This window comes from Carassius carassius, chromosome 15 (genome assembly GCF_963082965.1).
Source record: "Carassius carassius chromosome 15, fCarCar2.1, whole genome shotgun sequence".
Classification (NCBI taxonomy): domain Eukaryota; kingdom Metazoa; phylum Chordata; class Actinopteri; order Cypriniformes; family Cyprinidae; genus Carassius; species Carassius carassius.
In genome coordinates, this window is record NC_081769.1 from 27,774,150 (window position 1) to 28,052,249 (window position 278,100).

A 278,100-nucleotide genomic window follows, 5' to 3' on the forward strand; every position below is an offset into this window, starting at 1 on the left:
TAACAGGGTTGATATATGCAATGAATTGCAATATTTATACAAATTTGGAAGATGGTGATCATTTAAGCATCTTCCTGTAACGCTGCAGAGAAGGCTCAAAATTGTGTTACATTTTTTTAATCTAAAATTATGTTTTTGGTGATTTAAATTAAACAGTAATTACATAAATTCAAAATTATGACATTGTGCTTAATTGCCGGATACGGTTGAGGCTCTCCCAAATGATTGCAAGGACTTTTCCTTGCGACTCCAGCATTTTTTGCCTGTGTGATTGCGTACAGCATTTACATGATCATTACAACATTCCTTCACACAGTGATTAATAATTTTAAAATAAACTCTAGCGTGCAATAAATCGTGGCAGTTGACTCTGGGGTGGTAGATTGCTCTATCAGTTCTGTGCAATCTTGCAGTGGTCTTTTCTCTGTTCAGTTTGACTATAGGAGTTACTACCTCAAACACAGTTCTCGTGCATTTTCTTCAACATCTTGATCAACTGCTTGATTTTGCAGCCCTCTTTTAAATAAGCTAGCTTTTTTTTTTGATTGTCGTGAGATTGCTGCTAACGGCACCCACTGATAACTGATAAGATGCAGATGTAGACAAGACACTTTCAAAGGAAGGCATGAGTAGCAGTAATCATTCAACTCACTCTGTTTGTCTATATGATCAGCATGCTTTTTCACACTCTTGGAAGGTCGCTGATCTGTAAGATTGAGCCCTGAAGATTAAAAAAAAAAAAACATCATGAACTGTCATTTCAGTCTAAAGCGTAAAAGTAGAACAAAGTGCTTAAACAGTCTTCCAATTTGCTATTTATCAAAGACAGTAGCAATGAGATTGTTGAACAAGAACATTTAAACCATGAAATAGGTTTGAATGGCTTGTAGTGTAAAGAGAACGTAGATAAATCATATAGCAAATTTGTAGTTATTTATAACTATAGGACTATTTCTTGAAAACCTGCTGTGTTAACGCAAACTACTGTAGATAAAAGAGTTGCTGATCTTGTATTTCAACACAGCATGGTCCTCTAAATTAGTTTTTCTCCATCTGCCTCACTCCGAGCCAACACTCGGCGTGGCCAATAAAGAGTACTCTAAAAAAGGCACAGTATAAAATTCATTCAGGAAAATGATAATTGCATTTTTTAATAACCATTACATTCTCACTCTCTTTAGACATCCTCAGAGAATCTAAAAATATTCATTTTTCTTACAAAAATCGTATGATGTCTATGTGTACTTTAGTACATAATAAAAATGTATATATTTATATATATATATATATATATATATATATATATATATATATATATATATATATATAATTACAGAATGAAATACATGTATAAGAAATAATATCGCTTTGCATTATAGGTAATACATTATTTATTGTATGAGCCAAATACATTTAACTTTTAAAAAAAATGTTTAATTGCTTACATAAAATTCAGCGTAACCTTACATCGTTCTAATAATTCATGCAATTTCTGAGAATTGTTTTATAATTAACATTCTCTATAACAATACATTTGTTGTTTTACAAAATGAGATCATTAAGATCAAACCAAAGCAAAAGATTTGCAAGAATTGTCTTTTAAGATTATTTGCATTATGTAATCTTCCTCAGATTAACAGTTATTTTATTCAGACCAGGCATATGTATGGTATTATTCATCAAAATACGATTTGTAGCACACACTCTATGTCTGTCAAGTTCCGTGCATTCTTTATAGCAGCACATTTCACTATTATGGAAACACTTTTCTATAAATGCAGAGTCTTGTAAATGCCACATTATCATGTTAATAAGATCCGTAGCTTGTTTTTTTTTTAAATCTAAATGAACTCCATGTAGTCTAAAAATGGAACCTTCAGCGATAAGATGTTGTTCTTTATTTTTAGCCATCATATGCATTTGTCTTACAAATGAAGTCATCTTTCTTCATTCAATCTCCTGTGAAGTTCATCTTATTATTTACCGAGTGTTTCATAGTGCACTGAAGTGCATAAACGAATCTCTGGTTGCACTTTGTTCAAACAGCACTTTACACAGGCGACGTAATGAGCCCAGGCAAAACTTTCTTTTGTCACTTTTTTAAAAAGCCTTCAGATAGCATTGTGCTGCATTAGTTAAACTGAGCTTTGTTCAACCACAAAGCGTGTTTTACACCAAGTCTTTTGTTGAAAGTGCACATTTGATTTTCCATCTATGATAGTGATTGTCTCTCAAGAGCTAGCAAGATTGTGCAATACCCTTTGAGAATTCTGCAGCCTCAAGTATCATCAAATTAATAGAGAAACCACTAGGTCCTTTATTAAATATTAAAATGTTTTGTTAGTTTTTTGTTTTTGTTTTTTTTTGCCAGAATATTGAATATTAATAGCAGTTGAACTCAAGCTCTCTAGATGAAAGACCCAGTCTGCCTACACAAACCATACACCAAAACTATTTTACCTTGAGACAAGGACAAAGCCTGGAGAACAACACACAGCAGCAGAAGAAGCATCTCTCAGTCAGTCAGCCTAACAGCCAAAGCTTTCTGTTCGTCCCTGACAGAGAAAAACCTGACCCTGCACGTTCAGGTTTTGGTGTTTGTGCAGTTGCTGCATGTGGTTTCCACTACGGGGCGAATCTGAGCATATATGCACTCCCTACCACAAACGTGCACCCTATTTTACTACCGCTACAGGTCAACTTTCACTTCATATTTCACTTTATTTTGGACTGTTAGTGGCTAATGGAGTTGTTTCGATTCTGGCAATAGTTTTGAAGCCATTTTCATTTCTCTCCAGTTCATTACAGACTTTTATTGAGATTCTTTGAGTAGTTACACAAAACGCTCAAGCTAGGCAGAATCGATTAAGAATTCATCATGAAGCCCAATTCATCGTTGGCCTGGCATGCAATTAATAAATTCAAGGGACAATGAAAACAGCTTTCTGTAGATAAATTGTCTGTTATTATCTTCTAGCCTTAATTACAAGTTTAAGATGTCAAAGAAGATTTCCACACTCGCTGCAGTGCCCAGAACTTCAGTTAGATTAACTTATCCTATTGAATTTCTACAACATTATAAAGAAACTGGTGGGTATGACCCCAACTTTTTTTTTTCCTGATATGGGAGCAGGGGGAAGCCAAATGCAAATAATAAAATCCATCTAGCAAAATAAACAAGCTTTTACAGTGGAAGAGAAAAGGCTTCCCATATCTTTTGTTGTCAACATCAAAGGCCATGTGTCCAATCAAATGGACACATTTCACAGAAGTCTGGGACACGCCAGCCAATTTATGCAGAGATGCAACATGAAGAAGTTGCATAACATACCTTCATCTTTAAATCCAAGAATAAAACAGTGCAAGGTGAAAGGAAAATATGACCAAGGCTACATTAAGGATGGGTTCATTTGCATTGAAAATAACCATGTTTGAGCCAACATGGGAGCAGGGGGAAAAAAGCCAAATGCAAATAATAAAATCCATCTAGCAATATGTTCTATGGTAAATTATTGACCACAAGAAGCATTTTGTTGAATTTTTCAATTAATTCCCCAATTATTTAGCATATTGTTGGTCCTATGCTTGACAACAGTATTGTGTTGAGTCTTCACTTTTCCAACTTTTCCAATGTAAAACCAGTTTAGAACCACTGTTATGAATATAATATCTTAGCTCTGAAAAACTGTAGCAAATGCTTTATATCGACTGTCGAAATGTCAATGTAGAATAACTTGAGCTTTCTTTCATGTGGACTTTAAGTGTGGTGATCTAACCATATTTTTGGGGATTACTCAAACTGAGACTCGGTCAGTTGTTGCAGATATAATGCAGTTTCTACACACAGAATGAACTAGTGGTTAAAGACCGGAGCCGGTTACCCACGTTTGACCGCACGAAGGGTGAAGATTATACCTTAACTTAACAAGGGTGACTTCATATGAAGTCATGAAAATAAATTTAATTGAAAGAGGAACCAGAGCCAGCCAGTGAGCATGTGTAGGAGAAAATGTAAAAACCTCGTTCACCTGTTCTTTAGTTCTCTTAAGCTAGCAGCATTTCTGTGCACAGCCACAAGGGGAAGCTCTAGTTTTATCTGATATCTTGAAATACAGCTGAGATATGAAAATAGGAGTAGTATTCACCAACCATTATTTATCTTCTTTAAATCTGTGTGTATATTTCAACATCTGTTTCATGTTGGCATGTGATTTCAGGTAGACTGCTGTGGCTGTATTGTCAGCCAGAGGAAATATGATTTGATGGCCAAAACACTGCTAAGTATAAAAAGATTCACATCTCCACAGCACACGTGCACTGAGGTCTCATCTCTGCTAATAGAAGACACCACAGGTTATGGCTTTCCCACCAGTATGGCCCTCTCAGGTAATCTTCATGCTAACAGTGCACAAGCCTAACAGCAAAGCTGTTTAGGGACAACACTAAAGTCACCGTCCTCTCGGTCTTTGTGCAAATAATCAGTTTTTCTCCTGTCAGTTTCTGGATGTGATTTTGGATGAAAATGTAATTTTTCAGAATACTATTGGTGACTTCAAGGTTCAAAAGAACTGCATTTAATTGTAATTTAAATGTTGTATAGCATTATAAACGGCTTTACTGTCACTTGTGATCAATTGCATTCTTGCTGGAAAAAAAAGGATTAATTTCTTTCATTTCATTTTGGTGGATAAGATTATTTTACAAAGTGGCATGCTATCCACTTTGTAAAATACAACCAATAACAGATTTGTTGCTTTAATAATTAATACTAACGCCCTCCAATGCTATTTTTACTTCAGTTGGTTGCTAACAATTTTCATCCACAAGGTGGCATCATTGAGTTTTTCTAAATTACATTGGCATGAAGTGTTACCGGAGACGGGGATGTTGCCACGGACAACGGTCAAATATCGAGTTTACGGACCAATCAGAATGAATTATTCGGTGTATAATTAAAGTGTTTCCTTAATAAAATCACATCTTTAATAATTCAGTAAAAACGTCTTGCTATGAAGATGAAATTATTAGTCCTACAGACATGGTTTAGCTTACCAGATTTGATGGGTCCCTTATGGAACTCATTGTCCTGGTGACATCTCCAGTAAATCCACTCATTGGAGGTCATGCCACATTATTTTCCATTGTTTATTTTAGCAGAGACATAAGGGGACAAGGAGGCCTGGCCATTCACAGTACAGCTACCAAACAACAAATTATTTTCAGGGCGTGAAACAATTATTGTCACACTGACTGAGCTGAAATTGCAGGTTATTTTCATCAACAAATTAAGGATCACAGGTTAACGGCTGGCTGGAAAATGATTTGACTGACTCATATATATACTCTTGTATAAATGGTCTCTAAAGCATACGACAAACCTCAAATACTTTATCTGGAAATGTCCCTCTGTAATTGATTCTGATGTAACAACCATGTTCATATGCTCCACATCACACCAAGAAAAGGGTCTGTTATTATCAAAAGTGAATCTGGTTTAAATAAAAGAGCCCCAGAAACAGAATATTTTGTTGGAAATGCAGAAATCACTTCACTTGCTTGTGGAAAAAATGTCTTCCACTTAAACTATGTGAAAACCAGTGGCAGTAGCTTTTTTTTTTCAATACACTTAAAGCTCAGGTCATTCAGGTAACATTTTGTTAACAGACTATTATTTTTACTCAGACCCCCTCACAGACCAAGCAAATTCACAATAATCTATAGAGACAGTATGTGCTATTTTACACCTTTCAGTTCTCTGACCTCATTTGGGACAAAATGCTGAGTTCAATCATGTCTCTCTTCACAGGTAACCGCTATAGTCTTGCTACTTTCTGAGATCCGAGTCGGGAAACACACCTTGACCCAGTACTAGAATCAATGTTTCTACAAAATATCCGAAGAGTTTTGTGTTTACATGTGGGAGCGTGAGACATATATTTGGCATTTGAAATGTCAATGTCAATGAAATTTATGTCATACAACATCTATATGTTATGTTGGCTATTATATCACTTTGCAACCTGCTTATTAATCCTTACAACTCTAAATTTAAATAAACCACAAATCAAATCAGCCACTGTCCGGTGGGATATATTTTTTGTGTCATTTAAACCATCCATGTGAATTGGGCTCTAGACTTTACTGTCATAGAGCTGGTGATGCCTCTCCATGGACAGTCCATGTATAATATGAAAATGGTAATGCTTCATTCTTAGTCATCATAATTAGCATGTTAGTGACAGTAATTAAAACAGAACACCGTATAAACGTAAAAGGCTCTTGAGATTCCTCAAGAGTTCCTCCAACACTCACATGCCAAAGAGCTGCCTACCACAAAGCATTCATTAAAAATGATTTAATCATTTAATAAATTATTCATACACAAGAGTATAGAGAGAAAGTCTATGACCAATATTGGAGGGATTAGACATCAAAGCTATCTTTTTTACCTTCATTTCATTGAACGGTGTTTGCATGGCAAATGTGTAATTACATCTTTGTACAATTAGGAATAGCACATAACCAAACTTCTTTTATTATTTCTGTACAAATATTTAATACACAAATAGCATGGATGCTAGACTAGAATGACATCATTCCAAATTAAGTTGGAACTAACAATTATTAAGCTTAACTAAAGGCTGAGAAGGGAAAAGGGTTCAGGAACTGTCTTTTTCTGAATGCTGTCCGATCTGAACAGCTCCTTTTGACATCCTACGCATGCAGTCTGCTTTGCACAACCTACCTTCCCATCATGCACTTATGCTCCAATTCATTGCACAATCATCTATTTCACCATCAGCTGCCACAACACTGCAATGTCCATTTTCCTATTCCTCTTTATTGATCTATTATTTGTAGTTCAGCATTTTAATTCTAGATGCACTGTACTTTCAATTGCCATGTTTTTTCAGTTGGTACTCACTGCATCATGGTTGCAAAAAATTGTCCATTTAACCAACTTGACCCTTAAGTAGAAGGCATGTGAATTTAAGCATTAGAAAGGGGTCTCAGAAAGGTCATATCACAACTGGAACTGACATATAAAGCACAGCAATTAAAACAAAACTGCCTGAATAACCTTGTTATAAGGAAGATCTATTGGCATCAGTGTCAGAAAAAATTCTGGATATGGAGAATCTTGTTAATGCTTTGAAAGTACAGTTTTGACGATGTCTTGAATGTATTCAAAGGTTTTGCTTCTTTCTATTTTCTTCTATTACATACTGACTCAAGCCTTTTCTCAACTGCAGCAAAAGAAAAATAATAATTAATACACAGCGTGAAAGAAGCACAGCAGACTCCTTACAATAATTTAATTAATTTGCTTTTCTTACCTTGTTGCATTGTGTTCAATTTAGACTGTAATTACGGTTTTATTCCCCTGGTGTCTCAGAAGATGAACGCTACAACACCGCAATTGTGAGTCTGTTTTTGTTCAAGGGCACTTGATGTCAACATGGCATTTCTGTGCCCCACTTCTTTATAGCTTTCAAACTATAATGCTATTTACTTGTTCAGTAAATCTTGTATGTACGACACAGTTCCCCTGGCAACCCCGTATGACGCTCAAAGAAAATTCTTCTTGCTTCCAGAACGGTCACATACGTGAGACCGTGAGACTGAACTCCCTCTGTCTTTAAATGAATAATTTCTCCAAAAAGGAACATTTGCTGAAAATGTACTCACCATCAGGCCATCCGAGTTGTAGATGATTTAGTTTTTTCATCACAAGAGACATGAAGGAATAAAGCATTACATCAGTTGCTCACCAATGGGTCCTCTACAGTAAATGGGTGCCATTAGAATGAGAGTCCAAACAGTTGATAAATACATCACAATAAACCACAAGAGCCTCTCTTGCTTCACAATTATTGTGTTGTTTTTTCAGCTGTTTGGACTCTCATTTTGATGGCACCCATTCACTGCTGAGGATCCAACTTCACCCACTCAGCATGTCAGCTGCACCATTATCTTTTTGGACAGGCTCACATCACAATGGCTATTTTCCTCACAAAACCTCCCTGCAATGGCAGGGGAATTTAGAAAACAGATAATTTCATTTGGTTCATCATAATAGCAGCTTTGCCTTTATGTTTTCTGAACAATGAAACAGAATAAGAGGAGAAAAGAATTCACTAGCAAATGCAGCAGTCAGGTGGCTTTTAATAGACAACCTTGAGACTAGAGTTTTAAAGAGACCAGAAGTGGAAACGGGATGAAAATTCTTTTTATCATCCAAGGCTTCAAAGTGCATTAGACCACAGATGGGAATATAGATTATGAAGGACAAATGACAAATATTTATTCTCAGATGACGAGACTGTTAGCTGTATTTCGGCATCTCCTGAAAGCTTTTGCACGTTCTGTGAGAGATGAGCACTTATTGTTGAGTTGCTGTGTGAGTATGTGTAAAGGTAATTGTGCAGTTGTAATGACAGAGTGGGCATTTTTACACAGATTTCAGATATCCATACAAAAGAGGAGTGTGAATAACTTCTGGGTTTTACTGATTTTGAAAACATTTCTATGGGCTTTTTCAATGAAGGAGAGGAGAAAAATCTTATTTCAATTTGAAAAGACATAGGATCCAAGAGCCTGGCTTAAGGAATTGGCCACTTAGATATGGCTTTTTTCTTAAAATACCACAATTAAGTATTTTAAGAGATATTTAGCAGAGTGTCTAACCAGTTTTCCACTATTCCACCTATTCCACTGATTTTGGTACCAAGGAATATTGGTCAGTTTTTTAAACTTAAAAAAATGTGTTTGTTTTTATCCAAAATACATACAGGTCTATGGTCACACCATAAATAAAACAAATCAATCTTCAATTTTATTGCGGTCTCCGAAAAAAACTATTTTTCTAAAAATGAAATTCTACAGAAAATAAATCCCCAAAACTCCTTTAAATATGTGTGTGTGTGTGTGTGTGTGTGTGTGTGTGTGTGTGTGTGTGTGTGTGTGTGTGTGTACACACATATATACATTATTGTTATTATTATTTTTTTAAATGAGAATATACTGATAATCCCCATAATAATACAGGTGGCAACACATGATGAAGAATGAGAATATACTGATAATCCCCATAATAGTACAGGTGGCAACACATGATGAATTTAAGATCATCAAGACTGGGCTTCCAATAAACCAAAGTTTCTTTCTAATGAAACTTGAAAACATAATTTAAATTCATTCATATTCATCCCTATACCAATACAAAAAGCTGTAATGAGAACAGGATTTTTTTTTTCTTGAAGATACCAACTGAGCTGTTTGTTTAAGTGAATGTAAACATCCCGAGCTGCTCTGTGTAGTCTATAGAGGGTGTGTGTTAATGTTGTAAGCACTAATTAGGTGTTATCTCACAGCTTTTAGACAGAGAGCGAGATCGTTCCACCCACCACCTGATATCGCTTCAGCTGATATGAAGTACATCTTTTGCACTCTTCCAGAAACACACACAATTACACCAGTCACGCACTCCTCTTCTGCCTGTCACATACAGCACATTCCTGACCTACTAATTACCGTACAAGTCTAATCTCCCAGCTATTAGGCCTTAATGTTAACATGGATTTGGTGAACTGACAAGTGCTGCGAAAACCTTTTGTCAACATCTCACACTGTCAGTTTGAGTTACTCTTGGGAGGGATTCTCCATTTAACCCTGTCTAAAGCAGACTTTGTCTTTAAAAAATAAATGATGCATTGTGCCAATTTGAACAATGCAACCTGACAAAAAGACAGGATGAGTAACATCACAGATGTCTCCTTCAAATTCAAGTCCCACATTTATAGAGCAATACTTTTTTATTATTTCGTTGGTTCAAAGCGCAGAGAGTTTAGATTAGAAAGGTAACAGGTGCACAATCGTAAAGCCAGAGTAAGGATGCATGAGAAAGACAGCAATGCAACACTTCTCACACTTTCAATCCCTTAGATTTCTGTAAATACTATTTCTCTTACAAATGTGTTGCTTTTAATAAGATGTCATTCATAAAGCCACAGCTGTGGAGCTTTTTTTTTCTCATCTCTTAAAAAAAAAAAAAGCCACACAGCGGGGCCACGTTGTGACGCAGTCAATCACATTTTCTTGAGGAAAAGCAATTTCCACATCATTATCTACAGGTTTCAGTGGTTTCCGCTTTACATGAAAGTTAATTGCTTTAAAATTGTGTTTGTTCTTTAAAAATATGACAGTTTGGTTTTGGGAAATGGAATAACTTGAGTGATTACTGTGGTGGATGGTGAATGAGAGGACATAGTAATAAGATTATTGTTTTTGCATATTACATTGAATATGTACATTGAATTGCATAATATATAAGTGGCTCAAGTATAATTCCATTAATATTTATTTACTCATACAAATAACTTATGAAGTGTTTAGGATATTATTATTATTATTATTTTTGGTGAGCTTTGCAAACAAGCACTTATTTTTCTTCAGAAAACACATGAATCTATTTTAAAATGGCTTAATATTTTCTACAGCACAGAAATCATTGACATTCTCTACATCCAATTAACATTATCTGTTAGAAGATAAAAAAAAAAAAACTACATTCAGTCAAGAATATTTCTCTTGCTAAGCGTTGTCCTTCACTAAAGAGTGTACGGTAAAGAAATTGTTCAGCTAAAATTTAAAATAGTGCTTCCAAGGCTATATGCTGTTATTTTCTGTGGAACACAAAAGTCGACATTTCTGAACAATCGTTACACAGCTTTTGCCATATAATGACGATTCACAGCGCTGTCATGCTCAAAAAAGGGCCAAAAACCCCATAAAGGCACAAATCAAAATTAAAAAATGATGCCTCCTGTGCAGTGCTGTAGGGGGTCGTGTGATACACAAAGCAAAGTAATATCTGAAAGCCCAGCCAGTTCGAAATTGTGCGGTCACAAAGCAGACTATTGCATAGTAATGATGGGTGTTAAGGAATGGAAAAAAGATCTTCCTCCTACTCATGCATTATGCTATCAGACACAAAGGGCAAAAGCACATCCAGCATTTTAAAACAAGAACACACCGATGAAAGCCTCATATCCTGCAGTGTGTGGGTGCTTTCCTTCTGATCATTATAGCTTAAAGCACAGGGCTCCACTCCTCCTATAAGAACCGATGTTGTGTTAAAATGCATCTAACATCCTATTTGGGCAGTTGCTACTAACAAGTAACACATTCAATGAGAAATAAAAACAGAAGTAGGTAAAGTAAAATAAATGAGCAGTTTTCTGTTGTAACAGTGGAAAAGCAATATCTCCATCACAACAACACACTCCTAAAAATAAAGGTTCTTATTGGCATCTGTGATTCCATAAAGAATCTTTAACATCCTTTTAAATGTTTTATTGCACAAAGGTTTTATATGTATATAAGAGAGAGAGAGAGAGAGAGGAAAAAGTTTTCCACTAGAAGCATACAGTGCACATGAGCACTGAAGAAAGCACGGGCTGAAACATCTCTACTCCTTGGTCTGTTTTTAAGACATATTGATATTATAGATATTTTTGATAGACCTTTTTTCGGTCTGACTGTTTTTTTTGTTCAGTGTGCAGACAAATTCAGCCACTTGGTTAAGAACTTTTCACTTAAAGGTTCTTTGGGAAACCCAACATGTTTCTTCTATGGCAGAAACCCTTATCTGAAAACTTTCTTTTTTAAAGTTTAGATATCCATGACCAATAGTTCTCTGGCATAGTCTGTTTCTATAACTCTCGGACAAGCAGAAAATATGGTATATGATACCAGGGTCTATACACATTTTATCGTATTTTTATGTGATATTTTCTGTACGATTGTTGAATGCCACACCGTTATTGAAGAAGAAAATGCAGGCCGCTGTCCGGTGCCAGCAGGGGGCGCACTTTAGCTGTCATTATCCGCGCACTGTAGAACTCTCATGATGAATCTCAGCCGTTCTGACATTCTGTACGAGTTTCTTTCCTCCCACGGTCCCACCCACCACAACTACACACGACTGAACTCAAACTCATTGAAATTCATCGGATACCGGAAGCACATTCTGTCAATCTTAATAACTGATGCTCGATAAACGTATGCAGGCGTATCAAAAAAAAAATTCAATTTGGATTTTTCAGCTCAAGGACTAAATTCAATTTAGTTTCGAACTTTGACTTAAAATATCATTTTTTTGCATGTTTGCAATAACTAACAATTTGTAAGCTGCTTGAATTGCATATAGGCCTATTTTTCCTCCAGGGATTCAGTCCTTAAAGAGACAGTTCACCAATTTTGTCATCGTTTTAGGCCTACTCATCCTACAAGCTAATTTAATTTTGTATCACTTTCATCTATGGAACAAAAACTTCACATTTTAAAGAATGTTCATGCTTCTTTAACGAAGTATATTAAAAAACCAGTCCATAGGATTACAAATCTTCTGTCGCCATGACGTCAAAACACAGGACAATTCTGAATACACAAAAACACAATTGGGACGTATTACATTTCAGTCTATTCAAAATTAGGAACATAGCCTACCATATCAATGTAGTCACATGAACTCTTGCAGAAGAAACTGCTTTTCTAATGCTTTTGTCCTCTTGAAACATGATTAAAAATGGTACCGTTGACCTCAAAACATCTTTTGTGTTTAATGTAAGAAAGTCATAGAAGAAAGTTATATATATGAAAGAAAATTCATTTGATATGGAAGAAAGTCATACAAATGGGCGAGTAAACAATAACAGAATTTTAAATTCACATGAACCATTTAAAGAAACAGTTCACCCCAAAATTACAATTTTGTCATCGTTTACACACCATCATCATGTCATCTCAAACCTATCTGACCTACTTTCTTCTGCGGAACACAAATGATGATAATTTGTTGCATGTTGGAAACCAAAATGTTTTAGTTACCTTTGAGTTCTGTTCTATAATGAGAGAATTTTCATTATATGGCAAACTATTTCTTTAAGATACTCTCAAAACAGAATATTAGAGTGAACTTTACTTTGAACACATTGACATCATCTGTTCACAAAAACGAAGCACTTGTCGTTCCTTTTGTTTGCCTTCTCTCTTCACAATGGCACTTTCTCTGAGCATAAGGCTGAAAACTTTAATCACCATGATTGAAAAGCAAAAGGCAAATGATTTATTAGAGAAGTCCATGTGACTGCAGAATACAGATACAACATTCCCCACAGTAGCCAATGATAACCTAGAGTGCTTAATATTCTTAATGATCCTTCAGTATATGTTCAACACCTGCAGAGTGTGCATATCTTGTTTAGTCTTAAATGGGATTATAATTACATTTTACTTGTGTATTAGCACAGAAGACAAATATTGTGCAGGACTAAGCCATTGATTTTGTTTTCCAAGTGTTTAAAGGTCTTATTAGCATATAAAATGTCCTGGTTGAACTTGTTTTAACCCTAGATATACTATATATAGATATATATTATGGAGATTTTTCTTGCATCGTGACATGCACGTGATATTTAATCGCTTATATCAGCAGTATAATCCACATGTGCAGAGCAGAAGGGTTCAACATCTGCAGCCGTGGGCCCTCTGAGAAACGAACAGTCCCAACAGGTTATTAACCAGCAAAACGATCTGCAGTGAAACCTTTTAGAAATATAGACACACCCAAAGATCCTACGGTCTGGTGGTCAGAGTAATTAAAAATTTCCCATAAATCTGACAAGGTTTCAGGGATTAAGCGCACCACACCTCTAACGCCTATTAAAAATCCAGACTGTCAGTTCGATGAAGTAATTGAGTGGCAAATGTCTGAATATTACTGACAGTCATGTCACACCACAGCACAAATGAATGGATTAAACAAACCCATTTATTTCCATGCTTGTCCATCAGCGTCATAGAAATGTGTGATTTTTGTATTTCAAGCTTCAGTGGTTTGTTCCAAGAGCATGCCATTAACGCCATAAAAGTCTACAATCGTGGCCAAAAGTTTTGAGAATTACATAAATATTGGAAATTGGAAAAGTTGCTGCTTAAGTTTTTATAATAGCAATTTGCATATACTCCAGAATGTTATGAAGAGTGATCAGATGAATTGCATAGCCATGAAAATTAACTTAATCCCAAAAAAACCTTTCCACTGCATTTCATTGCTGTCATTAAAGGACCTGCTGAGATCATTTCAGTAATCGTCTTGTTAACTCAGGTGAGAATGTTGGCGAGCACAAGGCTGGAGATCATTATGTCAGGCTGATTGGGTTAGAATGGCAGACTTGACATGTTAAAAGGAGGGTGATGCTTGAAATCATTGTTCTTCCATTGTTAACCATGGTGACCTGCAAAGAAACGCGTGCAGCCATCATTGCGTTGCATAAAAATGGCTTCACAGGCAAGGATATTGTGGCTACTAAGATTACACCTAAATCAACAATTTATAGGATCATCAAGAACTTCAAGGAAAGAGGTTCAATTCTTGTAAAGAAGGCTTCAGGGCATCCAAGAAAGTCCAGCAAACGCCAGGATCGTCTCCTAAAGAGGATTCAGCTGCGGGATCGGAGTGCCACCAGTGCAGAGCTTGCTCAGGAATGGCAGCAGGCAGGTGTGAGCGCATCTGCACCCACAGTGAGGCCAAGACTTTTGGAAGATGGCCTGGTGTCAAGAAGGGCAGCAAAGAAGCCACTTCTCTCCAAAAAAAACATCAGGGACAGATTGATCTTCTGCAGAAAGTATGGACTGCTGAGGACTGGGGCAAAGTCATATTCTCCGATGAAGCCCCTTTCCGATTGTTTGGGGCATCTGGAAAAAGGCTTGTCCGGAGAAGAAAAGGTGAGCGCTACCATCAGTCCTGTGTCATGCCAACAGTAAAGCATCCTGACACCATTCATGTGTGGGGTTGCTTCTCATCCAAGGGAGTGGGCTCACTCATAATTCTGCCCAAAAACACACCCATGAATAAAGAATGGTACCAAAACACCCTCCAACAGCAACTTCTTCCAACAATCCAACAACAGTTTGGTGAAGAACAATGCATTTTCCAGCACGATGGAGCACCGTGCCACAAGGCAAAAGTGATAACTAAGTGGCTCGGGGACCAGAATGTTGAAATTTTGGGTCCATGGCCTGGAAACTCCCCAGATCTTAATCCCATTGAGAACTTGGTCAATCCTCAAGAGGTGGGTGGACAAACAAAAACCCACTAATTCTGACAAACTCCAAGATGTGATTATGAAAGAATGGGTTGCTATCAGTCAGGATTGGGCCCAGAAGTTGATTGAGAGCATGCCCAGTCGAATTGCAGAGGTCCTGAAAAAGAAGGGCCAACACTGCAAATACTGACTCTTCGCATAAATGTCATGTAATTGTCGATAAAAAACCTATGAAACGTATGAAGTGCTTGTAATTATATTTCAGTACATCACAGAAACAGCTGAAACAAAGATCTAAAAGCAGTTTAGCAGCAAACTTTTTGAAAACTAATATTTATGTAATTCTCAAAACTTTTGGCCACGACTGTAAATATAGGACCTCTGTGACCATTATAGGCCAAAAGTTTCAGAACAAATGCTAATCAAACAAACTAAGAAATCATGTCATATAAAGAATTTAAATGGCACATTAACCCAAGGCACATTAACTACAGCACGTGGCATGGATTACCATATAAAGGCTGACACAAATAGACTAAACTGCAGCAGACAGATTATCCATCACAATGACAGGCTAGCCCGGCAGGGTGCAAGCGTTCAGTTTGGTTGAGTCCTTCTAAGTCCTTCTAGTGACATTAATACTCTCTGTTGCATATGCTGAGCCGCGGGTACTTGTATTTGGCAATTATTACAGAAGACAAGACACAAGAGTTTTAGCAATGCATATATTTTCCTCAGAATTAGTATCTAATAATGATGATATGATGGATTACATTCAGTTTTCAGCCCTTTCAGAATTTTAAATGAAAATTAAAAATGGCAAAAAATGTACAAGAAACAGAAAATACCCCAAAATCCAACAAAAAGAACAAGAGAATCAGAAATTACATGTTCAAGAAATCACAAAAGAAAACAAAATGCCAGTCCTGTTTATCCTCTACTCCAATCTATTCTCTTGTATTTGCAGGCCAGATTTGTAAAGACATGTAGCCCCGCCCACATCCTACCTAAGCCACTCCCCCAACCAGGCCCCACCCCTCTCTTGTGGTTTGCAGAGAGAGTAAAGTGCTGGTAGCTGATCCAGAAGTGTTCAGGAAACGCACACATGAACCACACGGAAACGCTATGAAGAAGAAAAAAAAAAGCAGCAAGCCCAACTAAGAGTATATATACAAAAAAACAACTGTACAAAAGTTTACAACATGCAAAATCAAAACAATCATCTCAGAATATTACAACATACAAGTCAAATGAATACAAATCATCTCAGGTTAGATTTGGAACGATTAAACAATTAATTAAATCAAACATTATGCCAAATATAACTATCCTGGAATCTAACGTTATATTCCGAAAGCAAGATTAGATAATTACCTTGAGTCAACCACTGTAAACCTATTTCTAAGTCTCAAATAAGTCTCACATAAATGTGTAAAAGTAAAATACTTTTGACTTAAATGTATCTGTCACTGCATATGAACTAGACGTATGAGAAGGCTCTTTAGCCAGAGTTAGGTTAATTAAATATCCCTTTTCACTGTCAGTTTTCTTATTCTGACACAAACAAAATATGCCATCTTCACAGGTGATCAAGTATTCAGTACTGAGACAGTACAGTTCTCAAGCAGTATGCTGATTCTCCCACCAGCTTGACTTGAAGCTTTTCGAATTACCCGCTTAGCAGCTTTTTGGAAACAAGGTGGCTGTGTGACAGTCTCTTCCTCATAATGTTTTCGATTCCTGTTCAAAACGTGTAGGATTGACTGTCAAGGCCCGACATGTGACTTCTCTAACACAAAGACCCCAATGAGAGAGGGCAGGCCAAAAGGAAAGCACGTCCTTCACCTTAGTGACATGCGATTCCTGTGGACTGCATGCTAATGTGTGAAATCAGGGCTGGAGAGATATGTCATCATAGTGAAGGGCATGTGGACTATAGACACAAGATGCTAGAACATACTTCAGCTGGATTCATGGGAATGTCAAAAAGCTATTCGGACTGAGAGAATATAATCGACTGTCCTCAACTGAAACTGTCGGTCTAGTTTTGATCATAACTACAGTCATATGAATAAAAATGTTCACTGAATGTGCACCTCTAAACAGAATACATCATGTGATGTGCCATCAAATGAAGGCAGGTGTCTCAAAGTGAAGAAATCAGAAAAGTCATAAATAGTTTCTCATTTCAAGGATCCTGAGGATAAATAAGAAGGCACTAAGGCAGCAAAGACCTTGTCAGATGAAATTTCCAACAGACTTCCTACACCACAGCATTATATACACGCATTTACAAGCTTAGTAGCGTCTATCTGATATGTCATTTACTAGAAACTGAGCAAAGTGAGAAACAGAAGCCCTTCACCTGAACGCACACTTACACGGTTTGTTAGTGGTTGGTTGTTCAAAGCACTAAATGCAGTTCCTGGTTTAAAACCTAGTTACAATGCACTACACGGTTTCACCTGAGGGAGTGTTTGCCTAGGAACAGCCCGCAATCACATTACCCAACATTCTCTTCCTCCAGCGGATAGCAGCATTGCTCAGTAAGAATATGGTAGCTAAAAAGGAAAAGGGGGGGGGGGGGAGATGAAAGAGCACCATTGTCAAGAAATGCATTAATAAAATAAAATGGATTATGAGAGTGACTTTAATTTGAAAGTAGAGCAAACCGACAAGTAGTGTTCATTAATACACAGGAAAGATTCCCATCAAATCTTTTGTTCATATGCACAGGGGCCTTTAATTGTTTTGGGAAGGTGTTATTGCCACAGGAACCTTTGCAAACCTGAATGAAAATTAGACTAAAATTATGGGATATGATCTGTAGGTGGTCAATATGACCCTCAGTCACTGCTGTCATCATCGTCGTCGTCATCTGAGATATTGTTGCTGGAAAATAAGGAGTCTGAGCGGGACGGGAGGGTGCCGCCTGTGGAGAGCTGCTTGTAACAGAACTCGCACACCCGCACCGGTTTGGTTGACTGACTGGGTAGCAGAAACTTCTTCTCCGAACACGGGCCGCATACGACAAAGCCGCATTTTCGGCAGTGGTGGCGGCGGTTGACGGGGTTGAATTTGATCTTCTGGCAGCGCATGCACACAGTCGCCTCAGAGTCGGGCACCCAGACGGCCGCGTGCTCGCCGGTGGGAGATTTCCCACTTTTTTCCAGTAGGTCCGAGACGCACTTGCTTATGTGGCTCATCCACTCAGACTTCTCTGTAGCTGTGGCAGCATAGACGGCGAAGGATTTGGTGGGTGTTTTAATGAGCCAGCCGTTGCGCAGCTCGCCCTCGTCCTCTACCGTGTCTATGGTGACGCTCTCCAGAGGGATGATGTGCTGCTTATTGTACTTCTTCTTCTGGATGACGATGTTGCCGTACACCAGGATGTCATTGAAGAGGAAGAACTGTCGCGCTTTGGGTCTTTTGCGGCACAGTTTTGTGAGAACGCCCTCTCCGATCAGCACTCGACCTGGGATGGCCAGCGGTTGACCTGCTGTGCCGAAGCATGCTTCCACGACTCCGATGCGCTTAGAGTTGGCCTCACTGTTCGCCAAGCGGTCCACCATCTTTCGCACGCCTGAGAAAGAGAAGGAAAAAAAATAAGAGGTTACGATTGGAGCAGGAACAGAAACCAAATATCATGGCTCAGACAATATCAGCACACATAAAGAGATGATACCATACAGACTTAAAGAAGGAACACTTGTGGTTTATCAAATCTGTACCAATTCTTTGTGGCCTTTAAATAGTTCCCAGTATCTAGTTCATTTTGAAGCAACAGCTACTTAGGCTTATATAAAAGAAAATGCTTTTGTTTTATACACACAAAGAGGTCCGGAAGTCATACACTGCTAGCAAAAAAGCTTCTGTTTTGCATTTTATAATTTGAAATTTTCTATATTCAATGCCTCCAAGAAAATCATCAACAAATTTTCAGTCAGGTTGCCAAATGCTTTGTAAGACTTTCTCTTAAGAACAACATTTCATTATAATGTAAGTATTATCAATGCATGTAACTGATATCATTATTAAACCTAAAGCAAAAATAATGTGTCCAACCATTTTGTTCCATGTTACTGACCATATCGGTTTCATATTACTTAGTTAACAAACACTTAAAGCAAACATAATGCTGATTTAAAATACCATTCAAGTTTGGGATAAGCAATATATTTTAATCTTATTTATTTGACAAAATAGCACTTTGATTCAGCAAGGAAGGACACATTTAATTGATCAAAAAATGACAAAAGGCATTAATAATATTACAAAATATTTCTATTTCTGATTCTGCATAACAGTTCCAACAAAAGTATTCAACAGCCCAACGGTTTTAAAAATGTAAAATAATAATAAAATAATTTGCATATTAAAACGATTCCTTAAGGATCATATGACACCGAAGACTGGAGTACTGATGCTGAAATTTATATTTTGCCATCAAATAATAAATACATTTTTATATATATTTATAATATTTAATATACAATATAATATATAAAATATACATACAAACACACAGCCAGGACAATATATAATTTTTTTTACCGTGGCAACAAGAATTGTGAAATATTTCTGGTGAAAATAAAGTATTGTGAGAACTGAGAAGAATATTTTTGTGACTAAAAGTGACTTCTATAGGATTACTAGAAATAAAGAGTGGTCTCATACATCACCAGAAAGACAAGTCTGTTTAAAGGAAAAAATTAGTGTTCCTGCAGAACAATATACATCATTGTGAGCTACTTTTTTCTTGTTTGGAATAGCCTTCAATCTGCAGATTGTTTGACAGAGATCATGAGTCAAGATGTATAATGACATGCTTTCACAATAAAATTGTTGTTTTCCAGTTTATCACAGGAAACTGTAGATAAGAACAGATTATCAAAATTAGCTGCATCTCTAATAGTAATCTTCCAATCAAACTGCTTTTTTGATCACCACATTATTACAGAGTATCTTCTTTTCACGGGGCTGGAGAGAAACAGAGCTACATGACCTTTTCAAGACAGGACAACAGGATCTGATCATTCTCACATTGCATCCTGTCTGCCAGAGTCGAATCTGTGCAGGTCTAAGAAATGAACTGCACTAAATATAAATAAACAACATGTTGCAGCAAATAACAAACAAATCTCATAATGCTACGGTTCATTTAATAAGCAGGTGCTAAATCTTGCAAGTGTGTAATACAGTAGCGTCACCCTTGTTTATTCAACTTGCCTTTCGACGTAAACAAGTGACATAGTCCAGAGCTTACCAGGCTGCTTCAGATGGCAGAGCAGATCATAACAAACACAAACTGGTTTAGTCTCATGCAAAAGCTACTTTTCACATCTCTGGTATCAGCTCGTTTCCTCTTTGTGAATTAGAAATGATCAAACACAATCTCAGTGTCACACCAGCTGGGTTTCTAAGATAAAGAGTGTTTGGAAAAGGGTAAAAAATGTATAATGTGAATTGTGAAGCTTGGTGAACTCATAAGTCACTTGAAGAAGAAGAGGATTAAGAGACCAGAAACAATTCAAATTCTAAGGTAGACCCCAGTTCGGCCTCTGTTATGACTATCATATTGTAATCCGATGACAAGGCACACCAAACGAGCCCCTTCACCAAGAGAGGAACGCCATGACATTTAATACATCCTACACGTTGACCTCAATGTTGAAAAAGCAGGCTTGCCCATGTACAACTTCAAACTTCTCACACAAACCACATATTTATCAAATGCTGTCTCCTCCAATCGCACCACCCCCTAAGCAGGAAACTTCACCACACAACTAATCTTCCCCAGCTAGAGTTAATACTACTGATAGACTATGGACAATTTGCTAATAAATGAAAGGTGTCTCTTGTTCCAAACCTGTAGGACTTCTTTCTTCAAGATGCTACACAAAAGTGTTTCTGTCCATGCAAACTTAATGGCGTCCAAAACAATATTGGATTTCAACTGTAAGGTCAAGACTTAATAAAAGTATTCTACAAAATACCACAGAAGTATTTTGTGCTTTACAGTATCAAGGAAGTCATTGGAACATGAAATGAGTAAATGACAGAATTATATTCCTTTAATGTCAACAAATATGTACATTTAAAATGCTACAGTGACACCACATCAGACAGTATCTCGCCAAGTGGCAAAAAAAAAAAAGTCACTTGAACACAATGCATGGGTCTCGAGACACATTTTCAAAGGTTAAGATTATTTTTAACACAAGTGTCTTAAAACACATCGCTTGTAGCAGGATGCCCAAATAACAGAACAAAACACAATGATGCAGCAGCCAAAGACATTTGTCTGAATAAGTGCTTTAAAGATGAATTTTCTGAAAGGGTTTTAACACAACTCACTAATCGACTAGCCATCAGGGAAACAACATCACAATGTTTGGTTAATGACATCAAACCAAAAATGAAAAGACAAAAATGTGAACAATTTCACACGGTCTTTCACATGGACACTCAGAGGACCTCAGCAATCATTTTGAAGTAACACGACGGGCAGTAGAGAAGCTCTGTGTATCTGAAACTCAGTGAAAGGACACTATGGCCTCCTACACAGATGCACTTTCCTGACTCACTTCCTCCTTCTTATAAAAAATGAAAACTGGTGCAAGCGTGTTCTATTCCACACATGCTGTGGGTAATACTACATGTTCAGAATAGCTAAAAGTTTCCATTTTAGTTAGCATTTTAAGTTAGTGAAAACCAGTTGTGCTTTGAGTATTATAAGCACTATGACCTACATGTTTCTGCAGTATTAGCAACATCAACCCTATCTAGAGTCAGTACTGTACAACAATGCAACAGACAAATACAAAGTCTAGACTAGGGCTGCATGATTAATCGAATCCGATTTATATGCACATCTTGTCAGTAAAGCTGGTTCTGAGATAAGTAGTAAATCTCCATCACCTGCTTGCATTTACTACACAGAGCCATAGTGCTCTGACAAGCTGCACCAAAAAAAAAAAAAAAACCCAGCCGATATAATCGTACGATTATGATATTGAAGAAATCATTCACGTTAATGGCAGCTGTTTGCGTAGCTTCTCAGTGAACTATGGTAGTAAATGCTTTTTTTTTTTTTTATCTAAAGTGCAATTGAATCATAGCAAAGTGTAAATATTGTAGACAAAACACTAAAAACTTTCACTTTCTCTGTGGAGAAAATATGACTTTCTTCTGCACAAAAGCAGATATTTTAATCCATGCAGTTCAAACAACACTGGACCCCACTGACTTTCATGGTATGAACATGAAAAAAACTCCTTTCAGAGGTTTCCCTAATACAGCCTCTGGTTTAAAACTGAAGCACAACGTGCCTAAATAGCTGCCTTGTAAAAGATTCGCTCTCATGTTGCTGAGTGACAAAAAGGTCAGCGATGAGCACTTAGCAACTCTTAGCAATGACACATTGAGCAACTCAAGCTCATTTCTTTCAGGCATTTATGAGAGATATAGCAGATAAATTCTTCATCTTGATACAAAGAAGTAATGACAAATCAGGAATGGGAGGATCAGAAAAACAGCAAAAGATAATGCATACAACAGCACACAAAGAAACAAACATGAGGCCATCCTTAAAAATATTTTGGTTTGCAGTAACAGTAATTTTTTTTTTAAAAAGGGTCGGTAGGTCGGTCTATAGTTTTTTTTTCAAGTTTCAATGTAAAAAAAAAAAGTAAATTTTTGTGATGGTGATGACGTCGGTATGTATTTAAACAAATTAGCATATTGTGACGTCACTGACTGGGTCTTCAACCCGTGCCTTCGGGCACATCATTGCAAATCTCATTTTGATGCAGGCTATATAGACCACAAACAAATTTAAATCTTTGTCAAAAACATGTTTATTGCATGAATTTCAGGTGAGAAAAAAAATGAGGTACTGTTTTACTTGCATCCACCGCTACGTATCAATGCAACCTACAAATGAGAGAACGTTTACTTTGCTTTCTTGGGTTGTCACTTTTGTGAAAAAAATCCTGTTTGATTTGAGTGACGAGTGTTCATTGGATCGATTGTAAAATCGATTATGCATGTCTAAAGTTTTATACGGCAAATAACACCAAATATAGGTAAATCCACGGACAACAGGCAGGAGGAATGTAAAGATTCAATATATTGGTAAAGACCAATATTTCTGATGATTTATTGGCATGAAGTTACGTGCAAAATGACAAACAGGAGTGCAACATTTTCGAAAAACAATAAGCAGAGTGGACTGCCATAATGCAAAACATTTACTGCAGGCTTCAACATGGCTGTGTTTACGATTAAATTTCAACAACAACAAAAAAAATCGCATAGGCGATTTTCTTAGGCTATCAAAAAAATATTTTTTCAAATATTCGTCGAATTTAAAATAAAAATCCACATTCGAATGCGCATATGAATTTTAGGTGTGCATTAAGGAAGCTGCCTTATGAGCCCCGGTACATGTTCCATTCCATCTCGGCGCGCGCACAGCTGTGTCTACACAACACTCAAAGGCGGACGAGCTCGACACGCAGTATCTGCTTCCTCATCTTTCACCTCGTGTACGCGCACGAGATGCGATGACAATATATGTGTCATTGCATTATAAGGTTATGTTAGCCTATCCAGTTGAAGTCACTTAAAAAAAAAAAAAATCAATGCGGAGAAGATCTTGTTTACATCAAAACTGAAACCAAGCCGTTCACACAGAACGCATATTTTGCGCATCTCATGTTTTTAAATGAAAAAATGTATCCTGTGTGACTGGTTTTCCGCCCTTTTTATTTAACAATGCATGCATACATGATGCTGTTTTCTTTATAGTTCTTTAAGCAACTTAATAATAATTGGTTCATAAAGATTATTTTAAATATTATGTTTTTTTTTCCACAGTCATGTATTCTAATGCTTTGAATAAACATGCAGTAATATTTTGCTCGATGTGCTATCTTGAGCCTCAGAAGAGAAGCAAAAAGCTTTTCTTCACCCTAACTGAAATTATGCATTTTAAATTCGAATACAATTCATAAAAATTCAAATTTAGTTTTTTCAGCTATTTTGACAGCCCTAGGCGATTCAAGCCCGAAACTGTATGAGACTGAATACCGGCTGAATTCACATTTCTGTTGTAAAAAGAGAAACATTGTGCAGAAGTATTATTTGCTGTTATGCGTGTTTGTCCGAAGCTGCAGTTGCTGCAGTGTGACACCTGTTCCAAAAAAAAAAAAAAACCTGGACGCGCTCCGAGAGAAGGTCGTTAAAATCATTTTCTTATTTTCGTTTTCGAAACTTTTGTTGGTTGATTCGTGCTTGATTCGTGCAATAGATTTTCGAGTATAAAGTGACAGTCGACACGGTCACGGTTTTAGACTAGAGAGGAGAAGGGATGGGAAAAGATCTGGGCACAGTTTTTCCAGAACTTTGTGCCAAGTTAAAGCGGTGTCGAGCTGTTTTAATGAATTTTTTTAGATGTATTATGGTGCCCGAACCCGTATGATTATGAACAGTGACCGCGAACATTTAGTTTACTGCAGCCGCAGCCATCATTACCAAGTGCGAACCGTTGACTCTGACAGTGAATGAGAGTCTGAGACGAAGCGAACGCACAGGACACAGTGTGACATCCGTGTAAACACAGATGATGTCAAGGGGTTTTTTTTAATTAAAGAAGATAGCCTTCATTTGTATGTAGGCCAAGGCAATTTATATATTTACAATACTTAAATATAATTAATAATATTTTATTGCGTTTGTATTAGTTGTTTGAAGAGTAAAAAAATAATTGGTCGGTCTTAATGCAAATTTACAATCGGCAAGTCGGTCGGACTAAAAGCAAAAAAAAAAAAAAAAATTGACAGGGTCGGTCGGGTTATGGCAAACAAGAATATTTTTAAGGATGGCCTGAGCAAACATACTGTGGTAGAAAAATATATAAATATTCTATATAATATATGCAACATCTCACGACCAGGAGTGATGTTTTCCCAACTTTCAGCTCGATTGAAATGTGAAATTGATTTTATACGGCTTTAGTTAAATAAACAAGTAATATTAACTGACTTACATTTTAGACACATTATGGGTTAAGCAAAACCACAGCAGTCACGCATCTCCAAGCAACATACAACTCTTTTGTTACTAAATGATGAATTTTTGAACGAGTCAATGATTCAGTGAGCCATTTATAAAAACAGTTACTTGCTTCATTTATTGAATGAATCAGCCGTTTGAACGAATCAGTTGAATCAATGATTCACTCATTAAGAAAGTGACTTGCCACTACCTACTGGTGGTTTAATTTCATATTTTAAAGTATTATTGCATTTTTCCAACATTTCATATTTGTAGGGCTGAAATGATTCCTCGAGTAACTCGATTACAAAAAATGATTGAGGCAAATTCCTCTGCCTCAAAGCCTCTTAATTTATTTTAAAGCTCACATCAGGTTCTTTCTCAATTATTTTTTTTAATGTGACAATGCAAAGAGACGCAAAGAGAAAAACGCAAAGAGACGCAAGGAGTCAGCAGTGTTTTGATTTGAGGGTGCGGGCTGCAAAATGGAAGGGAGCGATAACAATGGCGATGAGCAAAGAGAAGAAACAAAATCGGAAAAAACGACTCAAAATGTCCAAGGTTTGGGATCGTTTCATATTGAAACGTAAAGACAACGTCATGGCATGTGTCCATTGCAAGACAGAGCTGGCATACCACAACTAGGACCCTATGATTTTCGCAATGCAGAAAACACGGACGGAATCGCGGAATCCAGTCATAAAAACAAAATTTACAGTTTACGCGAAATGGCACGGAATTTGCCAAATTTTGAATAAATTAATCAAAAATAGGTCATTGCACTTACATCAAATCACGATATGGACTAATATCTGTATCAGAACTGTTTTGAGAGTCACTTCATGAGCATTTGACCGTTTGATTTGAGTAAAACTAGCGTCACATCCATAGACATCACATACACAGAACTGTAAAGGTATGTCAATCCGTCAAAATAAAAGTCCGGTTTAATTTAAAGACAAGAGTTTGCCAGAAATGTTCAGCAGAATGTACATAGCCTACTACTACTAAAAAAAAAAAAAAATCTTAAAATTATTTTTTTAAGGTTTAATTACACAACATTTCTTCCATTTTTTATTTTAAATAGTAAATCCCCTTTGTTTACCAAAAAATTAAGTTGGCTTAATTTTCAATAATTAAAAGATAAATTAATGTTTTATGCATTCACTTGATAACCAGAAAAATGCAAATACACACCTGAATTTCTGAGGGGGAAAATCATTTCATAAGGCTATTTTCAGAAAAAAAAATCGAATAAATTAAGTTGTTTTTATGCATTTAAATAATTATATATGCTAAAACACAGAATAAGGTAACAATAAAAACATACGGTGAATAAAAAATAAAACATTTCATAGGTCCCTAAACATGTAATTTTTGTAAAACTTTCAATCAATTGATGTGAAAATTTATAAGTTTTATGATTTTAATTAATTAGACATGCTTTTAATAAAAAAAAAAAATGGAATCCAGAAAAATGTACATGGAAAAAACGGAATTTGGAAAAAAATAAAACGGATTTCATAGGGCCCTACACAACAGCACATCGTCCATGCTGCAGCATCTCAGCAGAAAACATCCACTCTACTTAGAGACCGGAGGACCGTCACCCGGGACAAGGTAAATTCAATGTAGCATTAACTCAATGTGATTGCTAGTCGAGATGAAGGCTGTTAAATTAAGTATGTTAACTATTTAAGGGACAACCCACGACAGGCAGTACAATTGTGTGAAAATATACCACACATAGTTTACACCACGGCTACCAAAGGAGTTAATTTACTGCCCCAAAAAGTTGTGAATGGCTTTTTATGATTAAATATACTAGATACTGTATATTTGTATATTTATAATGTGAAAGAATGTGAAAACGTATGTTGGTTATATAATTTTTTAGATAACATTATACATTTAAATTTATTTTACACACTCAAAGAATTAGCCCACGATTGTATATCGAACATTGCATCTTGCAAGTTATCGCATATCACATTTTTCTTCAATATCGTGCAGCCATAATACAAATTATTCTATTATTCACAACTTTTTTTGATACTTTCTTTATGCCAAGCCTCTGAATACTCAGTTGATACTGTCGTTTGAATACATGTTATATTTTTTATTTTTTCACCTCTTTCTCAGTAAATCATCACAGCTTCATTGTTCACAGTACAAGTACAGACAGAGAAACAATGGGTAATAATTAAATGTTTATTTTTGATGTATGCATTGCATTCTATGCATTTAAAAAACAAAAATATTTTTTTTTCTAAAAAAGGAAACTTAGTTGTTCATTTTAAGAGACCCAAGAGTCTTATTTTTTCTTGCATATTAAATACTGGACTTTAATTAAGCAAAAAGACATTATCCGATTACTTGATTAATCGATAGCTACAGCCCTACATATTTGTATGTCAAAAAGTAAAACATTGATCTAATAACATTATTTATGCATTTGGACACATGGAGTTTGTTGATACTGATTTCATTTGAATAGTAACAACTATATAGTGTCTTCTTATTCTCACTTAATGTATTGATCACATGTAAGAATTCGATGTAAATTGAGACAGAGACATGTACATTTTATCAGTTTAGGAAAATATTGCCCTTCATAAAGTTCAAAAGTGTAACGGCAATCAATTTAAAGCAAATATAAAAAATATGCTGATTAAAGTAATACCTGATAGAGCACTGATGAGACTGCTTCAGAATAAATTACATTTGTGCCACAAAACAAAACACTTTTTTTCCCCCAGACAAGTAACTATTTTACTCGGACAAATGAATGTTTGATTCACTCACATCAAAGCTTAATGTCGAGCCCTGATCAAGTTTAAAGGAAAAAAAACACAATGGTTGTAAAGACATCAGTCAAATGGTGCAGATGCAGATAATTACAAACATGCTTGGAATTGGATATTAATCACTGTAGTCCCTCAGAGCACTACAGATAGAGTCACATTTCTTGCCTGCTTCACTAGATTGCTCAAATGCTAATTTCCTTTGCTGAAGCGCATGGGTCTGGCTATTAAGTCCCTGACCAAATTTGCTTAGATGGGCTGCTGGCAATGACTAAGTGAATCTGATCTGGAAAAGATGCCTAGGAGGCCTGCACTGGACACACTGGCCATGCAGAGAGATGTCATCCTAATTCTGCCAGCCTTAATGACAAAGGCTGATGGATGGGTGCCTGTCTCCATAATTAGACTCTCTGGCATGACTCACTACAGCATCTATATTAGCCACAGCATCTATTTCACAGGTTCTCAAATCCTCCAAAAGCTCTTTCATCATGCAACAGACAGGAACCAAAGATAATATTTTTTTACTCGATGTTGCAATTAAAAATTACATTAAAATTAGGCAATGTAGGGAATGTCACAATGATGGTAATGTGCTTCTATCTGGCCATCAAGTTTACATATTCACTAAAATACACTTTTATTCCCAGAAATTATGTGTAAACGGTAAATAGACTTTGATTTCTTTTATAAAAATAATTTTTTTATACTTGTGCAGCTAAAATGGCCAAGAACAGATTGCCTTACATGCACATATGTACTTTAGTTACATATTACATTACGTGTGTTTGTTTCAGGATGGTAATATTTTATTATTGCAAGATTTTTAAAAGAAATACTGTATGCAAATGCAATTCTGCATTTCTTTGATTAAAAATACAGTAACAGTGATACTGTGAAACATTACTACAAGTTATAATAACTGTTTCCTATTTTAAAACGTATTCCTGTGACAGCAAAGCTGAATTTTCAGATCCATTACTCCAGTCATCCTGGTGCTTTTGGACACTTGTATAGGAGATCAGAGACAGCTGCAGGTGGGAGAAGAGCAGCAGGAGCAGACCAGACCTCTCTTTCTCTGCAGAACACTAACACATTGCAGGTCTAACAGCCAGCACCTGGCCCTCCAGAAGCTAAGCAACTTGATAGTCCATCTGCTGGAGGAAAGCAGGAGCTGTCGGACACGTCAATCAACAGCAAACACAATGCACAAATGATCATAACAGGAATTAACTGCTTTCTCTGATGCAGAATTATGTGATTGTGAGAGGCATGAGTCAATACTGAGTCAGCTTACTGGCAAATCACAATTATATGAAATATGAGTTCAATGTATCATGAGAGTGAAGGAGCTTGATATGACCTCAGTCCCCAGCCTCCTCAATTGTGTCAGGAAGGTGACATGAGGTGGTAGAGAAATGGGAGAGGCTGTGAAAGATAACATCTCAGAGAAGAGAAGAAAACTGAAGGCTAAAACAACAATACCGTGATTAGAGGTCGACCGATATATCGCTCGGCCGATATATCGGGCCGATATGTGTCATTATTTAATGTATCGGCATCGCCCGATATCCGCGTTTAGTAGCGCTGATTTAAAGTCAGGCACGTCAGCGGGCAGCCCCGTGTTATTGTTGCAGTGGAAAGTGCTGCTGCGCATGTGAAGGACCCCAAGTCAAAACTTTTGGAAGATTCAACAACAGTCCTTGCGAGATAAAGGTAGTCAGAGAATCTCACTCTGTAAATGGGGTGGAGTTGTTGTCAGCTCTTACAAACACTGCAGCATGATTGAGGGCTCCGTTACTCCGCCCCGCTCACAGACAGCACCGTGCTCGGAGAGACAGCTGTCCTGGAGCTGCCCAGAACCGTGAATCACATTTGTTCGGAAGCATGGTTTAATGTAGACAATAGCCAGGTTTCCATCCAACTTATTTGCATTTAGGGATGTCAATATTCGATAATTTCCATGATCGATCGTCATTTAAATTAACTATCAATTAATAACCTTAATACTGCAAAATGCGTCTGCAATGGTATTATTATTATTATGTGCAAAGCCACTTGAAAAAAAACCTTCTCACCTGAATTAAAGGGGTTTTAGTCTGAATAAAATGCTAGTAGCAGGACTGTAAAATGAATAGATGTGATTATGATCATTTGATAAAATGAAGAGAGTGCGCCATACGTTTTAGATCATGTTACTTTGTTGACTGTTTCCCGTCAAGGAGACCGCTAAATGCGCCTCTTTAAATGGTTTCGTGGTGCTCGTTGTTGTATTTTAAAACGCAATTGCAATGTTTTCAAATGACACTATAGTATTAAAAATGAAATGATCCCAAACGTAACTGTGGCGCTTGTGGCTGTGCTGCGCAGTCAGTGAAAACGCTTTTTCACATCAAACATTTTATGCAAGTATTATGACCAGTACTTTTTGTTTGATCCTGTTCTGCAAAATATTCAATTTAGAATTTTTGCGTTCCGCTAGGCCTATTTGTTTAAAAAAATCCTGCATTTACAGTGCATTAGATCGAGACACATGAGTGCATGAGTGCTTGCATGTGTGCGTGCATACGAGGACGAGCGAGCGCGGGTTTGATTAGATGTATTTGGAGGTTATTGCTCACGTCTCGTTCTGCGCATATCCAAATGTTTCCACATTCGCAATGTATCTGAATGTTAAACTATAATATATATATATTTTTTTTAATGTAAACTAAACGGAAAAAAGATCATCCTCATCCACTTATTATTAGTGTGACATTTTAGCATGCAAATGAAGGGGAAAACTTCAAGATATCGGCCCTAAAAAATCGGCAGCACATATCGGCCATCGGCTGACCCTGAACTCTAAACATCGGCATCGGCTATAGAAAAACCCATATCGGTCCATCTCTAACCGTAATACAGTGCAATTTTTGCTTACGGTGATCATACCGTCAAAATCTCATACCGGCCCATGCCTAGTTTCCATGTTTGTTCAAGCATTTCTAGAGCATACTAACAATAGGGCTGTCACTTTTAGTTCGAAAATCGATTGCACAATCAATCGGACCAACCATCACACCTGGTATAAAGAGGCACAATATAAATAATTAATCTAAGGCAAGGCAAGTTTATTTATATAGCACATTTCGTACACAATGGTAATTCAAAGTGCTTAACATAAAAGAAAGTAAAATAGTCATGAAGAAAAATAATACAAAATAAGAACAAGCAATTTTAAAACTTTGGAAATTATTTAAAAATTGACTTATTTAAAATGAATTTAAAACAGTTAAAAATAAAAAAATATTTTACATAAAATACAGTGCAATCAGTTCTGACATTGCACAGTGCTCATTCAATAAATGCACAGCTAAACAGATGGGTTTTGAGTCTAGATTTAAATGTGACTAGTGTTTTAGCACATCTGATCTCTTCTGGAAGCTGATTCCAACTGCGGGCGGCATAGTAACTAAAGTCGGACTCCCCTTGTTTTGTGTGAACCCTTGGTATTTCTAACTGACTCGATCCTAATGATCTGAATGCTCTGTTTGGTTTATATTCAGTGAACAAATCTGCAATATATTTCGGTCCTAGGTCATTGAGTGATTTATAGACGAGTAAAAGTACTTTAAAATCAATTCTAAATGTTTTTAATAAATCTAAGAATGAAAGAGCCCAAAAAAGTCACCAAGTCTCAACAAAAACTGCATATTATGTGCTTCATAAATCTGGAATTTATGGCAGGGCTGCTATTAGGAAACCATATGTCTAAAGTCCAATGCACATAAAAAAAAGAAGCACAAAACTACAAGAAGCACAAAACCTGACACCTTGAGAAATGAAAAACAGTAAAATGATCCTTAAAAGTATTATTTCCAAAACAACCTTACTGCCAAAATAAGGATGTGTTTACATTTAGAAAAACCAAAGAATCCCCTTTAAACCATGTCTGCTATTAGCTTCTAAAAAAGTATTTGTTATTGTACAGACAACCATCTCATGGGTGTCGTCAAATCAAATGATTTAATGATCATATAAAGGGCAGTTCACAAAACCAGACACATTGTATGCTGCGCGATTCTTTCTTGAATCGATTCTGAGATTAGTTTTGAACAGCAGATGGCACTGCATGCTTTAGAAAACACCCGTACTCTGCTCATTTCCAAATTATTAGCGACACTTGAACCTAAAATAATAATTCATAAAATTCGAAAAGGTTGAAGTGAATTACAAAGGTGTTCACAGTGGGCTGTGTTTACATTACTCTTGCATCATAAAAGCATTCTAAGATGAAGTGAAATTACATGACTCAGCCGAACGCACAAGCACTCTTTAGCACTCTTCTTCATGAGCATTTGAGTGTGCAGATAAAAAGTAGATTAGAGCACTATCTGCTGTTAAAATCTAAGCTCAGAATCGATTCCAGAGGAATCGCGATGAATACTGAAAATCTAAGAATTGTTCCACGAATCGATTCTGCATTGCTTTATCATCCCAGCTGTAAGGTAAACAGGTCCATTTAGCTCAAAGGGAATCATTTAAGATTTTAAAGGGAATTTGAACAGAATCACTGTTTCACGGCTGATCACTGAGGCGCCCTGCGATTCAGAGAACGAGCCATTTAACATCAAATCTGCACTGGTTATTAATATCCAAAGTATAGTGAAAACTATTAATTAGCACAGTAACAAGATCGGCAGTTTAAGACATTAACTTGTAAGCACAAAACACAAGATACTTCTTTAAGACATATAAACTAATCTAACACATAAGCACACGCACTCATACATAATTGTCAATAATTGTTCTAATGGTGTTAATGTTGAAAGCTGTTCTGTGAAAGAGTTAGTTGGTTATCTTGCTTCTGACTTGTGGCACTAGGAATTGATTTACAACATCCTGTTGCCTTTCTGAGGAATTAGGCTCATGTTTCAACTATGGTCCTGATCGACTCTTTAATTTGTCTGGTTTGGGTTTGATACGCTACACAGCCCTAATTCATACATCTCTATACTTCAACCTGTGTAAGTTCTGGGATACTGATGGTAAACACTGTCTTTCCTCAAAGAAAGAAAGAAAGAAAGAAAGAAAGAAACACTCAGGACTTGTACGAATACATTCCAAAGAGGACTGAAGCTAGCGCTGACACTTTAAGGAAAAAAATCTAACTGATTTCTCTGATAAAAATAGCAATTTAAAATACTACAGGTAGTGTTGTCACGGTACCAAAATTTCTGTATTCGGTACCGATACCAGTGAAAATCCACGGTTCTCGGTACCAATTTCGGTACCAAAGCAAAACAAAAATATGCTAATTAAAAAAAAAAAACTTTTTAGCACTTAAAATAAAACCAATGCCATTCTTTATACTTATTTACAATGTTTAAAGTTTTTTCTACAAGTTATATAATTATGAAAAAACAGTAAACAAGCTTCACCCAAATTTAATTTGTCTTTTAATTTATGAAATTTAAACATTTTATTTTTGGTAAATAAAGGGGATTTGCTATTAAAATTAAAACATGGAAGAAATATTGTGATTTATTTCTTTAAAAAATAAAGTTTTATAAATGTTTTCAACAGTAGTAGCAGTATCACATACATTTTACTAAATAATAGTAATATTTCTAGCACAATGCCTTTATGTAAAAATTAACTTTTAGGCCTAATGAATGCATATTTGTCATTTTAACTGAACTTAAGACTGGTGGTGATGCTTAAGATATTTTTGGTCATTGAGGGTTTCTGTAAAAAAATAGTAATAGATCATATTAATTATTATTAAAAGATAATACTACTACTAATTCTACTATCATACTAATGTATATACAATGCACTATGAATTGATGAGCTGCTGGGTTCATGAATATTAATCACGTTGTCTGCGTTCGGTCAAAATGATTTGCTGAAATCAAAACAGGGACGGTAAGAGATCAGCGACCGCCAATGAAATTGGCATTTGCGCATTAGCTCCGCCCACTACTGGAGAAACCGGTATGTCTTCTGCTTGTTCGAAAATGAATATGAATAATTCTAAATGAACTCCATTATTTTGACAGGAGAAGACAACAAAGAATAGTTTACATATAGCATGTCGATTCAGTGTGGTAAGACTCTCGCTCTCTCTCTCTTTGCATGTGTGAGAAACAGCGCTATCAGTAAAGCGACGGTGAGTCGTGCGCCTTCACAAAGAGTTTACAGAGCATCAGATACAGGTGCGCGTCCACTGAGATGAACTGAAAAGTTCAGATCGCTTGATGGAGAGAGAACCCTGAAGCTCAGATGCTGAAATTAATGCAAGCGTCATGCGCTTCGGTCTATGTAGTAAACAAACCCGCACGTCTCTGTCATTCATTAATTCACACAGAGACTCGCAGATCACGGATTCATATTTCAAACAACTTTTGCGGCTTAACATTTACAGATACTGGTCCATATGGAGATTTGATTTGATTAATTTATGCTAACTTTGACAAATTCCATGACTGTCCATATTAAAATGTAAGTTTCATTTTCATGACTGGATTTTGAGATTCCGTCCTCGTTTTCTGCTTCGCGGAAATCATAGCGCTGAACCGGGTTTGAATGGGACCTCGGTACTACCGGTACTTAAAGAAACCTGGTACCGTCACATTTAAATATTTTTAGTACCGACTTGGTACCGAAGTACCGGGTCTTTTGACAACACTAACTACAGGTTTGCTTTGCTTGTAGGTCTGCACAATTCAGCCTACCATTTTGTTAAATCTACGATTATTTTTATTATGTTTATCATCATTACTAAATAAAAATATAAGAAATTGAGAAATACTAGTCTACTATTGTAACATTTCACAAGTGTTTTTTTAGAAAAAAAATCTTATTTTATATTAGCACATTTGTAAAATTACAATTCTAACATTTATTATTGTTTGCTGCATAACAAAGTTTTACTCTACTGTTTAAATTAAATCATAGATGAAAAATTGTGTGATATCCCTGTACAACAATAATATATATCTGTCAATTTCTTCAAGTTAAACTTTTTATTTTGGCGGGTTGATGTGAAGACCTTTTAAGAATTTCAGTCCTCTATTTAATCATCCAAAACTTTCTAAAATTTCATGACATTACACATTAAACAGTAAATTCTCAATGGCCAGAATCTGTGATTGTCAAATGCACTCGGCTGCAAAGATGGAGTTTGTGAGAAGCATTTATTGTGAATCGAGGCACTCGGAGTAAAAGCAGCTCACGTTTAAAAACACAGTGCCACACTTCTCTCTAAAAAAACAAGCAGAAAATGTTTCATTAAAATGCAGTCTTTTCGGTTTACCAATCTCACTGAGCCATATCACAGCCCCATTTTTCTTTTAATTAATCGTGCCGTCCTATGAAGCTATTCAATATCCTTTAAGTGAAAGGGTAAGATATGCTGACCCCTACTGAAGTTTACATTTTTGTGATCAAATAGTTACAGCACTGTAAAAGAGAAGTAGGTGATGACTTGTAAACTTGCATGACTGCACTTCTGGATTTGTCCCAGAGCAAGTTAACTCAACAAACCTGTCAAAAGTAACTGTTATCAGCAGCTTTGTACAGTAAATATCTGACCTTAATGAAGCCAATAAACCATTCTGGGCAAATTAAACACAGTCAACTGATGACAGCACAGTTCCTTCCGGTAAGTCAAGATTAAGGAAGTACAGCTAAAGTATTCTCAGCAACACCAAAGGATATTTTTAACCGTTAAACCTTAACTACATTCAGATCTTTTGGTTTCTCCATCAACTCAAGACATAAACAAGATCTTCAAAGTAAACCCTTTTTAAACTTCTCAAGCATTTCAGCCCACAAAATTAGATTTTGTGACATTCACACACAAAATCTAACCATACATCCTGTCATATCAGTATGCATAAATAACCCGCAGGTAACAGATCAGTTAAGATCAAAATTTAAGGTCTTGCGGTTTACAGCTATTAGTAAATGTGCATTTAAAAGAATTTTGCCTTCTGCAGTATAGGTTAAAAACTAATTCTCATTCTGTCAGAACATCATCCAGCATGGCCTATACATGAAATCAGTGACTTTGCCTTAAATTCACAAAAACATCTGTGTGCCTGTCTGTTAATCTGAATGAAATATTTTGTTTTAAACCTACAGAACATACAGTATGTGCTGCTTAGTGTTATAACTCAAACAACTTGCATCGTAATAAGCCACAGATTATCGTTGGCCAAACAACATGTTAAGACTACTGAAGGGTAAAGTTCACAACCTTTGTGCGGCTTACACAAGGTTTACTGGAGTGCGTTCAAAATACATCTCAATATGCTGTGTTCAGAAATTGAATTTCCAGGTACTTGGTTAGGTTGCAGACATAAGCCAATTCCCTAATAATCACAGCTGGATCTGTTCTATGGATTAAACAGAAACTTTCTGTCTAAGGTTGTTTTGATAGCATGGCAAGGGGTGGGAATATTTAGGCACCTCACGATTCAATTTAATTGTGACCTGAAAGTCACCATTTGATTCCAAATTCTTCACTGGCTGATAAATAGTTGATGCTCACAATAAAGTGGGGGGCAAAAGCCAATTATTAATTATCAGTCACTGAACCAATATATTAAATGTGCAGTTCAGGTACAAAAATTTTTAAATTTGTGCAACCAAAAATTCTTATATATGAAAATAACATGAAAAACAAAGACGACTGCATTACTTTAGCCTTTTAGATATTAAAAGGTACTGTGCTGGCAATTCACAGACATAAAAGAAAATGTGAAAAATGTGATGCAGAATTGATTCGGCTTCCAATGGTGTATTGGACTTTGTGATGAGTAGAGCTTTGAATATAGGCAATGCTCAATTTGACAATGCTCTCTATAAAAATTGTCCTTAAAGGGTTAGTTCACCCCAAAATAAAAATGATGTCATTAATTACTAGGGTGACCACCTGCTAATAAGCCCAAGGGGGGACAAGGGGTATGTTTCTAAGGGACAATGTGGGACACTGCCTTGCACGTGCGTGCGCTGTCATGACAACAACGAAAAAGTTGACAACAACCTAGTCAGCAGTTCAACTGAGGGGTGGGTGTGGCAACAGTAGCGTGCTGAACTGTCAAGTAATGTTCGTTTGGCTGCCTGGGACTCGAAGATATAGAGCGACCAACTTTTTTTGAGCAAGCATTGATTATGTCTGACGCAATCTCAATTTGTGGGACGCATGAATTGGGCTTCAAACGCTGTGCGTACAAAACTCCTGATAAGATATTAATAATAATATGATTCCTACTAATAAAAACTATAAAACACTAAGGATTACTAAGGATTAATTTATGAGTATTATTATTAGTATTTATGAATATTAATCAGGTTTTGTGTGTTCGCTTGAACTGATTTGCTGAATTCAAAACAGGGACGATAATAGGCGAGCGCCAGCCAATGAGATTGCCGTTCGCACATTAACACCACACACTACCGGAAAACCTGGCTGTTCTTAAAAGCTGAAGACTTCCATAGGAACACCGTTATTTTGACAGGAAAATACAACAAATAATATTGTTTATATGTAGCACGTCATTCCCCTCTCTCTCTCTCTCTCTTTCTCTATGTGAGTGTAAGAGAAAGCGACGGCGATTTGTGCTCCTTAACACTATTTACGGTACATTATACAAGTGCGTTGTCTAAATTGTTGTAGAATGCTGGAGGAAAATGAACTTACCAGGGTTTGACAGGGATGTGACAGTATGCAGAAACTTGTGCGCGATATATCATGAGCGCGTGCTATAAAACGTACTGTAAATAACCAACAAATATATCACTCTGCCAGCGGCACTAACTTCAGCTGCGAACACTGTACTGGGAACGACGCCGCAGTTTCGAGCCCAGTTTACACCGCCTTTCTCCACGGAGCTGCTTCGGATGATATTGTGCTATTTTCATTTACCCGCCACGGTGGCCGGTAGGTGAAGTGAGTTTACCCGCCACACAACACAAAATCACCCGCATTTGGCTGGTGGCGGGTGCTAATTTCCATCCCTGTGACTTGTCCAATAATAATATATCTTTTCTGAAAAAAGACAATTTTTACTTTATTAGGGAAATGAGACCAATTGTATTCAATGTGAGTATCAGGTAAAGAAGTGGAAGTATTAAGCAAAGTTGGTAAAGATGCTTTTTTTTGGATCACTAATTTACTTTTCACGTCTGAAAATCCTGGTTGGACAGTAGCACTAAAAGTAAGACATACAGCTAAATGAAGGAATGCACCATGACAACATCTGTTTCCTTCATTCTGAAAACATACACATGTTCAGCAAATGCTCTGAGACAGGTTGAGTTTTTGTTTGTTTGTTTTTTAATACTGATATTCACACATTTCTACACATTTGTTTTTGGTTCTTCAGTGTCAGGTGGACTACCAATAAATGTCTCTCTAGAGAACAACATCCAACAACACCCCTTTATTCAATAGGAAATAACAAGTGTTAACACGTGAAAAAGTTAATATTCATATTAAACTATTAATTTTAAGCATATGAATAACAATCATAATTAACAATAACACATTTAAAATAATTAAAGGTAACATATTATATTACATAATGTAAAAAGGGGCATAAGTCTCTGGTGTCCCCAGAATGCGTCTGTGAAGTTTCAGCTCACAGTTCTCCACAGATCATTTAATACATCATTTTGAAAATGGCTATTTTTAGTGGAAGCAGAAACACGCTGTTTTTCGTGCCTGTCTCTTTAAATGCAAAAAAGCTGCTGCTCCCTGCCACTTTTGCAGATTAGAGCTGCATCATTACAGCTTGGACCTGCTAAAAACATCTGATTATCATGTTTATCGAAACCATGCTTCTGATACAGGATTTTCTGAGGGCACACATCTGAAGCACATGGACAGAAAGCACCGTCACAGCAGTTCTTATTCACACAAGTTTACGTTAAAAACTCAGGAGTTACAAAAACAGTCGGTTATGTCTGTGAAGATTTTAGATCTGTGTGGAAGCAGCAATATACAGTAAATAAATCAATAAATCCACTGCTATGTTGTCTCCTCTGAGGCTGGGAATGTAGTGTTCTGTTCTCGTCTGTGCAGCCAAAGACAGAACACTTAGTATGTTTGGCTCAACCTTTCACCATGGCATTAGAACTGGTACACCACTGTCACTTGCGAAATCAAAATGATGGTACCATGGGTGAAAGCTTACAGATTAATATTATAATGAAATCATTTGCCACGTCACCAAGGGAGCGAAATCAGACGTACTCGTTTTCTCAGACACTTGCAGAAAAAGGCTTACCAAAACAAAGTTACTGGGCTAAAGGGGTCATATGATGTTGCTAAAAAAAAGATGATTTGGTGTATTTGGTGTAAAGAAATGTGTTGATGCAGTTTAAGGTTAAAAAAAACATTATTTTCCACATACTGTACATTATTGTTTCTCCTCTAAGCCCTGCCATTCTGAAACGCCTCAATTTTTTACTTAAACGAGACATTTTAGGAGGGCTTAAGGAGTCTTAACTTTTGTAAAGAATATCTCTCTTTGGATTTGAGACTTTAGTTTTTGCAACTTTACAGATCTTCTTTATGCACTAAGAAAGAGCCCGTTAAGAAATCACATCATATGACCCCTTTAATCTTTTTCACATTTCCTTGGTTGGTAGATTGACCCGGGACCTGATTATAGCACTTAAAACCTGGAAAAGTCAGATTTTCATGATGTCACCTTTAAAACATTCATAACACAATTTTTTTTTTTATTTATGCAGTCCAATTATTATTTATGCACTGAAATGCAGGAATTTACATTTTAGAATAGGTTCTCCTTCTGCATATCAAGTGTCAAACACTCAAAGTTGAATTTTTTTTTTTTTTACTAGTGCTGACCATACATAAACGCATGCATGAATGTATACATAGAGAGATACTGAAGAGAGCGAGCGAGAGAGAGATATCAGTCTCTACTTTCAAGAACTTTGCACAAAGTCACACAGTCACAAAAGGAAGGAACAGACAAAGCCAAAGTTACAAGAAAAGTACATTAAAATACATCCATGAATATATGACAGCATCTATCTTCACAAATAAAAACACCCAACTGCAGAGCCCTTTTTAAAAGTGCAGGTGTGAATCAAACAGCCATATGAATGCAGAAGTGAAACTGTGACGATAGAATATATGAAACATTTCTGAGGACCTCATCTTAAATCATTCTAAAATTAATGCTCAGTGTGAGATCATAAAAAAACATATATATATATATATATATCTTTATAAATTTTGTAGGAGAAGCAAAAGTATCAGACTAAGACTGCTTCCTTAATTCATGGTTTAACAGCAACTAAATAAAAGTTTCATAATGCCTCTACTGCTAAAATATGTTTGGATTCATGTGTTAATTTCATTTCATCCTGATCGTGCACAGTTGCATGCTGTGTAAAATATTAATATTACCCATGGCATGTCGATCAAGTTTTTCCGCCAAGTTAACCACCGCAACTTGTAACTAGTGAACTGATGTAACCTTAAATCTAAAGCAATTGCAAATATTCTCGTTGACAAGCGATTTGAGAGAAGAGAATCTGCTACTCCTCGATTTTCCCATCACTATATGACAAACCACGCTGTGTAGCAAGGAGCAGAGTTTGGTGGTTTGCACTATGTAACGTTAGTTTCGATGAGTCACCTAGGACTGGCTGTCACACAGGCAGATAGTAATAATAAAAGTTCTGATGTTTTGTCGTCAAACACGCAAATATTTCAACCAGACTGATTTAAGGTAACGTTACTTTGTCATATAACTTCGCTCCAACTTAAACGTTTTTGGGTTTCTTGTTTTGACACTGACAACTAAAACAACTAAAAGAGAAGCTACTTTCACAGAGTTTGCACAAGAACTTAGTACTGGCTGGCTAACATGAGTTATGAATTAGATGAACATATCTAAATAGCAAACTACATATGATGTTATTGTTGTGAAGTTAGTTTTACATTTCATCGTTGACTAAACTTTTTCCTCACGTTAGCATGCTACAAGCTAACAAGGCGCTCGGACTGTCCCATAGCGCACGAATAGTTCCTTGACTTCTTCCTACAGCTTTCAAACTTACCTGACTGAAACACATTTCACTTACACTAATGTAGCAAAATAATAAAGCGAACCACGGTACACACGCAGTAGTTAAACAATTACAACGCAGACTTGCTCTGACAGGCGCGAATGGAAACCAGCGCTTGGTAAATTTAGACAGACACGCGCGCACTTACCGATCGACGGCTGTAGACGCGAAGCCACAATCTCTGGTAAGTTTTCCAACGGGCAAAATACTTAAATTCCAAAATTCAAAAAGCGTCAGATGGAAGTTCTTTTGCCACTTTCCCGGGCAGCCAAACTCGGAAACTGCACTTTCAATATGGCTGAGGGCAGGAGCAGGGAATGTAAGCGTCACTAGCGTGACTCTGGGTCGGGGTGGTGTGGGAGAAGGGGCAGGGACTAATCTGGATAAACACTGATCCTTGTATTTACCGTAGACTAGCGTTCATGTAGTGCCTTTCGCTTTTCCTTCTCGTTGGGAACATGCACTTGCATGTTCCTTGGAAAGAACTCACGTTTATAATCGCCTTTATAATTGCCTTAAAAATGAGTCATGATAGTTAGTGTGTGAGGTAATCAGCAGGTTTAATAACTCGATTGAGTAGTTAAAGGGTTAGTGTAGTTTTAAGACATAATCTTTCGTTTTACTGGTCAATGATTAAGGTTTGCAGCCAACACAAATGACATTTGTCTATCTCGGTTAAGTTGACACATAGCTATGATGACTATGCATGACACAACAAGTGGGTAATTCTGTATTCAAATATTCTATTGTCTTTGACTACCTTTGTAGAGGATACGTTATGAATATCACATTACCAAATTTGAGGAAGAAGTAACCTTTCACCTTCGGCCTATCAGCATAATTTTACTGAAACCCACTGACATATAAAGACCCCATCCGTAAATATGAGCCTCTTATCTAGCTGTTGCCATATTGCTTTTTTTTTTCCAAAAAGATGAAAAACATAAATGTTGTATCAAATATTGTATCGTCTGGCACTTCAGGTAGGTACTCCAGTAAATACTAAAAGTACCAGCATGCATTTCACTGTTTTCGTTTACCAAAGAATCCTAAAACTGTTTTCCTGTTGTGTGAAGGAAGTGGCCATTGATGATTCAGCACATGTATATTTGGGTCACAAATTGTATTTCTTGTTTCTGCAGAGAATAGCCTTGTCATCTGAACATGATATCCATGCACCACACTAAAACTAAAACTGTAAATGTTTTTTTCTAATTACAACGTTGACCGCAGATTGGATGTAATGGAGTAGCCTAGCTTTTGAGGACCACACAGCTCTTTGTTTTGATTAATTCTTTTTTTTTTTTTTTTTCATTGTTGCTAATCAGCATGCAGGTTATTTCTGGTTCGATCCGAATAGATAGCTATACGTTTAACTTTATATTATTAATTCATATAATCATATCAATTAATATCAGTATATTAACATTAATTATTAACATTAATAATATATTAATTATGTTTTAACACATATAAATATAATACATATAAATATGCTTAATGCATTATGCTAGTTTATATTTTATTCTACTTTCTAGTTAGCAATTGTGAGACAAATGTGTAAACAGTATAACTCTCTGCTGCCCCCAGGTGCCTGTGTGTGCACACACACAAAGGATTCAGGCAACTGCAAAATTTTTCTTTTATCAGGTATTTTAGCTCTGACTTTGTTCGTTGAATGTTGCATATCAATGATACACACAATTGCTTTTTAAGCATGATGCGGTGCTCTTATAACGGAGCCACTGGTTGATTACTACTCGTGATTGATAATCTCTAATGATTATGCCTGTGTAGTAATTGAGGGAAAAGTAAACAAAAGCCACTGGGGAATCCAGTGACTGCAGCAGCGCACGTAAGACTGGCATCACTCCTCGCGCTCAAGGCTGTTCGTGCACACGCGTAATAAAGAGCAGTCAGACACGGACATTTCCCCATTCCTCCAAATGCATAACTGGTGCAAAGTTTGTCAAGGGGTTTGCTTATAAACTGTATACATATACTATATATATAAAGAATCTTGGCAGACTATCCCGGACTCGTAGATAATATTTTTTCAGATGTGCTGGAAGGAACCGAGAAGTTGGAGATATGGATTTTCATTTTAAGGTACGTCCACATCAGTTGTACCGCATTACAATTAGATGCTATGAGCTATCCACACGTAGTAGCCTAATTGGTAACTCAAATGGTTTTCCTTTAGCCTTTTTGTTCTAATATTGAGGTGTTTTCTGACATTTCCCAGTGTTATTTTGTGAGTGTCATTTCGTTGAATGAGTCTTTTCCGTTTTGAAAACGTGGTTTTAAAGTTATTCAAGATTTTAAACATTCTCACGGGTACATTTTTAATAAAATGCATAAACATATGTGTGATAGCTTTATCCATGAAAAGTTAACATGCTTAAAATATTTATTTTATGGAATTGTGTTGTTTTAATAATGGCTAGTTACAATAGGGTTGATGTACCTAATCCATAACTTAGGCTACTAAAGTTCGTTCTAATAAAATGTACACTAAAATGAGAAAAGATTTAAAAAAAAATTAAAAACAACATCTAGACTGAAAAAATACAATATAGCTTGTACAATTTCAATCACAATGTATATTAATCCTAATACAGTTTTTTTTTTCTCTCGATGTGCCCAAAATGCCAATTAATACCAATTATTGTGTTTGGTGTCAGTATTGCGTGGCTGATATCTTTGGGTACAAATATTATGGCACCATTTTCGTGAAATATCCCTTTCCTGAAAAAGTGTGACCAATACTCACATATTCATTTTCATCATTATATCATTCTTGGCAGGAGTGAATTTCTCAATTTGGAAAGACCACCATGAGCAGGTTGCTGTGCCTTGCCTCCGAGCCAGAAGGAGAAATACCACTGTGCTACTGACAGGAATTTTACGCGCAGCTGAACAAGGATGCCAGAGGAGATCGCAAACTGCAGTGTGTGTTGCTGTACCACGACAAGTAAGATACTCATGGTGGTCTTCATGATATCACTGATACTTGCTATACTCTTCGGGAACCTCCTGACATTAGCAGTGGTCGTTGGAACGAAACACTTCCACACTCCACAGGGTTATTTAAAAGCCTCACTGGCCGTGGCAGACCTAGCTGTGGGAATTTTTGTGGTGCCCGTCTCCGTTTACGCAGAAGTATCTCTCATGATCTACAATTCAATGCCAGAGTGGACAGCGCGTAATTCCCAAGCCACACCTCTCCACCCGTGCAATTTCATCGGACCTGTGTTTGCGGGTTGCACTTTAGTTTCCATTACAACAATTTTCCTCTTGACTATTGAAAGGAGCATTGCCGTTTTGAGGCCACTACACAAGGAATCAGTCATAACTAAAAAAAGAACAAGCATACTAATAGTCTTTTCCTGGATGGGCAGTTTTTTCCTGGCAATATCTCCATTGGTTTTCAGCGATGAAATCGCGCTGGAGTACAATCCTTGCAGTCGCATGTGCAATTACGCGCTTGGAAGCGCAGACTTCCCTTCCCAAGCTTGGAACATTCTCTTACTCTTCCCTGCCTTTGACTTTACTCTGCTCGGAGGTACTATTGTCATCAATATCATATCCCTCACCACGATCCGCCAGCATTCAAAAAGAAGAAAACATCTCGCAGAGAACGAGAGTCAAAGCTCAACGAAACCAACCTTCTCCGACATCAAGGCTGCCAAAACAATAGGCACTCTGACGTTGGCTTTCACCGCTTCTTTCACTCCCATCGCCGTGTTTGTAGTTGGAAATGTGCTGGGAAATGAATGGTGCAATTTTGCGTTTTTTGCCTTTTGGATTTTGACCTCAAACAGCTGCTGTAATGTTATTATATACGGCGCGAGAGACCAGAAGTTTAGAAGTCGCGCGTATCAACTGCTCATATCCGCTCTATTGAACACTGCGCCTAAAAAGACTGAGCACGAAAACACTGTAAATGGCGGGAAAGACAATGAGGAAATAGTCAAGCAAACCTAATTAATGATATAACTGAGCAGGAGCCCGATTCAGGTGGCGCTTATTATATTTATTACAGACCCCTTAAGATAGTATCTGGTTTCTAGCTGGGCATTAGATGGACCAAGCTGGTTAAAATGACTTATAGCTGGTTTGTTGCTGCTCCCGGGTCTACCAGACCAGCTAGAAACACAGCTGCCAGCTTAACCTGCCAGCTTTTCTAGTCCCCCTGGATCAACTTGAGGCTTACTGGCTTTCTTCTAGACACATTGAGGACATGGGCCATTCCTTGTAATCAAATGTTCTGATTATCATCCTAGCCTAGATTTCCAACCGTTAGGCCACAAGATGCCTATGCCAGTGGAATTTAAGGCCTTCATAACCACCTGGCATATGTCACTATTCTCAGGTCCCCTCTTTTGATTCATTCTAAACTTTGCATGACTGATTGCATTATGTCACACGATTTCATCTTGTATTTGAATATATCCATAAACATGGATGACAGTCCCACGAAAAAAAAGTGGTGGGGTCATCATACATATTACATGGATGCTCCTCTAGAATTTTAATTTGCCATCTTTTTTTCATTGTGGAGAACTGATATTTTGAGACATTGTGGCTTAAATAAAATGTGTGTATATACACTGGTCAATAACTGACACTTATAAGGATTAATGTAAAGACATAAAAGGGTTAAAGTATACATCATTATAGGGTTCATTGTTTATTGGCTTATGTAATTTTTATAATAAAAACCTAGCCCTGTTAGAATGCTGTGTCATAAAAGACAAATGCATTTTCTCATCAGTGTATTCATATCAAATGCGTAATTTGTAACTCTTGTCAAGGGCCAAGACATTATACCAAAAACACCATGGTTGATGCTTATTATTTATTTAGACCATTATTCTTTTGCACAGTTTTGTACTATATACAATAAAGTATTCTTCATTAAAAGTCTGTTCTGTATTGAATTATTACTATAAATATACTATAAATTCCTGTCATGTAAAATTTCTTTTATTTTATTATTATTATTGTTTTTTTAAAGTACATCTGACAATGACAGTGCATTTAAAATGTTTATCTTTTAAATTTGATAAGCAACTTATCCTCTAATAATTAAATAGACTATACTGATTACAGGAATAGTCCACCCCAAAAATGTAAAATCTGTCATCAACAGCTCAATCTCTGTGCTTTACACATGCCTTAACAGCTCAAATGGACAACTTACCCGTCAAAACCTCTTATCCCTCTTCTTGCAAATACTCTCACACAGATGTGATGCAACTACATGATGCATCTGAAGATCCAGCAGAGTAGGCAAATGTTAGCCATGTTAATCTTAAATCAGAATTTTGCTAAACTGTCTTTAATCTTGTTTTGGAGATTACTGTCTGGTGAATCTCCAATCATTCGTCCCCTCATAGATGTGACAAGCCTGGAGGGTCCAGTTCTGAACCCAGGGGCTGTCCAATTCCCATAAGACCTTGGGAGGAGGGCAGATGGCTTGGCTTTAGATTTTTTTATTTATTTAAATGTCATTTCAGTGGAGCAATAGCAAGATTGTTATTTATCACAACAAAATATGGCAGCTGCTTACTCATAGGACCTCTGGTAAACAATGTGTTTCATTTTCTTTTTCTTTTTTTCTCTACACGTTGTAACCTTCTGGAGAGTGCACCAGTCACGTGTATGTGCAGGAGGACAGGACATATGTGTATGTATGTTCACCTCACTGAGATCATAGAATATCTAAAATACACTATTCTGTGCCATAAATGTAATTGAATTTTGTGCTGGTATTTTAGCACTATATTTCATCTTAGTCATCCCATATTTTATCCTAATAGAGTTGATGAAATGCTACATTTCTAGAAGTGTTTGGGGAAAGTGGTTTTCATTAATCCAGAGTTCTTGTTTGTCCGTTTATGCCCTGCAAAACAAGACAATTTAATCTGACATTTATGAGGTCATAATGAAGGATGTGTGTCTGGCATCCATAACAAATATGACCCGGAATTGCCTCCATAAAACTGCAACATACTAGGAGGAAGGTCGCATTACTCTAATTTGCCTTTGCTGGTGGCTGTTTGCTTGCATGGAACATGTGAAAGTCACATTTGATGTATTGGTTTCATTTGTGGTGGTTACATTCATTAAAGTTTTTAAATTAAGACCTTAGAAAACATTGAGAGAAAAAGTTATACATGTATTGTGTACTATAAAATGAGCAATGAATAAATCCAGCAGCATTTTAGGCAGTTTTTTTACTCCACTTCAGATTCCATAACTGTTCTATTTGGCAATCATTATGCCGTTTTTACAGTTCTGTCTGTGCTTAAAGAAAATGACCCTAAATATATCACTTTGGTGGAATCCATGCGAAAATGAGAAATTGCAGAACAGTTGATCAGAGACACAATACCCCTCATTATACATGGCAGAGATGCAAAGGATGAAATGCATTCAATGACTTCATATGCCAGTGATCTAACATGATAATTGTGTCTGAAAGAATAAAAGACCTAAAGTGATGATATTCAGCACTGATTCAGACTGATAATAATGTAGATAGTATCAAAGAGTTCATGTGCTGCATAATTACTTAAAGCATTAAAAATGACCAAAAATGTAGTTACAAGTATGGGAAGGAGATATTTTGAGTGCATTTAAACTTCTTACAGGCTTAGAATTAATTTCTTAAAGAAATAGTTAATCCAAAATTCAAAATGTATTTACATTATTCTTCTGTTGTCCTTAATTTCCTCACACATATGACTTCAGAAGACTTCGATCCATTTGAACAACCTTTTATGGTGCTTTTTTTTCTCCTTTTGTAATTTCTTATTCACCTTCATTATGTGGAAAAGAGTGGCAAGACTTTTAAAAGATTCACCTTTTGCTGATTACATTTTTTTTCCATTTCTTTAATTTCTTAATAAACTGCTCCTTTACTCTTTTAAAGAGACCATTCAGCCATATATAAAATACAATTCTGAAATGGTTTACTCATCCTCACACTGACTTCCAATACATTGGGATTTTTTTCAAAATGTGCAGAAGAAAACCTGTGGGAAAACACTTTAGGCCTTTCAGATAACTCTCACTATCTGTCCTAAGATTCGCTGTCTTAAGTGTCCCTAGAAATGATAGATGAGAGGTTTTATCTATAAGATCTGGTGCTATTCCTACTCAAATCTTTGTCCACTGCTATATAATTCTATAGTATTTAAATGGCCAACGAGAGCTTAGATGCTAATTATAATTTGTTCTTTTCATGTTTGTGTGGTTTTTCAGAGCAGAAAGACTCTAACTCCATGCACTCTTGTTCTGAAAGACCAACAATGAAGTAAATCAGAGGACAAAGAAATGTGTTTCCATTCATTCAAAGAGTGTGGTGTTCACTTGTAGCCAGTATTTCAAAGGGATAAATGGAATTTCATCCAATTATATTGGTCTCAATGAAACACTGAGATCACAAACAGTTGAACAGAGATCAAACTGGCAATCAGCTGTAAACAGGTATGGATGGGTATTTAATAATTTGGACATGTTTTGTAATGACAGGTGTTTAGTTTGTTGCAAGTTATCTTCTTAATTTGATGGATTGTAGTTGTCACTTAAAAAAAAATTAGACATGGTATTTGCTTCGGGTCAAGAAATGAAAAGCATTTCACCTTGGCAACCGAGGCAGTTGATCTCAAGATTCGAATGTGAATACGAGGATCGTGATGGGCCAACAGAAGCTGTCAGTTCCATTTTAGAGGTGCAGTGCAGCAATTAGAAACTGTTTTCAAAATGCATCACATCTCCACCGGCCAGAAAGAACAACTTAAACAAATGAAAGATAAACCTGTTCTAACTTTCTGAAAACAACCTCTCCATCCTCTCCTAATTCACTCTTAGAAGGAAATATGGAAGACCATTTATGCCACAGAATCAAAAAAACAAAAATAATAAAAATTGTGAATTTTTTTCTCTCCTAATGCTGAACTTATATATCAGAGTTCATAGTATCAGAATTGCAAAATATAACATAAGAATTCAGACTTTTTTTTCACCTCACCTCACAATTCTGACTTTTTTCCCCTCAGAATTCTGGGTTTACATTTTTTTTGTTTTTTAAATTGTTTCTGGCGCAGAATCAAAAAATAAAAGCAGTATATGACATTTTTTTCCTACAATTGTAAGTTTACATATCTATTTATATAGTTTATATCTCGAAAAATTTCTCAGAATTGCAAATTTATATTTTTTTATTGTGTAGTGAAAACAGGCTTCCATACAAATATGATGCTAAACATCTAAACGTGGAAACAGTACACAATGCTATAAAGCATTGGATGAGATAACATAAAGAAGTGTAGAACTCCAGCCCTTCATCAAATATTGTATCGTCTGGCACTTCAGGTAGGTACTCCAGTAAATACTAAAAGTACCAGCATGCATTTCACTGTTTTCGTTTACCAAAGAATCCTAAAACTGTTTTCCTGTTGTGTGAAGGAAGTGGCCATTGATGATTCAGCACATGTATATTTGGGTCACAAATTGTATTTCTTGTTTCTGCAGAGAATAGCCTTGTCATCTGAACATGATATCCATGCACCACACTAAAACTAAAACTGTAAATGTTTTTTTCTAATTACAACGTTGACCGCAGATTGGATGTAATGGAGTAGCCTAGCTTTTGAGGACCACACAGCTCTTTGTTTTGATTAATTCTTTTTTTTTTTTTTTTTCATTGTTGCTAATCAGCATGCAGGTTATTTCTGGTTCGATCCGAATAGATAGCTATACGTTTAACTTTATATTATTAATTCATATAATCATATCAATTAATATCAGTATATTAACATTAATTATTAACATTAATAATATATTAATTATGTTTTAACACATATAAATATAATACATATAAATATGCTTAATGCATTATGCTAGTTTATATTTTATTCTACTTTCTAGTTAGCAATTGTGAGACAAATGTGTAAACAGTATAACTCTCTGCTGCCCCCAGGTGCCTGTGTGTGCACACACACAAAGGATTCAGGCAACTGCAAAATTTTTCTTTTATCAGGTATTTTAGCTCTGACTTTGTTCGTTGAATGTTGCATATCAATGATACACACAATTGCTTTTTAAGCATGATGCGGTGCTCTTATAACGGAGCCACTGGTTGATTACTACTCGTGATTGATAATCTCTAATGATTATGCCTGTGTAGTAATTGAGGGAAAAGTAAACAAAAGCCACTGGGGAATCCAGTGACTGCAGCAGCGCACGTAAGACTGGCATCACTCCTCGCGCTCAAGGCTGTTCGTGCACACGCGTAATAAAGAGCAGTCAGACACGGACATTTCCCCATTCCTCCAAATGCATAACTGGTGCAAAGTTTGTCAAGGGGTTTGCTTATAAACTGTATACATATACTATATATATAAAGAATCTTGGCAGACTATCCCGGACTCGTAGATAATATTTTTTCAGATGTGCTGGAAGGAACCGAGAAGTTGGAGATATGGATTTTCATTTTAAGGTACGTCCACATCAGTTGTACCGCATTACAATTAGATGCTATGAGCTATCCACACGTAGTAGCCTAATTGGTAACTCAAATGGTTTTCCTTTAGCCTTTTTGTTCTAATATTGAGGTGTTTTCTGACATTTCCCAGTGTTATTTTGTGAGTGTCATTTCGTTGAATGAGTCTTTTCCGTTTTGAAAACGTGGTTTTAAAGTTATTCAAGATTTTAAACATTCTCACGGGTACATTTTTAATAAAATGCATAAACATATGTGTGATAGCTTTATCCATGAAAAGTTAACATGCTTAAAATATTTATTTTATGGAATTGTGTTGTTTTAATAATGGCTAGTTACAATAGGGTTGATGTACCTAATCCATAACTTAGGCTACTAAAGTTCGTTCTAATAAAATGTACACTAAAATGAGAAAAGATTTAAAAAAAAATTAAAAACAACATCTAGACTGAAAAAATACAATATAGCTTGTACAATTTCAATCACAATGTATATTAATCCTAATACAGTTTTTTTTTTCTCTCGATGTGCCCAAAATGCCAATTAATACCAATTATTGTGTTTGGTGTCAGTATTGCGTGGCTGATATCTTTGGGTACAAATATTATGGCACCATTTTCGTGAAATATCCCTTTCCTGAAAAAGTGTGACCAATACTCACATATTCATTTTCATCATTATATCATTCTTGGCAGGAGTGAATTTCTCAATTTGGAAAGACCACCATGAGCAGGTTGCTGTGCCTTGCCTCCGAGCCAGAAGGAGAAATACCACTGTGCTACTGACAGGAATTTTACGCGCAGCTGAACAAGGATGCCAGAGGAGATCGCAAACTGCAGTGTGTGTTGCTGTACCACGACAAGTAAGATACTCATGGTGGTCTTCATGATATCACTGATACTTGCTATACTCTTCGGGAACCTCCTGACATTAGCAGTGGTCGTTGGAACGAAACACTTCCACACTCCACAGGGTTATTTAAAAGCCTCACTGGCCGTGGCAGACCTAGCTGTGGGAATTTTTGTGGTGCCCGTCTCCGTTTACGCAGAAGTATCTCTCATGATCTACAATTCAATGCCAGAGTGGACAGCGCGTAATTCCCAAGCCACACCTCTCCACCCGTGCAATTTCATCGGACCTGTGTTTGCGGGTTGCACTTTAGTTTCCATTACAACAATTTTCCTCTTGACTATTGAAAGGAGCATTGCCGTTTTGAGGCCACTACACAAGGAATCAGTCATAACTAAAAAAAGAACAAGCATACTAATAGTCTTTTCCTGGATGGGCAGTTTTTTCCTGGCAATATCTCCATTGGTTTTCAGCGATGAAATCGCGCTGGAGTACAATCCTTGCAGTCGCATGTGCAATTACGCGCTTGGAAGCGCAGACTTCCCTTCCCAAGCTTGGAACATTCTCTTACTCTTCCCTGCCTTTGACTTTACTCTGCTCGGAGGTACTATTGTCATCAATATCATATCCCTCACCACGATCCGCCAGCATTCAAAAAGAAGAAAACATCTCGCAGAGAACGAGAGTCAAAGCTCAACGAAACCAACCTTCTCCGACATCAAGGCTGCCAAAACAATAGGCACTCTGACGTTGGCTTTCACCGCTTCTTTCACTCCCATCGCCGTGTTTGTAGTTGGAAATGTGCTGGGAAATGAATGGTGCAATTTTGCGTTTTTTGCCTTTTGGATTTTGACCTCAAACAGCTGCTGTAATGTTATTATATACGGCGCGAGAGACCAGAAGTTTAGAAGTCGCGCGTATCAACTGCTCATATCCGCTCTATTGAACACTGCGCCTAAAAAGACTGAGCACGAAAACACTGTAAATGGCGGGAAAGACAATGAGGAAATAGTCAAGCAAACCTAATTAATGATATAACTGAGCAGGAGCCCGATTCAGGTGGCGCTTATTATATTTATTACAGACCCCTTAAGATAGTATCTGGTTTCTAGCTGGGCATTAGATGGACCAAGCTGGTTAAAATGACTTATAGCTGGTTTGTTGCTGCTCCCGGGTCTACCAGACCAGCTAGAAACACAGCTGCCAGCTTAACCTGCCAGCTTTTCTAGTCCCCCTGGATCAACTTGAGGCTTACTGGCTTTCTTCTAGACACATTGAGGACATGGGCCATTCCTTGTAATCAAATGTTCTGATTATCATCCTAGCCTAGATTTCCAACCGTTAGGCCACAAGATGCCTATGCCAGTGGAATTTAAGGCCTTCATAACCACCTGGCATATGTCACTATTCTCAGGTCCCCTCTTTTGATTCATTCTAAACTTTGCATGACTGATTGCATTATGTCACACGATTTCATCTTGTATTTGAATATATCCATAAACATGGATGACAGTCCCACGAAAAAAAAGTGGTGGGGTCATCATACATATTACATGGATGCTCCTCTAGAATTTTAATTTGCCATCTTTTTTTCATTGTGGAGAACTGATATTTTGAGACATTGTGGCTTAAATAAAATGTGTGTATATACACTGGTCAATAACTGACACTTATAAGGATTAATGTAAAGACATAAAAGGGTTAAAGTATACATCATTATAGGGTTCATTGTTTATTGGCTTATGTAATTTTTATAATAAAAACCTAGCCCTGTTAGAATGCTGTGTCATAAAAGACAAATGCATTTTCTCATCAGTGTATTCATATCAAATGCGTAATTTGTAACTCTTGTCAAGGGCCAAGACATTATACCAAAAACACCATGGTTGATGCTTATTATTTATTTAGACCATTATTCTTTTGCACAGTTTTGTACTATATACAATAAAGTATTCTTCATTAAAAGTCTGTTCTGTATTGAATTATTACTATAAATATACTATAAATTCCTGTCATGTAAAATTTCTTTTATTTTATTATTATTATTGTTTTTTTAAAGTACATCTGACAATGACAGTGCATTTAAAATGTTTATCTTTTAAATTTGATAAGCAACTTATCCTCTAATAATTAAATAGACTATACTGATTACAGGAATAGTCCACCCCAAAAATGTAAAATCTGTCATCAACAGCTCAATCTCTGTGCTTTACACATGCCTTAACAGCTCAAATGGACAACTTACCCGTCAAAACCTCTTATCCCTCTTCTTGCAAATACTCTCACACAGATGTGATGCAACTACATGATGCATCTGAAGATCCAGCAGAGTAGGCAAATGTTAGCCATGTTAATCTTAAATCAGAATTTTGCTAAACTGTCTTTAATCTTGTTTTGGAGATTACTGTCTGGTGAATCTCCAATCATTCGTCCCCTCATAGATGTGACAAGCCTGGAGGGTCCAGTTCTGAACCCAGGGGCTGTCCAATTCCCATAAGACCTTGGGAGGAGGGCAGATGGCTTGGCTTTAGATTTTTTTATTTATTTAAATGTCATTTCAGTGGAGCAATAGCAAGATTGTTATTTATCACAACAAAATATGGCAGCTGCTTACTCATAGGACCTCTGGTAAACAATGTGTTTCATTTTCTTTTTCTTTTTTTCTCTACACGTTGTAACCTTCTGGAGAGTGCACCAGTCACGTGTATGTGCAGGAGGACAGGACATATGTGTATGTATGTTCACCTCACTGAGATCATAGAATATCTAAAATACACTATTCTGTGCCATAAATGTAATTGAATTTTGTGCTGGTATTTTAGCACTATATTTCATCTTAGTCATCCCATATTTTATCCTAATAGAGTTGATGAAATGCTACATTTCTAGAAGTGTTTGGGGAAAGTGGTTTTCATTAATCCAGAGTTCTTGTTTGTCCGTTTATGCCCTGCAAAACAAGACAATTTAATCTGACATTTATGAGGTCATAATGAAGGATGTGTGTCTGGCATCCATAACAAATATGACCCGGAATTGCCTCCATAAAACTGCAACATACTAGGAGGAAGGTCGCATTACTCTAATTTGCCTTTGCTGGTGGCTGTTTGCTTGCATGGAACATGTGAAAGTCACATTTGATGTATTGGTTTCATTTGTGGTGGTTACATTCATTAAAGTTTTTAAATTAAGACCTTAGAAAACATTGAGAGAAAAAGTTATACATGTATTGTGTACTATAAAATGAGCAATGAATAAATCCAGCAGCATTTTAGGCAGTTTTTTTACTCCACTTCAGATTCCATAACTGTTCTATTTGGCAATCATTATGCCGTTTTTACAGTTCTGTCTGTGCTTAAAGAAAATGACCCTAAATATATCACTTTGGTGGAATCCATGCGAAAATGAGAAATTGCAGAACAGTTGATCAGAGACACAATACCCCTCATTATACATGGCAGAGATGCAAAGGATGAAATGCATTCAATGACTTCATATGCCAGTGATCTAACATGATAATTGTGTCTGAAAGAATAAAAGACCTAAAGTGATGATATTCAGCACTGATTCAGACTGATAATAATGTAGATAGTATCAAAGAGTTCATGTGCTGCATAATTACTTAAAGCATTAAAAATGACCAAAAATGTAGTTACAAGTATGGGAAGGAGATATTTTGAGTGCATTTAAACTTCTTACAGGCTTAGAATTAATTTCTTAAAGAAATAGTTAATCCAAAATTCAAAATGTATTTACATTATTCTTCTGTTGTCCTTAATTTCCTCACACATATGACTTCAGAAGACTTCGATCCATTTGAACAACCTTTTATGGTGCTTTTTTTTCTCCTTTTGTAATTTCTTATTCACCTTCATTATGTGGAAAAGAGTGGCAAGACTTTTAAAAGATTCACCTTTTGCTGATTACATTTTTTTTCCATTTCTTTAATTTCTTAATAAACTGCTCCTTTACTCTTTTAAAGAGACCATTCAGCCATATATAAAATACAATTCTGAAATGGTTTACTCATCCTCACACTGACTTCCAATACATTGGGATTTTTTTCAAAATGTGCAGAAGAAAACCTGTGGGAAAACACTTTAGGCCTTTCAGATAACTCTCACTATCTGTCCTAAGATTCGCTGTCTTAAGTGTCCCTAGAAATGATAGATGAGAGGTTTTATCTATAAGATCTGGTGCTATTCCTACTCAAATCTTTGTCCACTGCTATATAATTCTATAGTATTTAAATGGCCAACGAGAGCTTAGATGCTAATTATAATTTGTTCTTTTCATGTTTGTGTGGTTTTTCAGAGCAGAAAGACTCTAACTCCATGCACTCTTGTTCTGAAAGACCAACAATGAAGTAAATCAGAGGACAAAGAAATGTGTTTCCATTCATTCAAAGAGTGTGGTGTTCACTTGTAGCCAGTATTTCAAAGGGATAAATGGAATTTCATCCAATTATATTGGTCTCAATGAAACACTGAGATCACAAACAGTTGAACAGAGATCAAACTGGCAATCAGCTGTAAACAGGTATGGATGGGTATTTAATAATTTGGACATGTTTTGTAATGACAGGTGTTTAGTTTGTTGCAAGTTATCTTCTTAATTTGATGGATTGTAGTTGTCACTTAAAAAAAAATTAGACATGGTATTTGCTTCGGGTCAAGAAATGAAAAGCATTTCACCTTGGCAACCGAGGCAGTTGATCTCAAGATTCGAATGTGAATACGAGGATCGTGATGGGCCAACAGAAGCTGTCAGTTCCATTTTAGAGGTGCAGTGCAGCAATTAGAAACTGTTTTCAAAATGCATCACATCTCCACCGGCCAGAAAGAACAACTTAAACAAATGAAAGATAAACCTGTTCTAACTTTCTGAAAACAACCTCTCCATCCTCTCCTAATTCACTCTTAGAAGGAAATATGGAAGACCATTTATGCCACAGAATCAAAAAAACAAAAATAATAAAAATTGTGAATTTTTTTCTCTCCTAATGCTGAACTTATATATCAGAGTTCATAGTATCAGAATTGCAAAATATAACATAAGAATTCAGACTTTTTTTTCACCTCACCTCACAATTCTGACTTTTTTCCCCTCAGAATTCTGGGTTTACATTTTTTTTGTTTTTTAAATTGTTTCTGGCGCAGAATCAAAAAATAAAAGCAGTATATGACATTTTTTTCCTACAATTGTAAGTTTACATATCTATTTATATAGTTTATATCTCGAAAAATTTCTCAGAATTGCAAATTTATATTTTTTTATTGTGTAGTGAAAACAGGCTTCCATACAAATATGATGCTAAACATCTAAACGTGGAAACAGTACACAATGCTATAAAGCATTGGATGAGATAACATAAAGAAGTGTAGAACTCCAGCCCTTAAAAGTACATGTCAGGATCAGAAAGTCTCGGCTCACTTTTAATAATAATAAAAAATAAAATAAAAAAAAGATTTGGTATGACCTTGACATATCTCAGTGAAGGAGGCAATTATTTGCCAGTTTTTCTGTGATAATTACTTGTAATTTGTATCCTTTCATTTCAGCACCTCCATTCAAAGGGCCAGAACTTAATCACTGACCCCCAACTGACTAGATAAGATTTGGGAATAGAAATGAGCTTTAAATGTGCTTATTCTCTATGAGAAGTAGACTAATGAGCTCCAGATACATTTTGTGTGTGTGTTTTACAATATGTGAAGATTCATTGTCTTAAAAGTATGTGCTTTAAAACCAAATCATTTGAACCTTATAGGAGCTCACTAACCATTTATACATTTTACCAGATGAACGCTATAATGCATATTATCTATGCATATCGTCTAATTATGTTTATAAAAGTGCAACTGAAAAGCGTTTCTGTTCATTTTGTTTAATTAATGAGAGAATTTTAATAGTCGTCACGTGTTATTTCTGAAACTAAACTCAACTGGAAATGCAAACTTGTTTAAAACCATAGACAGTAAAAGAAATGGACACAGCGACCCCATTGGAACTCAATTGAGACAAGTGAAGCCCATTTTTAGCGATTTTTAGCACTTCCGTTTCTGACGCGCAGACTCAAACTAAGCTTGATGACGTCAGCAACCTGTCTGACAGATGTAAATCTTCTAGTAGCTGTGCGTGCAAACTGCCATCGTTAATCTTGCAGAGACGGCGAGCTTGAGCGGGGAGTTCTTTGGCGTGAGTGAGCAGGAGTAAGTATTCTGATTAATTATTTTGTATAGTATTTTAAAATGTAACGCCAGGGCTTGTATCTATGGGCTTCTCTCTTGACGTCTCCCTGATTGCCTGCGAGCTTCTCCTCCTGTCTGTACGGTAATTTCTCTACTGTGCGACAGAGAGTCGAGTGGTTATGACGCAATCGTTAGCCTATTTTTACAAAGACTGTTTCTACGGGGCCATAATGTAACATAGAAGGTAATGGAGCCCTTTATACATTGTCGTGTATCTTTAGAAATAAATAATGGACAAATGGAGTCTTTAAACGCCTCAGATGTAAAGTTATTCGCTGTCAAAGTGACGCCAAAATGAATGGGAGTCAATGGAATGCTAACGCAAGTGAAGTTCTGCTACAAGATGGCGGCACGCGGCCGACTTCAACTTCCGGTCGACTTCCTTCCCGCCTGTTTAAAACAACTTAAATGATCCTTTTTTTAAAAAAAAAAAGCATCCTAAACCAGTCCAAGCTGGTCTTTCAGCCTGGACAAGCTACTTCAGCTAGTCAGCAAGTACATATTTAGCTATAAATACACATATTACTGAAAAAAAAAAATAATAATAATAAACGCTTACAAATACATATATACAGTGGCATGAAAAAGTTTGATAACCCCTTGCAGAATCTGTCATTAATTTTAACTAAATAAGAGAGATCATACAAAATGCATGTTATTTTTTTATTTAGTACCGTCCTAAGTAAGATATTTTACATAAACAATGTTTACATATAGTCGACAAGACAAAAAAAAAAAAACTTGCTGAAATTTTTTAAATAAAGACTTTGGAAACCCTTGGTTCTTAATACTGTCTGTGGATACCTGGAATGATTCACGACTGTTATGTAAAATACCCTACTAAGGACAGTACTAAATAAAAAATAGCATGCATTTTGTATGATCTCTCTTATTTTGTTAAAATTATTAAAATTTTCACAGATTCTGCAAGGGGTTCCCAAACTTTCGCATGCCACTGTATTGCCTTCAGTCCTCTATCAAAGCGCCTGAATGAGTTAAGCAAAGCAACACAGAGGATCTTGCTCCCAGCAAAATATTCTCTGCAGTTCAAGAGCAGTCACAAACAGCCTGGAGTTGTTTTCTTGTCGATCAGATAAGAGTTTTTGTGGCAGTGGGAGGGCTGTATTTTTTATTACTATATAAACTCATGATTGTGCCACTAAAATATGCCACCTTGCATCACATTTGCAGCATGAAAAAGAATTGGTTGACCTTACCTATCAGAAAGGGCATGTGACACATTCCTCACCTATAAATATGTAAAATTGTTGCCAATTTGTTTACAAATGTCTTAAATAATTGAATTTATTACAAACGTGTTCCACAGACCAAGTTGGGAAAATATTTGCTTTGATTCATGCCACCAACACTAACAAATCCAGAACAGTTTGACATAGTTTGTACTATCTCTCAAAATATGTTTAGAGATATTAATTGAGTTCAGACACATTTTAATTGAATTTAATGTACTGTTTTAATTGTGGTTATTTTCTGTGAAGCTTGAAAATTGAGTAATCAAACACTTTACTTTCAGACATGAAAAAGACAGGAATACTATAACATTCTGAACATATAGAAGCTAGATAATTTATTACAACTGCTTGGTTTGTTTTACTCATCTGTCAACAATCAGATGACGATTTAATCAAACAAATTAATAGATCTTCCTCCATGATCGTATATAGAGCTGAAGGGGCAGCATTGGATTCCTCTTTTGTAGGCTGGGGTGAAACACATCAAAGTCTGCTTTCCTCACTCTCTGCAGGTAGTCCTCCAAAACAACCTGAGGGACCGAACACAAAGAAGATCAGAAACTATTCATTTCATTTCTTTTGTACAAGCCTGGACCATAATACATTTTTGAAAGAACGTAAAAGTATAAAGAAAAAGAACCAAAGGCAAAAATTATACAGCTGATCATTTTGGAAGTAACACACGGTGACACAACACAGCAATGCGTTTTTAAAATCTAACAACAAAAAATTATTTAAATCATCTTGATATTGTGGAGTTGAGATTCAGCTGCAGGAAAAAGTCATAATATATACACAATTTGTTTTATTTTCTTGTCTTCATTGAACATAACTGTTAAACAATTTGGGGTCAGTAAGACTTTTAAATGTTTTTGAGTCTCTTATGCGAACTAAAACTGTAATACAGTAAAACAGTAGTGAAATATTAGTCAAATGTTATTCATTTCTGTGATGACAAGCTGAATATTCAGCAGCCATTACTCCAGTCTTCAATTTCACATGATCCTTCAAAAATCATACTAATATGATTATTTGGTTATCAAGAAATATGTCTTGTTATTATTAATGTTGCAAAAAGTTTAGTATTTTTGTTGAAATAATATTTTTCCAGGAAAGGTCATAAGGAAACCTTTTTTTCTTCTTTTTTTTTATCATTTTATCATTCCTTGCTAAAATGCTGAATAAAAGCATTCAATTTCTTTAAAAAACCACATGTGAATCCCTAGGCTACTGACTTAACCTACCAGCTCAATAAAAATATTTTTAAGTTCACAATTCAAAAGAAGAATACCTAAGTGTTCACATACTTTTTCCTGCGACTGTAAATGAACCTAAATACAAAAATACTACCCTCAAATGCCAAACCTTACAGTAAAGTCCTTTCATGAGAACACAGTTATGAATAACACCAGCCAAAGCAAGTGGAGCGCAATGTGTCACTAAATGGCCTGCAGGGAAACGATGGCTTTAAAGAATGCGACTGACAGTTAAACACAGGGATGTGGAAATGGAAAGTAAGAGCAGAACATTACAGTAATATAAAGTGATATAAAAATGCTTTACAGGCCATTTAGTTCACAGAAAGCATTTCATTGGCCGAAGCAATTGAAACACTGAAGAGTCTGCAAACAGGCTGAAATTGGCCTGAAAATTACAGCCTGCCTCCCAATGCTTTGCCTCGTCGTAATACACTAAGAGTTATTCCCTCTGCTCCTCAGAGGCGGGCTCCCTTGAAGAGAAATGACTGTAAAAGAGTAAAAAAGGCTTAAGATGTGTAATCAGACCTTGAGCTGGAAGTGGTGCCTCTAGGGGGCAGGAGTCATGAGGCTCAATGGGGCTCCGCCACTTTTGGAGGCAGAATGAGGATAAGCCATGAGCTTCTCTGTGTCACATCACATTAGTGAGGCGTAGGGAGGGGAGAGGAGCTGAAAGAGATGAAATTACTCACCGTTTGCAGGAAGGCGGGCATGGCCGCATGTGGAACGTTCTCGCTGAATGATCTAGCCTGGAAGACAGTGCAGTAATGCGTCAAGATATCAAAAACAAGATTCTCACAGCTGAGCTGTATAGTACCGTACATTACACAAGCCTTACTAAGTGAATAGAATTAGGTCAAACAAACCTGGACATGTCCAGATCATATTTCACCACTTCATATTTCACCACCAACATATAAAAAAGTTTTAAGTCAAATTTTTAATTGAAAATGCAGCACTTATTTCATGACAGTTCCATTACCACTCCCAATGGTAGTATGTGCTGTACATTTTCTGGTCTGAATCTGGATAAATGTTCTATTATTTTGTAAGAATTACTGAATTGTATAAAATATAGTATTTTACATTACTTTCTAACTGTTTTCATTTTATTAATACTGATTTTTTTTACTGTAGTATAGTAACGAGAATCATCACAGAGAATTATAGGAATCGCAAAAAAACACTTTGCAAAACATCTGAATGCATTTCAGTATTATTGGCCAACATGCTTAACTATCACAAAAATCTAAAATATGGTATTCTGAGGAGGTGAAATGTGACTCTGACATGTTTTTATGACTCACACCAAATTTTAACCCACACAGTTTCATCAAAAGTTAGATTAAAAGTATAAAATTTCAGTTTGGCCCTTGTTGGTGAATTAAAAGTGGTCCTCACCAAGGTCATGTGGCGCTAACCTTGATTCATACCATCTGACCAGATATGCAAAGCAGGGTGAGCAATATCTGACGAATTCTCTGATTAGCATTTCCTCGAGATATTCCCTGTGGTTACACTGGACTTTTAATACATTCATTAATGAGGAGAGGGCAACAATCAAGGGTCATCAGAGCTGCTGGTGGAGGAGGGGTGATTTCGCTTGAGAAATCTAATGAAGTTAGTATGCAAATTGAAAATTACTAGGGAACAAACACACAGTCAACATCTCCCATCGACCAACAGATATTAAAGTAAAGAGCTTTGCATACGTGCTGGAGATGGACATGGGCTTGGCTGGCGATGTCATAAATGACATCCCTGACGTTTTGGTCCCTGCTGCCACGGATGAAGTCCTCTTGAGATGCTCCATGCTGGGTGAGAAACAGCGAAAATGCATTATCGGTAACCATCTCTTGACAGATAGAAAAATGAGCTTGATGATACCACAATCTTTTCTTCATCCCTCCATATTTCAGGCACCATCACAACAATACACCTGTATTTTACTCCGAAAATGTAAAAAAAAAAAAAATGACACCACTCTGTGTATATATATATATATATATGTATGTATGTATGTATGTATGTATGTATATTTATATATACATACATACATACATACATATACATATACATATACATAATGTTCTTTGGGGTTTCGGGGTGAAATACGACCCAGCCATTTCTTGAGTTTTCATGAGATTCATCTTTATAGATTTTCCAGCATTCAACAAAAATACTTCAACAGCAGAAGAAATTAGTATGCTGGATGAAAACATGACAATCTGTATGCAGAACATTAGGTGAACCGTTTACGACTCTGCATCCCAAGACTTCTTCAGAATAAATGTTTACTGAAATTGTACTTAGTTATATGTGTGAAACTACAGATTCAAACGAAGACATAAACAAACAAGTGTGACATACTTTCATCACTCAAGTGTCCCCTGTGATTGTACTGCCTCAACTGTGATCACATGAACAAACACGAATAAATCCATGATAGCAAGTGATCAATAAACACATACTGCAGAAGCTTTGATTTAAAAGCCAATTGTTCCTCAAACAAAAGCTGTATGGCAGAATAAAGCATTGGCAAGACAATCAACATCATGAATAACCAGGCAGTTTAACTGGCGGGAGGCTATCATTGATCTGTTCTGATTCTTGAACAGGGGTTTCACGTCAAACAGGGCCCTTAAACTGACAAAAATGGCTTGCATACACCCAGAGGCTTGTATTTACAGTCTACCTAACAAAGAAGCACCCACAAATACACCTTGCATTTTTTTTACAAACATTTTTGGTTAATCTTGACAGGTTGCACATTAATATTGTTTACAATTCCCAGAGCAAATATTGTCTAAACAACTGCAATTTAGATAAACCTTCAAAGTTTTGCTGTCTCTTTTAATTCAACATAATCCAATGCAATATTAAAGACATCAATTACAGGTTTAAAAGCTTATAAGTACATTATTGCCTCAAGAAAGGAAGTTTCAAAACAATAAGTAAAGACAATTATTAAGGAACTTCCATAACATGCTACAATCATATAATTACCTATGAAGAAGCAAAAACTTTAAAAACCTACAAATAAAGAAGTATTTATTCAAAACGCATTATGTTTTAGTGAGCATTTATTAACCTCAGAAACCAAACATACCTACGTTGTTTATGGTGAAACAACAGTGCCACCTTTTGGTGAATGTGCAATCACAGGGCAAGCAATCTACATAACATAATTTGATTTTAATACTGTACACTGGCTCTAGCTGAGATTAGTTGGGGATAAACGACGATGATATTCTTTTCTTTAGTTACATTAAGGGCAAGATCTTCTAAATCCCAGTTCTAATGGCTTGTTCATGCTGAAATGGCGACAGATGGCTGAAACAAAGCCAATGGGTTTGGGCTTAGCAGATGAGAGGGCACTGGAGTGGACAGCTTTACCCACATATATACTGACTGGCACATGGATTGTCTCTAGTCCTTAACTAGTGCCTCTGATGTTAGAAAAGCATGGAGTTACAGACAGGAACAGAGATGACAGGGTGATAGCAGATTTACCCACCAGCATGCAGATGTCCATGGGCAGGTAGACCTTGCGTCTGCTGCTGTTGTAGGGAGTTGCCCGAAGGCAGGTCAGGATGCCCTGGGCTTTTCCAATGTGGCTTGCGGCATGGTCTGCATGGACATTTTTCACTCCTACGTTAAAAAAAGATCCACAATGCATACAACTTTGAGACCAATTTAAAACAGATTTGCGTAAAATAGTCTTGCTAATCAAAAAACGCATTCTCAAATTATATTTCGAGTCATATCATGAAAAATCTAATATCCCACCTTTAAAACAATAACATCTCAGAAGTCAAAAATTCCTTAGTCTGAGGGATTCCTTAGTTTAGTTTCTGCAGCATATTACCAGTGGACTAATTTCTGATTATGACTTTTTGAAGGATGGGGTAATGTAAACTACACAACAGTTTAAAAGTTTGGGGTCAAAAAAAGAAAAGAAAAAAATAATAAATTGATGAAAAGTTAAGTCAAGTAAAGACATAATATTAATATAATTTTTCAAAAGATTTCTTAATCAAATTCATGCTGTTCTTCTGAACTGTCCATTCGTTAAAGAATCCTAAAATAATTTACCACATTTCCAAAAAAAAAATATATATATATTTTTAAACATTGATAATAATAATGTTTCTTGAGCTGTTAATCAGCATATTAGAATAATCTCATGTGACACTGAAGACTGTCTGCTTCAGTTTTGCCATTACGATGGAAAAAAATCAATCAATAAATAAATAGCATTTTAAAATATATTAAAATAGAAAATTCAAAAACATCAAAATTCTTACCTTTAAACTTCGAATGGTAGTGTACATTGGAAATATACTAGAAAACCCACAGTGCAAATCAACAAATGATAAAACTAATCTATAATAACATTTTAATAGTTCCTTAAAATTTAAAATTTAAGCAATGAATTCAATTATCAGGGTGATAACAGTGTTTCACCGAGGAAAGTAAATCCATAATGTGAAGATGTGTAAATGATAGAATTTTTATTTTTGAAAGAACTATTTCTTTAAATTGGAGATTTGCGTCTGCTCACCAAGTGTCTCCAGAAGCAGGTAAAGAAGAGAGGATTGTGTGTTTTCGCCATAGTCCTCCAGCTCCTGAAGGTTCCTGTATGCTTTGTCCTCTAGATCTTTCTCCTTTTCAAAACATAATGTTTTTAATACAATTGCCAGAGGACAGTAGAATGTGCATAATATGCCGATTCACTGAAAGACAGATTAATGTCTTAGCAACGCATGTCTCTCGGACAGCTGTCAAAGTTATTTAAAGAGAACTTTCCAGTATGTTCTTGACTCATATATTAGGACACATCTAAGTACTTACTCTTTCAGATATAATTCTTAACATCCACCTCCTTGTTAATGTGTGTTTCCTCACTGCCTGAGAACACAGAACAGTTATAGTATATCAGTGCCCAATGTTTTGAAGAAGACTTTGATCCAAACAGCATTGGACATTGTATAGATACATTTTTCAATTAGACAGAAAAAAAGAAAGTCATACAAGTTCAAAGGGCATTACTATTGTTGCCAAGATTGGGGATTGCCAAGTTTAGTTTTTATCCCAATGTTTTTGAAAGAAGTCTCTTGTGTTCACCAATACTCCATTTACTTGACATAAGATACAGTAATACAAATATAGCTTTTTTCCTCAAATCTTTGATAAAAAGAGAGTTTAAAAAACTGCATTAATTTGAAGCGTTATTAAAAATCTTTTGTTACAATAGAAATGTCTTAACTGTCTATTTTGAGCCATTTAATGCATAAAAGGGTTAGTTCACCCAAAAATCTAAATTGTGTCATTAATAACTTACCCTCATGTCGTTCCAAACCCGTGAGACCTCCGTTTATCTTCGGAACACAGTTTAAGATATTTAGATTTACCATATTTTCCACACTATAATGCGCACCGGATAATAAGGCGCACCTTCAATGAATGGCCTATTTTAGAACTGTTTTTATATACAACCCGAATTCCGGAAAAGTTGGGACGTTTTTTAAATTTTAATAAAATGAAAACTAAAAAGACTTTCAAATCACATGAGACAATATTTTATTCACAATAGAACATAGATAACATAGCAAATGTTTAAACTGAGAAAGTTTACAATTTTATGCACAAAATGAGCTCATTTCAATTTTGATTTCTGCTACAGGTCTCAAAATAGTTGGGACGGGGCATGTTTACCATGGTGTAGCATCTCCTTCTCTTTTCAAAACAGTTTGAAGACATCTGGGCATTGAGGCTATGAGTTGCTGGAGTTTTGCTGTTGGAATTTGGTCCCATTCTTGCCTTATATAGATTTCCAGCTGCTGAAGAGTTCGTGGTCGTCTTTGACGTATTTTTCGTTTAATGATGCGCCAAATGTTCTCTATAGGTGAAAGATCTGGACTGCAGGCAGGCCAGGTTAGCACCCGGACTCTTCTACGACGAAGCCATGCTGTTGTTATAGCTGCAGTATGTGGTTTTGCATTGTCCTGCTGAAATAAACAAGGCCTTCCCTGAAATAGACGTTGTTTGGAGGGAAGCATATGTTGCTCTAAAACCTTTATATACCTTTCAGCATTCACAGAGCCTTCCAAAACATGCAAGCTGCCCATACCATATGCACTTATGCACCCCCATACCATCAGAGATGCTGGCTTTTGAACTGAACGCTGATAACATGCTGGAAGGTCTCCCTCCTCTTTAGCCCGGAGGACACGGCGTCCGTGATTTCCAACAAGAATGTCAAATTTGGACTCGTCTGACCATAAAACACTATTCCACTTTGAAATAGTCCATTTTAAATGAGCCTTGGCCCACAGGACACGACGGTGCTTCTGGACCATGTTCACATATGGCTTCCTTTTTGCATGATAGAGCTTTAGTTGGCATCTGCTGATGGCACGGCCGATTGTGTTTACCGACAGTGGTTTCTGAAAGTATTCCTGGGCCCATTTAGTAATGTCATTGACACAATCATGCCGATGAGTGATGCAGTGTCGTCTGAGAGCCAAAGACCATGGGCATCCAATAAAGGTCTCCGGGCTTGTCCCTTACGCACAGAGATTTCTCCAGTTTCTCTGAATCTTTTGATGATGTTATGCACTGTAGATGATGAGATTTGCAAAGCCTTTGCAATTTGACGTTGAGGAACATTGTTTTTAAAGTTTTCCACAATTGTTTTACGCAGTCTTTCACAGATTGGAGAGCCTCTGCCCATCTTTACTTCTGAGAGACTCTGCTTCTCTAAGACAAAGCTTTTATAGCTAATCATGTTACAGACCTGATATCAATTAACTTAATTAATCACTAGATGTTCTCCCAGCTGAATCTTTTCAAAACTGCTTGCTTTTTTAGCCATTTGTTGCCCCCGTGCCAACTTTTTTGAGATCTGTAGCAGGCATTAAATTTTAAATGAGCTAATTAAGTGGATAAAATTGTAAACTTTCTCAGTTTAAACATTTGCTATGTTATCTATGTTCTATTGTGAATAAAATATTGGCTCATGTGATTTGAAATTCCTTTAGTTTTCATTTTATTAAAATTTAAAAAACGTCCCAACTTTTCCGGAATTCGGGTTGTATTCGGTTGTTAAGTGATGACGTAAGAAGCGCTGTTTCCGGGTCCAAGCCTCAACTCGCTTCACTTGAGAATACGACCTCAGCAGCCGTTTATGAGCACTGTTTATTCATATTAATAATTTAAGATAAACGCTTTCAAACTTACGGTATACACTACAGTCTCCGTGCTCACAGCATCCCAAACACAAATAATTTTTATATATATTTTTTATATTTATTTTTCATTGTCTGGCTATCTGGGACTTCGGTATGGAGTTAAAGGTTAAGATTATAACTTTTCGCTAGTATTCGCCTTGCCCTTGATCCATATATAAGGCGCTCCGGATTATAAGGCGCACTGCTGTTTTTTGAAAAAATTAAAGGCTTTTAAGTGCGCCTTATAGTGCGGAAAATATGGTAGTCCAAGAGCTCTCAGTCCCTCCATTGAAACTTTGTTTACGGTATACTGTCCATGTCCAGAAAGGTAAGAAAAACATCATCAAAGTAGTCCATGTGACATCAGAGGGTCAGTTAGAATTTTTTGAAGCATCAAAAATACATTTTGGTCCAAAAATAGCAAAAACTACGATTTTATTCAGCATTGTCTTCTCTTCCGTGCCTGTTGTGAGATTTCAAAACACTGCAGTTTAGTGATATCCGGTTTGCGATCGATTCATTCGATGTAACCGGATCTTCTTGAAGCAGTTCACCAAATCGAACAGAATCATTTAAACCAATTCGCGTCTCCAATACGCATTAATCCACAAATGACTTAAGCTGTTAACTTTTTTAATGTGGCTGACACTCCCTCTGAGTTAAAACAAACCAATATCCCGGAGTAATTCATGTACTCAAACAGTACACTGACTGAACTGCTGTGAAGAGAGAACTGAAGATGAACACAGAGCCGAGCCAGATAACAAACAATAGACTGACTCGTTCACGAGTCAAGAACCGTTTCTGTCAGACGCGTCCGATTCGAGAACCGAGGAGCTGATGATACTGCGCATGTGTGATTCAGCGTGGAGCAGACTGACACACAGAGCGTCTGAACTGAACTGATTCTTTTGGTGAATGATTCTGAACTGATTCTGTGCTAATGTTATGAGCCCAGGTAAACCGAAGGCTTGAATCAAGGGCAATCATCACCAATGACGCCATTACGTTGAGCGCAAAAGAACCGGTGAACCGTTTTCTTCAACCGGTTTATTGAATCGAACTGTCATAAAGAACTACTGGTGATCCGAAAACCGATGCCACCACATTAAAAAAGTTAACAGCTTAAGTAATTTGTGGATTAATGCGTATTGGAGACGCGAACCGTTTCAAACGATTCAGTCCGATTTGGTGAACTGGTTCAAGAAGATCCGGTTACATCGAATGATTCATTTGTGAACCGGATATCACTAAACTGCAGTGTTTTGAACTCTCTCACAACAGACACGGAAGAGAAGACAATGCTGAATAAAGTCGTAGTTTTTGCTATTTTTGGATCAAAATGTATTTTCGATGCTTCAAAAAATTCTAACTGACCCTCTGATGTCACATGGACTACTTTGATGATGTTTTTCTTACCTTTCTGGACATGGACAGTAGACCGTACACACAGCTTCAATGGAGGGACTGAGAGCTCTCGGACTAAATCTAAAATATCTTAAAGATAAACGGAGGTCTCACTGGTTTGGAACGACATGAGGGTGAGTTATTAATGACATAATTTAGATTTTCGGGTGAACTAACCCTTTAAAGTCTTGGGGGAAAAAAACTTAATGACTCCAAACTTTTGAATGATAGTTTTAATGTAAATTATGACAAATTTTCTTTTATAGAAAGAAGACCCACCCTCCACAGTTCTGCACTGATGGGCTGGGCTGAATGGTCATCTCTGTAAATATCCTCTACAGCGCTCTTCCAGAACTGCATTCGCATTAAACCAATGGTTTTCTGAGAAACAGAGTCCTTGATCTAAAAAAAGAAGAAGCAAATATATATGAGTTTTTCAGGCACTTTTATGTCTCACGAGTTGGTTTTCAAACTATGATTCTTATATCTGTACAAAAAGTAAATTAGCTTAAACCAAACTGCCTAAATGAGTTTGTGCATTGCTGCACTCATTATCTGGAATACCTGCCTGTGCCAGTTCTACATTGAACGCCCTCAGTGCCAGTGCAGATCGACGAACAGCCTCAGGAAATAGCAATGAACACAAAAATCCCTCATAGTCCCTCTTCCTGTTGATGACAGTCCAGTGTTATTTACTCTAGTGTCAATAACCTACATTTACAAAACTAACTAGGCCTAAATAGAGACTGACATTTTTGTAGGCATGACAATTATTACATATAAACCACTTTATAAGGGTCAGTGACAAGTAAAGACTTCTCAAATGATAAAAAAAGAGATTATCTAGCCTAAAGCATATTTGCCAAGTCCCAGAACATGTATACATACATTTTTTATACATAATGCATTTCAGATTTTTTATGAAAAGTTTTCTCTTTTTCAATCTCTGGACAGAGACATTAACTAGACACGTCTAGCATTGGTTTTAAAAACTGACATCCATTTTAACCATGAACTTTAATCACAAAAAAAATGTAATGCATTTTACATTATTATTTAAAAAGCGTCACGCCATATTCTTATTCAATTTGACATAAAGACAGAAAAAAATAAAGGTATTCTGGGATACATGATGAAACTACAAAAAGTAAATCTACTTTAACAACTTACTTAACTTTAATAACTTACCTTACAACATCAATACAGTACTGTTCATTGTGCTGTCCTGTTGTTAATGCTCTTGAGCAATTGATCTCTGTTGGCCTCTGTATAAATGTGGGATAGGGAATCTTTATGTTGAGAGAATTTTTGGTGGTTAAAAGTCCATTTTTTATGTTTATACTGGATGCCATTGCAAACTTCATGTATCTGGGTATCCTTGAGCAGTACGTTATCTCCTCTTGCGTGTGCGTCATATCACAACTCCCCCGTAAGCAAGCACTTCTGATAGTACGTTCCGCTCAAAAGCAAATCGAATCTTCGTTTCGGAGTGAACCATACTACATTCGTGGCATTTAAAATTTAATAATTCTTCATTTAGATGCAGTTTACATTCATTCAATATTTTTGGACAGTTGTTTGCGCTTACAGCGAGCGAAAAAATGAATGACAGATAAAATCTGTTGATCACGTGAATCGCATCACATGACCAGCACATGTGAAAGTCCTCTCATCGAAGAAGACGGATATAAACGGGACAGTAACTTTATTCTATTGCATTTTGTTTGATTGTATAATACGCATGTCTTATGGCAACATCGTATGTGAATTTCGTTCTTATATATCTAGGAGTATGTTTGTCTCAATGCAAAGACCTCCGGTAAGGACGTGTATGTTGATGATCAAAACTCTTGAAGTTGAATGTCTGCAAACCCCTGGCTGGGATGGAGATTTTTAGAATGACAATTTTGTGGCCTGTTTTCCTCGAGTTCAGCAGTTTTGACTTATTTTGAAAATCTCTTGCAATTGGCTTTTTATTCTAAAAGACTTTATAATTAGGTTTCAGTTTAATTCCTCGTTAGTTGCCTAATTATTGCACGTGGAAGAAAAATATATGGTTGCTGCTTCTCTTAAAGATGGTGTCAATTTTAGAGTGCCATTCATAAACTGTATTATTGAACATTATATATTACCTGTCTCTTTGACAGACCTAGGGTTTATAAACAGATATAAATAAATAAAAAAAATCTTGATGACACTAGTGGTTCAGGAGTCGCTTTAATTTTATTTGTGCACAAGTTGTATATATATATATATATATATAATGTATATGTATATATGTGTGTGTGTGTGTGTGTGTGTGTGTGTGTATATATATATGTATATGTGTGTATGTTACTACTATTTTGTCAGTTAACATTATTTTAAAGTTACCAAAATAAGACTTCAACAACAGCGTCCCCTGCTGTCTATTTTTTTTTTCTAAATTCTTCTAATATAGAAACTTTGAGATAAATTTGCATTATTGTCTTAACTGGAGTTTTCATTAGCTCTTGTGTACACACACTTGCAGTACAGTACCGCACTCCCAACTGAATCTACAGTTAATTTGCATATTGAATTTACATTAGTGTAAGAGGATCCCACCAATCACATGCTGAACCTACACTTGCATAAGGATTGCGCAATCAAACATCTGCTGCTCCTCAACTTCCTTTTTTCTCAGATAATGTTGTCTTGGGTTTTGCAAAACAACAGGTGTCTATGAAAGAAACATGAACACATAAAAATGTGCTTACTCAACAGAACAATGAGCCACATCCACATGCTGAGATCTAGAAGAGGGATTCATTTTCTCAGAATCAGTTACACATGCTCCAAATTAACCTAACTAGCTTAACAAACACAATTTGCTCTTTATTTCTCTGATGTAAGCATGTTCATTTTCCACAGACATTCTTCGGATGACGATCTCTTGTTACCCTACTCCAAATCCCACGGCCCATCTCATTCCCACCGCCATGTGAGGGACTGTCAGCCCGTCGCTCATGGAAATGTAACCCACGAAACCTGGGCAGCAAGCAAACACTCTAACTCTCCAGTGTTCAAGTCAAATATATTCATCTCCGACATCACCGATGACTCTGGTGTTCACAGATGGGCGAGCGGCCACATCACAGAGGTTCATGACCCATTGAGATCCGTGTCCGTTCTGGAACCAAAAGGCCCTGGAGGGTGCAGGTGGAGTCACAGAGAACTGGTGGAGCTCACTGCCAAATCTAGAAAGTGCCTCGTCGCCCAGAATGGAGGCTTCTTTGACACTGCAAACGGACAGTGTTTGGGGAATGTCATAAGTGATGGGAAACTGGTGAGGAACAGTGGAGGAATTCAAAATGCTCAGTTTGGCATCCGAAAGGATGGGACGCTAGTGTTTGGGTAAGGACACAGCCAAAGGTCTCATCCTCTACAGTCTTTCTTCTGGCATGAGTGATGTTTTGCAATACCACATGGTTTGTTTTTGTGTGGAGACTGAAGAAACAATAGGCTTTTCCTGGTTGGGTGCTGGTGTACTTTTGACCTGTCTACAATTAAGCTGTGCTTTTATATCTGTATCACAGCCTTAAAGAGATCGGTCATCCTAAAATTTAAATTCTCTGAATATCTTTTTTGAAGCCATATGATACTTATTGGAACGCAAAAGAAGATATTTAGTAGAGTGTACTTGAGTGCACTGCTACATTATAAGTTAGCATACATCTTTAAGCACAAAGTGGTTTCCTGCACTGCAGGGTGCTGTAACAAACCTCAGCCTAAATACGGGTGCAGAATTTGGAGGAAGTGTTCGTGGGAACACAGGGCCCCTAGAACATCTGTTTCCTAAAATAGAAACTTTACAAAAACATGGCAATATTGCACAATGCACCAGTGTGCTTAATAATAGGCAGTACTTTGGAACACTATGTACCCAGAGTGTATGTTCAGTCATTCATTATGACGTTAAGGGCCTTTAACCGGAATATTCTGACGTTAGAAAAGGTGTTCATATTGCATATGTTGACATTCACCTTGATGAGCTTTAAGGAATTCAAAGCAGCCTATAGTCAATAGAGAATAAAATAGTGCACATGGTAAGCCAGTTTAGTAAGAGATTATTAATGTGTTGCTTTGCTGACACAGTAATCGTTATCAAATCAAATGTTTGCTTTTTGATAATTAATTAAGTTTTTCATTTAGTTCACACTTTTATACAGTGTGATATACAATATGGGTATTATAGGGAAAACCTTTTGGACCAGCCTGGTGTTAAAGAAAATTTTGTGGCTTTTAGTTGGCAGTAGCAAAGTAAATGCTCTTTGTCTAACACTAAAATAGTGTCTGGCTAGCAGTAGTAAGTAGCAAATCATAGTTAGTGTGCCTTTGGTTGTGATAATATTTATACTTTGTTACCTTTCCAAACAGTCAGCTTCTTCTGTAAAGGAAGTTGCTAGAATGTATTTGTTTTGAAAGTGCCTTTCATTGCTTTAGTCCATAGTGCAGTCTGTCTAGTGTAGTGGACACAACCGATCAAAAGCTTGGGTCAGTAAGGTGTGTGTGTGTGTTTTATTTTTTATTTTTTTTTATTTTTTATAAATCAAAATATATTTTTACATTTAACAATACATTAATGAAACCCTTATGCACAACTGTTTTCAGCAATCAGGAAATGATTTCTGATGATTTCTAAAGGACCATGTGACCGGTTAATACTGAGTAATTGCTGCAAAAAATTTGCCACCACAAGAATAAATTATGCTTTCAAAATATTTAAATAGAAAACACTTATTTTAAGTAAACAATACTTTTTTTTTTGATTAAATAAATGCAGCTTAGGTGAGTATGAACAAGAGACTTTTAAATGGCTTCTGGTTATTTACAAAAAAATATCCCACCCCACCTTATTTCAAAAGGAGATGCATCAACACAGAAAAGAAAATTGTGCCCAAAACATATTTAAAAGCAACCCCGTTATGTGCTTTGACTCTGAACTTACAGCCTTTCAGTTACCAGCCTAGATTTGTAACTATTATTTAGGCTATATCTGTCTCACTTGCTCTTTCTTGTGCATTTTCTTAGCTACCTGTCTGAGGATGACATCCTGGATCAGGTAAACCCTTTCGTGCAGTTGATCAGTGGGGTGGTGTGGCTGCTGAGAAATGGTGAGATCTACATCACTGAGAGCATCCATGCAGAATGTGACAAAACACAGGAGACCGGTAAGATTAGACAAGATTCTGGCTCCCTAAAGCTTGTTTATCTGGCTCCCTAACGTTTTATACACCTCATATCATAAAAAACTGTATTTTCAACAGCAGTTCAGGGACTTGTCCTGTTGTTTTTGAATACATCTATGCTCCAAGATTATAATATAACATTCAATAGGTCCTTAATCTTTCATATTGCAGGGAACTTCCAGTACTTTGTGAACGTGATATCTGCCCGTACGGCAGTGGGTCACGATGCAGAGGGCAAACTCATCCTCTTCCACGTCGATGGTCAAACGGGTGTAAGAGGGTGAGAATAGACTTTGAACCGGAGCCGATCTCAGCTGTTTAACACTGTAAACTTTGATTCCTCCCCTTCTGTCTGTCTGTGCATGCTACAACACTAAGTAATCCAAAATGAACCTTGCTCAAGAAGACAATGCAAAAGCAGAATGTTTTGTTTTTTTTTCATTCAGGGAGGGTATAATCATAATCAAGTTTTTTGGTTTCTTTGATTCCACTTGTAATAAAACATCATAATATACAATAAAATTCTAAGGATTGGGGTCCGAACATTTACTTTATTTTAAGTGAAGATATGTTAAATTGATTGACAGTAAAGAATTGTATAAGGTTACAAATGAATGCTGTTCTTATGAACATTTTATTCATTAATGAATCCTGAAAAAAAAATTTTTATAATGGATTCCACAAAAATATTAATAAGCACTGCTGTTTTCAGCATTTCTTATTGCAATAATAAGAATACTTGGGTTTCAGCTTAGTTTTAAAACCTTTATTTAAACCACACTGGGCCATCTAAAATCCAAATGCATGCTAGTGCATACCAGAAGTTCAGGTACAGTTTAGTTCAGTTTATTTTTACACATGTTTACTAAACCGCTATCTTTGCAGTATGAACCTCTGGCAAGTGGCAAAGTTTTTGAAGGAACAGAATGTCATTAACGCCATCAATCTGGATGGAGGCGGCTCGGCCACTTATATCCTCAACGGATCCCTGGCCAATTACCCTTCAGACAACTGGTGTGTAAATGCAAAACGACACATTTGCAAACAACTGCATGCTGAGATCTTATTACAACATTTTCACGTAATTGCAGCAAAACTTCGGAGTGGCACTGCCCACGGGAGGTTTCCACTGTGTTGTGTGTTCATGAGGGGCTGTGCCAGCCGGAGGACTGCAGCGGACATGGGCACTGCGTGGAGGGCCGGTGCGTCTGCCAGCAGGGCTGGAGCAGCCCAGGATGTGCCAATCTCACATGCCAGACTGAATGTGGAGAGCATGGAATCTGCAATGAGAGTGGGTTGCTCTCTCTCATACACTCCTTTATATCACAAAAGGACATTATGGTCACACTTTACTTGAAGCTTTTTTTAATACATTGATTGAGCCTTGTAATGCACCCTGTTATGCATTATATGATCTCATTAATAATTCTAACCACAGTTCAACACCTCTATTCATTGTTACAACTTGAGAAAATATAACGCATTAAGAATTATTCATCATAACATATTCATTGTCTGCTTATCTAAATGCATGACTAAGTAGCCACATAAATTGATCTATATTAGATGTAACAAGGAATCTGCAAATATTATAATGCATTTTAACTTTGGTTACAGTTAAGTAAATATATAATGAATAACTTTCTAATGATTGATACATAAAGGCTAGTGTCAAATAAAGTGTTACCGACATTTGACATTGATTTGTATAAGGCATGTAGCTTAAACTACATCCTTTAAACTAGATTAAATTTAATGCTGAAAACATACATATTGTTTGTAGTTAATTAATGTTTTTAACAGAGAAAATGATCTTGTATTTAAGGTAGTATTTCAGTTTTTTTTTTTTTTTTTTATAACCCGTTAACTACATAATTCTCTCTAATTCTCTCTCTGTTTTGCCTTTCTTATCCCTCTCTCTGAACAGATGGATGTGTGTGCGATGCTGGATGGATGGGTTCAAACTGTAGCCAAGGTAACGGCAAAATCAGCTTGGCTGTCATGCAGATTCTAAAGGTCAAACTATCAAATAAAGATCTGAGTGACTCTTTACTTGGGAGTTCATTACATTTACATTTAGTAATTTACTCTTATATATGAATTTATTAAAGTCAGCAGTGATTGGATATTTTAAACCAAAATGCTTATACTTCTACAATGAATAACATCTGTCTGTATCCTCACAGTATGTGCAGCAGGTTTCTATGGCGATGACTGCAATCAAACATGTGCATGCGCACACGGAGGCTCATGTGATTCTGTTCACGGACAGTGCACCTGTCCTGCTGGTTTCCATGGGGATTTCTGTGAGAAAGGTATGCAGTCTAATCTCAAATGTTTTCGGTATATTAACAGATACACATTTGATATTTTAACATGGGCGATTATGTTTCCAGATATATGTTTAAGAGTTGCCTAAACTTATGTCATAAAACATACGTCAGAAAGAGCTTTATTGCCAAGTATATTTGCACATAAAAGGAATTTGTTTTAGAGTGTCACAAGCTTCCAATACATGGAGACAAATAAAACACAGATAATATATAAATTATATATTTTGGATGAAAGTGTCAGTGAAATGTAAATTTTATTGCTTTTGCTGCAATGTTTTGAAACACTGTTTATTGGCAGGAACTTAATCTCAGCAAATACTTACCTAATGCTCTTCATTTAGTCCAACAGTTTGACTTTAGCACAAAACTTAAAACATACTCAAATAAGCTCAAAAAATACTTCACACACACACACACAAATATTAAGTGATGTTTCCGGAACTTAAAACATATTTTTGACCAACCTTTCTTTCTTGCAATGCCTTCTAGAATTATGCACGCTTTATGCTGTTTTAGAATGGATTATCTTAACTGTGTCTCTGCTCTCTTTGTCGTCCCAGAATGCCCTCTTGGATTCTACGGGCTGAACTGCAAGCAGACGTGCCAATGCCATGACACGTGCCCATGTGACGCGGTCACAGGAAGCTGCAACACCACATACCAAGGAGAGAGAAACATCAGCCTGCACAGAGGTGCCGTACAGCCCCTATTAGCACTCACACGACATGTAAACAACACATACCCCGTGTGACGTCTCTATAGATCCGTTTAATGTTCACACTTTCTCTGCACATAACTCTGTCTGCTTATAGCTTCGGCCATCAGCATTCCTCATTGTTCTTCTATAAGTGTGCGTATGCTAGTGTCTGTCCACAATTATCTACTGTAGAACATGGCATGCAAATTACCTGAAATACTAGCCTTAAAGGTCCCATATTGTCAAAGTTGAACTTTCCTGGCTTTTTTCACGATAACTGAGGTCTAGGGGCTATTTAACTACCATATAAATTTCTAAACATTCAGTCCACAGTAAAATGCACACAGCCTGCTTAAAGTAGCTGTGATTTTACGTGAACCATTGTGACTTTTGTAAAAAGTTGACATCAGAACTACACATTCGCCTCCTTCAGTCACCACCCCAAGCACCGCCCACCGTCCCACCCTCCTTTTGTCAAACCCCCAGACAACATTGTGTCCGTGCCATTGCTGAGCACTGAGCAACAACAGCACTGAAACATGTCGAAAAAGTTCACTTTAACAGCAAAACCTGATTGGCCGACCGTAACGTTACACTCTCACTCAAGGGATGGACGATCTGACAGGATTGTTACTATGAGGTGGATCACATCACAACGTGTATAGTTAAGACAGACTCATCGTGTCTATCTAGCACGTCATGTTGAAAATGTATATACATTTAAATTTCAACAGGCAACTATTTTTTACAGCTAATCGTCAGTTTGTTGTTTTATACACATGCACAGACATTTTGTCATATACGACATCGTGAGATGCAAAAAAACATATGGCAAGAAATTTGTTGTCCATAACAACAAGACAATACTTTATTGAACCTTTTGAGTAACTGTGCACTGCAAACATGAGCATTTTTGATGAACGTTTCTGTCCTGTCCGCTCGTTTTATCGCTTTTAACCATAGCATGTCATGTTTGTTTGTCTGGCAGTGGCAGCAGATATCCGATCAAATTTCTAATTTGAGGCTGTATTACATCAATTCTGGCTCCCAACATCACAACAAGATAATATGTTAAGCTCCTTAGCTGAATCTGTGCTGGTTCGAGTGGGCTGCCTCCAGCTAGCGCTGTGTCACTCAGGAAACAACATGCCAATCAGAAGACAGGCTCATGAATATTAATTAGACAGTCTAAAATCGACCTGTTCTTAGCAGACCTCCTGAGAAAGGAGCTGTAAAAATATGAGATGATTTTTGGTAATTATACCGCAAATATATATTCTTAAGGACATCAAAATCTAAAATAAAACTCCAGAAAAGTGTACAATATAGGACCGTTAATGGATCTCAATTTCTCACCATCCTTTTTCCACTTAACTTTGGGCTGATTTCGTTGGAATTTTTGTATTTTTTTATTTAGTATTTTTTATTTAACCGATCCATTTAGGACAATTATTTATTTTAAAACATTATATTTATTTTATATATATATAAAATAAGCTTAATTATGGTATGCAAATTCCATAAAACCAATTGTTCCTACAATCTGAAAAATTTTAACCTGAAAGAAATATATTGCCAATTTTGATATGTCATTTTTATAACATAATATAATTCACAATAGGCTTGAGTTTTTCAGGTTATATTTGTATGTTGGAACATGTATATAGAAACATATACACACACAGTCACATTTTGTTAAGTTTATTTTAGATTCTAATCATTCAGGGTTTTTCTTTATTTAATAAGCAGTTATTTCCAATTAATTTATCCAAAAGTTTATCTAGCCAAAGTATCTGATGATTACTCTCTCTCTCTTTGCTCATTCACTCTCAAATGATTGCAACCTCTCCACTTAAACTTGCTCACACACATCCTCAAACAATCTGTGATAACAAAGCTGCCGGTTGTTTGCTGTGGGAGTGTTGAGAAAAGAGACCTTGCAGTCTACCCAGCAGCCCCTTGTGTTACTGATGACCAGTGCCATAGAGAAGCTATTTGTGTCAAGACCAGAAAAACCTTGTCAGCTCATTCTAGCCCAACTCTCTGACCTCTGTCATTTTTAACGTGAGAAGAAGCTGCATTCTCAGACTTCCCTGCAGAGAAATAATAAACCCCAAACCCCTGTTCACTGGAGTTCAGGAACAGGCCATTCGTTGACACCACGGGCTCATTACGATCCCATCTGCTGTGCACGTGAACAGCTTTCTGCTTATCTTTCTCTGTCTTTTAGGTGACCGCCTTCTCCATTGTTTGCTCTATGTGAAAGATTTGATATCCAGTCGAATCTTTCCTTGATGTTTCATATAAAAAATGTTGTGTTCTATACTGTACTGAACTCCAAATGTAAATCCAAATTTCGGAATTTGGAACTGCAAAAAGTAGTCTTTATTTTCAACAAGGTCTCTGATCTTTGCAGTCTTGCACAATCTAACATAGGCTTTCCAAAATCTGTAAGTGAATAATAGGGCAGTGCATGGCTGTATTAGACCTGTATTAGACAGTAATTGGTGCAGAAAACCTGTTTAATTTTAAGGTTCAGCGAATATGTTGCAAATGGTCATAAAAGCTACATTTAGATCGTTGTTGTGCAAAAAGCTTGACTGATATTATAATTGAACTTTAAAAGAAAAAGGATATTTGATAAATCTTAATATTTTCTTTATGCATCTTAAATAATATTATATATTAAAAATCAGTGCCCATTATGAATTAAGTTGCGGTCACATTTGCCTCTTTCTGCAAATTTTAATAGGCAAAATCCAGTCATTCCAGTAGGAATCCATGTGTTTTAATAATAGACCGTATAAAAACAGGTTTTAATGTGTGTGCGAAAGATTTCCCTTCACAGATTTTGAAACCTATTCAAGTTGGTCACTTAAATTTGGGGGTTGACCAACATAAAGCTGCTTGTTTTGAAACTGACTTCCGTGTGAGCTGTGCTACATCACCAAACATCACTACACTCTTGGCCATAGACGATGGACATTTTTCTTTTCTGCTAATTTTTTTCTCTGAATTATCACCAGTGTGACTGCAGCTTTACTTTACAGCCACATTTGGATGTTTATCAAAATAAAAAATAATTTCATTGACCGTAATAGACACTGATTTACCAACACACACAGAAAAAATTAGTTGCACTTGCGCTTCTGTTTCCCACAATTACATCTGAAGTTAGGAAAGGGGGGAGAGGAGAAATATGCCTGTAATGGAGGGTTATTGTCCTAACAAGGGATTTGATTCAAAAACGTTGTTGTTTTTTTTCCCCACAATCTTTCAGCTGGTTACTGCCTGGCTACCCAGATGTGGAGGGAGTGGAGACAAGAGAAGGCTCATGCTCAAAAACCATATTTATCTGAGTAAGAGCTCCAAATCCCCCCAAACACACACACACACACACACACACCATAACAGCAGCCAACGTGTCCTCTCACCACTTCATGAGCAATAAGACAAAACATAACATTTTGTCAACCTTAATTACTTACTTTGAGTCAATACTGTCAGATACAAAAACCATGTGTACTTTCATGAGCAAAATATTTTTATGAATATTTATAGGTGTAGCATGCAATTATAATAAAAAAAAATAGAATTAATATATAACTAATTTTACATAGCAATTGTATATTAAATCCAGAAGCTGTTTTGTTTCTTGTTGATAATCAGTCCTAGTCTAAATGAGAAGATGTCTAAAAATCCAAAATAATTTCTGAAAGAGCTGATATGATATGATATGAAATGGAAAATATAATTTAAGACTATAGCTCAGTATTTGATAAGACTTAAATATTTATCAAAATAATATATTTAGTAATATATAATGTTGTTACTATATATAATACTAAATAATATATATTTTATATTACAAAAAATATATACCATTACCTTAATATAGATATGTTAATCTATGTGAAATTTATTGAATTGTGGACTGAGGACAGGTGGTTTTGATAAAATCACAGTGGTGCATTTGTGTTCTAGTGAACATCTCTGGTTAATTTACATAGGGAAATGTTGCTGTTTTAAAAACTAAATGTTGGATACAATTATAGGACATGTTTTTCCTATGCCTTAAAGCCACAGTTTCCACAACATGAGACTCAAACAACTTGTCATTTATACCATTCTCTATCTGCGTGTTTGAGTAACTTGATTATTGCCATGGAAATTCACTCTGACAAATTCCAGGCCCTTGTTTAACAGAACGGGCTTTCTGACAAATCTGAACCAAGTTCCCCCCGACTGTACTGTTAAACAACTCTGTAGCAGCGGAGTGGCACAGATGAATTTAAGTCAGCTTGGCCTTTCACATGCAAATAAGGGATTGTACAGTGTGGCCTTGGTTGCAGTCAAGTGCTTTGTGGAGGCTGTGGGCAGCAGCAGTGGAGTCAGAGGTCAAAGTGCAACTCCTTGCCCTGAGAGTGTTTTGTTTATGTGTGCAGACAAAACTGGTTGGTTGTCTGCGCTATCCTGGCAACGTTGCTGCTGGCCAGCCTCGCCGGGAATCTTATCCAGACGTGCAGAAAATGCAAAGCGCACAGGCAGAAGGCAGACTACTCCTACTTGCCGCTTGGAGAGATCAACGGGTCCATGGAGCGAAGCAGAGGACAGGGGTTGAAGTCTGGGAAAGTTCTTTTTCAGCAAGAAGACTCTGACTCGCAAGACTCCTCATAACCAGGTTTCTAAATGTATGCATTTGTGCAGGGTTATGCAAGTGTGCCATCCAGCAGAGAGCAAGCGAGCTAGCTACCCAGAACAAGCCCTCATTAGTCTGAGGACGAGGACAGGGTTTGTTGTTTTTTTCCTGCTGTGAATCGATGAGCTTTTGGAAGCGCCTCTTCGTCTTTGGATTAGGGCGCCCAAATTGGCGATGATGGACAATGGGATGGGTGTTAGCATCCAAACAGCTGTCTGCACGGCTCAGTGCGTTCACATGTAGATGCCAGTTCAACACATGCCAAATGCCCTGATTGTGCAGTTTGACTGCATTTTGCTAATTTTTTGGTTTGATTGGGTTTTTTGTACACTTTCATATTCGCTGCTAGTAATGTAAGAACCAGTTCCTCAAGTGACATCCTTCATAATTTAAAATACTATTTCACTGACCTCAGTGAAGACTTTTATTTTGGTCTTGATGAGAAGAGAAGCAATATCACCACAAAGCCTTTTTATTGACAGAATGGCCCATTTGTCCCACCTGTTGCCATAGCAACAGACGTGTTTTGAACTATGGACTCCTTTTGAGAAATCCTTCCTGCAGGAACTTGCCAAACTGCTATTTTGAAACCGTTTTATTGAATGATTTTTCTTCGTCCTGTGGCTCTAGAGGTCATTCAGTTTATTTTGATTTCTAGCCCTCAGCCCTTTTGTTTCTTTAAATGCCTTGCCAACTCCTGCCAGTTTTGTGTGTTGTCTTAGGCACTTAGAACCAGGCATCGAAACATGATATGAAAAAAAAAAATATCAAGGCCTGGATTGTTTTCTCACACTCACTAGAAAAGCAAGAGAAGGACATTTATTTTATGCTTGGCTCAAAGATGCACTTTTTTCTTTTTCTTTTTTTTTTCTTCCTTCTCCGTTCTAAAGCAGTGAATCCAGGCTTTGGGAAGAGGTTTGAGTAAAGTATTTTGTTCAGGTTCTGTATTCGCTCTGACGCATGACATGAATATTATGGAAAAGGAACATTTACTCGAGTGTGTAGTTCCTCTGTTTCCTGTTTAGCATTCAAATAGATCTAGGCTTGTCTTGTTTTAAGAGTTTCAAAGTTTCATTGGCAAACAAAGAGACATGTGAACGGATGAATTTCATTAAACCTGTCAAAACGTTCCAGATCATATTAAATTCCCAAATCAGCCGAATAAAGAATCATATTTTTCCCCTTAAAAATGTAATTATTTATACATTTTGGTAGTGCTTGTACTTTCTTTAATATATGCTAATTTAAATACAGTGAAAGCAAAACACCAAGATACATTACGATAATGAGAATTTTGGGGGAAATTTGCTTACTTGTAATTAAAAAATAATGTTATTCTGCAAAATATATATTTTTTTCTAGTTGGTATTTTGAGGTGAAATATAGCTTGTACATCGCCCACAAAGTGATGTCTTTAGTTACAGAATTACAGAAATATAATTTCATATATAATAGTGAAAGGTGTTTGTCAGCGGTGTGGAACATTTGACCGTTTATTAACTTCCACCTAGCTCACTGCATGCTTTGCATATCTTCTTCACTGTCAGCGACCTCCATGCTGATCACCTTGACAGTTAAAAAGACTTTAATCCAGGTTTTTGATGCATTTTTTTATTTTATTTCAATCTAATCAAGGCAGATGCCGCACATGTTAAAAAAGGTACTTGTTTGTCCACTGTTTGGTGATTATGCTGATCAGAGTGTCTGAGGTTGCTTACTTCTGAGTGATTTTATGTTGCATGTCCTTTTGTTAAACACTAGTAATTGATATCAAAAGAACATGCATAATAAATAATGGTACATCTAGTTTGTTTGCACAATTCCTTGTGCGAGTAAGTATTTGATTTAAAGTTATGTTAGATCGCTCTAATTCCGATCGTCTGGTTGCTCTCAAGTTGGCTTGACATTGAGGTTAGTTACAGCCTAACCTATGTGCTTGACCTGTTAATTACTTTTACCCCTTGTTTATGGTCTTGGGTTCATGCAGGATCATTGGTGGATAGCCTTTCGAATTTCAATGAATGTATGAAATAAAATGATTACAAAATATGAACTATGAGATTTTTCTATACGAAATGGCAATTATTTTTTATATTGCATATGTTCGTGCAGAAAATGGCTGGTTTTCCACTGAGCACCTTCCAAAAATACATTCACATTCCTAATGTATATTTTCTATACACTGAATTAGTTACTAAAATTTGACTTTATAGGTTATATGAGGTTATATAAAGAGTGACTGCTTCATACATGTCAGGTTGCTAAACAAATACACTGCTGATTTATCTGTTTTGAGATAGAATGTGTCAGGTCACTAAAGGACACAATTGGTTGTCATTGCACAGACTGCAAATGAAAGGTGTGTTCTTCCAGAGAAGTTAAAAGCCTGTTTCTCCTGGGTGTGTTCAAAAGAAAATTGTGTTAAGGAACATATTTGTGCTTCTTCATGTTTCATTTAATTTTATGCTGCTTTGTCAGTAGTATTTAAATGCCATGTCAGTAGCATTGTTTGTCACTTGCTATTCTATTAAACTCCTTGCATTATCTTTGGAACATTATTCTTAACATAATGCAAATGTGAGACTGTCTTTTCAAAAGTTGTTAAATAGCATCGAGTCCATGGGTCCCAAATCAGGTCACTTTAACAACCAACAAAACAACTAATAAAAGCCATTTGTGCATGTGCTTTGTCATTGTTTTTCATGATTGTGTGGAATTTTCCCTTTTTTTCCCCACTACATTACACCAAACTCATCTGTTTGACATATTTAGCATCTGACATGGTTAAGGATGGGATCATCTCTCGTCTAAAAAGCTTTATATTGTATTCCTCTCCAGCTCTAAAAAATGACACGATCTTAACAACAGTAAAAGTGGAATACTGTACACCTTAAGGCATGTTAGTGTGATATAATACATTATATTCAATGACAAAGTATATCTTTCTCCATTTGACATATAAAAAATTGTTCAGGGCTTTTCAGTCATTGTTTCAGGCCTTAACTTGATGCTGACACTTTTTTTATATACATGCTTTAGGGTGTTTGGTATGCAGAGGAATATTTCTAGAGGCACAAGATTCCTATGACATTTTAACTGCAGTTTCTTTACAAGCCTCATTATTAATGAAATCTCAAACAACCACAAGACATACAGGTTCTGACTGACAGCTCACTGACACACACGCTCGTGCCTCCACCTGCATGTCTATCCTCTTTACATGATGCAATCCTCTATCCAGATGTCACACTAAGCTTCTTTGCATCATCATCCCTACTCCCAATCTCCCTCCACCCTAAAGGCCCGTTCACACCAAGCACGATAACTATAAAGATATAGTTCTAAAAATCGTTCTCTATATTAAAGAATAGCATAGTCCACACCACAACTATAACGATAAAGGCACAGAGAAACGATATAGTTGGAATCACTTTCAGAACGTTTTTTTCCCCTGATGAACGATAAAACATTGCCAACCAATCAGAATCAATCCTGCTGTATTGAGCTCGACAATTAAAAGCAGCAGACGTGACATCAAGCTGTGTCAGAAAAAGAGGCTCTGGAAATGCCACAAAGATTCAATGACATATAAGTTTCATCATCCATGGACACTTGTATTAATTACATCAAAGAATGACTCACAAAAGTTACCACTGATAATATATGTGTGGAACTGTATAAAGACCACCACAGAAACTATTATATTGCGTTACTATCCCTCACAGCCTTGTTTTCATTTGCTCATTTAACGTCAAATTAAATAACTTGACTATGGTTTATTGCACAACAGATTTGGTACATGCCCTAAACATTAACAGAATTACATCAGAGTGTGGACCTCTGAACGGTGGATGGTGGATAATATGTTGTTTATATCAGGAATGCTGTGAAATCAAAAAGGACAATATGTTCTGTTATGGCAGGGTTTGATAAAAATCAGTTCAGACAACAGATTACAAATCTTAAACCTAGTTAGGGTGGAATTAGGCATCTGTTTTGTTCAGATTTTTTTTAGCTTTTTTAAATAATTTATAATACAATAATGTATTTTATTTAAAAAATGCTCAAATAATAAATAGCATGCAATAAACTCTTACTTCATCCAAAAAGTTACTTTTCTAAATAGTCAAACTCTTGACTGACATTTTAATCAGTTAGTTAAATGACTGGATGTTCTGACAGCACTTCAGACAAGGCCTATCGAGGTCAGGGTGGGTTGTGGCTTATCTTTGGTTTAACCCAGAGTGAGCAGGTGCGGCCTTGTTTTGGAGAGTAAATAAAGGAAATATCCAGAAACAGAAGAAATGCTGATTCACTCTCATGTCATCCAACAGGGGGAAAATGAAGGGTTATAACATATTTATCCAACAGGAAAATTTCCCTCATGTACATAAACAGGACAAGTGTTGTGGTCTGAAAAGGTTGTGAAAAAGAAGCGGCCTGATTAGATAGTAAACTAGAAAACGTGTCAGAGACATAATTCCGAACCAGGAAAGAAAGTTACTTTTTTTTTCATACTGATGAAAATGCCATCTGTTTCATTTCGAGGGAAGAGGGAACAAAGGGTACAAATGCTATTCTGAGCAGTACTGAAATTTCTATCCTCAATTATGCAGTATATACAGTACTTAAAAAACCTCATAATTTGTTTAAAATACATTCATACTAAGTATACTTCAAATCCTTTAGCATTGACATACTCTCATTTGTTGTTTCTTTATTGTAAAATGCATATTTCTAAACATTATGCCTAAAATTTATTTTAATATCACTAGCTATTAATAATGATCATATTTTATATATTATCTATATAGACTAATATCTAAATATATGGATGATGCAATAACATGTTTGGCTTGCTTTATTTGATCTCACCAAGGCAAGTCCTTTTGTTCAAACTATAGTGTCTTAGCGGGGGCAGAAAATGGGCCATAGCTGAATCTTAACAGGCCTCTCAGCAAAACAGCCTTCTTGAATACATCCATCTGAGCTGGGTTGAGGGGGGTGGAGTGCTTTGTTCCCAAAAAACTGGTGACCTACATCTACAATAGGGAGGATTTAAATGTTTTGTTCTAGACATTTCACTCAATAAAGAGCTAAAAAGAAGATACTATTTACAATTTACCCCAAAATGACAGTTTTGCTCAAGTATTTTAATCATTATTAGATGCACTTGATTCTGATTGGTCAGTAATGCGTTCTGTGGTCAGATAGGCCAATTTTAAAGCTGTGTAATCATGTTCTTTTCCAATAATCAATTCTATATTTTATGTTTATTTTTTTATTTAAGGAAAATAAATGCATTTTTAGGATGATATGTCATGGTTCATGGTGACCAGCTGACAGTACATAATCTTATGCTGTTTTCTTTTAAGTTTGTTTAGTTGGATGAAAACTAAGGTACACATTAACATAGTTAAAAGTTTTTAGAGCCATCAGGATGTTTTTAGCACTGTCTGGTTGAAGATAAACTTCATGAAAAAATTCCAGTCATTTCAGTTATGTAATGTGAGTGTATTGTCCCAATTGATTAGTTTATCACTGACCTGATCCTGCTCTGTCAATAATGGTTAAAAAGTTAAGATGCAATATGTAAGGCTTATTAAACCATTATATTTTTGAATAATATTTTCAGAAACTTAGTACAACTCATTAAACGAGTGACACTCCTTAACATGGAGTGCTCTGCCCGGTCTTGCCTTTCCCGGGATGAGGTCACGTGCGTTGGTGACAGTCAGTCATAGTCAGGAGCGACATTTCATTGGCTGAGGGGGTTCTGATAAGCCCCGCCCATAGGCTGTCCTCAGCTACGTAACGACCGATCAGCTGTTAATTTTCCACAACAATAACAAAGGGAGCAGTTGAGACCTCGGAGAAGAAACGAAAAAAAGAACCGACTGCAAAACTCCGAACTGAAGGGTCTAGAAACTTTAAATTTCTTCCGGGAAGAATTGTATTTATATATTTTTATATATCGCACGGCAAACAATCTACCTCAAGCACTTGAAGCGATCTGTTTTTGTTTTGGAAGTCAACCCTCTTCCTGTTTACATCACTTTTTGCCGCAGGTGAGTTAAAACCTCTGTTGTGGATTGACGGATATTCTGCATTAATACGTTATAGAAACGTATGGACTTAAGGAATACTATGAATGTATTATCAAAATTTACTCAATATAGGTTATAGGACAAAAAGCGAAATTTTCATCGAACATGTAGGCTCAGTGTTAAAAATGGAAGAAAAACTCTATTTGCTTATATTAGACATTCTGCATATCAGAACCTGTCAAAGCCTGCAGGCGATTTGATATGTTCATTGTTTGTTTCTGCAATGTGAGCATGTACGGATTTTACGGTCCGCCCAGTCGCTCGGTGTAGGGTTACGCTCATCCTTCCCCGGCCAGGCTCTGTCTGCGGGTCAACAAACCATCATATATGACAAGCAAATACAGCTTTCATGTATGTTTGCACCTGTACAGTTATTCAGATTGTAGTAAGCGAGACAGTGCATGCTTTCTTAATGCATGGGTGCGTTATTAATTTTATTTTAACAGTCTAAGATAGTTAACTGTATTACCTTGAGTGTAAGGTACCTTGTTTTGTTCTGTGCTTCCACAATAAATGTTGTTCCCATTTTTATCTATTTTGGACCAGCAATTTGAACAATATCAGTGAATAGACATTGAAATGTGTGCAGTCAGTGGTCAGTTTTGGGCCTGCAAAAAATAAATAAATAAATAATAATAATAAACATAGCATCTTAAAATATCTGCTTAAACCAGTAGTCTAAGATGGTTTGCTGGTTTTCATTGGTGGCCAGTTTTCAGCCAGCTAAATCAGTGGAATACAATTTTGGTCAGGGTAGGATCCCAACCTGGTTTGGTTTAAGATGATTATTCAAAAGGAAATGCAGTTCCAATATATTCTGCTTTAGTTGTATTTATTTATTGTTTTTAATTGTCATGTGCATGAGCATCAAGTACAGCTTAATTTGCACTTTGCATTTTTTTTTTATTATTACTACATGAAATACATAGACGTTTTTTGTTCAATTTAAATTTTGTTAACATCTTTAATGATTTATTTTTAGAGCTTTTTTGTTTTGTACCGCAACAGATAGATTAAATGGTACTCTTCAATGATTTCCTTTGAGAAATGTGTATTTAGTGAAGATCTCATATCTAATGAAAAACCAAGTAGACACATAATGGAGTTCTTGGTGTGTTTAATTTATATCTTCTTCGCTATAAAAGATTGACCTCTCAGCAATACAGTTTTCCTCTGGGCTGCTGATACAAAAGCCATCCCTGCCCTGCTTATCTCTGCTTGTCAGTCTATAATCCTCATTTTGGGCTTCAGAAGGGTGCTTATTATATGTATGTGACCCTATAATAGCCCCCCTCCCCCTAAACACACAAACAAAGAGTGCTGCCATGACTATATGAGCAGGTGGAAGGGAGTATGAATTGGTTGTCTTGTTTTAATGATGTAGTGGGGTGAAGAACAGCTTGTAGTCCCTCACTTCACAGCTGACTCTCTTTTTTGCTGGAAGCAAAACAACGGATAAGGGTACCCTCATGAGTCATAGTCCTGAATGAGGCTGGGTGTATCTGTAGTCTGTACAAAGATCAGATTTCATAGGCATCAGCTTCGTGTGAAGAGTATCTGTGACAGCAGAGACACTTTAGATTGCTTTGTTTTGGCTGGTCTGTTCTCAGGAATATCTGTCTGTATTTTATGACCTGTAATTTATGGCTAATCGCAACAGAACATGACAGAACCAGGAAATGTTCTGTACTTGAAGGGTGGTCAGTTTTTGTGTACATTTTCGTTAACAACACGGTTATCTTCTTGCTTGTCCTCCAGGGCCTGTTTTTGCACAATCAACAAGAGCTATGGCTGATCTTCATCAGGTGTTCCTCGGCTGAGAAGGAGTAACAAATGCACTTCAGCGTCTTTACTAAGATCTCAGTGAGCAGCTCCCGCAGCTGATGACCATAGAGCCCGGTCCTCACCCACTCCCAACAGGACTATCCAGCCTCGCACAATATCATGTTCCAGAGGTTCACCAGCATCTTGTTTGGAGACTCCCTGGAAGAGGACAGTGAATGTCCTGTGGATCCAGACTTCAACGAGAAGGAGGAAGATGATGAGTGGATTCTGGTAGATTATCTAGGTGAGAGATCTTTCTTGCATTTCCTGTTTCTGATTTGTGAACTGAAATATGGATCTTGTGTAAGAGTTTCTCCCTAAATGCAGAAATGAACAGGATGTTTGCATCAAAAGAACTAGAGTGTTTGTGAACATTGGTGCATGCTGTTCTAATTGTCCTTTACAAGTGTCTTCAGAATCTAATTAAAATGTGCTTGCTCTTTCTCTGAATCAACTTTCTTTTTCTGCTGATGTTACTTAGGCAATGACATCATAATGTTGAAGTCTGCATGAAATGGATCAGATCAATTTCCAGTTATAAAGCCAACTTTTACCATACATAGAATATCCAATTTTAGTCTCAAATTTATCTAATGATGTACATAAAAGGGGTTGCAAACTGCATCAATTTACATGCATTAAAAAACAGAATTCCACTTAATTTCTCCCAGTAGACAACCCTAGATCACCTCGGTTGATACTGATGACTTGGTCTGCAGGAGCCATATTACAGATTCTGTAACCCCTGGCACAGACGCAATGCCCTCATTAACATGATGCCTCTCATAAGCTGCCTGCCCAAATACAGGCCTTCTCATATTGTGTATGTGTGTGAATATTTCAGGTGCAAGGCAATCTAGATGGTCCAGTTCCCTGTTTTAGGACAGACATGTTTATGGGCAACAACGCTTTTAGCCTGTCAGACAAAAGTGTCTATGATGGGGTCTACGATAAAAATAGAACAGATTAAGTTACCTTTTATGAACATAAAGTGTGTCGTCCTTGAACACGGAACGATTACAAGCATCAGTCGTTGCCTGAAGGCTGAGGTAGACGAAGGGAATGGAGATTAAAAACATTTCTCTTGTTTCATAACCATATAGCTTGACGGAAGTCATGGTCAGAGGACTAAAGGATAACTGGCTACTCAGGGACATTGAATAGTGCCGTAAGAGGGTTAAAAGCTTTCTTAAGCAGCGGAGTTGAGAATATGTTTGATGTCATCTGGCAGGACGCTGCAAGGCTACAGATAAACAAGGTGTGGCTCTGTGAAAGGGAAGTTCTGTGTGTTCTATAACACCATGTTATGGGTGTGGGACCCTCCAATCACTAGTTCGTCGTGTTACATTAAGTGTAAATATAAGGTGTTATCACTGTAATTTCAAATTTGTCACATAAACTCCATGTGAAGGCTGTCAAGTATCTGCAGTGTTATTCAGATCAAGTTCGATTACACTGCCCTCTAGAGGCCACTAAATGTGTAGCGCCTCACAAAAGCCAGCTGTTTACACCATTTCTGGTTACCTGCCAGGAGCCACGAAGAGTACAAACAGAAGTGGAGTGTGTGCAAAATATTTACTCTCTCGGTTTCTGTCTAAACATAGGAGTTGTTTTCGATAGAACTGGTGATACTTAAATTATATATGCAGATATCTCAAAAGTGCTCAGATGTTTTCAGTGTTAAACAGTGATGAATTATGGTTTCTCAGCATTCCAAGTTACTTCGTGTGATATTCTACACTCTACATATGATTTGGAATTAAATATAGGCCTAGTACTATTTCAGTGTCAATGGGTCTTTTCCCCCTCATTGCATTGTCTTCCAGAGTGAGTAATACATTATAGTAAAACATTTATCTGGGTACATCATTCTTCCTTTTTTTTTCTTTTTTTCATGTACCCTCGTCATCATTTTTTCTCGCTCAAGAAGCTTTTTCACCCCAATAAACATCACAATATGGGGAAAAAATTATCACAATTTTCATTTCATGCTGAATTTGGGGTGTTATAAAAAGTGTGAATTATGCAAAATAAGTTGAACACTGATGTTTAAATGTTACAGACAGTATTTTGTTCAAATCTAATGAACTGATTACTATAGAAGCCGTTTTTTTTTTTACTGTAATAACATTCTCTCTGCTCCTGTAGCAAAAGCCTGCTCCGGTGCATGTGGAGATGATCTGGTGGAGGTGTGCTCTGACGATGTCGCTCCCCTGGACTCTCCCGTGCGCTGCTCCTCCTGCTCCTCTCTGGATTCGGTGGCAGACACTGATGCAGAGGACGGCAACTTCTTGAGTCTAGAGGCGACATGTGGGCTGGAAGAGAGCTGGTTCATCACCCCTCCGCCGTGTTTCATGGCTGGAGGCAGAGCTCCGGTCCTGCTGGAGACCAGTCCTCTGGAGAACCTTCTGATCGAGCATCCCAGCATGTCTGTGTACGCTGTTCACAGCCCTCGTCAACGACCTGCCAAGGACAGCACCCGTGAGCCATCGATTTTAAGGTAAAGGCCAGATTGAGAACTTTGCTTGTGAGTGTTAATGTACATCCAACTGGTTGTTGTCACAGAATAAAACCTGTCAGGAGATTATTCCACTGTACAGTCAGAAAAAGGTACAAAACTGTAATAACGTGTCTCATTTAGGGAAAATTAAGGTACAAAGGTGTACCTTTTAGCTTTGTACCTTAGGGTACCACCCCAGTGACAGCGTTGTGCCCCTTTTTTTGAAAGTGTGTCACTCTGAAGGGGTTTACGCTCTGGCTGTACATTATTTTGCTTATTAATGGCTACTTGCCATATAAGTAAATAAATGGTCACAAATAACTGAAGACTTTATTGAAACAAGACAAAAAAATTAGGGGTCATGTACAATCAGACAACTTATTCACCAAATAAATGATTATGTGGACATGAAGTATTGATGTAAATTGAAACCGTTTGTGTTATAATGCATTACAATCTACAAAAAAAAAAATCTTCCTAGAAACCACCAGAACTCGAAATGTTGCGTCTGACCCATCAGAATAAAAAATGTCAGAAGGACGTGTTAAATTGTTTATATAACAATCTGAAATAGTTGAATCTGACAGATCCTGTTTGGCTTTGCAGATCTGAGGTTCAGCGCCGGCCCAGTCACCCTTCTGGGTGCTACACAGCTGCTCTGGTTGCTGCTCACGCTGGGTTTCTGGAGCAGACCAAGAACGGCTGCTTGGCCCAGCGCATCCGTGAAAACATGGAGCGCCAGCAGCTATCCCGCAACGCCCTCCGCCGCCTCAACCTGCTGCGTGATGGTGGAGCCAGACAGGCCAAAGCCACTGGAGGCTACGTTCACCAGCCGGGCCAGAGGCAGTACAACTACTGAGACCGTCCCCACTGCACTCCCCCGTCCTCCCCTGCATGACACCCCTTCCACACTGGGAGAATTAGTTTTCGCCAGAAGGAACGGAGTCCTTTAGAATCAATGCCATAGGTCACTTTACTTCACGGCAGGTTCCGCTTGACCTGAATGTGTCTGCATCTTGTTTCCTTTATAAGCTCCATCTGGTTCTGTCTTATGTTATATGTGATGAAGGTTGAATAACCAAGTGTCTTGTTATAGTGAGCACGATGTTGTAGTGCTCTGTTGGAGCATGTGTAGGCAGCTTGGCACTTTCAGTGCCTTTAACTTGTCTTTGCATTTTATTTAATTTTTTTTAAGCCATACTAAGTTCAGTCACATCAGTGATGAAATCATCAGCAGCACTTTTCTGGTTAGGAAGGAACCTGCCTGTGATTCTGTAGATCAGTGCTTTCTTCCTCTTTATTTTTATTTTTTTCCTCTTTTAAAAAAATTGTAAATATACTGGGTTTATTATCACTAAAAGCCTTGTTTCCACAGTAGATTTAAAAACATGTAAAATATATTTAAAAAAAACTTCCAAAATATTTTCAAAAGAAAAAAATATCGAATATATTACATATCAGTATGAAGTTGATAAGAGTGTATGTTATCTGCATAGATGTGTATGTAAGCAGTTTTTCCTATTTGTAGTGACTGATTTGATGTATGAATGTGTAGTGGTAATTTTCCAACAGGTTAAAAACAAACAAAAAAGACATCAAGTGTTGTAATGCTAATTTTCATGTTTGCTCTATATCTGCAGTACATGTCTCAGGGTCATCACTGTTCACCTTTGCTCTTTGCTAAAAATGCAGATTACTTGCAGACAATTAATTGTCTGTGTACATATTGGAGAACCTCTAACTTGTGTATGTTACCTTGTGGAAATATTTGTGATTGATGTAAATCTTTAACATAATGCGTGTCTCACACTTTGAATGAAAGCTTGCTCCTCCAAGGACTGTGAAAACAAACTCTTTCTCTTAACTGACTGTTAAAGCCTTTGACAATGGTGTGAAACTGTTAGCATTTTTTTTGTTCAATGTAGTGACTTCTTGTGTTATATGCCTTTTTCATGTTTTATTTGATTAGTTACACATTGTATTTGCTAAACAAAATATTTAAAGTAGCAACGAACTTAAAATTCTACGTAGGTTATGTTTGTTACTCTTTATTCCTTCATCTCGTGTGACCTGGTGTTGTAAATTTCCGGTGACACTGCCAAGGTAAATGTCTCCCCTTAATGAATGAAACTGAATTCAGTTACTCTTGACATTCAGTTGAATGCATATTACATGCATATTACATGCATGAGCAACTCAAGGAAAACACCTACAGCTTTTCTTCTTTCGCTTGCTGCAGTCTGTGTTGAGCAGTATATTGTATTTTCTGACATTTTTCTCTGTGGACGAAGGGAATGGAAGGGACGTAAGGTTCTCTTCATATTCCTTGAGTAATAGTGGAGAGGCCCTCTTTCACTGTTTTAGTAGATGCCTGGTATTGGGTATTCATAACAGGGATTTCATTTAGCCTTGAATTGCATTTGGGGATCATGTGCCTTCCAGGTGAACAGTATGACAATGCATCCGTAAAGAACTTGAAATTTGTCCAAAGGGACACAAACAAATGTAATTTTACTATGCACAGAGGATTACCTTGTCTCTGTGAGCCACTTGCTCTGTCAACTTTTACACAAAATGTAGCAAATGTTTTCTATGTTTAATGTGTGAAGAAAATTCTTTATGGCATTGCTAAGTTTTAGACTATGCTTTGGTTGAATTTTTTTTTTTTTTTTTAGTTTACTGGAATAATACAGCACTTTGCCAAAAGTGTAGGGTTTTAGCATTATTTAGCATTGTTTATTTATCTTTTTCTTGAACTGATGTGTTTTGAATAAATGTCATACACAGACTGTTTTATATGAGTAGCATAATTTGCAAATAGATTAATTTCAAATGTTTTGAAACCAACTGTTTGTCATTATGTATACTCCCTTCTCAATAAACATTTTAATACAAAATGAAGGTTTCTGCCTTTTATTTTAGTAAACAGAAATGTTAAAATATAATGACATACGTCTTAAAGACTAGGTAGGTGTTTGCATGTTCAGGCATCATGTGTAAGTTATACTGTAACTTAATCACCACACCAAATTATAATGAAAAGTTGAGCGTTTCAAGAACCCATCCCAACCTGTAACTCAACCCAGCCAATCTCTAAAGAATCCCGAGCCATGATTACTGCAAGCCTGTTATTCATTATACCAGTGTGTCATGGTTGGTAAACCATGATCTCTGGGTTTTGCACTTTGTGGGTGAAGTCTGTGTGTTACGCGTCAGCACTGATTTTGTGGGCGTCTCCGTTAATTGTCATCAGCAACAGCTGTCACTCATTACTCATCCCTATATATTGGCTTGTCTAGCGTCTTGTGTTTGTGAGAGCGTTGTTTCATGTTTGTAACCTATGTCTTGCTTTCTTGTGTGTTTCTGCGTTGGGTGTCTCCCCGGAACCCCGTCCACTCTACGCAACCCACCACCAAGCAACACCACTTACCTACGGCTCGCTTCCCCGCAGTTCCTGTGTCACCCTCTCCTGCTGCCAACTCACCTCCGCCTTCCGGATTTGTCATTCCTCACCACCATCTTGTACTGTCCATTCCTCCCAGCGTTATTTGTGTCTCAGTTTTGTATTGTCTTCATTACATCTCATTAATCTCGAACTTGCTTCCTGCCACTCCTTCACCCAGACATTACAGAACGGTCTCACCAAACATGGAAGCAGCGAGCACCACTTCACTGTCTGAATTCATTCACCACAGTGTCAACCGCATGGATCAGCAGCAGGAGAGCATCGTGAACACCGGACGCGCTATCCAAGCGCTGGTGACACAGGTGTCCGAGCTCACCCAGCGGATTCATCAACTCACCTCTCCCACTGCACTCATCGCGCCGCCCGTCCCCCGGGAGACCTCCCAGGACCACTTCCGGCCAGAGCCGCGACTTCCGGTGCCAGAGAGTTACTCTGGTGAGCCAAACTTTTGCAAGACTTTCCTTAACAAATGTTCCATGCATTTTGCATTGCAGCCCCGCACATTCGCGACAGAGCACTCCAAGGTTAAGTTTGCTCATACCCTACTCTCTGGCAGGGCCGCCTTATGGGGGACGGCGGTGTGGGAGACATCCGTGTTGCGCCTCGTTCCACGCCCTCTCCGAAGAGATGAAACGGGTGTTCGATCGAGCCGCGGCCGGAAGGGAGGCCGCTCACCAGCTCTCGGACCTCAAACAAGGAGAATCATCGGTGGCGGACTATTCCATTCAGTTCCGCACCCTGGCGGCCGCGTGCCAGTGGAACGAGGCGGCGCAGTGGGATCGATTCCTGCATGGGCTGGCCGACCGTGTCGACCTCCTCGAGCTGCCCCCAATGCTCAACGGCCTAATCGACCTGGCACTCCGGGTGGACGCTCAGATTAACCGCCTGGGTAGACAAGCCAGTCCTACACGCCATTACGTCTCTCCAGAAAGGGGCCGCTCGAGTCGAGAGAACATGCTCGGTCCCATCGACGATCACAAACCCATGTAGGTGGGTAGAGCTCGGCTTTCCCAGAGGGAGAGAGAGCGGCGGAGCTCCCAAGGACTATGCTTGTATTGCGGTGGCTCGGAGCATTCCATCCATTCCTGCTCGGTAAAAAGAGCCAGCCCAGTAGTAAGTTTGAGGCTACTATCGGGTGGGATCTCCGCCGGGAAGTCCTCTACCACATCATCGACTCTCCTTCCGGTGAAACTGCGGTGGGAGAACCACACTCACGACTGTCACGCCCTTCTGGACTCTGGGGCCGAAGGTAATTTCATTGACTCTCTCCTTGCACGTCACTTGAACCTTCCAGTCCTTCCTGTGTCTCATCCCATCCATGTCACCGCACTCAATGGCCAGGAACTGCCACACGTCACCCACTACACTGAACCCATAACTCTGCTCACCTCAGGCAACCACAGTGAAACCATATTCTTTTACCTCATGGACTCCCCTGTAGCTCCCATTGTTTTAGGTCAGCCCTGGTTAATCAAACTACGACTGTGTCCCTACGACTGTGCTATAGATTTAGTGCAAGGTAAGTCTCCGCCTAAAGGCAAGCTTTAATCTCTTTCTATTCCGGAGAGGGAGATGGAGAAATACATTTCTGATTCCTTGGCATCGAGGTTCATCCGCCCTTCCTCTTCTCCAGCGGGGGCGGGATTCTCTGTGGGGGTAAGAAGGATGGTTCTCTGTGACCTTGTATTGACTACAGAGAGCTGAACAACATCACAATAAAGAACACCTATCCGTTACCGTTGATGTCTTCAGCTTTCGAGAGGTTACAGGGAGCATCCGTATTCACAAAGTTGGATTTACGTAACGCTTATCATGTGGTCCGCATCAGGAAGGGGGATGAATGGAAAACCGGCTTTAACACCCCTACAGGGCACTTTGAATATTTGGTGATGCCGTTCGGGCTCTCCAACTCGCCAGGGGTTTACCAAGCACTCGTTAATGACATGTTGAGAGACATGGTAGATCAGTTTATATATGTTTACCTGGATGACATACTGATTTTTTTCTTCATCTCTCCAGGAACATGTTCAACACGTCAGACGAGTGCTCCAGAGGTTACTCGAGAATGGGCTTTTTGTCAAGGCGGAGAAATGCGTATTTCATGCACAGTCTGTCCCCTTCCTAGGGTATATCGTCTCGTCTGAGGGAATACGTATGGATCCTGACAAGGTTAAGGCTGTGATGGATTGGCCATCTCCCGTAAGGCCCTACAGCGGTTTCTGGGGTTCGCCAATTTTTATCAACATTTCATTCGTAATTTCAGCCAACTAGTCTCACCTCTGACGGCCTTGACCTCCCCCAGTACTCCGTTCAGGTGGTCGGATGCAGCCGAAACTGCATTTACCAACCTCAAGAGCCGCTTCGTTTCGGCTCCCATCCTTGTAGCCCCTGATCCCACATGGCAGTTCGTGGTGGAGGTCGACGCATCAGAGGTGGGGGTAGGAGCAGTTCTTTCCCAACGGGCTGCCTCGGACGATAAGATGCATCCCTGCGCGTTTTTCTCTCATTGTTTATCTCCTGCTGAACGCAATTATGACATTGGTAACAGAGAATTGTTGGCTGTCAATTTAGCTTTATAGGAGTGGCGTCTCTGGTTGGAAGGGTCAGGGGTACCTTTAATTGTTTGGACCGATCACAAGATTTTAGAGTACATTAGAACTGCCAATAGACTATATTCCAGGCAGGCTCGGTGGGCACTTTTTTTACGGTCGTTTTGATTTTACCACCTGGGTTCCACCTGGGTTCCAAAAATGTCAAACCCGATTCTTTGTCACGTCTTTTTGATCCCTCCGCCCGCCCGGTGACTCCCGAGTGTATTTTACCTGAGAAAATAGTCGTCTCAGCAGTCGAATCGAAGGTCAAGACGGCCTTAGAAGGGGTAACGCCTCCGCCCGGTTGCCCACCGAATCATTTATTTGTGCCGGAGGAGTTACGGTCCGAAGTTATTCAGTGGGGTCACTGCTCTAACGTTGCTTGTCATCCGGGGATAAGCCGAACCAAGGGGTTAGTTAAACAACGATTCTGGTGGCCACTTATGGCTCGTGACGTCCACGGTTTTGTTTTGGCTTGGTCAGTTTGCGCCAGTGGTAAGTCGTCTTAGCGGCCTCCTGATGGGCTTCTTCAGCTGTCGCACTAGATTTTGTTACCGCCCTCCCGCCCTCTAATGGCATGACGGTCGTTTTGACCGTTGTGGACTGGATCTCGAAGGCGGCACATTTCATTCCCTTGCCCAAATCACCTACAGCCAAGGAGACAGCGGTCACTGTCCTAGATCACGTCTTTCGGTTACATGGCCTCCCGGTAGACGTGGTTTCTGACAGGGGATCCCAATTCATATCCAAATTTTGGAAGGAATTTTGCAAATTGCTAGGAGCGACGGTTAGTCTGTCTTCGGGTTATCATCCCCAGAGTTACGGGCAGTCTGAGCGAGCCAACCAAGATTTAGAGAGAACGTTGCGATGTTTGGTCTCCAAGAATCCTTCTTCCTGGAGCCAACAACTCTCTATGGTGGAGTACGCTCACAATTAGTTACCAGTGTCAGCCACGGGCCTCTCTCCGTTTCAGTGCAGCATAGGTTACCAGCCACCAGCTTTTCCTAGTCTGGAATCTGAAGTCGCGGTCCCCTCCGCTCACACATTTGTCCAGAGGTGCCACCACACCTGGACCAGAGCCCGCAAGACTCTGCTCCGGATGAGGGAGCCTACTAAGGCCAAGGCCGATCATCACTGGTCAAAGCCTCCCGTTTACGTCATGGGTCAAAAAGTGTGGCTTTCTACTAACAATATTCCTCTCTGTTCCGTTTCTAACAAATTAGCTCCCAAATTCATTGGCCCGTTTACTGTCACCAAGATCATTAGTCCGGTGACAGTCCGCCTCAAACTACCTCCAGAGTACAGGAGGATACATCCCGCCTTCCATGTGTCCAAAATTAAACCCGTGTTTTATTCACGTATTAATCCACCTACCCCGGTTCCCCCGCCGCCACGTCTCGTAGATGGGGAACCGACCTATTTGGTTAATCGTATTCTGGAGAATCGTATTCTATTTGGTTAATCGAGACGGAGGAGACGAGGATTCCAGTACTTGGTGGAGTGCGAAGGTTACGGTCTGGAGGAGAGGAGTTGGGTACCTGCTAGGGACATACTGGATCACTCCCTTATTGATGTTTACAATCAGCAGGCAGGCCCTTCTGGGAACTCCAGGAGGCGTTCTTAGAGGGGGGGGGGGTGGGTGGTACTGTCACGGTTGGTAAACCGTGATCTCTGGGTTTTGCACTTCATGGGTGAAGTCTGTGTGTTACGCGTCAGCACTGATTAGTTTGTGGGCATCTCCGTTAATTGTCATCAGCAACAGCTTGTGTTCGTGAGAGTGTTGTTTCATGTTTGTAACCTATGCCTTGCTTTCTTGTGTGTTTCTCTATTGGATGTCCGTGTCTCCCCGGAACCCCGTCCACTCTACGCAACCCACCACCAAGCAACACCACTTACCTTCGGCTCACTTCCCCGCAGTTCCTGTGTCACCCTCTCCTGCTGCCAACCCACCTCCGCCTTCCGGATTCGTCATTCCTCACCACCATCTTGGACCGTGCATTCCTCCCAGCGTTGTTTGTGTCTCAGTTTTGTATTGTCTCATTGTCTTCATTAAATCTCATTAATCTCGCACTTGCTTCCTGCCACTCCTTCACCCTGACGTTACACAGTGTGGGTATTAACCTTAATAAAGAAGATTTCTAACTGTACCATTTTAATCATGCCCTCCTCATTCTTCTCCTTAATGCATTGGTGCTTTTAAAGGTTACTGATAGGGTCAAAAATGCCCAATATATTTAAAATGCTAGAGTAAAAATGTCAGCATATGGAACATTTGATATATAAATATTTTTTTATATTGATTCCTAATCCTCTTGTGCCTAGTGACCTGTAGCATGTATAGTCTTATAGTCTCTCAACAATGCTGAATGTGCAGCCAATATGATGGCTTTGATTACTGGCTAAAATCAGATCTAATATATATATAAATCAGAATAAACCATATTTGCTTTTGACTTGATTTTGATATAATTTAATTAGTACTTGATACTGTTTTATATGACCAGGGAAACGTAATGTTATTTCCTCACAAGTTAAAATGCATTTTAATACATTCTTAATAAGAAAGTTAATTTCTGAATGTGGCATTTGTTGCTTTTGTACTGGAGTTCCTCAGAATTTTCATAACTTTGGTTTGAAAAAGTTAATGGAAAATATAATGTTGAGGTTGTCTGCATTTGGAAGACGTAGTACGTTAAGAAGTTATTTATTTCTATATTCCTCGTAGCAATATTTCCACTCATCCCGGATGTGACGTATTTTAACATGCACAAAACAAAAGAGTGAGCGGGATTACGGTTTGAAGAATTCGCGCTGCTTTTCCAAAAAGTTTTGTAGTTTTTCAAAGGTAAAAACAAAATTTAGTTTGTTTACGTGTTTAAGTAGAGCTGTCACACTGATCTTGTATCGATAGAACTGTATTTCCCTTGTGTGTTATTTAACGTTAGTGTTTATCTTGCCGGGTGCAAAAGCGGTAAAATGTAGGTTAGCCTATTCATGTCATTTTTGTTTTTATGCTCAGATCAATATAACAATGTAACCAGTGGCTAGAAGACATACAAACGCCTCGGCACAAAAAATTGTACGTGATAATTACAGAATCAAGATAATTTATTTAAGAACAACAACAACAACAACAAACACGTGTTTTGGTTGATAAATGGACATCTATGCTTGTGAAATGCAAATAATATTATGATAAGATTAATGTTAAGTATCTTTTTTTTAATACGCCTGTCAGAATAAGAATCCTCTCATGGGTTTGTTTACAAGAGCACGTTGTTTCTCGCAGAATAACCGGATTGGTCAGACCGATTCGAATCCCCGCCCACTAGAAGCTGTCAAACTAGGAAGCGTCTCCTCAAAGTCAAAAACTCCTTAATTATTTAATATAAAGGCGACTTTTAACACACAGAACTATTCGCATATGATGCATTAGGTCCTCGAGCCCCGGATTCGTTTAACCGGGAAAGCAGGAAAGCGCGTTTTTTACATATTTAAACCAAAGGTCGACGCGGCTAAAAGCAAGTCTACAAACCACAGACATTTCTGTAGGTTTGTCGCAAACAGTCAATATAATCGTTTCTTAATCCATACAGATGTTTTTCAAACCATCACATATGAGACTTTCCGGTCATTTTTAGCCCCCAAACACAATGCTATATATATTTTTCGGGTTGTTTTTAAAGGCTGAAAGGGACGCATGCGCAGTAGCCGCGAACCGCTGGTATATAACGCTTGGCGCCATCCATTCATTCATTTGCACTGAGCACTGCGGTAAGGACACTTACTTTAGTCTTCTTTCACCTATAATCTTTTTTTATTTAAATTTCACTTCGTTGAAATCGTGTCGTAAACATGTTTTAGCAGACACAGTGCTGTTGTTTTAAGTTGCCTTTGCTTTAAAACGGAAGTTTGTTCCTTTTAACTTGGTCATGTAAATTACGACTAAAGTTGAAGACCCCTTAAAGCAGCTGTTTTAGGTAGATTATTCAGGCAGAAAGCGCAATGAATGTGTTTAGAAGTATCTCATAGGCAAAAGTTGAATGTAATGTCGACCTCGGAGGGGGATGTTGCTCAAAATTAGCCAGCTCTGCTAACGTTAGGCGCCAGATTAGATCCTCATATGTACGTGGATGTGCGTTTGTAACTCTTTCTGAAATTGTAAAATTACTGCTATTGTGAAAAATGGTAACGTTATGGGTAACCAAAGAGTTACTTTAACTGTATTTTCTGTTAAACTAGTGATTAATGCGCTTTAAATACATCTTCGATGGGTTTTTTGGGGGGCAGCTGTAGTCTCCCGCTTCATGTAAATTGGCGCGGACTGTCCTTTCATAAACCTACAAAACTGGATCATGTATTTCTGGTTTTAGTAAAAACATCAGATGATCATATTGCTGCTTGTGTAGACTTAGCATTCAACTTACTCGCAGTTCCTGTCGACTTGCAATTATTTTTAATTCGTATGAATTATACAAATTCGCTCGGTATTTCTGGTTCTGTGTGTGACTTCTCTCTGGTCAAATGGCTGAAGCTTGAGTGTTTATTGTTAAGACTTTTTTGCTAGCAAGTTATTTCTCTAAGCGATTTATTCTTTATAAATACGTTGTAGATATGTAGTAACCATACTATTCTTAGTTTAGACTGAAAATGTGCTGACTAATAACTGTGTAACTTAACGTTGTAACGTTATGTTTCTGTTTCACAGGAGAAAAGCACACCATTTGTTTAGAAAATGTCAAGACGCAGGTAAGAGTTATTAGTTAATTTTGTTGAATTTGTTCGTCGAATGTTTGATTTGGCCAACCTTTAAAAACCCAGCAACGTTAAGTTAATTATTTATAACGTTTGTGTTTTAATAGTAATCGCATCACATTACAAGAAAGAAATGAAAACGCACCAGAACAAAATAAACCGCTGAGGAAAAGAAAAGGCGAGGTGAGATATTACGATTTATTTGGAATATTACGTTATTGAAACTGCAGTGTATATTTTTCTTCAGAATATACGCAAATATTTCAATATCATAACTGCTTTTTTTGTTTTGTTTTCTTCAGCAGTGCAATAGAAGAGTCCCGTCAGCAGCTAAGAAACAACACTATGAGATTCAGGTAAGCTGATGATATGTATAATTATCAGTATTACATCTATTTGTTCTTTATTTGTATTATTTTTAAACGGCTAGAAGAGCCAGACTGGTTATATTAAGTTCAAGTTTGTGTGGCAATAAATATTCGTTTATCACTGGCAGTCTGTTTATTATGAAGTAATTCAGTTACGCGTAGTAATGATGTCACCGAGATAATCAGCGCGCCCTGACGTCACGTCAAGAACCTCCCGCGTTTATTTCCTTTATTCAGCAGCCCGCGAAAAAACATTTTATTTAATTAGATTACTGAAAAAAAAGTTTAGTATTCTGTCTGTCTAGTATTCTGTTTAGTGTTCGTAATGTTTTGTTTTGCTGCTGCTTTATTGATAAAGGTTAATAAGCATAAAATGTTATTTGATGCCTGAAAGGATATTCCTTTACGTCAATGCTGAATGTAAACCATATATTATGTACACTAAACTTATAAAATTTATAAAAAGAAACATATGCGGAGTAATCTAAATCTTTTCTTATTCATGCCTAATGTATATTTAGTTGGCTAGGTCCTATTCCTAAAATCTAAAGGCATACACTTTTCTTTTTCTAGAACCGGTGTTTTGAAGGAGATATTAGTCCCAGTGTGTTAATCGAGACTCCTCAGAAAGAGGTTCATCAGGAGACCAGTAATCTTTCTGGTTTCAAGCGCTTCAGATTCAAGAACCTCTTTGTGAAACCCTCTCCGCTGCCACGCCTCAGGTAACACATGATCACAGCGTCTCATCCTTTGAAAAGAAGAAATGCTGATAAATCAAAGTCCCTTACAAATAATGCTCAATGAAGCAATCCACATTATTACCTTTTTTTTTTATTTTTTTTATTTTTTTCGTTTCTTTGAGGAAATTACAGCCCTATTCGGATGGGACTAGTTTTACAGGGGGTCGTTAGAGAAATGTTTCACAGATGTAATTAGTGATTTTAATCTGAATCTGCCCTGTTTGTTTTTTTTTCTCACACAACCTCTGTAATTCCAGAGCAAATCACCTACTGTTGTTTTTTTTTTTGTTTTTTTAATCAAACTCCGTGATCCTCTGAGAAAACTGATCCTGTTCAAATGCAAATGTCTGTGAGTGCCTCAATATATATTGTGTGTTTTGGCCAACGTGAATTACTGTAGATGCTCTTAGCGCGCGCATGTTTGATACATTTGCCTCCTGGCAAAGAAATAAAAATGATTAAAAAAAATAATAAAATCGAGCCAGATCACGTAAACCGTTAAGACTGAGTGCAGAAACGAGAGAGTAATCTTACCAATTACATAATGTTTTAATTACATATGTACCTTTATGAAAATTAAACGTAGGTTTATTCCAAATAGTTAAACTTATGTAACCACACATTAACATGGTTTTGCTTTAATAGCCATTAAGCTTCACCATGGTATTTGTGTGATTTTATACTAATGGTAATCAATCTGAATGACTATACACAATGTCTGTGATGCCCAGATGTACAAAAAAGACCCTCCCACCTCTATAATAACTACGGAGATGTTAATCCTGTTCGAATTAATACATGAATATTGCAAACGTCAGATGAAAAGAATCGAAACTCAAGCGTAGTTTAGAAAACTAGTCCCGTCCGAATAGGGCTCAATCCAGACTCATAGTGAAAACAACTTGGCTTAATTTATTGCAACCACTTCAAACACTTCCTGTGTTATGTAATGCTAGTTTTGAAAGATTTTTATCACCAGCATGTTGCAATATGCAAGCATAATTCATCTATGAACATGTTTCGTTGAGTTTAATATCATTCAGTACTAATTTGCTGTTGTCCTGTCAGCTGGGCCAGTTCAGATGATGTGTGGATAAAGATGCTAAACAAGGAGCTGAAGTATGTACATGACAAGGGCTTCATCCAGCAGCATCCAACCCTGCAGCCCAAAATGAGGTCCATTCTGCTGGACTGGCTCATGGAGGTATGTTTGTCGGGGTTTTTTTTTTTTTTTTTTTCATTTATAAATGTTTTTTTATTATTCACATTTATAAAGTGTTTTTGGTCTTGTCATCTGATTGTTTGTGTGTTTAATCTGATATTAATTGTTTTCTACGCAGGTCAGTGAAGTTTATACTCTCCACCGGGAAACATTTTACTTGTCTCAGGACATCTTTGATCGCTTCATGCTCACTCAAAAAGACATCGGCAAAGATCAGCTGCAGCTCATCGGCATAACGTCACTCTTCATCGCCTCAAAGATCGAGGTACTTAAACTTTGACATCAGCTGCAATCTGTTTTGCAGAACTGGGGGGTATTCTGAAAGATTTGTTAATGATAATACAAGTCATCAGAAGTCCATGGTGCCACTTTTTTCATAAAATGTATCTCTGTTTGACAGGAGATTTACCCGCCAAAGCTCCAGGAGTTTGCTTACGTGACGGACGGGGCCTGCAACGAGGAGGAGATTCTCGCTAAAGAGCTTGTGATATTGAAGGCGTTGAAGTGGGAGCTCTGTCCTGAGACCGTCATCTCATGGTTGAAGCTCTACTCCCAAGTGGACTCTTCGAAGGACGATGCTAATTTCCTCATTCCTCAGTTCTCGCAGGAAACCTACATCCAGGTCACTCAGGTGAGGCTTCAGCTCCTTTGACGTAAAGATGGATATAGCTGTTTTTTTTATCTTGATGCCCCTCCTGACTCTTGAATCTTCTCTGCAGTTGTTGGATCTTTGCATTCTGGACATGAATTGTTTGGATTACCAGTATGGAGTCCTCGCTGCTGCTGCGTTTTGTCACTTTACTTCTTTTGAAACGGTCCATAAAGTATCAGGTGAGCTTTCTGATCATGGATATCCTTTGAGGATTTTCAGGGTTTCTGCAGCTCTTAAAAAGGTCTTTTATAAGTCTCAGTAGAGGTCTGCGCGGGACTGTTTTTTAAGTCCCGCTCCCGCCAGCTCCCGCTGGGGTTATATCCGCACCCACCCGTTCCCTATATATATATATATATATATATATTATACACTCGTTGTTCACCCGCTGTCTGCTTAGTATAATTTTCTTCCCGACCATCCCGCTAAATTTAGATTTCGTTTCCAGAATTTGACATTTACATTTCCACAGAGATAAAAAAAAATATGTAGTCTGCACAAAAATTGTATATATTATTTTATTCGCCTTGTCAAGATACAAAATTTTACATTTTGCTGCCAACACAGTAGGGAAAAAAATGTTGCAGAGAAAAAATAAATAAAAATTTACAAAAATGGAAGCCTTTTTATTCGTATTGTCAAAATACGTAACATTTTGCTGTCAACACAGTTGAACGTCCTTCAAGGACAGCGCATCCACACTTTGCCATTCTTTTTGAGGGCCATATATTTACCACCGGTACAGTCTGCCCTAAGGACCGTTATGCACATGCTGTGCGCACAGACCCCTCAAATATAATGCATGACGCAGAAAAAACTGGTCAATGCGTGCAGCGCGTGCATAACGGTCCTGAGTGCAGAGAAGGCTGTAACCTATCGATAAGATTAAGTAAAGCGAAGATATGCTGTTCTGAAAGGACGTCGGGAACGTGATATTGAATGACCGACCGCTCGCGTTCAAATTGCACCAGAGTTACCAGCCGCTACCGTGTTTTAGTCGGAAATTTAAACCCGCGGCGCAAAATATGTGGTCGGGTCCCGCGGGAATGCAGACCTCTAAGTCTCGGTACGCTCTTCTACATATTAAGGCCTTAAAAGGTCTTAAATTCATGAAGTCATGGCATTAAATGTTATGTGCACTTGATTTCCTGTTTAAATATCTAATCATCCTTAAATCAAGAGAAATTCAAAATGAAGATAGCATTTTTTTTTTTTCAACATGAAGCGAGTTTATGCCTAGAACAATAACGGATACCTCCCTGTGGGCTATGAGGACTTGTTTTCTCTTTGAATCTAGTATATTTTACTGAATTTGTTCTTGTTTTAACTGTAAAACTCATTCAACTCATTCATCACTCATACTCCTTGTCAGTTTGCTTTTCTTTGAATGTTTAGACAAGACAAAAATACTGAGGAAGAACATGGTTTTCGTTGTGTGATCAGATCTTTTTTTTTTTTTTTTTTGATTTAATGAAGTATGTGCTCCTTAGATATTTACATTTAGAGACCATATTGATGTATTGTGTTCCAATAATTTAATACGGAGATTTCCCTTAATTGGTCTTGATATGATCTTAAAATCAGCTTTTTTGTGCTAAAGTTTTTGAATCAGTTGATTTGATTTGTGCTAAATATTTTCTTTTTCTTCCTTACCAGGGCTCACATGGGACAGCATATCAAGCTGTGTGCGGTGGATGAACCCATATGCACGAGCGGTACGTGAATGGCCCAGACCACAGCTGAAGGACTTCAAAAAGGTGGCGGCAGAAGGCCGACACAACATACAGACCCACGTGGACTATCTGGCCATGCTGGTGAGTTCTCTTTTTCATAGTCTCCTCAGTTTTATTTAAGATTGAACAAGTTTTTACATTATTTTTTGTGTGTGTTTTCAGAGTGAAGCACAGGATCGGCAGCAGGACAGCTTGGACCGGATGTCTCCATTGGCTGTAGCTGGAATACTGACCCCTCCTAAAAGCACTGAGAAACCTGCTAATTGAAATTGATGGAGAACCCGAGTTTGGTTTCCCAGAGCAGTATATGAAGCACTCAGAAGTGCCTTCCATCGAAGAATGGATTAATATACATTTTCTGAAGCTAGAAATGAAACTTTAATGATCATAAAGCTGAACCTGCTTAAGAGCTTCTGGCTATGTTGCCAGTTCAGAAGTCTGCAAAGATGCTGCTGCTGCTTCATGGATCATATGTTACCATTTTATGTTATGTAAATACAATTTAATTTTATTGTGAGTGTGCATGTGATGTGAAACGTATGTTCTGAATTTTGGAGTTAAGATGTTAACCCAGTGGTGCTAACTGCTTGTTAAACAGGATGAGCCTGTACAGCCAGCAGAATCGCTTATTGGCCTATTTTCTTAAACCTTCAGGTCCTTGTGAAGATCATTCCCTTGTTTTAATTCTCAAGATACTCCTGTAAGACTTGACTGTTTTCACCCCTCAGAAGTGAATTTACCAAACTGAATTTAAGCAAAGTGCATATTTATTTCAAATCGATAGATTTTCAGTTTTAATATTTGAATTGCAATTTTGTTCCTCAATGCCAAAGGCATATTTAATAATTTGAGGTGCTTGCTATTTATGAATTTAATGCCTTTTGTTTGTAGCATAGCTTGAATATAATTTGACCTGGACTTGAGCCAGTCATGTTAGCTTCATTGTTGATTTGAGAACAGTGTAAAAATGTACTATGAATTGTACAGAAGATGTATATGTGTACAAATAATAATTTCAAGACTGTAATGTGTAATTTCCAATGTGAAGGTATTAAAAGTAAATTGAGTCATCTGTGTATTTTTGTCATGGTTAAAGCCCAAATCCAGTCTTAACTGTCACGCGATCCTGCAGAAGTCATTTTAAAGTCTTGTAATATGCTTTCAATTTCTCCTTTTTCTTTGGAGTGATACAAGCACTTGGAGCAAGAAGATCTGCAAAGTTGCAAAGACTAAAGTCAAATCCAAAGAGAAATTCTTTAACAAAGTTAAGACTGCCCCCATCCCAAAACATCTCGTTCAAATACCCCCCCCCCCCCCCCCCCCCCCATGTCTACATCACTATGTGGAAATATTTGCTTCACACAAAGAGAAGGCGTGGTTTCGGTTATTGCTGCTAGTGTTGAAGCAGCCATGTCAGGAATATGCTATGTGTTTCTAGGCAAAAGCACTTTATTTGGCCTTCCGAAAGTAGATGCATTTAGGAATCTTTAAGATTACTTCCAACAGAACAGCAACGCATTTTATAGATGTCCGTTTCGTGAACCTAGGAGAGGAAGTAATTTGGACTTTTCTAGGACAATCTGGGCTTCTGAATCAGCTTCTGTAAGTATGTTTTGTTATTGTTCGAATTCGGAGTTTCGAGCGCGTTTGAGAGAGAGGGTTATACAGTGCTGTCAGTTTTCTTAACCGTCTGTGGCTTGTGTTCTGCAAACACATACAAGCTTCATCAAGGTGTCTGTCACACGACTGTTCCCCTTTCGGTCTTGAACTGATGGTAAAACTAAGGACATTCTTCACATTTATTTTGAAAGATGAAGCTCGCGATTATGGAAAGGAGCGTTACTACAGTGATTGCGGTGTTTAGCCAATCATAATACACTGGGTCAGTTGGCCAATCAGAGCAGACTCCGGTTGTCGGAAGGAGGGACTTTGTAGAAAATTACGTTTTGACAGAGGCGGGGCATAAAGGAACTACAATAATGTACAGTATTTGAAAAATATATTTTTTGTAACATTAAAGCATGTCAACATATTCTGTTACACCAAATACACAAAATAATGACCTTTATAAAAAGGTCGCCGCTTATTATTTTTGTCGAAACTGAATTTGTTCCTCCAGGATACTTTAAATATTATGTTAAAAAGAACAGCATTTTTTTTCAAATAAGAATTTTTTTTTTTTACTGTCATCATACTTTGAAACTTGCAGTTTAAATACACTAATAATTTAACATGTTTATCTGCATAAATGTCAAACATTGCTGGTCTAATGTGAAGCCATTGTCATTCTGTTGCATGTGAGTATGATGGAGGAGGCGGTAATGTACCTTTTGGTGGAGTGACAAAGGAAAAGCACTAAGACAGATCTGAATTGCAAATTGTCCTAATGAGGGTGTTGAGGTGTCCTTGTTATGTCTGAGTCTCCCAAGAAGTTGTTGCTGTCCTCACACCCAGATTAACTGAATGAGGAAATATCTAATCTATCTATCTGGCAACATGCTTTAACTGATTACAAATTCAACATATAGAAATATGAAAGAGACAACATTTAGACATTTATTTTAAGATTTTTACATTCCACCTTAATGCATTTTAATTTTTTTTCTAAAGGGAAACACATCTTTAAAACATTAAAGGCATTAATGTATAGCCTAACTTTACAAAACTGCTGTTTTTCTATACTGTTTCCTATTTTATTTTATTGATTGAATGGCATCTTCTTCACCTGATCACCTGCTCCTCCTCTCCCTCTGCTGACTTTTCTACCCTGCAGCTATATTTACCTCGAATCTGTTATAAAAACATGTTAAGAGATTATACACCTCATAACGTTATGAAATTTGTGTGTAATCATCATTCATAAAATTCTAACATAGTAGAGATTATCAAAAGAAAGAAATTAAGTATTGAAACCGCCAGTAGGCGGCAGTGTTTCACTGTTTTAATGAGTTAGCCACTTAAATCGTTAATTCATCCAATTCGTTCAAAAGTCAGATTCATTTAGTAAGAAAACAAACACCGATGTGAATACTTTTGTCGTTGATAATTACAGACACTATTGAAAAATATACTAGCAAAACAGACAGCTGCTTTGGTAACTTGTTATACTGATAGTTATAGCTAAATACATTGCAATGGATTAGCTAGCTAAAATATATGTGGTGTGTACTAACTATTACACAATATTATCATACCTCATTCTCAGTACATGCTTTATTTTTTTTTGCATCCCTCTCTGACCAGCAGTTAAATATAGTCCGCTGTGCAGCGCTTCTCTTCATTTTTGACGTGCTCTGACTTGCTCTCCCATTCAAACACCACTCGCTTGTTTTGGTGAAAGTGCGACTCATTGGTTGGGCGTTAACAATCGGTTCAATGGAGGGGGAGTATTTTTTGTCTGATTTATTATGACATACTCATATTTGATTAGGAACAAAATTATTTTTACAAAATAAATGAATTCTATTTTTTCATATTATATTTTTCATTTGATCTACTGTGATTTTCATGTTGAAATAATGGGGGGGTTGTAACTGATGGATTTGAATATTGGGGGGGTTACCTCCCCCCCATCCCCCCCATAAACTACGCCCCTGCAAACACCCTTTGATACAGCATGTGGAGCGTTTTTGACAGGAAACTTACAGCAGCTCTTTGCAGAAGCCACTGGCTATTATTAGAGCTCAAAGTTTTTTTCTCGTATTAAAGTTGTGTAATGGTCTTTTTCAATTTTGGTACATATAACAAACAGATCCTCCAGCAAAGACGATACTTGTTTTTGCAGTGGTCAGCTGGTCTGTATGAAGAGGTGTCTGCCAGACATGTGGCTGGAGCTGAAGACATGGACTCTTCTTACAATGCTTTTGTTGTGGGAGTTATTCTGTTGTTCTGGGAACGAGTGTCCCCTCCTCAGTGGGCTTCCTACCCCTGAACTCCCAACCCCCTGCAAGAACCTCTGAGACAAAGAACCCACTCTAAACATGCTTTTACATTTAATGATGTGTCCCACATTCCACTGCATTATGATGGCTTGGAGAACTTTTAGACAGATATATATATATTTACATTTACACTTAGTCATTTAGCAGACACTTTTATCAAAAGTGACTTACAAATGAGGACAATGGAAGCAATCAAAAACAACAAAAAGAGCAATGATATATAGGTGCTATGACAAGTCTCAGTTAGCATAAACACAGTACACGTAGCAAGGGCTTTTAAATAATATAATAAACAGAGGCGGACAGAGTACACTGCTTCATTACTTGAGTAAAACTACAGATACCCCTTGCAAAATTTTACTCAAGTACAAGTAAAAGTACTACAGTCAGATGTCTACTTAAGTAAAAGTACCGAAGTACTTGTTTTTAAAAGTACTTGAGTATCAAGAGTACAAGAGTACATTTTCTAAATATTGCATTACTACTGCCACAGTGTTTAAATTTATGTACAGAAACGTCCTACATGGAGTTATGAAAAATGTTAATACCTTGGAGAATGTAAAAGGAATTGAAAGTAAAATCAAGTCATTTTCATCTTTTTACTATGTTTCTTTATTTAGCATTTGTGCAATAGCACAATGGCAACGCTCTGACAAACCTCCCACATTTGAACCTGACTGTGTTAAACACCCCGCATACTCAAGAACATCAAAGCAAATGCTCAGCTTACATTAATGTGTAACATCAGAAAAGTAAATTCAGCTAACAATTACATGTACATGTGAGTTTCTCTGTTTTTTGATCAATCAAATCAATAAACTTAAACCAGCAAAGAAGGCAATATTGCAATGTTCTGACACACCTCTGAACCTGACCGTGTTCTACATGCAGCATAGAATAGAAAATAATAATGATTAAAGAAAATCAGCTGTGTTTAGGTCAGCTTACAAAGAAGGAAAAAAAAAATTCAGCTCATTTGAGTGACAGTATTAAGCCCCTTCCTCTCACATTGACATACAGGCAAAGGCAGAAGAAAATACTTTCAGCTGAATTAACACCATTCTCACACACACAATCTATGTGTGACAACTCTGTGTGTGTGTGAGTGTGGGCATGTGTGTGTGTGTGTACATACTGTCATGAAGTCTTTGGTGGAAAGCTGAATGTGATTGCTGATAGGCTGTCCCAATCAGTGGCGCCTGCACAATCCAATCACGTTTGAGAGGGAAACTATGGAAGCATATTGGTAGCAATATTCAATTTGGAATGTAATATGCAAAAGGACAATGCAATGTGTAAAATGGCAATGCATTTCTGTATTTTCATTTACATTTTCCAATACATTTGTGCAACGTTTGGTGCAAAATGAAAATGAAATTACATAATTTTCATTTGCCATTTCATACACTAGTTTTAATATGTAAAATGAATACTAATTTTAATGCTTTATAAGTTGCAAAATTAAAATGAAAATGTATTACAGAAATGATTAGATGTGTAGAACATGTTCAAGCTAAAACTGTGGCAAAATTATCATTCAAATGCTATTTTTCTTAATTGCATTAACACTCACAGTCAAGACACTTACGATTGCATTTTCATTCAATGTCCCGCAATGAATGTAGCAAAATTCACTGTGCACATTGAAAATGCATTCCGAGCCGATCACGTGTCTGCCCCCTCCCGACACGTCAATCACTGCGTGAACAAGGCAGGGCTTGCAGAAAGTCAAGAGACTCAAGACTTGAGAGGATTCAAGTGAGAGAACATTGACAAGACAGTTGGTCCGTGTACGTTTTGATCATTTCGGTTTATGGATTCAATATTTCATTCGCACTGGTGGGCGGAGCTGAAACGCTGTTTTCATCTGATTGGTCGAATCGCTCAACCTTCAGCTCGGTCTTTTCTGTACTGAAGATTTGGATTCCGCTCTTGCCAGTCTTAGGGCTTCAACAACTGAGAGCAAGGCAGTCTCAGTTGAATGTCCACTTTTGAAGCCAGATTGGTTGCTTTTAAGGAAGTTGTTCTGTGTGAGAAATGCAGAGACTTGGTTGAACACAGCTCGTTTAAGTGTTTTTGCAATGAAAGGAAGAAGGGAAACTGGTCTATAGTTCTCTAAAAGAGATGGGTTGAGGGTGGGTTTCTTAAGCAATGGAGTTATACAAGCCTGTCTAAATGATGAGGGGAAAACACCAGTGTGGAGGGATATGTTGATGATGTGAGTGAGTGCAGGTACAACTGCAGGAGAAATGGCTCGAAGGAGATGAGATGGAATAGGATCAAGTGGACAAGTAGTAGGATGATTAGAAAGGATGAGTTTGGAGACATCTGCCTCAGAGAGTGAAGAAAAGGATGTAAATGAGTGTATGTTTGCTGGTGATATGAGCTTGACAGATTGTGGTGGTGAAAATTGTGCACTGATGTGTTTAATTTTGTTAATGAAAAACGTGGCAAAGTTGTCAGCTATTAGAGATGAAGCAGGAGGGAGAGGAGGAGGACAAAGAAGTGAGGAAAATGTTTACAAAGCATGCGAGAGTTAGATTAATTGTTAATTTTGTTATGGTAGTATGTCATTTTAGCAGTGGAGACATTAGCAAAGAAGGAAGACACACACACACACACACACACACACACACACGCGCACACACACACACACACACACACACACACATGTATGTATAAAAAACAACTAAAAGTAAATACATTTCATAAATACATAAATACAACAGAACGTAAGGTGTCAGAAAGGTCACAAAGATAAACCAGGAATATAGAAAGGTATCAGACCTCATGACACACACTAAAGTGCTTTATGTAGCTCAAAAAAAACTAAAAAAAAAAAAAAAAACTTTTGAAACAAATATACTTTATAGGCAAAATGGGAATATTACCACAGAGAGGGAAAGATAGCAAATTATACTGACCAGCTGCCAAAAACATTCATTCTACCCATTTAACGGATTAAATGGCTTCATACTGACCTACACAGCTGCTAAAAATGTTTAGTAGATGAGTCTGATTGATGCGTTTCTAAGATACTTTATGGCTCTTAACAGTGAAACATAAACAGATATTGGTTCAGAAAACCATGTAACAGAATGAGAGCAAACTTTGCTCGGTTCACATATCAGGGAGTTTAGAAGGCTGAAAAACTAATGAAAATTATGTTAATGTTACCTATTGGTACCTCTTGGAAGGACCTAAATAAACAGGAAACTAGAGATCACATGGCAACTGATAACAATAATTGGGGGTGGGATTGTGATTACTGTAAATCACCGCTGGGTGGCAGTAAAACAACACAAAAGAAAATCAGTGCTATTAAGACGTGAAATGTAGGATGAGGAAACTACACGAAACAATAACCACGCTCTCACGTTTGCTCAAGGAAAACAGTTCATTTATTAAAATTCATATACAAAAAGGAAAATGTTAAGGCCCTAGAAAAAGTATTTCTGTATTTACATTATTTACATGGTTCAACGAGCAGCACAGGTCTGTGATTGGCTAAAAGCAACATTTCAAGTCAACTATAAGCCATTGTGACAATGACCTCATGCTCTTGTTAGAAGGTTTACAAGAGGCATGGAGTGACATTGCTTGGACCTTTCCAGAAAAAGAGCAATGGCCATGTGTCTTCAACTCAATTTATGTTTCTGTATAGGTTTTCTGAGCATTTATTTGAGGACTAACCTAACTGAAAACCCAATCTTATGGCTCATTGTTCTTACAAAATGCAGCTTGCAAATTTGAGCAGACTAATATTCGTTTTCACAACAATAAAAATAGAACTATACAGATCCTTTGTAAGTATATTGCAATTTAAAATATCCATACGTTTTTTAATGATTGTATTTGCGCTGTGTCTGGCCACATTTGAACTTTTAAAACACTTTGACACAGTGGAGTTTCATCTTCGGCTACTCAGTACACATTCATCTGGTGTTGTGAGACACAGTTTCAGCACACCAGCAACAGAAATGATTGGCATCACACACTATGTCCCTCTTATGAAAAAGACAAAGAAAATGAACAACACAATGAATATTCATGGCAGAATGTAGATTTATACCACCACTGACCGAAAGTAATGTAACGTATGCTCTCTTTGCATGAGTGGATTTGTGATTCATTGGCAAATCAGTCACCTATGAAGACTTTCGTTGTCTTTGTGACCCTCTTTTGGCAAATTTATGCTTCAGAGTTAAAATTCAGAAGTGGGCGTCCATTACTAGTGCAGCTGGGTCCATTAAAACAAGAGTTTTGGTCAAGTGCAGATTTCTGAAACATTGCACCCTGATCAGTAAACTGCTGGGAATAATGCTGCTGGCGGATGTGGGATCTATTTAATTTCAACCATGTTTTGTGGTCTGATTCTCAATGACATACAGAACCTAATGGCTCTGCTGGTGTATGATGATCCGGAGAAGATCATTTAACGTTTTACACCTGGCTGTCACTGCAAACTGAACAGGTTTCATCAGTGTGTAAATGTAGGAAAATTGTCTCATTGGTGCAGTGAATGTTAATTGCTAACGGTATTAATCAAGCAGGTTTCCCAAACTTTTTTGACTAATCTTTCTGTGCAATTTTCATGACATGTCCATTAGCTTTCCAGTAATTTATGACTTCAAGAATTTAATTTATTACTTTTTTTAATTGTTATTTTTTTAGAGATTTTATAGAATTTAAGGAATGAAGTAATTTCTATCCTAAAAAATATTTAAACATTTTATTTTATCTAAATTTAAATATAATTTCTTTCAATGTAATACTTTTATTCAGCAAAAACACATTCAATTGATCAAAATGACAGTAAAGTCTCATTAAGATGTTCAAAAGCTTTCTTTTCATCAAAAAATCCTAGAAATTCAGCTCTGCCATTAAAGGAATTAATTACAATAAAATATAAAAAGGTTGTTTTAAAAAGTAATAGTACTTCACAATATTAATGTTTTACTGTTTTTTAAACAACAAAAACTTCTTACAGATCCCAGACTTGTGAACTCACATTTTGGCAAAATCATAGTTCAGCGCAAGCTTCTAAGATGAAAATCTTACATAAAGTGGCATCCTAATGCACATTTCCAGAAAGAAAGCTGGATTTCCAAGTGGGATGAAATGCAGCATTAGACATGTGTGTTCACTAAAACACCCCTTAGTTGTGACACGCTGGATGTGACCGCATACTATGTTCAACATGGTGAAGTCCTGATGATTCGCTGGCTTTGTTCCCTATCAGAGCAAAAATAAATACAGTACATTTAATATTTCACTCAATAAATAAAACAAGTCAGTCCTCTAACCTCAGCTGCTCCTCACCCTTAAAGCTGTCCAACTGTATAACAAATCAACAGAAACCTTTTCTTAGGACACATTTTTGTAGCGTTGAAACTGGAACCCTATAAAGGCTATAAAACACTAACACAAAAACAAATGCTGGGCTTTAAGTCGTCCGGTTATTGTTGTTGTTCCTGGCTTTGGCTTTGCACCGTGTCCATGTAGGGGATGGCCAGCTCCGGTCGGCGATAAAGCTCGCTGAGGCCTTCGAACTTGGAGCCCCAGCGCCGCAGGGAGTCGTAGGTGAAGGCCTCCTCTGAAACAGCCGATCCCAGAGAGCTGAGGCTGCCTGCGCTGGAGCCCTTTCCCTCGATGCAGTACACGTGGTAAGTGTCCATGGGGAACACCAGGCTGTCATTGTCGGCCTCCCAGATGATGCGCGACACGTAGCTCTTGAAGTCCATGGAGCAGTGACCGCCGCAGCTGGCTATGTGGTGGTAGGGAAGGGTGGCTCCGGTGGGATGGACCTCCTCCTGAGAGCCCTGGGACGACTTGATTAGGGGGGCGGTGGTACAGGAGGAGGACTGGGACAAGCTGGAACACAGCGGCCTCTTCAGCTCGGTGATGTCATAGGCGTTCTAGTGGACACATAGGCAACATGTTAAATTGTGGGAAAGTGCTATTTATAGATTTTAAAACTTTAATTAAAAAGTCTCTGGATTAAAAAAAATGCAATGTATGACATCATGTGATGTGACAACAATATAGCATAGACTGCATGCTAGTATTCCATTCTGAGCATAGTTGTGCTCTTGTGTAAATCATGCTGTGCAGATTGAATTTCTAAAGTGCTGAAAGCTGCCACCTAGAGGATGATGGGATGGCAGTGTAGCTGCTGATGGAGGTCATTCCCCTGACCCTGAGCCTTACTGAAAGTAAATCAATATTTCCCCCGGCTGCCCTGTGTTAATGGAATACCTGGTCCTGCTCTCCTCCTCCCTCCTCGTTGTAGTTGAGGATGTTCTCCCGGATGTCCTCCCAGCTCTCGTGCTCCGCTGGGATGTGGTAAACACCTCTTTTGCGGAACTTATTCCGGCTGCCCTTCTGATTCCATACAGTCACTGCCACGAGCACGGCTGCAGAGGACAGAGAGAGAGAGAGATTATTTACAAGAATGATGAAACCAGCTCTACAAATTTTTGTTGGTGGAAGTGTGGATGCTTAACATATTAAATGATAGTAAATACTTTGCAACACATTTTACTTACATAATGTGACATGCAAAGTGGTCCTAAGAAGTTTAAGACAACTGATGAAAATGCTTCTATTTTGACAAGGCAGGAGTAATGATGCTGAAAATTCTGCTTTGCATCACAGGAATAAATTACATTTTAAAATATATGAAAATATTTTAAATTGTAATAACATTTCACAATATTATTGTTTTTACTGTATTTTTGATCAAATAAATGCAGACAGATTGTAATTCAATACAAAATATTTTATGTATTAACAAACTGTTATATTTACAAATAATATATGTTAATTATGAAATTATATAATTAAGCCCTGGATTATGATTAAGAGATGTAGAAAAATATTATATTTTGATGTTTACGAAGTTTACAAAGATTTTTTGTCTTTGGAATAACATTTACATTGTCATTTAGCAGACACTTTTATCCAAAGCGACTTACAAATGAGAATAACATGCACAATGTGCAAATCATCCCCAAAAAAGTTAAAGAAGTAAACGGTCAGTTTTGATTTTATTTTGACTGTCAAGTGCAAAAGTCTGATTGCAGGAATCACCTTTCACCAGCTCATGCAATCCTGCCAGTTCATGGATGCTAAGACTCCTCTTTTCAGTTAAAGACAGATCAACCCAAAAATAACCCATCATTTTCTGCCAAATTTCTCTGAAGGCCATAAGCCCAACCAATCCCATCATCTGGCAGCACGTTTCTCATTTTTGCTTCAGTTGATGAGTAATTTCTTCCTGCCTGCATGCAGTAATGCTTTAAAAAGGATTTGTTTGTCTGCTTGTTATGTGGCTGACGGTGTATCAGAGCTGGCATAGAGGCCTGGGGGGCACTGCCAGCCTGTCACGTCATTGTTGTACCTGTCACACCTGTTGACACACACACACACACACACACACACACACACACACACACACACACACACACACACACACATTGGCCGTCTTACCTCTGTGTGTTTTCTCAATAGACTAACACAGTGGTTCCCAACCTTTTTCAACTCTCGGCCCACACAACCAAACACATATGTTTATGCGGCCCACTGCAAAAAAAATTAACTGACCCCGCTATTGTTGGTTTAATAACTTAGTACTCAGAAGCTAGATTGTTAACTGTATTTATTGAATGAACTGGCAATGAACAGAAAATAACTCGGGCTGGCACCGCTTGGTACAACTGCTGTTGTTCTGTAGCATATGCAGCAAAAATATCTAAGATAAATTGGGGGTTTATTCTTAAACCAATCAGCGAGCTTGAATAGTTGAAGCATAGTTACAGTTTAATATTTATTTTTTGTTATTTAATTATATGTATGAAAGGATGTTATTATGTTATGACTTAGACATTTTTACATATATGAGCAATATTATTATTTCTTTTAATAGTAATTGGCGGCCCACCTGCAACCATCGCGACCCACTAGGGGCCCACAGGTTGAAAACCACTGGACTAACACAAAATGAGAGGGTCTCATCATTGTTCTACAATGATAACAGAGACATTCCAACGCTTTTCAAGAAAAGTGTTCCATGATATTGGGATAGCTACCGAAAAAGACGAGCAGACACATGCTGATGGCTAGGATGGAGCTCGGGCTGAGCGTGGCGAGACGGAGAGATTTGACTTGGCCGATCTCACACCACTGGCCCCTGAAGCCCTCTGGACAGTGGCACTGGTAGTTCTTGGTAGAGTGAGCCAGGCAGGTGCCACCGTTACGACACGTGGTGGGGCCGCAGGGGGACGGGGCGCAATGCAAAAAAGCTGTGACCTCATCCACCACCGCAACCTGATTGGCTGGACACCTGGAGTGAGAGAGCGGACGTCGAGATGAAGAAAGAAGCATTTGACAGTATGACAGTGGGAAACTCTTGTGTGGGAGAGAGTGTTCACCTGCACTCGTGTTTCCTCCACAGGTCGACGCAGTACAGCGGACTCAGGCAGGGTTTGGCACTGCAGGCGTCAGAGTGGCAGCCGGGCACGACTCCTCGGCGCTCCAGCACAGTACTGAACTCTGTTCCCTGACCATCCAGCGGCAGAGAGTGACCGTTCAGTCTTACATCCCGCATACAGCCTGTATGAAAAAACATGGTGAAAATGCTATAGAACTTTTATATTTTGTATTTGTTACAGTGACTTTTATTTTCAATATATAACGTGCTCTTGGACTTTATAATGACTTTAATTTTGATCATTACAGTTACCTACTAAATAAATAAGTGGATATTTAAAGTATTGTACATATTTAAAAATATATATATTAAAACATATTATGTCCCAATACTGTTTTATGTTTTTAAAAAGTTTTTTTAAGCTAAATGCTTAGCAAGGTTGTACCTCTTAATATTTTTGTGGAAACCGAGAATTTTTCAGGATTTTGGGAAGAAAAAGTTCAGAAGAAGATCATTTATTTGAAATGGAAATCTTTTGTAACATTATAATTGTATTTACAATCAATTTATTGTGTCCTTGCAAAATAAAAGTATTAAAATAAAATAAAATAGAATAAAAATGTTACACTCTTGAACATTGGGGTATATTACAATAATATTCATAAAACATAATATTATACATTGCGCTATTATATAGACTAGAGGTAATTATACAAACATATTTGACCTTAAAATGCTATGCTGAGACTTACCAATTAGAATCAAGCATTCCAGAGAGTTGAGTAATTAAGTTCTAATATTAAGCTTTAATCTTCAAAAGCGTGAATAAATAAAAACAGAAAAAGAAAACAAATTCCCTCTTATCAGGAGTTCAACAAAGCAAACAGAGAAACTGATTTGAATTACAGCTGTGAGGAAGAAAGGGAAGAGAAATCCCACCTTGAAAGTCTCCCTGTGTGTTTGGAGCGGCGCTGTTTCCCAGAAACACACTGGAGGGGTGAACTACTATTTCCTTCTTCTGACCCAGGACCCCTGTGACCTCTCGTGAGCCCCCACCCTGCTCCAGTCGCAGGGTGAAGATGTTGTCATGGCGATGAAGGCTGACGAAGACCCACTGGCCAAGGTTTATGCGATGACCATTTAGCTTCAGAGAGTGAGCGCCATCCCCAAGGTTAGCACGGACAGTGAGGTAACCATCTACTATCTAAAAGAGACAAGAAGATGGCACAGTATTACAGCTTTACACCATTTTCAGATGTAATTGGACACTTGAATTTGAATGCAATTGAATTAGATGTTATTGCATTCATATGCATCACTCACTTCCAGGATAATGAACTCGTTGGCGTCACGTGAGGCCACACTGAGCAGGCTGCCCATGGAGGAGCGGGTTCTCAGCAGGAAGTGAGCTTGGGTCTTGCGTGGACTTCCTCCACCTCTCAGCTGGTACCTCAGCACACTGTCTTTCCCAAACGACCACTCAGGAAGGGCTTTGTCACACTTGTGTCCACTATATCCAGGATGGCAGTCACAACTGAAGGAGCCCCATTCCCCCAGACATTTCCCATGGACCCCACAGGAGGGTCCTCCGGCGGTCAGACACACACCATCCGTTAGGGCACATCCCGGGGTGCTGTTCTCACTTTCTGCTGCGCTGCTGAGGTCGTACACCTGACAGAACACAGACACACACACATAGAAAGGCCTGAGTCAGCACAATCCTGAACATCATTGATCTGTATCGACTCTCTGTCAGAAAGTGGCTCAGGTAAATGTCTGTTCCGTCCAAATAAAAGATTTAGATTGTAACCTGAAACACATTCAGTCTGAAAGATGTTTAACACTGACAGATTCATTCGTGAAATTTGAGTATAATTAATGTCTGCATTCATAAGCTACGGTGGACCGTATGTGATAATTTTATTGGTTTTAATTAGTAGATTTTCAGCAGAATTCATTTTGTTTATGTTTTATGAATGAGGCCCATTGTCAGTGAACTAGAAAACATAATCTTCTCGGGTCACACTTTATTTTAAGGTCCAATTCTCGCCTTTAACAACTTTTAGCTGTTTTATTTAAAATAGAAACAACATGTATGTATTTACAGATAATCTGTTCAAATAGAATTAGTGCCTACCAAATCCATTGAAAATAGCATATTGAAAATATTAAGCCAAACTTAAATTACCCAATTACAAACTTGTATGTTTTTTTCTTCCCCACAATCTCATGTACAATGAAAGAAGAGGAGTCTAATAGTTAATTTTCAACTTTTTCATTTGGGAAAAAATGCATTGCTACCACAGAATTTAAGCAGGCAAGTAATGTTAAATAGTAATGTATTTTAAGGTAATGATTTTAGATAAACGCTTAAAGTCAAATGCAAACATTGCATGACGAGAAGTTATGAATTAATTTATGATGTGGGACACACTTAAAAGTGTCAATATTTCCAGTTATCAGTGAAGTACATACTTCCAGCACTTAATACAAGTATTTAACAATAGTCAAATTTAACTTCCTTTGTTAAGTTATATTTTACTTCCGCCAATTCTCCTTCCAGAAAGCTATACTATATAGAACATAGTTAAAAAGTTCAAAACAAAGTAGCACCTATAAGAATAAACATATTTACACTGGTTTTACCTGACTGTCCACCACCAGGTTCCTCATGCATCCCACAAATCCTTTGTAATGGGGGTGTGACCTACGAAGTGAGTGTGTCTCTTTAACCCCACCCAGCTGGAGAGGCTGATAGACATCCAAAAACCTGAAGAGAAATAAAGAGATGCGGCACAGCCAGAAACAATGATTTGCTACTTGCTATTGCTAGTCAAAGGCAGGAGGTGTTCTAGAGAGCATTTATAAGCAAATATTTGCATATGCCTGAGTGAAATATAAGTTAACAACATTTTCATGTGTTGTCCTGGAAAAGAAAAGACACTAGCATAAAGATGGGCAAATTTTACCTTTCACTGCCTGGTGTCTCTCCGGAGGCCTTGCACACTGACTGATCAATCTCAAGCATCTCAGCTCCCAAGCCTTCCAATTCGTTCACCATGGCACCAGAACACTGGTCCAGAATCATCTGCACCATCTACACAAATGCATACACATACACACACACACACACACACACACACACACACACACACACACACACACACACACACACACACACACACACAATAATGTAAATTCAAGGCAAAGTATTACACCATCTGAGTATACTAGAGGTCACGTTTCATAATAGAATATTTTAGACCCAATTCCCAGAGGGCGATAAAAGCTCACAATCTGCTTTACCCAGTGTGAGCCTCAAAGCTATGTGATGGACTCTCTGACAGCTTCATGTTTCAATGAAATTGAGGTGAGGTTGAGAACATTATAAAATCAAAACAAAAATTCCTCCAGGAATGGCAAATGCCCAGTGTCTAATCCTTGTCACATGCCCTTCATTTCAATTAACGCCCGTACCTTGCCATCGCTGATGATGTCCAGGTGATGCCAGCGGCGGTCTGTGACAGTGGCTCTCATGGGCAGCTGCAGTGTTAGGGTCCCCGAACCGTGATTCACACTCAGCACAGGAACTCCATTTTTCAGCTCTAATGAAAGAAACAGAATCATGGAATTTCATTAGAAGACACACAGAATATTAATATGAGTGCCAAGAGGTACACTGTACCATTCAAAAATGTGGGGTTGGTAAAGTTTTCTGTTTTTGAAAGAAGTCTCTTATGCTCACCAAGGCTGCATTTATTTGATAAAGATACATTTGAAAAAGTAATTTTGTGAAATATTATTAATTAATATGTTTTAGTATGTAATTTTTTACTGTAAAGGCAAAGCTGAATTCTCAATAGACATTACTGTAGTCTTCAGTGTCACACGATCCGTCACAAATAATTTGAATTTGCAGATTAGGTGCTCATTTTTTATTTTTTATTAACAATGCTGAAAACATTTGTGCTGCATAATATTTTTGTGGAAACTGTGAATTAACATGAAAAAATGGCAGTTCTGTGCCTGAAGACTTGTGTAACTTGTCTTGTTTGCGCCACAAACATGAATAACACCTCAAAATCATGTAGATTTTTGTCCAGAGGATGATAAAATGGCAAAACAATCACATAGATTTGACTCCAGGTTATATGGTGCCACTAGTACACTTAACCTTTAGCAAGTTCTCAAACTCATCATTGCATAGCATATGACACCGGTACCGCAAACACATGTGACATGAAAGTCTAATGCTGTTGTATGCCCCCTAAGATTGGTTTTGACCCCAGCAGCAAAAAATGCTTATTCGTGATCAATTTGTGGTCAGTTTGAAATTGCTGTCACTGCAGTGGAGGGTTTTGGCCCCAGTTCAATAAAAACATGTAACAAACTGATGATGTAAGCTTATGCAAGGCCACAGGAGGGTCGTTTCCTGAAATCATACGACCAGTTGCACAATACAGTATTGGACAAGTGGCACAGAATCTGAATATGTGACCTTCATCAGTGACTTGGGGTCAAGATCAATGCTGACCAAACCCCATTCACACCAGTGCTGACCACACACATTTACAAACATCTATAATTAACGGCTCACTTTAGATTGTGTTTTTGCCATTAATCGATTTTAGTAACACTATTAATTGTTAGAGGAAATTAATGTCTTGCAGTATAAAAAAAGAAACTTAAATTATGATGGCACTACGACAGATGTTTTCTCCATTATTGAGACTGCAATGTTTACATATAGTATACATAGTTTTTTTTAGATCATTCAGAATGTGGTGCACATGATATTGTTAACTAATATAAAATTTTTGACAATTTAAATAAATCTGAAACTAAATAAAATATAGATTAACATTTAGATTTAAAAAAATGTTGCCCTAGGAACTAGCTGAAATAAGTTTAAGTACTAAAATTAAGTACTAAAATTTAGAGATTTAAATACAAGTAATCTAAAAATAAATATGACTTGAAATAAAAATAAATATATTATAAATATAAATAAATAAATGACAATAGCACAGAACAAAATTACTAAAATTATGTACTATGCCAAAAAAACAAAAAACAAAAAAACAACGGTGAAATATGACAATTATGCAATAAATACCCAGTGCAATGAAGTCCTCTTTTTCTCCAGGCTGAGGTGTTCCCATTGGGCCACTGTAGAACAGTAGGCCATTGCCTGCTTCTGTGATGAACTCCAGAGAGATGTGGCTCTGGAAGCAAGGCCTTATGGGAGGGAACCAAGCATAACCATTCCCAAGGAAACTGTGCTTGGTTTGCTGGCATTCTGGTCCATCAAACATAGGGGGACATTTACACCTGCAACAGAGAGATAGATCAGCCATTGCTTCCCCAATAGTGAAAATGCATTATATGAATAAACAATGTTTATTCTTTTATATAGAAAAACAAGCAATTATTAACAAGACTTGAGTGCTAGAACGGTAGTCTGTTTTACCTGTAGCCTAGTTCACTATCCACACAGGTGCCTCCGTTCAGGCAAGGGTTGTGTGAGTATGAAGAGCAGTGCAGGTGAACGCCTTCTCGAGCGAGGCAGCCACACTGAGCGCTCGCTTTGGCTGAGACAGACACCAAAGAGACATTCCCGTTGTTCAGTGTTTTAGGGGTGTCACTGAATGTCACCTTGCTAGAGCAGCCACCTGTCTGACCACAGGCTGCATAGGCACACTCGTCCACCCCGACTTGTAGAATGGTCACACCCAGAGCAGACTCCAACTGAAAGAGAACAACAAATCCAATTTAATTACTTATTTACTAATGTCACTTCCACAACTTTCCTTTTTTTACTATATTTGTTTGTTCAAAATGATTTTCTTTTTACACATGCAAAACTGCACAACATATTGAAACAATCAGCCACTCAACATTACTACAACTAGATAGCAAAAAAATAAAAAATGAAAAGATAAAATACAAAATACATTCAAGAAAATGTTATCTTTTGATTTTAAATTTTCATTTACTTTACTTTAATTTTGTTTTCTCCACCATTTGACCTGTTGTCCTGTATTCCTTTATTTTATTTTTTTTATACAAATACATCATTATCCAAAACAATTTACAAGAGGAATAATGCAACACAAATGATTCACCACAATCATTTCTGTACATGTTTGGTTAGTTTGAGTGTGTTTTTTTGTTCTGGACTCAAGGACAGTCCATCACATCCCTCAGCAGCGGCTCTTAAAATGTCAGAGCAGCTTCCTGTGTAGTGCATCAACATCATCTCGGTGAGAGCATTAGCACCACGCTGGGCTGTGAAGAGCGCCCACTCTACACCTGATTTATAGACTGGTGAATGCTGCACAGGGAGCAACATGTTCTTTCTATCCATTCCTCCCTCACTCCTTTCAGAAATCCTGCTCGTCTCCCCGGCCCAAAGCGACAGCCCACCATCTCATAACTTACATGGAAATTAAATATTTATTGACCCATTGCAAAGTGTGTCTCTGAGTACAGGTGTGAGATGCATGTAAATGTGAACGGCTTCATAGACACCATGTCTGTGCCAATGTGAGAAACACAGGAGACGTTGAACTGGTGTGAAAGTGTGAGTTTTTGTGCACTTGTCTTTGTCACCTTAGCTTTGTGCAATGCCACATAGCCGTGGAGTTTCTCGGGCTTGTAGTATGGCGAGCCATGGGCGGCAAACCACACGCTGAGGTGATGCTGAGCTGGCTGGCTGCCACTAGCCAGGCTGAAGATGTCAACATTCTCCATATCAGTCTGGAAGAGGTCGGACAAGAGACGGCGGAGACACTCGTATCGGCTCTCCTTATTCGTTGATGCTCGGAAAAACTCATTTGCAGTCAGGTCTGTGCATAACGAACACACATACATACACACACATAACTTGATTTCAATGTAAAACCCAAGCATATTTATTAACATGGTCACATCTGTTCCATAAGATTTTTTTAACAACTTAAAATGTTCCTTGTTAAAAAATTTTTTTAGTTTTTTTTAGCCATATGATTTTCTCTCTGACCCTATTTTGTAAGATTTTTTTCATGCTGTCCTTTCTATGCTAAGACTTTTATGCAAATGTGAAATGAGTAAGAGCACTTACTCTCAGGCTGTGGATTGCATTATGCTCATTCATCAATATCAGCCTGCATTACATGTGACATATTTATAAAATCTGCATTGAAATGTGATGCACAAACTTTTAAGGTCAAACCAAATACCAAGTCATAAAAATTCCCAATTTTTTAAATGGAATACAGGGATGCAAATGCTATGCATTTTTTAAAAATGCTTTTGGGTTTCTAATATCAGATATTCAGTAATTTAAGAAGAATGCATTCAACCTTTTTATCAAATTGTTTTCTTTCAATTAGTAAAGGTTTTGTTTTTTATACACTGACTGCTTGTAGTCTTCATTGTTCTGAGCTTATACACCTCAGTTTTTGAGAGAAAAAAACAGATGTGCATAAGGTCAGATCAATTAGGCCTATGACCAATCAGTTACAAAAAGAAATACAAAACATAATGACTAACTGAAATAAAACAACCTGATAAAATACTGAATCCAACATGTTGTAAAAATATAGCATAATAGAAGTAAATTCATTTTTGACCAGGGAAATCCTGTCACACAATGGTTAAATATAACACTAATGTAAGCTTATGATTAAGAATCAATAGATTAATAAATCAAAACAAAAATGAGCTCTTCTATATTATCAAGATATTCATTTTTTGGAAAGGGAGATTCACTCACTGGCCAGTCTGATTGACCCAGCATTCCTCAGCGCATCCTCCTCCAGCTCCATCACCGTGACCTCGGCCGATGAGGTGACATCTGGCCAGCTCTTATCTGCCACCCTCACCTGCAGGCTGTAGAATCCAGCTGGTGTTCCCTCTCGGATGCTCAGCTGACCGGTGTTTTGGTTCAGGCTGAACTGCCTGTGTGGGTTCATGTTCAATGGGGCAAAAAGATGAGATAATGAGGATTAAACTGGAAATGTACTCATGCAGTAAATTACGATGTTTAAGAGAATGCATGGAATATAGTGTATAAGACATAGAAGGAAGCCTTTTATAATACTTTAATGTTGCTTTTTTTGTTTTTGCTGGAGTTCAACAGCACAAAGAGCAAATGTCAACATTCTGTCTAACATCTCTGTGTTTGACAAAAAAAAAGGAAAACATATGGGTTTGGTCCTGCATGAGGGTGACAAAATTGTGTCAGAATTTCCAATTTTGGGTGAACTATTCCTTTAAACTTAGACAAACAGTAACTGGAGATTTATTCCAAGGTTCATTCCTGCATCATCACACATGAGAGATCAGCACTGATGCTGTAAGATGACTCAAGCTGTATTATTAATGGCAGTGTGTATATCAGTGAAAGCACTTATGTCAACTCCTGTCTCCGTCTCCAGATGTGAGGACCATGACAGGGACACTTCTGCTGTTCTGGATAAGAGATTCCAGGAACAGCTGGGCAGCACAAGTCTCTTTTTCACTTTCTCTCTTTTGAATGGATACACTCCTTCTCTGTCTAGATCACTGTTGTATTATCTCTCTGCATTTTTAAGTGTCATCATGTGCACATTTTTCTTGCATTTTAAGTATAAAACATCACTAAATTGTTTTAGATGTATGCTTAAAAATAGAAAATCACACTACACTTGGGGTTAGTTTGATTAAAAAAAAGAAAAAGAAATTAATACTTTAAGTTAGCAAGTATGCATTCATTGAATTAACTGTTAAAGTAAAGACTTTTTGTTGTACATAAAAATCGATTTCAAATAAATTATTTTGAACTTTTCCACAAAAATACTGAGAAGCACAATAGCCTCCCTGACCATATCCACTATCCCGAATTAGCATTTTCTCACTTAAACTAAAGCACATAGTAATTCAAGAGTTGATTTTAGGATTTGTGGTCATTTTTTGGAATGTTCTGCAGAAGCTGAAAAATAATTGAAAAGTAAGACTCGCAATGTCATTGGCTGTTGCTCATGTCTCTCTTGAAACCAGATTTCAAAATGTATTGTAGTATCTGTGATTACAGGCTAGTGTGAGTGACAAGCTTCTGTCTTGTAGCATGAACTAAAAGGACAAGGACACAAAATGAAAATGACACGTCTATTAAAGCAACACTGGTTTATGGCTCTTAATATGGTGTTTGCTATGAACCTGTTTGGCCCTGTAACTTCAAACATTGTGCAGCAAGGTCGCTAAACTCACAGTAGTCACACTGCTCAAATTAAATTCAATCATGTTCATATAAGAGGAATATAGTTCCACCTCGATGGTAACCTTCAGCTCCTGTGCCAAATTAGGTACTTAACTGTCAAGTAAGCAAATGAAAAACGGCTTGGATCGAAGCTACCCTCTTGGTGCCAAGAGATGTGTCACACTAGCTAGCATCATACTGCTAATGTATTAATGTGTTAATTATCCAAATTAATGAAAGAAGATCCTCGACAACACACCGTCAGGCACAGTTCTGGATGGAACTTGAAATAGACTGTGATTGAACTCAAGACTAAACTGATTGAGTTGGCATTGCTTGCTGGAGTGTTAGCATAATCACTTTGCTTAAAGGCGCCATCGCTGGCATGAGCCACAAAGTCTGGTTTGGACAAAGACCATCACTTAGATGCAGCTCATTAGAGAGAACCTCTAGCCAACATAATCTTTCTTATCAGTTACTAGGAGAGAACCCATGTATCACTTCAGAGTGAATTTTGAAATTAAAAAGGCGAGTGACAGGCAAGATGTCAGTAAGCTAATATTCTGTGCTCCGCAGGCTCTCATCCTTTATCTTTCTCTCACTTTTGTTCTTTTTATTCTCTTGTAAGTGTCACTTGACACAGTAGAGTTTGAATCAAACTTCAATAGAAGATCAAAGCACCTGGGGGGTTTGCCTTCGAACTTGTAAACCTTTTCACTCCAATCATCAAGGTCAGGGGATTGAACCTGTCCTAGCACCGTGGTGGGGAGTGTACCTGGGGAAAATACATAATGAGGTTAGAGAAAAGCTACCTCCATCCAGGCTGTGCGATACCTGGGGCGATGCGCGTGTGTGGGTGGGCGGAGGAAACATATCTTTAAAAAGATAAGCAAAAAGCAGAGCATTTCATTGGCACATATGGACCCACTTAAACAGCACAGTGGGGAGGATGCAATGCTATTAGCATGCAGCATTGCCATTTCTCCAAAAGGCAAAACGTAATGCTGTAATCCTGTTAGTCATGAAATCAACATCCTTTAAAATGGCTCCTGTTTATGTGCCTCTTAAACCTGGGATTTAAGTAAATTGTTAGCATCATGCCATGTTTGAGCTACATGACGAATTCTTATTAAAAGGCTAATGCATTTCCATCAGAGAAAAGAGAAAAATGCTAAAAATATATCAAGTAATGCTACATTTCTTTCCTAAAATGTGATATATTAAGAAGGCTTAAAAAACATAGTGTTTTGGGAATGTACCATGGCAGTACCAAAGTTTTTCTTACACATTTACCATGAAATATATTTAAGTACCCTAAAGTAATGCCATAGTATTGTGGAAGTGAAGCATGGTACTACAATGGTATTTTGGACATGTATCAATGGCAATACCATCAGTTTTTACACATTTACCATGACATTACCATGGCATATTTTGAAGTACTTTTGAGTACCAATATCATCCTAAATTAAAATGCTAACACTTACAAAAAGTGCAACCATGGTATTTTGCACAATGGTAGTATCATGGTATTCTTGGAAGTACCATAAAAACATGATATTTTAATTCCAGTACCATGGTATATAGAAAAGTACCATAAGGGATGTAAATAATATCCTGCTGAATTTCAGGACTATTACCATAGTAGCAAGATTATGACATTTATTTGGAACATACCCTGTAAGTTGTACACTATGAACTCGCTGTGTCCAGGTGCATGGGGATGGTCATTTTTATCTCCAATTATGATGGTGAGTGTACTTGTGGAGCTCATTGGTGGAGAGCCGCTGTCAATCATCAGGATGGGAAGAAGATACTGCTTCTGCTGTTCCCGGTCAAAGCTGCGAAGAGCAGTTATCATGGCACTGCCATTCCGCAAATCAGTCAAGTTGAAATTAGTAACGTCAGAGGTCAGCATCAGCAGACGAATGGAAAAAGGTCCTCCATTGGATGACGTGTCTCTGTCAATAACATGCAACAGAATGGATGTATTGTTCATGTGAACAACCTGTGGCGCAATAGTGTTCTCCCATAGAATGGGCCGATATGGAGCCTCAAACTCTGGTCCATTGTCATTGACATCTTGAACAGTCACTAACACGATGGCAGAGCCAGTCAGAGCAGGGCTGCCCATGTCTGTGGCCAGGATCATAAGCCTATGTTGAGACACCTTCTCCCTGTCCAGAGAGTCACCTACAACCACCCAACCACTCTTATCCACCAGGAACTGCTGAAAGGGGTCGGATTCTGGGGCGATGCTGTATGTGAACCTGCCATTTTGACCAGAGTCCAGATCCATGGCTGTCACCTGTGCCACGATAGTGCCTATTGGAACATCTTCAAACATGGATCCTGCCTCGTAGAACTGTGGGAAGAAGACTGGAACTTGGTCATTGGAGTCTTCAACCTGAATGATGCAGTAGGCCAGGCTAAAGAAGTCAGCGTCCTCCACTTTGACTGTCAAGTTGAATGTGCGCTCATGTGGCTTTTCAAAGTCAATCTTCTTCTTTAGCCTCACTATGCCACGACGGTTCACCTTGTCAGTCTCAATGAAGAATTTGCGGTCTTCATCTCCACCGATGATGCTAAACGTCATGACTGAATTTTCACCTTCATCACCATCGGTGGCGGCCACAACTACTACCTCGCTGTTGATGTCCAAGTTTTCTGGCATTGAGGCCATGTAGACCCTTTGGGTGAACACTGGAGGATGGTCATTGACGTCAGAGACTACGATGGTGGCTGTTCCTGTGCCTGAAAGTCCTCCTCCATCACAAGCTTCTACCACAACGAGGTATCGATCCACCACTTCCCTATCCAAAGAACGAAGAACAGTATAGATTGTCCCGGTGGCTGGGTTGATGGAGAAGAGGTTAAGATTGATCTCATTGCGCACATTCTGCACAATTCTGTAGGTAAGGATAGCATTCTTCCCAGATTTTGGATCATCTAGATCAGTGGCTCGCATCTCCATTATGGAAGTGTCCGCAGGGGAGTTCTCAGGCACGTGACCCAAAAAGCAGTTGTCCGTTGCACACAGGAAGACAGGTGCATTGTCATTGATATCCTGCACTTCGACTAGAACATCAGCAAACCCGGTAAGACCTGCCCCATTCTCATCAGTGGCAAATACTAGGAATTGCCATGCCGAGCGAACCTCACGATTTAAACGACGTTGGGCAAAGATCCTACCGTTCATCTCATCTATGGTGAATTCACTACCAGCTCCTTGCCCATGTAGAGAATACCGCACTGCATGCTGGTCTGCCTCCTGATCTGGATCCGTGGCTGAGACCTGTGTGAGGAACAGATGAGAATAAACTTGCATACATATTAGAATTCAACACACTTGTCACAGAACATACGACGCAGTTAAAAGTTAATAATCACAGCAAAGGAATGCAGATAGTTCTCTCCGCCTCTTTTCCGGTATGTTTATGCAAAGCCTTTGAAATCTATATTTTACACTAACAGCACAATAGACAGCAATATTGAGACACACTAGCAGAGAATGACAATCGTAGTAGGGTGTGTCAAAATATTCATTTTAAACAGGCTTTCTTTTTTCTTTCTAAACTTTAAACTACATGAGGACATTAATAAACCCATAACGAAACTGGAACTAATTTATAGCACAATACAATGTACAAGACACATAATTTCATATCTCTTTAAAAAGGTTGATATTATTTTCTGCAACATTATTGTCTTTTTCATTCAATTGCATGTGTCTGAGTATTTTAACACCTCACCTCTAGTACAAGGACAGGAAGATCTGTAAGTTCCTCCATGACGCTAGCGTGATACTGAGTCTGCGTGAAAAGGGGTGCCTCGTCATTCTGGTTAATGACGTTAATGAAAACCATTGTCTGGTTTTCCCATTTTCCATCCGATGCGACCAGCCATAACTCGTAGCGCTGCACCTGCTCATAGTCTAGCCGCTGGGCAATGAAGATCGTGCCAACCTCTGGCTCCACATCGAACGTGCCCATGGTGTTCCCGGAGGTAATCTGGTACCGCAGTTTGGCATTGGCACCTGTTTGGGGGGTTTGGGAAGCGTTAGCATTCTAGGAAGTGTTAAGCTTGGCTGAGCTGGATAAAAAGAGAATGTCAGTATTAATCTGTGCTCATTTGATGAGGATTACATAAAGGACAAGAAAGCTCTAATGCACACAGGGCATGATATGATTGTGCTTAAATACTGAAATCAACATACACATAACAAATGTCACACAGACGGCTTTGTACATATTTTACCCTTTTTTTTGTTTACACTTTTTCTTAGTCAATGTGTCATTAAACATATCCAATTTGGTCCTTTGAACATGGCAGTTTCATTATAAAAAATGATACACCAGCTGTTTAACAATGTTTAATATGAAATCCCATATATCGTCCCATATATCTGAATATACTGTATGAACTGATATATTAAATCTCCCCAGCCTGACCCCAAATGGTTTTATCCACCCATGGTACACTGCATTGTGGAAAGGCTCTAGTTTCGTGCCAGCTCTGTTTACCAGTCCGGATCAGATTTTATGAGACAAACACCATCTGGGCGTGACGTGTGAGGATTTCATTAGAACATGTCATGATCATCCTGGCTACGGCCATCACGGTTGTGAAGTGTGATATGCTGTGACACTTGCTGAGGGGAGCTCCAGTGATTTTGCCAAAAGCAAGCTTCCTTAATGACTAGCTGGGCCATATGGCGGCCCTCCCCACAGTGCCACCACAGGTCAACCAGTTTAAACTTAACTATGTGATCTATAGAATGGTCATTGGTGATGAAAGACAGCTGAAAGTCCAGGAGACCTTGTACTCATTCGGCTATTGAAGGAAGTTCAGTGTGTTTTACATATTCCATCTTTGAAATCAGTCTGAAGTTTAATGAACAGCTCAGAGAGGGCACTGCTAATCAGCTTTAGGAAACACTTAACAGGACCATAAAATTCCTTCTCTCCTGCAAATCAGTTCCTAATTATTCCTATTCCCCATTTTCATCGCCAGCGTAATAAGAAATATTGCATTTTAATGGCAATCTCATTTATTGTGCCTTTCAAAGCAGGAAGGGGACAGAGGGACATCAAGCTTCGATTTGCATTCCCCTTCATGACAGTTATGAGATATTAGCTGTCGCCCAGCTCTGGACCGTCCATCCAGCCGTGGCATGTCACGTCACCCTTATCACCTCCACAGTGGCATGGGCGTCTCATCATTAATGAGCTATCTGACACCTGCACGTCTCCATCCCACTGCCCGTCTCCTTCTCTTCAGTCTGCTTGTTGATGCAGCTCCACGCCACACATAATTTGTCATGCATATGTATCAGGTGAAGCCGTGTCGCAGTGAGGGACACCGCGTTCCCGCCTGTTTGTTTATGTTGACAGATGAGCCGAAGTCGCCATGCCCTGATGGAAATCAGAGCGAGATCAGGTGGAGGACTCGTGTCACCGAGATGTGTGGAGGTGACAGCCCGGAATATTCTACAGGCAGAGGATGAGAAATGAGGGAGTGGGCAGACAGGCAGGCTGCTATGCTACATTGGATGGATAGGTGATTCGTCCAAGCCTGACGCGCTCAGATTAACATGAGCAATTCTATGGCTGTTGGAGGAAAGGGCGACGGACCTAATGTTCCAACAAGACAAAATCAAAAGTAGAAGTCGCTCCAGAATATGCAAATTTAACTGACCACGAGAGTTCGGTTGACTAATTCATAGTCGCTCGTGCATTCACATGGTTTCAGCAGCTAAGGCGAAGTTTTCAGGCAGTGTTGAGATTGTCTGAAGGATACGGAGCTCTCTAAAGACATTAATCCAAAGTTTCATTTCAGAGGTCAAACAATACATATCATTAAGGTAAAATATCCTTACAGCAATGCTTGTACACATGCTAATTTTAGCATCTTACAAAACAAAAAAACAGGCTGTCTTGTGTAAAATGGTGTAATGGTGATTGTTACATCATTGTAAAGTCTGTGCGCTATTGAAATAAACATGAACTCCCTGCAGTTTCAGCTTGCCCTTGAGGGGTTCAGCATACTTTGGTAACAATACCAAAAGTATGCTGCTGTGCGGTGCGGATTGGACAACAAAAATGGCATGTTGTCCCTATTTCTGCCTCTCGGTGCTATCTTAAAGATAATAGGGTTTGTCAGAAAATTTACATTCTGTCAGCATTTCCTCGACCATTTAAAAAAGTTATGTGAAATAAAAGTTAACTGAGATAATATATGTATTAAAATGACAAAAGCATAGAACAAAATTACTACAAATTTAACTAAAAGTAAATTAAAACTACTATCTATATTTATTTTTATAAAACTAAGTCAAAATATTTAAACTACAGAAACCTGTACAATATGTAACCTGCATCAATACGAAATAAGATAAGAATTACAGGGGATAACAAAACATTTCGATTTTGGACGTTCCTCGTGACTCTTTCTCAAGTCATGGAATAACCTTTTATGGCATTAATGTGGTGTCATATGGAAAAGAGCACTCAGAATAAAACAATAGTCGCTAGTTTGACTGACAGACAATAGATGAATGAATCTGTGCAGCTTGTTTAATACACTTGTTATTTTCTTTCTCATTTAATCTCTGGTTACGCCACCTGGTAAAGCCTCTTGAGAGTTTTGTCAAAAATCTACCATTACACTCTACTTTTATCATTTCAGTATATTTTTCAAAAGTGTAGAGCTGCCTATTCCGTTCCATTTAAAAATCTCAATGGTTATTTGCCTGGTCCCTCAGATGTCACGCATCTCATGTAAATTTCTACGCAAAATCTTTCACACAAGGGTTTACTTCAATCATTAAAGAAGGCCTGCTACTTATTTAATTCTTTTTCTTGAAGACAACAAAGAAAAACAAATCAAAGAGACAAACATCAAATGGGGTGCTGAAATTGATACACCCACATTTACCACAGAGATTTGCTAACAATCTCAGCACAAAAAGGAGTGAATTTTCCACCTAGATTTATTTCGCTCAATTTCTTTTTGCAACCCCTCCTCCTCCATCTCTGTCAAATATATCAGTGGGCTGTCAGATAGAAATCATTGCACAAACAAACAAAACTAAAATAACAAAAACCACAAACTAAAGACAAGTGACAGGACCACCTGAATAAGATATTTGATACACCTACATGCAACTGAAAAAAAATTACCTTCATCTTCATCGTTAGCTGTAACGGTAATGACCACAAAGCCCACTTCTTTGTCTTCCTCCACGCTGATCTCATATACAGGCTGAGAGAAGGCTGGAGCATTGTCATTAACATCTGTGACAAATACCCTCACGTAGGCTGTGTCTAAAGGGCAGAAGAGGTGTGCATTACTTCCAGATCACATCACTGCATATAGTCTCTCAAGAGAAAAGCCATTCTTTATGGATAATTAATTTATAATTCAAACCAAGATGGGAAAACAGAACAGAAACAAAGTCACTGGCATTCATTGTATGTTGAAATTTAATTATCATTGAAGCTCAAGTGAAATGTAAATATGTGTGTATATGTATACATTTGCATAACTATTTTTAAAAATGATTTTGAAAGAAGTTCCTAATGTTCATCAGGTTGCATGTGATTTCTGTATCAGTCTCATTTTATCAATGTGTCCTTGCTGCATAAATGTCTTAATGGTCTCATATAGCTTTTTTTGAAAACATATTTCCAAGAACACAGACTTCATAGAAAGTATTAATGGGAAATTATTATTTGTGAAACCTTGTAGCAATGATTTATTCTATAAATTGTATTAAACATCCTAATGACTGTTTAATATTTAAACCGCGGCCTTATTATATTATACGCCGACTATATTACACAGAAATCCCTGGGATGGCATTAGTTCTTCATTAGGCGTGACTCATTGAAGTCTTAATGAATGGAGTTCATCCTGGAGGCTGGTGTGCCCTGCTGCAATTGGTTGAGGGGAAATAGATTATCCGAGGGGTTAAGAAGACATGCTTGATGGATCACACCTGTGTTGGGTTGGCCCTGCTGACCGGGTCGGGCCGACTCTGAGCTGTCCTGAGACTGGACCTCGATTAAGTAGGAACTTTTCTGCTCACGGTCGAAGGTGGCCCGGGTGTGGATGATGCCCGTGTAGGAATTAATGCTGAAGAACTGTGAGTCGCCACTTTGATCCTTCAGAATGATGTAGTTAATCTAGAGAGGAAAGAGTGCCAAACAAGATTAAAAAAGAACTTTGCATCAAGTATTTTAAGAATCATTGCAAGGTAGTTTGAGAGTTTTAAGGCCAATTTACATGCAGAACAACCAGACAAATGCCGAATCAAGTGACGACCAACACCAACAGAGGCCAATAGGGGTAACACATTGATCCGACAAAACACGAAGATGTATGTTGCCATTTCTTTGCATCTGTCGGTGCAATGTCAATCGGCCTTTAGAGAGAACCAGGAGGGCACATTATCAGAAGAGTCTCACCATTCCATGGAGACCAGAGTCCAGGTCAGTTGCTGAGACCTGAGCAACTGATGTGCCAATCTCTGCACCCTCTGGGACCGTCGCCTCATACGTGGATGACATGAAAAAGGGAACATTGTCATTCACATCTGGAAAAAAAGAGTGAGAGCAATCTGTTACGAATGAAACACTACGGAAATAATCAAATGGATTAATTTGGACACATTAGATAAGTGGAAAACTTTGTTTTATAGTACACTCTTAAAAATAAAGGTTCTTAATTGGCATCAATGGTCCTATGAAGAACCCTGAACATCCATGGAAGCTTTCAAATGCAGATAAGGTTCTGTATATGCGAAAAAGGTTCTTTAGATTTTTTAAATGTTCTTCAAAATGGTTATTTTAGGAACTATTGAAATGTTCTTTTGGGGAAAAAAAGGTCTTTCTATGGCATTAATGCAAAAACACCCTTTTGGAACCTTTATTTTGAAAGAGTTTAAATAATTTAACTTGAAAATTTTGCTTTTGCAGTCTTTCTTTAAAATATACCCCACCTGGTTTGATATTTTATATCTAATTCAATGGCATTTTTAAGTGTGACTTAAAAGTCTCTTTTAGGGTCATTTGTTGGTCTTTCATAATTGTTATTTTAAGGCTTTGTTCATTGTAATCATGTTTGGTTTGAGTTTAATTCTGCATAAGTTAGGCAATAATAAGTGCAGGTTTTAATATATGGATTCATTTAATGCAGGTTGACTGTCTGGATTCTCTGCTCTTCGCAGATTACAGCCCCTCTAGACTAGTTTTTCCGTGGGCTTTTTGTCTCCTTTTCCCTCTATTTCAATCTCCATTTTCCTCTTAATTAATGCTGATGTGGTCTCAAGTGTTGTGTGTCGGTGCCAAAGCTCTTCACTGTTCCTATTACACACACACACACACACACACACACACACACACACACACACACACACACACACGCCATCGCTCTACGACCCCCCCCCCCACACACCCTCCGCCTGTCATGCACTCATCAGTGCTCTGGTTTTCCACATACACTCAATGACAGCAGAGAACATTTTTGTGTACAAATGAACAACATAGGCTAAATGAGCTATGAAGAAACGGAAAAAAACATTAGTGTCAGCGGCTCAAACACAATCAGTGGATCAGACCAGACACTGCTGTGCTTCTGAGAAACCGCGCTGGCATGAAATGCTGATTGCTAAACTACCGCAAATGTGTTTACCTCTCTGAGGGCACACATGCAGCTTGGAACCGGTTGTCGAGGCATATTTGTAGTGCACTAGTGAGAGGTGACAACATGGTCTATTTTCATTGTGTTAGATTTATGCATTTTTGTTCTCTTTCTTTCTCTTTGTCCTATACTAAGTATAAAATAGCATGGTGTTACTATGATTTCTAGACATGGTACCGTATATTGATAATGTTACAAAAGATTTATATTCTAGAGAATGCTGTTCTTTTGAACTTTCTATTCATCAAAGAATACTAAAAGTGCATCTAGTGTTAAAATGTACAATAAATAAATGTTATATATAGATAATTACCCCAAATGTGTGGTACTCACATTTATGTTTACATATAATTCTGATGTAGTTTACAGAAGATTAGGGTATCTCTCACCTGTGATGTTGACATAGACAGTGGTGAAGGAAGCTAGTGGTACAGCCGCCACATTCTGTACACGCACTCGGAGTGTAAAGAAACGCGTCGTCTCATAATCTAGATTCTCTGCCACCAAGATAGAGGCAGAACCGTCCCTCCGGTTAGGCTTGATGTAGAAGCGCACAGGCATGTTGGTCTCGGGAACCTGACCTTCCTCCAGGTTGTAAGTTACCCTGGGGTCACCAAGAGGAGACGTTGCCTTGATGGTCTGTTGGGAGGGGAGAAATGAGCTTTAAGTTGGTGATATAAAATTAAATATGGCCTACATGGTGAAATATGTCATGAATAGGGAAGATGTGTCAGTTGTGATATGAAGGTTTCCTGTTACGTCTAAAACCTTTTGATGTGCCTATGAGTTTGTGTGTGTATTTGTGTAAAAACTGCTTGTATGTGCTATTATATCTTATGAGATTTTTTCATTCTGAAACATATATTAGAGTAAGACGTAAACACCTTCTCCCAGCGCTCAAACAGTATAATTAGTATTATTTGTGAGTAGGCATTTAAAATCAGCAGAACCATTGGTCAAGAGTCTGCTGACTGCAGCGTGTGAATACATTAAACATGGTTCATCTATATAATCCATCCAAATGCTTATCGAACTGATATTGACAGTTATGAATAACTTTCTGCAGTAGTAGTTTCCAGACTACTGTCTCACAGAGCTGCATTATACTAACAAAACCAAGTTACTTAAGGAGAAAGAAATAGATTTTATAACCATAATTAATATATTACATAGAATTTAATCAGAGAAGTATTTCTCTGGCTCAAAATAAATGAATGTGATAATTTATTCCAGATCCTAATATACTGTATTAACAGTTATTAAACCAGCGATGAACATAACTGTTTATGTTTTACTATCAAAAAAACATATAAAGCTTAACTACTACTTGGCTGTTAACTTGAATTTTTTCATTGTTCTCATACCTTGGCTAGAAGTGCAATGCCACAGCCTAAAATCCAAAGTCATAGTTTATTCTATGTACAGCCAAAAACATGTGAATAGTACTCAGATACAAGACATACAACCGATTTTGGCTTGGAAAATCCAATATTACAGCTGGAACTTGTCTGTAATGAGAACTCAAATGTCTTTTAGCTGACTAAAACACATTTAAACCAAGACATCAACCAAATGACACTATAAAGCAAGTCCTAAGTCCTAAACCATGTATGGTCATCCAATACTTGCTTGGGAATGCTTGGGGTACAGACGACAGAGAAATGGGGTGAAAAGGTAAAGCAAAGTAAAGGTGTATGGAGAGAGAGAGATGAGAGAACATGGGTCCAGTCAGCCATTAAATCAACCCTGACGATGGTTTTGAGAGCATTTGCCCACTGCAACACAGAAAACAAGCATCTTAAAAGCTCTGTGGCTTTTGCTTCCTGCTTTTAAGGGTCGGTTTTGCCATCCGGTATGTGTTCCCCAACAGAAATTACCTATTCAGTGAACTTATTTGCCACAGTCACTTTGACAGATTTCCTCTAACTTCCCTGACCTATGCTATTTTGACTGTCTCAATACTGATCCAGATCTTAGACCTAACAATTTTGAAGTAAATTTCATGAAGATTTTCCACCATTCTATGACATAATACAATTGTAATATATATTTAAATGAATACATTCATTTGAATGAATACATTCATTTGAATGAATACATTCATTTGAATTTGGATAGAACATTTCCTACCCAAGGTATCATTAATGTAAGTAGTATATACATTTAAATTTAAATATAAATATGTAAATTTAAATGTGAGTGTTTACATGTGCATGAAATAGTCACAAAATAAAAAATAAAAATACAAAGAAAAGTACTATAAAAACTTTATTTTTTTATGAAAAAGTATTTCCTAAGGTTATCAAATTAATAGATAAAATAGTGTAAAATGGCATTCATACAAAGAACTTGTGAGGCCTTAAACAGTCACTTACACACTCTCAACACACCTCGAAACAGGATATTTTGAGATCAATAATCTCTCAGAAGTTACCTAGGTTTGTGCTCCTGTCCATTGGGACATCTTGCCTTCACTTCAAAACCTTACTTTCAACTAATTCATCATGTAGTTGACATTTTTATCCAAAGTGACCTACAGTGCAGTTTCTACAGGGACCCTCAAAGTTAAGTGTTTTGATACATTGGTGATATTTCACAGATCAACCATTGTGGGATTTAAACCTACAGCCTGTCCTTTACCAGCCCACCACACCATTCTTTTGGTTAACCACCCATGGGGTTAAACTATTCATACTACCGAAAGTTCCCTCATTCAGCTAAATATTAATTTGGTCAACTTTCAAATCCCAACCTGTCTAATCTTCCCTCCAAGTGTTTATTAGCGGACGTCTCTCAGGCTTGATGAGAACGGCGTTCTCATTATCCATACACATGAACAAGGCTCTTTAAATTACATCCTCAAGGTTGCAATTACTGCTTTTGAAAATGTGTTAATTAGCATTCCTTGAGATAATACCACAATGAGCTGACTGATATTTAAATTTTTAATTAGTTAGACAGAGAGACAGATAGATAGATGATGAAGAAAGGCGAGTGGGGAGGAAGTGAGAGCGAGAAATGAATAGGAGCACTCGATGCACAACAAGGCTACTCAGTGTTGCTAATGAATGCATTATACTGTTTAACAAGCCTAATTTGTATTTAGAGTTCTGAGGATGAATTAGCATGAAGGCTCCCAATGCACAGAACAGATTTGAACAGCCAGTTGCTACAGTTATTTCACATTAGGGAGTTCATACTGTATTTGCAGGGTTGAAGCGAAAGAGAGATCGACTGTAATTGTTATAAAGCGCTTTGTTTTTCAAGTCATATTACAGGGAACATCAGTGTTAGAGTTCAGCCATTGGAGTGGGCGTCGACTGCAATTATAATCATTCCATCCAACTAAAAGAAGTGTGGAGGGGCTGACAAAGTAGTGTATGAAAAAGTACTGAAACTCAACAGAGAGCAGGAAGGGAAGTGATAAAAAGCTCTGAGGAACAACACTTATCATGTTTTCTGACTGAAGAGACAGATGACCTCCAGGTACATCCTCCATTAGCAGAGCTATGAGAGTGGGCAGGGACACACAGATCTGCTCTGACACACTACCCCCAGGACCATCACCTTCATACACACACTGTGGTGAACTTAATGCTAACCCATACACACACACACCCAGATGTGCAGAAACTCAAATGCTGAAACTACAGATAACTTAGAGAGGTTATACAGTACAGCTTAGACAGTCTAATACAGCTTCAGTACTAAATGTTTCACACTAGTCATAGCTGATTAGGCTAATTAGTGCTGGTTTGGCACTGGTCTAGCTTGTTGATCAGTCATGCAAAATTTACATTTATTCATTTAGCAGACACTTATCCAAGCGACTTACTAAATACAAGTAATTTATTTTAAGGAGGCAATAAAACAAGAAGTGCTAGAAATAGCATGTTTAAAACATCATCTATACAAGCTTGAACAGGGAGGGATTTATGAAGGCATATACGTTTTTTTTTTTTTTTTTTGAAAGAGTCAGCAGGATGCAGTTAGTTGAAGAGATTGCTTTCTTGAATATTGTCAGGGACTTAGTTGTCTATGTGGGGTCAAGAAGATCATTCTACCAGTAAGGAACAGTGAATGAGAAGCTTCTGAAAATTTTTTTGTGCCTGTCTGTGATGGTCCTACAAAGCGGCAATCATTCCCTGAGAATTTTAGCTAGTAATTCAGCATCATAATGGTTGAGCAAGGAAATCTTTCCAGTTATATAAGTTAAAGGAACAGTTTACTAGTGACTTTTCTTTTTTTATCAGGATAGTCCCTAACACCAACATTAAATACTCAATCTTAAAGTTCTTAATCCTGGTACTCTTGACCCCTGGCTCTGCACATCACTGCACGTTACTCTTATCGTTTCAGAGGTTTGTTCCATTCGACCATAAGTGCCCTGCGAAGTGGACATCACAGGATATACCACCATGATTTATGCATATGTTCCTTTACATTCCAACTTACTTCTGTAGCAAGTTTTATCTGATTGGGGGATGTAAATCATCATATATGAAAACTATTATATTGACACACAATAAATGCTGTCATGGCTTTCGGAAGTGGATGCCTGCTGTTTTGGAACGCAGTCATGTAAGACAATTAAACAGACTTACTTTGATGATAGACTTTGCTCAGGCATTTCAAAAAACCTTTCCGATGCTGTGCAACGAAATCATTCTGCTGGTTAGTCAAGTTATCCCGTCCCATCGTGAAAAAGTCACATGACTTTTTTAACGCGCATAGTGGAATTTATACAGTAAAGTTTATGCACATTTTTTCTAATCAGAAAAAAAGTTTATCCTACTCAAACCATGTCAATCAGAACAGTTCATTCATGGAGCTCTCTTCTAACGAGCTGGTAATCTGAATCAGGTTAAACAACAGATTTGAGACATGCAAAATACGCTGAGCAGGGGGTTGTGAGTACCAGAATTACCAAATAAAACCGACACAATGAGAAACTCCTGGCCCTGAACTGTCAGCTGGTACAAACAAGACCATAAATGGAGTGATTGCAGAACAAAACGCATTCTGAGAGCTGTGGTCTCATGTCCTGTAATAAACAAAGAAAATTAGTTTACAAAATCAGAAAAAAGGGACTGAAAGAGACAAAGAGTAGCTGGTGAGATCCGGTTCAGAGAGCTGTTAAAAAAACACGTCTAAATGATAAGATGGGTAATGGCACTCCCAGCAAAATGAGCACAGCCTGAGGTGCCATGAAATTAGCAATAATTAGAAATCATCTCATTACACAGCAATGGCATCAGAAAGAAAAATGCTGATCAGAGATGCCTTGCAGTGGCTCTTTTTCAGTGCCCGTCATAAAATGCACTTCAGTGCAGTCACATTGGATATTGTGCCCTAGAAAGTGACAGTTTTACTTACTGCTAATACCCTGCTTATAGCAGAATTCATGCTGTGTAGAGGATAAGATTATATAGAAATGCACACATACATTTATAAATTTAAATTGCACATTTAAATTACATATATGTATATATATGTATATATATATATATATATATATATATATATATATATATATATATATATATGTGTGTGTGTGTGTGTGTTTTGAGAAAGTAAAAATGCATAAAGTTTCCTGTGAGGGTTAGGTGTAAGGTTGGTGTAGGGCCATAGAATATACAGTTTGTACAGTATAAAAAACATTACGCCTATGGGATGTCCCCACTTTTCACAAGAACAAACGTGTGTGTGTGTGTGTGTGTGTGTGTGTGTGTGTGTATGTGTGTGTGTGTGTGTGTGTGTGCTCTTGTTTTTGTGACATATCAGGACACAACTCTATAACACAACTGTATAATGACATGGGTATGACATAGGTATTACAAGGCGAGGGTGACTTATGAGGACAAAACCCATGTCCCCATTTTTCAAAACGCTTATAAATCATACAGAATTAGTTTTTTTGAGAAAGTAAAAATGCACAAAGTTTCCTGTGAGGGTTAGGTGTAGGGGTAGGGTTGGTGTAGGGCGATAGAATATACAGTTTCTACAGTATAAAAACATTACGACTATAAGTTGATTTTAAATTTCATGGCATCAACACATCTCAAAAAGTTGGGACAAGGCCATGTTTACCACTGTGTGGCATCCCCTCTTCTTTTTATAACAGTCTGCAAACGTCTGGGGACTGAGGAGACAAGTTGCTCAAGTTTCGGAATAGGAATGTTGTCCCATTATTGTCTAATACAGGCTTCTAGTTGCTCAACTGTCTTAGGTCTTCTTTTTCGCATCTTCCTCTTTATGATGCGCCAAATGTTTTCAATGGGTGAAAGTTCTGGACTGCAGGCTGGCCATTTCAGTACCTGGATCCTGCTTCTATGCAGCCATGATGTTGTAATTGATGCAGTATGTGGTCTGTCATTGTCATGTTGGAAAATGCAAGGTCTTCCCTGAAAAAGACGATGTCTGGATGGGAGCATATGTTGTTCTAGAACTTGGATGTACCTTTCAGCATTGATGGTGCCTTTCCAGATGTGTTAACTGTCCATGCCACACGCAATCATGCAACCCCATACCATCAGAGATGCAGGCTTCTGAACTGAGCACCGATAACAACTTGGGTTGTCCTTGTCTTCTTTAATTGGATGACATGGCGTCCCAGTTTTCCAAAAAGAACCAAAAAGCACAGAACAGTTTTCCACTTTGCCACAGTCCATTTTAAATGATGGCCCAGAAAAAAACGCCTGTGCTTCTGGATCATGTTTAGATATTGCTTCTATTTTGACCTATAGAGTTTTAGCCGGCAATGGCGAATGGCACAGTGGATTGTGTTCACTGACAATGTTTTCTGGAAGTATTCCTGAGCCCATGTTGTGATTTCCATTACAGTAGCATTCCTGCATGTGATGCTGTGCCGTCTAAGGGCCCGAAGATCACGGGCATCCAGTATGGTTTTTCGGCCTTGACCCTTACGCACAGAGATTGTTCCAGATTCTCTGAATCTTTGGATGATATTATGCACTGCAGATGATGATAACTTCAAACTCTTTGCAATTTTTCTCTGAGAAACTCCTTTCTGATATTGCTTCACTATTTTTCGCCGCAGCATTGGGGGAATTGGTGATCCTCTGCCCATCTTGACTTCTGAGAGACACTGCCACTCTGAGAGGCTCTTTTTATACCGACCATGTTGCCAATTGACCTAATAAGTTGCAAATTGGTCCTCTAGCTGTTCCTTATATGTACATTTAACTTTTCTGGCCTCTTATTGCTACCTGTCCCAACTTTTTTTTAAATGTGTAGCTCTCATGAAATCCAAAATGAGCCAATATTTGGCATAGCATTTCAAAATGTCTCACTTTCAACATTTGATATGTTATCTATATTCTGTTGTGAATTAAATTTTAGTTTATGAGATTTGTAAATTATTCCATTCCTTTTTTACTCACAATTTATACAGTGTCCCAACTTTTTTGGAATCGGGTTTGTATATACTGTATATTGTGAGTGAAGTGTCTTTACTTAGAATTGAGAACATTTAGTTGAAAGCATGAAAGTATGAAAGCAGTGTAGGTTAGAATGCTGTTAGTATAAGTGAGGATTTTAAGTAATTTAAATAACTGAGTGAAGAGAGTTCTATAGAAGGTGATTAAAGAAATTAAAATACTACATCTGTATTAAAATACTGAACATGTGGTGTGGGGAACAGTACATTAGGACGATATTAATTTTCTTTGACAGGGATGCTAACAGAAGCCCCCAGAGGAGGACGGGCTGTCAGGAGATGAATGCAGTTAACTGAGCTTCACGCTGCTAGTCAAGTCCCAGCCAATTAGAAACTACTATGCAACATGCCATTTTAGCTCTTTTCCTGTTCTTCATTTCCATGAAACCGTACAACATAGAGTGTGGATGTGCATGTAATGTTTAAAAGCTGTCTAGATAGGCAGCTACGTAGGTTTTAGAACAGAACAACTATCTATAAGTTTATCTATGTACTTCCCATTCTGTGTAAACAGGTTTGTAAAAATGACTAGCGAAGCAGTCCGTGCACTAAAACCCCTGCCGATGCAACCACCCATTACAAGCCAGCGGGGAAAGAAAGTATTTTAAGATCAAACATCCCACCTAAGCCTATTTTACATCCTGTGGCAACACGAAGAAGAGCACATCCCTGCCACAGTTTGTGCCACAGAGGACTGCTAAGACAGATGCGGAGGTTCATACAGATTGTAGAATAGCTGGCAGCAGCCAGAGGAAGCCGCTGATGTCAGGGAAACACAGTGACTCCAGCAGAACTCCTCCTGGCACTCTTCACTGATAAATCTGCTGTATGTGAGGAAAACGGACTCGGAGGACTGGCCTTTTCGCCCCTTTTGAATAAATTAGAATAGAATGTTCAGACAAGCAGTCTGCTTGAGTTTGCTGGACAGATGAGGTTGTTTGTGGATGCTGATCTCTCTGTGGGTACAAGCTCCCAGAAGAATGTAAAATGTGACAGCAAATGAAACGGGCTGAAATAGCAAACAAGATGAAGGCTGGATAAGACGTGACAAGCCTCAGTGGTAAGAAAGTCACAACACTCTACCTTTGCTTATCAACAGCACAACAAAGCAAGAGGCATTGTGAGTGAAAACCACTGCTCTGTTTCAAAACCCACTGAACTGCATTTAAAGACATCATAGACGCAGTCCTGATGCAAAGGCTGTTACAAAAAGCAGGTATCTTAATAATGCAGACTTGCTTGTTAAAATGCATCATTTTGGTTAAAGGCAGCATTGCATTTATTTTTTGAGTAGTCAGAGATCAAGTGAGAAAAGCTATAAACCCAATATGGCAGATGAAGTAAGAAGGCTGTTGCTTACAATATATACTTTAAATGTACTGAATACTGAGAAATACTAATAAATATTTAAATAATAATAATAATAAACATTTGTGTGTACTATGTATATGTATGCTTATGAGATTTCTCTCACTTCACCTGTAATGAAATCAATAGTGAGTCAAGTAACTTGTGCACAGAATGCACTATTTGTATGACACCAAATCGAGTTGCTATGTTGAACATTTCACATACTACATGTCAAAAGAGCAAAGAAAAGAACATACACACACCGACAGTAAAATAAGTATTGAACACATCACATTTTTCTCAGTAAATATATTTCTAAAGGTGCTGTTGACTTGAAATTTTCACTACATGTCGATAACACCCCATGTAATCCATACATACAACTAAAATAAAACAAATAAGTTCATAAATGAAGTTCTGTCTAATAAAATGTAATGACACAGGGAAAAAGTACAGAAGACATGTAGAAAGTGAGGTGTAAAAAAGGCATGGAAAGCCAAGACACCAGCTGAAATCTATCAGTAATTAGAAAGCAATCCTGCCCCTAGTAAATGGAAATTAATATTAGCTGGTTCAATCCCAACACCTACAGTACCAGGATGATGAAGCTGAAACAATGGTGGACATTTCAGCAAGACAATGATCCCAAACACAGCCAAGGAAACTCGACTGGTTTCAGAGAAAGAAAATAAAGCTGCTAGAATAGCTCAGCCAATCACCTGACTTGAATCCAATAGAAAATAAGAACTAAAGATCAGAGTTAACAGAAGAGGACAACAGAACTGTTGGGCTAAAATCACACCTGAGCAATGCATGCGACTAGTTTCTCCATACAGGAGGCATCTTGAAGCTGGCATTACCAAGGCTTTTTTACAAAGTATTAAATAAATTTCAGTAATTCAATAGTTTTTCTCTGTGTCATTCTATTTTATTACACAGAACTTAATTTCTGATCTTATTTGTTAAGTTTTCTTTGTATGGATGGATTACTTGGATGGATGGATGGATGGATGGATGGATTACCAAAGGCTGTTCTTTTGAACTTACTCATCATCAAAGAATCCTAAAATGTTTAACGTGGTTTCCACAAAAATATTAAGCAGCACAAATGTTTTCAATGTTCATAATAATAAGGTTTCTTCAAGTTTCTTCAGCACTATATCAGCATATTAGAATGATATCTGAAAGATCATGTAACATTTCAGCTTTGCCTGAATTTAAAAAAATATTCCAATAGAAAAAACATTTAAAAAATTGTAATCATATTTTACAGTATTGCTATTTTAACTGCATTTTTTTATTAAATAAATGCAGTCTTGGTAAGCATAAGACAAAAAAATCTTACCAACCTGAAAAAATCTCACCAACCCCAAACTTCTGAATGAAAGTTATATACTATTTTGCCAGTTAGGAACAGCTACACAATCTGACTGACTGAAAAGCCATGTTTTTATGTTCACATTTAATTATGAAATGTGGTGGTCCCTCATATTTGGCATATTTCACATTCTTATAGAAAGCAGAGAGGAAACTGGTGGAATATGAATGTCTCACCACTATTTTGGTGTCGCGCGGTGTGTTCTCCGGGATCGTGACCCAATATTCCGCCTGTTCCCACTGCGGGGGCTGGTTGTGCACATTGGTGATGATTACAGTGAGGTCGACCGAGCTGCTCCGACTCCCTCCGTCTGTAGCGATGATCTGCTGGCTGATCCGTGATGTCTGTCAGGACGAGAGACAGGTGATATAATCCAGCCTAGGGGCTTATCAGCATATACTGAAATAATACAGGTTGTCACTGATACCAGTGAAGACAGGCAAGGTTTTTTGTCAACGGGGTTCGGAGATGAGAGAAATCCCTGATACTTCCACCTGAAGAATTGATCTCCATTATCCATTGCATGTATTACGTCCAGAATATCATGTACAACAGCCAAGACCCTAGATGTGTGTATGTGTGTGTATGTGTGTATGTGAGATTCCTTCAAATGACTCATAATTGAGTCAGCAGTAAACTTCACTTAACTGGCTTCAAAATGTTGACTTTTTCAGGTCAGAATGAGGGAAAGGAAGAGGCAGACAGGAAGAGACATATGGAGAATGAGAAGAAGTAGGAATAACAGCAGGGGGGCAGTTTAAGTTGTCAATTTGAAGACAGGTGAGTTTAGTGTGGGTGACATTGTCTGCTTTTCTAAAACTGAACCACTCGGACATAAGTGATGCAAGGCAGTAAGACTGGCTACACCAGACGTACAGTATATACTTCTTAATGACCTGCTTTGAGGAAATTGCATCCACATCCATTTCTGTTAAGAGCGATGAAAGCATGTTAAAAGTAGTGTAGTATTGGACATTAACTATGCATTAATAAAGTCCAGCCTCTGATGCTTTAACTGAACACTGTCATCATTTATGACTCTATAAACAAGATGCAGGAGATTTCACCAGAACATGGCCCTGTCTTTCTGTCCATGGCTCTGTATGCAAATACAGCGTTTTAATGTCAAATCAACCCCCAACCTCTCAAAGCTTATATATCCAGCATAGAAATGACACAGCAGCCATTCGTGGGCAGAAAAATGAAGACCATGGCATTTCTGCCCAGATCACATACACAGGAATGGATGATTCTTAAACTATGGGAAATTTTGGCCTCAATTACTTATAAAATAAACTCTCTTAGAACACATTTCACACTCATAGTAGTTTTTAATATGTCTATTAGTTTTTATGAGAGGAAACTGTTGGTCATGTTACAATGATGCCATAACACTCACATTTAAAAAAAAAAAAAAAAAGAGTTGCAGAATAAATACTTAAAAGATTTATGTTTGTTTTCACTGATGTTTACATTATGATATCATATGTTTATGACTGATTTTCATAGTCTAGGATTGAAAGTCTGGGTCTCAGTCAAAGGTTACAAAAAATATAAAATAAATAAGTTTAATTATAACAAAAAGAAAAAGGTTTGTTAGTTTTATAACAAATAAAAAGGGAGAGAGAAAAATTAATGATCTTTAATAAAAAAAAATATAAAATGAGTAGGCAAAATCACTCTCCCACCTGAAAAAAGGAAATATTATTTATATGCATATTTTTATGCCTATTATAAAAAAACGCTGTCCCTCCAGAATTAAGGTGGGTATGGATAAATCTCTTTGGTACCCTACCATGTTTAATATGCAAAACTCAAAAAGGGATAAAAAAAAAAAAAAGATTAAGATCCGGTCTCTCTGGCGAATGTGTGTTCTATAAAACACACACATGAAAGCCAAAGTACCTGTACTACAATAAGCAGTACTGAGTTTTCTCAGCAGGAATGTGTGCATGTGCTCTTTAAACATAAGTTTGCTCATATAAGTTTGCATACTGTATGTGTTTCCTTTAGGGACAAAAACAATGGCCAACTAAATCTGACAAACCCCATTTTTTAGACAACCTCAAAGAAAAAAAAATTATAAATAGAGCTTTTCTAATTAAAACAAGTAAAGCAATGCTATAATAAATCCTTGATATTAGTAATATATATTCATATTAAATACATATTAATTATTGAATCATATATATATTTATTTCATTTTACACAGGTATATTTCTGCCCAGGTGCACAATGAGTCTGCCCAATAGAAATGTATTTTGCTTGGTAATAAAGTCTATTCCATTTTGAAAGCTATGTAAAGGTGTGTGTATGTGTACCTGTGAGATGGGGTGGTTGACATAGATCCATCCTGTGCTGGGGTTGATGTGAAAGTAGGCTGGGATCTGCTGGGACAGAGAGTAGGTGATGGCTGCATTGGTGCCCTGGTCATCATCATGAGCTGCCGCCCTCAGAAAGCTCGTCCCAACCGGCGTGTCCTCACGCAGGAAGTCTGGCATGGGCAAGGTTAACACAGGCATCAACAAAAACAAATAACAACAGACTAAAAACAAAAAATGCTTGCTGCTATTAAAATCCACATGCTGAGAAAAGGAAAAAAGGAATGCGTGTCCCAGAAATGTTTCAATCTTGCCCTTTAATTGTTAATGAGCTTTCTCAGTACTGCTTTTAATACAATGAAAAGGAATTATGACATCAAACTTATTGAACTTATATTTGCAATTATAAATAATATGACTTAGAAGAGCAAATCTAATTTTCACACTTATAGGCTAAGCGAGCTTTCCAGAATTGTATCTTATTGCATTAGAAAATGATTAGTGGCGTGTTTATACTGTGTTCAGCGCATTAAAGCTCACCTTGCTCAGACTGTTATGCATTTTTAATATTAAGGTTTAATGTGTATTGACTACACTCAGGAATACTGGACTTAAGAATTTGTCAAGCTTGCAAAATCCGTTACTGCTGTTAAGTGCAATGTTAAAGGTCCATGTATAAATGTTTAAAGAGTTCACAGCTACAACGTGAGTTTGTACTATGTTCTCACTCTCACATCACTCCTTTATATATCCTCATGGCAGACGAACAAATCTTAAGTATCGTCAACAGATCCTATCACTACAGATGACCATTTGGACGATATTTGTACCCATCAAAAAACGTGTCAAAAAAAAAAAAAAAGATTTTATTTTTACATCAGAAAAATATGCTGTACACTGTAGCTAACATTGGCGTTGATTTTAATCGGTCTTTCATAAGGGTTATAAACATTGTTCAGTGGTTCTTACATTGGTAGCGGCTATTCTCAAACTTGGGGTCATTGTCATTCTGGTCAGCAATGAGGACAATGATCTGACAGATGCCGATGAGGGGCTCTTGTGCTTGGTCCGTCGCTGTGACTGATAGTGTATACTCCCGCTGCCTCTCTCGGTCAAAACTTACTGCCGTACTAATGACACCTGCGCAACATATACAATGCACATTTCATTGGTGATATGCAATTTTATATATTTCAGAACAAGTGTAATGCAACAAAATGGAAATAATTCATGATTATTTTTTTGCACACACTAGGATACCAAATTGAAGTCACTCTGAAAAATTTCAGAAAGAGAAAAATATATATATTAATATATAATTTTCTGAAATTTCTATTTTATTAAATATAACAAATATTCCATTTAAATAATATTTTAAAATTAAATATACACAATATTTTCATACATATCAATGGTGTGCAATAATAAAGAAATGCATTCTGCTTATGTTGGGCTGAAGGGGTTAAAAAATGAAGCCCACTGACTAGAAACACATGACAGCTCAGGTTCAATTGCATGTAATCAATGACCTGGTAAAGAAGGAAGGAAATACCTGTGTCAGGGTTGATAGTGAACCCGGGTGAGGCCCCATCCCTCTGCATTATCCCGTACTTGACCTCCCCGTTGACCCCTATGTCAGCATCGTGCGCCTGCACGTGCAGCACAAAAGTGCCCGGGGGCTGATTCTCCAGGACAAGTGCATTCACACTGTAGTTGTGGCACTTTAAAGAAACAAAACCAGTTTCAGACATGGATAATAATTCAAGAAATGCCAGAAATAAGTACTTGGGAAAAGGCCAATATCAAGATCTCAAACAAAAAACTAAAAAGTACTAGATTGATGCTGGTCATATGGTTTCTCATAATTACAAATAAAGAGCAAGAAAAGTGGGAACAGGACACCAAGACAAGATGACAGGGATGATTAAGTTTGTATTTAGGATAAAGTGTTTATAAATTCCTCTTTTGAAGTCCATGATAGGAGCAAACACACTCATAATGAGGCTTCAACCTCATTCTTCCTCCTCTTGCTTTCTCATCATGCTCTCATTACAGAGCGGGCATCTGGCAGGGCGTCCTGGTGAGCGCTGCCCACAAGGGAGCGGCATGTCAACTTAAGGTGATTAATCAAGTGACTAGATCGATACTGGGGCTAAAAGCTGGAATTAGCTTCCCTCCCAGCCTCTGAAAAGAATTCTCACTGCGACTTGAACTTCACACCTCTCATTGTCTTTCGACACACACATTCTCACCCTTCTGAGAGGGCTTAGGGAGGATTTCCCAGTTTAGCAAGGGAAAAGACTCGAACAGATAGTCTATTGCCATAATCTGCAGTACTATTAAGATCGCCGGCAACCAGCGACTACAAAGCAGTGTGAGGGTTTGTATTCGGCTGAATGTCGAAAAAGCATGTGCGACCAAGATGAGGCAATGTTCCTAGGTGAACCTCACAACCTCACACTTTTGGGTCATACTACACTTTAAAATCAGGAGAGAAAAAAAAGCTATCTTAAAATTTAATATAAAGACCATTACTAGGTTGTCTACAAACCGGAAGGTTGGTGGTTCAATCCCTGGCTCCACCTGACCAAGTGTCGAGGTGTCCTTGAGCAAGACACCTAACCCCAGCTGCTCCCGACGAGCTGGATGGCGCCTTGAATGGCAGACACCGCAGTCGGTGTGTGAATGAGCGTGTGAATGGATGAATGTGAGGCAAATTGTAAAGCGCTTTGGATGGCCATGTGGTCTGTTGAAAGCGCTATATAAATGCAGTCCATTTACCATTACTATTTTTTGTGACAATTTTCATTACATTTCTATGGAAGCCTGCTTCCCCTACAGAATAAAGAAATAAAAAAGGTAACTGTGACTTTTTATCTAAAAAAATCTCAGTATAGCAAGATATAAACTTGCACTTCTGAAAAAAAAAAGATCAGATTTGTTAAACATAAACTCTGACTTTCTTTCTTGCAATTATTTTTTCCCTAGACTTCTGAGTTACATCTTGACATTTAGTTTTTTGTTTCCACCATAAAATAAAAAAATTAATTGAAAGTTTTTTTCACATGGTGATATTTGTTGTAAGTGAAAGTGACATGACATATAGCCCATACAGTATGGTGACCCATACTCAGAATTCATGCTCTGCATTTAACCCATCCAAAGTGCACACACACAGCAGTGAACACACATATACACTCACACACTGTGAACACACACCCAGAACAGTGGGCAGCCATTTATGCTGCAGTGCCCAGGGAGCAGTTGGGAGTTCAGTGCCTTGCTCAAGGGCACCTCAGTCATGGTATTGCCAGCCCGAGACCCGAACCCACAACCTAAGGGTTAGGAGTCAAAACTACTAGGCCACAACTTCCCCTCTTGTACTGTTTTAAACTCCTGTAGACTAGATTAGATTTGAATTTCCCTACTGGAAATACGTGCTTTCAATGCAGTTTTATGCAAGTGTTACTGAAATTTAAGACTTAAGCTTTGGGTTGGTGTTAAAAAAATTAAAAGTGATCACAATTCAGTTTGCAAATGGATGTAAGAAACCAGACCTATCCAATTCAAGGAGTAAATATAATGATGTCTGCTTCTAATTACATTTTGGATGTTAAACTTAATTTATATACTCGCATTTTATATACTGCAACATTCCATTATACATTATAAGTCAATTACAGTGTTGGCTTTGAAGTGCTAATTTGCAATGCAAACATTTTCTTCATTTTCTTTATGCATAATATATTTTCTAATATATTTTATTTTGGGATGATGGAAATGTGTTTTGTGCAATCATTTATTAGCTGCACAGAGCATAAAACCATCAACATTCAAGAGGCATTTACAATCCAAACACAGACTACAGAAAAAGAAGACTGCTGAGGTGTTAAATTTTGTTTATGTTAATATTAATAAATTCTCATTAATAAATACATATTGCATTTTATACTGCATTAAATCACTGCTTTGTGTAAAATCAAGAGTCTTGAAACCAGTTGAGAACCAGGAATACAGTACAGAAGGAAAAGACTCTGGTCAGCAGGGCAGGCATAGAGACAGAGAGTGAGAGGAAGGAACAGGGCCAGATGTTGCCCCTGGGGCTCACTTAGTGCTTCTATTTCATATGAATCCCCTGTGCCAGTGAGTAATTCCCCCTTGAAATATTCATGGGCAGCAGCAGAGGAGGTGGTGGCAGCGGCAGCAGAAGTAGGCCCTGTGGGGCTCACGGAGAGTGTACAGGGACACGATTCTGCCTCCTACACACTCACAGACAGCCCTCCTGCACCACCGGCCTGCGTGGAAAAGCTCTCCCACCAGAGACCTCCAAGAGCCTTTAGATCTCCTTCTGCCAGCTGTCTGCTCTTCCCTCAGCTCTGCTTTCACCTGTCTCTTTCTCGCTGTGTTTCATTTTGCACACATTCTTTAATATTTCCTCTCTTTTACTTGCTCATTTTGGGGGGCGAATTCATGAAATAGTGTTTTAGCCAGATGTACAATATTGTCAAACATATTTTCAACATCTTAAAGAACCAATTCAGGTGTCTGGTTCACAGTCTGCTGCCATTTAGAAACAAACCTGAAAACTGAGAATTCTGTCATAGAAAATGCATTTAGCAATGATTTATAGTTTTTTTTTGTGAATTGGGTTATAAAAAGAGACTGTGTGCATGTCATCATGCCATCAGTAGACACAATTCATTGAATATTGCTTTATCCTACAGTATGTTTTTCGCTCTCTTATTTCTGTATATTAGCTCCCACCCATCATTCTTTGCTTTTTGTCCCCTCAGACTTCAGCTCTGTCTCTAAACACTGCCATTAGTGAGGTGTTCACAGTGTCACCGGTATTAAAAGCCTGAGGCACTTCATGCTAGGCAGATTTAATGAGAGAATATATTTGAATTCTGTACTCGTATCTAGACCTATTCTCCTGTACACACTTTTGGTTATGTTTCCTCTCTGTCCCCAGATTTACTGTAGTCTTTAAGTTTATAAATCACACACTAGAAATGGATTTAGACATATAGTTTCAAATATTTTAACCTCACCTCATCAAATACTGGCTTGTTGTTGTTGATATCATTGATGCCAACTATGACCTGAGCGGAGCTGCTGAGGGGGAGAGGACCACCGGCTGCATTGTCATCAGTCGCTGTGACGTTGAGGACATACTGAGGCCCACGCAGTTTAGGAGGAGGACTAAGCCGCAGTTTGATGATGCCTGTAAATAATGAATAACAAATTGAGTGCCCGAATCATTACTGTGAAAAATTCTGTGTTAAAGTGTATTATTTCCATAATAATTATGGTGCAAAAGTATACTTTGTTTTTTACAAGAATGTACAACCAAAAAAGTCACTGTCAGGCCTGTTTATGAATACAGGCCTGCTTTTTTACCCAAGGTGACAACCTCTTGAATCGAAAACATTCATATCTGTAAAGAATGACAACTGCTTTTGTGCATCATGCTTAACAACCTTGCAAAATGGGTTTCTAATGGTTGCACATTCACCAAACAACCGAGTAGTAGGGGGTTGTGTGCAAAAAAGTGCTGCTGCATCTTTGAAGTGACAACTGCATACAGCTTTTCTGAGTGCTGAAGCCATAGGCCATCTCTCTTCGCTGGACTGTAATAGTTTGGGTTGTGGAACAGCCGTGCCGAGAGGCTGATAAGACAGGAGAGAACTTTAGCATACTGCTGTTTTCCAGCTCTCAGGCATAAAATGCGCTGGTAAACAAACGAAAAGCAAACACTGCAGACAAATGTAACCTTGAGACTGAAAGCGCACAGGCAGGCAGGCATGAAAACCGACAAACATTGCATTCAAACACAAGTGCACACACACACACACAAAACAAGAGCTGTAGACCAAAAACAACACAAGGGGTTTGTTTTTTCTACAAATACCGCAAACGTGAGTTGAATGACAGATTAAAGATGCGTGCTGAGCAGACAGGAAGAGGAAACACATTTTGTTGATTGCTTTGGATGTTCTTGTTAAAGACAGCATCCCTGAGGCCTTGTACCAGATGCCTAGACACTGTTACCAGAGCAGCAAGCTTTGAGTTTGCATCCCACTTGACTCACCCTTCTGGTTGTCCAGCTCAAAATTGCTGTCTTCGTTACCCCCGGTGATGGCATACGTTACACCATCCCCGTCTGGGTCTTTGGCGTGCACAATGGCCACTAGTGTCTCCGGGCCGGCGTCTTCTGAAAGAAAGGTTTTATATCTGCAGAGAGAGGGAGACAGTGATAGATAGACTCAGAACATCACAGATCCACCATCTGCTTCCCCTACACGGCCTCTGAAGCGTATCCCAGGGCACACACATACAACCACGCAGTCCCTGCACTGAGAAGAACCAGAGCAAATTCTAACATAAACACACACACATACTGCAGCTCTAATGATGATACACTAGCACAAGCTCCTTTATGTGTCTCCCAAACTCCTATCAAGGGAGATGATGTTCTCAAATAGAGCTCTATGTGTGTGTGTGTTTGTGTGTTTGTGTGTGTGTGTGTGTGTGTGTATGTAGACGGCTCGCTTGCTTCACTGTGATTGTTGTCTTTATGCTGAATCGGACCAAATTTCTGCCTCTCCTTCTGGCTACATTCAATAAATGCCAGAGCCGTATAGCCTGGCGCTCAGATTTTGCAGGACCCTCTGCTTGGATCTGCTCTGATGAAATCCCATTGTGACAAAAAAAAAAAAAGAGTGTAAAACTGTATATTCTTAGGCACTCCAAAGAGATACTAGGAAAAAAGAGGGGGAAAATAAAACAGAACACTAAACCTAAAATAGTACAAAAAATAAGCAGTGAAATACACGTCAAATTAATATTTGTCAACTCAAATTACTACCCTAGTGCGAAAAATGAAATATACTAAAATGTATTTGAAATACATTTATTTTAAGCTAAGTACACTACAAATACATTTACATATTTATCTACTTAATAAAATACTTTGCAATTGTTCCTTTAGTATAGTAAACTGTTATACTTAAAGTTTGCTAAATTGCAACAACTAATTTTGTACTTATTGCACTTTAATTGTGCGGAAATAGTGCTGAAGTTCAACTAAAACTACTTAAGTATATACTGAAGTATAATTCAGGTGGATGCTGCACACTGGTGGTGGATGAGGAGATGCCCCCTGTCTATGTAAAGCACTTTGAGTGCCTAGAAAAGCGCTATATAAATGTAATGAATTATTATTATTATTATTATTATTGATTGTGCTAAAGTGGAACTATTGCAAGTATACTTCAGATGTACTTTAAATATCTTGAATTTAAAGACCAATATTATTTGACATTAGGCACAATTGCGTTCTAAATAAAGGTAAATTATAATTTTTATATCAGCAAGTCTCGAGCAATATGTCAGTTCATACGCTAATTGATTTGAATTATACTTCTACAGTATGAAATAAGTGTATTTTAAATATATTACTTATTTTTTACTGGGTACTTAATGTCCAGTTATTTATTTTATATTTTATACATACATCATGTTTTTAAGTAATTAGCTGTGAAATAAGTGGGATAATGTACAGTCATTGTAAAATAAACCCAAATTTTGAAGTAAAGGAATCTTAAAAGTGGTTTATTTTGCATTAACATACATTATTCCATGCATTTAACAACTATTTATACATATTAATAAGAATTATGCATTTATTTATTCATATTTTATTCATATATTAGTGATTTGAGAGATCAATGTTCAATTTAGTTTTGTAGTTTTTATATACAAATATAATTTCATTTTTAAATTAAAATCTGCTAAATAAAAATATTTAATTCATTATGTGAGAACAAAAAGTGGAGTGATTTGAGAGGTCAACGATTAATTCTATAGTTGTGTAGTGATTATATGAAATATTTGATTGCAGAATGTTGTGACCAGTCAGAATCAATTATTTCAAAAAGCTTTGCAATCAAAAGGAAAATGAAAGCAGACAGAAGAGAAGAATCATACACAGTTTGTGAAAAGACAGGGGTTTCATCGTTGACGTTGGCCATGCGGATACGGATGGAGGCTGTGCCCGTGCGAGGGGGTGATCCCTTGTCCACAGCCACCACTGTGCACTCGTACATGTGGTTGGGTCTCTCATAGTCCAGCCTCTGACTGGGGCTCACCACCCCCTGAGATGAGATGTCAAAGTCCACGCTCTGGATGAAGTAGGACAATTCTGCATTAAGGCCTGTATCACAGTCCCGTGCCAGAACTAGAAAGAGAGAGAGGGACGAAAGAGCCATGTTAACCATCAGGTCACGTTGACTAAGGGCAACAGCTAGCAATAACACAGCAGTAAATTGTGGTGAAGGCAACCTTGGCGGAGATCTGCTCTGGGTCAGGCACTGAAAACAAATTTCAGTTCTTAATCATGACTAGGCTTTCTTCAGACAGCTGTGTTCTCCTTAGGCCTGGAAAGTTCTGATATGGGGGTATTCACTATCAATTACAAGCTTTAATGACGCTATGACCAATGCTTGTGTGCTTTTGAGGATGGATTTGTGTGTGTGTGTGTGTGTATGTTTAACACCATGTCCTAACCATGCATGCAAGAAGAAAAAAAAATTGTGCATATATATATATATATATATATATATATATATATATATATATATATATATATATATATATATATATATATATATTAGGGATGAATTTAGATTAATTATTAATATTTATATTATTAATAATATATGAATAGTAATTATTGCATACAATTTTGACTTTTGGTAGTGTTTACGCATAAAATGATATATAGATACAAAACTCAGAAAACTCTTAATATCATATATGATTTCAGAGTTTTGTGATATTTATGCCGTTAGAACACAGTATAACACTGAAAAGCTTGTTTGAAGTTGTTGGACTTCTAGTGCTAAGTGCTTTTTAAATTACATACGGTGTCATATTAATAGAGCCAATATTAATTAAAACTATGTAGCAGAGGCCAATTCTATATTTGATCAATTTAAGTGCCCATCTGTCAGTGGCATGGCCAAAAGCTGCTGTTGACTGAAGCAGATCAAAAGTAAAAGTGGAGGAAGGCTTTGCTGTCATTAGGCCCAAAGCCAAAGTCAGGGTCCTGTATCATTATACTGCAGGCAAGCTGTCATCACACCCAGCTAGCCAGCACACTCATTTACTACAGCCACATGACGGCCCTCTAATCTCCAAGGCAAATAGCTAGCGCCCACAGTTGTAGCGAGGTTCAGCAGAAACCCTCTTTCTCTGGTTGTTAAACTGAGGACTTGTTGCGGTTGTAGGAAGCAGGTGGGTAAGGGTGGGTGTCAGTGCCCCGCATGCATATAAACAAGTTTCGGAGCGGCTGTGAACGCATGTGAAGTCATACAGCCAGGATTCAAACAGAAGGTTCATTAAAAATACAAGCCCTAATACACCGTCTCTTAGGGCTACCTATTACCATATTTAATGCATGCGAACGAGAGACTAGGGCTAAATTAAACATACCAGTTAGGCGGCTTGAGAGAAAGAGAGGGAGAGAGAGAGAGAGAGAGAGAGAGAAAGAGAGGGAGAGAGAGAGGCCAGTAGGAAGGTGGGCTAAGGTTGGGCGAGTTTTAAATGCGTTGCTTCGCCGTGCGCTAAATCCTCTCGGAGAAGTTTTCCGTAAGATAATTGGAGCGCGTTCTGCACTTCTCTTCCTGCTAGGCCCTATTAAAAGCCAGCACCCAATTTACAGTCTAATCCTGTTTTAAGGTAAACAACAATAATAATCTTCTCTCCCTTCTGCCAGGCTTCGCACAGTCGACGATTGCGCCGTGTTTTTTTTTTTTTTTTTCACTCACAACAGAACACATTTGATAAGCAAATAACAGCCCCAGCTGGTGTTTGTGTGAACCTGCTGCTTTTACACGTTGTGAGCGAGAGAAAGAGAGCGAGGGAGACGAAACGAGAAGAGAAAGAAGATACAGAGACAGAAAAAGAAAGTTGTTTTGCGTACCATACTAAAACAGAGAGCCAACTGGAATCAGAGGCAGGAACCATTCTGTTTGCATACGGCGAACAGTGCGTGTTTTCATTTGGTGCAGTGATATGTAAACATTACTGAATTGCATAAACGCAGTTGGCATTCTAAATTTGTGCATCTGCCTCACAAAGCGTGCGGTCTGCCAGGTCTGACTCGCTTCTGTTCCTTGTTGCTTTGATTTTCTCTCTTTTCTGCTTCTTTTCATCAGTGTCGTAGGTTTGTGCACAACAAAGTCTAAATGAAGAATAGTTAATCACCGAGAATTCTGCAGAGAAGGTGAGGGGATCTTTGAAACGGTGGGCAGCACAGAGCTTTTCGATCTCTGATGAGCGCTGGATTAGAAGAATTTCCTGGCTGTTGAGCACATTTGCTTCTGTTCGATAGTAAGATAACTATTAGATTGGAAATTGTTAATACAACTGAATTAGAGATTTAAAAAAAAAGACACATGCATGTATGTGCTCACACATGTATAATATATGAATTCTGTCTAAGCCTTAATAAAATCTGTTCATCATATAAAGCAATCTTATCTCTTCTTCACAACTTAAATAAAACTTCTCAGTTCAATTTTTTAACCTTTTTAGGATCTTAATTTTTGTTACCAGCACTTTTAATGGAAGGACAGTAACCTCTCAAGTTAAAATATCTTATTTTGTGTTTTGAAGATTAACCAAAGTCTTATGGATTTGGTTGGACATGAAGGTAAATAACTCATGACAAATTTGGAGACTATCCCTTTAATAATGAGGGTTAGAGGTTTGTTCAAATCCCAAATGCTACTTATGAGCAATAATAACATAATAGTAATGCCTGCTTTAGCAAGCACCACTAATTAGGGCTTATGAATATTTATTCAAACAACTAATGCACTCAAACCTCTTTCTGAAACGCAACACAACATCTCATTCATGTTTTTTTAGGCCTCTAAAACACCTTCAATTACAGTGATAAGATTGCAGATGGGGCCAGCACAGAGAGATAAACAGGTCCCATCCTATTAACGCTTGTGGTTTAGAGGAGGAGGAGGTCAGGCATGACTCTTCTTCAGAGCTGTCTTTCTCTATCAGACATGATTACCTGAAGAACATGGAGGGGGTCGAAGCCCCCCACCCGGCCACAGCAGAGATCTCACCTCTATTGCTGGGTCACAGTCTCCGACCTGTGGTTATAGAGCCCACAATGTCAGCAAAGACACAAAATGGAGGGTTGATGGTCTGACTAGTTTGACAGAGCTAGTCGGGAGGATGAGAGATTGGAGAGGAGAGGAAGACGGGGGCAGAAAAGCTTCTCTGCCTGGAAGCCACTGAGCTGGCTTTGATTACAATCCATTTACCACCCAGAAAGCACTGCCATAATGAATTATTTCATAATTACAGGACTGAGTTGAAGAGACACTCGCCCCCACAGAGCAAACGGCAACAGCACCTGCCTCAAGAGCGGGACTGCCGAGGAAAAAACACGGACAGAGAGAAAGAAAGTGAGACAGACAGAGAAAAATCAAGAAACAGACACTCACCCTGCAGTAAGGACGTGCCAGTAGGGGTAGTCTCAGGGACGTTGTCTCGACTGTATATGGAGTGCATAAATTCTGGTGTGCAATCATTCTCATCTGTGATGTGAACCACCACCTGCATAAGTAAGAGAAAGAGACAGAGAAAGGAACATTACTATGTGGACAAGTATGGAAACCTGAATGGTTATAAATCTCCTTGAAAATACTCAAATAGCTTGATCACTCAATAGTGAATCTTTAAAGGTCTTTAAAGAATCAGAATTACTAGACAACAGTAGTAATAGAGTTCAATGAAAGGTGAGTGCAGAAGCATTAGCCATCAATTCAGTTTAATCTTCTCTAATTACAAAAAGCTTAAAAATGTAAAATGCTATCCACAATGTTGACGCAAGAAATAATTTTTGATATTTGTTTACTAGTGGGTGAAGGACACTATATGTAGTTCTGTGACATAGTATACCCAAAAATTCTACATACATTGGACTTCCAGTCAAATTTGGGACCAAATATTATTCAGACACTTTGACCTGACCATGTGTTCTTTATTGCTAATGAAACATTTTTACACCACAAACTGAACATAATTAAGAATTAGGTGAGGTGTGGACACATTTACCACTGTTCTGCAAAATTTTGTGGACGAATTTATGTTTTTCACATGTATTTTCTGCACAGACCAACAGTTTGAAAGTGACTTCTGGGTGAACGTTGCTTCATGCATTACTAAGCAATTTTCAGTGGAATTTCTCAGAAATTTCTTTAATGCATACACTAAAATAACTGTTGTGACAGAACTTCTTGTGATGCTGCATTCAAAATGCCAATCAGAACAATACTGAGATTAAAACAGAACATTTGGAAACCGGCTCATCAGAATGACATTTAATAATTATTTATCACACAACCTCTGTGCACATATTCTCCATACTGACCTGCAAAGCAAATTTTGGCTGCATATTGATTACAAACATGCCAATATTTACAACATTGCAAGAGTAAGTGAGCTACAAACAACTATTACTCATCACCTGACTGATTGGTTTGAAATTTTCTTTCTGTTTTATCTATTTTATTTCTAAAATTCAGTAAATGGAATAAATAATTAAATAAAATAAATAAATAAATAAATATATATATATATATTATATATATATATATAAACATTCTTTGGTCATCCAGTTTCTTGGAAAGATGGCTGACCTCAATATTTGCACAGAAGGCAATCTGTAAAACAGGGTCTAAAACCCTGTATGAGCATGGATAATTTAGTGTCCTGAGTCACTTGGCTTTCTGGAGGCTTTCGGTTAAGTAAGAAGGCATAAAAGAGAGGAATAACATTAAAAGAAGAGGCCGAAGCAGAACAGAGCAGCTGCAGCAGAAGCCACTAAATGCAAATGGCTCAACCACCCCACAAACACACACAGAAACCCCAGTCAAACTCAGTGTGTAGAATGTAATGTAGCAGATCTCAGCTGAAGCTCAGACGATAGTTTATGGAAGGGCGGTATTTACATTCAGGCTTCTCTCTGTGCAGCGATTTGTGAGCATTCAGACGGAATACTGGCACAGTATTTGACTTTGACCGAACAGAGGCAGAGGGAAAGCAGGGTACGTGTTCTCAGTGGGAGCGTTAGTCATGGTGAGGGTGAGTCCCGCAGAACTGCTTATCTCAGAGGAACAGCACTGCCAAGAGGGAAAAGTTCCTTACACGTAACACACACGGCACTGTAGCTGATCATACAGCTCTGAAACCGTCAGGCCAGAGCCTTAAAACCCATGTAGCTCTGCATTACTGGTTTCTTTTTCTCTTCAGTTGTCCCTCAGGAATCTGCCCAAAGGAGGAAACGTTCTGTGTTTGTTTCATAGCTGCTGGAAGTTGAATATGGCAGTAATGAGACTGATGTCTGCTGCTGGAGGAGAATCACTGCTAATAACAACAACAACAGGGGTCTAAAAGAGATGAAGAGTCTTAATGTAGAACTTTATCTTTATGAAATCATTTTTCACATGCTAAGAGGACAGATGCTTATTCTTTGCAAATTTTTGCTTTTCTTATTTTTCCTCCCCTATTGTCTCTTATTTTCTCTTCTCTTCTTATTTTTCTTCATCTCATTCCATCTGGTTTCTTTTCCTCTCATCTTCTTGTTTAGTCTCTTCTCTTCTCCTGTTGTTGTTGACTCTGGTTTTGCCTTGTCTCTTTTATTCTCACCTTGCATGGTCTCCTCTCATCTCACCTGTCCTTTTATCTTGTCTGTCTTTGGTCTCGTCTTTTCTCCTATGACCTTTTCTAGTCTCTTTTCCCACTTTCTCATGAACACATTTAGTCTCTTATCCCTTTTGTCTCATTTAATTTTTTAGTCTCCTCTCTTCTAGTTTCGCCTGGTCTCTTTTTTTCTCACCGTCTCACTTGCCTTGTTTAGTCTCTTCTTGTCTTCTCTCATCTCATTTGGACTCATTTCTTCACTTTTCATCTAATATCATTTTGTTTCTTCTATCCTCATCTGTATACTTTTCTTCTAACATTTTGTTCCATTTGAACTTTTCTAGTCTATTGTATTGTCATCTCTTCTCATCACTTGTCCTTTTATCTTCTCTCTTCTGGTCTCTTATTGTCTCATTTGACCTTTTCTAGCCTCTTTTTCTGCTGTCTCATCAACACATTTAGTCTCTTCTTGTCTCATCTCATTTAATTCTCTTGTCTTATCTTGTCTCCTGTCTTGCATGTCTCACCTTGTCTTTTTTCATCTCTTATTGTCTTAGAATGTCTTTCATCTTGTTTCATTTCATCTTTTCTGGTCTCTCCTCTTTTGTTTTGTCTCAACTGATCTCCTCTCTTGTTGCATCTCATCTCTTTTTTTTTCTAGTCTCGTCTCATCAGGATTGTTTGTCTAATCTCTTCTCTGTTCCTTTAGTCTTGTCCAGGCTAGTCTCTTCTGGCCTTGTCTCTTATCTTCTCCTCTACTCTCATTTTGCTTCGTCTCATCTCTGTTCTAGCCTGTCGTACTCATGAAGTCATCTTCACAGATGGTGTAATCATTTGGCAGGGGGCAGTGACTCCGACAATTATCTAAAATGTGCGAGTGTGTGTGTGTGACTGGTGCTGGCACAGACACAGGTACACATCATTGTGTCTCAGCCAAGTCCATCAAGAGGACTCAATTAATGTGGAGGAACTTGTGCCAAACAAAGTAGATCAACACGGAACAGCAACAGTGTGAGCAACATGCACACACAAATGGATACATTTGTGCCTTTAATGACAGCAACAACAACACAATGGGTAAAATACATCGCACATCTGTCATATTTCTTTGCCTTTGTCGCTTCACTTCATCTTACACATAAAGACAAATAAGTGGTAACAGCCACAGCTGTGGTGTGTTTGATGGCCTCAACGCTACACAAAATCTCTCATTAGTGCTTTTCTGCTGATATGTGTTTGTCTCTGTTTGTGCTTGCGAATGCCTTCATGCTTATGTGTGTGTGGTATTGTGTGTATCAAAGCATATGCACCTTCCACCTGAGAAAGTACCAGTTGTATCATGATGTGAAGAATGACTGACAGCCACACATCTTAATGTCAGCCCTAAGCCGGGTTATCGCATTAAGTATGTGAGAGAAAACAATATATAAGTGGGAAACCAGAACCAACAAAACAACAAGTAAGTTATGTACTTCTGTGCTAACTGTACTTTTGGGGATAGAAATGGTTGAAGACCAAGGGAAGAAGCCGTTTAGATAGCTAGGTAATCGTGTGCTGACCTCTGCCATGTTGCTCAGTCCTGTATCTGGTTCAGAAGCTCTGACTTGCAGGTGTTGGAGATGTTGTCCACTCTCAAAATCCACAGTTCGTGTCAGGCTGAGCGCCCCACTCTCCTGGTTTATGCTGAACAGGTTGCTTGGGTTCACCAGCAACATATAAGACAGAGTCTTCCTTTGGAAAGAGATAGCCTGGACCAATGCCACCCTACAGACACACAAAGGAAATAGAATCAGTGCACAGGCCAGCATATCATTTATTTACTATGTATCCTATTGGAGAATGAAAACTACAGCTATGTTCCAAAACTTGTGAGCTAACGGGACAGTATTTAATAACATAAAAAAGCATAAAAAATACATAATTAAATAAGGACTATTTCATAATATATTTGTGTTTGCTATGTACAATACTATTTAAAATGCTGGGGTTAGTAAGAATTTGTAATGTTTTTGAAAATAATCTCAAAAACAATTATTTAATATTCTGAAATATTATTATAGTTTAAAATATTATTATTATTAAAATGTCTATTATGATAATTTTAAAAATTCAATTTATTCCTGTGATGGCAAAACTGAATTTTCAGCAGCCAGACTTCCTTGTGCCTCATCATGATCCTTTAGAAATCATTATAAAATCAGTGATATGCAATGGCCAGTTTTGGCAATAAGCCACCAAAAAAAAAAAAGCCAATTAGTGGCCAAAATACAGTGACCTCTCAACCTCCTGCCATACAAATGCTGTCAGTGTCAACAAAGCTTTGGAATGCATCTGCTTTTATAGGCAGCGAGGCAACTAACAAGATTTTAGAAAAGGGCTAATGTCTCTAATGAATGTCTAAAATATCTTGGTTGTTCTTTGTGGCTCGCGTCCCCCGTCATCTCTCCCTTCCACACTCTTTAACTTTAATATGTTTCTCTATTCCTCTCTTTTTAATATGTCTCTCTTTCAAAGATTAGCTGTCCTCTCCTCCTTCACACAGATTATTATGCTCAGTTCTGTGCCAGTGCCCGAAGGGGGAAGTTCAGACACTGCTCTTCATGTTTATCCAAAAGTTTCTTTTAATAAATATTTGAATTTGAACACACTTTCAAATTCAGAGCCTGGGGACAAAATGATGCATCTGTGTTCCCCCTGTCTTCCACAACCCCCTCTATTCAGTCCGTCCCCACTCTCTCAACCTCCGCTATCCCTCCAGGCGAATTGTTTCATGCAACAGATGACACATAACGCTTTGGAGTTGGCCATGTTCGCACAATCCTTCTCTTACCCTCTAATGAGCAGCAAATTCTGAATTTTTTTTACATGTAGATGCACACAAACATGCCCACTAACACGCAGCTTCCTGTACTCACGCTTGGCCCACCCCGGTGCTCTCAGGGATGTAGATCGTGTAGGTGGTGTTGGTGAACTGAGGGGGCCGGAAGCCAGCCAGTATGAACACAGAGGTGTGTGGACCCCTCCTGCCCTGCAAATCCACGGCCTGGACAATCAGTGTGTACTCCTTACTGGGGGTCAGAGGTCGTCCTGTGGTCCTCACTTCTCCTGTTGTTCGGTCCACTTCAAAGGAATCTTCTCCACCTGTCATAAAATACACACCCATTTAATGTAGCAAATAAAATATAAAATAAAATAAAACAAAATATAAGGGTGAGTAGTAGCATATATTTATTTAATGCCATGTCACCATCTTATGCTATTTTTATGGCAAAAACAGGAACAAACTAATATAGTTTCTTAAAAAAAATAATCAGTATATTAAGACACATATTATAGTATTGTACAGTAGAAACAACCTGCCTAATTTTAAAAATGATGACTTGTGGCATGTAACCAATTTGAAACATTGCCCAAAAACTGTGATGTGGCTCTTGTTTATAATCACATATTAAAAGAGCAACTCTTGTAAAGTTCAGCTCAAAGTGCAAGAGCATTACAAAGACAAAGTCACAAAAGCCTTGGAGTCTTTTTACACACATTAGGAGTGAGGGTCCCTTCTGCCAGCTGTGGTTCAGTGCATCTGTGTGTGTGTGAGGAGCAAAATGCTCCCCTCCGTTCCTCCTTCAGGAAAATAGTAAGACAAGAGCTCATTTTAACTGCTGTCCCCTTGAGCATGTCGTTATTTGGGAGCAGAGGAAGAGGAGGTGGATGAAGAACACAGCTGCTAAGGCGGAGCAGATCTCCCAGCTGTACCCGCTCCTGCTCGAATGCTCATCTGCTACAAGCAGAGGTTCTGATCCAGAATCACGCTTGATTCTGTCCTTACAAGCTCTCTTCAATTAATTAAAAAGTTGCTGTTAATGGTGTGAAATGAAGGATCTATTCCTACTTTGCAGCTTATTCTAACTAAGAATTGCACACTCAAATTAATGTTTGGTCTTTTGTTTAGGGACGGGCAGCTCTAAGATGGTTGATTAGTCATGTCTAAAGGATGTTGTAAGGCAAAACATACAGTAGAGAGCCTGTAGCCCTTAAGCTGTGAAAATATTCATAATAAAGCATGGCCTTGATTTTGTTAAGGGCAATTTTTCATTAAAATACTAAGCATTTAATTAAGTGTCACTGTAAACCATAGCATGGCTAGAATGCCAAACTGACCAATTACGGTAGCATTTTAATTTCAGTCTTATTTCTACAGAATCAAGGTCTAAAATCTGCTTACCCGGAACAATATCCTTTTTGTCCTACAAGGACTAGTAATTTATTCTCTGTCAGCGCAAATCTAGTTAAACTGACAATGAACGACATTCAACTAAAAGACAGATCAAAAACTTGGAGGAAGAGTACTATAAAAGACAGAAAGACAGAATTTATAAACATCAGAGTGTAATATCACCAGAGACAGAATATTTATAGCAGAGTCTAAATCCTTATGGACCAGAGAAGTAATTTTGTAATGTCACAACATATCAGATGATGAATGACTGGCCATTATGAGAGGTTATGATGTTTCTGAAGATGTCCTGGAGGTACAATAAAACCAGTACGGCACACCTGTCCCAACATACACATACACTCACACATATATTCGTGCAGATCAGAGTTGTATGCATAAATCACATTTAGTCCGTTTGCCTTTGACTAATTAGACTGAATTCCAAGCATGCCTCAGATTCATTTAACCTTTTTTGCTCTCTGTGCACTAAATTAAATCACTTAAACACAACTGAATAACTATGGAAAACGGCATGAATTACATTAGTCACTTAGTGTTTTATGCTGTTTCTATAACAGTGTTAACCAACTGGCTCGATAAAAAGGCATTGCCATTGTTTTAAAATAAAAGGGTGTCTATGGTATGAAAACAAAACAAATTTCTCTCAAACCTGAGCTAAACGCTCCAGCTAAAGCCTTTCCATTTTAAGGGGTTAAAATTATTGATCATGTAATGTATGTCTGCATGTTAGACATCAGTTTAATTCCCTTTTCATCTATAATGGGCCAGTGTCGTGGCAGAATGATTGTATAGACATTTTTTCAATGGTCAAAGAGTCTGGTCGTCAAACCCACCATCAACTAAAAGGAAGTGAGCTGTTCCCACTGAGCCATCGCCACTTCGGGCCACGAGCTTGTAAACCACAGAGCCAGCACCAGTGTCGGGCCCAACGGCTGCCAGGTAGGGGTAGGGGAACATAGCCCACTGAAGATCTGACAGGTTGGGGAGGGTCAGAGTCAGCCGGCACAGGTACCATTCATCACCTAGAGAGAGAGGGAAACAGACAAATATGTTGAGTTCATAAAGAAACACATCACATACCAAAAACACTTTTGAGACATTGTAGAAGTTTTATGCATTACAAATACAATAAATAAAATAACAATGCAAGTAGACTTTCATAAAGTTCATTTAGTTATTTATCAGGACAAAATATCAAATTAAAAGATGATGCACAAAATGTTTTTAGTTTTATGCATTACAATACATGAAATAATGTAAGTCTACTTGAAGAAGTTCATGCAGTTATTTATGAGAAAAAAATATTAAATATTGTCATTAATTAGTAATTATTGTAAATTAGTAATTACTTGAACATGGGAGGAAGCTATTGTGGTTTCAAAGGGAACTGAGACTAATTAAGAACTTGGGCTGGGAACTAATGGAATAGCAACAAACTTAAACCCCTTCAGAACACCTTAGCAACAAACAGCAAAGATAAAAAAATAAAAATGCATAATAATAATAATACAATAGGCCCTAATGAGAGAAATCTAAGGCCCTCTCATCTTCCCTCTAGATACTCTTCTTGTTTTATCCCATTCATTGTCTTCTTTTTGGAGAATGTTCACAATGCTCTTCATAATATCTGTAATCTCTGCAAAATATCCCAAATACATCTACCAAGCCGTAGTGTTGAATCTATAGCCTCTGAAAGCACATTTTCTAATCCAAATACCAGGCAAAAGAGCAGGAGGGAAAGGGAAAGCCTTTAGCCACCCTGAGTTCAGTGACGCCTCTCGGCTTCAGACTGTCATTCAGCCCGAGGACGCTCGGCTAAGAGAGAAATTACATTTCTGTAGAACACATCATCTCTGACTTCCCCTGTAGGTCCTGAGGAAGTTTGCTGTCAGAGACACGATCCGCTCCCTCAGACGGCCTCGGAAGATCAGACGGAGAAAGAAAGTACTTAACAGAACAGAAATATCTTTTTTGGGGTGTTTTTGTGTTCTCTTTTCTCTGTTGTATGTTTGTTTCCAGACTTGCATCGTGTTGTTTTTGACATTTCATGCAAAAGCGAGACAAGAGTGAGAATAAGAAGAAACTTCACTTCTAAGCACCTCGTCAAGAGGGAACATACTACTGTTACCCTCACTTCCTGTGTTTCATAGCCATGCTTTGGAGTATGTCAAAAGAGACTGATCGAGGGAGATGCAAGGAAAAGACAAAAGATACAACGAGAGCAAAGAGATACAAGGGTCGGGGGCTTGGGTGTCTTGCCTCTATGTTTCCGTGTCTCTGTGTTGTGAACGTCTGCAGAGTCAGGATGTGTCGTACAAATGGATGGACTGGAGCTCAGTCAAATAGATAAAACCACATTAATACAAGCAGAGTGAAAACACAAACCAACAAACCCGCACAGATCACTGCACATGTGAAAGTCAACAAAAAGTGACATTCTCTATGCAAATACATCTAAATCCTGTCAAAGTTGCTGTTGGTGTAATCAAATTCTGTGGCTGTCCACTTGCCACTGTGATTCACTGACGTTTGGTGATAATACAGATAAATTATCAGAGGTCTACATGACTGAACCAAGCAAGATGTATGCTAAATACATGCATAAATGTATCCAAATAAAAGGGACATCGGCTTTAGCAGCAAGGCCTTACTGAATACATTTTATTACATTTTTACATCAGGAACTGTATGTGAAATGAGTGAGTGAAATGATATTATTTAATGAATTTGCTAAATGAAATAACATTCTGCGCTAAAAAATATTTTTAATTTATAACAAAAGACCAAAAATAAACTGTTGATGAAAATATGATGAGGATAAATAACGCTGATCATGCACTAACGATTTTTAAATGAAGATAAAATTTCTGCAAATAATATATCAATAGCATTGGTTGTGAACATACTGTACAACCGATACACTAAATACACTAAAACGCAATATCAAAAACAAGTCTCTAAAACATGATAAATTCATAATACAGTAGTTATGAGCAAATACTTGAGTGTACAGTGTAATAAATATAAACAAAATAAAATAAAAACATAAACAAGTAGTCTATATTATTTATTAGATAATATTTTTTTATTTTGTATGTAATGTTAAATTTGCATGTAATGTATAAAATAATGAAAAAAGAATAAAAGGTTATATAATTTTCATATATACTATACTGTTTATTTTTTATTCAGTGTAATTTATATTTTACTTTGTGTAAATGTATATTATATATATATATATGAATAATGAATCATATTTATGCACTTTTTCTCAAAATGGGGGATGGTATTGAGTGTTTTTGTTCAAATTATGGTTGGAAGACAAGGCAAAGGTAGGTGACTTCCTGTGGCATGAGAGGGCAGACAGACACTTCAACTCTGTCCGATACTGTTTGTGTAATGTAGGGGCTCCACATTTTCATATGTCTCTAAAAATCTGTGTTCTCCATGTGGAATCACAGACCTTAGAAGCGACCCTTCCTACCTCACACTGAGCTCTGTGTGCAGCCCACCATGGGGTGGCCTAAAGGTCCAACAGATGTGGATCAAACTCCAACAGCCAACACCCACACCTGAGAGGCTAATGAGCCACAGGCTCAGTCAACAAACCTCCAACAGGGAGAGGGCAGTTCAAGGGACGCCCGAGGAACCCTGGCGAGGGTTTCAACAAATGTATCTCTACCCAACTTCTCCAAAACAGCTGTCATAGTATCACCACATCCTGAAGGAATATAAACACCCCTCGTACTGAGAAAATAAGGGAGGAAGGAATGGGTAAAAATGCTTTTTAGCTATGATAGAAATAGTAAAAAAAAGCCTGTCTGGTAATGAAAGAGTGTGATTTTTCTATCTGTTTCATGACTGGGCATCTTGCTCTTTGTTTCAAAAGAACAATATGGAACCCCAACTGGGATCTCTTTCTCACCCTGTGCATAAAACACAATGAAACAATTGCTTGATCTTTTTCAGCATCGCAGTTTGGAAGTTCAGATAATGTGGGGAAAAAATCTGAGGAGAAAGCGCAAAGACCTTCGTGCATTTGTTTACGCCTCGCTAAGCCAAGCTAAGCCTGGATAGCGTGAAGCAAAGCGTTGGATATAATATGCTCCGTGTATAAATAGCTGGTGAATTTTATCTAAGTCCACCCAAAGCTCCGTACTAATTTGAATATCAATACAGAAGATGTCACGGATTGCTACGTTAAAAGAAAAACAACAAGACGAAGAGCGGATAAAGAAAGAGGGATGGAAACTGTGCGTGCTGTGTTTGTGTTGTGTTTTTGGCCTAATTTGGTGTACAGTAATTTGGTGAGAGGATGTAAAAGAAGCCGATGCCGACTGGGGAAAATTAGATTCCATTCAAAGAGACTTAAACGGTCGTCAGCCGCATCGAACATGTGCAGCTTTTCTTTTGTTACCATGTTTGTCTGCATCTAAAGAGCAACTGGAGGATGGGAAGAATACGATGTGATGCCTTTGATTAGATATGAAGCAGTGAATCAATGCTGATTCACCATAATTGCAAAACACAAATGACAGAGGAAAACTGTATTGCTTAGAGTTTGCTATTTCATGATTTCACAGATTAAAGTTATGTTTCATTATATGTTTTGTTTTCATTTTGATTATTAGAGCTTACAGCTCTTGAAATACAGTCAAAAATCATTAAGAATTTTAAAATCAATGACTGTGGGTGCCAAGTAAAAAAAAATAAATGTCTGAATTAAATTATTCATGAATGAACTGTTGTTTTGACTCCTATGAATCTATTGATTCAATCTGCAAAACCTGTTCAAATGATTTGAAAGATTCAATCGTAAATTGAATTGATCCAGGTCTTGAATTCAACTCACTGTTCAATGATCCGATCACAGCAGTTAAAGTCTTCATTAAGCATAAATTTCAACCATCTTTTCTTTTCTTTTGTTACATTTATCCGACTGAAACAAACAAAAAAATTTGCGGCCAGACCTGAATCATTCATGAATCATTGTGATCTCATGTGAGTGATATGTTGCTTATTATTGCCCAGTCCTTGTGTACAATAAAAAATATACACATTTATAATAAACACTGAAATATTCCATAAAAATAATAAAGAAAAAAATAATTGTCCATTTTGATTTCATGGTGACTTTAAAACTTCACATTTTTGGTAAACTCTCTATTTAAATATAACCCACCATCTTGAAAACTGTGCCATTGTTGGTCTGTTTGAGAAGGACTACAGTACATCAGCACCAAACCAAAGACTCTAAGAAGCCAGAAACCATGTCTCTTCTCACTCTGAGCCCTTCCTGATACCTTGTCCCTGAAGTCCCTCTTACAGCTGGATACCTCCCTACAGGACCACTCTGAACAAATGATCTGGAATTACACACACACACACACAGCATAGGGAAAGACTTGCAGGTGTCTTGGTGAATGACAGTGTAGGCCAAGTTGTCATAGTGACTGGGACAGTGCAGGTGTCCCCCTGAGTCAAGTCTCCACTTTGCAGGGTTAAGTCTTTGTGACATGCAAACAGCACGCCGGTGAGCTTGCGTAATTGCCTTGTCCTTGCTGGGCTGGCAGAAGCAGTTTTTGCGTTTCAGTCTAAAAAGAGAGCTCTTTCATGCTCAATTAAACACTCAACGATGTATATCTCATTGTTGTTCTGATGACATGCTTTTCCAGGGATGTAATTAAGTTTTCAAATCAGGGCCTTTGTCTTTTTCTCTCTCTGTCACCCTTACTCATGAACAGCACACTGAAATTCCTCCGGGTGAGAAGTCTCAGAGAGTGAGAGATGTGCAAAAAAAAAAAAAAAACAGATTTTTAAGTCTACTTTTTTGTGGATTTTAGTCATAGTTAAATCTACACAAAACATCAGCAGACACACAATATCCGCACAAAGCTGCTCCAGAATTTGTTTTTAATCAGGCAAAGACCAAACTCGTTCAGGTGATCTCGAAGCGATTGATTTGGTGTGGATCCAAGCAGTTCGCCATCTTCATATATGCCTAAATGCACTGAACGAATTAAAAAAATGCATTAGAAATGCTCCGAACGAGCCAGGAGCAAAAACAGCATCTCGCACTGAGCAGGGTGAAAGGACTCTAGCTTGATGAACCAAACACCCAAACACACACACAAAGGGAGAGAAAGCATGACCGTTAAGTGTAGGTGTGTAAGTGTGCATACTAATCTGTAGGCAGTGACAGAGGGCAGTGTGTGACACAGACAGGGCCTCATTATTGTAGTACTGTGAGTGTGTTTGTAGACTGTGGGGGCTGCTCTGACCCAGCCAGAGCACGAAAGCACAGTGCATCCTAATTAATGATCTCGCATTGTGGCCCACTTTTGGTCATACCATATTACACACACACACACACGGTAAATACATTTCACCCTCACACTGTTCTTACATCATTGTTTACTTGTGTAAAATATAACTGATGCCATTGTTTTAATAAATTATTGTTGTTAGCTTACCTTTCTAATATTTTGTATTCTATTTTCTTTTCATTTATTATACAACTGTGTGTGTGTGTTTATATATATATATATATATATATATATTTATGTATATATGTGTGTGTGTGTGTGTGTGTGTGTGTGTACAGACCTCTAACACTAGCTTGCTCTATTCTTTTTCTATTCTACCTGTTTTCTTTTTATTTATTATATTATTTAAAAGCCCATGCTACATGTACTGTGTTGACCTAACTGAGACTTGTTATAGCACTTATATATCATTGCTCTTTTTGTTGTTTTTGATTGTTTCCACTGTCCTCATTTGTAAGTCGCTTTGGATAAAAGCGTCTGCTAAATGAATAAATGTAAATTAAAAAAAAAAAATAAAAAAAAAAAAAATATATATATATATATATATATATAAACATTACAATATAATATAAAACATTACAACAGAACATTTCTGTAATCTATAGCCTACCAGTCAACAGTTTTTGAACAGTAAGATTTTTTATGTTTTTAAAGAAGTCTCTTCTGCTCACCAAGCCTGCATTTATTTGATCCATAGTACAGCAAAAGCAGTAATATTGTGAAATATTTTTACTATTTAAAATAACTATTTTCTATTTGAATATATTTTAAAATGTAATTTATTCCTGTGATCAAAGGTGAATTTTCAGCATCATTACTCCAGTCTTTAGTGTCACATCCATCAGAAATCAAATCATTCTAATATGCTGATTATCAATATTTAAAACATGAGTACATTTTTTCAGCATTTTTTGATGAATAAAAGGATCCAAAGATCAGCATTTATGTGAAATAAAAAGCCTTTGCAACATTATACAGCATATCATTCAAAAAAATAATTTTTTGAAAAAGAAATTATAGAAATTAATACTTTTATTTAGCAAGCTTTAACATCTCAATAAATTACATTTTGAAATATATTCAAATAGAAAACATTATTATTCATAAACGTTATTTTAAATAGTCTAGTAAAAATATTTCGGTTTACTGTTTTGCTGTACTTTCGATTAAATAAATGCAGGCTTGGTGAACAGAAGAGACTTGACTGGTAGTGGATATTATAGGCAACTTTAATTATTCTCTAATTTCTAGCTTTTAATTGGCTTAGAAATCCATAACTGCTGGACAATAACAAACAATAATGATTATTTTTATATACTAAAAGAACGTATTTATCACATAATAAGGCAGAATAGTGTCTATACTGTAATAAATCTATGTCAGTTAGCACAGTTTTGTTCATATACTGTATTTATCACCTGCTGGAGATGACTTGAAACACCATATATTGTCGCAATCGTATAGTAATGTCTTCGTGTTTCCAAAAGTTTCAGTTCTTCTGTCAAAACAACTGTTTTCATACAGCGATAGCTGGACACTTTTGTCCATATTAGGAGTTTCCTGATATGACTATCATCGCGAGAGCATGCTCCGGCTTTGAGTATGAATGAAACAAACACTGCAGGAGTGTTTAGCGCTCCGTGAAGTTCATCTCACCTTCTGGGTCCGAATAAAATATCAGGTCATGCACAGACTATCCTGTCTCTTTTGAGTTTAAATCTATATTTATTCACACCAGCTCTTGAAAACCTCTATGCGAACACATTTGACTGAAAAAGTGCGGGGGACGAATTTACGTGATATTAAAAGTACGTCCCCCGCGTAATCTACGCCCCTGCATAAATGTATTTGTCTTATACTACTGTTCAACATTTTGGGGAAATTTGATTTTTAAAATGTTTTTACAGAACCAAATGTTACAAGTGTGATTGCATCATATAATAATTACTGTTAATAGTGTTCATTGTCTGTTTACCTCTTTAAATCATTTTTCAGAAAATTTCTGCCATATGCACATAAACTGACAGTAACCACTGTTAAGCTACTACTAAATATTGTAGAAACTTAATTCTCTATAAAGTTGCTTTGCAATGATTTGTATTATAAAAAGCACTACACAAATAAATTTGAATTGAATTGAATTGAATTTTGAAGTCTCTTTTGCTCATCAAGGCTGTATTAAATTTATCAAAAAAACTGTGAAATATTATTACAATGTTAAATTATTTTTTTAATTTCAGTATATTTTATATGAATTTATACTTGTGAAGGCAAAGCTGAATTTTCAGCTGTCATTTTTCCAGTCCTCAATGTCACATTATATGTCACAATAAATAGAAATTTATTAATAGCATTAATTTAAAATATTTTTTTAATGCAAAAGTCTTATATATATGATTAATAGCAATTAAAAGCATATAGCCATATATAATACCCACATCTCTCTGGAACGTTTTAGAGAGAAATTCACCACAAAGACAGTTAAAACATGCTGCTTCTCTCCTCCATTCTCATTTAGACGCAGTTGTTGAAAAAGAAACATAATTCACACACACGATTCCACGCATCATACACATTCACAAAGTTTCCTGCAGGTTAATTAAGCCCATTTTTCACCGCTGATGAGAGCATGCAGAGGGAGAGATGGGGGGAGGAACTAAACACATATAATTATGTTTCCTCTGTTCTGTTGATTTCGAACCGACATCTGTGTGGGATGTTCTTCCACAGACACACACACAGACACACACACACACACACACACACACACACACACACACACACTGTCCTTGTCTCTCACTGACAAATGTACCTGCTCTATTCTCTTCTATGTTATATCAAAGCTCGGGCATGTTGTATATTTCATACACTGCCATCTAAAATACAAGCACCAGGGGGAAAAAGGAAAACAGACTTCAAAAAAATGACAGAGAGAGCAGCGGAGCTGTTACACAGAGGAGAGAAACCACTCAGATAAATGCAACAACACGACTAAGAGATAGATCCTCCATCTTAGTGATGTGTTTTCTCTCTCTCTCTCACTCTCGCTCCCCTTTTTCCTCTTGCTGTTTATTTCCATTTCATTTCAGCGGCTGAGATCTGATTGAAAGCCCTGAGGCAGTTTATGGAGATACCTACATCCTCACTCCACAGTGAAATACTGCGAGAGCCGGCGTGCAGGACAGCACAGCGGTGACCTTAACCACAAAAACACACACAAACACACTTACCACTCTAAACCGGTCACCAACTGTTCCTCCTTTCTGTGGAAACTGGACAAAAATCAGACCCACACTTAAAAATTAAAAAATGGTTCAGCCAACAACCATCTTCCAGAATTTTCTCTTCTTCAACTGGTCGAATGGGTCTTTGGAGATTAAATCAACTTGGTGCTACATTCAGATCAGCCTACTGGTCTCTAAAGTATCAGTAGTTTTTCTAATGAACATAATGTTCTCATTGAACTTATTTTAAATGCGCTTTTGGATAATCCAAAACAATTTGTTGACAAAATGTACCTCCTTTTTAAATGTCATCAGTGTGCATTATAAAACATCACTTTTTCACATCTTTTAACAACTTAAGTTAATCAAGACTACTATAGTTACAAGTAACAAGTGCTGATGGTGCCTACTTTATACAATGCATGCTATTGTTTTCTTTTTTAATTATGTTTTACTTTTATAATTGCAATGGTTACTAAGCATTGTTGTCAGTAAGATTTTTTAATGATTTTGTAGTCTCTTATGCTCACAAAGATTGCATTATTAGATAAAAATACAGTAAAAAAAGCAATTTTCAGTTTCACATTATACTTCAAATATCATAAAAATAAGTTGATTTGTTGCTAAAGAACACTGCTTATGATTTTCAATATTGTAAACAGTTCTGCGGCTTAATATTCTTGTGGAAAGTAAGATACATTTTTTAAGAATTCTTTTATTTAATTGAAAGTTCAATAAAAATAGATATGTTTGTAAAAGTCTGTACTTTTGACCAACGTATTGCATCCTTGGTGAATAAAAGTATTAGTTTATTTCTTTTAAAAAATAAATAAAAAATTTAACAAATGAATACATAAATAAACATAAACATCTTACTAACCCTGAATTTTTGAACAGTAGTGTATTCATGGGTTGTGAATGCCACTTCATGTTGTTTATGGTAGTGTCTGTTTAGTGAGCTAGTTTAAGTAGCTGACCAACTAACCTACAAGCTGGTTCAGTCCTGACTAAGCTGATAGGCAATCTTAGTCAAGAGCACTCACTGGAAAAACTAGAACATTCTATTTTACCATAGTCAATTTCAGTTTTAAAATGTTACCATATTTGTTGGTGCTGTTCACAACTAAACCATTTTAGACCAGCTACAACACAGCTGTACCACCTTCAGCTGTATAACCTGATTTTCCAACAGAGGGTCAAAGTAAAGCTTAATTTCATAATCTTGTTCTGTAGATGATTAGAGTGTGTCAGAAATCATCTGGGATGCTGGGATTAAGATGCTGTCTGACCACAGAGACAGAGAGATAGTAAAAGGCTTAGAAACATGGAAGGCAAGCACTTCTCTCTGACCACTCGTGGGCGAATCAAAGCCCAGTCAGCAGAACACAGAAACTCAATTAGAGGCTCTGCATGTGTGTGCAAGGGTTACGGCTGCTGAGTCCTAAGGTGAGATAATGACCGTGATCAGCACCAGCACACACCTCTCAAAGGAAGCCTGCCAGTACGGCAAACGCTCTCTCTCACTCTCCTGGATGGAGTGGAGCCGTTATTTCAAAGGATGTCTCATTACCTCTGATCTGCTCCAACTCTGACCTAGAGTCATTAAAAGGAAAGATAACTCCTCTCTATGTCCCCTCACACATGCTCCATGACATGACTTGGCAGTGTGAAACCAGAAAGAGTGGAGGGCGAAGAGGCCCTGAGAGGAGGTGGAGAAGCAAGTTAACTTTGTGTTTGTTGCGTTAACTGATCAACTCAGTCAAGTCTGTACTGTCCAATCTTGACTGACATGTCTTTATGTGATACCTGCCATTTCATATGACTTTTCACTATAGGTTAAAGTAGTGGTTCTTAATTGTTTTTGGTGATGCCCTACTTTTAAAGATGTAAATGTATACCCACCATTCAAAAAATTGTTAATAATAAAAAAAAAACATTTATATAAATCATTTTAATTTCACAAATATATACGATAATATATTCACAAATATATGGATACATTTATGTAATAAAAAAATTTAATATGCGATGACAATGCTGAATTTTCAGCAGCCATTAATACAGTCACATGATTCTTGAGAATTCTTTCTAACATGCTGACTTGATGGTTAAGATTTATTGTGGAAACCATTATACTTTTTTCATGATTCTCTGATTAATAGAAAGTTCAAAAGCACATTTTTTGTAACAATGTAAAACAGTAAAACCGTCACTTTTGATCAATTTAAAGTGCCCCTATTATAGATTATGAAATGTTCATATTTTGGTTTTGGGAGTCCCCAACAACAGGTTGACATGCATACAAGGTCAAAAAACACTTTCATTGTCTTATAATATGCATTTGTTTTAACCTCATATGCACAATGACTCCCAAACAATTCATTCAACGATTCATTTTTCCAAACTCCTCCTTTGTGTGACACTAATCTGTGGTGATTGGTCCGACTGGCAGTTGGTTGATTTCATTTCCATTTCATCATGCCTGTAATGCCTAATAAAGCAGCATTTGTGAGCGCAGTGCTGCTTTGTGTACAGTCGTTACCGGGGAAACAGCTACTTTACTGCGTCAAAAGCAGCACCTAGTGGCAAAGAATGAATTTGCATTTTCATTCAGACAAATGCGAAAATATGCTTACATAAGAGATTGCTCATTTCCACGTCTTCCTCATCTGTGTTTTTGATCTGGAAAATGTGGTCTCATTCAAACAATGTGTTTTAGCTCCCCCGAGCGTATATAAAAGTTAAAACATGAAAAGCCATAAAAATGGGAAGCGTTTTCTCATAAAAGACAAGATGACTCACCAATGGCTGGGAAAGAGTTAATTATATAAAAAATGGTATGCCATGACATATTTACAACATACTAAAATAAATAAAAGAACAGTGGCACTGCTTTAGGGGGTGCACCTCACACTTTGAAAACCACTGGGTTAAAGCAATACAGCAAGGGCGTCTGTTTACCACAACACACCATCAATATGTGATCAAAGGCCTGTGCCCTCCGATGTGAGGTACTTTTAGTTTAAGATTGCTCACATACATCATCTCACACATCAAGGTATTTTTTCCCACGTGGCATAGAGGTGCTCTGCAAAACTCTGCCGGATCTATGAGATACCTGATCCTGGATCCATCTTTCCACTCTCTCCTTTACTACAAGGGATTAAATCGATTGCTTGGGCTGTGAGGAGTAGACAAACCACAAGCAGTGCCTTACCCTTTGATGCCGCTGCTGAAACTTCAGTTTCATTTCGCCTCTGCAGAAACTCAATTACCTTGGTGGAGTCTGACAGGCTATACTGGAAAGGGAACATGGGAAACATTTTCAAATTGATGTTAGGAGAACTGCAGGCACCCTTCCACCGTTGACATCTGCTCTGTCTCCCCATCTCAGTACATCTAGAAGTGGCTTAACAAACAACGACCTGCAAGTCTTTTGCTCCATTTGCTGTTCCTAGTCCTCCCTTTCCATAGAATAATAGTATAATAATTAGAATAGACCAAACTGTGTTCAGTGTTGACCATGTGGGAAAAGTCATTTTAAATAAGTCAGTCTGTTCAGTACAAAGGCTGACTGCCCTGTCACTGCTGGGGTTTAGCAAGACACATCTCTTTCCCTATGTTTTCAAAGCAAGTAAGATACTCTCAATATGCTTCCTCTGACAAAATAAAACTCACAATGAGATCTCGTTAACATCAAATTGCTTCCCCTAGACAGTGATCAGATAAAAATAGAGACTTTCACTTTTTAGAATATTTCTTTCAAAGAAACAAACAGACTCTAGTAATCTCACGATTCTCATCTAGATTTTGAGAAAAGATCAATCATTTCTCAAACTGTGCTCAGATTTGTCCAGACATCAGAAGTCTAAAATCTTGAGTCAATATGCAATCAGTCTCAATATGCACTCAAATATTTCTCATTAATTTTTTCAGGGTTAAATGATCTATATTAATCCATAAAACTATATGAATTTTATAGCTCTAGATAGCTCTTTATAGTTTCTACTTTTTGTCAATAATTGTCACATTTTTACATCTAATATTTCAGATAAATATCTGAGGCCAAGTTGAAACTTACATGAACATGAATGAAACATACATGAACAAATCTTACCACATGTATTATTGCCAAGCTCTCTCTCTCTCTCTCTCTCTCTCTATGTATATATACATATATGTACTGTATATATAGTTGGATATGTATGTCCAACATTATCTGCACACACACATATGTATACGATGTATACTATATAGCATATCTAAACTGCCAAATTGCTTGAATCTTTGAAAAATTTTAATTATCGCCCAACTCTAATCTGCTATATAGACTTTAGGGCATTATAAATTATAAACATTAACATCTGAAACTATTTACTGTACATTGTAAAAATACTATATACTTTAACTACTATATAAATTAATTTGCTTTCACTAATTTGATGAAACACAGTTTTACAAGAAACACAGAACAAAACATAACTGAACAAATCTCTTTCAGAGCAACATCTGAGCAATAAACAGTTCCTCTGGGATATATATTTACAAAAACCTCCACACTAGCAATAAGAATTGTCATACAGTAAGCTCCATGTGCTTGTGAAATAGTCTCATTGGATGCTCCTGTGGGTACAGCAGTCAGTACCTGCAGCTTATTCAGACAAATAAATCAATCTGTTCTTCAGGGAGCTTCATTTCTTTTGTAATGTAAGACAGGTGTGATGGAACAGAAGACTCAGTCCATGTGGAGCACTTAAACAATGAATGACAAAGATAAAGCGAGCGGAAGAACAGTTAAAAGAAAAAAACAGATAAATTCTTGTTGAGCTTAATATTCCAAACCACATGTAATAATACAGCTGTTTTTGAGCCCTATAAACCACCTCAAAGAAAGACATATGAGAAATGGAGACAGAGAGACTCAAGAAGTTAGTGTATAGTACTTCCCATTTTTCACATTGCACCCTCAGGACACACTCTCAGTAATTTACCAGTCCTCACATTTACAATAACGGGTTCCTGAATAAAGACTATTTTCAATGTGGTTTTCATCATCAAGCAAACGTCTCGGATCCACATTTCATAAGCTCTGTGGAAATAGACCAATCTAAAACATGGAAACTGTCACTTAAATTATGAATATCTGAGAACTTTTGTTCAGCATTAAAAAATAAAGCCCTGAAAAATTGATGCGAGGGCTCATATCATATTTATGATTTATGCCAGGAAATTTCTTTAAAAAAAACTACAATCAGAGATTCTGTGCACCATGTGTGTGGTTTCATCACATCGATATCATGAAGCCTGAAGAAAAAAAGGGGAGATTTTCAACAGGATAGGTACTGGATCTTCTCAGGTTTGGACAAAATGGACAACGAGGAACTCAATGAACATCCCGTGGATTATGTAAGACATTATCACTCAACTACTGACATGTTTCTAAATAGTATTAAAATTCTGGATGATACCAATAAATCAATAATTAATTTAATTTGAATGGCCAACAGACGATAAATGGCAGACACTAAAATTTTATAAAATTGTATTTAGATTTTTTTATAAAACATTAAAATCTAAAATCAAACATTTTAATGGACAGTATAAAAATGGATATTCATACTGAGATTTATCATAGGCTACAATTTAATAATAGTTTTTTAATAAGATTAATTCATTAATGTTAAATGACAACATATATTATAGCAGATAACTAATATAGTACCGATATAAGGCAACCGATATTGGGCAACCACATGTAAAATGAAGCTTCTTTATTAAGAAAATGTTGCATTCACATTAGTTGTGTAGACTCTTGTCTTTCACTCCATCTGTCCATTCAACTCTCACTACATTTGTGAGTAAAGATTCATTAAACTTCCAACAGGGCTGTCGTCCATTAAGCTCGGTCTCAGGATAAAGCTTGTTAACGGCTCCACGTTCTGCCGTGTTAAACACAGGCCGTACACAAAGCATTCTGCACAAGCACATGCAAATGCATGTTAAGTCATGCAAATGAGGAGCATAATTGCTGTTCTTTGTTTAAATGTACATTTCAGGCCTCAGCGTCTCCATAGACAACAACAGAAGAGAGAGAGAGACTGAAAAAGAGTGAGAAAGAGATTTTCTCTTCATTATTCATTAGCGTATCATATGTCTGGCTAGATTTATGATGCTCCAACGGGATGAGAACAAACAAAGTGGATCCTGCCGTCACTCATGCATAGCGCCCTACAAGAATAAAAAATGATGGAAAACATGTAAAGTGCAGGATTTGTGCCAATACATCATTCCATTTTAACGAAAGCAATTATAGACACAGATAATGACCTACAGCCCTTAGAAACCAAAGGAGGGCTTGTGTGCTCTTAAGAAAGCTCATTTCCTCAAGGCTGAATGTGCTTGTATTTGTCGTTGACCCCTGTTGAGGCTACGCTCTTTCCTTTGAATAGAGAAGTGCCGCGCTGGAACAAGTCAGCGTATGGTGGTCTGGTTGAGCTTAGTGGCCAATCCTGGAAAACTTCCAGCCATTCATCCGGCCCCCGGAGTCCCCGCAGGGAAATCGCTCCTCCTCCGCCAACATTCCCATGTCCCATTCAGGTGAAATGCTCCCCTCCACGTCTAGATTTTCCACTCAAGTGACTCTGTGAAGAAGTGGCACACAGAGCTGGATGGGACCCTGGCAGACCCGCTGGGCTAGTCTATAAAAGTAGACGCACACATGGGCACATGAATGCCAATGTTTTCAAACACTAAAAGATGAAGTGAAAGCAGAACCGCCCGCGTTTGGGAGAGATGAAAGGTACCTACAGCTGCGCTGCAAATTAGGTTCGGGGTTGACCCGTCTGACCGTCTGATGTGGGGGTTTGCCAATGTACCCAAACAAACACATGTACCCAACCATTGTTGTTACTGATAACTTAAAACTATAAGTAATTCATTTTATTTTTGTTACTACTATTTAAATTTTGTCATTTAACAGATGCTTTTATCCAAAGAAATAAAAATCAATAAAAAAGCAATAATATGCAAGTGTTATATTAGTATATTATTATAGTTATATTTCAATTTCACTAAGAAATGAGCAGCATTCCTAGCAAAACTAGAAATGTTGCCTTAGTAGCTAACAAAAATAAGTTGAAATTCAAGTTCTAAAATTACTACACTTAAAACTCTGGCTGCACGATGTGTCGTTTAAGCATCGATATTGCGATGTATGAATCCACGATAGTCACATCGCAGGATGTGCGATGTAGGTTGTCGTAGTTGATCCGTTATTCATTAACTGTACGGGCCAGCTGCTCCCCGGCCCTTGACGAATGTGATTGGCGGATTAATTGCACAGCTTAACCATCATAGAGTGAAAGTTTTGACAGGGCAGAGAGAGAGAGAGCGCGCGAGAGAGAGCGCGAGAGAGAGTGCGAGAGAGAGTGCGAGAGAGAGAGAGAGAGCACGCGTGAGAGAGAGCGCGCGTGAGAGAGAGCGAGAGAGAGAGAGAGAGACCGTCTTCAAACAACACGAGCGGTGTCTTGCTCTGTCTCCCTCGCGCATATTAATCAATTGACACGATGTTGTCGATGTTTAAATCATTTAAAATGAGAATGTAAGTGTGCTCACCCCATTTTTGTTTGTAAGAAAAAATTTGATTAGATTTCATATCGCAATATATATCGGAGAAAAATAAAATATCGCAATGTCGTTTTTTCCCAATATCGTGCAGCCCTACTTAAAACTGAATTAAAAATAATAATTAAAATAAACAAGAAATAAATTTTTTTTAATATAAATGAAAACCTTAAAATTTGACTAAAATAAAAAATTAGCTGAAGTACTAGAATTAATAAACCTTAAACTAAAATAAAAATAATGTGAGTATATTTGATAATTAAAATAAAGCTGAAATCAATAAAAACACAAATAAATATATTTGATGAAAAACTTAAACTCAATACTAGACATGTAGATAAATACTCAATTAAACCTGTTTCGATATACAATTAAAAGAACTAAAAAAATGACCAAATCAGAAAACAAAATGTATACTAAAATTAAAAAGAAAATTTAAAATATATGTATAAAAAACTGAACGCAAAATATTAATAAACACTATAACAGACTATAAATAAGACTGTGCCCAACCCCCTCGTACAACACGGCTCAATCTGCATCCCTGTAGAGCAAAGACATGGCTCAGCGATCAAAGTGAAAGATTTGTCCTTTTGTTTGCATAAATGGCTACCAAAATGGGCCATATAAAGAACTCTAAGCCGCCTGTGTGTTTGGGGAGGGATGGCGATTTTAAAAAGCGAACAACTTGCGAAGAAATGCCGAACAATGACTGTGAGAATCTGGCATAATCTCACTGAGCAGTCACAATGGCTTCCTTTCCTGCAGGAGAACAGAATCATGGGAAACAAGAAGCCGTCGAAGTCTACCTCAGAGTTGGTTTCATTCTCTCTCTCTTGTTTCATTCTCTTATAAGTGCATGAAGTGTGACTTCGAGACTCCTGGGCCTGTGGAGGCAGAGAATTAGATGCTGGTGTTGAGTTCTCACACTGGGATCTGAAGTATGATTAAGGAAGCCTCCATCTCTGCCCCAGTCATCTCTTCTCTGCCCCCCATGCATCCGTTTCTTCTCTCTCCCCCTTGTTCCTCAACCACTCACTTCTTTTTTACATTCCTCTCACTTTGGCTCCGAGATATCTGACAAAAACTGTTTATGAAATTCAAGTCCTGGTGAGGCTCTAATCGAACCCTGAGTCTCCCTTCGCTTGTTTAAAGGATCTCACTGCTGGGAGGCAGCTAGATAAGAAGCAACCACTCACACCAGCTCTCCAATCGGATTTCCAGTGATAAAGTTGTTTACCTCACTCCTCTGCTCTTTTCTCCTCTCACGCTCTGACTGAAGCTGTCTAGCCTCTTAAGATGCTACAGGGAAACAGCAGCACACAAAGTTTCTCTTAAAACAAAGACTTAAGAAAGCTGTCCACAGGCTACAAGTTTTCATGAAATGATAGATGGAAGTGTCTCTGGAGATGACGGATGGGTAATGGAGGTCTTGGTTTGGACGTGGAGTAGGGGAGGAAACGGTAGATGCAGCAGCGTTGGTCTACACTTGTTGCTTTGCCTTTCTGTCAGCTCTCTCTCATTTTCAAACTGTCCATTTCTACCTTTTATATCCATGGAACCTCTCTATTCTACAAAAATATCTTTATAGTGGGAAAAGTTCTTTAGATTATTAAAATCTATAAAAATGGTTCTTTTAAAAACTATTTCCTGAAAGGTTCTGTGAGGAACCCAAATAATTTTTCTATGGCATCGCTGTGAAACCCCACATTTGGAACTTTAATTTTTAAGAGTATAATATACTCTTTTAACAGCAGTTATGAAACATAATAAAAGTTTAATGTATTGCAAATCCAGTTTCTGTAAAGGGAAATGATTTTTCGCATTTGTCTGTTTATTTTAAGCACCTAACTACATAAAATATGCCAGTACACACTCTAACTAATATAAGTTGTAATTAAACCTTTGTATTCCATGCAATGTTCCAACACCTAGAGTCATATGCTGTGTGCCGGTTACATAAACGTGGGTGATGAGCCAATTACAGTGTGTAATCTAACTAGAACCTGCTGCCGTGTCGTGAGGTCTATCTCATCCAGCTCATACACACATGACTGTGACTCAGCGTGCACACACACATACTGTACACATTCACACAAGTACACACACACTAAATAGCAAGGAATACAATACAGTATGGCTGTCACGTGTTGAAATGACACATGACCATCTGAGTCTCAAACACAAGTAGACTAGAAATTCTACAATTTACCAATATTTCCCACCATGTGAGTCGTCCAACAGCTTGGTTTTTCTGACAATCGTAACTCTCTTATGATGAATTGTCTCTCTTGAAATATACTTTTCAAGCTCTCCCTAATATGGCCAACAATGATGTCCAAGACTGGACATACTGTACAAACATTATGATTTCCATCATATCTCAAATTATGTATTGTTTTTGATTGAATTGTGTGGTGGTAATTATATATATTAATGGCCGACTTCATTCAAGCATTTTATGTATTTCTAAATACACATATAAATAGAGTTGGGAACCGATAATCGTTTCTTATTCAGAACGGTTTTTGAAAAGAATCGGAACCTGTGTGCAATTTATAAGTTTCGGTTTTGAAAACAGTTTTGGTGTGAAGTGTGACCAAGCCCTGTGACCAGCCTTGCTTCCCTGCCTCTTTAATTACTGAGCACATCATTTCCCATGACGGGCACTCTACAGACGTGTTTCTGCTTCCACTCAAAATAGGCATTTTCAAAATGATATAATAAATGATATGTGGGGTATTTTGAGCTTAAACTTCACAGACGCATTCTGGGGACACCAGAGACTAATATTACATATTGTAAAAAGGGGCAAAATATGTCTCCTTTAAAAAATAACAAAAATATGTATGAAAGATACGATTTCATTGTGTATATCTAGGATACATAAATTGAGATTACCCTTGGCAAGACAAAAAAGTTGGCTAATTTATTTCAAAATGTTTAAAATATAAACATAAATTGGATCCAAAAGAAGATAGCATGGTAAAAACTTTCCCAGACAGTTGCAATGTGACCTTCATATAAATAAGGGGGATGGGGGGGGCGGGGGAAGCATTATATTGCTTTAGATAAAAGTCAACCCCTGGGACATAAAAGTTGAAGAAACACCCATTTAAAAAATATGTATGAATCCTTCCAGAAGCAAGGTTAGAACATTTAGCTATGCACTATTTAAGCAGGACATCAATTGGAGGAAGTGGATGAAAAAAGATGGGAAGAGACAGAGGAAGTGTGTTTGTGTCAATAATGAGAAGCAGAGAGACAGCAATTATGCTAATGAAGCTTCCTCCTGGAACTGGCCACTTGCCGCATTAACGACAACCTTACTAATGGGCGCCATTAATAAGATGCTATCCTACTGGCTATCCGTGGTAAATATCTCAATCTCTGTGTGAATGGATATTAGAGGGGACAATGAAGTCACACATCTGTGTGGAGCTCAATGAATCATGTAGAGGAGTGCTATCACACCACAGCATCTTTATTTTAAAATGCCAGTAAGTCGCCTTGAATAATGTTTCTACCTGGGTATTCAAGCTCACACCTATTTGTCAATATCTCAGTCTCATTCTGTTTTCTCCTTTTTTTGAGGAACTGGTGTACACTCCATTTAAAGCACAAAATTAAAATATACAAAATGAATATTTTCCACAATACAGTCTTGATTTGTAAAAAGACATAATTTCAATCATTCACCAACCTGATCTTCATTCATGTAAACTACAATACCAAATACTGAGTGTACAGAAATGTCTCACGGATTTGTCTTCATTTATATCAATTCAAATATGCTGTCTACTGTGACAAAGGTCTATTATGGGTCTATTATCTCAAATATTGATGTCTAAATGTACTTGATTAAAATGGTCTTCTATTATTTCTAATGTGAGCCAAGCTAATGCATTCAACAAAAGCTGACTGCTTTCAGAAACATATTAGTTGCAATGAGGAAATAAAGAATGGGAGTGGGAGAGAGAAATAGATATTAATGCTGTAGAAAAGGTCTACAGGTCCCTGTAACGAGACCATTAAAAGCTCTCCTAAGTTTTATAATTTGTCCTATTAATATTGAACACCTCCATCAAAGGACGCTAGAGTTCTAACAAAAAGCAATATGATTATCAAATGAACATACAACTATTTACGACCTCTTAATTATCCCTGCAAAACTTTGCTTATCCCTTTAAAATTAGGGCTGCCAATCAATTAAACATTAAAATCAAAGCGTTACATGATGTATCTAATCAAATGAATCACAGTTAATTTCCAAAGCTCTCTAAAAACGGTAATAGATCATTAAAAATATTAATTATCAGGAAAAAAGTCAATCAATCAATCAAGCAATCAAATATATTTGGATAAATAAATAAATAACTAGAATACATTTGAATGAATGAATGAATTTATTAATTTATTTAAGAAATAAATTCATAAATAACCCTGCAAATTCTTTATTAAAAAGAGGATTTAGCTAATGCCTGGCTCCCCTTCATGGCTAAATTGTTTGTAAAAAGAAAAAAAAAAAAACCTTCCACAGCTAATAGCAAATTGATCTTTACAGTATTGCACACCTTTTCTATATATTTCTCCAGCAAGGAGAATATATTTGCCTATCATTTTAAGAAATTAATGTATTAGGCCTTTAACTTTTGCCAGAAAAAAACTCAGACAGCACACTTCATTTAACATGTATTAAAGAGGGGAGAGAGAGCAGCGTGTTATTTATCTTCATTCTACAGAGAGCGGGATTAGTCAGGATTGATGTGCGTTTGCCTTCGGGAGCACTGGCAGCACAACAAGCTTTGAATAATAGCAAAATCCAGCAGGAAGAGCAAATGATTCACAGAGAGTGGAGACCATGTGCTGGGGAGAGAGGGAGGGGAGGTGGGATGTTTCTTTACGGAGCGGGATGCATCAAACTAAGGGGGAAGCTTTCACTTAGCCCAGGGTCTTGGTCTGGGCCTGAGGAGGATTTCAGGACGAGCCACTGGGCTTGCATCAGCCACTTCGCCCCACGGACCAATTCTGAAGAGCTAATTCTCATCAACTCTGTCTATTCCTTTCTCTGCTTATTCATCACACAGTATGGTGATTGGCAAGTGTGCTCTGCACCCGTCTGCCTTTGTTTCCTTTCATTAAACACACTCATCCTGCTTTTGCAGAGGCTGGTGGATTCAATAATGAATACGCCAAGTGTTTCTCTAGCATGATTGCAAGAGGGATCAATAGCCCTTCAGACATATAAAGAGGAGAGAGATTACCACCATCTTTCCAATGGCAGGTAACATCACCAATCAGGCTCCACGCCACTCACCATTTTCATCAAGGACATTTATTTGATTATGCCGTACTAACACTCATCATCATACTTTGAATCTGCCACTGTCAAACTAATGCTAACTTTCAAAGTTGATCCAAAACTGTGTAAATACTTTCTTAAAATATATATACCCTTCCACTAAATTATTTATATAATTGAAAAAAAAGGCAGGTTTAGCACATTAAAATGTCTTTCTTTATCATTTGGCTGGCTCACCACAATCGTGCTAGGCCTCTCTGATGACTACAATTGCTTTTGTTTCCTCTAAAACAGCTATCTGTCTCATTCTCTGTTCTACCAATTAAGGCGGAGGCCCTTTGATCGGGCCATTACCGCGTGAAACAATTAGTCAGCACTCAGAAACAATTCAGGTGAGAATTGATCTGCCAGGCACAGCTACAAAGTAGAAACAAGGTCTTTAATTCTTTTAATTAAACCGAGGGCAAAACCTTTTTTGTGTTCTCGTTATCGATATTGCAGAGCATGGTGGTACTAGAGCAAGGCTAAGTGGGGTTGACTCTAAACACCATCAGCATATTCCCTCACTGACACTGAGGTTACATACAGGTAATGACCCTGGAGAAGACAGCAGAAATTAACAAAGGAGTGAGGGGGGGAGGAGGGAGGTGATAGAGTTGGAGAGAGGATACGGCTGTGTACTTGATGACTGCAGAATGCTCCGCTACCCTGTATAAGTGCCTCCTGAAAAAAAAAACAAGCTTAGCTGGTAATTAGCTTAAATAACATTTTTAGCCATCTTATTACTAGTATAATGAAAGTTTTGGACAGTTTCATGCTACTTTTCACTGGTCAATGCACAGCTAATCTACCTACAAAAATAACCAGACTAACAAATTTGTGCCAGTGAGACCAGTTAAGAGTTTAAGCTGGTCCAAACTGATCAAAGCATTATTTTTCAGCATGCACATATACTTGACAATGAACAGAGGTCACTGTAAATACTTTAAACCATGATAAAATCTGGGTATTCTCAAGAGGCATTTACAATAAGCAATTTGTAGCCACAAAGCAACAGAAAATATTTCCTTTTTAATGAGAGTTGGAATTTGAAATGAATTTGGAATTTAAACAGTAAACAGGAAATTAAATTGCTATTCAAATTTGAATATAGGGAAGGAGAATTAAAACTGAAAAAAAGTTAAATGGATGGATGGAGACAGACAGATAAAGACAGACATGGTTAGATTAATAATCATTGTTAAAGGAGTCGATGGATAAAAAGACAGACAGACGGATGAATAGAGAGAGATGGTTAGAGGAGTAGATGGAAAAAAATACAGACAAAGATGGATGGATGAATAGATAAATGGTTAGAAGAATAGATAAATGAAAAGACAGACAGATAGATAGATAAATAGATAGATGGATTTACTGATTCACTTTTCCAACAGAATGGAAGAATAATTTGTCTTCAAGGATGCATTATTAATGTTGAATTTGTTTGAATTGCAATTTAGTAACTTCCTATTCATGTTGATACAATTTCAATTTCAGGATTCTATAGCAAATTCAATCTAAATTCTCACACATGAATTGAAATGGAGTCAATTCTTCAAATATGAATTTTGCTCACCCCTGGAAGGAACAACTAATCTCTCTCCATACTCCATCACACACTTGAAATTTACAGTACTACATATTACAAACACCTTAGATGTCACAAATCTTGACATGAGGATATTGGCTTATTCTATAATTCTTTGGAATTCCCATGGTCTCTTCAAATGGGGTTTGACACAGTCATCCCCTCATCTTGTCTTCAACCTCACAGAGTGTCATGGGGTAGCAATGGTCATAGAGGACTGTCACGGTGCATTAGCATTTGTCTACTGCCCTCCTGGCCTGGATTCACCCCTCTGCAGGAAGGTGAGGAGCTTTTATGCTGCTCCTGTCAGTTTGTGGAGCCTCTCTGTCCTGTTCAGCCACAACAGATCTCTCATCTCCAAGTCATGGATATTAACCTCCAGCTTCACGCCTATTTCTCACCCTAAAGAGTGAGTGACGTCCTGGGGCTGGAGGTTTTCAGTGCCCGGACTCAGACAGTCAGAACAATGATGGAGTGCAGAAAAGAGGGAAAAGAAAATAGTAAGGCTAATGAAATGCTGTTTAAGGGCCTGAGAAGATGGACAGAAAGAAATGGACGGAAAAGCTTGAGCCTGTTGCATCTGAAAATAAACATAATCTGCTTTCTTTAATTCATTTATCGAAAGCAGAACAGGAAAGCGTGTTTTTAAATGACCCTACATGTTATAGGCATATGTGTAATCCTGCAAGAAAAACACTTTCGGTCCATCTGCTGTGATTCCAGACCAGCTGTGTGGCACGTTGATGGGCAAGAGAGTTTAAAGCAAATCCCAGAGGTGCCAGCCTCACCCTGGCAAACCGGATTACAGAGATTTGATTGGATTTGCCCTCATCCTGTTGAAACACCATTAATGCAACTCCAGATTTAATTCACCCCCTCTCAAATTAGACAAGGTTTTCATCTAAAGCCTTCCTGCTTACTAATAAGTCAAAACTGGATATCCACAACAGCAATCTATAGCTTTCTTTTGCGAGAATACATTAAAATTATTATCTCACGACATGCCTTTCTCCTGCTTTGACAGTTTGTTTACAGATATTCCACTGCTCGATATTATTCGGTTCCACACACATCAATGTCTGAAGCAGACAAGAATAGATTGGAATCGTCTGTCCCGAATACATTTCACTGCCTATTTCAATAACAGCTCTCGCTGACGGCTTTTTTCCCTCTCTCGACCGAGTGTTGCTAAAAAGATCAATTTAACAGTCACTTGAAAGAATATTTTATCTAATTTAAAGCAGATTGCAGACCCATGCCTGTCTGTGCTTATTGATCTGAGGAAAAAGAAAGTGGCAAGGTGGAAAGGGCAACAAACATGCTCAGCTACACAGAACATGACGTTACGATAATGTATTCACAAGGCTTTTCTTTTAAGTATACTTCACAACGTTGTATATAATTTACCTTGAAGGTGGTGCTGCATTCATTCATAGTAGCTAATATAAAAACTCCTATTAACTGTAAATGAGCTTAATGAATGGTAAAATCAAGCATTCATATGATAAAAATACATATAATATATAAAATATAATGCAACTTTCCAACATGGGTGGTATGAATGATGGGATTTTCTAAGGAAGCTGAAGCAGGATGGCACCTCGATAGAAAATGGTCATCAGCATGTTCTGTACTTACATATATACACACACAACATCAAGTGAGACATCATTAAGGAGAGAGATAGTGATAGAGAAAGAGAAGGATGGAAGTAAGGAAGGACAATAGTAGAGTGAATACCAGGACCAGAACCCATAATGAGACATGGCCGTTAACCTGATTAGTGTTATCAGCAATAAGACTAATTATTTCCTCTACCTCTTAAACATACAGAGTTAATCCTGTTACAAGGCCTGGTATTTTGGGTCTCTGCTTAATTGTCACTGGAAGGGGGTTGGGTGGGGGGTTACCAAACAGCAGCTGTAATTATTTGGGACAGTATTTATTTATTTATTTTCCCCCCTCGAGCAGATAGCAGAAGAGCATAAGCAGCTTTCCTCTCTAATTTTCTGTATTAAATCAATTAAACATGCAATCATAAATCCTTGTGTTTCAATGACACATGCTGCTGTGGATAACGGAGTCCTGACTTGTTTTTAGAGGAGAGAGAGACTAGTTTTTGTTTGTTCAGGCTTTTTTTGGCAATTCTCTCTGGCAAGGCTCTCTCTCTTAATGGAAAGGTCTGCCAAAAAATATGGTTTGAAGGGGTGAATAAAAGGAAAGAAGCTCTACACAGGCAACATCTTAAATGTAACAGAATCTCAACTAAATTTAAAATTCAGTTTCATCAGCAACCTCATGTGCAACACAAATAGCAAGACCTCATTCACAATTGATTTTTCCATTATTATATATATTAAAACAGCGATACTAACGTAAGCTTAAAAATACACTCCATAGATCAATAATGAATATGATAGCTAGAAATTGAAATAGATTATACTATACTTAAAAAAATTTTTTTAAATAAAATATGAGTTTTTTTTGCATGCTGCTTTTATGATCGTAACATTTTATATTTAAAAACAGTGTGTCCCAAAATTTGTAAAAATGAAAAATAAAAATCAAATATTTTTTAAGTGTACATTCAAAAATGTTTTGTCCTAAAATCTTGATGTTGATTTTAAAAATACAAAAATACATCAATTGTGTCAATTACATTGCAATAGAATTCTGCCAAACAAGTCATCTTAAAAGACAGCATGACATGTGGAACAGCTTACTTATATGTCTAGTTATCCAACTTTCCAGGATTTGGAACAGACCCAGAAAGAGTGATTTTTGAAGGTTTATTTGTTTTCCCAATTCTCTGGTGGCAGCAGTGGCAGTCGTATCTCATTTTAATGAAGCCCTCTGCTTTCCTCATGGGGTCAGTCTACTGAGTGCACTAACACTACAGCACACCTGGCTTTAACTTCCGGACACACACACACACACATTTCACCAGACTGACTGCCCTCTACCCTAAGGGCTTGACCACAGTCCTGATCTCATACCCTTTCTTCTCTTATGGGCTCAGATAACAAACATGCTTTGAGAGGCTTTTGATAATTAAAGCAGCGCTCTCTAATAAAGTTCACATGGCAGTTAATGTCCCCTCAGCGGGTTGCAGGCGGTGACCGTCTGCCCACTCTGATGTGTGCACGTGTGTATATGTAAGAGGATTGGATCAGACACTCTTTGGCCTTTGCTTGCATTAGTTTGACTCTGTGATGTTAAAACAGGAGCCCAGCTGCAAATCGGTAGATTTGAGCTTAAGAGAAAGGTCAGTGAGATGGGTCAGAGCTGTGATTCCCAACTGTGCAACTTCAGATGGATCAGTTTCAGGTTTTATTTCACTTTTTATTATGCTTCTGTTGAATGTTTTAGGGATTTCTGATTGACTAGTGTACTAAATCTATCAGCTGAAGATGGCTGATCCTCATGTAGATTAGGAATCTAAACACATGTATGTATTGTCTTTCTCTCCCTCTGTCTTCTTCTCTTCTCCACTCTCTTGTTTAGGTAGAATGCTGCAGGGTTTTGTGTGTGTGTTCTGTGTTCAAACTGAGGTTTCAGCTTAAGTAAACCTCTCTAACAGGCCAGATTGTTCTAAGGGAACTGGGCTGAAAGCTGAAATGTGTAATCTTATCTCCTATTTTAGCTCAATATACAAAGATAACTTTAAAGCTAGTCTTCTGTAGGCACACCGTGGTTCTGTATTAAAAAAATTCTCAGAGGCAATCCGACCAGTTTGACACAGCAACACTGGCATAAGTCAGTTTATTAAAACCAATCTGCTTATGTAGAATAAATGTAAAAAAAATTGTAAGGTATAACAAAATGTTCAATATATAAATAAAAAAATAAATGTTGATAGAAAGTTCTTGCCATCATAAAAAAGCAGGATGTGTGGACCTACGTGTGTGGATGTGTATAGTGCTTGTGATAATGCTCTCATGTTTGCATTGTCACAATAGCACAAATTTTCAATTCTGAGAATCTGATTGGGGTGAGACAGGAGCCACATCATAGCCGGGGGACATTTGACCTCTAACTCTCTATGTCTTTTCCTTTCTTTTTCTCTCCATGCTCCAGTGTGTGTCCTGGCCCTGCAGTGCATCATAGGAGGTGGCAGAAACAACACAGAATCTGAAAGAGCCTGTTAGGCCATAACATGTGTGTGTGCCTGTGTAAAAATGAGAGCAGAGAGTGTTTCTTCAAGGTCTCCATCAGTGTGTCCAAGTCTCTCTGGGAGTCAAAACGGCCATGCCAGCTGGCCTCAAGTTCAGAGCGTATGGAATGCTCCAGACGCCTCTACACTGAGAGATAAGCCACAACTCCAGGGAAGGAGAGAATGGGACCTCCATCATCCCAAAAAACCACACACACCAACACATACTTCAAACATGCATTGTGCTTTCCTGACTTCAGACATCGACCTAACACACACACAAATACACAAAAAAACATTGAGTTGGGATGGAGAGCCATGTGAGGGATGAATGGGATTGAATTTGATCAATTCTATATGATCAAAGCCTGTGTCCACTGAGACAGCCTTCATTTACCCTTACAGAGACTTCAGATTACTGCTACACACTTCCAACATTTGTGTTTATGTCATGCATGTTTTCTTTAGTCAAGCCAAGCCAGAAGTGTCTACAGTGCAAAACAAACTTCAGTGGAAACGTTCCTACCACTGTGAATTTAATGTCACATGCTTGGAAGATGATGCAAACTTTGATCTTTAAGCATCCTGTCATGTGTCCCACTTCACACACATTTCGACACCAACAAACACAATAGTCCTCAAAGCCACCTCACCTGGATGCTGAGAGATGGGAAGTAGTCATACACACCTGTGAAACACAGCTGTCGATAATATAAAAAAAAAATCTGTGGACTATTAAGCCATGGATTGACCTTCACTGATCCATTAAAGCCTGCCTTTAAACAGAAACTATAATATTACATTTTCTGAAGAAAAGTTTCTCTTCTCAACAAGCCACATGATTTGAGGTTTGCTAAATTTTAGGAGTAGAGTTTTTCTGAGGAATTACTCGCATTCACTTCAAATTAAAATCTAGAGAAGAATTTAGATCTCTATTCACAAACTGAAATACATTTTAACTCCCTGCTGGAACTGTTTCAGCCCAGAGATGAGACACATCATGGTTTTATTTCTCTGGAAACGGCAGCTTTGACTTTTCCACACTGTTCTGATGACAGCTCCAATCTCTGTTTGTTTAGCTCTCTGAACAAAGCGTGAGTGTCCTTCATCTTGGCTGCCAGCACCTGCGGTTTCTATGCTGCCTCTGTTTACTTAGCCTGGGAAATGGACTTCTCTGAATACCACACACAAATTCCTATGATGCATGTTCCTGATGACGTGCTTTCCGTAGCATATTGCCAAGGCTGGTTGAGTTGGTGCAGTTTTTGGTTGAGAAGTTTGAGGTAAAGTAAAATGAAGGTATCATTCATACAAAAAATATCAAAAGAAACTGTGAACGAAATGCATTTTCATGGTATTTATAATAGAAGACAATTCTACATGTTTAGTTTCAAAGCTTGTGAAAATCATACATTTAAAACTTAAAAACTGAATGGTAAGATTATTGTTTTCTATGGAAACAGGTATTGATATTTTATTAAAAATGCTTAAATAAAGAATTTATATTTAAAATGTAAAAAAATAAAGAGAAAAAAAAAAAGAGAGAATAAATCAAGAGACTTATGCTCATAAGTTTCATGTCTGAATTTGAAGGGCTGTGCAAATGTAGACTGAAAAAGAGCGATTACTATCAACCATTGGCAAGGACAGAACAGGCTGTCTTTTGTCCTTTGTTCACCCTCTTTGTTCTCCTCCTTTTAACAGTGCATCCATATTTTAAGAGACAAGGTATGCAATGACATTAATAAATAAGTAGCTTGTCACTTTTGATGCCTGTTCACAGCCAACATTTCTGTGTCCTTGCACCCTTGGAACAAATACCCACTTGTTCATATCTTCTTTCCATCTCTGATTCGATCTTGTCCCTGCTTCTCTTTCCATTTTTTTTTTTTAAAAAGCTGACATGCTCAGTTGTTACATCCAGGCTGGCACAGCTGTCGCACCGCCTCAGTGCAACCCAGGTTATAACGCTATCGCCATGGAGTCGGCAAGGCTAAAACACATTAGCTCCAACTATAGGTCACTGTCGTGAAGGGATGCCCCCCTGAGGGGTGGTAGGTCAGGTGGAATATGGGCGACACTGGTTACCAATCACCTGACAATGGGAGCACAATGCACCTTGCCCTGTCTCACCCCTCGGGGGGTTTTCTTTTCTACCTGTCAGTGAAGATTTGACTTTCATACTCGACCACTGTTGCCCCCACCCCCCCAGGGGGACATCAGCACTTGTCGGTGCAACGTGAAGTACCAGATAAAGTCCAAAACTTAACCAGAACAGGCAGTGGCTTTCAGACGTAAATGGGAAGCCTTCAAAATTGCCTAGATCTACATTATGTGAGAAAATAAACAGGAGGTGATTTTGCTTGTAAAGCACAGACCTGCAGGAAATAGCTGACAGAGGGGAAAATACACAATTTAAATCTTTGAGAGAAAAGGAACGGATAGGACGAAAGGATCTAACCGTATGTCAGAGTGAAATATGACATCAATTAGCACAGCGTGGCGCGTAATAGGAGTCGAAATGGCGAACTTTGAGAACAACAGCGGCTTCGAAGAAGGACTATTATGATAAATGCTGTGGTGTTTAAAGTGCTGACGACATCAACGGTCAAGACGAGAGGCTTAGGGAAGCTTGGCCCAAAAACCAGGGCATCCGAAATCTAAACAGGTACTGCGTTTGACTAAGAATTTACCTTGCGACCATTAAAAATGTATGTTCTATGTAGTCTGAATGAGTGTAGTATGAATGCAATTTGGACATACTACATTAGTCATGTTGTCATTGTCAGGTGACCTACTAGTGTTAGTAGCATCGCTTCACTGGCATTCTAAACTCAAAATGGAAGAGTACTTGATGCTGGACTCAGATTCAAGTACGGACTTGAGTCCAATTACAAATGAATTCGGACTAGTTACATGCTTGGGTAAATCTGTTCTCAACTCAAACTCGACAAAGTGGACTCAGATCTTGCACTACTATATAGTAATGAAGTATATGATTTTGCAGGCCTTTAAAACAACTTGTTCGGGATGAGATGCGCTGAAAGCAGATTCGTATCACTCAGCACCACAGAGAATAGAGCTCATTCACACATACTCAGCTTGCCTCTAAAGTGCTTTGCTTTACAAGCAGATGGGTGACCCTTTTGACCCTTGGCTCGGGTGCTGATATGGGGACCTCTTTGAAGAACAGGCGCACTTCACATCCCTCCTTTTTTCATAATCTTCCCGGTTTCAGCTCAGTCAAGTGCAGTACAACGTGTAAAAAGAAAAAAACAAAACAAAAAACAAGACAGGGATGGAATGAGAGTGGCTGGCAATGCAGTGTAATTTAATGAAGCTGAGAGAGAATGTTTACTGTGCTCACTTGGAATGTCCTTTCACTGCTCTTTATAATTACAGATGAAATAAGCTGCCTCAAATAAGGAATTTCTTTTACTTCAGGGTTATTTTGCTATGCATTAAAAAAGGCGTTCCGCTGTATTATCTTCTGGAACGAAGAAAGCCGAGAGAAAGATAATTGAGGGGATTGAGGTTAGAATGACAAGAGGCGAAAGCAAATTAAAAATAGGCCTAGTGATTGAATGAGGAAGCAAATGAATGAGATGCTACTTTATGCCAATACATGCAAGTGCTTTTGTTTGCATGGAAAGTGTTTACACATTAGTGTGTATTTGAGGCACTGTGGGCACATGAAGTTGCTGTAATGCAATCAGTGTATCCAGCAGTGAAAGAGGCTCTGTATTTGGTCAGAGCGTATACAGGTGCTGGCCATATAATTAGAATATCCAAAAAGTTAATTTATTTCACTAATTCCATTCAAAAAGTGAAACTTGTATATTATATTCATTCATTACACAAAGACTGATATATTTCAAATGTTTATTTCTTTTAATTTTGATGATTAGAACTGACAACTAAGGAAATTCCCGAATTCATTATCTCAGAAAATTAGAATATAACTTAAGACCAATACAAAGAAAGGATTTTTAGAAATCTTGGCCAACTAAAAAGTATGAAAATGAAAAGTATGAGCATGTTCAGCACTCAATACTTAGTTGGGGCTCCTTTTGCCTGAATTACTGCAACAATGTGGCGTGGCATGGAGTCGATCAGTCTGTGGCACTGCTCAGGTGTTATGAGTTATGCTCTGATAGTGGCCTTCAGCTGTTCTGCATTCTTGGGTCTGGCATATCACATCTTTCTCTTCACAAAACCCCATAGATTTTCTGTGGGGTTAAGGTCAGGCGAGTTTGCTGGCCAATTAAGAAAAGGGATACCATGGTCCTTAAACAAGGTACTGGAAGCTTTGGCACTGTGTGCAGGTGCCAAGTCCTGTTGGAAAATAAAATCTGCATCTCCATAAATTTGGTCAGCAGCAGGAAACATGAAGTGCTCTAAAACTTCCTGGTATACGGCTGTGTTGACCTTGGACCTCAGAAAACACAGTAGACCAACACCAGCAGATGACATGGCACCGCAAACCATCACTGACTGTGGTAACTTTACACTGGACCTCAAGCAACATGGATTGTGTGCCTCTCCTCTCTTCCTCCAGACTCTGGGACCCTGATTTCCAAAGTAAATGCAAAAATTTACTTTCATCAGAGAACATAACTTTGGACCACTCAGCAGCAGTCCAGTCCTTTTTGAAGCGAGACACTTCTCTCTCTGTTGCTCTCTGTTGTTCAAGAGTGGCTTGACACAAGGAATGCGACAGCTGAAACCCATGTCTTGCATACGTCTGTGCGTAGTGGTTCTTGAAGCACTGACTCCAGCTGCAGTCCACTCTTTGTGATTCTCCCCCACATTTTTTAATGGGTTTTGTTTCACAATCCAATCCAGGGTGCGGTTATCCCTATTGCTTGTACACTTTTTTCTACCACATCTTTTCCTTCCCTTCGCCTCTCTATTAATGTGCTTGGACACAGAGTTCTGTGAACAGCAAGCCTCTTTTGCAATGACCTTTTGTGTCTTGCCCTCCTTGTGCAAGGTGTCAATGGTTGTCTTTTGGACAACTGTCAAGTCAGCAGTCTTCCCCATGATTGTGTGGCCTACAGAACTAGACTGAGAGACCATTTAAAGGCTTTGCAGGTGTTTTGAGTTAATTAGCTGATTAGAGTGTGGCACCAGGTGTCTTCAATACCTTTTCACAATATTCTAATTTTCTGAGATCCTGAATTTGGGATTTTCCTTAGTTGTCAGTTATAATCATAAAAATTAAAAGAAATAAACATTTGACATATATCAGTCTGTGTGTAATGAATTAATATAATATACAAGTTTCACTTTTTGAATGGAATTAGTGAAATAAATCAACTTTTTGATGATATTCTAATTATATGACCAGCACCTGTATCTTTCTCATCAAGGAAGTGCAACCACCCAACACACATACATGAATATTATAATGAACTTACTTTTGTAAAATCATTTGTAGTATCTAAAATATTTTAGTTTTAGTGTTTTATTTATTTAGACAAAATAGTATAGAATTTTAATAATTGACATTTATACTTTTTAATTTTATTAGACAAAATAAAACTGAATTTAAATATTGGCAATAACATGAATAAAACATCAGCTTATCATATCAGCCATGATTTTAATAAAATATTTAATTAAAGATAAAGAATTAAGATAATATGTGAAGATAGACATATAAAGTTAATGTAGAGTTTATTTCTCCGTATTTTCACATTGTATTCCTTTGTATATATGGTTAATGACAATGCTGATTAACGACACATTCCTGATCTGTTAGAATGCATCAATTGTAGTGACATCATTTAAATGATTAAGTAATTGAATAAGTGAGAAGTGATGCATCCAAACCTCAACACATACTGGTCTTTTTCAACAAGGCTGCTTATTTATTCTCAAGTTAAACTTTAAAATGCAACTCTGCACTTAAGTGGCGCTGCATGGTTCAATGTTTAACACAAAACCCAAAGGAAAAGAGACAGGAAGCAGGCATGAAGTTTTCTGTGAGGCCTGACTGAGTGAGGGCGCTCCAGGGCCTTCACTCTCTCTGCTGTGACAGGAATTTTGGAGTGCTTTTTAGAAGTATGGAGAAGGGTTTTGATCTGCCAACTCTTTGGACACTACACAAGTACCGACTGACGAGTCATACAGCGAAATGGAGATGTGCGAACGAGTGCCCCCTGCTCTGTTGTTGCTGGGGTTTGAAAGTGTACTCTGTCAGAACAGGAGAAAAGCATATACAAGTCTCTAAAGCAGTGGTTCCCAACCAAGTTCCTGAAGCCCCCTCAACACAGTACATTTTGCATGTCTTCTTTGCATGTCTGACAAATTAATTCAGTGATACATTCATTAGACGGATTCAAACCAACTTTCATTGAAAGAACCTGCTCATGCGATCAGTAACTTCTCTGAATGATTTACTTGGTGAAGGATTTGTAATACTATTTTAATGTGACTCTTCAGTTCATTAATGAATGGATCAATGAATGGATTGGTCAGAGCAGTTACTGAGCATGTGACTCATATGAGTTAGTCCATTGAACTCAAAACTCAAGAGTTAACCAACTGAACAAATTCTAACAAATTCATCACAGAATGAATAATTTAGAGTGGTTATTGAATTTTATGAGCAGGTTCTTTCAATTTTTCATAAAGACTCACAAATTAAGGAGTTAACAGTCAAACAAATCCATCACTGAATGAATCGGGCAACATAATTACTGAATCAACATTTCAATTTGAAGTTTTTGATTTTGCTAACTTGCTGCAGTTTGGAACAGTTTCAAACATCGAAACCAGAACCAGTCCTGCATGATGGGGACAATCAAATTCAGTATCTACTTAATGAAAAACTACCAAGTGCAAAAGTGAAAACACTAAATAGTGACTATGGTAATGGTTAAGTTGAAAAACCACAGTCTGAATGGTTTAAGAAGGTGAGCACAGTGGGAGTAATGGACTCCCTGGCCTGGCAGAATCTGGACGAACTCCAAACAGCCCAGATGAAGGCAGCTGGATGCCTGGGCTAAGGCCCAGGGAGAGCTCGCTCCAGCCTCCATCCTCTTCCCTTCACAGGGCTAGAGAGTCCAGATGGACTCCAGCGAGGGAAATCAGTGCTTCATCTGCTTTGGAAGCAACTAGAAAAACCTCTGTCGTAAACAGCGCCCCACGGGAAGACCGCCCAGTGCAGAATCCAAAAGCCAGTCCAAACTCCAGTTGCATTTCACTAGGACATTGAGGGCATGCATTCTCTATAAAGTTTAATATAAAATGCTCTAAATATGTGGAAAAAGCAATGACATGTTCACTTTTCTACCGGTGTGACATATTTACCAGAGTTTATGAGCCAGACAAAGTGAGGAGAGTGATAACTTGAGTTGGAGCCACTCTGGAATCAGTGCTGAAAAGCTGTAAAGAATAGACAGACAACGAGTGGAGTGCAAACCACATGACGAGACCCTGCATCTCCCCAACGCCCAATGATGTTGGCCCACACTGTTACACTTCCTGTTTAGCCTCTCGTGACAGACAGCTGGTAGATTGACTTATTTAATCTAGAATGCTACATTAAATGAGCACATAACTAATGACTCATTGTGTTCTCATAATCCAAAAATAAATTCTGCCAATATTAAGTGAACTAAGACCATTTGCCGGCCATAAATATCTCCCAAAAGCCATGAAAAATTCCTACTGGCCAGTATGTTTTAATTTACATGTCAAAACCAATTTTTACTCACATTTCATGCATGTTGAATGTTAATTTAGGATTCTGTGCATAATGCTTTCAAGTTGTTTATTCAAGCATAATGGCTGAACCAATCTCTTGCTAACCGTGATATGGCTGCACCTTAGCACCTCTCCCCCTGAAGGAGGTTGAGTTATTATCAAAGCAGTCTTGATAAAAGGCAGGGAGCATCTGAGAAAAGAATAAACAACATGACCGAGTTGTGGGGTGATCTTTAGAGCTTTCTCACCCATCAAAGTAAAGAGTTAGACACGGTGGGCATAGCGTTCCCAGGTTCAAGAGTTCAACTGTGTAAAATTCAGTCCTGGGAACCTCCATCTCATGCTACAGTGGGCACAGTCACAAAGTTCCCTGACAATTTAATCCTGTCTTGCTGAACAGGAGGGTTTCGAAGATCAGCCAAGGTCGGGGAGACATGTCACACGTCATTCAACCTAAATTTATGACTAAGAAGGACAAACCGTGACATAATCACTTGGAGTCACAGGAAAACAGAACGAAAAATGGTCTTTTGGCAGTTTTTCGCTCTCTCGCTGTCTTTTTGCCACCCTCCTTGCTCATCCTGCCACTAATTTCTATAGTCCCTAACTAAGTGAGGCATTTGCTAACTGTGTAAGATGACACAGTCTTTTATGTGAGCCCTTAGAGGCCAGGTAGTATCTGCAGATTCTCTGTCTCTCTCTCTTTCTGTCTCTGTCAAGACTCTCCAAGCAGAAACACACCAGGCAGAAAACATCAAAGGAGTCCCTCACACTCGCTAGGAGCACAACTTCAAAGCTTGGACTTGTTACTCACTGCAAATATGTGTGTTCAGCTAAAGCTCGCCCAAGATAACAGCCCCAAATACACTGTGGCAATTTCATACAGGATTCAAGCACCACTGCAACCTGAGAATTGACTTCAGTGGCGTAATTAAAAGTGAGTGTTTGGGACAGGGGAGGAAATTGTTTCACATGTATAGTCTCTTGAGTTGCATTCTCATTGAAATGCACCTGGAGAAATTTGAGTGGAGAGTTACTACTGAATGCTTCTGGAGAACTTTTTTTCTTGCAAATACACCCATTATTAACATCCACAAACTAGATGGCGAAGAAAACAAAAATAACGAAGTTATTCAATAATTTATTTGTCAACGGTCTGCATATCACCGTGCTGCGTATGCTCTTCTGTGTCCTCCACACCACAAGGATGCACTGTTTTATTTCAAATCAAAGCTAAATACACATAGAAACAGCACATCCTTGTGGTGCGGATGACACAGAAGAGCATACGCAGCATGGTGATATGGAGAGACACAGAGGACACCATTGAAAAAGGAATTATTGAATAAAGTCATTATTATTGTTTTCTTCACTTATAAAAAGTGTTCCTGTCGCTTCATATAACCCAGATTACACGTCTGATGGAGTATTCTGACGATGACTTTCCATACCTTTAATGGACCTTGACACTGTTATTTACTTGGCAGTCTATGGGACAGTCTCAAGCCTCCAGGTTTCCATCCAAAATATCTTAAATTGTGTTCCGAAGATGAACAGAGCTTTTATGGGTTTGGACGAAATTAATGAAATTAATGAGTGATTAATGAAAAAAATAATTCATTTTGGGGTGGAGTAACCCTTTGAGATTTGTGTCGAAATACATGTTAAAATCAACATGGAAAACCTTCCATGGCATATCTTTCTATGTTAAACAGAATAGACTGACTGACTGACAGACAGACAGACAGATAAAATGATAGGGTGGATCTTGATTCTATCCACTGGGAATTAATTAGATTGTGAAAAGTACTTAAATGGAGCTGAAAAAGGAAGCTCGTACAAACAAAGACTACTGTACAAAGAGATTGTTTACAATAACATGCACTGATGAATCATTAACAACATGACCATGAATATGTATCTAACAAAATACTTTAAGGTCAGTTTTGATTTCATGTTGGCTTAGGTGTAAAAGCTGCCAAAAGACACAAAGAAAGGATGTTTTGAGAAGGAATACACTGAAATCAGTGCCATTCATCAGGCCTCTGTATGCCGCCTTTTCTCTTTTTCATGTCTTGGTAACACAGCAGTGTGAAAAGGTATTTGGGGCTGAAAATAAGCATAGCAGATATTTCTGACTCCAGCACGCCAGCACCTCTTTGTTCCCTTTCTCTCCCTCATCCCAGACAAAAAAACAACAACACAGACGTGCGACGCACTGCACAATTTACACATCCACATCAGTGCACACAACAGGGGCAAACACAGGCACACTGCTTAAACAGGGCAGCACTTTTAACCCCTCAGGGTGTGTGTGTGTGTGTGTGTGTGTGTGTGTGTGTGTGTGTGTGTGTGTTTGTGGGGTAGAAGACACACATGATTACACAGATGTTCATCACATCACATACAAACGTTACATTACATTTAGAGCAAGTGTGTGTGTATGTGTTTTTGTGTGTGTGTGTGTGTGTGTGTGTTTTAAATGGGGGAAGGTTTCTTAAGCAGAGAGTTAACACCTTGCATTGCTGGGTTTACAGTCTACCACCTCATTACAAAAACAATCGCAGTCTCGACGCTCCACACTCCACAACGACATACTGTGAAATTTTTAGCTCTTTCCTCACCTTCTTAAAATACTCAGAAAATGTCATTTTCAAACCATCCACACCTTTTAATGGAAGCTGACGTGCTACACCCTAGAGAACAGAGATGAAACATCCAAAAACTCTCACATTCTCAGCTTCAGAAGATCCTTTTTTTTTTACTTTTTCTGTAACACTTTAGAATACTGTTTCTTACTTACTACATAACTAATAAGGAATTATTGAAGAACTAACAGGTGATTATTCATTAACACTTAACTCACTTCTGTTAACTACTAAGGAAGATGTGTTAATTAATCAGTATGTAATATAATTTTATGATTATCTTAAGTAACAGTTAGCTAATCAATAACTAATGTATTCTGTCATACCTCCTTAAGAAATACTATTAATTATCTACTAGTTAGGGTTCAAGAAAAATAACTATGAAGTAACTACTAATGAACAGTTTTACACAATTACATTGAATTGTGACCCTTTCATATAAAAGTTATTAGCAATATTAGTAGTAGTATGAAAATGCAATATTAATAAATGCAGTACATTTTCTATAGGTTTTGCCTATGTAGTAAATTGTTTTGTGAGTGTGTTTTGTAAGAAATCAGCTTCCAACAGGAACCCCACCACGACTCCAGTGCCTTGCGATAACTTACTTTAGTTTTTATATTTTATATACAGTACTGTATGTGTGCCTCCTCAGCATATACCACATTACCATTAATTCAATTTCTGTATGTAAGGCAAAGCCTGAGGAAAAGTGAAAATACAGGTATCCAATTTGTAATTAATATAGAATTATCAAATAATTATGCAGGACTTATTTTGAACCTGAAACATTAGGCCTATTCTAAAGTGAAAATATTGGGAACCCATTAGTAATTAATAAAAAATTATCAGATAATTCCTGAAGAATTACTTAGAATCTGAAACAGTATTCTAAAGTGAAAACATAGGGAACCCATTAGTAATTAATAAAGAATTATCAAATAATTCCTGAAGAATTACTTAGAATCTGAAACAGTATTCTAAAGTGAAAACATAGGGAACCCATTAGTAATTAATAATTAATTATCAAATAATTCTGAAGGACTTATTTTGAACCTGAAACATTAGGCCTATTCTAAAGTGAAAATGTTGAGAACCCATTAGTAATTAATAAAGAATTATTCAGCTGCAACGTGATCTCATGAGAATACGTGTGTATTTTTATGTTAAATGTGGTTCTACCACAGGTACATTACTTACGTTTTCATGCACATAAAAACGTACAACCTTGACGTATTTATAGCAGTAAAACGTAAAAATACTTACATGTTAGCAGCTAACAAAACTTAAATAATCTAACTTAAAGTGTGAATGTATATTAATTCCCATTTATTAATATTAAAATCATGGCCTTAATGATTTAAATCTGTTGTATTTGTCATATCAATACATGTTTTTAGTGAATTTATTGAAAGCAGTTTACTCGTCTACTTAATAGGAAATAACATTTCTGTGCATGCTGCAAACTCGTTTCGGGGATTACATAATGTTAAACGAGACTACACTTTGAAACCTTAAAATGAATACAATTTATGTAATTGTTTAACCATTTTGTAATATTTTGCTGTGCGATTTTCTCCTATCCAATGACTGGCATTACAACCATAGATACACAAAAGCACAGCATAAAATTACAAATCACATCCATTTTATTTGCTTGCTGTATTCCATATCTTTAGAATCCAGATGTTTGCAAGGAACATATCCAAATTCAGCCCTTTATCAATCGATCTTCATCTTCATTCTCAGCAACAGCGACCGTCATAGTCAAAGCCTGCGCTCGTTATGATATGATTATGATTCGAATTTGAAAATAGCGCCAGTGCGCCACCCTCGAGAAACGTTACGACATGGTTTACGGCACTGATATCGAACTCTCATTGGTTCTCACCTTATTCGTCACAGATTGCGACATGCCGTGTTTCAGTTGGTAGACATTTGAAATCAGTACTGCACCAGTGCGCCTTCACGGAGAGAAGATTCATAATTTCACGGATTAATAAATAAAATTCGGCTCTGTACCTTATAGAAACTATTACCTCCAGAGAGGACTGCGACTGGAACTCATTATCATTTGAACTACTTTTGGTACCACTTTTGATATTTTCGCAAAGAATAAATGATTAATGTTACGTTTGTTTGACTGTTATTTGTTTATTTATAACAGTAACGTTATGTAGTTTTAAGAAATGGTTATGGGTAGGTTTAGGGGTAGGTGTAGGATTAACATTAGTGGCTCAAAATAACGTTTTAATGTTATATTTTTACTAAAATTGTGTTTTATTATGTTTTATTCTTTTAACATTCTGTATAAAAGGGGTAGGTTTAGGTTCGGGTGGGGTTTAGGGATCTTACATTTATCAAAAAAAATTATAAAAAGGGGAAAAAAAAATAAAATAAATAATAATAATCCGATACGCATTGAAAAGCAGCTTCATGAGCTTCTATGGATAACTGACTGGTCAGAGAAAACGTTCTATCTGTACATATTTGAGGTTGTTTTTACGTAAATTTATTTACGTATCGAACCTGTAATTACGTCCAGATAATACGTAAACGACACTGTAAATACGTAAAGGCACATACGTATTGGACAGTTTTAATTTACGTCTAAATATGTACGTTTTGATTGTGAGATCAGGCTGAATTATTAGATAATTCCTCAAGAATTACTTAGAATCAGAAACAGTATTCTAAAGTGAAAACATAGGGAACCCATTAGTAATTAATAAAGAATTATCGGTAACACTTTAGTATAGGGTCCAATTCTCACTAATAACTAGTTGCTTATTAGCATGTCTGTTATTAACATATTGGCTGTTTATTTGTGCTTATAAAGTACATATAATGCATTACATCCATAATCCTATCCAATACCCTAAACTTAACAACTACCTTATAAACTATTAATAAGCAGCAAATAAGGAGTTCATTGAGGCAAAAGTCATAGTTAATGGTTAGTTAATAGTGAGAATTGGACCCTAAAATAAAGTGTGACCGAATTATCAAATAATTCCTGAAGAATTACTTAGAATCTGAAACAGTATTCTAAAGTGAAAACATAGGGAAGCCATTAGTAATTAATAAAGAATTATCAAATAATTCCTGAAGAATTACTTAGAATCTGAAACAGTATTCTAAAGTGAAAACATAGGGAACCCATTAGTAATTAATAAAGAATTGTCAGATAATTTTGCAGGACTTACAGAATTCTAAAGTGAACCTATTAGTAAATAATAATAAACTACATCATTTTGACTAAGAACAACCTATAAAAGTAATCATAAACTTTTTAAAATACTCTCATCTGTTTATTTCAGATGAGAACATTTCTTAATACAGCATATTTTATTCCATTTGAACATGTATACTGCCCACATTTGAACTAATTTAACAAACCTTTCATAATCAAAAGTTAAACATTTAGAAGCTAACAAAATCCATATTTCATTTCCATTATAGGCTAATAAGTGGGCTGTATCAAAGTTGCTACTGTAGTAGTACTTTGTACTTGTCCTTTTACTCAAGTAATTTTGAAAATGAATAGACCTACTTATAATTTTACTGGCGTATTATTTTATTGGGGTATCTGTACTTTTACTCAAGTACTTGATTTGTGGGACACAGCCTGATTATTATAGTGTTTTTTTTTTTTTTTGCGTATAACTGTTCATTAGTAGTTTCTTCATAGTTATTTTTCTTCAACACTAACTAGTAGATAATTAATAGTAGTTCTTCAGGAGATATGACAGAATATATTAGTTACTGATTAGCTAACTGTTACTTAACACAATCATAAAATTATATTACATACTGATTAGTTAACACATCTTTCTTAGTAGTTAACAGTAGTGAGTTAAGTGTTAATGAATAATCACCTGTTAGTTCTTCAATAATTCCTTATTAGTTATGTAGTAAGTAAGAAACAGTATTCTAAAGTGTTACCACTTTTTCTCTCATCACAGGTAGTAAATAGATGACTGGAGTCTTGTCCAGCATTGCTATAGAGGTTGCCATGGGGCTCTGAGTTTTCTTAATGTACTATAGGTGGTTGTTAGGGTCTTCTGGGTGGTTGGTAGTTCAAAAGTGATGAATGCAATCTAATGTAGATCGTTTTTACAATTTATAACATAAAAACTCTTTTGATGTGAACATGCAGAGTTAAAATCTTTCATTTTCCATAAAAGATGAAAACTTAAATTAAACATTTAGTGTAATATTAAAAACATTAATAGACATTACTATGCATGCCTTCCCATCATGCACTTATAAATGATATAATAATCTACATGATTTAAATATTCATTAACATCTTGAATAATTTATAATTGTTTATGAGAGTAATGTAAGATCATTCAGCAATGAGCACATGTTAAAGAAAGTGTGAAATTAAGTTGAACAGCATTTGTGATCTCTGTGTCATCTTGGTTTGTTACTATCACATTCTATGTCATTATGGGATTCTCAAGGATTCTCCTTTGAGTAGTGCATCATTGGGCTCTTTTTGCAGTATGGACAGTATTATCTGTTGACTTAGAGGAGTGCATTAAATCCAAGATTTAGGGAAGTAGGTCTCTGTATCCCATGGTGGGCAAAGAATGCAGAATGTGGAAAAACTGGTTGGATGCTCTCCACATGTCCACTGTCTATTTGCAGACCACTTGTCACTGACCTCTGGGTCAGAGCGTCTGGGGGGAAGGGGACAGTGGGTGTCAGAGATGCAACGGGTCACCCTTCCTGCAGGGGAAATTTGAAACACATGTCTCTTTAGGAGCTGTGGGTTAATTTCTTTATCTGTAGGTCTTTTAGTAGTAAAAATTTTTTTTTAGGCACAGAAAGAGACAGTAGTGGCACAAAAAAACAACTTTTTTTATATGTTGTGCATAGTTTATGGTTGTACACTGGCTTCGATTATATTTCATAGGTATCTTACTCTTAATGATTTATTTCACTACCCCGTACCTTTCCTCTCATCGACTAACTCCACAAGATGACATAGTTGTATTTTACTGCCAAAAGAATCCGACAGTAGCAAACCAAGTCAAACAGAGATCACAGATGCTGTTCAACTTAAAGCGTTAGTTCACCCAAAAATGAAAATTATGTCATTAATAACTCATCCTCATGTCATTCCAAACCAGTAAGACCTCCATTTATCTTCGGAACAGAGTTTAAGATATTTTAGATTTAGTCCGAGAGCTCTCAGTCCCTCCATTGAAACTGTGTGTACAATATACTGTCCATGTCCAGAAAGGTAAGAAAAACATCATCATAGTAGTCCATGTGACATCAGAGGGTCAGTTAGAATATTTTGAAGCATGGAAAATACATTTTGGTCTAAAAATAGCAAAAACTACAACTTTATTCAGCATTGTCTTCTCTTCCGTGTCTGTTGTGACAGAGTTCAAAACAAAGCAGTTTGTCATATCCTGTTCGCGAACGAATCATTCGATGTAACCGGATCTTTTTGAACCAGTTCACCAAATCGAACTCAATCTTTTTAAACGGTTTGCATATCCAATACGCATTAATCCACAAATGACTTAAGCTGTTAACTTTTTTAATGTGGCTGACACTCCCTCTGAGTTCAAACAAACCAATATCCCAGAGTAATTCATGTACTCAAAAAGTACACTGACTGAACTGCTGTGAAGAGAGAACTGAAGATGAACACCGAGCCGAGCCAGATAATGACTCGTTCACGAGTCAAGAACCGGTTGCATCGGTTTTCGCATCACCAGTAGTTATTTCGGACAGTTCGATTCAATAAACCGGTTGAAGAATACGGTTCACCGGTTCTTTTGCGCTCGACGTAATGGCGTCATTGGTGATGATTGCCCTTCATTCAAGCCTTCGGTTTACCCACGCTCATAACATTAGCACAGAATCAGTTCAGAATCAATCACTAAAAGAATCAGTTCAGTTCAGATGCTCTGTGTGTCGGTCTGTTTCACGCTGAATCACACATGTGCAGTATCATCAGTTCATCGGTTCTCGAATTGGACACGTCTGACAGAAACGGTTCTTGACTCATGAACGAGTCATTATCTGGCTCGGCTCGGTGTTCATCTTCAGTTCTCTCTTCACAGCAGTTCAGTCAGTGTACTGTTTGACGCCAAACCCCTGATGACGACTTCGACACTTCTGAAGTGTTTCCACTTTTGTGTCCCATATGCATCAGACGTTTAGCCAACAGTCCATGGGCGTGATGTCTGAGGCTGAGACTAGGCTTTACTAGACATGCCGAAAAAAAGTTAACTGCTTTTTTTAATTATTATTATTATTATTAAAAACTTACTTCTTTTCAAATAATAAAATGTGAGGTGAGAAAGAAAGATTTCAACAAACTGAACAAATCAGTGAGAAGTGAAATGCCACAAGTTAAATATATCTCCTGTAGTAACTTTCCTCTCCCTCTCACTTCATCATGGCTAAGAACGAAAACCTGCTGGACCGGTCACACTGATAGAGGGTTTAGAGAAGCCGTGCTAAACAATTTAGCCTCTAGCCTGGGCAACACAAAAGTTAAACAGGTCACGGGGAACTCCTATGAAGCTCAAGTAAGGACAGAACCTTCCCTGATACTCTAAGCATGGGAGAAAGGCGGTTAAAACTTCACACAGTCTGCTCATTAAGAGGACCTTCTGTTTAACTGAGTTTCCTCTGCCTGTTCATAAATCAACAAACACTCCACAAGCTGCAGCTGAAGCCTTAATACCCTGTGTGGTGAACAGGCATCTTAAATAGCCTATAAGACTCACACAAAACAGACCCCTGCAGTCACCTCCATTAATCTCTGAAATCGCATCTGCTCAGTGAAAAATATGTGCATACATGTTTCCAACGACGGGGTGTTGGTGCCCAACCTGGAACCAAGTCAAGTTTTCAAAGCAACAAATCAGTCTAGCAAGACTAATGCAATTTTATTTCCTATCACTTCTGACCGCTGCACTATAAGCAGGTTGTGGTATCATAAAAATTGTAATGAATTACTCTGGATGTTAAATATGTTTTCAAAACTTATGAAAGAACCAGTCCCATTTTATAAGGAAAAGTGCCATAGGATCTTTTGACATAAAGCCACTTAAATTGAGACTGAATGCTACTGGTCTTCAGTGCTTTGTTTTAAGCAGTAAGCTGGAATGTGTTGTTTCAGATCATAAATAGTACATGATATCAAACCTTTAAATCCATCTGCTAAGGTGCTGGACTGTAAAATGATGTAACAATAGCATCAAATAGAGAAATTAGGCAGCCAAAACTAGCAAGACATATATGACATAGTTAGGAACAGCCTATGGGTACGTTTTTGTTGCACGATATTTGCCCGTGGATGCGGAAATGCCTTGTGGACATGTTGCCCTCATTTCTGTAGAAGCGTTCGGTTCTGTCTGTCGTTTGGACTCGGCTTTGAATCCGACATGGCTTAGGGCAACACAATGCAGCTTTCATGTTTCCAATCACATCCTGGTTATGCAATCTGGCTCCATGGGACGTGCCGGAGAACGGGTGCACCTGGTTAGCACCCGGCTGGTTAGGGCAGCTCTTCCTGTCTGTGCTGGGCAGATTTCATGAGCTGATGGAAGCGGGATGCTGTTGTTAGCACTCCATTATGGAGAGATGATTGGTGAAACATCTGTTTCGTAAGGGAAAAAAAAGACTTCTTCCAAAGTGGCTTTAAAGTTTTAAGCTGTGTGGTTTGGTAAGACAGCATAAAATCACACAACCCCTCTTAAGAAGTAAAATATGATCAGCCAAATCAAATCAAGAATCAGGCTTGATGGGCATGTGAAGAGAGAACAAAGGAACAAAGTCAGACACTGTCCCCAGACAGTGAAAAGAACTAAACCCCAACTTGACCCCATACATGACCAGGACCTACAGTTGCACACATCAAATCTAACTAAACATTTTAGATCTGAATATCTCTTATTTTCCAGTTCAAGACCTGTTTCAAAGTAAAATGCCATTTTTCCCCAACATAAAGTGTGGCGAAAAAGAGTAAGGTAGTCTTCCAAAGCTTTAAAGTGAGAAACTCCACTTCTGTACACTACAGTATATCCTTATTGACAGGTAAACTAAACACAATGATCAATGTCATTACTGATATCATTGTCTGTGAGGCAAGCATCACTGTTGCTCATACCTAGAGTTATGCTTATGAACAAACTCCTCACCAAAAGTATAAAACCCTCAGATCATAACTTTCTATTGTTATTTGTGTGCTTTTGTGTGATTGGTCTTGCAGTTTTGCACTTATGCAATATGACTAGCAAAGAATATTCTAATATATATACAGTATTATCAAGGGGAGGGGGGTCTAGTTTTCATTAACTTTTCTTGCCTTTTCACTTTCATTGTCACTGAGAACCATTTGTAATAAAAAAAAAAAATGAGCATATTCAGTGTTTTCACTGAAATGTCAGTCTTGGAATAAAATGCTTTGCTTTCTAAAATCGCTCATTTGGTTGCTACTTTTGATATACGTTTCCTGTTAAGATATTAAACCAGTTTATTTATCTTCTTCTCAGTTTCCTATAATGATATTTGTGTGCCAAAAACACAAACCGAATGAATCCCAGGAACACAGCTCACTGAGTGCAATCAATAGGTCGCCCCTTAAATCCTATGTGGGCATTTATTTTCCCCCACAAAGTCATTTTTTACTCTGATTCATGTAGTCAACTTAATATCCATTTCACAAACCTGTCCCTTGAAATTGAATAAATGATGCCTTTTGAGAGTCACACCTCACGAAGTGAGCAACAGTTCTATAAAACTATACTCATGGGGCCGAGCGTCATTGCTGAAGGGTATGTGTTTATTTCGCAAGACTAGTTTACCCACAGGCATCTCAGAGACGGCCTCCAATTAAACGTGAAATCTTAAATTAACTGTGTTTGTTTGTTGATTTTCTGCTCTGTACAAACCTAAGAAATCTTTTCGTATTTGCTTAATTGATTTCTGCAGCTTTTAAATCTTTAAACGAGTCCCTCTTTCTGTCAGTTTATTTTTGCTCTTTGAAGTTGGCATTTCAAAAGAGGGAGCTGCAAAGCAATATGCAAATGACAATCTAGGACTACGCCGTTGCCCCGATTGAATTCGACAGTAACACTGGAGAGATTTTCGACTGCATGCTTACATAATATTGATTTCCCATCACAGTTTATTGGCTCATGGACCTTCCAACACATGTTGATGTGTTTTCCTCATTAAAATGATCTGTCTCCTCTGACAACCGGAGCAGAACATATACAGCTTCATGCTTCCACTAGCTCCAAGAACACAGGCAAGAAACAGCTGGTGTCGGACGCCTGGAGACTACAGGACATGCAAGTGTGTGGCACAGGTGTTCCTCCAGTTGTGGGCTAAAAGCCTTGCAGGCCCAGGTGTTCATTCACAACATGCTGCATATTTGGGTCATAGTACTGGGACAGGGAGAAAGAGAGGAATACAGATCAGGATAATTCTTTGCCACCAGGTCTCAAGACCAAATGCAAGCCAAGCTTGAACATATTTAATGATCTAATTAGGTCTCCATGTACTTAAAGGCACAGTTCACCAAAAATTGGACATTATGTCATCATTTATCCATTTATCCTTTCTCCAAACCAACCACGAGTCCTTTGTAGGGTCACGGGTGTCATTATTTACTCTCCCTAATTTAGGTCCAAATCTCTATAAGGGGAACATTTTAATAGCTTAAATGTGAAAATGATGACACCTTTAACAATGTATGCAATGGGACTTTTTCCTTTAGCTTGTGTTCTAGAGGTGACATCAGATAGTTGCCAAGATTCAGCAGACGCAGGCAAACCATAGAAAGAATAGAGGGAGAGGGAGAGAGAGAGAGAGAGAGAGAGAGAGACAGATGCTCGCCACAAACAGAGTTCACATAATTACTGTGTGTCAGGGCTTTGGAGAGCTCTCATTTCCACCGTACAAAGAAAGAGAATACAGGAAGAAAACATGCTGATCCCACAAACTGTATCGAAATGCTTGGCACACAAACTGGTCGGTGGATAAAATTTTCATGTTAATGGCTCTAACTGTCAAATGACTTTAACAAAGTATCTGCACTACTTTTAAATCAACTTCTTGCCATGGAATAACGAAGATTGTTTTTTCTAGACAGAGTGCAGGACTCAATGAGTCACCAACATTTTTCTCAGCTGAAACCCTCCCCCGACTTAAATTGTTAACTTGAAATATCCCCAATAAGTGTCATCATACCTTCATATCATTATTGCAAATTACTTAAGCTAATTTAATCATTTAAATGATTTAAGAACTTAAGAATATAATAACTGTAATCATTTTATGCGATAATGCTCTATTTTAAAAACATTATTTTTTATTTATTTACTTTGGAATTTTATCAGTTAGTTTTTTTTTTTTTATTATATTATTTTATATTACAAATCTCACAAACCACTAGTTGAAAGACCCTGGTCTAGACAAAGGTGGCAAAAAGCAAGCTGCACTCTTCTCAGGTGGACAATCACAGTGGCAAACATCCCGCCTTATATTTCCAAGGGCTATTACACAATGATAAGCACTGTGCAATTCTTTCCAGTGGCTGCACTTTCAATACAAAAGGGAACAGTTCGTCCTCATTGATCTCTTAATGGAAGCGTGTTCAGCTAGATTGAAAGACGAATCAAAACCACTCATTGGCAGAATGGGATTTTTTTATCCCTTAAGTTTTTTCCCCCAGCTTACTGATATCAGTTCAATCAGCCGAAACTCTGATCATCAACTTTGATAAATAAATTTTTGACTGAAATCCCACAGTGGAAGGTTTAAATTGAATACACTTCAAGAGCAATTTCGTTTGCCGTGAAAGTGAGGGATTTCCAAAAGGGAGGGAGGAAAGAGGTGTGACAGCATTCTTCTCCAGGAATTAAAATAAATCCAAGCCAGCGTGACCAATTTAACAATTAAGATCAAAAACCGAGGCTGAAATGGGAGCCCTGTGTGGCTGAGGCTTGGTGCAGTTTACCATGGGGCGAGAGGACGGGGGGGTTCTGATGACCTTGCCCTAATTCATCGTTAAAAAACACCATGGCTCTGGGCCACTCTACATATCCTGTCAATAAACTATTATAGCACAATGGACAGGCGGCCTGCCATGCTGGCACAAAGTACAATTAACTCTGAGGACAGGGTACGGACAGAGAGATCAAAACAGGAACAAACAACTGAGAAAATGAGCAATACACTATACTAGGGAGAGACAGAAAAAGTAGTAGTTTGAAAGAATATCCATCATCTAGGATACCAAATCTAGATATTTACCATGCATTTACTAAATGTATAATTAATTCATAAATTATTATAAAAAAAAGTTTAGTTTATTTTTTATTCATTTACTTATTTCCTGTTACTATGATGTAAACAGACTTGTAGCATAAAATATTCTTCTGTCCTCCAGTAGCAGATTTGACAAAAACCGACAGATTTGACTTTACTAACGTTGATCTTACATGCCAAAAACCACATAAACAGCAATGAGTACTCAAAAGTACTCAAGGTACACACAAATTCTTTTTTCTCACCAGCCTTGTCCGGCCTTCAGTAACAATGATTCAAACTGACCCAGACAGCTCTCCAGGGCTTCATTTACAACCAAAAAAGATCTTTCTGTAAAGCTTTGGCTTCCTCACAATAGATTATCCTGCAGCGGTCTCTGAACTTCTCTGAATGCGTACACACACACTCACTCACAACAGCATGAATTTAAGGGCACAATTAAAATCACTTTGACTTAAACAGCCCCCCATCACCCCACGCACAACGTGTGATCTTCAGAATAACTCAGCGCAGGGTGAAATCTCCTGTGCACATTGCTATAATAGTCCTTCTCTAGAGCAGGGGATCATGGTCAGGTCCTTAGGCTAACCACAGCAGATGGGGAAAGGACTAATTGTACAAAGCAAACGAACGGGTGAGAAACGGGTGGTCTGGGATGCCTCTGAGCACTTGAATTCCTTCTGCTGGTTGAATGTGTCACTGAAGGGCACGGGGACAAGAAGGTTCCAGAAAACAACTTTCTTCAGAATTACAATCTAAAGACAGGGGATTGCTGAAATATTTAAAGAGTTATATTTAGTTAAAAGGTGTTTGGCAGGGGATTAGAGTAGGTCATTTTTCTCTTGTAGATTTATTGTCAGTGCATAAGCAATGAAGAGGTAATTAATGGACAACTACAAATAAACAAACCTCCTCAAACTGACAGCATGCCTAAGTGAGCATCTCTTCAGATGACTAATGAGTGACATCTCTAATCACCTGCCCAGGGCAGCCATCAAAACCCTCTGCAACGTTCCTATTTCTCATTCTACAGTAAATCTCACATATAATAACAACACCCTATCATTTATTTGTTCCAATATGGTGTCATGGGCTTAGGGCTAAGGTTAAGTGCTTTGCAATGGTGATGGTTTGTGGCTTCTTGTAAGGACAGAGGTAACAATCCGCCAGTTATCAGCCATCTCTTGTTTACACTACGCTTCAAGGTTTACATTAGAGTGTATACTTGATGCATTAATAATGAATTTATCTTATGTGTGGTCACATGTCCATATATATGTGGGAACAGTAAGACCCCCCCCCTCCTTTTTTTTTTTTTGAAAGGAATGAAAACTTTTATTTAGTAATCTTATTAAATTACATTCAGCACTGATAATAAGAAATATTTCTAGAGCATCAAATTAGCAAGGATCATGAAACACTGAGTACTGGAGTAATGATGAATATTTAGTTTTGCCATCACAGCAATAATAGACATATATTTACATAAAGTATGTATTTTTCCACTTTAGGTGTCAGCTAACTTAACAGGAGTAGACAGGCCTCTTTTCTGACCTGGGTGTGCACAGAGCTCAAGCTTGGCTGGTGTGTGATAAAATAGGCAATCCTTAGAACAAATCAAGTGCATGTGGGAGACAAAAGGGCAAACTGTCCCTAATCACAACTAAAGTACACTCAACCTTTCTGAGCCCGAAGGGAGAAGAAGGACGATTGGAATATAATGGGTCTTGAGCCAAAAGGAAGCCACTAAACTCCACTATCTCTGAGCTGTAAATATCACAGTGAAGCACACAAGGTCACCAATCTATGCCCTTGCACTTTGCTGCCCCCTTTTTGATTCGCTTTTATTGACATGAATGAGGTGACTGAGGGTTACAATGTCCAATGGAAGCCGGATGGAAACTCCATGGTTAATGGTTGAGGTTCATTTATAATTCACAGCCATTATTAACCAGCATTTACAATGACAGGGATTTGTCAGACATTTGTCGGACAGTGAACAGACATCATACATTTTCAATAAGAGTTGATAACTTGTGGTGACATAAAAGACACAAATGAGCGTCTACCAGTGGAAAAGCAAACATTAACCCTAGTTTGCAGTAGTTTGCTTGCAATAAAATATATTTAATACAACAAAAGATGCTCTTTCTGTCTTGGAAAAAGTGTATCTAAACTACAATCACAATTGTCCATATTTTTTTTTAATGCTAGAAAACCACACTGAACACAATGTCAGATGGGTAAATGCATCTCAAGTGATCCAATGGAGAAAGCTTGAACATTTAAATTTTTCCAAATTAAGTAAACTTGTATTATTAACTTACCCTATACGTGAAACTTATCTTGATCATTACATTTGGACTTAAATTCTAAGTCTAAAGAACAAGAATATGCAAAATATTCATGTACATGCACTTTGAAATGCACTCAAGAGATCAATTTGTTTCAAGGAACTAGGACTATCCTGCGCTGATATTCTGAGGTTTTTGTAAATTTCCATAGCACCAAAATAAAAAAATCTAAATATAAAAGTTATCTAAATAAATACATGCATTTCAAAATGTACATCTGCAGTAACATCAACTGACTTCCGACTGTTACTTGTCATCTTTTTTGAATGCATTGTACATCCAATCATTCACCCTTGCTTCCTCTTTTGACCCACTAGACAATCTTTTCAAACAGACTACACAGTGTTGAATGACAGATAAAGTTCTTTATAAGGATATTTTAAACTTTCATGGGTGTATGGATTCTTTAAGGGTGGAAAAGAAGAGAATGCGTACAACATGCGAGCCATTATCAGTGTTTACCAAGCCAATGAAGGCACCACAGGGATGGTCTTTATGAGGATTAGAAAGCTGCCCCGCGGTCCCTGACTGTGTGCGCTGCATAGTAATGCTAATGCTAATATTGCAGGACAAACTGTTAAGCCTCTCTGCTCTATGAGTGGCTTCTTGATGAAATGGCAAGTGACATTGGGGTGAGTCAACCATACTGGTGTCTTTCATTCAGTACTGCTGTAATACAAATGTGACAGGCCAATAAAATAGCAGATATGCTGATGGCAAATGCTAGAGCATAGAGCTAGCAGTGCCAAAGTCATAGGTTTGATTCCCAGGAAGTTGGATAGATCAATACATTGTTTAATGCATACATAAATATATATATATATATACTTAAGATCACCTTTTGATATATATATATATATATATATATATATATATATCAAAAGGTGATCTTAAGTATCTAAATGAAATATCAGGGTGAACAGAATAACAATATACTGATATTGTATGAGCTCAGCCCTAATTTTTATGTGCATGATAATATCTTGTTTTTGCTGGCAACGAGAACAAATAAACTGCTAATTCTGATTAGATCCCAATTGCAGCAAAAGGAAAATCTCAAATAAAATATGTCTGGCATAAAACAGATCTAAATCTATCCAACTGTGCAGTTGTTACCTGGAGAAGCAACATTACGAGTCAGATATCAAAGACTACGGGGACTATGTCTGAGTATGTCTGTGAGTATCTTCACTCTGTTAACACAGATGGGACTTTCTCATCTAAACTTCACACATAAACGGGACAAAACAAACAGCGCAGTTCCAAAAGCACTCAACAGACTGTGTTAGCATGAGGCTTCACAATGGATTCAAAAATAATTGTCTCCCAGAAGACCCTGCATTGGCTTGACTTCACCATACAAGCAGTTGGAGAGAGAAAGTCCTTCAAACTGCCTCAGAAAATGAGATACAAAGCTCTTCTGCTGCCAACAGGACTCTGTTCCCATTGTGCTGAATTCTCACAGAAATGTGGAGAGGACACTCCACTGTTGTAGCGTTTTAAAGAGAAAGCTGTGCTGGAATGACAGAAAGGATAAAACACAATGAGTTCAGGTCTTTGTAGACCAGACTAGGATAGAAAATGCAGACCAGACAGTAGCCTGTATGTATGGTGAAATGACAGAAATGGACAGCAGCCAAAGAAACATGCAATGCAACTAACTACAAATCGTTTTTTAATCAAGTACAAAATCAATCACATCAAACCTACACAAACAGTTAAATCAGCCTGAAACACTGTGAAATCACAATCAACAACAACAACGTGACCACACAATTAAACTTTTTAAATGTTTTCATTAGAAAGAAGTTACGAGCATGATAGAACTCAGCACTGGACAAAAAAAATGGTGACCGGTGAGTATGTGGATTCCAACCTGAACACCTCTGATTGGCCATTGCATTTTTGAAATCAACAAACATGTATGTGATTGGCTAAATTATTCACCTCTGTGAAAATGCATTGTAAAATCATTTGACGCTTTCCAAAAAAGATACACTGGATTGTTTGCCAAATCTATTTCGTTATGCTATTATTACGAAGAATACATAGGTTATGGGCAGCTTTTCCATCTAAAAGTAAGCAGAAGCAACAGCAGGCAGTTGTGTGGGTTAGACTGTAATACACACTAAACTCAAGTCCGACCGTCCCCCTCGGTCCTAAGTGGGGGGCACAGGGATGTCCGTGGGGGGGGGTGTATATATATATATAAGAATTAAGAATTTAGCGTCTGCCGAACACATGTCTGGACTTTGGGTGGGCGGTATGGCCAAGCTCCTATATATATATATATATAGTGTTCAGCAGACGCTAAATTCTTAAGTGTAGGAGAAACCTCTTGTTTTTAAAAAGGCCACATCTGTTCTACTCACTGCTGGTGACAGAGCTTTCTAACAAGCTCTCATCCCAACTTAAATTATCCTGTAATTCTCCAATCAGTGGATGCAAGATCATTACAACAGAGAAGACATTCTTATATACTTATATACACAGAAATGCACATAATAACTCTTATTTCTCTTTTCAAGGCAACACGTTGCGCTATTATTTCAGAGGAGCAATTTCAGTAAACATGTCAAGAGGTATATTTATCCGATTGCTGAATTCACTCTGTCTAACAATCACTCAACAAGACGACCTCAATCAGAGTCACAAACAACCCCAATGGCATATTCAGGTGATGGATCGGGGACCTTTGCTTGCAAAAACAAACATTTATATCCCCCAACATCAACTACACATCCTGCCCCAGCGAAGGTATTTGAGACCATATGTGCTGTCTGGTGACTTCCAGGTGAATAAATATCACTAATTATCCCAAACAAACAGTTGAATAAAGGTTTGCTTTTAGAGCTCTGATTAGCGAAATCAGACCTCCATGACCTCAACCACTTAAGCTAAACTCACAGTCATAATTAGAAGACTTTCTCCATAACATTTATGTTTACTTGAACCCAATTACTTGATGATACCGAGTGAGCTCATTTGAGTTTAGTCAACATGTTCTAATGTATCTGTTTCACAATAATTTAAGTCGAGTTACCCAGCAAAGTGCATTAGTGTATTACAGTTAGAGATGTACCAATCACAGATTGTTCTTTTGCTCCAGTTTCACCATTTCTTTGATGATTTTAATAATTTTTAATGGGATCTGAACATACTTCTGAAGCTTGAGCTTGTCACTTAAACCTAGCCACTACTCTAATATTTGGATAATATTTGTTTACCTAATTATCAAACCGTGAGGACAAACATTTCACAAGTGAATCTAAACAAACTTGACAACCCAAACAAACTACCTCAATGAATTTATATGGTTCCTGTAGCTCAATTAGTAATGCATTGCACTATAATGCCAGTATCATGGTTTTGATTCCAAAGAAATGCATGAACCTATACAAAGTATAGGCCAATCTTACAATATAAATTGCTTCAGATAAAGGTGTCGGCCAAATGCATACATGTCATTAATATCAAAAGAAGACATAACATTGCATTAAACATCACATATGCTGCCTCTCGTGAATAAAGACACAAATTAAATAAAAATAAAAAACATTATGACGGTGGGTTTTTTTTTTTTTTTTGAGTGTGGTATTAAATTAAGTTGACATTTCCCCCCACATTAAACCTCAGATGCTGCTGCAGTTTAAAATGAACAGTACATGTCCCCAAATGAAATAAATTAAATTAAACTTTCACATATCGGAAAGGTGACTTCAGTAAAACTGTGAGGCGCAATGGAAATCAAAATAACTTTTGATGGAAATATTGAGGGTCTGTGAAGATACTCATTAATAGCGCTCAGTTTTTAAATAGTAACTGCAGATTAATATGCGAACTTAAAGGAATGGTTCACTTAAAATGATAATTTTGTCATCAATTGACATCATTTCATCTGCAGAACACTAACGGAGACGTTAGGGAGACTCAGTCACCGTTTACTTTCATTGTACGTAGAAATGTGCAATGAAAGTGAATGGTGACTGAGGTTGTTAGTCTCTATTCACGTCATTCTGTGTTATACAGCAGAGAGAAAGTCAGTACAGCTTTTGAGCAACATAATAGTGAGTGAATCACGGCATAATTTGCATTTTGGGGGGAACTAGGCTATCCCTTTAAACATACAAATGAACGCGTAAACTATGAATTCAAAAAAGGCTGTAGGCTAGCCTATATAAAATACCTCTCATGTTGTAGATTTTGACCATGACCTCGGCTGTTGACATCAAACGATACGCTAAGTACACGCGTCCGGAGTCTCTTTCCATCTGGACCGGTGAGTTTCCGTCCGAAACTACCTCGAACCATTTCTTATCGAACTTCTGGTCCGGTACCGTGAAGATCAAGTCTCCGACTTTCACATCTTCAGAAACGGTAACGGTGTAGGATACTTCTTCGGAAACGGTTCTCGGCTTCCTAACTCGGCTTTTAACATCGGTAACAATCTCTATCCTGTCAGTTGTTACGTTAAATTGTGGCGTATTGTTGTTTTTATCAAGTATCTCGATCTTAACTGACACTTCTTTTGATATCTTACTGCAGCGCGGCAAGCGCGCGCTCACTCTATAGCTCGATTTGGATTCCCTGTCAAAAGTTTTGGTTGTTTTTAAAACGAATCCTGCGTTGTCCAGATATTCAAGTGAAAAATCCGACGAGTCTTCTCCTGTCAAAACTGTTTTAAGTTCAGCCAAGTTTAATTCTTTGCATTTGTCTCCCAGAGGAAAAGGAAAGCCAGCGACAACAGTTCCAGGAGGTGCGCCTTCCTCAATTTGTCCATAAAAAACAGCCGAATGCACATTAGAAATGGCAAGAAAAAGAATAAAAAAACATGCGGTGGGAAATATGAAAAAAGTCGGATTCCGTAAATGCGCCGTCATTATTCCATCAATTCTGTCTGTCCTTAAAATCTAACTTTTATCCCTCATGCATCAATTAAATGCTACAAATGTAGACCAAACCAACATTAAATAAGATAAATGAACTATTTGCACGCTATCTGCACTTTAGGTTTTCAATGCAAGATGTCAGTGTTTTGTGTGTAGCTCCTCGACCGGCATGACTCAACCACAGGCTACTCTCACTCATTCCCGCATCCACCGATACACAGCATCTCCATGTGGTACCCGAGGCCCCGCCTTCAAAATGATAGCCAATCAAAGTGACGGAAAGGTTGGACTAGAGGCATAGACCCTCCTACTAAATTTAAATAAAAATGCAGCTTTCACTGGTCATCTAGTGAGTAGCGTGCGCATGGATGCAGTTTAAATTGTTAAAAGGTTTTTGAATAATTTCAGGCTGAGATTTTTACTTTTTGCCGTTTTTAAACGACACTGCCATTCATGTTAGTTTGGGGTGTGGAAGGTTTTTGAAAGAGACTTGAAATTTTATCCTGAAAAAGTAAGAATCCTGAAAAAAATGCAAATGCATTTAGATGCAAATTTCAGATGGCATTTAGAGGCTTTTGCATCTGATCTCTTCATATATATATATATATATATATATATATATATATATACAGTACAGACCAAAAGTTTGGAAACATTACTATTTTTAATGTTTTTGAAGGAAGTTTCTTCTGCTCATCAAGCCTGCATTTATTTGATCAAAAATACAGAAAAAACAGTAATATTGTAAAATATTATTTCAACTTAAAATAATAGTTTTGTATTTGAATATACTTAAAAAATAATTATAAAAAAAATTATTCCTGTGATGCAAAGCTGAATTTTCAGCATCATTACTCCAGCCTTCAGTGTCACATGTAACATCCAGTCTATCACATGATCATTTAGAAATCATTCTAATATTCTGATTTATTATGAGTGTTGGAAACAGTTCTCCTGTCTAATATATTTGATGAATAAAAGGTTAAAAAGAACTGCATTTATTCAAAATAAAAAAAAATTCTAATAATATATATTCTAATAATATATTTTCTTTACTATCACTTGTTATCAATTTAACACACCCTTGCTGAATAAAAATATTGATTTTATTTAAAAAAAAAGAAAGAAAAAAAATTACTGACCCCAAATTACTGACCAGTAGTGTATATTGTTATTACAAAATATTTATATTTTAAAAACATAGCTTCTATTTTTTTTTTTTTTTTTTTTTTTATTCATCAAAGTATCCTAAAAAAGTATCACATGTTCTGAAAAAATATTAAGCAGCAGAATTGTTTCCAACTTTGATAATGAATCATCATATTAGAATGATTTCTAAAGGATCATGTGATAATGATCCTAAAAATTCAGCTTTGCATCACAGAAATAAATGATAATTTAAATTATAATAAATTTAAAAACAATTATTTCAAATTGTAATAATATATCACAATATCAAATTTTTTTCTGTATTTCTGATCAAATAAATGCAGGCTTGATGAGCAGAAGAAACTTCTTTCAAAAACATTAAAAATAGTAATGTTTCCAAACTTTTGGTCTGTACTATATATATATAGAATATATAATTAAAATAATATAATAGAGAAAATCTTCCAAATTCCTCATTCACTCAAAGGTTGATGTGCAAAGCACAACCTTTGTCAAGTGCATGTAGGGAAACTCACTGCCCTACAAAAGGCAAAACATCGCAACTACACATTTTCTACAAGTGAATTATGATGAAATCACAGCTATTGCATAAACACAGCTACTCTGCTGTGTCTTAAGAACCAGTCTGACCAAGTCACAGACACTTATGCTTTTCGGTTTCAAATTAGGCCATTTTATGCTTTATGTAAATTATTTAAAAAGTTATATGAAATTATATGACTTATGAGACTAGTCTATGCAGTTTATGTAACTGGACACAGCAGTTCTTTTAGTTAATAATCTGTCCTGTGATAGACAACTTTAACTCAACTGTTCTCAGATCCAAAGATAATGGAGTGTGATATGACTTGAATCAAAAACTTTGAAGCCAGTTTTCTTTCTTCAGTTTTGGCATAGTTACTGCATTTTGCCTTTGTTAGGTGGCATATTGCCTCTGAAAGACAGGGGATCAAAATTTGGTTGGTTACCCTTAGCAACCTTGCTGGTAGAATCCATTACATCACACTTCACTCAGTGTCATCTGGCTGATGGATTCTGTTTGAGGCACAATGAACACACACAGACAGGTGTGATCAAAACAAACAGCCAGTGACATCAAACATCCTAGAACTGAGCTAGAGAATATTCCTTATGTTAATAAATGGAATCATTCTGTATTGCAAACAAAATGCTTTTTTTGGCACAAGGTCAGTTTGCAATTGCACACAGCTGATCATAATTATTTTCCTATTAAACCACATTTTATTTTTCCTTTTCACTCATTTTCAGTTTGATAATTAGCACCAGTTTGTAAGTGCTGGGTATTCCATGATGTCCCGTAATAGACATGCATAATGAGCACATACTGCATGCATTGTCCATATTGTCAAGGTAAGTAGATTAATAGGATGGGCCCGATTCCAGTCTCTTTCTTTTGTTATGTATGAATGTTTTTCAAATCGAAACGCTTTTCAAATGGAAATTAAATTAACTGATATGAGTGCTATTATGGACTCTGTAGTGGGGCATTCATTACAGAGTATTTTTTCCCTTAGCTCTGTGTGGATCTGCAAACGTACATTGGGCATCTGTAAATTTGTTGTCAATTTCAGAGTTTTAAAGTCATTTTCAGTTCATTGTTGCTGCAGAAATATAAAATTGTCAAGGCTTTTCTTTAAAAAAAAAAAAAACACATTTACGTATACAATTCTGTTGTTCCAAACCTATATGATTTTCTTTGTTTTGTTGAACACAAAAGGAGAAGCTCTGGAGAATGTTTGACTCTTATAGACTGAATCTTTTTGGGGAATCATGTATCGGGATACAATTGAAAACAAAGATTTATATAAAAATGTTCTCTGTCCAGACTAGCATTTTAAATCATTTTACAAAATGAAAACACTTAAATCACTTTGTTTCGAATGTGTAAAATGTCATAAACTATCAATGAGAGGATACTGAGAGACCTGTCATCGTAAAGTTTTTCTGCTATATTCTTCTAGCACAATCATTTTATTATCAAATATCCCACAAATATAAAAATAAACTGCATAGTTAGGGCTCTATTGTTAATTTGGTTAGAATCTAGTAACCTCAGGTGAAAAAGTGCACTTCCATAATGTGCTTGAAGTGCTCTATTTTCACACACTAATTTTGTACTTAATATACAAAAAATTAGCCTTAAGATAAACTTAAGATCATCAAGTGTACTCAACTATTTTGGGACACCATGAATATGAACTAAATGTGTTAAAAAAAAACACTATTTCTGTAGGCCTATTTAAAAATGTATTACACTTGTAGTACACTTGACTGTACGTGTATGGTTTTAATTGTACTACAAGTGGCAACTAAATACATTTTTTAAATACAGAGATAGTATGTTGAATTGGGAAATGTGTATTGGTAGCTAGTCCTACTTTTCTTATCCAAACAATGAAAGTGGGTTTGAAATGATACAGTGAAGAGTAAACAATGACCAAATTCTGACTTTTGGGTGAACTGGTAATGCATTTAATGTCTCTTGAGAGAAAATCTCGTATGATGGTACAGTGCTGTGCACATGTCCATATTGCGCTCAGATGTGCGCTCAACCTTTGTCAATTGTGATGAATGAGCGCAATGCCAAAGATGAGGCAAGGTGGAAAAATAAAAGATCCACACATGGGAATATTTATCCTCATTCCCATCAGCTCAACATATGCCTCACCTTGTCATACCTCTACCGTAATCATTCCCACAATACAGAATACTGTATATACAAGATGTGACATGACATAACCTCTCAGAAATATGTTAATACTACCTCAATTTCCCTATTTGAAATGTCTTTGCTTGATTTGGGGAGAAATAACCATCTGAATGTAGCGGTGCTCTCAGAAAGCTACAGCTGAAAGATGTGCGCACGCTTTAAATGGATTAAAGCAATCACCTGCACATTTCTCTAAAGTCAAATAGACTTGTTTAAGCATGAAAGCCCCCACAGCAGCCCGCCTCCTCACCACCTCTCTTTGAGAAGCATAACACAAATTATAGCAATTTACCCCAAGAGGCAGTGTGTGTGTGTGACAGCAAAATGGGTTTCGAGTTGACAGTGTCGAATGTCGTGTCACAGCCACTCACGCCAGTCTTTCATCATATTTTGGCATGCCTCTCTGTGGAAAAAGTGACAGGAATGGAGAGGGAAAGACGGCAATCTCGCAAACCTTGAGTTTCTCCGTCAAAGGTCACCAGAACTGACAGGAATTCTCTCTCTCGCCATCACTGGCTTGTTTCCTTCTCATTTCCATCTGTACTCTCTCTCTCTTCTCTTTCCATCCCTCGTGCACTCTCTCTTTAATCTGAGAACTGACAGTCAAATGAATGCCAGGTGGATATCTTTTGCCTCCGCCCCTGGTGTATCACAGACAGAGAAAGAATTATTCAACAGCGAGAGTAGCCCTGCTCGTCCATCTCCTCTCTGTGTGCACAGAATCGGTCTCTGTTCTCCTGTCTGGTGTATCAGATTGCTGACTGGTTCCTCATATGCTCACTGACAGAAAGGCAGGCGTGTGGGACGGTCCCCGGGCCCGGTCCCCGCTACTCTAGTGATAACATCTTAAATCAGAGTGTGCAGAGCTGCTTCTTTCTGTCACATCGTCCTCCTACCAGCACTTCTCTGTCATTTCCAAATCCATCTCCAGCCTTTTTTTCCTCTTCGGGCTTCATCCCATCATTACTGCATCTGCATTCTTCTCTCTTGTGGAAACGTGTGCTCGTTACAACTTTCTACACTTTTACCTTACAGTTGGTTCATTTTTTTACGGTTCTCGATCATTATGTGCAAATTACAGGTAAATAAAATATAAGGAATGACAATTAGCCTGTATTATAATCTACCAGCAGGGGCTAACCAGCCAAAACTTGTTTTGAGCATCCAAGCCAGTTAAACTAGGAAACATTGTCTCCAAAAAATGTTTGTTTGTCTGGTCAGTGGAAGACTGGAGGGAATATTTTTGCTATCCAAAAATTATATAGAAGATTATCTGTATATAAAGGAGACCTACTGTGCTCTTTGAGGACTAGGACTGACAGGTAGATATGTTTGTGTGAAAGATGATGCTTAGTTGAACAGAAAGAGAAAAGCATGATAGAGAAAGAACATCAGAAACAGAGAGAGAGAGAGAGAGAGAGAGAGAGAGAGAGAGAGAGAGAGAGAGAGAGAGAGAGAATGACACCGTTCTTCTCCTGTGACCTATGCAATTGCTAGAGTAGAGACAGCTCATCAATCTCCCATGGTTGAACATCACTCTCTGTCTCAGTCCACCCCAATGGAGGGACAGCCTGTCTTGTCCTAATGCATGTGTCCTTACCTTTCAGCTCCTCTCAACAGATTTACACTCCAGCCCTCTGCTTGTGACAACAGCTTTCCTTTCACTCCAATCAACATCCCTTTGGACCAAACCAGGGGAGTTTCTGGAATCCAGTCTTAGGAGAGCAGAGCCCCTTACCCCTTATCCTTGTACCCTTTACACGGTTGTTAGGGCTGAGTTGAATATTTCTCGCTTTCTTAGTGAGTGGTTTGCATCTTGTTCGACTATATTTTATATTCTATATATATATATATATTTTTTACTATATTTTTGATTCAATAAACACAGCCTTGATGAGCATAAGAGAAAAATCCCAAACTTTACCATGGTAATGTATATACATTACATTTACATTTCATGAATTTGATAGATATTTGTATTCAAAGCAGCTTACATGGCATTCATTTGTAATTTTATAATTTAGTTTTACCTCAAAGGAATGATTAAAGGGATAGTTCACTCAAAAATGAAAATGTGATGTTTATCTGCTTACCCCCAGGGCATCCAAGATGTAGGTGACTTTGTTTCTTCAGTACACAATGAACCTGAAACAGAGATTTTTATATGAAAACGTTGCAGTCTGTCAATCTTATAATGTAAGTGGTTGGGAATCACGGCTAAAACATGCAATGAAAAAAAATACACAAACAAAACCAAATTAAGCCCTGTGGCTCGTGACGATACACTGATGTGTGAAGACACAAAAAGAATGGTCTGTGCAAGAAAGTGAGCGGTATTTATCGTTTTTTTTTACCTCTAATTCACACAATGTGCAAATATAATATAATATATAAATTAAATATAAATACTGTTCAGTTTCTTGCATAGACCGATCGTTTTGTGTCTTTACACATCAGTGTATTGTCACGAGCTGCAGGGTTTAATTTGGTTTTGTTTGTTTTTTTTGTTTTTTTTTTTACAAGTGATTCCCATCCACTTACTTTATAAGACTGACAGACTGCAATGGTTTCAGTTAAAAATCTCAGTTTGTGTTGATTTTGTGAACAATAGTCACCTACATCAGGGATGCTCTAGGGGTAAGCAGATAAACATCAAATTTCCATTCTTGGGTGAACTATCCCTTTAAGAGTGAAAAACCTTTAACTGTATCTGTATCATATCAACATTAAGAAGGATAGTTTAATATGGTCTCCAAGTTTGGCCAAGCTGATTTTCCACTCTAAAACAAGTCAACAAACCAACTCGATCAGATTGGGAGACCAACAAACCAACTTTCACTTCCATCGATGGCCAGAAGAGGTTGCTGTGCTGAACCACGCACATTCTAAACTCTAAACGTGCCACCTGTGCCCAGCATGCACCTCCATCTCTCTGGCCGCCAGCCACGTAAATCACTCAATCAGGCCTCCGGCAGCTCTGCCATCAGCGCCCTGCCTCACGTCTTATGGATAATCAGTGTTGTTTTTCTCTCCGTGCCACACGCATGCTGTTCTCAGTAGCGCCTTACCCTCCCTGAACCTCCAAACCATTTCTCCACAGTGTCTCCTCCACTTAGAGTGCCAGCAATCTCCACCCAAGTCCCTCTGATTGCAATCAATGAAAGCACCTTCTAATTCTGTCCGCTCCATTTAGAATCCCCCTTGAAACCAGTTAATGCTTAACCATTTGTGACAGAGTGTATCATCTGAGACAAATGATCATCTGTTGTACCTGTGGCGGATCCCAGGCAATTCCCCTCATCGGCTCAGACCCTCAGCTCTGAGGCTTCACTTAAAAAATGAAAAACTTTCACTATCGTTGGAAGGAATGTGACAATTAGCAGAGGTGTATAAAAATGCATTCATGCCTTATTCAAAATCACAGACATGTCTGAATAGCATACATATCAATGAAAAAGTGAGGAACTTATTTCTCTCTTAGTTCTTTTTAATAATGCTACTACCACTCTTCTTTGGTATATGTTAGCATGCTAAAAAAATATACTTTTATTAAGCAATCACAGTGACATTAAATACATTTATAATGGTACAAAATATTTCCATTTTAAATGAATGCTTTCTATTCATAAAAGCATCCTGGAAAATGTATTACAGTTTCCACAAAAAAGTTTGGAATTAAAAATATATTAAAATATGAAACCTGAATATTACTGTTTTACTGTATTTTTTAAATAAAATAAATGTGTCCTTGGCGAGTATAAGAGACCTCTATCAAAAACATTAAAACAATCTTTCTGAACTTTTGAATAGTAGTGTTTTACATCCAACATTTCTCTTGACTTCATCCACAATCTTACATTTTTTATTTTTTAAATGTTTTTAAGAATTGCCAAAACTGGGTATTTTGTTGCCATTTTCTTGTCTCGAAGGTGGCTGTGATGCTACAATACTACATGCTTACTACTACACGAATACTACACGCTTGATAACCATCCTTTTATACTGAATATTTTGCTAAAATGTTATAAATTATGGCTGACTGAAAAGTGCATTTTTAACCATAACAAAAAAAAAAAAAAAAACGTCTAGGTAGGCAGTTTTTGAACAAAGCTATAAAATGTATGCACAGATTAATGAACATAACACCAGGTTTTATTTAGAGCTGACGTTTTACAATCTAAAGTAGGACTGATGTTATTGTGGTCTAATGAATGAAGATGTGCTTGTATGTAACCTAGATAACAGAACAGGGTCCTCTCCAAACTCTGAAAGGAAGAGCCACATTAGCCACTGTTTTAAAGAAAAATGATGTCCTCCATTTTTTTTATGTCAGTCTGAAATGCAACATCACAGAAAAAAAAACAATCCTGACAAGTGCTATGACAACAGCAACTTGAAAAAAAAACACCTCAAAGGTCGGGGGCAAAAACAAGAACGCTCGCCTTTTGTCTTGGAGGAACGGGCTAATTTATAAAACCTTATGACTATGTGGGTTTAACAAAGCATCGCAGAGAGCCTAGAGTTGTGTATGGTTTGGTGTTTGTAGAATGTGGGTAGTCTCATTTTCGGTTCACAAACAAGCTGTCTCTGTGCATCCCTGTACGCCTGATTACACTCATGGCCGCATTGTTGCTGCGACATCCACAATTAAGCTTTTGTGTGACTCACTCGCTCCTCTCACACTTCTCAAGCAGACACGTGCTCTCTGCGCCTTTTTCAGGGCACCATCATCTCCTCTTTGCATCTGCTACAAAAATGGAGCACCTGACTATTTTCAAACACCATCAAAGAGGGATTTGTATGCTCGATGGGTTTTGTACCCTCTATTTCTCAGTTACTCGTGAGTCCACATCTTCCCTTGATTAGAATATTGTGTAAAAAGATGACAAAAACAGAGTTCACAGTACAGAGATGGCTGCAGAAAACAAAGCCGGTACAAATAAAGGAGGCCACTGCAATAAAAGCACATTAATGCAGGAACACCAATAACTAGCTTTAACCTTGTACAATACAAACACAAAGCAGCAAATACAAACACAGACATCAACCATGAGTTTTAATATTGCTGTGAAGCACAATTAATGTGGTGATGCCTGATTAGATTTAACTCAGCTCATAATGAAATTTCATGAATGACCCTAGGTGAAAATCTGTGGTTGAGTATATAGTTTAAGAGATAGGTATAAAATCATTGTGAGGTTTTTTTTTTTTTTTGGTTTGCAATTTTGAGTTGAAGTAGTGCAATTTTAAGGTTAAAGCAAGGAATTGGATAAAAGATACAGTTATAATATTTCATCATATAAAGAAATGACTGGCTGAAAAGCCAGTTAGCTTCCTCAATTAGGAAGAGTTCACTCAAATATTACGATACTGACATTATGTGCTCATTGTCATGTTGTTGAATAAGCCACCAAAATAGTACCACAAAACTCCTCCACATTTATATTGTCTTTTATACATACAAACTGTAAATTATCTTATAAATTTTTGAACAGTAGTGTATATTCAGTATAAATAAACAAACTTCAGAGATATACACACATTATCTGTTGCTGTGTGGAAAACAGCTGCATGTAGTCTGAGAGACAATTATAATAGTTTTTTATTTTGGGGTGAACTCTTCTTTCAAAAGAAAAGTGTCAGCACCCATGTCAACCACGTGACTATGACTTTTTTGAAAAGAAAATAGCCAACATCTGTAAACCTATGAACCTCAGACACACAAAGAATCCTCGTTTTGTGCTGTAACACACTCCCAGGTACTATTTTAAGCCTGAAAGGACAGAGGAGGGAAAAGATTTCAGGTTCATAAGACAACCTGGCTTAAATAGTATTAAAGTTGACTTCTCTCCCTGTTTGTCAGTCAAAGTCCCGATGAGGGAGTCTGGGAAAAATCCAAGTAAATCACCTTTAGCCTGGTCAGCTCACTGAGTAAATCCATCCAAATGCATGCCATTAGAAAGAAAACATACCATAACTATTCTCCCCCTTCGTAATGTCTCCCTACACTGTGAAGCCATCTTCAGCTGACTCCCAGCACCCAGCAACTCACTTGACTGACGTTTCTGCGGAGTTCCATTAAGGCCAGTGAGATTAGATGGCCGAGGACCTGTGTGAGTGTTAGTGGAAAAACACGGTAGTGAAGGACAGAGATATAAAAGCTTCGTGCTGGCACCTCACTCATTGTGAGTAATTATTTCCAAGGACTGCCATTATTTAGCCCTGAGGAAAAGCAAAAAAACCTGGAGGAAGCTGGCTAATCAGGCAGCATTTGTGGCTGTCAGCGTGTACCTGCAACAGGAAGACAAGAGCAGTGCTGGTGCTCAAGGAAAACATGTGGCCTTTACTGGGTCTGATTGCTCTCAGATTGCCATGTGACAGTTTGGACAGAGGGTTGAGGGGGGCCTGTGTCTCTGTGCTGCCTTAATGTGAAACATCAGCTGACACTCAGAGCCCGACTCGACCCACACACACACATTCGTGAATGCTGCTCGGCTCATCCCAGTTCACTTCTGGTGGGTTTGTCTGTGACAAGCGTACAGCTTGTTAGTCCAAAGTTGCACAGTTGCTGTGACATGCCTGTTGGTCTACTGGCCTCCAGCATGAGCCTCAGGTCTTCTCATTAGAGAGAGAAGAGAAGAGAAGAGAAGAGAAGAGAAGAGAAGAGAAGAGAAGAGAAGAGAAGAGAAGAGAAGAGAAGAGAAGAGAAGAGAAGAGAAGAGAAGAGAAGAGCAGTTTAGCTGCGATGTGATAAGAAGGGAATGAGAATAGAAGAGATGAGAAGAACAACTGAGATGAGAAGTCATGAGAAGACATTGAGATCAAATGAGAAGAGAACAAGAAGAACAAACAGGAACACACTGAGAGAGACATTAAACGATACAAGTTGAAAGAATAGAGCAGTTAAAATAAGATGAAGAATCAAGATGAGAAAAAAGAGAGATACGAAGAGACGCTAAGAGATGTGAAGATATGGGGAGGAGGACAGTTAAGACAAGAAATGAGTCAAGAAGAATAGATGGGTCAAGACAAGAGGAGAAAAGATAAGACTGGATGAAATGATACATGAAGAGACAAAAAAAAGAACAGATGACACTGAGACAAGAATAATCATGGTGAGATGGAACAAGAAAAGAATAAACAGAACAAAGAAGATAAGAAATGAGACAATATTATGTTTAACAAACTTTTTTTTATTTAACATCTCTTTGGTTTCCATTGGGTCCTGGACTAATTCCTGTAAAATGATGTACTCAAATGCTTCACTAAATTGCCCCTTTGGTATCCACTTAAGATTTATATCAGAGCAAATAGTGCTAAAGTTAGAAAACGTACTGTAAATTAGAGGCAATGAGTTGGTGAAGTGGAGCGTGTCTCATCACTGAGATCCCAGTTTGACCTACCAGGGATAATAGACTTTGGTCAATCGTCTTGAGAAACACAGCTGGCAGTGCTTACATGTGGATGAATCAGAACTCTTAAGTCCCTATCCTTTCAGTACTTTGCATTGCAATGGGGTGATAGAACACGAAAATACCTATGGATACCAGGTGTGCAAATATCTCATGGCTGACTTTATGTACTCCGGGAATTTATGAAGAACACCAAAACAGCTCTGAAAGTTTCTCACAGCACATGCTAGCACAGTTAACCTTCCCCTTACACACCATAAAGATTCTCTCATAAGTTCTCATAATGATTTTGCTATCTTCTCTCACTAACTCCTCCTGTCAACCTCTATAACTTCATCCCTGTATTCATCTTTATCTGCTATTGCTTCAGACATTCTGCCGAAATGGGAGGAATCTAAAGGCAGGTGCGAGGAACGGCATCAGGGGTCCACACCAGTTGCTGGGAAATCAGAACGCAATTGTGCTTCATGAGTGAAAGGTACATGTGGTGAAGAGTGACAATAGTGGCTGTGTAATCCCTTTATGAAAAGCAAATTGAAGTTCATGCTTGAATACAGCTTGCAAAATGGCCCGAATTCAAGACATCAAGTGCTGCGGGCGAACACGGGGAGGGGTAATTTATGACAAGCAATTTTAAGGCACTATGCCGCGATGACCGCTCATCTGCAGAGACGTACGCGGTAGGCATATCTTTTTTAAAGCTAGTCATTAAGGCTGACACCTAGAGACACAGAGTGAGGGGAAAAGGATTTTGGAATTATTAATTTATAACAGAGAGCCATCCAAGCCTTTCATGTTTAATCGTTCGTTCCCTTAATAGGAATGTTTTATATTCCGTTTTACATGACAGCATGTCATTGGGTAACAAAAGAAAACAACCAACCCTGGCGCTCGTGAACACCACGCTAAACGGGAAACCCGGGAAAATTTATCACATCTGGTGCGTGGCTGATCTCTTCCATCAATGCCAGGAAGAAATCTCTCAGAGCAACTCTAAATCTCACGTTCAAAGATGGCCATTACATAGACATTAACTGCTTTGTTGGACACATTTGACAGTGTCAGAGTGTGTTTATGCAGAGCGTATATCTGAAAGACACATAATATGTCATGAGAAGCTGGCTTGTTTCCAAGCTAAACATGTCATTGTATGTCTAGCACCCAAGATCTCCTCAACAAAACACAAGGGAGTCTCCATTCATTGGCTCATATTGGACAAAAAAATATTTTTTTTTTAAATGACAGCTTTGAGCAGAGTATGGTTGGAATTGGATTGGGTGTAGACGTAACGGTCGTCGTGTTGGTGAATAGAAAGTTTGTATTTGACGGTTAAAGACAAAGGCCTCCTATACCTCCTCCTCCCTGACGTAAAGCCATAGATTGACATGAGACACCACTGTTAACCTTTACCAGTTGAGGCAGAAAGCATGTGTGACCTTTGTGCTGATGGGTAATGACTCACAGAACGGTCTCTGAGGGATTTCACATGTCCTGTGTGTGGAGGTACAGACATTCATCCAACGGTTCCTGATAATTGGACAACATATGGAGGCTTTTTTACTGTCGCTGAGATCAGTGCAGTCACAGATTGCACCCTCATCATCTCATGATAACAGCACTGACCTCTTCACCTAAAGGGAGAGTTCAACCAAAAATGAAAAAACTGTTATCATATGCTCACCTTTGTGTTGTTCAAGCTTTGAAGCTCCAAAATGATAAAAAAGAACCATAAAAATTTGTATGTATTTCTACATACAGTATAGAGATTTTAAATGTAAATCTGGTTGATAAAATATTAACTTAAAACCTCATGAGTAAATAACTGACAAAAAAAACAGATTTGTCTGCAGATTAGACAAATAATTATATAATTATTGAAAATATTTCCCTCTTCAGTAGCTTTCAAATACCATTCAAATATGAAAAAAGTTTTAGTATTTCAGTTTTTCTAATTTCAAAATTTCAAGTTTAGTTACTAGCTATTTCAAGGTAAATTGTATAGCATTTTTCACCACAGTTTACACTTTTCAATAAAATCATATTTTAGACTTTATACTTCATTTCTGCTCCAGTTAATTGTGTTACCTACTGTTTATTTGTGATTATTTATCAACATTTCTGAGTAAATTTTTTTTTTAAGTAAATCCAATTTTTTTCAGTGTATGCCTTCAGAAGACTTAATACTTCCCCAATATATGGCAAATAATTTGTATGGATAACTTTATTTATTTATTTATCCAGTCCGCATTAATTCCTCAGAAATTTTTAATGCAGTTTCGACATTCTTAAAATACCTTAAATGTGAAAATCATATAAGTTTGGAATAATATGAGTAAATGACCATTTTCAATTTTGCCTAAACGTATATCCTTTAAGAGGGTCTGCATCTGAAATCCTGTTGTTTGTCTTTGTGACTGTGACCTCTTTCTCGGGTGACCTTACCCTAATCCAGTGTACCTTCCTACTCTCACTCCTGCCTTCCACGATCACCATACCAGCTCATGACCTGTGAACTAAAGAAGAACACGGTATACCAATAAAAAATCATATGAGAACCCAACAGACAGAGACAAACAGAACTTGTGCTGGACTTGTGTTTGCGAGGCATTACCTCAGCTCCACACAGTCCTAAATCCTCCATGCAAAGTGGCAGGTTATTGATATCAAGGTGACACCAGCCTTCACGAACACTCTTGTGATGTGATGGGAGGGACAGACAGGAGAGAAGCTCAGGGCCACTTTCTTTAAGCTCCATTAAGCTCAGTGGCAAATCATACCCTAATACCTGTTGTCACGACGGATTCACTGGAGTGAAAATGCTTTTCCAGGCCACCGGGTGAGACACACACGCAGCACCCTCGCTCACACGCTGTTATTCACTTACTTAAATTTATAAGCAGGCGATACTACGTGACAAGCGTGCAATCTCCCTGAGTAACCACAACACCTCTGATGCTTGAAGACATTACACTGACAGTAGTGGCGTGTGCTGGACTTCTGAAATGAGGGTTTGGTTATCTTTGCTTTAGTTTTATGTGATGTTTACACAGGGAAATGGAACATCATTTATATTATATTTATATTTTATATTTATCAGCAAATATTTATTATTATTATTATTATTATTTATCTATGTAATAATTATTTTGTAAATGAATGCAAGGGTAATACAAGGTATAGTGTTATAAATTTACATAACATCACATAAAAAACTAAATTTACGTGCAGTTAAAGTACAACAATAGTGTTTATGTGTGATATTGCTTTTAAACAGCACTTTTAATAATTGAGTTACTTACATTCTAGACATATTAGTGAAAATTAGATTGTTTGTTTTTGCTCAGCCAACATAATTACATCCAAAAGCCACAGCAACAAACAGTGGGAAATCAATCAGAGTCAAATGTCTGGCTGAATATGTAGCCTGGGTGCCAGCCCGAACCCCGCCCACAACATTTTTTGGACGGGAAGTTCAAATTCACATTCAAGTTCACATTCTGCCTAGAATATTAGTATGACCAAGTCAGGCTACTGAATATGTATATAGTAGACAAAAATGCAGTATGTGAAAAGAGTAGTATGTCTATAATATTTATAAATCAGTAGTTGAAAGTACCCAAATTACTTACAGTGAGATTTCAGAGTGATCATCCGGACACTTTACTATCCCATGAGGCCACTTTACACAATATAAGTTTTATTTATTTATTTATTTATTTATTTATTTTTTAAGTACCCATCAGTTGAGTAAATGATTCAATGACTCATTCATAAACACTTGTTTTGATGCTGAATAAATAATTGTTTTTAAATGAATGAGTTGAGCAAATAATTCAATAACATGTTCATTAATTAATTGAGTCAGTAAATTATTTTTACTTACAGGCAGCGGTTTACAATTAATCTGAAAAAAAAGATCAGATTAATTGATTTTTTTGCTTGCTTGCTAACTGATGCATAAACATTAGTAGGCCATCCAATGTAGTGCAGATAAAATTATGTTATAAGAAATCATATTTGTGAAGACCCACCTCCCTTTCCTCTGTGTGTGTTCTGTAGAAGCACAAAGCAACAAACTCTGAGGCACAAAAGCAGAAAGGCAGCTAAATAATGTCATTCTCACAGTAGCAATCTCACTGAATGGCTGAATGTGTTCTGTGGTCTTGCCAATCTTTTCGGCCTCAACGTTACAATGGCAACTAATTTTCTCAGCCCACTGTTTCTAAGCAACCAGACACAAAACCACCTCCCTCATGCCATGGGCACTGGGACATGATTATCACTGCCTCTTATCTCACATCAAACCGATACCCAATTTCTGAGTGATTTTCACCAACCAGCCCAAGTTGGCCCAAATGAGAACGTTTACTATACCGTAAAGTCGAGATAGCTTGAACTCAAAATGAAACAATGAATTTTGAAATGTGCTTGGCTTAATATTTGATATGGGGACTTGCTCAGCTGATGTGCCCTGGGAGAGAGAAAGCAGAGGGAAAAGCAAACTCATCTGCCACTAAAGTCGGAGGGTTTAGCATGACGCTGTTGTGAGACACTGCCAGTCTTTTCATCTGCCAATCAATCTTTCATCTAGGAGCAGGAGAGGGAGCAGATTCCTGGCTAAACCTGCTTTGAGAAAAGGCCACACATCCTTCTGAGAGTATTACTGTGCCCATGTACACATACACAATTTACCATAAACACCCAGTCCAGTGCATCAATTTCTGAAAGCTCATACCAATAAGACTGTTTCCTTTTGACAGTGTTGAGGGTGATGTGGAACAAGCAGCATGCATTTGTTTTTTTTCACATTTACTCCAAACCTGAGTTTGGAGTTTCTTTCTTATGTGAAACATAAAAGAAGATATTCTGAAGAATGTCGGTATAACAAAACATTTTCTGGTTCCCATTTACTTCTATAGTGTAAATGGATACATTTAGATCACAATATAGTCATTTTCCAAAGCTCTCCAATAGTCTCCAACCTTTAGAAGACTTCCAGACCAATGTTGTCATTGTTAACTAAATCTAAAACTATTCGATTTAATAGCCTCTGGTAAATGAAATTAATAAAATAAAATACAAACATCAGATGAAAAACGAAGAAAACTAGAATTGCTGCCACAGCAATTAACTGAAACAAGCTGAAACTGAAATAAAACTGAATTAAAGCTATTAAAAACTCTAGAATAAACTAATAAAAATGACAAAATAAAAAAATACTAAAACAAACCAAAATAATTAAATTTTAAAACATTAATAAATAATATAATACTAAAAAAGCACTGCTCCAACCACATTCTCAACACTAAAAACCTAATGCACTCAAACGTCTCTAGACTTTAGAAGAAACAAACTCTCTCGATACTCTACACACAGAACGCAGCCGTGTGTCTGGGCCCCAGAAGATTCTCTACAGCTAGCCGACAGAAGTGGTTCCTCTGTGGAAATAAAAAATTACAAAGAAAATCCCAAAGAGTGCAAAACACCAGCCCTATTATTATTCTAAAAGCAATTTAATTCTCGCCAAAAAATTATGAGGAATGAATTGGCAATTTAATTTGGAGCATTTCTATAGAACATGTACTCAATACAGTGGAACAAGATAAACAAAAAAATGAACGTCGGCTGATAATGGGGGAGCAGAGTAATAACCATTAGCCTGTTTTTAATGGGCCTTACTGAGACATACTCAATTCCAGAGAGAAAGAGAAAGTCAAAAAAAAAAAAAAGCACTAATGAACATGTGCTTCACGGTGCTTGAGACCCTGTGTCCTCTGCAGATGAAACGTTTCTGTGTGTTTTTCGCTCTCACTTTATACCCTCTCTTTCTCGCTGTACCAGTTTTCTTTACTACGGCCTCAGAGGTGCTTCTTAATGGTAACGATGTGTAAGAATCTAAAATCAGAGCAATTTAACCTACTTGACGTTGAACCTGGAGACTGCGCTCATCAGAGAACATCCAGATCTCCCCCAGAGGAACATTTTATTTCTCAGAAGTTGATCTTTCTTACTTTCTTGGCACAGGAGACAATTTATTTCCGATGTCTAAAACTACTTAGACATAGAAACAATGAGACCATTTTTAACTAGTCTTAAGGTTAAAGTAAACCACATTCAAAGCAGTATTGTTATTAATTTGAATGAACCTGAAATAAAATAAAGAAATTAATATCAGATAAAAATAATTGTAAAAAATAATCTGAAATGTAATAAGTGCAACTATAAAATTACTCAATTTTAATAAATTAAATCAATTAAAGCAAAAAAAATACTTATACAAAAAATGAATAAAAATGAGAAAAAGCACACAAAATCACTAAAACAAACTAAAACTAAAATAAGAACTGAAAACAAAAATAAAAGGTAATTCAAAATATCATAATTGAACATAAACAATATTACACTGATTTGAAGGCAGTCATTTTAAGATGTGCTTTAATATGCATTTTTGTGAATCTGAATACAGGTTTAGCTCAGAAGCAGATATGTTTCATATTTTATTTCATCTAGGAAAAAGAATAGAGATTTTAAAGAGATTAAAAAAAAATTGGTCCCTTCTTCTGGACAACATTCTTTGCAATACTGCGAGAAAAAGCCAAACAAACTAGAGGAATTGGGTTTAAGGCTCAGATGAAAATCTAAAGCTCACTTTATGCTTATTGATTTCTTCTTATCTTTTATTTGAAAAGGGGATTTTGATCTTTTGATTTACTTTTCATGGCCTCTTTATGTTTTCTTTATTTATTTTTGGTGGGTCTGATGTGGGCCTGAGAGGAGAGAGTGTGAGTGTTTTTGTTTGTTTGCATGCATCTGTTTTTGGGCCATAATGAGCGCTTCGTATAAATAATTATTTTTAATCAATACTTTTGCTTCATATATATTGTATGATTGTTTAATTTTTGAATCCATTTAGAATTTCTAAAGGAAAAAAAAACCTAAAACTCAACAACAAAGCCGTCCTCAGCCAGCAAAATCATGATATTAAATGACACAGTTTCAGCCAAAGTCAGCACCACATGTATCTTTCATGGATAAGGCAGTCCCAGAATGCAGTGCAACAAGCTCAGAAATTCATGCAAGAGAAATGCTGATTAAATATATGTTCTGTCTTTTTACACAAAGTGCAAATAGCCAACCTTGTTGGCGAAGGCAACTTGCATACAAAATGCTAACACATAAGCTATCTTGTAGCTTATGGAGACAGTAGGCTGCTTTATGTACAGTAGTGCAGCACAAGGAAACTATTTGTCTATAATTTTTTTACATATTTTATATATTTTTATATTATATATATAGATAGATACATATAGGTTTATATACATTTTGTTTAACCTTCAGGTGCAAATGTATTACAAAATGTATTTAAAGGGGCAAGAAAACTAGGAAAATACATTATAGTTAAATGCAAATTGTAAAATATAATGTAAAAATATCAATTTAGAGAGTCGGACTCCCAATCGAAAGGTTGTGAGTTCGAGTCCCGGGCTGGCAGGAATTGTGGGTGGGGGGAGTGCATGTACAGTTCTCTCTCCACCTTCAATACCACGACTTAGGTGCCCTTGAGCAAGGCATCGAACCCCCAACTGCTCCCCGGGCGCCGCAGCATAAATGGCTGCCCACTGCTCCAGGTGTGTGCTCACAGTGTGTTTGTGTGTGTTCACTGCTCTGTGTGTGTGCATTTCGGATGGGTTAAATGCAGAGCACAAATTCTGAGTATGGGTCACCATACTTGGCTGAATGTCACTTCACTTTCAACTTTCACTTTCAATATATTTTTGACAATAAATCATGATTAATGCAGTAAACTAAGGGTTATAATCCCTATTTAAGTAAATATATAAAAATGTAAATATACACAAATAATATTTAAAAATCACAAAAAAAAAACAAAATTACTAAATCTTTAAATAAACATTAAATATAAAAGTGATTCTAAACATGAATAAAAACTAGGGTTGCAAAGGGGTGCAAAATTTCCAGAAACTTTTCAAAAATCCATGGAATATTAAAAAAAAAAAAAAAAAAAACCTGGAATGTTTCCAAAATGTCTGGAATGTTTCAGAAATGTACTGAAATTTTCCACCTTTTTGAGAGCCGTGGGAACGGAGCGAGGTTTTAGTTTTTGTTTGTGGCGGCAGTCGTCCGCAAGGGGCTGTCACGCTGTTTTGTGTTTATTCCATTTCATTTAAATGTTCACTGGTTCCTGCTCCTACTTCCCAATGATTGTGAAGTTGTATACCGTTACAATAAGTAAATAATTTATATGTGACCCTGAACCACCCAACTTAAGTCTTAAGTAGCACAGGTGGATTTGTAGCAAAAGCCAACAATATGGGGCAAAATTATCTATTTTTCTTTTATGCGAAAAATCATTTTGATATTATGTAAAGATCAGATTTCACGAAGATATTTTGTAAATTTCCTACTGTAGATGTATCAAAACTTTAGTAATATACATATGACTTAATTTGGACAACTTTAAATGCGATTTTCTCAGTATTTTATTTATATATATATATATATATATATATATATATATATATATATATATATAATTCATATTATTTATTCAGCTTCCAGATAATGTATAAATCTCAATTTAAAAAAACAAAACTGACCCTTATGTTTTGTTGTCCAGGGTCACATATACTGTATTTATGTAAACAGTAAAAATCTATATAAAAATGCATGTTTTTCCACAGACTACAAACACAGGAATGTCAGCATCAGTCACTGTCTGACTTTACTGAACTCTAAAGGTAAAGACACACACCAAAACTCAAACCAGCTCACCTGCCAGACCATGAGAAAAGATATCCTCCAGAAAGACAGATGTAATAAGAAAAGAGTCAGTCTGGCAATGGCCTTCTCAATGAGCTGTTATCATCAGCAGAACTCCTGGCCTCACCACTAACCTTTAAACAATCCACATCTCACAGACAGCTTGGCATGTGAGCTCCCCGTGAACACCAGTCCTGCTCTTCACACACGTGCTTACCTTGCCTGTCTTTATTCAAAAAATGAAAACGTCTGTCAAGAAACGCCATCAAGGCCCACTTAGTGGAGATCCGCTTTCCATGAGAAGTCGTTTTTCTCCAGCACATACTCGCTAATCTCATTGTTACTGCAACTATCATCCTCCAGCTTCGCCACTTTTTTAACTCTGCTCAACTCTTAACTCGAAGGAAATCCCAGAGTGCTTTGCTGGGCCCGCCCCAAGCGGCAGAACTGGACTGGAGAAGCTTAGAGAGGCAGAGAGGATTTCAATACACGCACACACACACACTGTATTCCCTGCAGCCATTAAGTGGCGTCTCCCCATTTTGGGGATAATCTGTGGGAGAGATGCTAAATCAGCTTCCCTTACACTGCCTCAGGACTGCAGATCCTCTTGTGGTGTCTGTGCCTTAAACTGTGTTCATAAAACACAATCAAGGGCTGGCGCTGGAAGTCGTGCGAGATACGGGCATTAGGATTGCAGGCAGGTTCCCACAGTTCTTCAATTCTTAAGAACGGTCATGTGACGCTAATACCAGTCAGTAGTCATGCTTCCGAACTTATGAATAACTTATGAGGAACTTTAAACAGTTTTAGCAGCATCAATTCTCCATATTTCTGCAGCACAAACCTTCACATCTGCTGCATCACATTTGATCGCTTTTACCAAGCAATTATTGCTCTGCTGAGCTGTACAATGTTGCAGTTGCTACATATAAGATCAAAACATCCTGTTCTGACAACCTCATTACTTATCAGACTGAGATCAAGACCTTTAAATGCACAAAAATCTTTGCCAGTGTCTGATTTCACTGAATTCAAATAGTTTAATTCAACCTTGTTGGCAAAGGCCCTTCTGGCACCTATTACTTTTTACTCTGAGCAAGCCAGGTATTATTTGTTATATGTATACATATAATATGCATACAGGTATATATATATATATATATATATATATATATATATATATATATATATATATATATATATATATATATTATATATAAAATGCATAAAATAAATAAACAAATAAAATAAATATAGTTAAAAACATATTTAAACCTTTTTATTCAAAATATATATAATTTTTCTTTATGTTCTATCAAATTGTTACATATAATTGAAAAAAGTATGACATTTACATGTTTTAATTACTAAACAGTCACTTTTAAACAGACACATTTGTAACTGATTTTAAGAAAATGTATAATTATGAAAAATAAATCATTTTATCTTTTCTCTCTCTCTCTCTCAGTCTCTATTTGGTCTGCTTCATATCCTGATCCATAGAGATTTTATTATTATTATTATTATTATTATTTTGGGTTGGTTTAGGTTTATTGTTGGGGATGGGTGTAGTACCTCTAAACCTTGGAATAATGTGTAACTGCTGGTAACCCAGCATGCTTTGCGGCTGGGGTGAGATAAGACCAAGTTTGATGTGATTTCTTGCTGAGTCTGTAAAAGTGTGTGAAACAGGTTTAGAAGGGTATTCATCGTTGAAAGTAGGTTTACAGTTCAGTTTACTGTAATACTGCACCTTGTGTTACCGTTGTTGTGCAGTATAGTTAGAAACTGATTTGTTATGTTTTTTGTTTTTTATATCACATTGCTGTACTGCATGTGTGTGTGTCAGTCAGTAGGGAGCTCTGCAGGCGCGTATGAACAGATGATGTGTCCACCTCAGGACTTTTAAAAATACTTGAGTGACTGAGATCTGGCCAGCCAGCAGCTGTTCGCCCCATTTAAACACCACAGCCGTCCCAGCTAAGCGATTAAATATAGCACATCTGCAGTGCCACTGAAAACTGCAGCCTCATCCAGTGATGAAGCAGATCCTCAGCACCAGTCACCCGAGGTGAGGAGTGATGTTCTACAGACACTAACCGAGGCAGCAGGTGCTGCTCCAATCGCTTATTTGGAGCTCCCAGCTTTGGAGGCTGATTCTGATGCAGGAGATAATGGGTAAATCTAACTTTAGCCTGCGAGTGAAAGCTGTAGCGGTGTGTTTCACCTTGGTGCATGGACATAATGAGGGGAGTGGGGACAGAAGCAGGGGAGGGGGAACTCCAATTCTCTAATGGCATCTACTGCTCAGGAGAGAAAGAGAGAGAGAGAGAGAGAGAGAGAGAGAGAGAGAGAGAGAGAGATGTGTTTTCAGCAATGCTATAAAAAAATGCATTTTTATACAAAGGTAAAAAAAAAGAAGAGCTGCGGTCTTAGATTGCTGTGGCTGGCAGTATGAGGCCAGCTTTAAAAATGTGACCTTACCTGCTAAGTTGACAAAGGAAACTGAGGGTCCACACACAGACACAGAGCCCTTCAGTATTCATTATTCATGTGACCTCCTTCATTTTGGGCATTCTTTCCACATTTTAAACACCACTGGATCTCATTTGGATGTTGGCAGTTGGGGAGATTACATCTCTCTGAGCTGCATCTTTAATATTGTTTGCTGTTTTGTTTAGTTGTCCATCTCTCCACCTTCTCCTCTCCCTCATGCCTCCAGTCCATTTCATTTGAGGGGCTGCATTAATCTTAATCGTGGTTAATCTTTGCCCAGCACTATATACACTCACAGAAATGATTCATGGCAGAGTTAGTTTTTATGCATTTACATCTATTTGATTTTATTTAAAAACTCATATTTTTAAAATCTATACATTACAAGTAAATAAACTCTAAAAGATTTAATCAATTATACAATTTATTTAATGCAATTAGTTAATAAATACTAACATTGTTTGAATAATAAGAGTTATAAAACAAACAAGATTCTGTTATTTAAAGTTTATGTGATTGGTTTTCATCAACGTTATGAAAAAAAATCCATTTGGGAAACAGGAAACGACGTCACTTTCGCTGGACACAAGCCCTCGGGATATTGTGGGAATCCGTCACACACATATTGGTAAGTAATCCGAAAACATCCTTTGTTGTATTGCTCCTGTTCTAATTATGCATTTTATTTTGCATCTAGTGTATATAATATTAATCCATTTATGATAAGTTTTATGTAGTTTGTGATTTTTTTAAAACGGTTTTACGTCGTTTTACCGGAGAATACAGAAGCCCGCGTTAGCATCGTAACTTTAGCTAGCTTGGTCAAACAACTTTAAAATGCATTTTAAATGATTTTTAATGCCAAAGGTGGTGCTGCAGGAAGAAAGATCAGCGCCATAATGGGCCAGATGAATAATGTATGTGTTTGTCTAATCTGATAACTATATAGTTTGTCATCTGTGAAGCTTGGGAAGCTCATATGTCAGTTTTTTCCTCAGACCTCTGACGTTTGTGAGCTTTACTGAGGTACCTAGCAAAAACTTAATTTTACCAAGATTTTTTACCTAGTTAGTAGTATAAAATATCTTATTACTCTTCCATAAAAATTGATATAAAACAATATCAGTGTTATTGAAACTTGTTTTTAGCCTTTTATACTTGTATATAAAGCCTTGTATATAGAATAATAAAATTAAACAACAATTAAAACTGAAATCAACGGGAGTTTACTTGTTTGATAGAAAGATGTAACAATCATCTTATTTTAAGGAGTCTGAAAATGAGTTTCAATAACAAATAAACTTCATAAGATTGTTAGTTTTTGCAGTGTAAAACAAGGTGATTGATGTGGTCAAGAAGAGAAATGTCTTTGAAACTGTTGGCTTTAACAGATTGTTTTTTTTCCCCCCAGAATGAAGATATCAGTGTGAGGCGAGATTGTGTGATGAGCTGTCTGAGCATCTACCTCAATGAAGACCTGGACACACTTGTTAAAGAATATGTGGTATGTATCGGAATAGTGTGCCGGTAATTATTTCCATCTAGATAATATTGGGTGTTCATTAGAATGGAATGGACATGAGGACACATTGACCACCAGTATTTCAACATTGAGTCCATTGGGTTGTTTTGAATTAAAAAATCATGCAAGGTAAATGGTGGTAGAGCTGTCACTCTGAGGGAATTAAATCCGCTTGGTCCAGAGGAACCTGAAGATGAAATTGTCCGGGTTCTGGCACCCACATGCCCCTTCTCCGCCAGAAACAACAATCCTCGCCTAAACAACAAGGTGAGGACACAGGCATTTCCTAGTGCTCATGAACCAGCAATTTTAACTGCATTGATATGATTTTGGAAATGTTAAGTAAGAAATGCCTTGTATCACCAGGATGCATGTTCTGGACTGTCTGCTTACGAACTCAAGCGCCTTGAGAACATCGCACAGAAGGAAGCCTTCTTGTCGTCTCTGAAGATATGGCAAGTATGTGGACATTTTAGTAAAGGACTAATCAGCTGTTTTCCATTTCACTTGCCCTCTCCCTACCTCAGTCTCCACCCTACTCTCCTCTTAGTCTCTTTTTCTCTCCTTCCTGCTCTTTCACTGTTGTCCCCCACTGTACTGTCGTTCTCTCCTTCTCATTTCTTTCTCTTGTATTCACTTGTTTGTATTCACTTGTTATCTTACAGGTGTAACTTCACATATAGATTTTAAAAATATGTAAAGTTTGATTTTGGTGGGTTCTCGTATCTTTTTAACAATGTAGTTTACAAAGATATTGCAATTTCTGTCTTTATCCATTAGCACACCTTTTAGTATAATTATGGTTGCGGTCTATACAGAAAAACAAGGAGATAATCTCTCTCTCTCTCTCTCTCTCTCTCTCTCTCTGTGGCAGCGGATGATCTGAGGCAGTCAGTGAAGCCAAAGCCGAATGTCAAAAAGTAAATAAAGTTACAATTACAAGCATGAAATTTTTTTTACTGTTGGGGCTGATGGATGAGGAGTAAGCTCTATCGTTTTATGTAGTGATATGAGCTTTATAGCAGTAAGTGACGTCAAGGTGCACCTGCGGCTTATTAGAGTAATTTCATTGGAACAAACCGCTTCATCAAGGAGTTAGAGGATGGAACTCTTAAAGGGATAGTTCACCCAAAAATGAAAAGTTTGTCATCAATTACTCACCTTCGTGTTGTTCCAAACCCGTATCCCCTCCATTCATCTTCGGAACACAAATTAAGATATTTTGGATTTAATCCGAGAGCTTTCTGATCAAAAAAAAACTATTCTTGTTGCTTTATCATGTTCACATTGAGTGACCCATGTCACATGGACTACATTAACTATGTTTTTAGTAGGTTTGTGTAATTGGAATGTGCACTTTCAGTGGTGTCTATGGGAGGATCAGATCCAAAATATCTTAATTTGTGTTCTGAAAATAAACGGAGGTGATATGGATTTGGAACAACACGAGGGTGAGTAAAAATTTAATTTTTGGGTGAACTATCCCTTTAAGTTTCAGGCTTGATGGACATTTACATTTATTCATTTGGCAGACGCTTTTATCCAAAGTGACTTACAAGTATTATCCAGTGGCCAATTATCACTGTACAGCAAATGGGGGTAAGGTGCCTTGCTCAAGGACACTTCAGTCATTGTCTGCTGGCACTGCGATTCGAACCCACAACCTTCTGCTTACAAGTCCAACACTCTAACCATCAGAAAGAAAGCTGCCCAGCATTCATGAGAAGCGTCTCCATTTTTAGTTACTTTTTTTTTTAACTGCATTTTTTTGTGGCAGGTCAACGGCTTCATTGGAAGAAAAATCTCTGCTGTCTCCCCGGAAATCCCTCCGTTCTAAAGCACAAAACCTTACCCCAAGTGAAGGGTTGACCCATAATCAAGTGAGAACAAGAATACTTGGATAATTTTCAGATATTATATTGTTGTTGTTGTTACATTAATAGGAAATTGCACAACTGGAGATAAAAATGCATTGTGTTGTAAACATTATCCACAGCCTTGTGACTTTTTTCCAGACTTTTAGGGGGGGATCAGGTCTTAAGGTCATTATCCTGAACTTGCATCCATTCCATTCTCATGAATGCTTATATGCTGTGTGCTTTAATGAAAAGTTGTGTGTGTGTGTGTGTAATATTATATTTTAAGTGTGTGTTTATACATTCCAGGACATTGAATCCAGAGAGGCAGAGGAAGAAATGGCAGGAAAGACTATGGGCATCTACAAAGTACAATCAGAGGATCATGGTCAAGGTGATGGACGCTTCACTGATGTCTGTGTTGTGCTGGAAGGTGTGGAGATTCTCCACAACCTGCAGAGTGTCACTCATGCATTTGTTATGTTATATGGCCTGATCTACGCGCTCAATTTGAGCTACCCTAAAAGCCTGAAGTGTACATTTGAGGTGTACCAGAAAATCCTGATGGACCTGGACTCAACCAAGCTGTCCCCGAAAGTACAGACACTGAAACTGAAATTGCTCCAGTGATTTGGCTGGCAATAATGAACTTATACAGCCCCTACCCATATTTTTCTCACCGTGTTCCAACCCAGAGATATGTTAAAATTATTTCCTAGTTTTTTAATGATACGTTAAATAGCAACTGAAAATGGATCTCTGTAAAGTCTTATTTTTATTTTTTATTTATTTTTTTGGGTGTCCAAGCAGTCATGTGATGTTCGAGTGCGGCTGTGTAAGTGGGTTCATGGATTGTTTCCTAAATGTTGGCTGATGTTAACTTGGCTCAATCCAGAGTTTTGTATCAAAGAAAAATATAAATAAATCTGGAATTTTCAAGTTGGTCTAATTCTATTTTTTTTTTTATAAGATGGGGAAACAATTGCATAAATGTGATTCATTGTTTAATTTGGTTTAGTATATAATCATACATTAAACATGATTCAAATAAATTTTAACTTTTTTTAATTATCCTGATTTAGTTCTCTTAATTATTATGCAATTTATACAATAAACTTTATGTATTTTAAATAAATAAACTTTTTATTATTAATTTAGAATAATTACACTTTACATAAACTAATTACATAAACCTGAGGATTATGCATTTAAAATAAATAGGTTTTATTATCCTAATGAAAATAAATCGTATAAAGTTTATTTGGTAGATTTGTGTTAAAATTATGAAAAAAATATAAATGGGAATTTGTCATGTAATACAATTACATAAATCTTAAATTTTGGGTGAAATATTTCTGTGAGTGTACATCGTGTGTGTGTGTGTGTGTGTGTGTGTGTATTTTTAGCAATTTTTCCAATCAACTACAGCAGTAAAACAAAATAATAATCAAATAATCTGCAAAGACCTAAACACAATCATAGACCAATTCCTTGGATGAAGAAATATATATATATATTTTATATGTTGCTGCAATTTACATGTTAATCACTATTTAATAAGCTTCATTAATAAGTTCTAAGCACTTAATGGTTTAAAAATGGTACAAATAAAATTTCTTATGTGGAAACATTAGATAATGTTGTTATATTAATAGCATCTGGTGTGGACATTTTAATGCTTTACAGAGTAGGGATCCTTTCAAGAGAGTGTTTAATAGTTAGTGAATCTTGAAGTGGGAGTGTTAAGTAATCTTCTGGGATGCTGCTCTCTGTTAATAACTTCAGATTTTTCAAGTGTCGGTCATTGGTCGGTCTAGATGAAGTCTGGAAAAGCAGGTTGAACTGTGAAACTTGCCGTCTGTAGTGCAAAAAAGTGATGAAATGAAGCAGTAATGATTCCACTATAATTCCTCTGCCCTTCACATTTTGCCACCAGTCTGACAAATCAGAGAGCAGAAATGAGGTGGGCCACATTGACTATGCAGGGCTGATCAAAGACAATGTGTTGTTTTGAAAAAGCGAGAACAGAAGGAGACGCAGCACAAAGGAGGATGAGAGAGCGTGGCGGAGGAGATGGGGAAAAAGAGAGGGAAAAGTTTTAATAATGCAGCCTCGATTCTTCTGTCCAATTAAGTATAAAATATTCAGTCTGTGCACCCTTCGCCGTGGTGTGGCACAAAGGACAGCGGACCAAAGCTGATGTATAAGCAAGCGTGTGTGTGTTTGTGCATGTGATGGGAGTGTGGAACAGCAGACTCCATCAGGAGCAGTTACACCGAGCCAGTGCTCACAGAACCCAAAGACGGATAAATCCTCTTGTGACGTCAACTCAACAATTCAAGCCAGTGACACTCACAGTCTGGGAAACGTCCACAAGAAGTCGTGTTGAAACATGCGTCAGTTGGTTTTATTCTATCATGGCATCCAGTGAATCAGATTTTCCATGACAGTTTCTAGTTATTTGGCCTAGGAAAGCCAAGGCAGCAATGTTATGTACGTCTAAAGTGTTTTTACCAACTGGTCTAATGAGTCACTGCATTATGTTAAAAGAATGGTGAAGTTCAGACTGATTGGTTTCAGATGACTTCATTTAGAAGCTTTAATGCATAAAGAATCTTATGATTTAATCAGTTTCATTCAAAGTGACTTAACTTTTATCAGCTGACTTTGATCATTGATTCAAAATGGCTCATTGATTCAAAATGATTCATTGATTCAGTTACGTTCAATTTGATTCAGTTCTGTTTGTTTCATTTTGATTTAATTCTGTTTTGGTGCAGTTATTTTCTATTTTAGTTTTCATTTAGTTCAGTTTAGCTTTTTTCAATACAATTCAATTGTGAATTGTAGTTTATTGTAGTTAGTTTAATTAGTTTAATTTGGTTTTGTTTCAAGTCTATCAAATCCAATTCAGTGCTATTTTTAGTATTATTTATAAAATTTATTTGATTTCTATATTATTACTATTATTTATCTTATTTTTTTGTTTCAGCTGTATTTAAATATATATATATATTATTTACAGCAGGTTTTATACAAACATAAAACAAATCAAAGTCTCACAAAATGTCTATAGGCATACACAAAATAAACACACACACACACACACAATACAAAAAAGGCCCCCCACCCCAATATTCACCACATACAGTGAAAAATATACACCAAAAATGTTTTTAATTTTAGTTAACCTTGATCCAATTCAGTTCAGTTTCATTCAGGTTTAGTTAAGTGAATGAAGAAAACTAAACACAATCCCTCACAAATGCATGCTGTCTATAGGATTCTTAATCATTTGAAGGAAAACACACATGCGGTTTTTATGCTTCAGCTTCTTGTAGAATTAAAGTCAAATAAAGGTGAGTTCTACCTCTCTCTCTCAGCAGTGCCCATCAATGACATCATTCTTCACGGGCACATTTTAGGGCCCCAACGCGGCACAGTGCCATTTTCTAAACATCATGAGCAGAGAGCAGAAGAGCGAGTTAGAGAGAGAGAGCGCACAGTTTGCGGTGGATCAGCATTCAGCTCGAGTTCACCGCGTCGGCCGTCTGCTGGCAGTGACAGATCTTCTGCTGCTCGTGAGGGTCCGCTTCATTTTGCCCCACTTGTTTTCAGTGCACTCCTGCCTCATTGTTTCTGAACCCTAATAAAAGTGACCGGTACAGAATATACATTTTCACACTCTATTGGCCTGCTGCAAACAAATGGGGGCTCTCTCTGCTGAGGAGAGAAATGAGGATAGACAAAAGGAGAAAAAGGTTGAAAACAGGGAAGGAAAGAATTTAAAAGGACGATGACTTGTGTCATTGATGAAGACCATCAGAGGGAGGCAAATTCATTGAAAATATGATGAAAGCATAATAAGGTTTTTATCACCGCTGATTAAGCCCAAAAAGATTTTGATTTAAAATTCCTCTTTGAATTACCCTCAATAGGTATTTGAATGGGTCAAAAACATGCTTCACTCATTATGGAAGCACAAATTTTACATCTATTTCCATTCTGTACAACCCAGTGCATCTAAAAACTATTGAAAATAATATTTTTTTCTGGTTAAGGTGCATTTACACTTACAGCAGTTAAAGAGATGGAGGTCAATGAGACACTATACTATTTGTTCCTACAGTAGTTCTTACTTGACTGCTGTATCTATGTGTATATATCTTTTTAGTGATGTTTTATAAGGAATGTTTCTTTAGCAGTGAATACATTTTACAATAATAGAATATTTTCTGGAAAATGTGATAATAAAGACTACAAGATAAAGACTAAATATTCAGCTTTGATATCAGAAGAATAAATTACATTTTAAAATGTAATAAAAAAGAAAAGTTGCTAAAAAATCATATACATGCATGTGTGTGTGTGTGTGTGTACTGTTGTTCAACAGTTTTGAGATGGTAAGATCTGTTAAAAAAAGAGGTCTTTTCAGGTTGCATTTATTTGATAAAAAATACGATTACAATCTATAATAATAAATATTTTCTATTTTATTATATTATTAAATGTAATTTATTCCTCAATGTCAAAGCTGAATTTTCAACAGTTATTAGTCCAGTCTTTAGTGTCACATTTTCCAGGAATTATTATATTATTTTAAAATATATTCGTATGGCCAAAGAGCAATAAGGGGTCTTGAAAGTGGTCTCCCTCTTTGTTCCATATGAGTCTTAAGAGCCAGTCTTCTTTCTGGCTCCTCCCAGCTGACCCAAATCTGCTCCAGGACAGTCCGGAAACCCTCCTCACTTACAGCCTGCAACCCCACAACCTCTCTCTGTCTCTCTTTCTCTCTCTCTCTCTCTCTCTCTCTTCCTCTGTCTCTCTCTATGTCTCTCCGCTGCAGTGCCTCTGTCCCTTTAGCCGCTCTGCAAAGTCAAAAGATCTTGGGAGCGTTTGGAAGAGTTGTAGAAGGAAGACACAAGAAAGCAAATCACCTCTGTCATGCATTGAGAGGATGATGGCCAGATGTTTGGCTGGGGGCAGTTAACTCACTCAACTCTGTCCCAAACCAGTAAGATTTGCAAAGTTCATACTGATCTGCAATTTGAAAATTCTGTAATTAACTACTCACCCTCATGTCATTCAAAACCTGTAAGACCTTTGTTATTGTAATCGGAACACAAATTATTAACATACTATATTTGATTAATCTGAGAGCTTTTCTGACCCTGCATAGACAGAAAGGGAACTACACAGAAAGGGAATAAGGACATTGTTAAATTAGTCCATGTGACAATTATAATTTTATAAAGCTATGTTGTTGAATATGTTGAATAAATTTGTTATTTTTGTTTTCTTTGCACACAAAAGGTATTCTCGTTAGCATCATAAAATTAAGACTGATGTCACATGGACTATTTTAATGATGTCTTTACTACGTTTACGGGCCTTGAACATTTCAGTTCCCTTGCTGTCTATGGAAGGTCGGAAAGCTTCCCGGATTTCAACAAAAATATCTTAATTTGTGTTGTGTTAACAAAGGACTTACTGGTTTACAACAACATTAGGGTGACTAATTAATGACAGGACTTTCATTATTGGGTGAATAATCCCTTTAAAACATCCCTTTATATAATTTGGAGCAGGTTTTTACATTTTGAGAGAAAAAAATAATAATAATCATGAGCCGGTTTGTGCCTTAGGCAAGAAGGATGGTGTGGCCAGTGTGCAACAGAAATGTGTAATTACTGGTACAGAGATAAAGGGGGATTGAAAGATAAAAAAGACTTTTACAAGGATAAAAATAGTTGGTTAGTGGTGTGATGAGTGCTCGTGATCAGACTGAATCTCTGTCTCCCCCCTGTGTCTAAAAACAGTACTGATGCTAGCCAAAAGGATAGCATAGTATATCAGACAATAAAATCGATGACCCTGTAGAATTTTCAAAGACTACCATAGAGTTACCACGGCCCAACGAGGTCTCTCCTATATTTGCAAGCAATCAGATGAGAAACGCTGCAATGTTTTTATAGAGCCACTTAGTTTCCTCTAAAAAAAAATGACATTGTACCTTTAACAGTTGCCATATTTATTCGCCACATTTATATCTGTCCCGCTAGCCATTATAGTGATTTGTACCCTGTATTTTAAGATGCTAAAAATATAGAGGTTTGGACCCTGAACGGTCTGTGTCATTGTCTCTGACGCTTGAGTAATTCATCTCATCAGCATTTGACCATCTCCCCAGCTGACCTTCGCCTGCTGTAATCAGAAGCCAAAGGCAGCACGCAGTCATTCGCCTTGGCAAACGCTGTGAATCCTGACCTCTGCTGGATAGATTGCCTCCCATTCTGTTATACAAGCATAACTCACGGGGCATGTTTGGTTACAAGCCTGTCAGGGGCCAGTGGAAATCGGGGTCAGATGTTGTCACACTGATATCTGTTCTGGAAGGTCTGGATAGAGATAGACTAGAACTTTGTCATTTGCTAACTCATGTTCTGTAGAACAGTGTTTCTCAACTGGTGGGTCGCGAGCCAAAAGTGGGTTGCAGGTGTGCTGATGGGATTGTTGACAGCAAGGGGAAAAAACTTCTACAATCTAAATGCTAAAATGTATAAACCTAATCCTATATTCATGCATAGAACGGACAGCAAAATAAACTCATAAAGTTGTAAAAAGAAAATGCTTCCTATGATTTCTGTTATAAGTTGTTGTAGTCTAGTCAAATTGTACAGTAGGCTATAATTCATCTTTCACTTGGAAGAATTTCATATTCAAAATTGATATTTATTTTTAATAAGAAAAATATTAAAAGATAGGCCTAATACATTTCATTTAAACACATTTAATCAGAAACTATTTTTAATGACATTAATCTATATATACATTTTAATAAAATATTAAATTACATATAATCTTAATATTATGTATATAATTTTACATATTAGAATAATAAGTGTGCGTGTGTTTGTGTGTGTGTGTATTTTCCTGTACTGTGTAAATACAAATCAGCATTTATTTACAAAGAATAAATACTTATTAAAAATAAATATTAATTATCACCATAAATTAAAGTGATAATTTTAGGTTAATTAATAAAGATTATTATAATATTTATTTGTAATTTATCTAATTAATATATTAATAATACATAAAATATATAACTAGTAAATGAATGTGATATTAGTTATGTATCTGGTTGCCATTATAACCATTATAACTCTCTCTCTCTCGCTCTCTTTCTCTCTCTCTCTCTCTCTCTCTCTCTCTATATATATATATATATATATATATATATTATTTTTTTCATGGTTGCAATCAGAACACAGAAATTGTTTTTTCAATTGCTGACATTAAATTCTATTTAGAATCTATTTAGAATTTATACATTTTCTTATGTTGTGTACTGTATATATATAAATCTTCATGGGAAATCAACTGTCCCTTTATCTGTTCAAATAAATATTAATTTGGAGCAAGGTTTAACATTTTGAGGAAAAATTATCCTATTTGTGGGTGTGCTGGTGAAAAGTATAAAAACATCAAGTCACAAGTCCATTAAGAATTATCCATTACCATATTTCCCTTGGCTAGAATGATAATACTGACATGTTATTGTCTCATGTGTCTGCATAAGCCATTCAATGTTATTGGCTTAGAAGGCAGACAAAAGAATCACATCAAGTTATTTTAGCGGAGGTGGGAGGGGGGAGGTTTTATGGAGTATAATAAGTGTTCTGGCTCCCATTGTGTGAAGCATCTGCACCACCTAAAAATAGCATGCAGTTTCACGATCACATATGTGCCAGTGTCGCAGCTCCTCCAGGTCATGGCTATCTGTCTGAGACATACGCGATAACAGAAAAACCCTAATTACTGCTCCCTGTGATGTCTTCAAAACACTTGACTATAGAAAGAAGCACAGATGCATGAAAAGTCATTGTACATGAATAAAGATGCTCTGTTAATGACAGGACGACTTTAAAATGAATAAGACCTGAAACACTTAACCTCTAAAAAACGCTGACTGCTAGAGGTCAAACTAAATATTATATGACCTATTCTTTATATATATATATATATATATATATATATATATATATATATATATATATATATATATATATATATATATTGTTAGGTTAATTTTCATACAACAATATTTTTCATTTTTTTCTATTATATATTTCTTTTTATTCATTAAAAAGTCATTATATATATAATATATATAATCATTATATAATATTTAATTAATTTGTTAGCTTCTGAGGTCAGACGTTAATGAAAGTGAAACATGCTTTTTCTGTGTCTCACTTTGTTTCATTCACTCTTTTGACTGAAGGCCAAACATCTGAAGTCCTTGTAAAAGACATAGTGCTATGTAGTGAACTTGTACCTGATCTGTTCAGATTACTGATAGTGCTGATTGAAGCTGCTTGTTTTGAGGCGGTGACAGAGATGAGGCAGGTTATTTATGTTTATATGAAGCAGCACCTAAGAATTCACTCGCCAGGGACAGCACTGTAAACAACAGCAGTCAAATACAAGGCCTGCAATATCACACACACTTTCAGACAGCCAAGCAAGACTTCAAACAACACATAAATCACTGGAAAATTAGCATACATCCTTCTAACTTCAACTTCCAAATGAGACAAATGTTCAGAGAAAGTGGGCACATTCTGGAAAAGTTAGTCGAGGTCAAATAAAGGCCTGTTTGGCATGTTTACTTCAGGATTAATATTAACATGTTACAGTCTAAACACTGACCATGCAAACAGTGCTGCACAGCTGAAGAAGCAGAGGTGCAAGCAGAGTTTCACTGGTAAAGAGCGCTACTGTCGCACTCTGAACTTATTATATATACTAAACATTATTTTGCAATGTAAGCCTTTATGAGTCGACGTAAAATAATAGTGGGAAATACCACCTATTTCTGTGTCAGGTTTGCTTGTTGAGTTAAACCAATAAAATCTAGCTAAAAATAAGCTGGAAGCTATCCAGCTTGGTTACACTCACTAAATTTAAACTACTTTATATTTTTAAGAATAATAATAATAAAACAATTTAATATGAAAATTTATTTATTTAATATTAAAATATTATATGGAATGTATTCAAATATTCTGCTTTATACCATTTTATTATTTTCTATTCTCTATTATTATTATTATTATTTATATAGTATTCTTATTATTAATATTATAGTTTTATTATTATTTTAGTAGTTTTATTATAGTATTAATATTTTTGAATGAGCTTTTTTAATATTTTGCATTTTAATTTTAGATTAAGCAATTTTTTACACAATTTTTGTGCACTTGACATTTTTTTATTTAGCTGTAATTTATACTTTAAATGTAAACTTTATATATATATATATATATATATATATATATATATATATATATATATATATATATATATATATATATATATATATATATATATATATAACTTTATATTCTGTTTTAGTAATTTTTGTAGTTTACCTTAAAATCTGTTAATTTCTCTTTAAAATTTTTCAAGATTTTGATTTTATTTCAGCTCTATTTTAATTATTGAAAATAATTTTTAATCACTTCAGTTCTGCTTCTGTCCTCTATGTCCCTGTTTTACAAAGACTGGAAGAAAAAAATCCCTGCTTTTTTTGACTGAATCATAAACTGATATATGACCATTTTTCTGACCTGTCTGAATGATTCTTTCAAAGGAACTGAAAAAAAATCAATCATGAATTATAAATCACTATAAAGATCCTTGAACATCCATGGAACCTTTCCACAAAAGTTTCTTTATGGAAGAAGTTTCACTAAAAAATATTAAATGCTCTTCACGCTAAGAAAAAAAAATTCTCTTTTAAGAACTGCTACCTCAAAGGTTCTTTAAGGAATCAAACATGGTTCTTCTATGGCATCGCTGTGAAAAGCCTCTCATGGAACCTTTATTTTTAAGAGTATAGAATCCTAAAAACAGAAGATCTTGCACTCATTACTCCATTGACAGGAAGTGTGAAACAGGCCCTAAGCAGAAAACACACAATGATTCAGTTCATCATGTGTCTGACAGGCCAGGCTAGCATGCAACAGAAATCCTGCATGTCCCACCCTAACAGACACCATGTTATGAAACGTGCCCTGCCTCCCTGCCCTGGGCAACTGCCAATATTGGTCATAAAGCATACAGAAGCTAATTGGTCCACAGTCCAACCACATCCAATTCCAATACAGATCACCAAACAAAAAAAATGCAACTGTGTTACATAAAACATGACAACAACAGCAATCCATGAGAGAGAGAGAGAAAATGCCCTGTACTTGAGTGACCTCCCCTCAGTAAAGCGCAAAATGATATAAGAAGCTCAGAATATTTCTACAAAGTCAATTCTGTAGATATGTTAAGCTTATATCTTGCATCATACAACTGAGTGTACATAAAAAGAGCATGGGGCAATTCCTTATACATCGCAATGGTTTGCCCACAGAGAACGCATTTTCATTTATTCTTTTGTTCTTGTTGTGGAAAGAGCGGATCAATGGATGTTCGAACATAAAAAGAAAGAAAGAACAATCAGAACGGCAGAAAGTATAGTTTAGTGTGGAAGAATTGCCATCTAGTGGCCACGTGTTTTTTGTTGAATATTTTACAGTATTAAAAAGCTCCTGGAGTGAACTATGGAACAGATGAAATATTTAAAGACAATAACAATATACATGTAATTTATAATATAATTTGAAAATATAATTTTATTTCATATAACATTATATTCACGCTTTTCTATCATCTATAGTAGACAATTGACATTAATATATATATATATATATATATATATATATATATATATATATATATATATATGTATGTGTGTGTGTGTGTGTGTACAAATCAGCAGTAGCCTGATCTTCTGGTCTTGAGATCACAGCTCTATGAGGGCGTTCACTTTTACAGTAACCTAAATGTTGCATTAATTCATCTCAGTGACGTCACACCTGTTGAAAAAGACTTTATTGTTTTTGTTTTTTTGTTGCTATAAATGAGTGTCGATTAAAGTGCTACACCCAGTTAAAGGTGAAGTGTACAGAACAGCACTTCTGTTATGACAATGAGTTTTATAAGTGCTTTTTTTTATCTGTTAATTATTCATAAGCTTTTATATTTATATTAGTGCTGTCAAACAATTAACTGCATCCAAAATAAAGGTTTTTGTTTACATAGTATACGGTATATACTTTGAAAATATTTACATTCATATAATTTATATTATATATTTAATATTATTTATTATATATTATTATTTAATATAATATTTTTCTGAACAATATACATGCATGTGTGTGTATTTATATTTATATGTATATTACATACAGTACACCCACATATATAATGTAAACAAAAATGATTAATCATTTGACAGCACTAATTTATATATTTGTTTTTATTTTTTATTTTTTCATTTATGTGTGTGTGTGTGTGTGTGTGTGTGTGTGTGTGTGTGTGTGTGTGTGGTGGGAGGAATAAAATACATATAATAAAAAAGTATAAAATATACATAAAAAATTAATGAAAAAGTATTAATAAATAACAAAATTTGTAAATAATTAGATTTGTATAATTGTTTCCATTTTAGCTATTTATGTGCATGTGTAAACAAAATGTATACATTTATTTACATATAATGATTCAATAAGTAATTAGATAAGTAAATGATAAACACATATTGCTACATATTTAAACTCATATTTATTTGAACTATTTATAGTAAATTTTTATTATACAAAAATTATTTGTGTACACTTTCATAATTGTGTATAATAAAAAATAATCAAATGTACTTGTTCATATTAATGTACATAATGATGATAACAATAAATATATTTAATAAATAATTACTTATCAATATTTAGATGTTATATTTGTTTTTATACAATTATATGTGTATATAGTTTATTACACAGAAATGATTAACATACATATTTTAATCATATCATGAATGTCTTTTTTTTTGTCTGCCCTAAATTGATTTGAATCTTGTGTTTTATTGTGATTTATGATCAACACAAGATGGCACTAGAGAGAGCAGTTACTCCGCGTTACTCCTAGTCCAAAGAGACAAAACAAAAACACATCCAAACACCAAACATTCTTTGCAGGGAGTGGCTGCACAGTACATTTCCTTTAGCCAGTGTTTCCAAGCCACATGTTACTACATGACCTACATCATTTCACAGATCATAAACATTAAATGGGTTAATTCAGGCTTTGCGTTAACAATGTGAAACAGCATTTACATTGAGATACTTAATTACTTCACGACCAATCCCTATTGTTCGCCTACCATTGGTTAGTGTACGACTGACCAATGCAGTTTCTTTGAAATTATATAACTTTAAGATTTATGTACAGGCTTTTCTGAGACTAGTCTAGTAACAAACTGTCTTACCAAACAACAAAATGAAAGTGTTCATTGGTTTCTCTTCTGCATTACAGCCCACAACTTCTTGAATAAACACACACATGCTTACACATGTCATGAGAGGAACAGTTGTGTTGTACGTGAGATATGTGCATGTCTTGAGGCAGGAAGAAGTCCCCACTGCTGCTCATCTCATTCATTACTATGTTTTTTACTGAGGGAAGTAAGAGAGTAAAAGGAAACAACATGAAACACCCGATGACTGAACATGTTACTGCCCCAGCCTGCTTGGGCCTCTTTATGACATCATGAGGGATAAACTGTCCTCTGTGGTTGAATTAAAAAAACACTGCAACCAAACTGTCATGGCACTCGCCCTGTGTTTTATTGACCTTTAGTTGCATTTCAGATAATGGCATTTGATGAATCAGTGCTGTAATTCAACTTTTAAACTGATATGCAAAAACTTTGAGGCATATACTTTTATTTGAATGCAGAAATGTGTTCTGTATGAATGGCACCCATTAGTCTTTTAAAGCCTTGTCACACACATGTACTAAAACTAAAGGGGTGTTTACACAATTATATTTTCAGCTAAGAATGGCAATTTCTGATGCATTTTGGCCATTCTTTTACGCGAGATTGGCATTTTGGGGACCTGAAAACACAAACTAAAAAAAAAATGATTCAAAAAGTTTTTTTGAAAGCAATAGCATTTTTAACTCAGTGGAAACTACAAAAATAAAAATCTGTAAAAATGCTGACAGACGTAGCATTTCTTTACAAAGTGACATTGCCAACTACTGGCCTGGCATGCATAACACAGCATTTTTTGTCATATTCGCAGATTTGTGTGAACATTTTGACAACATTGTTGTCTGTACACAAAACTTTTCAGAAACGCAAACAAAAAGTACATTGTTGTTGCAAAAGTTAAAATTCACTTAAAATCTTAACTTTTACAGTAGCCTAGTTCTCAGAATTTCTCGAGTTGAGATGCCAAGTCTAAAAATAAACTTTATGAAAAACAGAAGCCTATATATCTCCCTTTGTGTTCTTTAGAGGAAAATAAATTTTCAAACAACAATATTTTTTTAAGCTTTTTGTAATGACATACAGAACAAAATATTTAAACAATAGAATATAATAGAATACAATAAAAAAATGGGGAAAAAACAAGGGGTGGAATGGGCTAACATGAATTTTTATAATACAGCAGGAAGAATTTACATACAAGTAGATTAGAGAGGCTTCAGGAAATCAAGGAAGGTTTGCCACACAGCTTGGAGTCAACAGTGTAGATTCGACTCCAATAAATGTACACCTTCCAATTGTATAACATAGAACAACTCAGACAACCAGGTTTTAAAAAAACGGGAATCTGAAGATTTCCAATTTCTTTTTTAGACCATACCCAAGAACAGTTATTGCTGTTGAGATCTTGAAAAAGTGTTCAGTACCTCAGAAGTCCCCAAAACTGCTAGAATGGGATCAGGCTTCACAACCTTTTAGAAAAACCTTTAAACAACAATCATTTTTAACATGATTTTTGACTTGTCCTTTAAACTAGTTGAAGTAGTAGAGTGTATGAAGAATTTGTTCCCAAAACACACATAATAACATCCCTCTGTCGATTTTCTTATTTCACCCTGAATGCTATTTACTCATTAAACATTTCATAAGGCAGACTCTAATCTGACAGTTGTTTACTTGTCTGTTGTAACACAAGTGCTTCTAAGAATAGTCCCCATATTTCCACACTGACCACTCTCTCAATAATTGTGCCACTCCACAGTCCATGTCATTTGAGATTTGCTTCACATTTTAATTGCTCTGGCATGAGCTCTGTTTGATAGGGTGATATACGTGAGATGTACGTGCATGAGGCTTGCGCTGTAGAACCGCACTGGGCTTGGAACGAACGTGTGTGCTGACCACAGCACTTCGCTCCGTTTTCATCCGTGGCCTCCAAAATGGAAATCCAGAGAAAGTCAAAAAGCAGAGGGAGGGGAGTGTGCTGTTGTAAACACAGCTATTAGAGCTCGCATGCTGGCTGCAGCTCAAGGGCCGAGGGCAGCCAGTGCGGCTCTCAAACACGTGCTCCCGCTGTACACACACACACACATACATGGCCTCTATCATGGGGGAGGGGCGCTGATTCTAGGAAATCATAACTCTGACTGACACAAATGCAACCTTCACCAAAACTAACATGTGGCTCTAAAAATGTCTCCCTCCTTCTGTTATGAGCGATGAGACATCTCTGTAATGTTTAGTATTTTATGCAGTCCTAAATTATCAACCACTCTTTTGAGCAATATGCAAGCTCATATATCACACGTTCACCCTATCAACACATTACCAGGCAGTCATGTTTATTTCTAGACTATGATGAAATCAACAGCGGCATAAACACTTGTTTCTTAAGAGGCATCTTCAGGCAATCTGTGATTTCAATGACTGTGTTTACACAATATTATGATACTTAGTATTTTTGCTCATAGTGTCATCCACATGCATTAACATTATCTATATTAAACCAATATTTCTAGAAATCGAAATGCGGCCGCTGGCATAGGCCTGTAATAATCACAATTTTGGATCATCCACAACAAACACTGGACCGATTGTCTTTTTTATTAACTAACATTAACACGGATTAATAAATGTATTGATCCATGTTCGTTTGTGTACCACGCGCAAGCTTTATCAGCAAATCCGTGTCTTCTTCTCCGTTTTAAGTGTATCTCTGTGGCAGAATTACAGCGCCACATGCTGGTCTGGCATGTATACTACATCGTTTTGTGGTTTCGAGCGGACGCGGATATTACTTGGATATTTCTTGAGACGAGGGGAAAAAAGATCGGATTGGGGTAAGCTCCGTCTCCGTGTGGACGGGGCCGAAGAAGTAACCGGTACTTACGGTTATGGATAGAAATGTAGCGGAGTAAAGAGTACAATATTTGCCTCTCAAATTTACTTGAGTAAAGTCATGAGTACTCCCCAAAAATGATACTCGAGTAAAGTACAGATCCCTCAAAATTTTAATTAAGTACTGTAGGCTACTCAAGTAAATGTACTCCGTTACTGTCCGGCTCTGATTAAAACAAACGTCATGTTCTACATTTTGCAATTCGTCACTGTTGAATGAGTATTGTTTATGAATGAGTGATAATGAGCTGTTTCGTAAATCTTAATAACTGGCAAGAGCAATCATATCCAGTATTTCAAGAAAAGATTCCAGGAAAAGAATGTGCATGCAAATTACACGCAAACAGGTATATTCCATTGACTGTGAAGCATGTAAACATCTTCGAAAATAAAGGTTTAACCTTGATCACAATACAATGTGCATGTACTCCCATACAAATTTTTACAATAACTGTTTTCTATTGTAATATATTTTCAAATGTAATGTATTCCTAAATCATTATAATACGCTGATTTGGTGCTCAAGAAACATTCTTCTTCTTAGTTAATGAAAAAAGTGTTAATTTCTTGAAAAAATAAACTGACCCCAAACCTTTGCATGGTAGAGAAAAACTGGTCACTGCCTTACTATTTCTGTCATCAAAATGCTGTATTTCAAGCAGCCTAATAAACTGATATAATCAAGAGGCGTACAGCATTGAAATTTGAACTAATAGTGGTGACTCTCAGCCTTCCAATACTGTCCCAACTGTAAAAAAGTCTGTGGCTAATCCAGTTCAGTCCAACCCCCATCCGAGAGCTGGGTTCACTCGTCTGAGGAGGTCGACACCAGCCAGCTACAGTAAGACTCCTTTGATAGTACAGGAGGAGTTTCTGGAACACATCTAATTGAGTGTTTTGTTCAAAGTCAGAATTGTTTGCGTTCATGCAACTACCATACATCCACCCCCACAATTCACACAGGTATGATGAGTCAGGCAAATGCAACTTGAAAGGGGAACTGCATATGTGGAGGTCTTTAATACTTCAGGAGATCTAGCCTTTAGCATTTACATTCATCTAAGAAGCAGCTGTTAAGTTGGGGCAGGACTCCAAGGAAGTATGTAATTTGAAATCTGCTAGTTTGCTCATGGCAGTTAATGTAAAAAGATACTTTTGGGCCTTCAAATGGTGTGGTTATGGCATGTGGAACATTGGTATCAGTACAGGACCTTTCCAATGCCCTAAAGGTTCTTTAAGAAAATATTTTTCAAACTAAGAAAATATGCTTATTTTAAGGATTTTTTTTCAGTGAAAGGTTCTTTTAGGAACCAAACATTTTGAAGCCTTTATTTAGGCACACAAAACAAAGTTAATGGCACCCGCGGTTCCATGAAGAAAATGTAATGCCCAATGCAAGGTTCTTTATAGTGGAAAAATATTATTTGTATCATTTATGTGTGTGTGTGTGTGTGTGTGTGCGTGCGTGCGTGCGTGCGTGCGTGTAAACCTTCATTAGCCTGAATGAAAATAAAAGTAAATAAAAAGGTTTAATAAAAAGGTTATTTTATGAATATTCACTGAAAGAATCTAAAATGGTTATATGGCATTGCTGTTAAAACCCACCTTGTGGAACCTTTAGCAATATTTTTAAACTCTGCACTTAACATTTTTCATGTGGCCATATGCAAACAAGAATGTTGCCACTTTAAAAATAATAAACTATCAACGTTCATAAATTTATTTCTGTACCAAGAAGTATATTAGACTGTAGATGGTATTTAAACAGGAAGACATAAGCAATAAAGCTTCTCGCTTAACGCTATATAAAGAACAGGGAAGTAAATCAGCAGGGAGAGGCTCTCTGCCGCTCACTACCATGTTTACGCATTCACTGGCTTATGGATTATCTCCTTGGTTACTTGGCCCTGATTTGCTGTATGCTTCCATTTAAAAAAACAAAGCTAGCAGAACACTAAGAAATACCCAGAATCCCTCGACCCTTCATCTGAAACAAGGCCTCTTGAATCCTTGAAACAGACAGAGCACTTCCTTCCTCACATCATGGGTCTGTGTTAAGTTTATTGGCCTCGCCCACAACAAATAACCCATGCTCATCACCCATGTAAACTTCAAGGACTGACTTGTCAAAAAATAAACAGGCCTGTTCTTCCTTTCTGAGAAACTAATCTAAGATAGTCCAAAAGCGACAGAACAAGTTTTACAACTTTGACGATAGCATTGAAGATTACAGACCATTACCTCTCCATTCAAATATTTTATGCAGGCTAGATTTATACAGGTTTTTGATGATCCTCTTATGAGGGTCTCCTTCTTAAAACATAAAAGCAAAAGCTATATTTTTAATAAGACCCATTTACATTGTATAAAAATAATGATTTTTTTTGGTAAATGAATAATTTGCTTTTATACTGTTATAAAAATGTTGAATTTGTTATGCATTTTTGATTCAATTCAAACAGCACTTTTCACAATAAATATAATTTGATATTGTATACATTGTATACACATTATTTTATTAAAGCAGATAAGAGATTTGTTTTTTAATGGCCCAAGTTAAAAAAAGCCAAATCTCTTGTATACTGGTCTTTGGATTCCCATCAGTTTTTATTCCTACAATGCAATTTTATGGAACGTTTTTACTTGTTTTATCATCCATCAGGTGGTATTCAAGTCTGATACTTATGAAAGTAAAAGCACATCTCTCATCAATAAAGTGCAAGATTTGAGATAACATTAATGTCTGTAGAAACAACAAAGATCAGTATATATAAGGTTAAGGTTTAACCCTAATACAACCCGAATTCCGGAAAAGTTGGGACGTTTTTTAAATTTTAATAAAATGAAAACTAAAAGACTTTCAAATCAGATGAGCCAATATTTTATTCACAATAGAACATAGATAACATAGCAAATGTTTAAACTGAGAAAGTTTACAATTTTATGCACAAAATGAGCTCATTTCAATTTTGATTTCTGCTACAGGTCTCAAAATAGTTGGGACGGGGCATGTTTACCATGGTGTAGCATCTCCTTTTCTTTTCAAAACAGTTTGAAGACGTCTGGGCATTGAGGCTTTGAGTTGCTGGAGTTTTGCTGTTGGAATTTGGTCCCATTCTTGCCTTATATAGATTTCCAGCTGCTGAAGAGTTCGTGGTCGTCTTTGACGTATTTTTCGTTTAACGATGCGCCAAATGTTCTCTATAGGTGAAAGATCTGGACTGCAGGCAGGCCAGGTTAGCACCCGGACTCTTCTACGATGAAGCCATGCTGTTGTTATAGCTGCAGTATGTGGTTTTGCATTGTCCTGCTGAAATAAACAAGGCCTTCCCTGAAATAGACGTTGTTTGGTGGGAAGTATATGTTTCTCTAAAACCTTTATATACCTTTCAGCATTCACAGAGCCTTCCAAAACATGCAAGCTGTCCATACCGTATGCACTTATGCACCCCCATACCATCAGAGATGCTGGCTTTTGAACTGAACGCTTATAACATGCTGGAAGGTCTCCCTCCTCTTTAGCCCGGAGGACACGGCGTCCGTGATTTCCAACAAGAATGTCAAATTTGGACTCGTCTGACCATAAAACACTATTCCACTTTGAAATAGTCCATTTTAAATGAGCCTTGGCCCACAGGACACGACGGCGCTTCTGGACCATGTTCACATATGGCTTTCTTTTTGCATGATAGAGCTTGATTGTGTTTACCGACAGTGGTTTCTGAAAGTATTCCTGGGCCCATTTAGTAATGTCCTTGACACAATCATGCCGATGAGTGATGCAGTGTCGTCTGAGAGCCCGAAGAACACGGGCATCCAATAAAGGTCTCCGGCCTTGTCCCTTACGCACAGAGATTTCTCCAGTTTCTCTGAATCTTTTGATGATGTTATGCACTGTAGATGATGAGATTTAATTGCAAAGCCTTTGCAATTTGACGTTGAGGAACATTGTTTTTAAAGTTTTCCACAATTTTTTTACGCAGTCTTTCACAGATTGGAGAGCCTCTGCCCATCTTTACTTCTGAGAGACTCTGCTTCTCTAAGACAAAGCTTTTATAGCTAATCATGTTACAGACCTGATATCAATTAACTTAATTAATCACTAGATGTTCTCCCAGCTGAATCTTTTCAAAACTGCTTGCTTTTTTAGCCATTTGTTGCCCCCGTGCCAACTTTTTTGAGACCTGTAGCAGGCATTAAATTTTAAATGAGGTAATTAAGTGGATAAAAGTGTAAAATTTTTCAGTTTAAACATTTGCTACGTTATCTATATTCTATTGTGAATAAAATATTGGCTCATGTGATTTGAAATTCCTTTAGTTTTCATTTTATTAAAATTTAAAAAACGTCCCAACTTTTCCGAAATTCGGGTTGTATAAGCAAATACTGAGTATACCTACAACAGTAATAACATCAATCTGTGACTGAATTTTATGCACATGATCAGACAACTTATTAAACATTTACTCATATCACAGTAAAGAAGTGTCTGAATAAAAAAATAAAAGAATGACCTCAACTTCTTTTATCACAATGACCACATGGCACCCTGGGTTCTCAGTAAGTTGAATTCTGAGAAACAAGGTCCCTGTGGGCATGCTGATGACTAAGACTGTAAGCAACGGCACACCAGTAGCCTGTGTAGATACTTCAGTCTGTGCTTAAGACTGTTCTCCTGCTGTGAGGTAAACAAAGAAAGCTGCTATGGATGTTAGATGGTGCAATCTGTGCAGATATAAAATATAAAGTACACAGCTTACAGGCTGACATATATTAATTTACCATGAAAACAAAACATAAGGAACCTCATCTCATTTTTAGATGTAGAATAATGTGCTCAAACATCTAAAGAGTTTGAATTGACAATTCAATCCCTTGATTCACTAAATGCATCTGATCCAGCAGCTCAAATCATGGAAATTATAATCACATGCACATGGTAAATAGTGGCATTGTATACCATGATAAATAAATTTCTCTTCTTGTACTACCCACCCCCTTATGTTGTGTAATACAGACCCCAAAACTGATTGTGTAAGTTGAGAAATATGATATTCATGTATGTTCTTACTTTTTCTGCAAACTGTCAGCATACATTATCAGATTAATACTTAACTTAAACATTGCAATTTATGTCATGAATGAAACCCTACTCACTGAAAAATGCTTGTGCAACAGCTGATAAAACAAATGTAAGCAGTCCTGAGCTATATTCAGAGTGGTGACCAAATAAAAGTTCAGTGCAAAAGTTTGGAATGAATGACCACAAATCTAGTTTCAGGGCACAGGGCACACTAAGGATAGATAATTATTAACCAGCTGAAATACTGGACATTAATTATATGGTTTGTTGCCATATGCAATCGAACATCCAAACATAGCAGTTGGGTGAAAATACTTCACTGACTGTTTCTAAGAACTCAGAGGCCTCTTCCATTGAAAGAGGACGTGGTCAGACTGACAACTGGGAAACAGAACAGGAAGTGACAGAGCAGACATTAAATACTATTTACATTTGTGCATGGTTAAGAACGTTACAGGAATAATTCACTTCAAAGTTATTTTTCCCCTCAAAAGTTATTCACGCAATTACAATAAAGTGGTACTGATTTCCAGGACATAAAAACTTTGTGAGAGTATCATAAAAGTAATCCACATGACTCAACCTAAAAGAATGATTCATTCAAAGAGCATTATTGTCAAGAGTAGCATAGATAAAAAAGAAAATAAATACACTGTGGCCTGTTTCTCACACAAAGCACATGAGTCATATGGACCAAACAGTAAGTAAATAATGAAGAATATTCATTTTAAGGGTGAACTATTCCTTTAATCTGCAAGGATGATTCAACAAACAAGCTGCTGCAGCTCAGCTAACTTCTGTAAAGAGTCACTGTTGAAAGTCTGAATAAATCCGGTTATTTAATTTGATTTTTGACAGTTACATGAAGACAGAACACACCTTTAATACTGGTATGATTGCAAATATTATGCAAACATACCCATAGTACACTGTAAAGCCCTTACGTAATAGCTACATATATATAGGCCACAATATATGCACAGTAGTAACCAATGATGGAGATATATGCTCTTTACAACCAGATGTCTAAAACAACTAACAGTACCATGAATTTTTTTGACCCTTGTACGACGTCCCTGCCTACATCTTTTAGTTCAACCTATTTGTCATTTTAATTCAATAGGCTATTAATGTGTCTACAATTTGATTACTTGCACAAAAACCGCCTGCCACATGCCACACAAAACAAACAGATCATCCGTTCCAAAAATGGAAATTAAGTTATCAAGTATGATACTGATTTGATGACCGTGTATAATTCAGAAACTTCTTAGACATCAAGTACTTCTAATAATCTCACATCCAGTTACAACAGCAATTGGGTGCAATGAGTTCACACGTGTCGCGGTCTTGTACGTTTTTATCCATCCGGGACTGTTATGTAATGCCATGATTGATAATACAGAGATCTACGGAGACGCATGGCGGAGCCAAAATAAATGTAAATTTTAAACCGAGCGGACAATGTAAATTATGTAGCAGCTGATACGTATAAAATAAATCTCCAACTTTCTGATTACAATATAACACACGGATTTACATTTTAAAACGACCGAGCATTCCCCCCCGTTGCTCAGAAATGGTACGTGCCGGATTCTGCGTCATCCATTGTTTACAAATCAACCCTTTAGCTGTTTCTGTTGGGCAGCGTGGCGGACGCCGGCTAAACGGTCGCATCTGTTTGAATAAAAACAACCCTCTCGGCTGGATATTTGTTATCTGAAACTATATATAAAAATGCCCTGCCTAAAGGAGAACTATTTCTTTTTGGAACAGTCGGTAACGGTTGATTCTAAGGAAGTGGACGCACTCGTGTCGAAAATCGGCGAGGCGCTGCAGCTTCACAACAATAGCTCGAGTCAGAAGGCGATGTCACGTCTACACGGTCTCGCAAGCAGCAGACCTGACGTTAACGACGGCAGCAGCGCGGTGGGCGCTCAGCGGTGCATCCGTCTCCGCAGCCGGAGTTTGCGTACCACCCGGGCCAGTCCGTACAACCCACCTGGATCCAGCGATCAGGAATGGGACCATTTCAGATCCCCGTGGAACCGAAAGAAAATCGACGAGGACGATCCGCACCAGCTCCTCCAGGAACTCATATTGTCGGGGAACCTGATCAAGGAAGCGGTCAGACGACTTCAGTTTTCCTCAGAACCAACGGAGCACGACATCTCCAAAGCGGTAGACTGACTTTAACAAGTGAGCCCGCAGATGCATGAACGTCCTGGCGTCTTCAGAGCTCATTGTCATACGTTGGTTTGACGAACTTTGATATCACACCCTTTAGATTTTTATATTGTATATTACTAAGATGGAAACGTTATGTATTTGGACTCTTTTGGAACTTGATCCTACCCTATTCACCCATTTTTAAATCTCAGTGGTCGATGGAAAAATTGTATTATAGTATTAACTGGCCTCTGGTTGGTTTGTCCTAGAATGGTGCATCATGTTTTGGTTTGCTGGAGTACAGCACTGTGTGTCAGTGGTAAACAAGAACTGCTCAACTGCTTTGTTTACAATGTAGATGTGCTCGGGCTGCTGGTTTGCAGTCCTCGCATAGATCAGGTAACGGGGCACACTTTTTGTTTACTCATTTTGAAACCGTTTGGATACCGAGATATCACTATTCTGATTTCATACTGGCCCTGTGTGCAAGGCCCTTGTTCTCGGTCTCTTTGATTTCCATGTGAGGAGCAAGGCCAACACTCCTTCTCAAAGAGAAAATGAGATCAAACTCACATGTGTGTGGGTAAATGTGTTATACACGGGGAATGTGATCACAACATAATGATACTGTGGTGCTTTTTGACTCCAGTGTGGAGTTCTCAAGGATTTTTTTTTCTTTCTTTTTTTCGTTTTCACTTTGTGTAAACCTGCATATGCTTCGCAACGAAGTGTTTTTAATAACTCTGATTGTTCAGGGAGTTTGGTGTCTAATAAACATGGTGTTTTGGCATAAGATAGTTTCATATGGTTGTTATTGTAATCACTGGTTTGTGTACTCTCTTTATTTTATTTTTTTAATATAAATTCTGCAGATCACAATCATTCATGTAATATGGGATTACTTCAAAGTACTTAAGACCATACTCAAAATTCAATGTTAATACTGGGAGTTTTGATATTAGTGCCTTAATCATGCTTATGTTGCACATAGAGTAAACATAGTTTATATTGTCCTCATGTACACATAAAGAAAACATAAACAGGTTGTTCAAGAATATGGCCACGTTATTATGATAAGCGAAAACACTAAGTTAGCTGACTCACCACAGCTATGATATCTGAAGCGATAAACGCAGCTATGCTCTTTGAACACGGTCTGTGATTTAAAGTTAATTAATGACTAGTAATTTATAAACGCAGAATTATTATAGGGTCTAGCTGCTACAAATGGGGTTAGAAATTTGGTGTCTCACTTCCGTGTAGGCATTTTGTTTAAACGCTCAGTAGATGGCAGTACACTGCAAGTCACAAAACTGGCTTGTACAGTGTTCCATTAGCTCAAGTGGGAGAGTATTGCTTTAGCAAGCGCAAGGTTGGGGGCTCGAATCCCAGGGAACACATGTTAGGAGAAAATTGTTAGCCTGAATACAGTGTATTCATTTGGATAAAAGCGTCTGCTAAATTTCCAAAATTCCCACTCAAGACTGCATTCATTTGATTCAAAAAATGTGATTGACATTGCTCACTTGATTCTGATTGGTCAATGACACTTTCACAAATTGTTTGTAGCCTATAACCTTGTAGGCCTATAGCTGGACCTAAAGTTCTTTAAAGTGTGTACTGAATTGTGTAGTATAAATACATCCCCAGGCATAATCTACTACACTCTGCTGTTGTTCTTAATTTGACCATTTAGGCATAACTCAACCAATTTCAAAAAACAATTTATTTTGGCATTAATAGTTATTGACAAAAAAATGTAAACTCTGTATCAAACCACACAGATCTCCGACATTTCCATAATTCATCATTTCGACTGTCATAGTCTCATTGAACAAAGGGTGGATTGGTGGCACACATTAGAATCTCATTGGGATGTAGGTCATCAGGGTAATTTTTACCTATTGAATATTCAGATGTTTAATTTAATTGACTTCTATTAGCCTAGTTGGGATGTACGGATGATGTTGACAACAAAGCTGTTGTACTTCCATGTCGACTTTTTATACCAACAAACAAGATCACTGGCGCCATCTTGCAATTTAAAAAGGTACTGTAAGTTTTATGGTGAATATAAACAATCTGATAGCTGAGTATCCTGTTTCCGCTAGAAAATGAAAACATTACTCAGAAGACCAATGAGTTAGAAAGAATGCACCCTGGAAATATATGCAGGGTTCCAATTTCATTTATGTATTTATTTTAGGTGATGCCATATGGACCATTTTTGGTTTCTCAAGTAACAGTTTTTAAAAGAATGTTTTTTCCTATTAGTGTGAAGTACATTTTAATAATCTGACAAAATCTTTTCCCAATATTAACAACAACAACAACAAAAAATTCCAGCTGTTATTTTTTTTGTTTATTTGGATATTAAAGGTTCATCGTAGAGGGTGATGAATAATCTTTATTGTGTGTGTGTAAATTAGGTAAAAACGTGTTATATTCTAAACTAAACTAACTATAGGCTATTAATTAATATTGCAATATTTTTGCAATGTCCGTCTTGTGGCCAGGTCAGTTGTTTTCTTAGTGGAAGCTTTAAAATGTAACTAAGATAATTAACTATTGTTCTGAATCATTTCATCAAATGAATGAAGTTGGAATGCTTTTGTTTTAGCAGTGCTAAAACAATGCATTTTTTATTAGCTTCAGTCTAGAGAATCTAGACTCTTCAAAAGCTTCTTTTTAACTTTGCACAATGCACCGGCTGTCTTTGCCTGCTGAATAAAACCATGCATCCTCAAAGACACACGGCACAGGTACGGCACAGTTCTCACCTCTCATCCCCAGCCACCATAGGCTTCTGCCGTTCTTTCAAATGTCACAAACACCCAAGGCTCAAAAAACTATACATAAACCTTACATAAGAAAAAAAAAATCTCATGTCCTGTCCTACATTCTGACCTACATCACAAGTGACGA

At 37.3% G+C, this 278,100-nt stretch overlaps 10 protein-coding genes across 11 annotated transcripts in view; 6 read left to right on the top strand and 4 right to left on the bottom strand.

Annotated features, from left to right (window-relative positions):
- LOC132157829 (antigen WC1.1) overlaps positions 1-2,942 on the bottom strand; it is a 7,313-nt gene extending 4,371 nt beyond the window's left edge. Inside the window, exons 1-2 of the mRNA XM_059567098.1 lie at positions 2,461-2,942; positions 653-721 (exon numbers count right to left, since the gene is read on the bottom strand). Coding sequence (XP_059423081.1) covers positions 653-721; positions 2,461-2,512 — 121 coding nt within the window. The 5' untranslated portion in view covers positions 2,513-2,942. The remainder of the gene's footprint in view (positions 1-652; positions 722-2,460) is intronic.
- A 12,879-nt stretch (positions 2,943-15,821) lies between these two features.
- On the bottom strand, positions 15,822-41,439 carry plekhf2 (pleckstrin homology domain containing, family F (with FYVE domain) member 2). The gene is made up of 2 exons (XM_059568296.1): positions 41,217-41,439; positions 15,822-18,693 (listed from the first exon to the last, which is right to left on the bottom strand). The coding sequence occupies exon 2, from the start codon at positions 18,680-18,682 to the stop codon at positions 17,957-17,959; it is 726 nt and encodes a 241-aa protein (XP_059424279.1). The 5' UTR covers positions 18,683-18,693; positions 41,217-41,439; the 3' UTR covers positions 15,822-17,956.
- A 1,226-nt stretch (positions 41,440-42,665) lies between these two features.
- LOC132157830 (beta-1 adrenergic receptor-like) lies at positions 42,666-45,929 on the top strand. Its single transcript, XM_059567099.1, has 2 exons — positions 42,666-43,177; positions 43,876-45,929. Exon 2 carries the CDS (start codon positions 43,994-43,996, stop codon positions 45,053-45,055), a length of 1,062 nt encoding a protein of 353 aa, XP_059423082.1. The 5' UTR covers positions 42,666-43,177; positions 43,876-43,993; the 3' UTR covers positions 45,056-45,929.
- A 4,138-nt stretch (positions 45,930-50,067) lies between these two features.
- Positions 50,068-53,331, top strand: LOC132157831 (beta-1 adrenergic receptor-like). The gene is made up of 2 exons (XM_059567100.1): positions 50,068-50,579; positions 51,278-53,331. The coding sequence occupies exon 2, from the start codon at positions 51,396-51,398 to the stop codon at positions 52,455-52,457; it is 1,062 nt and encodes a 353-aa protein (XP_059423083.1). The 5' UTR covers positions 50,068-50,579; positions 51,278-51,395; the 3' UTR covers positions 52,458-53,331.
- A 5,855-nt stretch (positions 53,332-59,186) lies between these two features.
- Positions 59,187-70,257, bottom strand: ndufaf6 (NADH:ubiquinone oxidoreductase complex assembly factor 6). Its single transcript, XM_059568298.1, has 9 exons — positions 70,016-70,257; positions 69,396-69,495; positions 69,107-69,229; positions 65,043-65,099; positions 64,753-64,855; positions 63,706-63,839; positions 61,901-62,002; positions 60,881-60,937; positions 59,187-59,462 (listed from the first exon to the last, which is right to left on the bottom strand). Exons 1-9 carry the CDS (start codon positions 70,240-70,242, stop codon positions 59,334-59,336), a joined length of 1,032 nt encoding a protein of 343 aa, XP_059424281.1. The 5' UTR covers positions 70,243-70,257; the 3' UTR covers positions 59,187-59,333.
- Positions 70,258-70,438: 181 nt separating this feature from the next.
- nagpa (N-acetylglucosamine-1-phosphodiester alpha-N-acetylglucosaminidase) lies at positions 70,439-84,459 on the top strand. Its single transcript, XM_059568297.1, has 11 exons — positions 70,439-70,646; positions 71,720-72,202; positions 73,880-74,019; positions 74,209-74,317; positions 74,923-75,051; positions 75,129-75,328; positions 75,965-76,012; positions 76,224-76,352; positions 76,931-77,062; positions 80,348-80,426; positions 81,513-84,459. Exons 1-11 carry the CDS (start codon positions 70,576-70,578, stop codon positions 81,742-81,744), a joined length of 1,752 nt encoding a protein of 583 aa, XP_059424280.1. The 5' UTR covers positions 70,439-70,575; the 3' UTR covers positions 81,745-84,459.
- A 5,348-nt stretch (positions 84,460-89,807) lies between these two features.
- Positions 89,808-94,999, top strand: tp53inp1 (tumor protein p53 inducible nuclear protein 1). The gene is made up of 3 exons (XM_059568299.1): positions 89,808-89,941; positions 91,846-92,197; positions 92,804-94,999. The coding sequence occupies exons 1-3, from the start codon at positions 89,818-89,820 to the stop codon at positions 93,054-93,056; spliced, it is 729 nt and encodes a 242-aa protein (XP_059424282.1). The 5' UTR covers positions 89,808-89,817; the 3' UTR covers positions 93,057-94,999.
- A 7,011-nt stretch (positions 95,000-102,010) lies between these two features.
- LOC132158754 (G1/S-specific cyclin-E2-like) lies at positions 102,011-108,789 on the top strand. 2 transcript variants are annotated; one of them, XM_059568302.1, is made up of 11 exons: positions 102,011-102,028; positions 102,963-103,003; positions 103,117-103,192; positions 103,315-103,365; positions 103,951-104,099; positions 105,186-105,321; positions 105,458-105,604; positions 105,740-105,970; positions 106,059-106,170; positions 107,645-107,802; positions 107,884-108,789. In XM_059568302.1, exons 2-11 carry the CDS (start codon positions 102,990-102,992, stop codon positions 107,986-107,988), a joined length of 1,179 nt encoding a protein of 392 aa, XP_059424285.1. In that variant the 5' UTR covers positions 102,011-102,028; positions 102,963-102,989; the 3' UTR covers positions 107,989-108,789. The 2 variants fall into 2 exon arrangements, with proteins under 2 accessions (XP_059424285.1, XP_059424284.1); XM_059568301.1 differs by lacking the exon at positions 102,011-102,028 and having other exon boundaries at positions 102,957-103,003; positions 103,312-103,365.
- Positions 108,790-116,668: 7,879 nt separating this feature from the next.
- On the bottom strand, positions 116,669-226,848 carry LOC132158755 (neural-cadherin-like). Its single transcript, XM_059568303.1, has 32 exons — positions 225,961-226,848; positions 170,325-170,513; positions 168,170-168,395; positions 166,814-167,018; positions 163,055-163,166; positions 159,513-159,762; positions 157,615-157,757; positions 156,575-156,747; positions 153,076-153,244; positions 152,493-152,663; positions 151,524-151,696; positions 149,379-149,546; positions 139,405-139,654; positions 137,782-137,909; positions 137,313-137,499; positions 136,495-136,638; positions 133,066-133,349; positions 130,991-132,608; positions 129,995-130,088; positions 127,850-128,034; positions 126,706-126,941; positions 125,564-125,841; positions 125,210-125,424; positions 123,571-123,698; positions 123,063-123,190; positions 122,740-122,863; positions 121,417-121,764; positions 121,033-121,297; positions 120,095-120,275; positions 119,753-120,006; positions 117,921-118,078; positions 116,669-117,580 (listed from the first exon to the last, which is right to left on the bottom strand). Exons 1-32 carry the CDS (start codon positions 226,652-226,654, stop codon positions 117,122-117,124), a joined length of 8,337 nt encoding a protein of 2,778 aa, XP_059424286.1. The 5' UTR covers positions 226,655-226,848; the 3' UTR covers positions 116,669-117,121.
- Positions 226,849-274,594: 47,746 nt separating this feature from the next.
- LOC132158756 (GSK-3-binding protein-like) lies at positions 274,595-275,968 on the top strand. The gene has a single exon (XM_059568304.1). It carries the CDS (start codon positions 274,744-274,746, stop codon positions 275,194-275,196), a length of 453 nt encoding a protein of 150 aa, XP_059424287.1. The 5' UTR covers positions 274,595-274,743; the 3' UTR covers positions 275,197-275,968.
- Positions 275,969-278,100: the final 2,132 nt, after the last annotated feature.

Bases quoted from the DNA above. Each gene is read 5' to 3' on its own strand.
- LOC132158755 (XM_059568303.1), bottom strand. From the start codon at position 226,654: ATGACGGCGCATTTACGGAATCCGACTTTTTTCATATTTCCCACCGCA. The intron at 137,910-139,404 runs GTGAGAGATACC...CTTTTTTTCCAG, and splicing joins TGTCTATGTCAACATCACAG to ATGTGAATGACAATGTTCCC. The intron at 123,699-125,209 runs GTATTTATTGCA...TTCTTTCATTAG, and splicing joins AGAGGACTTCATTGCACTGG to AGCTGAAAAATGGAGTTCCT.
- nagpa (XM_059568297.1), top strand. From the start codon at position 70,576: ATGGCAACATCGTATGTGAATTTCGTTCTTATATATCTAGGAGTATGT. The intron at 72,203-73,879 runs GTAAGGACACAG...GCATTTTCTTAG, and splicing joins GATGGGACGCTAGTGTTTGG to CTACCTGTCTGAGGATGACA. The intron at 76,013-76,223 runs GTAACGGCAAAA...GTATCCTCACAG, and splicing joins GGGTTCAAACTGTAGCCAAG to TATGTGCAGCAGGTTTCTAT.
- LOC132157831 (XM_059567100.1), top strand. From the start codon at position 51,396: ATGCCAGAGGAGATCGCAAACTGCAGTGTGTGTTGCTGTACCACGACA.
- plekhf2 (XM_059568296.1), bottom strand. From the start codon at position 18,682: ATGGTGGACCGCTTGGCGAACAGTGAGGCCAACTCTAAGCGCATCGGA.
- LOC132158756 (XM_059568304.1), top strand. From the start codon at position 274,744: ATGCCCTGCCTAAAGGAGAACTATTTCTTTTTGGAACAGTCGGTAACG.
- tp53inp1 (XM_059568299.1), top strand. From the start codon at position 89,818: ATGTTCCAGAGGTTCACCAGCATCTTGTTTGGAGACTCCCTGGAAGAG. The intron at 89,942-91,845 runs GTGAGAGATCTT...CTGCTCCTGTAG, and splicing joins GATTCTGGTAGATTATCTAG to CAAAAGCCTGCTCCGGTGCA. The intron at 92,198-92,803 runs GTAAAGGCCAGA...TTGGCTTTGCAG, and splicing joins CGTGAGCCATCGATTTTAAG to ATCTGAGGTTCAGCGCCGGC.
- LOC132157830 (XM_059567099.1), top strand. From the start codon at position 43,994: ATGCCAGAGGAGATCGCAAACTGCAGTGTGTGTTGCTGTACCACGACA.
- ndufaf6 (XM_059568298.1), bottom strand. From the start codon at position 70,242: ATGACGCACACGCAAGAGGAGATAACGTACTGCTCAAGGATACCCAGA. The intron at 69,230-69,395 runs GCAGGTATTCCA...TTCTTTTTTTAG, and splicing joins TCAATGTAGAACTGGCACAG to ATCAAGGACTCTGTTTCTCA. The intron at 62,003-63,705 runs GTGGGTAAATCT...TTTCTCACCCAG, and splicing joins CCATGGACATCTGCATGCTG to CATGGAGCATCTCAAGAGGA.
- LOC132158754 (XM_059568301.1), top strand. The intron at 105,322-105,457 runs GTATGTTTGTCG...TTTTCTACGCAG, and splicing joins TGCTGGACTGGCTCATGGAG to GTCAGTGAAGTTTATACTCT. The intron at 105,971-106,058 runs GTGAGGCTTCAG...TCTTCTCTGCAG, and splicing joins CCTACATCCAGGTCACTCAG to TTGTTGGATCTTTGCATTCT.